Below are 288,358 nucleotides of genomic sequence, written 5' to 3' on the forward strand. Positions count from 1 at the left end.
AGTGCATAGGAAACATACAAAGAAGGACGTAAAACAGTGAAGTTATTACGGGACAACACTGTATAGTAAAGTAATTGAGGGATGCATTAAACCAAACTTAGGATTTAAATTCTGATGGTGATGAAATAATTCATTCCATGTACATATTCGGATTTGGTATTATAAAAGGAATAATGGAGGAAGTGAACCAATCATTAAATCGAAATAGTTATAATGTTCCCGTTATCCTTCCATCGACAATTCAATCCGTTATAGACGACTATAATTTAAAAGGTACATAATCCGAGGAAATAACTAATTAAATCTCGGAGCCGTTCAATAATTATATTTCTACTGCCAGGTAACCTACGCCTCCGAGTTTTACTAGGTAAATATAAAAAAGACATATTTTACATAGATATTTCATTTTTTTGGTATTTCTCTGTTCTACAGTATTTTCAAAGGGAATAGACGAAGTTGAAAGCAGAATTCACCAGCCTGGAAGAAAGGAAACACTTCACACCCTACCATCACCTACCAAACCGACCTTCAGGTTCATTACTGTGCTATGGTATAAATATGCATATATACACACACTTACACACATTTCCTTTCAAATATACACTGTTCCCTCCTCATACGAGGTTATCCTGAATTCCTCCTTCACAAAAGGATCCGATGACATGCATGCCTACACTCCCAAACCTTCCTCCACCAACGAAACCCATCCTCTTTCAATTTGCACCACATACTTCCCGGGCCTAGAATCTCTGCGATTAATCCTAAAAGATCTCTACCCTATCCTCAAAAAGCCAGAACTTCGATTCCTCATGCCTTCCTTCCTCCCTTTATACCGTCCAACGTCCCTATCTTATTTCTGCCCCTTCCTCCTCGTCTAACATCCTCTCCTCTATCACAGCCTTGATCGCCAAACAAAACGCTCTGAATTCATCTTTCTCCTGCCTCCTTTGGATTTCTCCCAAGAATTTTCAATCTTCCCCCACCATATCTAGCACTTATTCGTGTGTTTTACTTTCCATCCATTTTATCTTATCCATACTTCTCTACTACCACACCTCAAAAGCCTCCAATAAATGTCTTTCATCTTGGTTTATTGAGCAATTATCCCTGCTGTACAAAACCACGCTCCATATCGAAGTGGGACGGAACTAAAAAGTCAAGGACAGGAATTACATAGGAATGAAGAAGTTTTTCTCTAATATTAGATAAGCTATAATGACAGCATTTTGGTCGATTGGCAGCGATGATATTTTTAAATGTCATGGAAATATTTTTTGTTTTCAAACGTACATATCGCTGAACCCAAATGGAAGGCTTGGAATTGAAATTATCTTCTTGCTCTCCCACACTGACATCTACATCTACACCAATAGTCTGCGAGCCACCAAAAAGGTGTGTGGCAGGGGGTGCGGCACCAGGAGGAAAGGGTAAGGGATGAGGGGGTTAAGTGTTTATCAAATGGGTGGGGGAAGGTGGGGGAACCTACAAAAAATATGGATATATAACCATGCGCAGTCCCTACCTTGTAGGTTAATGCTTATTATGTCGAGCCGACTAGTGGGGGATTTCGTTTACAAGCATTCTGGTCTCTTATTGTTCTTGGAAAAAATGACCATTTAAACCTGTCTCTTATATTCGTATTGCACGATATCTGAATTGTATCTAGGTCGTTGGCTAACGCGACATTGTCTTTGCGGCTTCAAATGTCCCCATAAATCACTGCATCGTCGGAAAAAAGACGGAGCTAGCTATTAACCACGGTATTGGGGTTATTCATGTAAATAAGGAACAAGAGGGGGCCTATGACACTTCATTGTGGTACACCCGACGTGATCTTGACAGTATCCGATGATGCACCGTCTAGGACGACTGTTTTAACACAATCTTTTAAGAATTGTCTAATCCAGCATATAATACTCTCGTGTATTCCATAGGTTTCCAACTTCGCGAATAACTTGCATTGAGGGACTTAATCGAAAGCTTTTTTAAAATTTAGGAATATCGCATCAACTGATATATTACTTTCTCCGGAATGCATTATATCATTAACAAAGAGTGCGAGTTGAGTTTCGCAGGATCTACCTTTAATGAAACCGTGTTGGTTATTAATCAATAAATCTTGGCTATCGAGGTACCTCATCATGGAACTGACAATGATGTGTTCAAGTGTAACGAGAGGTTTTAAACATCAATGGAGTCATTCTCATCATTTAGCTTACTGGGAATAGGTGACCTACTGGCCTTTCGCTGTTCAATACACGAAAGACACGAAACACGAAACTTAAGCATTCCACCTCGTCACCATATTTAACCTCGGACTCAAGTTAGACGAACCAAATACGCTTGTTTCGTTTCCCCCGAGTAACTTCCTAAATTATAGCGTTGAAAAACCCTGAACGACTCGGTGTCGTAGTTATGGATTATGGCTGGTATCTTGAACGTTTGGACCATTTTCAGACTCGCTTGCACGGAGACCGACTATTACTGTTAGAGGGAAAAAATAGCATCAAATTTATGCTAAGCGGTTTCAGACATAATCACTGAACTAGCAGAGTGTTTTCTAGTGAAGGGATCGCGTGCGGATGCACCCATAAAATAACCCCTCGGTGCACATTAAGTGCGGAAAATGAGTGCTGCAGAAGTGACAAAATTCACTTTTTGTCACGCAGCGGTTCTCGGACTTGATTCAACGGCGAGAATACTGCCCTGGAAACTCGCGCTCATTATGACTGTGTTCACCGGCGTCGCTCCCAATGGGACCGCAAAGTACTATGGGTATCGAGCGAGAGGTAGTCATAAAACGGAAAGCAAAATGCCTAGCCTTAAAAACGTTTCCGGGATTTTAAGGGTTTTCTATTTGATTCAAGAAAAGCACAGCAGGTATTGTAAGATAAAAATGGTTATTCAATTTTATCAAACAGAAATAATCGAAATCACACAATAGTAATGGCCTTTTCTCTAATTTAATAACCGAAGAGATTTTTCTCCTTTAATATGAACCAGGAAATAGCATTTACTATGTAGTTTTACACTTATTTTTTCTCTCCTGACGATATTGGCAAGTTATTAAAGTAGTCTTATAGTTCTACATAGTTGTTATCAACGATATCAGTTGAGGTCGTTGTCGCTTAATAAGATACGTTTCGCTAATTAACAACCATATTGAATCTTTTATACAACTTCAAAATACCTCCAGGGCAGTTTGCAGGCATCTTACTCAATTTTACTTCTCCCGAATATCCCCGCTGTTCACATTGGCAAATTATTTCTATTCATATTTTTCATTTCATTTTAGGAAAGTTCTTCAACTAGAGTTTCTTTAAATACTTATAATTAGATATAGTTACCAAATATCTAAGTTTTATAATTAATAGCCACAAAAGTTTGAATATACTACTTAGTAATTTATTTTAAAATAATGTTAATTGTCATAAAAACTGTACCTATTTATTCATCAACATTACTGTTTCAATCTGTAAATTTTTGGCTTAAGCCTTCAGTGATCACATCTACATACTCCAGCAAGTAGTAGTAGTAATATCCAGTAGTAGTAATATCCAGCAAAGCAACATTACAGTAGGTAGCAGGGGGTGATAACTCACGATTTGCACAGTTCATATTCCATGAGGTGAGGAACCAACTGATAATTTATATAGTTCAAGCAAACGATGATAACTATTACGAAGCGCTATAAGCTATTTTAATATCAACTAAATGATTTTTATTATTTAACTTCCACAGGCATGAGTTTAATGAAAAATTAAATTTTTTTAAACGGAAAGATTTTCCATCATATTGCAGCGATGTACAAATACGATACAATACGATATAAAATACGATGTACAATACTCGTACTTACAGAAATCTACAGATTAAATTTGGGAAGAAAGTTATGATTTGTGAATACACGCTAAATAATTTTTAAAATATCGACAGACAATTAAGGACATTTAATTATCGATTTACCATAGATATTGATACATATTTACGTTCAGAACATGGAAAAAATGAAGAATATTCTTAATTACGACAAATAGGGCCGTACACTTTCTCAGCAGCCCCACCCAAATGATCGGAAAGAGTTAGCTGCGGCGTAATGTTTGGAAACGTCTTGCAGACATCATAGGCAACACGTCTTATAACGTGTTATTCTGCAAAAATTAACCATAAAATATTCGGAAATTTAACATTTGTAATTGATCGCCATTCTGTAAGACCTTCTTGAATAAAGAGGGATTATAACGACTTGTTTTGGAGTTTCGAAAAAATAAACGATTTTATTTTCGTCTGGGTGGACAATTTCAAAACTTGGCTACCCGCGTGGATGAATTTTAGGGGAACAGAGAGCGGGAGAGTGGATGGTGGGGGCGGGAGGAGGAGAGGCGGTAAGAGAGGGAATCGATATTCCCACGAGTACGAAACGGCGTCCGGGGCGACTCACGAAATCCCCCGTGAATTATCAAAATTAAACTTTTTTTTCACGCACGATAGAAGAACACTGCGGATAAATTTGGGTCGCGCCAAATAAAACGAAGTGATTCCCTTAGGCTAAGCGAGACTAGGCCAAGGATGCAAGACTGTTGATTTGACGCTTATTAAATCTCCGGTATCCCCTTGAGGAAAATAATAAAAGAGTTGTAAAAGTGTGTCGGCGATTTATTTTGTGTCAAATCCATAACAAATATCACGACGCCAAGGGGACCGGGTCGCCTTTTTATTTCGTTCAAATGTGATCTTTTTTGCTGAAATCAGGAAAATATATTTCTGAAAGCCTCTTTAAATAAAAAGAGGGAAAAATAAATTTCCCACCTGATTAATATTTTGTAGTAATTAAACATTTTTTCGAAAAAAAAACGTTTTCAGCTTAAACCTTATTTCCGAAATGATAAATCTACCTTAATTCAAGTCATCAAAACTTATTTTTGAGCTAAAAGATGAGATAATTCATACTACAAAACTCATATTATTATTTCAATTTTATAAATTTTAGTCCAACTCTAATTTTCATGAATTATATTTAAAAAGAATGCTTAGGTTTTCCAAGATTATTCGGGTCTCCCACCGGGTCCACGTTCGTAGGTTTGCCGACGTTTCGATGGCCGAGTCGTCCATCGTCTTCAGGGCATGTCGTTACTCAGGTATTTGGCCGCCTTATATAGTTTGGTCGGGAGTTCAGGTCACGTCTGATTGGTCGGACGCTTTCCGCCTCTTGTTTTCCTTGATGTTCCTCAAGCAGACCGATGGGGTGGCAATGGGATCTCCCCTGTCTCCTGTGATCGCCAACTTCTTCATGGAAGATTTCGAAGAAAAGGCCCTAATATCAGCCCCTCTCAAACCCAAATGTTTCTTCCGGTACGTGGATGACACATTTATCATCTGGCCGCATGGATCGGAGACCCTCAAGCAGTTCCTGGAGCACATGAATAGCCTGCACCAAAATATACAGTTCACCATGGAGGTGGAGGTCAACAATAGCCTTCCATTTCTCGATATACTCATCCACCGGAAAGCAGACGGGTCATTGGGACACAGCGTCTACCGCAAACCGACGCACACAGACCTTTACCTCAACGGAAGAAGTCACCATCACCCCTCCCAGAGAATGGCGGTTCTATCAACGCTTATACACCGAGAAAGAGCAATATCTGACACAGAAAGTCTTCACAAGGAGCTGCTGCACCTTAAGAAGACTTTCAGGCAAAATGGCTAAAAAAAGCTACAGCGAGAGAGAAATCGCCTTGGCGCTTAAAAGGACCGTCAAGCCTCGGGCCTCCACACCGAAGGAAGCCGAACCAAAACCACTGGCAAGGGCGGGTCTACCCTTTGTCTCCACGGTCTCGGGCAAGGTCACGAGAATACTGAAGAGGTACAACATCGACACCTACTTCCGTCCCTGTAACAAACTCAGGGACGAATTAGTAAGGGCAAAGGACCCCTGTGGCCTCATGACCCCTGGAGTATACCGAATACCCTGCGAGTGCGGCCAAGTCTACGTGGGAGAGACCGGAAGGACCATTGCTACAAGGTTAAAAGAACACCGGAGACATCTCAGACTGTGCCAACCTGAGAAGTCGGCCATTGCAGAGCACAGCATCATCTCCGACCATAGCATTCGGTGGGAGGAGACAAGGGTTCTTTGCCGAGAAGAGAAATTTTGGGAAAGATTGACTAAGGAAGCAATAGCGATCCGGCTCGAAAACAAATCCATTAACCGAGACAGCGGATACTCCCTCAGTAACGCGTGGAAACCCATTTTGAGGAACATCAAGGAAAACAAGAGGCGGAAAGCGTCCAACCAATCAGACGTGACCTGAACTCCCGACCAAACTATATAAGGCGGCCAAATACCTGAGTAACGACATGCCCTGAAGACGATGGACGATTCGGCCATCGAAACGTCGGCAAACCTACGGACGTGGACCCGGTGGGAGACCCGAATAATCTTGGAAAACAGTATTCGCCGGGAAAGTACCAGATCATTCTTCAATGCTTAGGTTGTTTTACAAATTTTACGCTCATAGAAATATCTAAATAATTGAAGAAGAGGAATTAATTGAAGAATCAAATAATTGAAGAACAACAAAGGGGAGAAATTACTGAGGAAGGCTGTTAGTGAGCCATGGGAAGTAGGAGATGGAAGTCGTCCTCGCGAGGAGCTGTGAGGGAAAGAAGGGGATGGCAAGCAAAGGTGTAGCTCAGAGAGTATCCACAAATTAATCTTCAAATTGAAGATCTACGGCTTAACGTAACTCAGTTGAAATGAGATAACGTGAGACAATCACCCAATATGACTGCCGCTACAACTCAAAAACTGCATTCAATTAATGTCGATCTTACTTTGTTCCCCAAGTTGGCGTCCATCGATTTTTCTCACGGTAACATTTTTCCAGGGGCCCAATCAGTATTTATTGTGAGAGACTAAGCCCGTTTTCGCTGTCAATGCTTGTATTTTGGGCGAACAAATGTGTCAATGGGAAAAAATCATCCATCATACGGGAATGAATTGTGGGACTTGAGTGTATTGGGGAGGAGGAAAGCGAATGTATGCTTCGCGAATTCGGCACTATTGCCGGGAAAATCAATCTCAATAGGATTAAATGGAATGAAAAATATTATAAGCAACCAGGAGCCCTAATGCACCAAACCCTTACTTCATGGAAATTGGCCTGACTAATTTAATTTTTCACTCCGACAAGAGTGATTATAAAATGATTGAATGCCTCGGAAATATTTTTCTGCTTATTTTAATTTGTTCATTGATCATTTTGTATTCCTGATCTAATTTGTATGGGATGCTTGGTGGGATATCATGCGGTATTAGTGACTATTTCTGTAGAATAGTTAAAGTATCATGTCCCTTGGCTTGCGATTGTCATAAAACAAACCGACTCTAAATACGATTAGTCATAGCTATTATTTAAAAAATGCCACAGATACATGTTCACTAAGATCGATAGAATGGGACAGAAGGTCACTCAAAATGATACTGTGACAAACAAGGAAACTAGTAAAAGACTAAAAACACTGGGAATCGCTCAATTGAAATATTGACGCATTTGATACGTTGGTATTTTGCTGTTTAAGGTGACTTGTGGACGGACACAGGCTAAATGTAACATCTGTTAACATGTAACGATGTTCACATCGTTACATTTCTTAGCTTCGTCTAACAAGAAATAACCTGGCACCCCGAAATAAAATACTGTATACCCTTCCCAAATTCCACAAAATGTCTACCTCGCTTCCGTCCTTCATACCCATTATTTTTTATCCCTTACCTTTCATTCCTAACGCTCTCCTCGTTCAGAGTTTTCAACGTTCAAGCCCCAATGAAAATGTTTTGCATCCAATAATAGTACCATCTCTGGATTTTTCCTCACAACCTTCCCTCCCTCCTCACCATGCCTTAGCACTTATTCATTGATTTTCTTTTCCGTCCATATTATCTTCTTAATCCTTCTCCATATCCATATCACAAAGGTCTGCACACCAGATAACCCGTATTAGATAGTAAAAATAAGAATCCCGACGTACGAGAGGAAATGTTCATTCGGATTCGTTTTTGGTCCAAAGTGAGAAAACGTGGTACCCTACGCGCGGATAGCTTACAAACGTCCAATTCTTCAGCCAAAATATAAGTTGCGAGTTCCTTCGATATTGCAATGACCTCTGCTATTTCTCTAACCTTAATTCGACGGCCACCCAGTACCATTTGGGGAACTTTTTTAATGTTAATGGTGGTTGTCGCAGCTTTTGGCCGTCCTGAACACTCATCATCAGTCAAGCTGGTACGGCCACCTTTAAATTTTTTCACTCTGAAATTGTTGCGTTGTAGTGAAACGCAACTCTACAGTTATAGTTGAAAACAAAGGTTATGAGGGCTTTCGAGATAAAAACTACGTTGAACATAAAAATATAAGGTCGTGAACAAGAAAAGATGGAACAGTTAACCTTACTCTGAAGTGACCAAGATGCTCAAATTAGCAGGGACATAGGAAGAGGAGCTATGCATGCTTCTCAGGATTTTATTGCTTATGTTGGCTGGAATAATGGCGAAACTGTTGCAAGTACCAGTTAACAAACGTGTCCTATAGTCCATGCCGCGGAACCCTCAGAAAAAACAGATAAGAAGAAGAATTGCGTTGGGCAAAGAGAAGGTAATTAGTGACAGGGACGTTGAGTATGGATATTAAGAAGAGATTTGTGATAACCATGTATAAAGGAAGGTAATGTATGATGTGGAAACACGGTTATGAAAGCAAGACGATAGGCTTAGATCGGAGGCTTTTGAGATAATGTGGGTGTGGAGAAGGACGGAGAAGGTGAAGTGGACTGAAATGAAAAGAAAACGAAGAAGCAATAGGATTGGTGGTGGGGGTAGAGAGGATTGTTGGGTGAAATCCAAAGGTAGCAGGAAAGATGGATGCACCATATTTTGATTTAAAATAATACAATGCTGAAGATTGTGCTAGAGGGGAGGACATTAGGCAGGCGACGAAGGGGCATATGATAGACGAAATGAAGAGAATGCGGGAGTTTATACAATCGGAGAAGATTTTATTATAATATTGGGTGTACAGTTGTTCTTAAAAGCAATTAAATGTATCGTTTTTTAGTCTGTGTCCATTCAAAACCTACCTTAACCGGTAGACCACCGAATAATAACGATTTTTGCCGTCTCAGAAAACGTTATTTTTCGCCATACTCAATAAATCGTACCAGCCACCTTTCTGGCGGGTTCTCCAAGCACTTTAATACCTAGTGTGTGATGCATCTAAGAAAAATAAAGGAAAATTCACAGAATGGAGGGCAATTTTACCACGCCCAAAAAATTGCGAGGAGCTCTCAATATGGGTTTACGGATCACAGGTTACCCCTGAAAGGGTGCGGCAACAGACAGAGCCAGAGATCCTGGTCGTTTGATAAGGGGTTGGCGCATGGAAGAGTGTAAACGACCGCTCCCAAGGTCCCTTTTGTCCAGCCTCATGGCAACGCGAAAACAGCGACCAGAATGTCAAGGTGAAGACATACGTGGACTTTCTCTCCACATCGGTCGGTCGATGGAGGGGACGGACGGACGGTGGAAATTGATATTCGCACACCTAAGAAACGACTATTCCAGCGAGCAATGAATATAATGCCTGCGCACCCAAACGCGAAATGTGTTCATGCTGCATGCCCGAACTGTTATGAAAATAGGCAATGTCTTAACCAAAATCTTAGGTTCTATGAATAATGGAGTTAAACTTCATTGACCTACGTTAAGGTTTGGGGACGAAATTTGAACTCTACTTGCGATAAGATGTCTTTTTAAAGCCATTTATTACCCACGACTGTTGTTATGTGTGGCTAACATAAAAAACTAAGGGCAACACTTAAGAAATCAAATGAATCAGTGTTGATCGCCCACCCCACTGATCTATGGTTAACAACATTAGATAATTGGACAACGTTTCTTTTCTCCTAAGCTAACCAATGGTATTTGTAACGATAATGGTCACTAACTACCTATTTAGTGTCTAATATGAAAAACTTGTTTCATAAAATTCATTAATCTTTACCAAGCGGTTGGCTAAGATAATTATCCCGTTTAGAGCTGGAATATATTGTCATGAATATGAACTGTTGCGAAAGTTATTATGGAATTATAATTCAATGGAGTCGGTTTGACCATTTAAGATATATACCCAAACAAAACGGGTATTACAATTCAATAGAATTCAATTACAATTTGATCGACGGTTCGCAGCATTTGATAGTTATGGCAATACATTTTACCAATATCGTTTGATATAAAGTAGGTATCTTTTTAAGTAAGCCCTACGGAGACAAAAAGTTTACAACGCATATGTTTATTATTTTGATGGAGACAATAAACACCTTATGAAGAGCTTGAGATAAGTATTTCTATAGGAATAACCTCGCCCACAATACTACTTCACCCCTGGCCGACTAAATTTACAATGTTCCTTCACTTCACATTTTCTCAATTCGCCGTACTGTTGAAGTGGACACTATCATGGTTCATATGTCTAATTCACTATTCTAGTTTAAAACTTGCACTCTTTCGAGGACATTCACGTTACTTATCCTCATATTCGAATAATCAACGATGGTTCTATACAATTGCATTTCCCTTGGACGCTGAAGCTGGTGCTAAATAGGAATACATACCCTGTGCAATTGGTTAGATGGGTTTTGATTTGGACCACTCCTGACATTAAATGTGGTCCGGGGTTCATAGACGTCTCATTCAGGCAGTGATCTTCTGACAAGGTGGTCGTTCATGATTCGCACTCGATTCCCTCGTCCTAGCGGGAAGAGGGCAGGCTATGGGTCATGGTTTGCGGTGCGGAACCTTTCTTTTTATATCTTTTTGAGAATTACGGCTATAATGGAGGTCTTAATGGGACAATAATATTGAAATGTATCTTTTATCTAGATAAAACGAGGAATGGAGGACTTAATTTTTTAACGGTTTTTTCTGGCGATTTAGTGGACTTAAACCGTTACAGTACTTTTGTTTGTCAAACCAGCGTCAAATATGTCTTAGCAATGATAAATATTTACTTAGTTGAAGATCTCTACTGTCTCATGAAGCATGGTACATGTTGGGATATAAAATATTGAAATAGGCTACATTCTATATATTTCTAGTATTTACAGATAAGCAAGAAATGAAAAGAAAATGAATAGGGAAAAGAAAGACTCCGTTAAAGACATTACTGAGGACACACATAATCAGAGAGAAATCGTCTAAAAAATGAAAAATCCCATATTTTGACACAGATCAGCTAGACAATAAAATAAATAATATTTTTCACTTGAATGAAAAGCATATTTTAAACAGATATCATCAATTCTGTTGCAAGTTTTCATATTTAACTTGACGAAATGACAAAACTTCTCATGATATTATGTGTAGAAAACACAATATTTCGTCATGTCATGTTACACGTTTTTAAAAATAGACCTTAAACCGTTAGTTACGTATTATTGGAGCATAGACAGTTTATATACACAAAGGCTTTTGGATTGTAATGATTTCAAACATAAATACTGCATTTATTACAACTATCGTTTTTTGTCTACCATTGCCGACGTAAAAAATATATAGCATGTAGTGACATTCAATTTTTTAGAATAGAAAATTTTACGGATAAAGCCATTTGGTAGGCTCTGATTCTGTTTATTGGAAAAGAAAGGATATATATTCCAGGGTATTGGGAAATGATATCGCTCTCCCAAACTAAAAGCTAGGAGTTCACACGCCATAGGGTTTGTTAAAACAAGATAAATTCCTCCTTCAACTGTCAAAAATGACCTTCGGTTCGAAAAAGGACTGTAAAAAAAGGCTGAGTTTCATTGAGGCACGGGCTATGCAAAATCCCACCCAGCGATGAACAGTTTTGCCCAAGGTCTTCTAGAAATGCCCGTTGTAATAAAGGTGGGAGAAATATCATGATTCGCTGATTCCGCAGCTGGAATAGATATGATTAGCACTGTTTACCCACCACGAAAGCTGTCGTTATTTTTTTGTTTATACATTTATGATAAATTTATAGATATACCTGTATATGTTATGTGTCATCTAATTATGTACTTCCTAGTACTCTGATTTCAGAGAAATTTTGAATTGGAAAAAAGAAGCAGGCGATTAATTCTCAATGGGCATTTATTGGTGGGAAAAGAATTTGATAGTAATCGAGGGATATTCATTACGCAGGTCTGAGGAGCGACAAATAAACAAGACAGTAGATTTGCAGCAAAAAAAGATCTCTAGGGTGCTAAGTCAACTAGTCAAAATAACGAAGGATTGATTCAAATACCAGGGGATAAAGTAGTTAGAGTAGGTTTGTTTTGGGATGTACCAGGACAATAATTGTATTTAGAAAAATAAAATTCACGTGCACCTAACTACATATCTCCTTGGTAACAAAAATGCACGAAGTCGGTAAATAATTAGATTAATATGATCAATAGTCTACTATTAAATGGTAGTCGTTTTCTTGGAAAAATTAGGCACTGCTACACTTTTTAATCTTGATTAAAAGTGTACTGACTAAATTGAGAGGTTTGCAGAACACCATGTTTCAGTTGAAGATGAACTTAAAATAGAACAGTAGAAAACATTTACTGGCTCGTTTTTTTGTAAACTACCGTCAAGATTCTTTGTTTATGCCTCGTTTATAATTTAAAAGAATACTCTTCAGTAAAACGAGATGAATTTTTGGCTTTTTGAGGAATGGTAGAAGCAGGAATACAGCAACAAAAATGTACAAAGTATATATAGTCAATCGCTTACACTATAAAAGCGAATAGAAGTGATGACACCTAGATCGTAAATAGTACGGCAGAGATGTTAAATAATATCAATAAATACATATGGAATTTGGAAACCAAATCGTGGATACCTTGGAAAGTTGTATATTCACGATGGCATATATGCCATCCAGTAGTCATGTTTCTCACGTACCGGACACAATGAAAACTAAAAGTTTTAAGAATCCTGGTCATATATATAAACGTGGAGGAATTCGAATGGTTTGGATAGCATTTCATTTTAAGAAATCAATGCAACTAAAAATGGGCGATTGATTTTACATATTTTAAATCCGTGCCACACCAATGAGTATTTCGATGCGAAAGAGTTGGCAAATAAAAGAAATATTTCCTCTTAACCCAACTACTGACTGGACCAACATTCACTGGCTGGCTGGAATCCAAACGTTTGTCCCTTTATTTTTGTGAACTCAAGGGAAATAAAAATACAAAGATCAGCACGCAATTTATTCCAATGCCAAGGATATATTAACTCAATTATCACCATTGCAGGTATCCCATGGAGATGGCAGTGGTTCCTGAAATATACGGCATATCATTGTCAACAATTTAAACTCCTCTTTTAGTGTACAACTGCTTTCGTCAATCCGTTATAATCTTTGAAAACGTTTCTTTTACTCAAGTAATTGCCTAAACTCTCTCCATAGCGCTTTGTTACGACGCTCAAAAGGCCATTTTTCCTCATCGCGACCAACAGCTTTGGTTTTCATGAAGGCCATTAATGTCTCACTGCCTTTCAATATTACCTCCATCCAATTTTACTGCCCCCTCGAATTTCCCCAGCAACTACTTCTTTATGTGGGTCCTTTTCTCTGTATCTTATTTTCTCAATAAACCTTAAATCCAATGCATCTTCCTTATTAAATCTCATAAAAACATTCCGTTTCCTCGAGATCCTCTTAAACTACGCTAATTGACTTTTGTTTTCATCATCATTTAAAATAACTAGTGCTCATTTCCCTTCTCACCGTGAATTTACAAGACATTAACGTAAATGATGGAAAACATTCAATGATAGTTCCACGTATTTAGGAAAAATGGCATATGCAAGTAAAGACTTTGTAAAAATCTGAATTTATCATTTTATAGAATGTAAAAAATGAGCCAAATTTTCAATTAGAAAATCTGCCTCACCCTAACTGATGGTGTTTTTATAACCGAAACTTATGTAGTTCACTTTTGTCGATAATTCGATATTTTTTTATGTAGGAATATATGAACTCGAGATTACTCTGAAAATTTAACTTGCGGAGAAAACTGAAATTTCCTTAGAAGCAGCAACCAGACGATGAATTATATATGAAATTACACAGCTTAACCTTAACCCAGAGCTTCTCTATGCTCAAAAGTAACAGGCTTATTCCCATGAATTAAATTTTAGGAAGGAGTGATATTTTACTCAAATATATATCTCTATTCCTTTTAAATTGCTGATAAAAAATAATAACTTTCAGCATGTAGTTTGCCCACCGTTGGAAACAGACGATGAAGTAATTAAAGTAAACATCATGAGAAAATGCATAGAATATGGTTTGTAATGTGTTCAAGAGTAATTATGCTCCGAACCTTTTTCAGCAAAAACATTGTGTTTAACAATTTCATATTTTTGCATTTCAGATTTAAACGTTCGTAATGAGTGAAAATGAAGGAAAAATACTGCTCTCCTTCATCTAAATAAACAAATTTGGTATTTGAAGAATAACGGAAATTCGTTTCTATGGTGGAAAACGCTCTCTTTAAAGTAATATGAGGTGCATGGAATTTAGATACTTGCGTACATATGCAACATTTGCATTAGATACTAAGTGTAATGGAATCGTATTCATTCCCCCATAAGTACGATAGCGTCGGTACACTGGGAGAAGATGCATGATATTCGCTCTATTCTGCTCTACAATATTCATTACTAACAATACATCTTTCCCTGAGTTTCCAATAAACCTCACTCAAATGACCTCTTTTGTTTTCCCTTACTTACCCTAGACGTCCGAAATCTTATGAACTATGGAATCGAAGCTTTTTTAAACTTTCTACTGATGGAGATAAATCTTTATTAGATTATAAAATACTTGCATTTCCCTAAAATTGTGGTTGAAAGACTGTAAACATGTAATAACATACCGGTTTGGGCATTACATTAGATGTGTCTAAACGTAGATGAATTTTAAAAGGGAGTTTATGAACAAATTTTTGCTTGACGTGGAAATAAAAAATCGATTATAACCTCTTTTCCTTAACCTTAATCCTCAAACACAGCTTCAGTATTGGTCTTCCACCTCAAATGTTCAAATTATTAACGTCTGTCATTACGTTTTAGATTTCAATTATTAAGAAAAATTTATCTTTGTATACGCAGGACTCCAAGACGTATCTTATTTCCTTATCAACATATCCACATCTAAACAAACAGAAAATTGTTTTCACCCTTCTGGGTGTACTGGGATCTACATACTCGCACGTACACACAACACTCCTCGGAATCACCGTAAGGGCATATGGCGGGGGATGATAGTGCATCAGACAAAGAAACGCAAATATGAGTTCTAGGAGTAGCTTAGGCTTAAAATATATGATTGCTAGGAAATTATAGGGCTACTCTGTACCAGCCTATCTGATATCATCGCTACGGCTCATGCTTTTATGTTTTCCAATTTTGATGATTTTTTCTGAATATAAAAAAATGGATTAAAAAAACCATTAAGCTTTTTCAACAACTCTTTAAGTAAAGATGAAAACTGCTCATTATGTTTATTTCATAACATTAAATTTAGGTCATGGGCTTAATTTAGAATCTTTTAATATGCAAAACGTTTGGCATGCAACATATTTGGCATGTATTAGACAGGAAATTATTCTCAGGTTCTTGAAACGAGCCAGGAATTCCATTTAAACTATTCGACTGAAACTCATATCCCACTGAAAGACTAATACACCATTAGTTACTAGTAAAGCTAGTGGATGGCTTAGCACACCAGTGGGAAAGACACTCAGACACTGACCGGAGGATCTCGAATTTAACTCTCGGGATATGAATACCTACGGCTAATCCCGTATTAAATCCAAACGGTAAGGTTCCCTGGGCACTTAGGGAAACACAAGTGGTGATGGGGAAGCAAGAACCCTTTTATCCTGAACGTTTGTGAATTTTATACTCCACCGTCATAAGAGTGAGGCTAGTTATATCCTCATAAATTAAAATCATAGCTTCGGATCGATTGTTGTAGCGGCGATTACAATGAAATCTAGTCCTTGCACGGGCACCTTTGAAAATAGTGGACGCATCATGCGGAAGCTGACGTGACATCGATTGAGAAGAACCATCGGCAACGAACATTTGGGAAAAGAAATCCCGAATTATTTTCTGGTCTTCAAAGCCTTTAAGCCGTTGCGTTTGTTCATCAATCAAGTAGGAAAAAGGAGATGAATACATTTTTTTAAAACCCAGTGAGCAATGGAAAGGGTGTCGTGCCAAACAGCACACTACAAAATTTTCCCCCCTCCCCAGGTCTTTTCTTCTGCACCAAACCCCTATCGGATGCCATTTCTCACGCCCCTTCTTTGTCCAGCGACGTCGGGAGCCTCTGGCCCATTCTTTCCTCACTGCTTTTGAGCTGTCACAAGGAGGGCTCCCGAAGGCCCCTCGGCGGCCATTATACTTTAAACTCCGATGTATTTTTTCGAAGGCGAAAGGCCATTTGAACACTTTGTAAACGGTGGCTATGTTAAGATGAAAATACCTATTTTTGTCCATTATCTTAGGCAATCGAAGTAAATCATTATTCCCCTCTACATCAGATCATTAGGTACGTTATCAAATTGTGATTTTTATTGTTTCAAAACGATTATTACGCATTACGTATTGTGTAGACTTACCTTTTTGAAACCGATATCATTTAGTTCTTTATTTTATATAATTTCTATGTACCTTCATACCATCAAAAAAGCTGGTTTCCTCTTCTTTACTCCTCTCCCTCTTGCCTTTACATTACGGTCTCCTCAATATCCCATTCTTTTTCTCAAAATATCTTCCAACACCTTTTTCTACCCCCTTCAAATTACACCAATCAACATCGTCTCTTCCCTTAATTTATTTCATGCTTAATTAATCGCTGGTATTCCTAAACTTTTTCTTTCCATGGGACACGCATTAGTTTCTTTACATGTATTTTGACATTTTGCCTTCGATTCATGTAGCATTCCATTTTGCGGTTTCATCCAAAGTCACCCCAACAAAAGCAATGGAAGGTACTATATTTATGACTCCTAAATTGAATTCTGAGACCTGGTGGCATTGTGGGTATAGCGCTGATTTACTGAATAGTGGACCTGGGTTTGATTCCGTGTGACGCCATCGGGCACACTGAATCTCACCTGTACCAATTCCGGGTCTTATATCTTAACGGGGAATCAAATGCGGAATGAAAACTGACCCCCCCTGCCTTAATGCGTGACACACTCTCTCAGTACAAGTCGAACTCTACTCTCATCTATAAAAATATTGATGAATAATGTATGTTTGTTAGGTTGAATTCATTTAATCTTCATTGATTTCATTCTGGTTACACGATAAAAATAGTTTTTCTGTAATACGCATAAGAGATTAACGATGATATTAATACATTAGTTGTTGTATATCTGGCAAATACTAGTGATAGTTGTGGTAAATAATTTTTAGTGAATATTTAATGACCCCTCATCATTTACTATTTTTGTAGAAATCATTATCATAAAAAACGCCTTACGCGATAAATTTCAAGGCTAAATTAAAATGCGATCGGCCAAGAAGATAACGCTTCGCATGTAGCACATATACCAGCCCCGCGAATTTCTTATTTTATCTTCAGTTTTCCGTAACTTTGAGAGTGACCGAAACAGGGTATGACTTTTATAACTTACAGAAACGACTTCTTATCTTTTTAATCTCTCGACTAAGGAAAAATAATCACCAAAAACAACTGAAAACCAAGAATATAAATATTGTAAATAAATATGGTATTTTATATATATATATATATACATATTATATATATATATATATATATATATATATATATATATATATATATATATATATATAAAACATTTTGACGGCACAATAGAGCACATAAAATGGATAACACTTGCAATTACACTCATATTGTAGATTGATTGAGCTTTCGGCCTTCTCCGAGGCCTTCTTCAAGTAAGACTCCTTTAAGTCTTACTTGAAGACTTAAAGGAGTCTTACTTGAAGAAGCCCTCCTTCAGTCTTACCTATGCCCTCTCCTAGCTCTCTGGCGTTGAACTAAAAATACTTCAAGTGAATTCGGAACGCCAGGCCTGAATCCGAAGGAAAGTATCGAAAGTAAGGAGATTCAAAAAATTTTATTCGCACGTCCTGTCAACGCAAGGTTTGAATCAATAAAGCGTTCGGATAATAGACTTGCTATGGCGGCGTTGAAAGCTCAAGCCGAGGTTCTCCTCTTCTCCGATCACCAAATGGGGAGAGGTTAATTAACACCGTCTCTGGGCGTTGAGTTAGTGAGTTTTAATACTCATCCACTCTCTTTATTATTTATTTTTCCATATTTCCGTCCGTCGTATAGGAGAGAGGTGCTTTAGAAATGGTTTGCGAGTCATCCTCCCGGTGGCGCCCGCGAAAAGCGATCTGACGCCAGAGCAAGTCACGCGATCGAAATGACAGACGCTTTTAGGATTGTGAATGGCAAGGGAAACTGGGGTGGGTGGGACAGGGGGTGGTGGATCGGGAGTGGGCTCAATTGACTACGGAGAAACAATTGAAACTAGGCGTGCGAATAATTGGCAAGTAAAGAAAAACGAGATGATTCTTGCGGTGCGCGGATCCGAACGCCACCTTCACAAGTTCGGTGGATTCAATCATCAAGAGGGGAAAATTGATTTCAATTTTCACTGTATAATAGACATTTCAAGTTGAAAATTTCCGTTTTCCAGAAAATGTTGTCCAATTTTGTTCTGGAAACTTCGTTTTCTTTCTTTCTGTATTTATTTTTCTTTTTTTTAACATTTTATAATTTTTTGACAAATTCATGCGATTTTGGAACAGTACAAATTTGTCATTAGCTTCATATTATTTCATTAAAATTTCATTCTCAGCTATGTCCCAAACTTAAAACAACAAAGACCTTGGAACTCCTCAATCGATGATGAAAGTGTGGAGTTACCTTCACACAGATGGTTATTACCATTTGAAGGGAAAGTATAATGGTTATACCCAGAAGCATGTGTCATTTATAAACTTAATGCATCATTGTTAAGTCTATCATAATAATATTCAAGAATCCAAAAACCTTTCAGTGGTTATCAGTAAAATAGTCAAAATTTAGTCCTCTTATTTTTAAATTCATTTTAATTTCATATGCCTATAAAATGTGAATCGTGGATGAATAAGGCATTAATATGTAAAAAGTGACATTTGATTCCAAATTCACAGTATAAAAAATATGATTCAAGGGCTTTTTTATGGCTCACTGTCTTAAATATCCATGTTACATTTCCTCTCTTTCTTTAGAAGCGAGTAAATAATTTTTCTTCAGTTTCAATTATTGTCACGAACACGGTCTGGGTTTTATTTATTTTATCGAAAGTAATAATGAAATAGAGAGATAATAACGATTACCTTTATGGAACATTTTCACTTAACGCACAAAATAGTAAATTAAATAAAAAAAATAAAAAAAATAAATCAATAAGGAACTATTTTCTCAACGTTATTATGTTAACGTAAAGAACGAAATACTCGTATCTGGAAATTAATTTCTCCTTTTCTTTCAAAAGCAAATTAATAATTTATGCATCATGATTTAAAAAATGGTCAATTTACCACTCTCTCCAGAAGAAAGAAAAGAATAAATTGATTCTCTGCAAAAAAGGAAGGATTTTAGGTAACTATCAAAATTGAGTAGTCAAAGTTAAATGACACGTATTGTTTTCTGTTTATACTGCCAAATAAATGTTAGTACATTAATTTTAATTTTATAACTATTAGAATACGTAATTCATGTTTACAAAGAGTATTTTCTCAATCACTAAATTATTTACACTTTTACAATAAACTCTTTATTATGGAATTGTTAAGTTTCTTTTTTACCCTCATCATGAAGGAGTACCACAAAATTAAACCTGAAACTGTTACGTTCATTAAATTATTGTACATACTTAAAAAAACGGCTTAAAATCATAGATTCGGCCCTGTGTTTGAATTCATCGTCATCCATAACTGTCCTATGACTATACTGACTTAAATATCTCTATTTCTATCGGCTTAATCCAATTGATCTCGACCTGTGGTTGAAATAGAATTTAGTTGTTTATCCAGTAGTTTTCACAAAACAAAGAATACAGCAAGGGTGTGTGTCGTTCCTGTAAGTTACCATGTATTCTGATACTGGAAAAGAAAGAAGGAAATATAAATCACATCATTTAAGTCTCAGAAAACGTTCGTTCAGGTTTCAACCAACGTAATGGAGTATTATTGAATGGCGTGTAATGAGTACCCCTATAGTTGTGACAAATGGAGTAACAACATTACCGCAAACAACCAGTATAAAATCGTTTCATTTAGCATCTGAACTCATTTTGCCATTAATCTTGTTCCACTTCCAATTTTTAGAGAAAGTATTGAACATTTTGCAAGCTAACAGTCACATAAAGTGTGTTGAAACATTGTGAAGCACTCACGGTTAAATTAAGTACAACACACATTAAAGAAAGGAAATATTCATGCACCTCTGCCATCAAATATTCATTCGATACCACCAACATTAAAAAAACATTTTCAAGGTTTTATTCGGACGCCAGACAAACTTATCTGTTTAGAACGCGATTAGACCCAACCTGCTGAACTGTTAGTGCATGTGAAAGACGTCCTTGGGGAAGAGTTAACGCAGGCTACTGTCGAGGACTTTGGACTTGATGGGCAGTCTGCAAATAAACAGAAATCGATAGATTGAGTTGGAAATGAAAACAGTACCTTTTCGGTGATTTCCTTCCTGTGTGGACTCGCCAAAACCTCTTACGGCCTCCGCCTCTATCCCTAGCTCTGTTGATTGGTCAACACTCCCCAGTTCCGGCATCCGCCATTACGACAGAGGAACCCTTACCCAAGACTACATTTCTTCACCTTTCAAGACATGCGGCGATTAAACGGTCTTTCCTTAATACGTATTTATTCCATTTAATATTACTTGAAACAGGCTAAATAATTTAAGATAATTTACGAATTCTATTCGTTTAACTCAATAAAATATGTATTTTACCTGGTTTCAAATAATTACTTGAAAATACTGAATCTCTGGTCATGTACTGTTTTACATGGAAAGATATAGCCACGTGCTGTTTGATTAAAGTCGGTTAGTGGCGTTTGAGAAATTCAAAGGCTGTAAAGGAGAGTACTGTCGTGATTTTCGGGCTAGAAGAGAGTCTATGAAACGTTCTATCAACGCTCTCAATATTTATTTGATCGTTAATAAAATCTGTAACTTACCGTTTTCAAAGGAAATGGACTTTCCCATTGATAAATTTCATACGGTAGATTTCGATTTTGCCAGAATTGTTTCCCAGTCTTAAATGGCGTTCGATCACATTATTTGGCAAAATTTTCACTTTAAAAATCTCAACTAATTTTCCAGCTTGGAAAGCTTAATACATTTTAGTATATTATTTATCTTTTGAGCCATAAAAATGCCCACCACTTTAAACTTTCTAGATTACTCTAATCTTCATTTGCTTGATTTTATGCTCCAGTGCAAACAATTTACCAACATAAGCATGAGTGTGAATTTGGCTTGGAATTTCAACTATCTGGAGAGAGGAAAGCATGTGTGCAATTTCTACATTACCGGGGTCATTTTTTATCTCTCGTTTTCTCCAAAAATTTCCATCCGTAAACTCCATCTTACAACAAATCTGACATTAACAGTGGGACATATAATCAGGAAATAATAATTCATCGCTGAATTATTTATATTTGAGAATCAACAACTCATCGTTTTTCAGGTAGCAAAGAACATATTTGAAAAGCCTGTAGTGTTCAGCTAAGAGAAAATTTGGAAAAAACAATAAAAAAAGTTTCATTGAACTTTTGAAAAACTTCCAAACGCCTCTATCTTTTCCTTAATTAATCGTCCTGCATGATTTTTTCATCACAGTGTTTGACCATCAACTTTCAAATACGAAAATTCTTGAAATATTATATGTTCACATCTTTTCACATTCGAGAAAGTTGAATCTTAATATTTGTAACCTATTCTCAGTTTTGGGAAGGTGTTTTCATAATTTTTCTGAAATCAAAATCCCGAAGCCAAGCTGAATATTTACAATATTATTATGCATTTAGGCAAATAATATTACCCAATATTTTTAGATCTCGAATAATTTCTAACTTATATCTTTTCATGGGGTAAGAGCGTTAGAGTACTCGCCCGAGGCCCGGGGTTGATGACGGGCGACGTTTCTGAGCAAATTGGGATTTACCCACGCTGTGTGATTAATTTTTCGGGTATTAAAAGGTGTGTTAAAGATCTTAAAAATCTTATCCTCTAATTTATTTCTGAAAAAATACATATACTAGAAAGTTATTATAGAGAGTTATACTAGAAAGAAAATTATATGATACTTGCCAACATAACCTCCATTTAGACGCACACTTTTTTTTACATCGCTGACGTCTTAATTCTATGGCCACCGAGAACATATTGGTTTCTTTTTCTCACTGGAAAACTATCGATGGTCTGTGACCATATTCTCTTTGGTTCGTTTGGTTCACGGTGCGTTCAGGCTTACTTGAACTTACACATTACCCACGAATGCACATTTTTCACACCAATGAAACCATTCTCATAATATATCATTCAATTTGACCACGGGAATGGAGAAAAGGAATGATCTTGCTGCTCTTGTACACGAAAACGACACCATTTTAAATATAAAAACGTTTCTCACCCTATCAAAAGATATTAAAATTATATGCATCGTAAAGTGCAGCCATCTATGTTTTGTATTGATAAAAAGGCTACGGATATATTAAGTAAAACACATATTCAAATCTACTCCAAATCGTGGAAAAAAATTGGTGATCTTAGGACTTGAACTCACCTCGTAAGTCTTCCTGGAAAACCGCAAGCGGCCCAGGGAAAGGAAGTGACCTCCCTTCCACCCTGTTAATGTGTGAACTTCACACGCCATTAGACTTAGTACAAGTTGAGCTTTGTCCCTGACCTAGCAAACCAACCTTCGTGTTAATTCATGTAGTTTCTTACAATTTATTAGTAAAGGAAAAGGATACCCCACATACGTTCTAAACGCATTTTTCTTTACCTAATGAAATAATTTGAATGAATGCAAGGGCATTGAAAATTGTCGTGAGGCATTGTCATTTTACAAATAATTCCATACTTTCTTCACCGCAATTTGTTTCATTAGCTTACAAAAAAGGCGCTCTCAAAAGTAATGGGCTAATAGGAAAAATTATAAATGAACAATAAAAATTTAACCACGCAATAAATGTAACAAAAAATGGAAGGTAAATAGAAGCATGTTGAAATTCAATGATGAATCATTCTAAAAATCGAATCAATGATAAAACCGATAATTAATACTACTTTTAAGATTCCGATGATAACAAACGACTAATTTTGCAAAGATTTTATAACCATAAGACGAGAAATAATGAAGTTTTAGAGAGAGAAATAATTAAATTTAAGAGAGAGAGTGAAAGAAAAATTAATTGAATGCTTAAGGTTTCGGAATGCTGAAACTGAAATGAAAGGAAAGTAGAACAAACGTGATTCACCAAAAATACCAGTAAGATGAGTGGCATGTGGCGATTACAAAAAAAAGCAAAGCCTAATGAAAAATTTGCGGTTCTGTGTGTGTATGTGTGTGTGAACGTGATTAGGTGGCGGTGGCGACCTCATTCTCTCCCGCGTCATGTATTCTCCCACACATGTGCGCGTGACTCCATAAAAACTATCGCGTGATAGAAGGAAGCTCAAGTGGCGATCGACCGACGGAATGTTGGCATCTCCTACTTCGGCGTCACGCACAGGGACAAACAGAAGAAGTCGTTGAAATCGGGAGTTCGCCTTTTCCCTATTTCTTTGAACTTACAATTACATACACGTATTTTTTCAGACAAATAGCATGTATTTCCCCCTTGAATGAAAAAAAATAATTTAAAAAAATCGAACATCTTGTGCATTATAAACATAGGCCTTTCGACCAAATACAAATTGAATCCCATCAGGTAGGAAAAATAGGAAAGCATGCAAGGGAACGTAGAGCGCTCTTGTAGAGTTTCCTACGCTTACGTGTGAGGATTCTGTGGCAAAATAGGGTGAACTGGATTGGTTAACGATAAAATAGTTTTTTGGAACGAATTAGTCTCACAAAGAGAAGCGAAGTAATATATAACTAAACCTTTAATTTTCAAACTACAGCGAGTGCATGTGCAAGGGTTTGTTCAATTACCAGCCCCTCCAATAATTTATGATTTTCAAAGCATGGTATCGTTTTATTTTGTTGTAATTGAAATTGTTATGCTATCATTTACTCAATACTATTATGGTCACAAATTATACGAGGGCTAAAAGGTTTCCTTTTATGAGTATGCCTGGCAACTAATTTACCTTAATATCTCACTGTGGTCTCACTTTTATTTGTTATTCGGGATTAGAACTAGTTTCTCTTCGTCTACTTTAACGGAATATAGTTAATAAATGTTAGTTTAAGGTTTGCATGCAACCTTCGTGCTTCGTGTAACTTCCAATCCAGTATCAATGATAATAATAAGGCGTTTTCTATTCCTAAACAACTATTTTACTGGAAGCTTACCTTTCTTTATCTTGTTAAAATTATAAATCAAGTCCTGAGTATGATGCAATCTCGCATATACTTTCCAATTAAAATATTTATTTAAATCCGTCTACTTTATAATTAATCAGTTTCGTTTTCATTAAGTTACCAAATATTTTCATCCTGGCCTACGTTTCCAACACTCAATATTTAATCTGAGTGAAAACTGATATTGAGCGTGATTTTGTAGGGTGCGAAAGCTTGGTTCAAAATAATGGTCGCATATGTGGAGAAAGATATAAAATGTGAATTAGCAGAAAGGAAAACGGACGAAAAAGGACTAGGCCTGATGTGAGAGAAGAGATTATAGCAGGAAAAATCCCAATGATATAGGAAATTCAGATCGTTTAAATTGGTGATGGGATTTTGAGGATACTGAGAGAAGAGCGAACTTTAGGCAAGCGAGGGAGAGGAAGGAAAACAATCGACATATTGAGCGGAAAGAGGGGTGATAGAATATATGAGGAATTTAAGAAGAGTTTAACGAACTGTGGGATATCAGTTTGTTTTGTAAAGAAATTTAATTAATTAAAAAAATGTAGCGGTGTAAGTCAGTCTATCCAAATCCTATTTTTGACGATTTTGGGGAAACATTTCATTCAAATATGGTTTATTTAACGAGCTACTCCCAAAAATTTCATGTGAAAATAAAATTCATATTTACCTCTCCCAATTCATATGAATTTATAAATTAAATATCATATATTTTACTCTTTAGTTTGCTTAATTTAGCCCATTGCTTGTCTTTTACCAAACCAAAACCAGTTCCTATAAAAAAAACTCTCTCCCAAACAGCGATATTTGAAATCTCTTTGGTATTAAATATTATTGGCTACAATAATATCAGACATCATTTCGGACGTTTTAATGTTTCTGAACATTAACATGCAGCAATGGTGATAAACACAAATTAATTCAATGGTTGTATCATAACACCCACTACACACATTTGCGATAGCTTGTTGGATGAGGGCGAAAATGCAGTCTCTACCGTACAATTGGTTGAATATAACCATAGTTGCACTCCTTTACATTGATTTTTCTCTCACTCCATGTGAACTCTCTTCATATCCCATTAATTCACGAATTAAGTAATTTCCCTTGATTTCTCTCATTTGGTATTTTTAAACTACACAAAAGAATTGTTATGTGATCAAGTCCCATGCACATGTTTTATTATATTTTTTCGTGACAGCAAAACGAATTAACCGAAATTTATGAATGAAGTAAGTCATATTAAGACCGTCACAAAATTTAAGGATATTTCATTCCAAAGAGACGCATCCGAAAACCATGAATTATCTTCATTAAAACGCTTCTATTGAACAATAATTAATTTCATAAAAAACCAAAAAAATATCAGAATACTGTCGACTGCTATTGAGAATGATCACTCACACTTTCATTGGGGTGGGGAGGGATGTTCACCTGTTGAGCGCGCATTTAATGCCAAATGAGACGTATGAGGAGGGAAAAGAGGATGGAGAAGAAAATAAAAGTAGGGTGGGTGGTGGGATAGGGAAGGAAATTCCCCCACTAGAGAGGGAGGAAAGGGGGCGCGTGATTCAGTGGGTGGAGTGGGGAGGAAACTTGGTTGCAAGATTAGTCACGAAGGACATTCCGCACGGAGGGAACAATAAAAAAAAAGAAAACCGTCGCGCGATGGAGTTGTTATCCACAAGTCCACGAACAATCAAAGAAATGGCAACGTTACGCAAGGGGTGGCGGTGTGATGATGGAGAAACTTGTTCAGCCATGGAAATTTACGGTGCATGAGGTGCGATTGAAATGGATAAAGGTGGAACATTTAAAATCTTATTCAAGGGGTAAAACTGAATATGCTCGATTTGAAAAAGTATACGAAAGATGAGGGATTCCGTTTTCCTTTCAAGGAGCAAAATTTCGAGACTTTCTGGGGAAATGTGTTCCACGGTACGCTGAGAGCGCGTCCTGTTCGGGGTTCTTTTAGCCCGTTTCCCTCAGTCTTTCTTCTCCTCCTTGTAGAGGTCTCCACACAAAAACATGCACCCTTTACCGGCACGCAACAAACACGGTCAGAATTCTAGCGCAGCATATATTAACGACAAGTAAAAACACGTCCAAGTGGTAGTAAGACTAAGGCAATGATCAATTTCATATGGACACGAAAAACACTGCGATGCTATGTATATCGAGATATTAGGTATGAGCTCATGGGAGTCGTCCACCCTAGCATACATCGCACGAGGAATAACTCCAAAAAAAATGCTTAACCTTGTATTTATGTATAGTCATAGTATATCGAAAATGAACAAAATCAAAAATGGTTAATCTCTTATAAAGGTGTACTCTATGAGAAAATCTTATTTGGCAATGTTTTAAATTGCCAATTTCTGCAATTTTCAAAGATACTGGAAGGATCAAAGCTTATTTGAAAACAATGTCTGGATAACAAAGTAAACAATATGTGGTTTTAAGCAATCCTTTCTCATTTCCTGTGTTTTATTTTTTTAAGAAGAATCCTAAATTTCATTTTTTTTTGGCATTCTAAATTGATAATATCAGTGAAATCAAGAAAGAAAGCATTGCCACGCAGTAGTTTCACAAATCATTCACTTGGGAACTATAAAGTATATATTTTAACAGTATTCCAATTGAGATCGTAAATAAACTTGCATGTTCAGCAAACATACTCCCTCACGAAGATTACCAACTGGTGACCTACTTCGGCACTGAAGCAGGAAACAAAAGAGAGTATCCTTGAGTGTAAGCAATACATTGTACTTAACTGTATAAAGTGCTGCCGTACAAATGTTTGCAGGCGCTATTCAATATGTAGCGCCTGACTGCTCGGGACACTGGAGACTATGAAGTGTGGCGTGATGTGTGCTGTGTTACAAGAATAAATGTGTGCTAACGAATCAAGTCTGGAGGAAATTTCGAACAGGACTAGGCGCAAGGCTAGCTTCGACCTAGACTAATGGACATTATTGAGTCGAATCCTTTGCCACCACTTAATACTGTGAGAGAACTTAATTCTGTTGGGCTTCGCAATGAGTTAGGCAATTCAAGGAAATCATTAATAATTATTAGTGAAATAAAGCTCATTAAACGAAAAAGTTTCATACGCATATTATATTCACATGTATGTACACACTCCCAAGTATATATATTGTTTAATTGTATATATATATATATATAATTTTTTCATACATATATACACCTGTATATTATAACACTTTTTGAATATTATATATACTTTATATATTATAATATATACATATATATATATATATATATATATATATATATATATATATATACGCATACTTTTAAACGCAGAGAGTAATATAGAGGACGTTTGATAATGTGTCACATATTTACAAATCACTGTATACATAATATAGAAGGTTATATAACATATTTATTTTGTATAAAAAACGACTTTCCACAGCAGAGCGTTCCATATCAGTTGTCTTTAAAATTTTCTAGTCGGCGAGGAAAGGTTAGGTTTATTTTGTGTCTGATTCCCTGTTTAGCATTTGTATCAGTTTCATTTAAAGTTGGGGCCTAACAACCTTGTTTGTGAAAACCTTGAATGCTGAAAAGTGACAGGAAGTTATAATCCTTTATCTCATTTTTTGTTTAGACTGAAAATATAGGTAGGTATATAATTTATTTACTGGCTAGTAGTCGTGTAATGGACCCATTTTTATATAAATAGTCTCTTTTTCTTCTGCATGAGTTCTATGAATGATTTACTATGATCATTGTTCTTTCTTTGTCGCACCTTAACAGGCAGTGGAGGAGGACATCCTCCCAGAGGACAACCATGCCGGTCTTCCCTTTGTCACCAGGCTTCCCCCACGAGGGAAGTAGAATTGGCAAAGTAGGTGGCCAAGGCCGGCGGCACTAGGGGCCTCGTGATGGCGGCCGCCACGGAGGCCTCGACGACCGCGGCGGTGGGGGGAGGGGTCGCGGGGCCCCGGCATCGAAGGGGAAAGGGCGGGGCGGTTTCGGGAGGAGAGCCCCTGGTACCTCCCGTGGCGGCAAGGGGCCTCCCGGAGGGGGCCACGCCCCTCATGTATGCCTGCCAACAGGGCCGAGACAGCGATGTCCGTAGGATATTGACCACCAAGGTGAGAGAACAGGGTATCAATGTTCGCTAATTTTGAAGGTCTGAACTTTGGTGAGACCTTTAAGATTTTAATGGCTATACATATTTGTTTGAATCTCATAAAAACTGATTTGCTTATGAAATTTGCTATATTTAATCGAAACGAGATTAATTTAAATAAAATATTAACAGAAAAATATTCAAAACAAGGTATTTAAGCGAATTTTTAACAAAGTTCATTCGAAGAGTTAAGTTAAGCGTGTCTAACAAAATGGAAAATTAAATTTCAATTACTAATTCAAAATACTGCTTAGATTCTAAAAGTCTTTGGAAAGATTGTTTAGGTCAGAAATATTAAAACCACAGCGCAGGCAGGATAATGATTCTTATTATAAAATACGTGGTAATTCCATTAAATATTTTTCTGGAAATATTTTATTTTCTTCCATTCTCTCTGTTGATAGAAACGGACAGTAGCCAGAGTCAATGTCAGACTTCTATGCATGGTCTCTTACTATTTGAGCAAAATAAACAATCAAAATGTTGGCGAGTACTCTTCAAACGTGATGTTTTCTCCGCTTTTTGGGGTACTTATTTATAAACAGTCGTATATTTCTGGAGTTTAAAAATTGGCCTCTGCTAAAGTGTGGTATCAGCAAATTTCATTCTCCCGGGAATGAAAGGCATCCTTGCATATTTTGTATGTTTCAGACTCTGGCATCTAAGCATCATTCATGTTAGATATTGAATTTTATCAAATTATTACCATTAATAAGCAAATAAGATGACCCCATAAATTATTTATGTATTTAAAATGCAATTGCGATATTTTTATAGCAAGGCAAGTGAAGTTCATTGAAAAGCAAAGAGTACTAGTATAGCGCAATGAAAATATAATGAAAACTTTTCTTAAGAAACGTATAAAAATAAGTTAATTTCATAAAATTCCGAAGTATCGCAAGACAACAAATATATAGGAATCCAGAGAGGCGAAGCAGCAAGGAGAAATGGCAGAAGTGCACCAAGAAGGAAGGCGGTATTTCAGTAATCAGGGTTATATTAAGTGTGCGAGGCAGCCAGGTAGGATAATGACTGACTAGTCATAGCCCCAGATAGAGGGAGACCGTTCCTGTCAGCGATATAAGTCCGTGTCTGACTACTTAGCGTTCATCTCTTAAAAGACGAAAGACAAGCTAAAAGTGACATCGAAGAAGAATCTATAAAAAACATAAATTTGTGATAGATCTAATTACCACGAGGATTTTTTTAGAAAATATCTAAATTTTTAAAATCAAATCGAAGACACTGTTTTATTGTTAAATCTGAGCTAGAACTTTTTTGATTTGCACTTTTCATAAAAATCAAGGTATAAAGGATGCATTCAAAACGAATTTTGAACACAATTTCCCACAGTACTAAGCCTGGGCACTGGCCTCTGTAGGGGCCCTAAGGAAGCAAATAAAAGACGAATAATTACTAAATGGAGTGAATCTCCAACGGAAAAATCATGCTTGTCTGATTATATGCCTGTGAAACTTTTTATTGTATTGAAGAACGGGATTTGTAGTTCTTTTAAGCATAAGTCCGCTGATGAGGTATAATTTCTAATAATGTTTTTCAATCCAGATATTGTTTTCATCACGCTTCAATTACTCAGGGAAGGTTATATATTAATTCTCTTTTCAAATCAGCCTGAACAAGAAAATAATCCATTCATAGATTAATGTATAGCGGAAATATTATTCCGCAATAAAAGACGTAATTTTCTTGAATAGTGAAAAACGAAAGATATGAATTAAATTTATCGTTATAAAATGCCTAACGGTCATTTAAGTCTCTTCCGTAATTAGGATTGGATAGAGAAGTCGGGGCTTTTACAGCCATTTATGGGTGTAGAGAGAGTATGAGGGAAGGGCACAGAAGGGCTTAGAGACGGTTTGGAGCTATGAGAATTCGAGTTTGAAGACATGGAAAATCACTAAAAAGTTTGAATGCCGAACACAGTTGGAGTCTCGAAAACGCTTTGTTGAATGGAAACGTATGCTTGGTGACCACTTTTCTTATCCCTATGCTAAATTAAAAAATTAAACTAAAATAAAAAAAGGAAAACTTCTGTAGCCGTAAAAAAAGTGGCACCACTCGTTCCGAAATGAAAACTAAGTTTGTTGTGATGACTTGTGGGAGAGAAAATTCCAAGGCAGTGACCAAATACAACCTCTCAACCAGAATACTCTTCTGCAGTAGTTTGCGGGAACTTTACTTCCTCGTTAGTGACAGACTACAGACACAAACACAAAAGACCCAATTGGGATCCTTCACAAGGTTGAAGGGACTCCGTTAAGGATACTTTGGTTTTGGAACACACAAACACTATCCTAGACTCTTTACGAGAATAAATTCCGCGCAAGGGACAACCACAGAACTGAAACACTCACGAACACCCAGGAAAACACTCGCACATTTAAAAAAGAGCTTCACTACTGGCAAAATATTACTCTAATTGAGCAACGTCAAGAGGTAACAACAAAAAGGAAAAAACGAGGGTGTGCGTCGGATACGCGTATTTCGGCCACCAGGTGGCCCTCCTCAGTGAACTTAAGAACAATAGGTACTTGCAGCACAAAGTTGCAAGTACTTTTCCCACTAAACATCACAACAAATTTAGTTTTCATTTCGAAACAAGTGGTGCCAACTTTTCATTGCTATGGGAGTTTTCCTTTTAGTTTGTTAATTTCACGAGGCCGTAGAGCTCTGGTTTCCTATATTTTAAACTTGAGCTAAATGTAAAGTACGATGTACGCACAACAGTCCACGCCGCGTATTGAGTCATAAACGATGTATGCCAGCTGAAGTTCCAAATGTTCGATGCGAATCTCGGAAAATTTCTTCGAATGTATGGAAATGTGCAGCAGCAATCCCCTGCCGTTGAGGCAATGCCACGTATATAGGGCGCTCGAACTCGCGAAGAGCGTGCATGGACGGTGAATTACAAGAGCCCTAATGGGGAGGTTGCAGCTGTTTACTTGCATTGGTAGAACGCTCAATAGAGCGCTTACACACTGTTAAAAATTCTGACGAGGAAAAACCAATGAGTCAGAAGAAAAATTACGGATGATGGAATTGGAAAATGTGCAGTAAAAGATAAAAATCGACCTGAAGATTACTTGGCTGGTCGTAAATATTTTATGTCGACCTCGAGAAACTCATGCGTTCCAAGTATAAGGAAGACAGCCGAGGCAAAAGAATCGTAATAGTTGTAACCAGAAGGGCAATATTAATACGAGAAAGGGCCAAGAAAATATATGTATATAAATAGGCTGGTCATTTTTTCTTCATAAATAGTAAAACAGGCATGACAATTGATTTAAATTTCTATTTTCACTGTTTAAGACGTCGAAATATTTTATTTTATGAAAATGTGTCGCTGCATTCAAACATACATCCCGTAATAACTTCACATGCTATGTCCAAACTCAGGCCATCTAATACTACAAGAACCACAATCTTATGATAGCAAAAAGATGGTTAAAAATCTAGTTTCCACTATAAATACCAAACGATTGATTCCAAATGACTGAACAAATTTGACGAGAACGTTAAAATCTAATATGAGATAATTCAAGCTAAAAATATTGAGATTTGGCAAAGTGAAACTCGGTAATGCAAACATTCAACCAAAAGATATTCTACTAATATATATTATTATCATTACCATTAATTGCTAATCATAGAATGAAATGTCCTTAGAATGTCCCCGAAGGAAAAAAAAGCCAGATAACAGAGATTTGTATATTCACGGTCCGAACCACAAATTGCTGTTTGGCCACTAAAACTATGCTGAAATCAACATTAATGAAATGAATGACCAATGTTTATCGCCAATGGCAAGAAAGACGCACTATAAAGGCACAGAAGAGATGGAATAGCTGAGAGTTCACTGTTGCCAGAATCAAAAAAAATATTTAGGTTCATCTCTCCGCATGTCATTCTACTAATTATACATTATCATATTATTCCCTTCTTTATGTATTCTAAAGTAATCATGCTATCTAAACCTCTTTGCCATTTTGCTAAAAGAGTTTCTTTAACGATAAATAGTGCTCATGAATAGAAGAAAAATACTATGGTCATCATCTGTTCTGACGTGGAGTGGTTCGTTTGAGAACAGCATGTTTATCCTCCAATGGAAACAAAGATGAACTTCAATACCAAATTTAACCAGGATTGTGAATACAGAGAGTATGCGAGAGAATAGACGAAAGATGGGTGCCAAAAAAGTTTTATCAGTTTAATAGGATGGAATTCCTTTTGCCAAAATAATTCTTATGAACGTCACAATTTGTTATTTGTAATTTAATAAAATATTAAATGAAAGAAATGATAAAAATAACACGTTAATCGGGGTTATTAATGGGGAAATAAATACCTAAATGTAACAACTCAGGGATCAAATAAACATTGCACCCACAAGAGAACGACAATAACTACATATTTGTTCGTATAAAAAATATTTCACAAAGGAGACAGCCAAAGAGACTTCAAAAATTTCACATAATCTTTTAATGGCTTCTTTTGAGGCCATCAGGGCAAAGGGGAAGCTTGATAAAGAAATATAACTGCAAAAGAATCATATTAATTTCACGAGAAAATCGGGATCACTGTTCAAAAGCATTTGTCAAATTTATAGAGGGTGACCTCCACAGTGTATACAACGCGGGTTCAACAAATAACGGGAATTGGAGTTTCTCAACAAATAACGGGAATTGGGGTTTCTTGAAAGAATTTTATTTACTCGTCTAAGTATATTAATATTACCCCCTAGTCGAGTAGTCTCTCGTTAGATATTATATACCACTTATGAAAGCGCTTTTTCCAATCTTTGGAACACTTCTTAAACTCGATCTTTGGTATAGGTTTTAGCTCTCTCAGCAACGCGTTTTTGATCTCATTTATCATTTTCAAACGATCGCCATTTTATGTTGTCTTTACTTTTGGAAAGAGCAAAAGTCACACGGGGCCATGTCTGGTGAATATGGAGGCTGGGGCATGATTACAGTGCTGTTTTAGGCCTTAGGCCTAAAATTCACGTCAACAAGAAGTTTGAGCAAGTGCATTATCGTGGTGGTGCAGAGGTCATGAGTTGTTTCCCCACAAATACGGACGCTTTTTTCGTATTGTTCCCCAAAAACAGCGTTGAAAATGTAAGTAGTACACTTTTGGTCGTTGGACCTTGTGGCAAGGACTCATGGTGCACTATGCCCTATGTGAAATTGCTAAATTCCTAAACATAACAGTTTCTGGTTTAACTTTGTGAAATTCTTTCATGATGACGGTAAAAAAGAAACTTTACACTTCCACAGTAAAGTTTACTTTATAGAATGTACTGTGGACGTGTAAAGTTTCTTTTTTATCCTCATGCTAAATTCTTGTTACTTTTTGAAAAAATATCGTTTAGTAGTAGCTTACCACCCCATATAAATATAATGGAAATGAAAAATTGTCAAAAAGGGTAAAAATCTCCAGTGACATCAATCCCAACTACCATCGCAAAATTTTCCTTCCATCTCTTCGTCTGGAGAGCAGCCCGGATGTGCTTCCGACCGCGACCGCACGCTCAAGACGGCGCTGCACTACTGTGCGGAGAACACGAGTCCGGCGTGCGCGTCGGCTCTGCTCTCGGCGTGTCCATCGCTGCTGGACGCGTGCGACGAGGAAGGATACACGCCCGTCCACCTCGCGGTCATCTCGGGCAACCGATCCCTCCTGCGACTGCTCATGGACAAGGGCGCCGACGTCACGCGGATGGACAGGGAGGGACACTCGGCTGTCCACTGGGCCACCGGTCAGTGCCAATGATGATGACTGGGGCTCCTGCGTGACACGGCCTTATTAAACCCTTCTTCCGATCATTCCATCCAACATTTCCATTCTATTAATACCCCTTCCTCATTGGTCTAAAGTTCTCCCACAATTTTACCCAACGTCAGATAGATCTTTATTTGGGCGAAATTGAGACGAAATGATCCCTTCTTCCACTTTTTGTTCTCCTTCCCATTAACATGATGTCTTCAACATCACATTACCAATAAAAATGCTCTCTGCGTCCATCTTTCCTGCCTTATTTTGATTTCTCCCGACAATCCTCTCTCCTCTTTCTTCCAACATACCTAGTACTTTCTCTTTTGCTTTCCTATCGCTATGTTAATGGGTAGTTGTGCTAACTCGATCAAAAATAAAAATTGAAAATTTTACACAAAGTCCACAAATTTTAAATTTTTGTTGAAATATGAATCATAATTTAGTAAAAATTATTTGCCTATTATTGTAATCAACATGAGTTCAAAACAAAAGAAAATATTCATGATTAAGATGTATAATGTTGTTCTGTTGCCAACACGTGACTTTAATGGCATGAAAATTTCTAGTTTCACATAAACGATTAAATTTTTGGATTGTTTTTATATAGTATTTATCCATTACAGCTTCTTTTGAGGACTTAGCGGCACTCACTATGAATGAATCACTCTTTATTGCCTTCCACGCTTTAACTCACTCAGGCGAATGATTTGATTTGTCCCAAGATTGCCAATTTCCCTCTGTCCAGCACGTTACATGAACAAAAGTCTCCTCGGGTCCGTCAAGAACGGCTTGAAATGAGTAATAATTGGGCATACTTTTCGCTCTCAAGGGTTGTACTACTTCAAGTCTCAAGGTAAGGGCATTTCTGTCTCTCTATCACTTTTTCCGGGTTTGATGGCTTCCTAATTTCTCCCTCTGAGTTTTACTTTCATTGACACGACAGCGGAGGAGTAACTTTCATTCCTCCTCTCTGAGAGAAGGCGGCACGAGGACATTTTTTTAAACAAATTAGCGATGCGAATGATTTATTCTTTCAACGTCATCTATCCGCGCTAACGCATTATTTCACCTGTTTCCTTATTTATTCCACTGCAACCCTTACAGACAAAATGTTCTCACGGTTTACCCTGCACGTTGAATGCAATAAGCACCCCCTCCGTCGCTTTTTTCATAAGACGGAGGAGATAGGAGATTCGGGCGGCAGAAGACCCAGTGGACGGTCGAAGAACACGGGCGCATGCATTAAATAGAAATGAAGGTATGTTAAATTGCGTGTCCGTTTACCCATTCATCGAAATTACTATTATTATAATTTAACTGCACATTTTACAGATAGATGGAGGACTATTTCAACTGTTAAAATTGATTAAACCCTTTCAGTGCCCTGGACCCGTTTGAGCTGATATATCGGCCCACCGCACTTTTTGCCCGAGATGCAAAAGCCGATATCGGCTCAAACGTGAGCTATTGTTTCAATAGCGAAAGTTTATTATTTTTTTAAATCTTGTGTGTTGTTTTCTTTATAAAAAATATGGTGTTTCTGCTTTATATAGCATGCTACATCTTAGAATATATCATTTTTACCAATACAATAGCCTTTCTCGACAGTAAGAACATAGTCTGCCTTGAAATGTACAAATTTAGGAAAATCAGATCACGGGAAACACAATTTGTTCTATTTATTTCTGGTACCCTAAGATCGGGGGAAGGGAATACACAAGTTGACGCTCCTTTTTTTTGGTTGTAAAGAAATTTTTGACTGGAGATTCTTATCTAACCGTAAACAGGTAGTCAACAATGGATCGAGTTCATTTGAGATAGAAATTCCGGTAACTTTGGTGTCATAGGATAGCCACGAATATTCTCTATAGATACTAACAAACTAAGTTTCAATGTTATCAGCAATCTTAGATTATTTGCAGATGACAAAGTAATTTACAGAAAAGGAGGGATGCCGACAAATTGCGAACCACTCTCTAGACGTTTACACGAGATATCGGAGTGAAGTAAGGATTGGAGGTTGTCATTAATTACTATAAAATCTGCAGTTCTGAAATTTCGGAAGAAAATAAACTAGATGTCAAATTACGAAATAAATAGTTAAAGATAAAAGATAGAAGCATTTCAGAACAGGTCAAATACTTGTGGATGTTACAATGGCATTAATCCTTTTACGTGGAACAAATATCAGAAGAACATGCGGTTCAGGCTCAAAGAAGCCAGATTTTATGAGATGAGTTGCAGGAAAATGCAATGAAAAAGTAAGAGGGAGGTGTTACAGTGTTTCAGTTAATTGGCATTTAGAATGTGTGGCAACTATTTTGACTGGAGAGAACTCAAATCAAAGAAGTAGAAAATATTCGGGGAAAATACTCAAAAAATGAATTAAAAAATTACTATAGAGTTATTAAAAATTGTCACGAGAAGAGTGTAAGCGTGTCGGGTATGTTAGAGGAATTAGGTTGGGAGCCCCTCAACACAAGAGGGTTTTACATGCACAAGACAGAAATTTAGAAGAAACCCTGAGTTTTCTTGCTACAAGGCAGGAATTAATATGGCACTAAATTATTACGTTAGATTCGGCCAACCCTTTGAAATAAGAGATAAGACACCGTCACCAAAATTTCGATTGCTCATTCTTCTCTCGCACGATACCGTAAGAAAATCGAACCCAAACACCCGATTAAATAAAATTACAGACTGATATTTAATAATTTAGTCGAACCCACCGATTATTGCATGGTGCTTAAGGACATACTTGTGCGTATGTGCTCGGGTTTGTGCACGCATATGAACTAATATGCATTCAAATACTTTTATAAGCCAACATTTGTGCATGAATGACTACATTTCCCTAAAACCCCCCGCCACACGCCCTTTCGGCAGCTTTCAGTATATTATGTAGATTTAAGTACAATTAGAAAACTTACAATTTTCTAAATATTTGAGTTGTAGTAAAAATGGCGTCATAATGTACGCTTACTTCAGCGTTCTATTACGTTTCTTTGTTTTTATTTAAGTTATTCATTTTCATCAAATGTTTTAATTACAGAGATAAGTTTATTTTTATAAACAAGGTAAGGTTTTGAAAAACCTGCATCAGTAAAATATGTCAAAAGAAAGAAGTTCAGGAGAGCGAAGGATATGAACATACGATGCCATTTAAGGCAGCGAGACTCGACGAAGAAAAATTCGAAAAAGCATGAAATATTAATATTCAGAAGGTCTCTGAACCCGACCCAAAACCAAACTCTCAAGCCTTCCTGATATCATTTCTTATCGAGGGACTTTCTTATTTCCTTCCTGTGTAGATAAAAATATCTTAGAAAGCAAAAAACTCTTTGGAACTAACTTAAATACGTAAAATCTATATCTTTCGAAAATCAATTTTCCACGAGGTGAGCGATATTATTTTCTTTCATTTAACATGAGTACAAAGGTCTCCTCAAAGTAATTTTGTCATACAGTCGGTGGGACTTTCACATTCAGGTTACAATTAGAGAGATTTCATTACCCTTTGGATTCACTAGTTTTTCTGAAAGCCTGGTGTATAGCAAATGACACGCTTGTCCTTTTAGTGGTATAGCAAGAGCCATAACTACCATAACTAAGGTATATCACCGCATGAACTCGATAAATCTTAAAATAAAACAATAACTGAGAAAAAATCACCCGTAATATTTCGCAAGGGTAATGTACCTCGCTTTCAACAATATTTAAGCAGAAGTATCAATTGTACTCGGATCGCTCTAGGGAGGAAAGTGCAACTCGAAAGTTTGAGTGAGTGGTGACATAAAATTTTGTCTTCTTACCGCGATAGTCGCGCGACTCTTCATATACGATCGATAGAAAGCAAAACTGTGACACAGCACCTGTTGTTTAAAGTCCCTATTCGTGCGTCCAATTCATCTGCCACGCCCATTAACTCCAAAGTAGGGCACTCACTCGGTCTGAAATTTCTTGGCTCACACAATGCGTACATTATTACCATTAAATATATATTTTTCATATTCTCCTAAATTATTATCCGTCCTTAAAACGATGAAATCAAATACAAAAAGAGTCGTGCGAAAGGGATCGCCGCCTATTGAATGGAAGTGAAAAGTTTCCATAATCAAGCAGATATGATATATATATATTTAATATAAACTGATAAATTTGAAACATAATATACCTACAATTAATAGCATGAAAATGACAGCGCCGTATTTAGGGATATGTATTAATTAAACGCAAAAGTGAATATGATATTCAATAACTCCAACTTAAATGACGGATAGCCTAAGGAAATCTTTTAAATTAAATTTGAAGAATGAAAAAAGAAGTGAGGACGAATGATTAGAGGAGGTTCCGAAATCTATTTAGGTCAAAGATTTTCATTTCTCAGTAGGAAAAAAATGCAGTACTGTTGAAGATTTAAGTTAACTTCTTATTAGATCAAGAAAAAACTAAACTTTTGCAAGTCAACAGGAAAATAAGAATAATAAGTCGAGATAATCCTGAAAAATCGTTTAAGCGTATCTGGTGCCTTTTCTTTTCATTTAATTAGTACCCATCCTAGAAGAAATAAGTACGTGCATTGTGTTTCTATGAAATTTATATTATTACGAGTTTTTAAATTTCTATGAAAAATTAAAAATTTATTTCATTAAAATATTATTAAATTATTATTTTATTTATATATTTTAAATTTCTATGAATTTTATATCATTATGAGTTTTTAAAGTTCTGAATTTAATGAAATTATCCCCTGTGATATTTTCATCCGGATGAAATCAAAGTCAGTTTTCCTTTATTTGGTGTAATCCCCCTCAGCTAACAATGAGAACAGTCACGCGTATTTCGCAGAACAAACTGTCACAACCAAGTCACGTAAATCTCGAGGGACGAGGCATTTTCTTCTTTCATGCAATATAAGCGACCCATCTTTTTAGGTGATCGGCCATTTTGCCACCCAGCACTTCCGCACCGTTTAACAGAGAGAGCCCGGAAGAGGTGATTGAATAACATCGAGAAAAGAAACTATAGCAAAGATAAAAATAAACTAAAATGACAATGGACAATCCCATCATGTGACATGTGATTATTGACAATGTCACAACCATGGGTAAACTAAACACTAAACTCTAGTATTATGAAGAATTTTCTAAAAAAGGTTTTATCTTCCGGACTGTAAAACTTAAAAAACAATTATTAGCCAAATTATAAATTATCATATATCATAAAAGACTGACTAAAACTTCAGTTACTTATTTGAGAGGGTTTATTTAAATCTTTACGCCTCAAAAGCATCAATATTTCTTTAACGTTAATGCTCCTCTGAAGGTATCAAAAATCCGATTTTGAAAAATTTCATTTAGTCCTATTTATCACAGAGAGTACTTTACAGCATAAAATAATATGTTATATTTGTTGATTTATTTTAATTAATTATGTCTTGCATGAAAAATGGTTTATCTAGGGACGTTCTACTTCAAACAAGCTTATTAATGGGTGGAAACACTGTACTATCCAGACAAATTCTATTTCGTCCGTCTATCTCAGGTTAAAGCTAACTATGAAGTATAAAATTATTTACCAAATGAATTATCCATCTTGTATTGAATAACATGGTTAAAAACGGGTGGAACCTAATCACTAATTGGTTCTCTAACAGTCTCATTTAATGATCCAAAATCATCATCGCCAACTGCTAAAAGCAATGACTTGTTGCAATAGGGAGTCTCTCTAGTCGCTGATTCTTCATTTATATTAGCGTGCGGTTTCAAGTTATTCTGATTCTCAGTGCCCTCGAAGAATTGCTGATCTTGGTTCTCCTCTAAGTTTCTTTTCTGTCACTTTACCTGTAAATACGACGTATGTTTATGAGGAATTGATAATGCCTCAATATGAGTTTAATCAGTTTTGCCCTTATTTGCCCTTTTGTTTTCAAAAGCAACCCATTTTATTTCAATTCTGAAACTGTTTCATTACTTTTATCTACTAGATAGATTTCATTCAAATGAATATGAAATGAGGAAATTAAACTTTTGCTCGATTTTGCGATAGTTGTGTTTTAATCTATTTTTTTTAGGATTTAATATCGAAAATTTCGATTTTTGAGAAATATAAATAAATACGTTGGTTCTGTAAAACTAAACTATATTACTGCAGACTTATTTAAATTTTCGATTTAAGATTTACTCAATTTTCTTCTCCTTATTTTTTCCTTTAGTTATACAATTTTTAAGCTCCCTTTCCTTCCTCACGAAATGGCGATTATTTTCCTGTTTAACCAAAACTCTTCCTTATATCATGATTTCCAGCATAATTTAGTCTTATAAGATTTCTTCCACCACTTTTCTACATCGTTTTAAGATACCTCCAACAACTCCCCCAACTCTCTTGTCTATTTAGTATCCCTTCATTGTTTTCTCTTTATCATTGCAAATTTTTCACATTTTTTATCGGCTCAACCGAACAACATCATAATTAATCTTTCTATCTCCAGTGGGTGTCTCTTGCGACAGGTTTCACCTGGATATTCTCCATTGCACTGCGTCCTAATCATCTTCTTTCTTTTGCCTGTAACTTCAGCCATGTCTTAACCCATTGAGTAGTACAATCCTCCTTCTTCCCCATTCTGTCTTTTCTTCAAATTTTCCCCCTACAGCTCTTCCTAGCAAGCAACTTCGGCGTAATACATGCCCCAACCAAGAGTTTATCCTTTTGATTGCTCTCAGAAGTTTTTTTTCCTTCTCCTATTCCCATCAGCACTTCTTCATTCCTCAGTGTCAGTTCAATTTGCATTATAAACATTTTTCTCAAAAAATAATCTTTCAAAACCTCCCAAGTATTATTTATATTTCTTTTTAACTATCTACGTTTCACTGCTGTGAGACACCATGACCCAAAACAGTTCTCTCTCAAATATCTTCCTCAGTTCTAATGGACTTCTTCTATGAAAACCAACATGGTGAGTCCCTAGTTCTTAATTATATGTCATATTTTTAATTCACTTCGTTTAGACTGGCACCGAAATTCCTAGTAGATGAACATGGCGATGGAATCGATCCGGACCCTTTTGTTTACCCACCTCGACTAATGTCTTCCTATCCGTCACCTCTCCGGCAGTCTGCGGTGAGGTGGAGGCCCTCGAGATGGTCATCGCCGCCGGAGCCAACCCCTCAACCCCCGATATCCACGGCGGATACCCCGTCCACTACGCATCTCAAATGTGCGGGGCCAACTCGGCGTCCGCCTCCGCTGATCCTAGGGTGGGCCTCGCCGTACTCCGGAGGCTCCTGGCGCACAAAGTCAAGGTCGACGTGGTGGACAAGGACGGGAGACAGCCGATCCTCTGGGCGGCCAGCGCAGGTGAGACAATGGCGTCGAGGTCACGCAGACGTAAACCCGGCGTCCGGCTTAAGTGACCGCCCGTAAGATTAAGGCGATTCGGATTGAGTCTTTCGGAATCCAGGGCAACGGTCACAAGGCGGACTAACACAGATTAATACCAAACCACTCATTATTCATTACCTAATACTAAGACACACACCACTATCTTTTGCTTAATTCCCTTGAAGCACACATAAACAATCTCGATTGATGGAAGATTTTTCACGCGATCAGCTTAAGGTTTTATTAGTCCCTGCTCACCGTTACATTTTCTATTACTCTGGTTTACCCTGGAGGACTTGAAAACACATTGGTGGTTGCTAAGGTTACAACGCGGAAGTGCCGGTATTTAGTGAAAGTTTTTCTTTCGCGGAATTTTGCCTGTTGTGTGATCAGTCTAATTGCAAGTCAGATATTTTTTTCCGGGCCTTGCCACGATTGGTTGAAATAGTAGGCAAGTAATCCAAAACGAATCACGTCCGTCTGTTAATCTACGTGAACCACAATTTAATTCAGGAAATCTTTCAGCAGTTCTAACAGAAAGAATAATGATATATTTTGAGATAGAAGCGTAACATTAACAGTAACTGTGCCTGAGACTCATTACCTCCCTTCAAAAAGATAGTTTCACGGATGATCGTACAGTTAAATTGCTAACTCAACGTGAATTTTATGGAATCATGCGACAATAATTTCCATTAAAAGATGACCCTGGACGGAAAGATCTGTAATCAAAAGGTTTTTGTTTGTATGAGTATATATTTAAACCCATCATCAATGAAATGATCATGCTGTTATCTTCGGTTTACAGTAATGAACATGAGGATATTCAGGTAAAAGATAACACCCATTTTCAACAGAAGTTGTGTTTACAGTCAATATGTTAGCATTTCGAACCAGTGATTTCATCCTTCAGTCGCATTGGACAGCGAATATTGAACTGAACTAAAAAAAGAAGCATGATAACTTGCTATCCTTATAGAATTAAAGTATATGTGTACTTTAAAAAAAATGACCTAAAATATGTGATAACCAAGGAAAACAACATAGTTTACACTTAAGCGTACGCAAGCTGCACCGCGATCCACGTTAATAGCGACGGTAAATGAAATTTCTGTAATTCTTCTGTCGTAAATATAAATTTTTGGTTAAGATAGTCGTAATTTAGAGTTTAATGCTCGCATTTGTTGTGATCAGATTGAAAACCATTAACTCCGTTGACTTCGGGAAAAAGCCTTGGTTATGAGATTGTACGTTAATACCTCACATAGTTAAAACTTCCCACGAGGTCAAGAATTATACGTAGCCGCATATCGAGACGTATTCAGTCAATCATCCGAACGAGAAGAATTGGATATTTAAATGATATATATATATATATACATATATATATACACACATATATATACATATATATATATATATATATATATATATACATATATATATATATACATATATAAATATATATATATATGTATACATACATATATATACACATATATATATATATAAATATAAATATTATATATATATATATATATATAAGTCATTCAGTTCATTTGAAGTGGTCGATCGTTTCTGGCAGCAAAATCTCTTCCTGTCGTTTCTTTAACTGTCCCGTAATAACTAGGGTTCCACGCACTTCGAAAGATCGGTGATATCTCCAAAGGGATCGCGGGGTGTTGAAGGAGGAGAAACGGGGGAAATGAACCGTCTTCCCAAATCAAATCTCGACGTCGAGTGAGGGTGAGGGAGAAGCCTCTTTCTTGCGTACCAGCCCGTCATAAAAAATGACAGGTGCGCGAAAACTTCAGTCGACCAAAAACGAAAAGAAAAAATATTTCAAAAAGTCAATAAACAGCCACCATCTCCGGATAAGATCAAGAAATAATTAAATTTAAAGAAAAAAATATTTTAGACCGCTGCTCGTAAAAATAAACACCCAATGACCTACACTCTCACCTTCTCGAGCTGCTTATAGTTCTTATACCCCTCTTCATGACGTCTGAGATGCCTAATCACCTTTCTTGCCCGCTTTGCTGACGTTTACCTTTCCATCACAGTCGTCAAACTCTCACACAATAATACTTCCATAAACCTTTTCTCTCCATTGCTATCTTCCCGGTGTTTCCCATCTTTTTACATAAAAAGAAAAAAATTATCCAATGAATCAGTAAGCAGACCTTAGGTTAGTCTTAGTTTATTTGTTTCACCCTGCAAATCTAGTTTAATTTCTCAATTTTTACCAATCATCAAAACTATATAAAATTTCATTTACTTAAATGAACCTAATTTTTCATAAGAAGCAATTTATGTTACATCTCATTGCAGTACATAATCGATAACAGCCACGCCCCCTATCCGTGCGAAACTCCTTGGTGAAAGATTGTACTTTAATTCGCTATTTAAACCATGCAGTAAAATAGTACCGTTAAAAAGTTTTATGAATATATGTTATGAAGCAATATACAACAATATCTCTGTAGGTTTGGACTGCGAGAACATGTAAAAGTGATTAAAAGTGTTTTACTTAGTAATATGATTGTATTTGGAAGGGTGGAGCCTTTGAACGCAATGTTCTGTCATATCTATCGTATTAGCAAACACCCTTTGAAAATTTCCTGGTCGGACTTTAGGTTAGAATCTAATGATCAACTTTGGGGAATCAGAAAACAGGGATTCATTTAGACAAAATTCAGCCGGCTGCGATAACCACGGACATCCATTCCGAAAAGTTAACTTTGGATTTATATTTTTGAGGTAAGATATCACACAGTATACAAATGACAACTGAGAACATCAGAGTATGACGAAAATAAATAGGATAGGAGAGATTCTGATGCAGAAGGTCTTAAGAATGGCTTAATCTCAAGGGATGATATTAAAGAGACATTAATTTATCATCCTATCCGACATACAATGGACTAATGGCTAAGTGCCGCACAAAATAAACGGTCATTATTGTAATGCTGGTGAAAAGTCTTTTTTTTCAAAAGTGTTTGCTTTCATTTGAGTATTGTTGATACTATTTTGCCGTAAGAGACCATTTAAGAGTGTTAATACTGTTGAAGATGTACACGATCGCACAACATTCACAAAAAATCACAATATATTAATTTGTGTATTAAATACTTCTAAATAATAAAGAATTTCATGAAATCTCTATGCCCAAAACCTTATATGCAAAAATTATACGCTACGTAATACACTCGCAAATATATTTAATGCGTGCAAAATGCCTAAAACTTGTACAAAAATGTTTACATGTGCATATCAAAAGGGTACACACTCAAGATTTTAAAAGCAACAAAACAATTATTTATTAAATAAATTTAAGTATTTAACGCGTGTTAAAATAAGATCTATATATATATTTACTCCTAAAATGCAAAATATATTTACTTCATTTCATTTGGAAAACATAAGTCATTCATTTATTAATTGAATTTTAATGCCTAAGTATTGCAATACTTCAACTTGAATGTCATGTCGGTAAAATTGAAGAAGTATTAGAAATAAATCCTAAATCAATAATATTATACAGAAACCTTGCGTTATATTAAATGGATAGTAAATGTTCTTAATCCATTTATTTTATATCGTGCCTGTGTCAATGTCAATGGCCGAGGGCTTTCCGCTTTGCGTTTGAGATAGGCCCTGAGGCCCTGGGGGCAATGAACTGAACGCTTTTAAGCAGGGGTGGCTGGCTTTGATTTGAAATTCATTTTGAAAATGCATCCAAGACGAGGGTGGAATGAGGATCAATTGGAGATAAAGCTCATTCAAAATAAAATGCGCCGAACGGATTCAAAATTTCATCTCCCGATTAGTGTCCGTTTAAATGCATGAAGAACTAACTGGTTTATATTCCCTAAGGTATTGAAAATTTCCACAACTTTATTCATAATCTTAGCTAAGATACCCTTTAATAGTGTGACATACTGCCTTTGATAACAGTTCATGAGTTCTCCAAAATGTATTCATGACTTTAATTATAGTTCATAAATCAACCAGAAGACAGCTGGAGTGGAGTTTTTCATTATTTCTTATTCAATACTGATTCTGGAACTCCATGGCATGTCATCTATCTTCAAGCTCTCTTGTTTTAGTCTAAGTCTTCAACCGTTGGTCTTTGCTGGTAGAATTCCTCTAACGTTTCCATATGATATTCATCTAATGAATCCATCTTTTTTCAAATTTTTCTGTACATATCATGTCGCATTCTTTCCATCTTTTCTTCCGTATACTTTTCTATCTCTAAATTTCTCTCCCTATGTTGTTTTATACTCTTCTCTAGCTTGCCTTTCCAATAGCCAGTAATAACTTTGATTCTTAAAAGTGCCACATACTATATAGCCAATTTTCTTTTCTCTAAACTTTATCTTCTTTTAGCGAGAGTATTGGCTGTATCTTCATCATAAATATCTTTCAAGCTTGAGCAAAATTCTTCTTCCATTTCATGCCAATCTTCTTCCAGAGAAGATGAAAAATTTCCACTATTTATAAACTCTCTTTTCGTGTTATAGTATCTGACATCAAATTCTCGCTCCAAAAAACTAGTATTTTAGTTGTATAGTCATCGATTATAACGATACATATAGTATATCATTGACGTACATTTATGCCTCTGGGTCTTCTCTTTTCTTTGGTAGAATTACAAAGCGTAAAATGCTGATTTCTTCCCCATTCACCGCCATAAATCGACTAGAAGATAGCTGGAGTTGATCTAATACTCATTTTGCATGCTTTGTTTCATGCCTCTTGCAGTTAATCATGTAAATCGTGTACGTCATTGTTGTACGGATTAATAGCATGGTTTTAGATGTACCCTGACAACTTTCACACATTTGATTTTTTTTAGAAGATCATATATTTCTCTAGCATGATAACCATGTGAGTTACGTAAACCTTAGAATTCACTTGCTGTTTATCTCCATTCATTACATTTAAACTTTCTCTTATATTCCTCCAAGCAAGCTCTTACCACACATCATTCCCTCTTCTACGATCTTTACGGATTATTGGACATAATTTCATACTTCTCTTTTGATCGTCGACTTTAGTTTCCCTATGTCAGTTAAAAATCTTCAAAATTGGGTGGGGGGAGGGGGGAAGTGATTAAAAAAGTGAAGGAAGTGGGAAATGGGGTTCAAATTATATGTAAACATATATACATATGTAGAGCCAAAAGCCACCCCCGCTCTAGTGGTCAGCGCCGCCCCCGTTGACTCGGAGCCGGTGGGGCGGGTGGGGGTAACCCGTGTTATAGAGCCAAGCCCCAGACGTGACGGCCGACCCTCGGCCCTGCCCCCACTCCGCCCCCGACCTCCATCCACAGGAAGCGCTGACGCCATCATCGCTCTCGTCCACGCTGGTGCCACCGTCGAAGCCCACGACAAGGACGGCCTCACTGGTGAGTCGTTGCTATCTAATTCGCCCGGTGTTAATAGTACTATACCAATCTACCAATCACCAAGACTAACAATCGCTCTATCGTGCTTGCGTGGTCAAGTGGGAGGGCTTTGAGAAATTTTTAAAATTTCAAATAATAATTTTATTTTATTATAATTGACTATTCACACAATTTTATCTAATATGGGAAAATATTAACAACTTTAGTCATTAATGGGTCAATATTAATTATTCTATTTCCATAGTAATACTGAATAAATTTGAGTGAGTTAGTATTCTAGGAAGTAATGTTTTTAAGTTAATTTTCTGTAATTATTCCAATGTATTAATAAATACACGTGGCTCTGACACGATGCCTCCTTCAGACTTGTCCCAACAATCACCTCTACTTAGATACCATGCCTAGTACCTCCTAATTAGTTTTCCTTTCAGTCCACTTCATCTTCTCCATCCTTCTCCACACCCACAATTCGAAAGCATCCGATCAAAGCCAATCATTCTGCTTCAATTACCATGTTTCCGCGTCGTACGTAGCTACGTTCCATATCAAAATTTTGACGAGCCTTTTCTTAACCTTCTTTTTCATTAACACCCTCCTCCTCGTGAAATTCTCTTTGCCTAGTGCAATTCTTCTCCTTAAGTCCCTACCACTTTGGTCATCTTGGTCCTAAACAGTTCCGAAATAAGCAACTGTTCCATCTATTCTAGTTTTTACCCTCCTATTTTACCATTTATCTTCGCTATTCTCTTTTTCTAAATCCGCTTAACCTTACTTTTGTTTACATTTATCCTCATCCCATACCAATCGCACTGTCTTACCAATTTACTCAGCAATGTTTGAAATACCTTGACTGACGAACTAATACTTGATAGTCCTGAATAGATTTGATGTCTGAACTCCGCACCAACTTCCACTCCTATCTTCCATTTTAAAATAAATTCTGACATTCTTAAATTCTATTTTTATTTCTTACCACATTAATCGCATTTTCATAGATAACTCATCGACTTTATATTATGCAAGATTTGATTCCAACGGTCTTTTTTGTTTTCAACAACCACACCGTTCGACTTGCCCCACGCATGCCGCAGCCTTACACTGCGCTGCGAGTCGCGGTCACACCGATTGCCTGGAAACGTTGGTCACCCTGTGCGGCGCCGAAGTGGACGTCATTGACGCGAACGGATGCACGGCGCTCTTCTACGCCGCGACGCTTGGCCACGCTGACTCCACAAGGCTTCTGCTCGGATTTGGGGCACAGCCGAATCGCCAGGACAGGAAGGGACGCACGTAAGGGTTGCGGTGGAGGTGGGAGGACCACGCTCAAAAATTAGCAACCCGACTAAGGATGGAAAAAAGGCGCACTTTTCCTATTCAATCCCATATAGCACAAGTTAGAAAAATTATTTCAAATTTTTCTTAAGAATTGAATAACGGAAATAGAATGAAGGTAAAGTTTGATGTCCATTACATAACAATCGGTCCAGGTGTGTTCCTTCTAGAGCAGTTCAAAGTCGAGTTTAAACAATTAAAAAATCGGATATTAGCCAACGAACCTTTCGTACCAAATGAATTTCTTGATATGCCACTTGCCATATTATCAGGGCAAAGAACGATCAGGGTGAATAGGCTTTTGATTTCTCACCACTGCTCTACCCTTTCCTCTCCCGCTTTTATACTTGTTTGAATTTCCATCGCCACGTTCGTGATCTCAGAAATCATTTTAAAAACATGAGTTGTCGCGGAAGCTCCAGCAGCGTATAAATATACTTATCCTGCATGGTGTCAAGTTTCGTCTAGTTCCATGTTTTTGCTGATAACAGTTCTGCCAGCGTTTCAACTGTTTTAGGAGACACCAGCTTCAATAAATCAAAGATACCAGCTTCTACATGACCTGAAGAGCTTTGGCTTCCACCTCCTAAACGGTTTGACTGGAACGCTGCAAGAACTGTTGTCAGCAAAAACAACAAACCGAAGTAAAAAACGAGATCATGCAGTCTTTGTAAATGGACGAGAACTCTCATTCTGGCGCAAAAAATGGTGCCTATCATATAAATTTCCACTCTCTTCAATAACACCGATTCTCAAGTGCGTTCAATGCTTTGTGCCCGAAGCAACTAACTGACCGCTTACCAATTCCAGGGCAGCTCACTGCGGCGCGGCCAAGGGTCAGCTGGAGACATTAAGGTTGCTGGTGTCCGTGGGCGGTGCTGACCTATGGATTCGGAACGTGAGGGGCGACCTCCCACTGCACGAGGCCGTACAATCGGGCAGAAGAGAGCTGGTCAAGTGGCTCCTCCAACAGAGGCCGGTGGCAGTCAACGCGGCCAACAACGACGGCCGATCTCCCCTGCACGTGGCAGCCATACACAACAACGTGGAGATGTGCAAGGTCAGATATTACTGGCGGATTTAGAAACGGGGCCGATTCCGTGCGTTTTTCGTTTCACGGCTCACTCACGCTTGATCTCGGACGTGATGGAGAAAGTTTTGAGAATGTCTTAGTCAATGGTGGTTTTGGTTATTATTAGCTATTTGGGGAGGCGATCGACAGCAGAGTTCACTTACGTCATCAAGGGAAGGGAATGGGGGAATTTGGTGAGAGGTAGGATGTTCTAGGAATAGAGGATGGGTGGAGAGAAACCCGGCTTCGCCTTAAACCTAGTCTTAACGAAAAGCGCCAAAGTGTCCGCACTTTAACGTCCCATCCAACGGACGGACTCACTCAAAGGGTTCTTCACAAAGCACCTCAAGTAGGGATCGGGATACCACCGACTAGTCCTGCCACCTTAGATATTCGAACCCGAGTCATCGGCGTGGGTGGCCAGTTCATTGGCCACCGTACAATTTCGACCCCCAACTCAAAATCTTTATCTAAGTAAAGACAGTAAGGTGTTTTTGCTAATCGCATTGGTTAGAGGATTGGACGATTGGTCATTTTGTCACGTGACAATATGCAGGTTTTGATAATTTTTTTAGAATGAGTAGTAGTGGTAGTTATGAGGGGAGCCAACCGAGAGTTTGGTCATTTGTACAATTAAGGATGGGAGAATGTGATCGAAATTGAAGTTTCAGGGAATTAGGAGAAACCAAGCTTCAGCATCAGCCCGCTATTAACGAAAGGCGCCAAGGGATCACACAATTTAGCGTCCCATCCGACGGACAGCGTACTCTATTTGAAGTGCTCATCACGTAGTACTCAAATTATTGGGATCAGGATACCATCGAAAAAGCTTACCAGCGACGGGATTTAAACTCGAGTACTCGGGGAGGGACGCAGTTTTCTAGCCTAGGCACAGCACCATATTGGTCCCCTTATAAATTTTGCCTTCGCCTAGTTTTGATGAACAGAAAAGAAATGACGGGATTATTACACAATGGTTCACAAGTGCTATAAACAGGATGTAGTAGCAACCGGTACCATTCGGGATCCAGTTGTAGATTTAACTCTCACCAGAGAGCATTTACAGCAGCGGGAAATATCAAGTTTACCATCACTTTCTTAAGAGAGAGCTTCAAGAGGCGGGGAAGGGGATGCTGCGGCCAATTTCTGGCTACTTGATGTTTTTTTGTGGCCATACATTAAGAAAAATGAAATCAATATTAAAATATCTGTTCGTTCTACGTTAATAGTGCGATGATGGATTGCCATGACGACTGTATGCTTCACGTCTAAGAGAATGAGAAGGCTTAAGAAGAATTTCATAGTCAAACCTTCCCCTATTTCAAACGAGTTGAGAAGAAAAACCAAAAGAGACAACTCAAGAAAATTCGGCAAAACGGGGAAAACTTATAGTGGCGTCACTCTCGGAGTGTAAGCTTCACTTCAACTTCATCAATATTTCGAATGTGACGGGAATTGTCCAATTTACTTGACCTGTCCGCAACGAACTATGGCAGGGGTGTAAAAGAAATCTTTGACAAGGGTTCAACTCTTAAACTATTCCTCTTTTACGACTACTCATAGGTGCTGCTGGACAGCCACTCCCTGGTGAATCCTGTGATGAGGACACCTAGGGGTCAGATGGCCACTCCGCTTGACACAGCTCTGCTCCGTGGGAACAGGGGCTGCGCCAAGTTCCTCCAGCTGCACGGGGGCGTGCCGGCTAGCAAATTGACGGAGGAGTCTGCTCGACTGCAGGGGGGCACAGGGGGGGCTCCGGCGGGGGACGGTGGATCCCCCGCCGACATGTACCTGGACAACGTTGGCCCTATCTCGGCTAGGGACCCCGACATCAGGTTCGTAGCTAACATCTGGAAACGTTCTCGTAACTATGACAGAAATTTCTTACTTAAGGGGACTATGCTGTACTATGCCTACATATTTGTACACACTTTTTTCGCACACTTTATTAATATTAAAAATTAAATTATTCATTAGTTTTTTATTAAATCTTATCATGGAGAAATAGCACATTGCACATGCAATATAGATCACGGAAGATACATATTGTCATGATATAAGCTACACAAGGATGTAAATGATTTAAGCTCATATATATATATATATATATATATATATATATATATACATATTATTTATATATATATATATATATGTATATGTATATATACACACATATTATTTATATATATACATATTATTTATACATATATATATATATATATACATACAAACACACACTGATGTAGATTTTTAAAACATAGAAACACTAAGAGAGGACACTCATACATGTAGTTTTAAAGTTTCGACGGCACGACCGTCATCATCAGAATAGCGTTCTCGGGGAAGAGCGGAGAGAACATGTGTGGGGGAAGGTTGTGAGGAGGAGAGGCGATTAGGGGCGATCAGGATACGAACAAGGGGGTGGGAAAGGATATGTAGGAGACAATTGGATGGATTCATTGGGCTTGACTCAGCCCGGGAGGTTTAAATGACTGGAAAACTCAGATATGAGCTATCTCGCGGGCTATCACCTCTATGCTACCTGCAGATTTGGGAAGGGTTTCAATCACCAAAACAGAGAAGCAAAAATCTGATGATTTGGAAATAAAGTATAGCATTACAGTTACATACATATATTTATATATAAATATAGTATACTTAAATAAATAAATATACATATATAGGCTCCTTTTTGCCAACTTTTTCCTTCCTCGAAAGAGAACAGCTTAATGGGTATGTACGTGAGACTATCATATAATAAGCCTACGTAACTGATATATACGTAAGTGATAATTCATTAAAAACTTCTCGTTACTCATCAATCAAAGATTTTTTTTATTAAAGTCGAGGTCCCTTCCTAGTTTTGTATGGAAAGTTAATTTTCTGTTCTGTGTTTATGTTTCCACTAAATATCAACCTCATCACCTGTAATCGCTGTCAAAGGAGGTAATTGAAAAAAGATTTTAGAAAGGTAAGTTATTGTGATTCTGGTAAGAAATATGTTAATGTACCGTAACGATTGGCGTGAGAACGTTGACTTTTACTATGGTTACAATACATAAAATATATTTTAAATTTGGTCTCATTTTAGAGCTATCCTAGAGTCCTCACGTTCTAGTACCATGGCTTAAAGTAACAATCCAAAAGAATCCATTTTATAATTCTTATGATATTTAATTATTGCATGAACCAGGTATACAAATGTCTAAGTGCACTGGTACCTGAACATTAACTACGTCTATGCACCAATTTGTCTCCGTTCATCATTATCCTAGGTGTATTTTCCTAGGATAATCATGTGTAACATCTGTGGAGATCCATCTTGTGCGCCTTCCCCATCCTCCCGTCCTTAATACCTTTCCACCCCCAGCAGGCTCCAGATGTTGCCCCTGTCGCACCCTGCAGGTGGCCACGACACCCCACCCGCGGATGGATTCCGAAGCGAGGCATACGGTGGCAGCGTCTCGAGAGCCACCACCATGTACCCTGACGGACATACCACGGCCGCCTCCTTCCGCACCACAGAGGACAAGTTCATACAGGTAGGGAGGACAACATTACGAACTATCAACTCATTATTCTCCAAGCTCTCCACACTATACTTTCCAAACTGCCAACCTCTTCATTTTCTCATGGGTCTTCACAACGAGAGTTTCCTTTACACTTGAGATTGGATTATTATTTAAAGATATCCTCTCATAGCTATATGAATGAGTAGCCATAATGGCATCAGCTACGTAAATTTACATCGGTAGGTTTTCCGTAAATGTGGCCGATGCCACTTCTATATAATATCTGATAGCGTATGCATTACGAGCTACCGAGGCCTTGGCATAATTCCATCGCTAAAAATATCATCAAAAAACGCGTTGCTATGTGGTCGTCTTTTGCTATAATCTTCAAAAAACACATACGAGGCCTGTCCAAAAAATATCCAGTCATGTACCAGTTTGAGAAAAATACACTTACCTAGAATAATGAGGCCTTAGTCCACTTTGAAGTACTCCCCTTGGAATCTCACACAACTTGCGACTCTTCCACTTTTAATCGGCAAAGTCCTCTTTTTCGGAAAGTTCATCAGCTACAGCACCTGACATGATAAGTGATACGAAAGAGAAAGCAAAAATGTTACTTTTAATATGAAATAATTGATTCTTAGCGGGAAAATGGCACATTATTAGAACGGGATTCTTCAATAACACATAATATTTTATTTTTTTCGAAATATATAACTGCAGTTTCAAAATCATTTAAAATTACTTCATCGAGGGTCTTCAACTAGTGTAATTACCGTCAAATAGATCAGGTAAGACCGATAACAAAATCTTCTTTGGCACTGTTCTAAGTTGCCGATCTCGCCATTTTCGAAGACCGCAAGGATCGGAGCTAACTTAAAAACAATGTAACGATAAAAAAAATATGAATGAAATAACCCATTCATTTCTTGAGTTTCATTGTTTAAAGAAGCAATCGAATTTTTCTTTTTTATGGCCATTCTAAATCGAAAATGTCAGTGAAATCATGAAAGAAACAAATTTGCGAAAGTATTGCCACGCAGTAGTTTCACAAATTATTGACTTGGGAACTATGACGTATGTATTTTAACAGTATTTCAATTGAGATCGAAAATAAACTCGCATGCACTGCAAACATACTCCTTCACGCAAGATTACCAACTGGTGACCCACATAGACACTGAAGCAGGAAACAAAAGAGAGTATCCTTGAGTGTAGGCCATGCAATGTACTTAACTGTATAAAGTGCTGCCGTACAAACGTTTGCAGGCGCTATTCAATATGTAGCGCCTGACGACTCGAGATTGTGAAGAGTGGCGTGATGTGTAACAAGAATAAATTCGTGCTTACGAATTACCTCTGGAGGAAATTTCGAACAGGTCTAGGCGTCATGCTAGCTTCAACCTAGACTAACGGACTTTATAAAGCCAATTCCTTTAGGCGTTGCAATGATATAGGCAATTCATGGAAATCATTTACAACTTTCAGCATCTTTTAAATCTTATGAAACGAATATATTATATTTAAACGAATATTATAACGAATTATATATATATATATATATATATATATACTCATATATACAGAAACATATATAAGGAAAAGGGATAGGAACACGTATAAAGGACGAACACAGTAGAGGTGGGGAAGGCGGAATCGAACGGATCACAAGAGTAAAAATATTTCCTCAACCGGGACTCGAACACCGGATCTTTCCACTTGCCGGGCGGATGCTCTTAACCACTTGAGCTATCGAGGATACGTAATTTACCCTGAGATCCGTGGGTCTTATATGTCGCCAAGCGCCCCGATTCTTTAGCCAGGAGATGGCGTCAGGGCATATATATATATATATATATATATATATGTATATATATATATATATATATATATATATATATATATATGTATATATATATATATATATGTATATATATATGTATATATATATGTATATATATATATATATATATATATATATGTATATATATATGTATATATATATGTATATATATATATATATATATATGCGTGTGTGTGTATGTGTGTGTGTGTGAGTATGTGTGTTTGTGTGTGTAAGGAGAAGAATTGCGCTAGGCAAAGAGGCTTTCACAAGGAGGAGGGAGTTGATGACAGGGACGTTGAGTAAGGACATTAAGAAAAGACTCGTAAAAACTTTGATATGGAGTGTAGCTACGTACGGCGCGGATACGTAGTCATTGAAGAAGGAGGACTGATGTAGATTGGAGGCTTTTGAAATGTGGGTGTGGAGAAGAATGGAGAAGGTGAAATGGACAGAGAAGAAAACAAATGAGAAAGTACTTGGTATGGTGGGCGAAGAGAGGGGTTTGTTGGGAGAAATCCTATTGAGGCAGGAAAAGTGGATGAAGGGGGTTTTGACCGGCAGTGGGATGTTGAAGACTTTAATTGAAGGGAGAATGTTAGGCAAACAAGGAAAGGGAAGGAACAGGATAGGGATGTTGGACGGGATGAAGGGAGGAAGAAAGTACTCAGAAATTAAGAGGGACCTGATGTACAGGTAGAGTGGGATGCTGGATTTTGTGTTTTTTTAGGAGTCACAAAATATTTATTTGGTAGCTGTGTCCATCTAAAAACCTACTTAACCGGTAGATTACCTAATAATAATAATATGCTTGCGATCAGTTCAATTTCACCTTGCCCACCATTCCTGCGTTTGTCCATTACATGTGTTCCTATCCCTTTTCCTATTAACTATATCCATGTGAATGAATATATATATATATATATCTATATATATATATATATATATATATATATATATATATATATATATCATTCACACACACACACACATATATATATATATATATATATATATATATATATATATATATATATATATATATATATATATGCATGTATATATGTAATATTTTGTTTTATATTATATAATTTAAAGAAAGGAACACGATACATGTTAAGCTAACAAAAACACAGAGAAACTCATACAAATGATATCCACTCGTATTTCAAATTTTGTGTGACAAAGCCACCTTCCTCAGTTCCTTCATTCCCCAGAGAAAGGTGGTTTGTCCACCGAACATTTGGAATGCATCTGAGTATCATTGGTATGTGTTTCTCCGTATGTTTGACGAATAGCGATATCTTACCTCTTCGTTTAAATAACTATTCACATCCGTGAGACTTTCTTACGAGATACGAGATAAAAGAGGAAACGACGAAGCAGCTTATGACCATTCTGAAAAAAGGACTTCGCCGAATGTTTTGAAAACTAGAAGAGACTATGAGTCACAGAGATAAGAGTGAGAGGTCCCAAAAGGAGTACTTCGAAGCAAACTAAGATCTAATTGTTCTAGGAAAGCTATTTTTCTCATAATATTGCATGGCTGGATCCTCTCCGGATTGACCTCGTATATAAGAAACTTGGAAATTACCCGAGAAATCGGGGATTTTCCGCGGCTAATTTTGAAGCACTTGCGACTAAATGAGATTTAGCAACAAAAAATCAGATCGGTTATTCAAAACAAAAGATTAAGGGATTGCTAATATACCCTTTCGAGTTAGGCTAAGATGATTATACTGGCTGTTTTGGAGGTCACTAACTATGTTGCGTGTTATGTCCATTTACCTACTCGTATGCCGGTAGTACTGAGCATACAGGTACCGGTACCTTAGATTATGCCGATCCAAATCTTTATATACGAGGCATTTACTTTAATATGCCTAGGTATATAAATATTTTCTCATAAGAGGCGATAACCTGCAAAATTATTACTGTCTATGATTTTAATTTGACAAATAGATGGAAAATATCAATAATCATTTAACGAAACATATCTCTGTAATTAAATCAGTGCATTATAGATTTGCGGAATGGACGTTTAATTTCATTATTATTACGGGCATTCTACCGGTTAAAGAAGAATTAGTATGCACACAGCTAATACAACTATATAACGGTGAATTTTTAATTGTAACTCCTAACAAAATATAATCTGACATTCATCCCTACAGTACAGCACCCCTCAAGCATTCTCAATCCGTCCAACATACAGTATCTCTCCTATTTTTCCGACCGTTAACCCCTCTGTAAGAGTCTTAGACTTCTCTTGCCCAACCAAAATGCTCTACATCCATTTTTCCTGCCTCTTTGATGTTTTTTTTCCAAAAATCCTCCCTTCTCCCCCACCACCTTCTCCCCCTTTACCTAGCACGTCCTCATTTATTTTTCTTTCAGTCTACTTCACCTATTTCATTCTTTACCACACCCGCATTGCAAAAGCCTCCAATATACAAGGTCTGTTTTAAAAGTAGTAGCACTTATTTTTACCCGGATAGACGGACGGACGGGCAGTGGTTTATCCGGCTGGGGAGTCTCAGGAAAGCCTGGAGGCCGGAAGCCTTTTCGGAGTTAGGGGCGTTCGTTTGCGAAACCTCTATAATGTGACCTCGTTACGTTCCGTCATGAACTTGTTATTGGAATAGCGCCACACCATCAAATTTTGCGTGAAACTGGGCGAAACCGGGAAAGAGACTCATGACATGCTCTAAGCAGCTTATTGTTATAACGCCATGGATAGATCGGGTGTTTTTAAATGACACAAATATTTTTGGTAGAATAGAGTGGATGGTGAAGATGGCAAAGGTTCCGAACGCCCTTCGACCTGAAAAAGTGACGAAAATCTAACTAGAGTGAAGGCTTCGTTGGACAGGGATCCCAGAGTAAACGCTCGCATGGTTCCTGATGAATATAATATCCCTATAAGTTATGTGAATCGACTTGTGATCAAAAACATGGCCACGAGTAAGGTGTGTGCGAAGTTAGTACCGCGAGTGCTCTCGAACTAACAAAAGGGAACTCGCACGCAGATATTCCAAGAGCTTCTCGACCACACCTCAGCCTCCCTACAGTCCTGATCTAGCCCCACCAGACTTTTTCCTCTTCCTCCACCTCAAATCTGGGCTGAAAGAACGTCACCACGGCTCGGTTGAAGCGTCACAACAGGCTGTGACGATGGAGCTTAGCAGCATTCCGAGTGCCACCTTACAGAAAGCGCACAAAAACGTCCCTGTCATCAAATCTCTCCTAGCGAACAATTCTTAGTCCAAGGTAATTTTTCTCCTTATATCCAGTTACTTTGACCATCTTGGTCCACTTCGGAGCTACGTAAACCGTTCCACCTGATCAAGTTTATGAACTTCTCTTTAATATTTAACTTAGCTTATCACTTTCTCGAAAACCTCTTGAACATTGTTTTGTTTGTATTTATGCTCATCGTATATCTATTCCAATAAACCTTCTATGCGCTCACCAATGTTTGAAACTGACAAACTAGCGCTTGGTCATCAGTTGACCAAGTTCTAGTTTGCCTCCCAGGCCATCAGCAAACCTAACTGATTTTATGAATTCCCCACCGACTTTCGTTCCTTTCTTCAATTCTTCCCGTGCCTTTTTCACCATTTGCTCCACATAAACGTTAAACAGTACAGGTGGAAATGAACCTGGAAATTGCCTGTTTCACCTGCACCTGTCTTAACCCTCTTCCTAACGCTGTCCAGCCCGACTCTTCCTCCGCAACTAGCATCTGAGCACTCTGTATCTTCTTTTTTTCTTAATTTTCAGATAAGTGTCCAATCACTCCTATCTATTCGTAATTTCCACAATAAATTTATTAATTCTACCAATTTACTGAACACCTCGAAATCTACAAAACAAGAAAAACAACCTGACTGTATTTTATCTTCCTTTATAATAGTGAGCTCATCATTGCAATTGCAGGATTCGTGTCTCTATCCTAAATCCAAACTGACCATCCCATTATTATTCATTTTCCCTGTTCTTCATTCTCCTTGATGATCCAGAGAAACACTTTAATTGAATGAAAATTCAAATTTTGTTTTCTAGTCTTCATATAGATACCAGTCTTTCTCTCTTTTGGAATAGGAACTAACAATGATCTGACTAAATCTTCTGGCGTTATTCCTTACCCATGAATGTTATTAATTAGCCCTTAAAAATCCTTCAACTTTTTGTTAAACAATCAAACATTTCATTTACGAGTACATTAATGCCCTTTCTATCTCGCCATTATGCATGCCTGAACCTAAGCTATTTTCATGTATGTTTTGTTGTCTTTCTAGGCATAGCCTTTCTGGCCTAATATCTTTATCACATAATCCTCCCATTTCTCTTCAATCTTTAGTGGTTAATTTAACAACTTTCCTGACTTATAGTATCTTTAATTATTTTCCAAGATTTTTTCTTCTTACTCTCTTTAAGTGCTTTTATCTTAATTTACAGTTCACCAACACACTCTATTCAATCCTTCCACTTCCTCCTCTCGCCTATATTTCTAATCTTTTTGTTCATTCATCCTCAGTGTTCTTTTCCTATTTACTGTTTCCACTATTTCCCAGTAAACAACCATAATTGGTCTCTGGCAAACCGGAGTAATACCTCTCCCCTTTCAGCCCCTCCGTAAGAGTTTAAATACCTCTTGGAAGTCAAAACGAGTTAATAAATTAATATTAATTTTCTCTCAAATGCAGCCTAATTTTATGATATTAGGCATTAAAATATCAACTAAATTAATGGAATTTGTACTCGCTGTTCATATAAGCACAAGGTTCAAGAACTAATCTAAAGTATATATCGGTACTGAGTGGTGCACAGCATGACATGCACTAAGCAAGTAAAATTCGGGTTGTGAAACCCGACGTCTTACATCACGAGATACCGGCGAGATGAAGTCATCACCACGCATCTAATAATAGGGCACTACGCCCCAACTCACGCGCATCTCTCCACAGAAGAGAGAGTCGAACCATGGAGCGATGTCTGTGACTCCTGTTTTCACCTGTTCGCCACTTCTGTGAGATATTTAAATTATACGAGGCAGTCCTAGGTTATTTAAATAACAGGAAAGAGATTAACATTATTCTTGGCGATACCTCTCGGACCATGTTCAGAGCAATTTCTTTTTTAAAGAAACCTAACCCATTGCGGCTAGTGAAATACTTTTTATTGTAAATTTAGTAGTACTATTGACTTACATGACAGGTTATCAAAGGTAATTAGCATATTATACAGTTATTGTTGTCTTTCTTTTTTTTAATTTCGATTCAGATATGGCTAAGTGACCTCGGTTGTCGAGGCAGATTACAATTAAATTACTAATACGAGCTCTTCCCTTTCCTTCGCCGAATATACCACTTGAGAAAAATTGAGCATTATTAAGAGAATAGACGCCTTTCATTATTTTCAAGTGACGAGTAAACCGACATTTTAAATAAAAATATTTAAAACATAATATTATTTGCGACCACTTATCGAATTCGACAATGAAATGAGAACGTGACACAGAGAGATTACAGCAAAGAACATTACATTTATTAAATCAGCCCGCGACAGTAGCACATATAAATAAATGAAGAGGTGCAAAATATCTAAATATCTTACGAATTCTAAGAGCACACAGCAAATGATCATTCCTGGGATATAAATATACGCGTGTTAACAAGGGAAATTAGAAAAAAATTAGGAATCAACCCAAAGAAAGACATTTATAATGAACTTATCGAGAAGATCCTAATTTAATATTATATTTTCAAATGTAAAGGATGCAAATACACGCAAAAAGTATTTTTCCCGCACGAGACGTCTGCGTCTTGAGATGAAATCCTCCAAAATTTGGCTCTTTTTGAGCATTTTCGCGCGATTTGCTGGTCTCTTTCCCCGGTTTCCATGCTTTTCCGACAGATGTCTCGTTCGAGTTTCACTTCTCGCATTTATAAATACTCCCCGGAAAATGATATTCAACTGTTTCACCTAGTAACAACGGTAACAGTTTTTAAACAACACTTTTCCTTGATTGCAGTTGCAGACCATGACCATGGTAAGCATACCCTGCAGGGAATTTTGGTTTTCCGACACAAAAGCAAGGTTTTTTCGCTTTATTTCATCACAAAATATATACACGAATCACCTTTGTGCCCATATATCTCTGACGAGCAAAAAAGGTCTAATTGGGTTTCATGCGGGCGCCATGGGCAACCGAACAATCCCAAGTCGACCTATTTGCGAGGAGTATCGCGCGGAGTGCAATCGCCCGCGAAATGCCTCCGCCGATGGATTGAATAGTGCGCTGAATGTGAATTGTTTCAAGTAACCTTTTACGCAAAGGTTCTCTTGCCTCCGCGAAAGGCAATTTTTTCGGGTAAGGGCTTAATGCCATTCCATGGTTTTGAGTTTTTCCACACACTGGGTTACCGATAAAGAGGTTAAATCAATTGATTTCCCACCATTACGTCATTTACCGTCTCCGTTGCTGAGTAATTTGCTGCATTCATTCACATTTCCACCCACACAGCCTTCGGCTTGTTCCATTTTTATCCCCAAGTTGGAGGAAAAAGGAAATATGGTCAATATTTATTTCGGTCTGTTCCTCCGAATTAAGCTCTCACTCACGACAAGTGAAAGAGTTGAAACTCCCTTCTTGTAGCTCTTTCGGGACGAAATCCTAATCAAGAGGGAGGACAAGGAGAAAGCTAGAGGGAAATGAATACATTAATTACCTTGTCTGAATTATTTGTTTCGCCTAATGTTTTAATATTTTCGTAAATTTGATGGTATGCACCATGCGCGGGAAAAGATTCATCGTTATAATACCCAATATTGATTTTATAAATGTTTTATTTCTACGGATTCGATCCAAACATTTACTGGTAATTAATAAAGAGTAATATATTACCAGTATTACCAGTCCCATTAAATCTATAGTTATCTGAATTTATTACACACATCAAATAATGGGATAATATCTCAATAATTTGCGTAAATTTTGTGAAAACACACCATTGGTTTGAAAAGAACATGAAACATGGGTAAAAAAATATTAATTATTCGAGTTCGTCTTCAAGGTCGTAAAAATAATTTCTTATTACGGTAAAAAGAAAATTGAAACCCTTCTTTCCAGGAGTACATTTATACAGAGGACGACGCAACATAAGGTCGTCCTTGGATTTCAAAAGCATTAGAAATTGAGATGTCCTGAATTCTAGCACAATAATGTAAACAATAGAGTATACTCCGTGATATTAAAACCAAGTGATCCGAAAAAACCAAACGTCGTAAATCACGAATTATGAGAATTTAGTCGAGAATTGGGTAGGGAACACGGATAAGCGGACTAATTGCCAATATTCTACCAAAGATGGTGTTTTGAAAAGATGAGTAGCCTCGAAAAGTAAACGGACACGTGACTGCATAATCACTTATAATCGGTATTTAAGATACTGCACTATCTTAGTAAATATGACCATATAATTGTGCGCGTATTGTTGAACTCTTTTTCTTGCATGGGAAATAATACATTGCGTTGAATGCTAAAAAATTATTTCAAATTGCTATTAATCAAATTTTTAAGTTTAATTGGTTGTTACCTCGACTATTCGGTCGCAAATTTAGTCAATATATGCGATACTCTCGAACTGCGAACCAGTTACCACAAGAATAACTTTATTATACGCTGTTCAAATATATTTGTTTGTACGTGTGCACATGGGATCCAAATTGAGCGCAACGTTAACTTTATTTACAACTCAAGATTCTTCGAAAGACATCAAGGAGCAGGGAGAGAGTCGAACCAGAGACTTCGGTTTACTAACAGATGGACATGACACTCAGGCGGTATTCAAGGAGACATACTATATTTTATTCTGACATTGAATTTACTCAATTCTTATATATTTATACCCAAGTTTAATATAATCTGTTGATATATTTGGCTGTCTACCTTTAGAGACAGGTTTTGGATGGATGCAGACTATACTATATACTCCTACATTTCTTAGCCCAGTCTAACTAGACAAAACATGACATGCCACACTACAATACACTGTTCTTCGATTCCGCATACATTCTGCCTCTCTTTATTCTGTCCAATATTTCTATCCTTTTCCTAACCTTACTTTACTTACTCAACGTCCTCCCCTCTATCACAGTCTTCAGTCTAACATCTTCAATCAAAATGCACCAAATCCAACCTTCCTATATTTTTCGGATTTCTTCCAAAAATCATTTATCCACCTCCGCCATGCCACGTACTACTACTTCGTTCGTTTTGTTTTCATTTTCTTCCCGTTTTCTTTTCGATCCTTCACCACACCCATATCTCAAAAGCCTCCAATCTACGCCTACCGTCTTGCAAGCAAGTTTCCGTGCCAGAAAAAACACATTCCACACCCAAGTTTTCACTAGTTTTCTCTCAACCTCCTTACTTAACGTCCCTGTCATTACTCCCGTTCTCTTAGTGAAAACTTCTATGTTCACCCCAATTCTTCCTCTTATATCCCTACTAACGTGTCCATCTTGGTCTGAGACACTTCCAAAATACGTTGCTTATAAAATCTATTAAACGCGCAATTAAAAACTTCAATTGTTGCCTCCCCCCCCATCATGGCATGTAAGTAGCCTAGAGATGAAGAATTGTGAATAACGACGTAAATTAAAATGAACTAGTATTTAATGAACTCATGTAACGCCTAATTACTGCAGTTGGATTAAAATATGCTAAAAAATCAATGAAACCTAAGGAAAAATTCTTGAAGCAACCAGGGTGTGATCTGTTGTTAAAAGAAGAAAATAAATGACTTCAAACTTCCGAATAGTTACTATGGGTTTTAAAAATTACGAGTAGGTACGTCAGCTATACATCAAAATAAAAGTACTTACTCATTTCATCATCACATGAAAGCCACAAATCGATTTACAAGTTCTATTAATATTCGTAAATGGAATATAAAACCTTAAAACTTTTCAAAATGCGTAATGAAGTTAGGTTACAAATAATGCACTATTACCATCAGCAAACTCCGTGTATGTGTAAATTACAAGGACTTGCAAGAGTGCATGTATAACATGAAATTTAAAACTATATTAATTGTGAAATCAATAAAAGGCGAGCTGTTTCTAGGACTCCACCGAAGGCAAGGAACCGTTGTAAGCGGCAAAGAAATATAATAGTAAAGCATTAATCGACACTTGATTGGCCAAAGAAACAGATATACAGGTTAATAAAAGTAATTTAGCTCAAACCTGAAAAAGGTTTGAGCAAAAATGTGAGTTTTTCTAATTTGTCTGCATCCAAACCTAGAGAGATATATGGGATGTGCCAGAAGTACCCGGCCTGACCTAAAGATAGCGTTAGTTGTTTGAAAAATTATTATAAAGTACGCAATCTATAAAGCATACATTTCAAGTGTGAAGATTCCACGTTGTTTAGTATGTGTTTGGCAGCCATCAATAGTGAACGTTTTCAGTGAATTTATGAAAATAGAGAAAATTGGTCATCGTTATGCGATACAATACTTTCATTTGAAAGGCCTCAGCCGAACCAATATAAAAGATGAACAGGATTCTACTCTGGGTGGGTCTGCTCCTTCGTTTACAACAGTAAAATACCGTGTAAACCGTGAAGAAGTGATGCCGGCAGTTAATGGCTATTTTGACCAGCAAGACAGTTCTAATTATATAAAGGGTATCGAACTTCTTGAACATTGCTGGGAAAAGTGCATTGAGCTGAAAGGAGATTATGTTGAAAAATAAATAAATTTTTTTCCAAAATTTTTGTGTTTTCTTTGTTGGGTCGGGACTACCCTTGTGTATTTGTGGCATAATAAGGATACGAAAGAGTTATTGTGAATATTTGCCAATAAAATCAAAGCGAATAAAGGGCAATCTATCTAAAATTTTAACACTGTCATCGCCGCTAGTTATTATTCTCAGGAGTGACAAGACACATTTTTCCCCGTATTTCTCCAAAAGTCCAATTGCATCATGACGAAAATTTATAGATTTCCTTAATTCGTTGTAAATGGGGACTAATATTTGCCCGATCATATAAGTAAATGGTAAAGAATATTTTATAAAAAGTCGAATATCAAATCGATATGAACATACATCACTGCTACGCACCAGAACTTTAATTTGGAAGATTCACAAAAATTGAACATTTCGCGAAACCAGTCTGATACATTACAACATGGTATATTGTAGACATTTAAAATCATGCTCAAGTTTTATGTACACTAGCTCTCGGTATTGAGTAAATCAAATACATTTTGTTTCTCTCAAATTGGTACGTACTTGAAATATGGAAGTCGACAATCTTTTGAAAGAATTTATCTTCTCCATTAATGTCAGCATGAAAAAGGAACACAGCTATTGGGTAATTCTTACATTTTTCGAGATATATGCCTCACATAATTTTTTCTAGACTCTGTGAACATTAAATCCTCCATTCGAAGGATAACTTCGAGTAAGACAAGGCCTGAAGAGAAAAACCGATGCAAGGGGGAATCTTATTAAAAAATGAAAGGTCAAATTTTGGATTCTGACAATGTCCTCATTGGTTTGCAGGTCAACGACGACATAGCCATCCAGTACGTGGAAAGGATAAGGCTGTCGGAGAACGACGGAGACCAGGAGGAGGAGATGGAAGAACTGTCCATGCTGAGGGGCAAAGTGTCGCACCGGCGGCTGAGGGGCGGGGAGGAGGAGGGCGGGACGGCGAGGTCAAGGAGGGACGGTGAGGGCACGAGCGAGGGGGAGGCGGGGGGCGGCGATGGAGGTGTTCGGAGGAGCAGGAGAAGCAAAGGGGGTGTGTGGAGGGGCGGAGAGGGGCGGGGGACCATACGGGAAGAGGAGGAGGAAGAGGAGGAGAGTGAGGAGGAAAGGGAGAGCGTGAGTAGGAAGAAGAAGAAAAGTCGGAGGAAGAGGACAACGAAGCGGAAGACAACGACCAGCACGAAGGGCAAAACGAAGGAGGGGGGTCCGAGGAGGGGGAGGAGTAGGGAAGGGGAGGATGAGGAAGAGGAGGAAGAGGGAGGGGAAACGGAAGAGGGTGAGGAGGATGAGGAGGAAGAGGAGGAAGTGCTGAGCGAAGAAGAGGAAGAGGAGGAACAGCGGTTCGTGGGAAAGAAGCGGAAGGGAGGGAAACAAAGGGCGGTGCAGACGGCGTCTTCAGGCCGAGAGGCGAGGGTGGAGAAGCGAAGGGCCGTCCAGGTGGTCGAGAGGACGCCGTCCAAGAGGAGGGCGAGGCCCAGCGGAGGGGGCAAGTCCACCACGCCGGTCAAGAAGTCCCCGGGTTCCGGTCACCAGAGCACCAGTCCCGAAAAGAGCGACGGGGATGACGAGAAGCACCCTCCCTCGAGGATACCCGTGAGGAAGGCGAGCGGCAGGCGGCAGGTCGTCGTTGAGGAGATGGTCACCGCCAGGAAGAGAGCACCGCAGCACCAGCACAAGGACACGGCCTCCCCCGTTCCCTCCCGTCGGACGAAGGGGGAGAAGTCCCGGACGATGGTACGGAAGCAGAAGACGATATCGGGTGGGGAGGGAGGGGTGGAGGAGGAAGAGGAGAGGCGGCAGAAGGGGAGCGGAGGCGGGAAGACTCCCCGCCGGAGGGTGGGGGACGGGGCGGAGTGCGAAGAGGACGAACTGCAGACGGACGATGACAGCCCCGTGAAGGGGACGGTTCAGGGCACCGTGCAGAAAGTGGTGGCCATCGTGCACAAGGGGGAGACGAGCGAAGGAGACGGCAGCAGCGATGACGGGGAGGTCATGGAAGAGGGGAAGGTCAAAGGTGGCGCTGGGGAGGAGGACGAGGAGCTGGACGAGGGAGTGGTGGTGGAGGAGGGACCCTCGGAGCGGGAGGAGAGGAAGAGGTTGGCAGGAGGGAAGGAGGCCTCGACGGAGGTCATCGACGAAGACCAAGGGGCCGACCAGGGAGACATGGGCGAGGAGGACACTAAAGCAGAGGAGGACACGGAAGGAGGAGGGCCCATTGAGGAAAAAGGGGGAGAGGTCACGGGGGATGATGGGAAGGACCCCGGAGACGAGACGGAGGGAGTGGTGCGACCGACGGCGGACGCTGAGATCAGCAACGCGCTCGACTCGATTGTCAGCGAGAGGGAGGAAGCGGTGACGGAAGGCGACGCCCCCGTGGAGGGCACCAACGCCCTGGCGACGGGAAGCGAGATGGACGATGAGGAAACGGCGAGAGCGGACGAGGTGGAGGCAAGGAAGGCGGCGGCAGCGGCGACTGGAAGGGCAGCGGAGGCAGACAAGGCGACCAGCGAGAGCGAGGACGTGACCAAGGACAGGACTGAGGATGACGTGAGCCAGCTGGCTGAGGACACCGTGAGCATTAACGAGGGCAGAGAGTCCCCGTCCAAGGACGAGGGCATCAGCACCTTCCATCTGACGGGCGGGAGGTCCGAATCCCAAGAGGAGAGCGAGGTGCTGGACGGTGCCTCGACGGCAGAGGCGGACGTCTCCATAGAGACCATTGTTGCGGCCGGAGACAGAAAGGTGGGGGCTGCTGGGGGAGAGGCGGGAGAATCCGAAGACGATGCAGAGCATCTGGAAGAGGATGCGCCGCCGAAAGGGGAGGTGGAGGAAGAACAGGAAGAGGGCGAGAAGGGGTTCGGTGAGGAGGAGGAGGAGGTGGAGGAAGGCGTGGAGGAGGAGGAGGGAGGGCAGAAGGTGGAGGAAAAGGCGGAGGAGGAGGGAGGGCAGAAGGTGGAGGAAAAGGCGGAGGAGGACGACAGGTTCGGGTCCTCTGTTGAGTCATCAATATTCATCCCCAGCCTCCCGTTAGACAGGGAGACCCCGTCAACTTCATCGCAGTTTGTGGAGTCGGAGACCGTTGGCGGGAAGGAGTCAAGGCCGTTGGCGGGGGCGGGGCGTAGGGGGGGCATGGCGAGACGGAGGAGGGAACAGCAGAGGATCGGAGTGCGAGTGGAGATCGGCAAGGAGGGTGAAGAGGGCGGGGTGGGGAGGGACCGGAGGGGGGCGGCGAGGGAAACGCCGTCGACGTCCGTGACGCAAGCCGTGCAGAGCACCGTGAGGAAGTGAGTCTCCGTCCCTTTCTCAACACCACTTTATCATCACCCTAGGGTTAGGAATTCAAATACTCCTGGTTTGCGAACTTCGGTGACGAAAGAAATTTAGGGAGGTCTTTAGGGAATGGCTAATGGCGTGAGCACCACCCTGATATTTTAACAAAATGTGCATACGGTAGCATAATTCTAATTATCACTTGCTGGGAACTCTTTTCCACGCATAACACCCAAACAGGTAGATCCAACAGCCTAGCCATTCTGATTTTAAAGTCACAAATCTAACCCTATCTACTTATTTCGGTACCTTGCTGATAAAATAAATCGTTCCCTGCTGAGATCTTGTTCATCGCTACGTCCATGACGAAATTAGACATGTAATCGATCAATTTTGGAATTTGGACAATAGAGCTATGAATACATTATTGCGCATATGTCTAAATGGTTGAAAAAGTTGGAAAGCAGATGAAAAACTTTCCAATTGAATAGCACACGTAATTAACATTATTGTTGGATTTGATTATTATTTCCTGGGACTGGTACGATAGTGTAAGTGAAAGAATATATAAAATTCTGAAGAGAACCTTTTAAAAAGACAGTGAATGTGTAAATATACAGAAGCCACATGCAATTTTTAATGCAACCATCACGTTGATCGTGAGATGCTCTCACTTTGCACCCCTGAAATTAGTCTTGAGTACCTACCGAGAAAACTGATAGCAGCTTCAGTGATGCATGAATATTAGAGGAAAATTTTACATATCTCTAATGTATGCCAGTCAAACACATTCTAAAACTTGAGGGGATTAGTTTTGAAGTAGACAACATACATGTATACAAAGTATTAATTTTTAATTATGTTAATTCCACTTAGAATTTGGCTGCTTGATGCTGCCAGAAAATTAAATTTTGCCCATAAATGAATTTCATTACATAGGTTACTTGATCAGAAATGCAATTTCAGTCTAAATATTTATGTATGTCTAATAATTATTGTTATAAATATACCTAACTAATTAATTACCTTAATATAATCCTGATAACCTGAATCACCTGAATAAGTTTTTATGGGCGGCTAGTTTGTGGCACATATGAGGGAGGAACTTGACCGGAAGATTTCATCAGATTAGCATTAATTCACATCTCAAAAATAGTAAAGGCATATGTGAGGACTACAATCTTGATTTTAATTGCAGCTAAAGTGGTACTCAGAAAAATCAATAAGAGGATGGAATGGAGGGCAAATGATTCCTTAGGGGATGATCAGTCTGAGACCAGGAGGGATATAAATACGATACTACAGCATACTACCTCATTAAGGTCACTGGTGGAAATGGATGGAGTAAAATCAGGATGCATTTTTTCTTTCATGATTTTTGATAAAGTAGTTTTTGATAGAGTAAATAGGGTAGATACAATGTATGTATTAGCCAAAAAGATGATTAGTTTATACAGAAAAGTGACATACCCTAATCCTGTACGTATCACTGACTGCTCAGGTGCAAGTGGAAGATGGAGAATCAGAATCAGCAGTTTTAGAAAGAGGGTTAAGCCAAGGGTGTTCATTATCACCTTTGCTTTTCAATGTATGTGTAGAGAAAATAGTTAATGAGGCATGTAAAGAATTGTAAAAAGCAATGAAGGTGGATGGGGATCAATAGAATCAGGTTTGCTGATGATGCTGCAGTAAGCTAAGGGTTTACCAGCAAGGCTGAACAATTTCCGGTTTAAGTCAAAGACCGATACAAACAAGGAAAATGAAATGAGCTTTCCGTCAAAGGGGAGAGCTAAGTTATGCATCAAAATAAGAGGTCATATTCTAGAGCAGTTTGAACAGTTTATCTATCTTGGCAGTGCTTTGGGTTTAAATGGTCAGAGTAGTATGGGCATGAGAAGAAGAATTGAATTAGGCAAAGGGGTTTTACAAAGAATAAGGAATAAATGAAATTGATCAAGGATGTTAAGAGAAAATTATGGAAAGCTTTGATATATAGTGTGGGTGTGAATGGCAAGGTTACATGGTTGTTGAAGCAAGATGATAGGTGTAAATAGGATTCTTTTGAAATGTGGGTGTGGAGAAGAATGACAAAGGTTGAGTGGACAGAAAGGAAAGCAAATGAGGAAGTGTTGAGTATGATGGGAGAGGAGAGGGGATGGTTGAGAGGAATCCAAAGGAGGCAGGAAAGAATAAGCCAGAGTATTTTAATTGGCGATGGGATGTTGAGCTCTTTGAAAGAAGAGAGAAATTTAGGGAAATGAGGGCGGGGTAGAAAAAGAATAGGCATGCTAGATAGAATGAAGAGAGGAAGTATACAGGATTGAATAAGGGTTTGTATTTAGTATTGAATGGTAGTTTCTGGGTTGTTAGGAGATGCAAAGAAATGTATCATTATTTTGTTAGCATCCATTGTAAATCTACCTTAAATGGTAGAATTTACCTTAAATTTTAGCATCATAATGAAGCACACACTTCTCCCTGGTGTGTAAGCCATCATTTACATGGATTATGATATATATCTCTTAATACTCACACCATCACCCCAATGAATTATGAAAAAATGTTTGTCTGAGTGTCCTTCCCTAAGGAGTATATTCAATCTGCAAGAGGTTTACAAATCTAAATTGAAGAGTCAATTACCTAAAAAAGCATAATAAATATAGTACAATCCTAAAATTACACTTTCATTTATGTTCAGATTCCACATAGAGTGTACTTTCACTCAGTTGTACACAGAGGTACAACACTGAGGAGAAGAAATTGATTATTATTAATTTCCTCAGTAACATGATTTTGTTTACAGTAATAATTATTCTGTAAATACAGTTACAAATGGAATAATCAATGCATATAAACATTTCTCAGACTAATAGAATATCTTTGATTTTTAGAAAATTTAAGGCACTGGTTAAAAATAGCACATCTGTCTTTTAACTTGGGTCTCGATATGATCCCTTGAATCCTTTAGTATAACTGGGTAGTGGTGTATCATAATTACCCAAAGATGTAATTGTGTTTATATATTTCTTGTGCAACAGTTTACCACATATCTCGATCTGAGTTCCCTCTGATATCTAAAAGAGTTATTGAATCTTATTATTGACTAAATTTAAACAAAATTTGGGAAACTAAAGGCATCATTTTACTCCATAAATTTTGCATAAATGAGAGCTGATTCAAAAAATATTGAAGTAAGATAATTTATGTGATATAATCAATGTAAAGTGTGGACCATTGTGCAATGCAGATGACCACGTTTTGGCTGTAATCGTCCATATACTAGTACCTACATGTTCAAAACTGGTGAAATATTTAAATATAATTCCAATACATTATAATTTCAGGTACCACTTGGAGCGTCATATATTTTCTGAACTTCTGGAACTGAAGAGGTTGCAAATACGAGCTGGGAGAGCTAATGAAAATGTGTTAGTTAAACGGCTGGTTGACAACTTCCATGGGCCTGCTGGAAGTGACTTAACAGTTGGCATAAAGCGTTATGATGGACAATACACATTTAGAAGCTTCGAGAAATATCTTTATGGTATGTCTCCTTGATAATGTAAATTGCCGCTACTCTTAATTATCAATTATGCTTTGATGCATATGCATATTTGCATATTTAGTTAGTATACAATGTTGGGCTAAGCGTTATCAGCAATCCATTGAGGATAGTGAAAGAAATAGTTAATGAAAACATACTCGTACCTCAATAGCAAGATATGCTCTCTAATATAGTGGATGACTTACATACGTACACGCATACGAGTACATAAACTATATAATCTTGTATGTGCACATATATATGTATACCTACATATGTATTTCACATTGCATGAAAATTATTGGCTTCAAATGAAAATATTATCAGAGCAACTCCAAATGCTTTTGAATAGGGGCAATGACTATGAAAACTGGATGTTTAGCAACCAAAGTTAGCAAGTACTATGAATCTGGTATGCATTTTCTAAATATGCAAAAAGATAAATTCATTCATATTCATGTATTCAATAAAAATCTCTATTGATTCATTGGTTTTATATCTCAGAAATTTAACAGTAGGAACTGATGAGTCCTACCAATAAAAATTCATTTTTTACAATCATTTAATATTAATTTAAACTGATTTGTGGAGTTGCAAGATGAGATGGCATTTCACATATGTATGTTTATTTTAGAATATATTCCCAAGTATCTCTGTGAATGTGTCCATTAAGAAATCATATACATCATTTCAAGAAGAACCACCACACTTAAAATAATTAAATGAAGGAGAAGATACAAGAAGTTCTAAGCATTAGCTTAATATAATGGCCTCAATAAAAGAATTCAACATGAAGAAATCAAGAAATCTAGTTATTCAAACAAAACAGCCGCGAAGGTATTTACTAAGGATTAGAATGCATGAGAAAAGTTCAATTCAGCCGTGGGAAGAAAGCAAATGCTCCAGGGTCATCAGAAAAAATAAAATGAGACACTCCCATCACTTGTAGGGAGACAAATATGATAAAGTCAATAAGGAAGATTTGGAACACTCAAGTGTACTCCTTACACTAAAAGACACCAAAGTATACTGAAAAATTGACTAAAAGGTTAAAATATGAGAACTAATATCCATCCTTCAGAAATATTTGAAATGTCATTTCTCCCTTCCAGAATTTAATATCAAAATCCAAACAATTAGTTCACCAAAAGTTTTGATAGAGAGACTGTCTTGTGACCCTGCATTCAATTTACTTCCACATTATCACCAGAGTCATAATTCCCAACAGTTACATGGCTATCGAACGAATAATTTCTTAACACCAGATTGCCTTGTACTAATTGCTTTAGCATATGGCATGATCGATTTGATGCTACCTTAGTACTGGTACACATTAGTCTGAGAAGAATTTGCACATGACCACAATATAATTTGCACATTATGTATAACTGTGTGATAGTTCTTTCATTCCACATAGCTCCTCCGACACAAACTACACACAATAGAGAAGCCACAAACTGAGTAGCTTGTTTCAGGCCACAATTGCAAAACTAACATGTTGCTCGATTTCTTTCCCATAGCTCTTTGGGTACAACCTACAGTGTCAAAAAAATATTTTGTTCACATTTTAAATTTCCAAATGAAAATAACCGCAAAGAGACCAAATCCCATCAACACAGTAGGTTTGCAAGAATGTATTGTATTATTTTAAGGCCAAAAAATATTAAGCCAAGCAAGAATTTACCCAACTTCAAACCTGATTTATATTAGAGAAAGAGAGATAAATGCTGAATTTAAAAATATTAGGAGATATTCAACAGTAAATGAGCATAAGTTTATTTGTGATTAATTTCAATTTGATAGTATTAAATGGCTAGTTTTAGGGGAAGCACGTTAGCCTATAGGGCAGAGTGAAGTCCATTGGGTTCAGAGTCTATTGTGAATACCCTGAGCACCATGATCAAAACATTATGTCTAATTTTCTGGACATTGACATTATAAATGAAATCAAGGATCCCACAGAGGAAGAATTCTGGATTTGTGTAATTATTTGCATTGTATTTAAATATCACATCTCATGGGGGTTTTAGTGCTCTGGACCCCCTGGGTAAAATTCACCCATTAAATTGACCATTAGGCTAATCACTGGTGAGTAGTTCAGAGATTTTCAGCGGCTTCAAAATCAAATTGAGGTACATTTATGACCTCTGATTGAAGACAGCAGCTATATCCATAAAGTATCTTGTAATTTTATTCATCTTGTGACATCTTCTACACGTGAATTTGTGCTTTTTCAATCAAAATTGGATATTTAATACAACGGGTGGATTTCAATATTATTCCTTAATTTGAGGATTCATGAAAATATCAATTCTATAAAACAAAAGCATATACTAGATGGTGTGAGTTTATAATGATTATGAAAAAGCACAAGATATCATCTCGTACATTCTAATTACTTAGCTGCATAATTATCAATTTGCAAGTTATCAACAGATTATTTGTTGCTAATTGACTGTGATTGAGATAGTTAATTTTTTTTAAATAGCACAATTTTACTGATGTATTCCCTACAGACCAATTAAGGATGCTCCAATCAGGCGACCCACACATTGTCCCCAAACTCAAAGCCTCTGATGAGATGGACAAACAGAAGAAGGCGAGGGCAATGACAGCAACCACTTGCGGTGGCACACCAGACAACCCTGCCATGTGCACCCATGTGACACATCGATGTCATCACGCCACTCATGCATACACAGGAATTCCCTGTGCAGCATACAGTGAGTACCTATGTGCCTTGACAGATTTAGGCCAGGTCTTATAGTGTATCATTAAACTGAAGGCCAACTTTAACCATATACAAAACTTAAGTTATATTACAGCAAGTTAAGTTCAAAAATCAATCATTAAACAGCTCAACAACTGACAGTTGGCATTGTTATGGTTACAATGTTCACATTCACTAATAAGCAATTTTATTTATTAATAAAATCAGATCTGTCAGTAATCCCCATATTATGTTATCATTAAAATGTACTGGATTAAATGAGACATTATAAAATGAAGCCCCATTGTCTACCTCTCTCCCTCATGTTTTCTTTTATGTGGCTCATCCACAATAATTTGTTCAAAACACTAGGCTATTCTGTGAAATGTGTTACATTACAACCAATTTGTTTTAGCAGGGCAATGGAAAGCTAATTAATTGGCTATCCATTGGAGTTTTCATGACACAATCTTCAAACAGAGCAGCCACGACTGCCGCATCAGTCAAATATTTTTATGCATTACTATTATATGTCCAAACAGAGCATCACCGTAGAGAAATCACCATGGCATGAAAACTCCTCCACTCAGATTCTTGTACAACAAACTACACAACTGCTGCCGAAAAATTCTGGGAAGTTGAAACCTCAGTTTCAAGAAATCTGGATTTTCTGAAACTCAGGTTTGACTCAGTATAGATAAAGGAATAGTATATCACATATACTATTCCTCCATCTTTCATACATTTTCATACGCTACTAGTAACCATGAATGGAGCTGTACCTTTTATATAATATCTGAACTATTGGGGTCATATTTCAAACAGGAATAACTTATTTTTCTTTCAATAACTACCTATTTACCAGTTCCAAGAGTACCAATTCAAATTCCACCCTCAGAACTTTTTCCAATGCCCACATGCCATAACCTTGCAAACTCAACTTCATAGCATCAATGCAGAATGGTTTCAGGACAATCTTACTGAGGATGTCACTCCTTGCCATCACATTTCAAACACTTACAATAATAATCTAATTAAAGTAGCTGTTTTCAGAATTACCAAAGACAAAAGTTCAAATTATTGATCACTGGGGTCTCAATAATGTGAAGTAGAGGGTACATGTGTTTTGATGTATTTCAAGCTATGATTACATGTTCTGTATCATTGGTCACTCTGGCCTGAAAAATGTTAAGAGTTCAGCATCATTTTTTACTTAATCATTTATCATTTGCATTTTTATGCGCACAACTGTGCATTATGCATTTTAACTTTAAGAAAACCATTTTCCGCTCATGTTTCAAGAAGCTCTCAAATCCATGATAATATGACCTGGTTCAATTGCAGTCACAAAAGGAGGTGGGGGAGGTCACCATCACCATGACCACCACATGCCCCCCCACCATCACTCCACGTCCCCCCAGAGGTCAAATGCCAGAAGCACTGCCATGGGGTCATCATTCCTGCCGAGGATAGACACAGTGCAAGACAATTTGTCGTCACCTTTTGCAGGAGTGGGAACACTGCGTTCTAAATACCTTGACCCTTCTCGCCCAGTGACATTGGATTTAAGTCAAAGTGGTGACAGGAGACAGGTCATTTCACTCCCCACACAGAAGGTGGACAAGCCAAAACGATACCTGGTTACCTTCACCATTAAACCTGGTTCTGGTTCCACTGATGGAGTCACAATCACGACGAAAGAAGGACAAGTGAAAGTTGGCCCAATCAAGGGCGATAAAAGTTCCCCTGCGCTCTCGGAATCACCTGAATCAGATCCTACTTCCTTCAGGCACCGTCATGCTAAAAGTCTGTGATTAAGAGTGTTGTTTATAGGTTTTAAAGAGAGTTTTCTAATGAAAAATATAATCTTCCCAGATTGGCTCAGGAGGAGAGCAATCTTGATGGTGTAAAAAAACTGTTGAATGTATCTACTCATATTAAATTTGAAAAAAAAAGTTTTTTAATAAAGAGGAATTTACAGGGTGCTCATGAAGGTGAAGGTGAAGTCAATCTGTCTCTTAAATGTTGTTTACTGAATATGCGAATTGATATCAATGGTTACGTTTTTGTAACTAAGAAATATATTTATTCGTTGTAACTAAAATATGTACCTCTTCAATTCCAAATTCATTGTGATTATTGGATAACATTTTTAAAATGCTAGAGGTTAAAACTCTAGAAAAAATAATTTTAATGAACCTGATTACAATTATATTCCAAACATTGGCGCCTAACAAAACTGGAAAAGCAATAATCAACGAATAAGGTCAACATTCGGTGTTAATGTTTTTTGGTGTTTCCTTTAATGGGTACAGCAATAAATACTCTTTTGTTAATCATATGTCATCTTCAAGATTTCTTATGTATAGAACACATTTAAATGGGTAAGTTACTTATAATTACAGGGGAAAAATTTCTATTGTACCTTAAGAATCTCTATTGATGGCCATTACTGCTGAACTTTAAAATTGTTTCCTTAGTTTGCTAAGAAGAGATCACATTTTTGACAGCAGTCATTCCAAATCTTAATTTGGGACCAAATGATCAAATTTGTCCTGTGTATTTCAATGTAATACACTTCCAAGGGAAAGCAAATGTCATTTGAGTCAATGCAAGAAATATCAGAGAACTTGAAACCAATATTTCAAAACATGGGCACCCAAAACTAAGAAACCTATGATGTGAAGTGAATTGTTAGAGCCACCCCATCATTTTGGTGATATATATTTTTGCATATTTAATGTGAATAAAACACAATTTTATCACTTATTTCTATCTTTTGTTGAAAACTTAATAAAATGATTTATATGAACATTTTGCAAGAAATTTATTTTCTATGTACTTTTCAACATGCAGTTCGACTATATATCTCTATACCAGGTAATAGTTACCTGTTCAGTTGAGTGTAGAAAAAATCAGAATCCCTTGAAATCCTTCTTTTCACTCACATAAATGTTTGAGTAATATTTTGTTAAGCTAGTCCAACTCTTTTCTTCACTGAGTGGATACAAATCCACTTGATGCTCAGCTTGTCTTTGAAGAAGCCTTAGTTGTCATAAGTTGAAGTTGATTCAAAAACATTTATTTTTTTAAATATAAAAGTCTATTTGTAAAACATGATTTCCAAACAGGAAAATTTTGTTTAGGGATGGAACTCTTCAATTAATAATGAACCGTAATGATACAACAATTTCAAATTGTAAAAATTATTCTCCTTGACCAGGATTCAATCCCAAATCCCTTGATGTCTGGCAAGTGCTTTAGTCATTTAAGTTACCAAGGTGTCATCTTACAATCCATAAATTTGAGGGATCTAAATAAACAGGATGTTATGACAAATTACCATTCATACAATATCACAGGTATTTGTAGTTGTGCACGTCTCTGCCAGTTTCTTTGGATTTTTCAAAGATGAAACCATCTTATGAATTGTAAAACCAAGAATTATTCTTTTTACAACCACTCTCTTTGCCAGGTCATACTATTAAACTTATCAAGTGGAAAATTGTGACTATCTTTTCATTATTATGTTCAAATTACACCACATCACACCTGAAACTACTCAATTTGTTCTCTCTCCTTACATTAGCCAAAGTAGAGGGTGTGACTTTAAAATATTAAGATAAGTTTCTTAATGATGAAAGTCAGGTGAGGATACTATTTAATTTTGAGGCATTAAAATTTCAACTCTTAGGCTCTCCAGAGAGGAGTTTATTTTCCTGACCTGTTCTCACATGATGATGTCAAAGGCCATTATAGACGTAGAGGGGAGTACATTAGGTAGTTGGGAAACAAGAAGGAAGAGAATAAATAGACTTTTTGGATGACATGAAGGCCAGTAAGGAGCATGAATAACTGAATATAGGAAGGAGAAGTGAAGGAAGTCTAAATGTAAGTGATTTTAAATGGAAAAAGAATGGGTCATATAAATTTCTAAATGGGAGGGGGGTTGTCTGCTAATCCATTTGAATATATTTTATTGACACCTTCTCTTAAAATAGAATTTTCAATATACTATTGAATTTATGAATGTACGCTAAAATGAAATAAAGATATATTTTTTTAATAGCCTATTTTGACAATTATTGATACACAAGATCTAAAGTGATTCAATGGGTGGTGACCCCCTCCTTGGATTTGGATAAACCTTCAGTTTTTCATCATTTGAGCAATATTGATGGCTAATGGAGCATGCCTCATTTATAATTCATGCCTGAATAAATTCAAAGACATCTCAACATTCTACTCAAAGTTTTGGGCCCAATAATATCTAACATGTCATGATATCAGCTATTTGAATACTGTTTGCATTCCAATCAAAGAAAGTTTTTGTATTTCATTCAAAATTCATCCATTTCTCAGCTATGGCATTATTATCATCTAGGGAAACTCTTCCAAATGTACGAGAGAATTTTCCCTCCACAGAAAAAAAGCCTTGAAGGCAATTGCTGGAGTTACAATTAGAGAACACAGCAAACCCCTTTTTAAATCTTTAAAAATCTTAACTTTACTCTACATCTGCATCTACCTTGTAAGCCCTACAATGCTCCTCTTTTGTTGAGAAAGATACTGATATATTCCCCCTAATAGCACTTTCCTTCTCCCATTACACCTGAGCTCGACAAGAGAATGGTGATGTATGCCTAAAAAGATTCAATAAGAGCCTCGCCAAAAATGGTCCACATTTTACCTGTGCTTTTAATCACAACCATTTTACCCGCAAAACTTAAAGATATTCCTACAGTAGGTAAATCCAAAAGATGATTAACTGCCCTTCTAGAGAATGCATTTTACAACATCTCTGAATATCTGAAATGTTAAAGGGATTGGGATGGTACAGGCTTCCCACTGAGAGGGCCTGGGTTTAAATCCTGGAGACAACAAATATTTTTCAGCAGTATCCCATTGCCTACTTGAGGTGCTTTATGGAGAGCACTTTGAGTGAGTATGGCGCCCATCGTTAAACTGCGGACCCCTTGGTACCTTTCGACAAGAGTAGGCTAATGCCACCTGTTTCTGTCCACCCTTCCTTTCCCATCCATCCCTAATGGTGCAAATGACGTTGGCTGTCAGTCACCTCCCATAAAAACTACGACTACTGAAAAGTTAATTTTACGTATTTTATTTTTGTTTTATTTATTTTAGTTTTTGATGCCCTCCAACATCTTAATGACTTCATGGAATAAATATATAATTGATACGGTAATCTACCCGTTAAGGTAGGTAGGTTTTGGATGGGCACAAGTTACCAAAGGGTACAGCAACAATTTTCTTGTCTTTCTCCAAAAAAAAAACCTGACATCCAAGGTTACACTAGACCCTCTTCAATTTCGGATACTTCCCTTCATTCCGTCCAGCATTCCTATCCTACTTCTGCCCCTTCCTCGTTCGCTTAACATTCTCCCCTCTATCACAGTGTTCAACATCCCATTACTACCTTTATCCATTTTCCCTGCCTCCTTAGGATTTCTCCCACCAATCCCCTCTCCTCCCCCACCATACCTAGCACCTCCTGGTTTATTTTCCTTTATGCCCACTTCATCTTCTCCATCCTCCACCACACCCACATTTAAAAAGCCTCCAATCTATGCCTACCATCGTATTATTAGCGGAAAACCCATTTTCTCAACAATCAGTGAACGTTACGACTATTCATTCACTAATTAATTAATCAGCGGAAATTATTTCCGACGTTGTTTGAGGTAGTGTTACCGGACTTTTGAAGCATGCAAATCCCTCATTCGCTCCTCATAGCGACATTCAAATGCCTTGATTATTCACGGACAATGAACAGACTCTTTAGAAGATAAGCCCAGCCGCTGATAACCACGACAAAGAGCAGGATTTGGCGATAATGGTGAGATAATGGAGTCTGGAGGAGCGTAATCTCGCCACTTACAAAGTTATGTAACACTCGCAGTGGGGCGATGAGGAGAGCGAACCAGAGAGATACAAATCCACTCGAACCCTCAGACCATCGGGGTCCCGCCCAGCCTGACTGTCGTGCTCGTTTTAACTCCGAACAATGCTTCGCCTTTTGGTGACCTTAGGTGCCTTCTTTTTGGTGTCGGCGGTGACGGTGGCCGACTACAAACCGACCTGGTCCAGTATAGACTCGAGACCTCTGCCCTCATGGTTCGACGACTCCAAGATAGGCATCTTCCTGCACTGGGGAGTTTACGCCGTTCCGGGCATGGGGGAGTGGTTCTGGAACCAGTGGAAGGGTGAGTTTTGGATGTGAATGGTAACGGCAAAGACACGGAAGCCGCGAACGAAATGTTTTCGTCCTAAGATTTCATTTTCAGTTAGCTATACTATAATGGTAGCACTTGGTTTTCCCATCTTGAAAATTTTGACTAGGCATACGATAGTATCTCGAGCATCACGGTGCGTAAAAAAATCGACAAATACACTTAATAGACATCGTGGTTTCAACACTGAGGCATAATTAATTAACTTGACAATGGCAAAATGTAGTATTGAAACTGCGGTAGGTGAATTAAGTGTGAAACATTTCCTAGTTTTATCCTTATATCATAATGTATAGACGTAAGTTTAAGCTTAGATAGTCTTAGTAATAAAGCATAATACGGACGGAGTTGGACTTGGATATTATTAGATGAAGTTATGAGTTTTCTCTCTGGTGTGATTTTTAGTATTTTGTTATTACTTCCTGGTTGAAATAATTTTGTTTTTCAATTTCAAGTATTTTGTTTTACTATTTACGGTAGTGGGATGTGCAATATACAGGAAAGTCATGTACAGAAAAGTCGTGTGTTTAGCGTCGTAGAAGTCTCGACAAAGCCTGCAGCTGTGGAACGGTCGGCAGAAATAACTCTCCGTTATTCACTACAACTAGCAGACGTACCTAATTTATTTTCACAAGATGGTTTTAATATTAGAATTTCATCATCGAGTTTATCTTACGAGCCACTTTTCTAAGTAAGTACCGCCTCTCTCTCTTTCTCGTATGTCGTCGGAGTGTACAGGAGCTACTTGTGAGAGTAGGGGGGAGGGATCGAATCAATTGCTAGAAGGCCAGAGCCAGGACGTGACAATAATAAGGCGGTGAGTAAGTCGTTCTCTGGCTCAAGGTTAAGGAGTTAAATAAGGGGAAGGAAGAGGGAGAATCGTTCTTCGCCCGCTTTCGACATGGAGAATGATCAGCTGGGAGCATGTGAAATGCCTCCTTCAAAAGTGTTTTGTCTTTCAGCAATAAAATGCTCAATAGTTTCATGCCTTCCTTATCGCAATGTAAAATATCCGACGTAAAATTGGCATGAAGTTCACATTCCAAAAGATATCTCGCGAAATACACCTTACACCATATTCTTTAACCCTGGTATTGAAGTTCAGAAACGTTTGACTCATGTACGCTGAGTCACAATTACTAAAATGCGGTCTATAACTACGGCTAAGTCACAAATATATCAAGTTCTGCGGAGTGTCTCTTACGAAATTGGAAATACTATGCGAGGGTGGTCTGACAAGTTTCCGACCAAACAAAGATACAAGACTTTTTCTGGAATTTTCTGAGGTCGGAAACTTTTCTCCTCGTATTTAAGAAATATTCGATCATCCTTTTTTGAACAACCCCCGTACTTAATGCCTTTCTTCGTCTTGTCCAACATGTCAATTCTTTCCCTGTCTTTATCTTGCTTACCCAACAGTCTCCCTTCCATATCTACAGAGTGCGTTCCAAAAGTGTTGCAATAGAATTTCCCGCGCCGCTTCTATTGCTTGGAGTGGCATCGAACTACTTGGAGCATGTGGGGGGGGGGGACGCTAAGCTTTGCCGCGAAACCGGTCTCAGTGATCTCGAAGCTGTGGAAGCGGCGGGACGTCAGTTATTGTAAACCTCTGCGCGCCGACCGTGTCACAAAAAAATGGAATCGACGATCGAATAACGTTACCGATTACTAAGTTTTGTGCTAAACTGAAAAAAAATCTCTTGAAGGGATTAACAAAATGATTCGCGATGCTTATGGGGACTCTACTCACAAGTTTTGAGGTGGTTAAAGGCCTTGAGGAGGGCCGGGAAGAGGTTCATGACGAAAAACGCTCAGGGAGGCCGTCAAACAACAAAACCGAAAACAATGTGGCTCGTGTTCGACAATTGTTGGACTCCGACCGTCGATTGAGTATCAAGATGGTTACCAATGAACTGAAATTGTCGTCTACTGTTGTGTTCGGATTGTTACTAAAGATTTAGCGATGAGGGAAGTGTGCGCCAAGCTCGAGTCCAAGGTGTTTGCCACAACACGCTACGAGTCCGCGAGTTCCTGGACAAACACCAGGTGCCAACGCTGCCCCACTCCCTGGTATATAGTCCTGACATCGCCCAAGCAGACTTCTTTTTGTTCCCTCGGATTAAGGAAGCCCTGAAAGGAACCGTTTTTTGTCCATTAAAGAGATCCAATCAGCCATGACGAAGACCTTACGAGAGGTCCCCTAAGACACCTTCCAGGGTGCGTACCGGTCATGTCAGAGTCGCAGGAAAAATGTGTGGAGGTCCAAGGACAGTACTTTGAAGAATTTGAAGTGTTTGTACACATGTGTTCAATAAATTGCTTTAAAAAATAATTTCATTACTTTTGGAACGCACCCTGTACCTTCAATCGTTACTCAGAATGCTCTGCATTAATTAAATCCTGCCTCCTTTGGATTTCTCCCAACTCTCTTCCTACCCCAGAACCTCTTCGTTTGTTTTTCTTTCAGCCTATTTCACTTGTTTCTTTCATTTCACACTTTCCATCCTTATCCAAACTCACATTTCAAAAGTGTTTCAAAACAATGAAATATCTTTGTAACCCCAATGAACAATCCAACCTCATTCTCCTTATAAAACATACTTACTTTGGTATTTGGTCTATTTTCTCTAAATTCCAGCCTCTCTGTTGTCTTACTAAACGTATCCAGGAGTCTCCGTTGATCCCTCGGGCTCTCAGCTTTCAATACTGCATCCAGTATTCTATCCCACAACCTTTGCAAACGTCCCGCCCAGGAATGCAAAAGTCACCCACTTGCATCCCCAACCAGCTGAAGACTAATTAAGCCACTCTTTTTTCCTCGAAGGTGGGAGTTACGATAACGTGAATTTCATGAAGAAGAACTACCCTCCGAATTTCACGTACGCCGACTTCGCGAGAGAGTTCAGGGCGGAGTTCTTCGAACCAGAGGAGTGGGCCAAGATATTCCGCAGCTCTGGAGCAAGGTGAGAGGTCAAAGAATTATAAGGGGCCCCTTTCATTCCCATGCCTCGTCCCCTCCTTATTTACAACTTCCGGATATGCCAGGAGATAATTAGGGGTGGATAACATGCGCTAATCCGGATTAATCTAATTTTATGCTTTAATTCATTTGCAAAACCTAACTTGTCCGTGTCCTTCCTCGCAGCTGATTGAATAGCTTTAATAGTTTACATGTACTTACAAAACGTTTTCTTTAGCGAGTCGCTTTCGAAAGATCATGGTCATGGAAAGGTAATCAAAGAAAGGTCATGTCTTCGTTAAAAAACAATTAGAATATTGAATGTATTTCACCATGTGTTGGAAGGATATTAAAGTAAAAAGAACATTTAATATACGAAGACCTAATTTACTTACATTTAGATTACTTCAAAATTGTATTGGTATGTTCAACGTTGAAATATTAAATACTGCGAGAAAAATATGTATGTTAAAATACAACTTAAGACAAGCGAATAAAAAACTAAACATTCTACGTTTAAAAAAATCTAGAATTTTGGATGAAAAACAATTATATCTGTAATCTAGGAGTTTGGCACCTTGAATTATTGCCCTAGGTATTCGTAGGTGACCTCAATACCAGCCCATGGTGATAGGTAAATATCTTTTTCAGTAGAAGTAATAAGTTTCACATAAATAAGTAAATATTTTGGTTTTGGCATCTTATTTTCTTACATAAATTCACACGCAGATGAACCATATCAAATTCAAGGATATTTAGCGTACAACATTTTGGAGACCAAACATTTTCAATCGAATAAATTTGCAGAAAGCGGAAGATAAATCCTTTTGAGATCTTCATCATCTAGTTTCCATGGAAAGTATTAGAGTGGAGATCCAAGTTGGCCAAGAAACTCTTACCATATAACCAAATATATTGAAGTTATATACGCGTACGAGTACTGCTACTCCCAACAACGGCATTCTTCAATGAACAATTCTTTAACTTTGCATTACTGTTTACTTCATTTAATTACGTTCAACACTCCCATTATATCCCACCTTGCACCTCGTTTATTCAACATTCTATCACAGTAATTAGAAATAGCCTGACACCCAATATTACTATTCACCCATATTACCTGCCTTCTTTGAATATCTCATGATAATATCCCAACTTCCTATACCATACCTATTACTTCTTCCTTTGCTTTCATATTCAATCCATTTTATTATTTTTCCCCATCTTCTCCTCATGAACATTTCAAAATCAAGTGAAATTATTGCAACAATATTGCAAAAAATTGTAAATAAGATTGCGTGGTCCAATTTATGCGTAAATAACAAATTCAACGTTTGTTCTCTTCCCCTGCACTCGTTCAACGGGACCGTATTGGGCTGCTCTGCATCGGGATAAAGATACGTGGTGCTGACGAGCAAGCACCACGAGGGATACACCATGTGGCCATCAAATTACACCTACAACTGGAACGTGATGGACGTCGGACCGAACAGGGATCTACTGGGTAAGTGATTGAAGTACTGATTTACTGAATGTTGCACAGTACTTCCGCGCTATTTTTGCTGGGAAAAATGTATGCGCTTTTATAGACATGTTAATTTTATTATTTTCATGTGTAATGCAGGGGAACTGGCAAATAAGGTGAGGGAAGCCGGCTTGAAGTTCGGCACCTACTACTCCCTGTTCGAGTGGTACAACCCAATCTACCTCAAGGACAAGAGCACCGGTTTCGCTACCAACGAGTTCGTCCGCAACAAGATGATTCCGGAGATGAAGGAACTGGTAAGGGAAGAAGTGCACTTTATGTGGTACGGCTGTCAGTCGCTTTTACAAGTCGGAAGACCACCTTAAGCCTACGTGCTTGCTTTCGTTTATTTGATACGGTTCTAAAAGGAAAAATGACGATTTGGAAGTAGGAAGCAGATTCATTTGCGACGGTAGGACCAAGCCGTTAGTACTATTAAGGGGCATTCCACAACAGAACAGTGAGCTATTGGATGGATAAAAACAATGAAGTTAACCGAATTTTGTAAAATAACGGTTCAGGACGCGGTGCTCTGGGATTTTTTAATAAATCTCCAATGTTGGGTTTCCTTGGACTATTAATTTCCTCTCAATTTGCAATATAATTTGAAGAATTAAAAATACAGCAATTATTTCAATTGAAATATCACGGGAGATTCGTACATGATGATTCTTAATGATCGTTTATATATCTAGCAATATATGCCATTATTATTACTGAATAGCCCATCGTTTACAGTAGGTTTTTACTATATAAAGATCAAACTCCGACATATTCCATAGCCTCTCCTAAAAAACATGTCCTGACATAGAGCACTACAATAAGCCTCTATTCAATTCCGCATACTTCCTTCCCCCATCATTCCGTCAAAAACTGTCAGTCATTATTCCTTCCCTTCCTTGCTTGCCTAACTCTATCACAAATCTATCGATTCTGCGTGTGTCCGCACACCATATTTTCTCTTTCAAATTACCTAATTTATTTGCCTTTGCAATAATAAGCATCAAGCATCATTAGCAATAATCATCCATTCTCATTCCTTCCTTTCAAGTGTGAGTGGCAGAGGGTGTAAGGACATCAACCCTACATGCATTAATATTGTGTTCATACATGCATTTGAATACATATTTAAGACTTTCATTTGAGCCAGAGTGATTTATAGGTGTGAGACCTGGTCTATGAGGCAAGAGGATAGGTGCAGACTGGCGTAGGCTTTTGAGATGTGGATTTGGCAGAGAATGAAGAAAATAACTTAGAGAGGAAGAAGACATAGTCTGAGGTTTTAAATAGGATGGGCGAAGAGAGGGCGTTATTGGAATGAATCTGCAAACGACGTAGAAAGTGAATGGAGGAAATATTGAAAGGTACTGGCAAGTTGAAGACCATGATAGAAGGAAGAAAATTGAGTGAGCGGGAAAGAGAAAGGAAGAGAGTAGTCTCTAGACAGTGCGAACACAGGCAGAAGCTACAAAGAAATGAAGAAAGACATAATGTAGGGGCAAACAAGTGGCAGTTCTCGCAATACCCCAGAAGTAAATAGCATTCAAGGAACATTAGAAAACTACCTTTAAATACGTTGATAGGATACCTTGATTGAATATATTTCGTATGGCATTTTCTTTTACCAATTTGAAAAAAGTGAATTTGCGACGTGAACTTAATCAATTCAATTCAGGTGACTGCCGATGCATATTAATTGATTCTGCTAATACTAACTTCTATCATTTCATTTTACCATTAATTAATATCGGATTAGGTCTGATTGGCTCAAAAAAAAGCTTCAACTTTATCCCTTTAGCCTTCGCTTATCCTTTTTACTTCAGATCAACAAGTACAAGCCGGAAGTACTGTGGTCGGACGGCGACTGGGAGGCCAAGGACTCTTACTTCACATCGACGCAATTCCTGGCGTGGCTGTACAACGAGAGTCCGGTGAAGGACACGATCGTGACCAACGACCGATGGGGTCAAGGCACGGGCTGCACCCATGGAGGATACTTCTCCTGTCAGGACAGGTACAATCCCGGTGAGTTTTTCCCTCCATAGATATTGGAATAGGGACTGTCAAGAGCCTTATGAGGACGTCTAATTAAAAATTGGCAATTTTCCACAAAATACGATTTATTACGACCGGTTTCAATGTAACTACATCATCATTAGGTGATGATGATGTAGTTACATTCACCTGATTATTATGTAGCTACATTCATGTGAAACCGGTCGTAATAAATCTTATTATGTGGAAAATTGCCAATTTTTAATTCATCCTGATATTCCACCATTTCTAGCCTGAAACGTCTCTTTATATACTTAAAGAGGATATACCCATGAAGCTATTTAGGATATCAGCTGCTGCAGACGGCAGATAGGCATTGTTTTATTGGGTACATCGACTGCAGAAGTATCTTGGACCTAATTAAAAATTTATCTAATCATCCAATTATATAATTTGCATATTTTCGATATACTACTCGACGTTTTTTCAAGAAAATAAATGCAATAAATTCATTGAACAAAAAAAGTTCCTAGTAAGTAAACTAACGGAGGTAATTTGGTTCTCAAGAAATAGGAAGGCTGAGTTTAGCATTGAATTTGGAAGGGGATCTGGTTGGTGCAGTGCATAATATACTGTCGTCCCATCCCGAGGGTCCGGGCTTGAATGCACGCAGTGGCAGGATATTTTAGTGGTATCCCGATCTCTCCTTGGGGTGCCATGTGGAGAGCACTTGAAGTGGAAAGCGCCGTCCGTAGGATGGGACATTAACTTTTGTGATCCCTTGATTCCTTTGGTTAAGAATAAGCTAATGCCGACGCCGAGTTTCTTCCTCTACTATATTACCATCCTATCCTTGATGGCGCAAATTATCTGAACTGTCGGCTGCATCCTCCCTTATCACTGCTGCCACTAAATTGGAGCTGGAAGTGTGCTTTCGAGTAGAAAAGGACCTGTGCAGTAATTTCACGGACACCCCTACCAACTCTCTCTCCCCCATCCCTCTCACTAGGGTGATCACTGTTGCCAGGTTTTCCCCTCACTTCTAGATTTATACTCTTTCGGGCCATAGAAGAACTTTGCTTTTGAATTCGTTTGTTTCAATTTATGTTAACGGTTCGGCGAGTCATGGAGTGATGCTAAAATCAAGAGGAAGCTAGTAGGCCCCCTGCGTATGCCCTCGACACATGGCATTCTGGATTTCTTTCACATGTAGGGAGGATTTTTGGCAGCAAACTATAATATTTGTGTCGAAGTAATGAGGCGGTGTTGCCACAAAAAGCTTTAGCACTCTCGCAGCAACAGATTAGTTCAGTTTTCCAGTACCCTGCAAGCCACTGCTAAGGTGTGTGGCAGGGGGTGATTACACACTAAACTACCCTTGTTCCAAAACACCTTTCCCTCTTAGCGCGATGGGACAACATTATTCTAATCCTTAATTGATCGTGGGAAAAAATAATATTTTAAACAATCAGTTATACACTTCATCTCTATAATTTTTATTAATATGATGCCTTCCGAAGCACGATGGGGCTAATAATACATTTTCAACGCTTTCGCTGAAGATTTATCATTCTAATTCACGCAAGAGATTTAATCGGCACTATGAGAAAAAGAAATTTGTACTTTCACAGAATTTGATTTGCATTTTCACAGAAATCTGTGGAAGAGCTCAAATTTGTTTTTCTTATAATGACGAACTTCCAATACATCTCGCCCTAATCTGTTGAATATATTTAGCCTTCGCTCCTTTAGTGATTCCAAACCTAGCTCCTCTAATAATTTTCATACACTACTCAGTTTATCATAAAAACGTTTTAAAAATCTAAATCCTCTTCATGCGATCCGATTCGGCAATCAATCCAACTTCGTGAGGATCCCCTACACTGGCAACATTCTAGATGAAAGTTAACGAACGAAATATAAAAGATTTCTATTCGGACAATGAAACATCGCTCTTCTAAATGAAAAGTGCTTTAGATGTATATGGACAAATAAGTAAGGTAATTGAAAAGAATAATTTTAGGTAGAGAATCTTTTAAGAAAAGGGGGGAAATTGTGCCAGGCTTTGCTTTGTGGAACTTCTCCATAAAGAAGACAGCTACACACAGAAATTGTATTCTTACTTCTACGACATTAGTATGAACAATTGACGATGATGTCAAAATGCCACCTGATAATGATGAAATTCGTCGAAACTTAGGTTGTAAGAGCGGAAAATAAAAATTCTTGTTAGAATTGTCTTTCCCATATTCCTCGATAAACAAGAGGGAGTCGATGAAAGAGACTGTTAGTAAAGATGTACAGATAAGATGAGTGAAAGCTTGAAGTGTATTTTTTGCATGCCCCCAAAACTAGGTCGTTGATGCAAGAGAGAGCTCCTTGCAGAAAGGTCGTTAAAGAAAGAAATGCTCCTACTCTTTAATCATGCATTGATGCAGGGTGATCCCCACTATTAGACAGAACAAATTTCTATGTTTTAACTCGGGTTCCAAATGGTGAAAAAATGAATTGAGTTAAATATCATTTAATCGAATAACAGAAAGACGTGCAACCATACCTGAAATTTACATATTCCAACATTTTTCGGCGATTACAATGTTGGACGTGAATTGTTTTACTCTAGGTACCGACACTTCATTAAGACATTTTCTGTCATGTGTCATAAATTTATTCTTCAATTGGCCCGTAGTTACATGGACACGGCCCGATAAGTGGATAGGGCGCGTCGTGTGGGTAGTAGCTTGCCGCATTTCCACTATTCGGATCTTTTCCATATCACCGTCCCATATCTCGATAAATATCACAGTATTAGCTTCGAGAAGTAGTACTAATTGTTGATTTTTGCACCCATTTAAGTATCTTTAATTTAATGGATGTCACTATTTCTAAATTTTGAAATTAAGTAATCGAAATTTTTGGAATATTAATTCCTTCGTTTCACACATATAACTAACTACCTATTGTAAAGTGGTCAGCTTCATTGATTTAATTCAAGCCTCCAAGTATAAATATACAATAAATATGAAACCTTTGTGGTTTATGGTTGCAATATGCAAGGAAAATTCATCTTGAAGGAAAACAATTTTTTGGGCAGAATGAAGTTTTTTCCACTCATATAAGTATGCAACCCCCTGGGAACTGGGAATCATATTCCTTCTCTGAAAAATGACAGTCTAGGAGTTGTCAAATATATTACCCAGTATGATTTTTTAAGAAATACTATTTTCACTGCGAACAATAAAATTTTGCATACTCATGAATTGAAAGTGCATGCCGAATTGTGTAATCGTGTGAAATTGCACCAGTACTAATAATCTAACACCAAGGCACTTGTGTGTGAATACCCCGGCTTTTAATAAACACTTCAAAGAGGATTAGTAGTCATTTATAACTGGCATATAATTACATTAAAATATCGCGCGTTTATTGTTGCATCTATTGCTGTGCATTTCACTATAGATTCACAAATATGTATTTGTATACCATATCCATCGGTTAGATCACAGGTATCAACAGCTAAACATCCGACATGTCCAAAGAAGATACCTTGTACAAAAAAATATCGCATAAATAATCAATTTCTTAAAACTGAACTTTGCTCAAGTTTTAATTAAATGGAGGACTATATTAAGTAAAAAAAACCACTACTTCCGAAAAGGAAAGCAGTATTCAATGGTCTTTTTTTATTAAAATAAATGCATAGGAAGGAACTGAAAATATTACCATTATGGCGATGAAAATACCTTTCTTGCAAGATCAGAGAGATCAAGTTTAAAACTGAACTTTTGATTTGAAATTTATAGCCATTATGTTTTTCCAGGAACTCTGCAGTTACACAAGTGGGAAAATGCCATGACTCTAGACAAGTCATCATGGGGTTATCGAAGGACAGCAACCCTGAATGACTATCTAACGATAGAGGAACTACTAGAAACCCTGGCATCTACTGTAAGCTGTGGAGGTAAAACCATCTGCACTCACATTCTACTTGCATGATATATAGAATTGCAATATTATGAAGTTGTGCTTTAATCTAAGAATCAGAACTAAGAATTCTATTATATACTGTCAATAAAGAAAGAAAAGATAGTGACAATTTTCCACTAGATAAGTTTAATAGTATGACCATGAAACTTATCTAGTAGAAAATTGTTACTATCTTTCCTTTATTATGTTCGAATTCCTCCAAATCATGCCTGAAACTACTCAAGTTGTATATATTGTCAAGCCCACCTCCTGTCAATTGAAGAAGGTAGCACACTAAAATTCTATTAAAGTTTGCATGCTTGCACATACTTTGAATAGATATAAAATTGAAACCAATTGGAAATACTTGAACCTACCACAAAAGCGAGTTGAAAAGTGTCAGGGCATAAGGTAAAAGGGTAAAGTGTCAGGGCCATAAACTTGGTCATTGAGACAAGAGGATAACCATGAATTGGAGGTTTAAGATATCATTATTATAATTACAGGTAATCTACTGGTTAGGGTAGGTTTTGGATGGACACCAGCTACCAAATGGTAGAGCGACCCTACCCTTGTCCCTCCTAACAAATACAATCCAACATCCCATTCTACAATAAACCCCTCTTCAACTCCACATACTTCCTTCCACCCTTCATTCCGTACAACGTGCAAAATATTTTTCCTACCCCTTCCTCAGTTGCCTAACATTCTCCCCTCTATCACAATCTTTGACATCCAATTCCCAATCAAAACCCTCTGCATCCATCTTTCCTGCCTCCTTTGGACTTTTCCTAACAACACACTCTCCTCCCCCACCATGCCTAGCACTTCCATGTTTGTTTTCCTTTCTGTCCACTTCAAATTCTCACATATGAACATGGAAAATATTGGAAAAGTAGCATGGACATTGAGGGAAAACAAGCAAACAACTGCTAGGCATCATAGGCCATTGGGAGAAATTCAAATGAGGCAGAACAAGTGGTTGTAGGGAATATGGAGAGAGAGAAAAGGGATGATGAAGAGTGAGATTTATGGTAGAATTTTAGGTGGGCAATGTTGAGGGAGGAAAATAACAGGCATTTTGGCTGGACTTTAAGGGAGATAGAAAGTATGACAGACTAGAAAATCATTTATTATGATATGTTATGAGGAGTCGAAGGGTTTTTAGTGTTGCCATAGGAAGGTCTTATTAAGTACAGCTTAGGTCCATCAAGAACCTAAGCTAACTGATAGACTACTACTGATAATAACTCACAGAATGAGACCCTCCTTTGAGTGAGCGTTAGATTAGTCCATTCATATTTCCTTTGATTGTTCTCCTAGGTAATATGTGCATCTTAAATTGTGAACAATATTATTGGTTCCTCTCTTGACAATAAAATATATTTGCTTCCACCCATGGTCAATTTCTTTGAACTATCTCTAGTAAATTGTATTACTATATCCATGGCTTTGTAAAAGAATATGAGTTTCAATGTAAAAAATGTGAAACATAAGGCATCTCACTTATAAAAATTCATACATAATTCATTATTCGAATGTTAACAAATAATTAGTTCATGAAAGAAAAATTGAATTTTCAAATCACTGGAAAAGTAGGTGAAATGAAGGAGTTGCGTTGGAAATTAGTATGATATTTTTTATAAGTAATGCCGCCATACATGGATAATTTACCCCTTCATTTTTCAGGAAACCTTCTGGTAAACATTGGCCCGACATCCTATGGCAAAATTCCACCGATTGGTGAGGAAAGACTCAGGCAAATGGGATCATGGTTGGATATCAATGGGGAAGCCATTTATTCCTCAAAGCCTTGGAGGTTCCAGAATGACACCCTCAATTCTGATGTGTGGTAGGTCAATTGGCAATTTGATGCGAGGGAACAGATGAGCGAGAGATAGGAGACGAAGGGTTTTCTACCAATAATGGAATTTCCCAAACCAACCATCCACTTGAGGAGAGGTACACAGGGGATAATGATAAGGCCATTTTAGTGTTGTTTACTGATGATAACTTGGTAGTTTAACCTCAGAGGTATGTTGCTGAATAGCTCAATTCAGGTATTTCAGAGAAAATAAACAGCTTGAGATTGAGCAAAATAAGACTGCGATTAACTGAATGAAAATAAATTTAGTGCATGACACTAAATCTGCAAATTCCAAAGAAACTGCGGGAGATGCCGCAACAGTAACTTTTAACGGAGTCATCCGCTAATGTGCATTTCAATGCAACAATTTCAGAGCGTAAAAATCATTCGCCTTGACTGGGACTCGAACCCAGATCCCTCAATATCCATTATAGGATATTGAGGGATCTGGGTTCGAGTCCCAGTCAAGGCGAATGATTTTTACGCTCTGAAATTGTTGCATTGAAATGCACATTAGCGGATGACTCCGTTAAAAGTTACTGTTGCGGCATCTCCCGCAGTTTCTTTGGAATTTGTCAAAGGGAAAACACCATAAGTGTTTAAAGTTGGCTTTAACCTCGTGGACAGTGGCGCCTCGCGCACGACTACGAATGCATGTGACATTGTATGTACGGTATTTCGTCATAACATCTAGTTCCTTTAAAAGCCCCAAAATTTCAGAGTTTAAGAGGACGCCTCGGTAGCTTAAGTGGCTAAAGCACTCGACCGGATATTGAGGGATCTGGGTTCGAGTCCCAGTCAAGGCGAATGATTTTTACGCTCTGAAATTGTTGCACTAAATCTGCAGATATTTTTTGGGCATGAGCTTAAATTGATTTGATATAACCTAACCAAATCTGCCTTATTGCTTTCAGAGAAACAGTACTCCATGGTGTATTTTTAGAATAGTGAAGAGTTAAAGTATTGCAATAATCTGATGTATACTGGCATAATGGAATACAATCAAAGAATTCAGCCATACATAATTATTATTATAATTATATATTCTGCTGTTCAAGAGTTGTTTTGGATGGGGACAGAATGGACATTGGACAATACACTGCCTCTTCTAACAAAACACAGCCTGGTTTGACATTAAAATAAACCCTCCTTCAATTTTGCATATGAACTTCATTCCTCCTTTCATTCCATCCAACACACCTATTCTCTCTCTGCCTCATATTTGCCCATCTAATATTCTTCCCTCAATCACAGTCTTCAATATCCCATTGATAATTAAGATACTTTGTATCCATATTTCATTTCCTAACAACCTTAACCAACATCCCTGCAATTAAGTCACTCTTCCTTGAATAAGCTTTTTGCATAATGCAATTCTTCTTCTGACGCCCCAATTACTTTGACCATTTCGGTCTAAAGCACTTCGGAGATAAATAAAATTAGTCCATCTGCTCTAGTTTATGACCTCCTATTTTAATGTCTAACTTGGGTTTCCTCTTCCCCCCATCCCATCTCCCCAAGTATCCCATACCATTTGTTTAGTTTACATAATAAATACAGGCAAAAGGGTTGGATGCAGGATGTTTATTAAGTATTTGCCCACTTTCAAGCCTGAATGAATGTTCATAAAATATGATTGCAGTGACTGATATTTGAATAGTGAAATGTTATTAAGCCTGAGTGCAAGAACATCCTTTTTATAGTTCAAAATTATCTCCACCATACATAATTCTACATTCAATCAAGTAGCATAACTCAATGAAGGTATTGAATAATTGATCTTTGATAATCTCTCGTATTGAAATTACAGTCCTTTGACTCCTCCAAAAAGCATCATACTATATTGTAAAGTTAAATACTTTGCATGCTAGCATCTCCCCACAGAGAAAATTAACACATTGATCAAAGGTCAGGGCAAATGGAATATTATGAGCACCCAGTAAATAAATAAATTGGCCTATAATGTATTTTTTTACAATAAAAGTTTAATGAAATTAATCTATAATGGCTCAATAGTACCACAATGCAACAATTTCAAAGTATAAAATTCATTCGCCTGGACTGGGATCCTAGTCAAGGCAAATAATTTTCACACTGAAATTGCTGAATGGTAACGGCATTAGTCAATGGCTCTGTTAAAAGTTACTGTTGTGGCAGTTTCTTTGGGTATCTCAATAGTGCCATTTGGAATTAGGTTACGAGGAGATATGAGAAAAACTATTTATGTTCCCCTTTTGTCTTTCAGGTACACCATGAAAGAGAATACTGGAAAATGCACTGTATATGCCATTGTTGTCAAATGGCCCAAAGACAACATTCTTAGGCTTCGTAGTCCAATGCCCAAAAATGACACAACTGTCGAAATGATTTCATACAATGGCCAATTAAAGGTAAGTAGGTGTAATGAATGGAAGGTTAAATATTTCTTTTGCTCTTTTATAAATAGAATATAAACTTTACCGGGTACGGGTATTTTTATGTTATTGCAACTGGCAAAAGTTCCGTTGGACGAAAATGGAATTTCATTTGTCATCCAGCCTAATCTTGTGATGGATTTGCAATCAGGCAAAAAATGTGTCTCATTTCAATAAGGTTTTCTATGCTATTACGCATGTTAAAATTTCCAATGCAACTCAATGAAACGGCTGCTATAGATACTCACAAATATAAATTTACAGAATTTACATATTATACCGTTCTCGCCATGGGTTATCAATCTAGAATTGGCTTTCAGTAGCTCGCCAAACTATCCTGTTTCCTGCTTATCTCTTCATCCTCCCCATAGTTCCTAACACCAACATTTTCCATCATTTGCCTCTTTGTACTTCATTCTATGCCTGTGATTTATTGTACCATAAATGTGCATGAATATTGTTTCATAAGAAGACACCATATAACAGCAGTCAGTGTATGGCTTTACTATCAGATATTTTACTAGCTTGAAAAGTTGCCACAAATAAAATGTAAAATTTTATGCCTCTTCTTTATTGTGGTTTAGAAATATTTTAGGCCCAGTTATGTGCCTCGGTAAATCTAATCATTATTTAATGTGAACATTGAATTAATGTGGAAAAATCCAAATTTATAAAAATAAGATTTCTCATTAGTGGATGTGAACATTGCAACTGTAGCAACACCATCTGTCAGTAATTGATAAGTTTAATAGTTGGTTCAAAACTTGACCAGCAGTCATAAAACTTATTTCTGGCCATAGCAGAAGGTTAAATTTAACATTCAGATTAACAGGTCACAATAAATTCTGGCCTAACACTTCTGATATTTAAGTATTAGGCAGCTTGACCATGAAGTCCAACATATAGAGACTCCCCCAAGCACTTCATTCGAGATTAATATATAGTTTTAAACATGGAACTGAATACGTTTTCTTTTGATTATGTATAAATAAAACCGTATAATGTGGAATCAACAAATGAAACATTCTTATAGAATTAAAACCCTATATTGAGTGAAACTTTAAGGGATAGAACAAAAGGCATTCAAATGTTAGCAAGTAAATAATTTGGAAATCTGCAACATTATTAATTTGGAATGTCTCTCCATAATAATGATTTCTTTCTGAAATAGTGGCAGACATCTGGAACTACACCTGATATGCTCATCGAGTTACCTACCGCAGACATAGGTAGCCGTTGGACCTGGGTTATTAAATTAAACAACCTTTCAAATGATTGTGATCCCTCAAATTATATTCCAAACTGGTAACTAGTTTGTTCATAAATTGTCAAATTGTAAACTGTAGTACATAATATCTTTTCACCACAATTAAATAAGAATGTCTCTATATTATTCTGTGTATCTCACTACTAAATGCATTGTGATTTTTTACCTTACATGTACTTGAGACACGTTAATGAATTTATATTTCATTTGTTAGAAATATTTACTGAAACATTTATTTTAAACGCCACCTCATAAATTATCTTCAAACATACCATATATTTGTCTCGATTCACTGAACATATAAAACTGGCCAGCCATGAAATAATCTGTGGTCAGATTGATAAATGACAAGACACCAATCATTGATGGAAATGGAGCCCTCATATATTTAAGACGACAAAAAAGAATAGAAGAAGAACAAAAGAAATAATAAGATTATATTATGATATGAAGAAATTAATGGATTTATAGTTCAACTGATGAAATATTAGATATTAAAATCTGCTGTTTCCATTCAATAAATGAGTTCTTAGGGTAATGTACAACCAAACATACTACCCTATCATTATTTCCACTACAGTAGTGCAGTCAGGGTAATAGGCTGGGCGGATATAATTGAATCCCAAGAAAAAGAGTTCATATTATCAACAACATCAAAGCTAAAACTATTCTTCATTAAAATATCCTTATTGACAGCCGCGCTTATTTTAAAACAAATGAAAATGTTCAATAGAGTGAATTACTAGAATTCTGAGAGTTTTAATAAAGAAACTGTACCTAGTTTAAATGAAATAAAATCAAATAAGAATATTTAAAAAAATAAAGTACAATGGCATCGAGAATTATAAATATTAGACATGCCAACAACAATTCTTTCTCATTTCTTGATTGGAAGGCACATTCTCTCACATTTCTTCCAGATCAGATAAAGGATAAAAAATGTGCACATATGAGAGAATGATTAGGACTCAATCATCTATTAGACTCTACTCAAGTTCTTTGAAAGAAAAATTTTATGGGCATGTAAAAGTTAATCATATATTCATAGCATAATAGTTGATGTACAAAGTGTGCACCAAGCCCCTTGATAAAGGAACTGGGGCAGCATGACAGCTAAATAGTCAGTTTTTGCCACGTAAAATCATCTATATGTATGCATTATGTAGAGGGATGAGGGAAGAGTATCAGATATCATATGAGAGTAGGGGATGGTGTGTGTGGCTGGTGTTGATGACATTGGAAAGAAACAACAGGCAGAGAGTTCATCAGAGCGTGGGTCTGGAAATAAAAACATTTAATTTTGTGGGATGAAAGGAAAATTTTGCTGATATAGTTTCCAAATTTCCTCTTTTATGAATGAAATGATGAGGTGAGAGAGACATTGTATTCATCCGTGACAGAGTGACTAAGTCAAGCAAGACATGTTCCCCATTGAAATCAATGCTGAAAACCAGTAGCACTCGGTGATACAAAATGCAAATGGATTTATGCGGTTTTGGTGTGATTGCCTTCCCACTCCTATTATTTCATTGCATCATTTCAGTGAATTATTAATAATAATGGCTATCATGTATTCATAAATAATATAATGGAATTAATGAATTATTTAACAGCCAATGCATAGCCATTAAAATTCACTCATGCCTCCATCCTGCATCATTTTCTCTTAAATGTAAAGATATTTCAATATTTTACACATTAATACCCATTGTATGTTGTTCAGAGGACATATTTGGTTAAAATTAAATGGAAATGTGAAAATTTGTAATGAAAAGATAATTTCACTACATTGGATTTCTTGATTTTAAAATGCCATTTGAGCATGAAAGCCAAATAAACCATTAAGCCATCTTCCCCCAAGAAGAATTCAATTGGGTTTTGGGAATCAGATGACTCTGGAAAACCAGCTCATTGAGTTTACGCACTTTCCCTGGCTCACCAAATGCTATAATGACAATTGAAGTTCTTTCAGTCATAATTAGGATAGGTTTAACCTTATTTTTAAATTTTTAATACACTTTGGGAATTAAGAGTTACATATTTTATGATTAAGTTTAGAAACCATCAATGAAAAAGTTAATTTTTCCAGAGAATATCTTTCAATGGCTATGGATCGGCTATAAAATAATTTATTAATTCGATAATATTTTTATTATTACATTATAGCCATTATTATTAATAATTCAATCAAATTAATTTTAGCCATTGTATTATAATTTGGTGCTTTAATTCCAAGGCATTATACCAATTTAAATGTAAGTTTGGGACAGGCCATACTTACTTCTAAGTATTGCCATAATGTACACTTACTTAACCCTACACCGTCTTTCTTCATTTCTCTTCCTTCCTCTTCTCTGCTTATTCAATGTTCTTCCTTCCATCATGGCCTTCAACATGTCAGTACCTTTCAATATTTCTTCTTTTCACCTTCCATGCCATTTTCAGATTTCTCCCAGTAACTTCATCTCTCTGCCTACCCTATTTAAAACCTCAGCGATTGCCTTCCTCTCTGTTGAACTTATTTTCTCAATTCTCTACCACACCAAAATCTACACCCATCCTCTAGCCTCAAGACTGGGCCTCACATCCATAAAGCACTCTGGTCCATAGGGGGAAACTTACCCCCCTTTCCCTTATGTATAAATTTCACATGCCATTGATCTAAGTAAATCAATCTTGAGGTTTATTACAGAGGCTGGTGATTTCAATTGCATGTCCACCACCAGTCATTTCAAACCTCAAGAGGCCATGGATCTTTCTGAGCTGTGGGCTCACATTGGCCTTTCACCTTTAGCCAGTCCCATCAACATTTTGCTTCCAATTTCACCTACTGCAGACTATCTTGTTGCAATAGACTCCTCCATGGGTTCCTTGTAGAGCTAATGAATCAAGGTCATGTATAAGGAATTCAATCATTATTGCCAGAAATAAAATCCAAGGTGTTTACAAAAGAATATTCTTTTCCAGTCTTAAATAAAATACAAAGCAGGTCCAATATGGTTATTTGGCACTTCTAGAGAGAGGCACATAGTTAATAATTTACTCAGTATACAAGCTGGCAGCAAACACAATGTCACGTTTTATTGCTTGGCTTGCTTCTTCAAACTTTGCGACCAACATGACATCTCCAAATGTGTTTGCGACTTTCTTCATGTCTTGGAGCATTTCATTCAGCTGGACTATACACCTCACAATGATACCCTCTTGCACATCTGTCAGCGGTACAATTTCAGCAAAGGGCTGAAAATAAAATAAAAATTTTCAATTTCAGCTGCAAATGAATGAGTGCTCCAACCTCAACTATCAAATTCCCCATTCCCTGCAGATGTTTTGCTAAGATCTTCAATCATCATTATTAATGTCAGTCAAAAATATAATTAAATTTTGGGCACATTTCATCATTTTCATAAAGCCTTTCTGAAATATTACACAAAATTTCCCCTTTTTAAGAGAAAAAAATTGTCATATTTTTAGTCATTAGTCAACTATAGTTCATTTATTTATCTGTTTCCTAGATTTAGAAAAGGCGTTTTATAGTGAATTGAGAAAAATAAATGAATGAATTGCAGAAAATATGAGGGTAATCCCAAAAATAAGGTCTCCATTTTTTTATAAATGCAAAAATCAGGTTATTTTTTATAGTAAATACATTGCTCTAAAGGTTGAAAATTTGTCTATTTTTCAACATAATGGTCATTTTGGTCGATGCATTTTTGTAGATGCAGTGACAGTTTTTGTACGCCCATGCCATACAAGCTTGTAACCTCGTCCTTGAGAAAGTGTTGAACCTCGTCGTTGGAGGTGAATCACATTCTGGTCAAATTTTCTTTCAACTTAAGGAACAGGCGGTAGTCATGGGTGCCAAGTCCACACCATAGGGTGGGTAGGTAATGATGTTCCATTGAAACTGTTGCATGAGAGCCACTGTCTGATGGGCATTGTGAAGGCAAGTGCTGTTGTGGAGAAGGCTAATGCCCTTCCTTAACATGCCTTTGCTCTTCTCTGGTTCTAAATTGTCCGATTGAGTTTTTCCAGTGTCTCACACAGTCCTTGTCAGCATTTATTGTGGTCACAGGAGGCATAAAGTTGACCGACAATACACTCTTTTGGTTCCAAAACACAGTTGCCAAGAGTTTACCCCGGTAATCTGTTGGAATTTTCGTGGTTTGGGTGAAGAAGAATGCTACTGCTCACATAATTGCTGGTTGGTCTTAGGTGTTAAGTGGAATGCCCAAGTTTTGTCGCTCATGACAATTGAGTCCAAAAAGTTTCTCCTTTTCATTTGCATAGTGGCAAAAAAACTTCCTCGTTAAAACTTGCTTTATGCATTCAAATCCGAATAACTGCGCTAACTTTGCACTTGGCAGTAGAGTCCAACGGGAGCTCCATTCTCAACAGCTGCCAAGCCAAGACTGAGCGTTTAAGCGAGGCTGGCACATGTTTGGGAGTGGGGGAAGCAAAAATCACAATTATGTGGCCAACAGCCACACAAACAATTTTCATTTGTTCCCAATGCTTAGGAGACATTACTTTATGGATTACCTTTGTATAAGTAGATTGGAGGCTATTGAAATGTAGATGTATAGAAGCATGGAGAAGGTCAAAAGGACAAAACGGAAAACAAACAAGGCAGTACTACGCATGGTAGGGGAGGAGAGTGGATTGCTGGGAGAAATCCAGAGACATGAAAAATGGATGCAGAGCATTTTGATTGGCAAATGTATGTTGGAGGATACTATGATATAGAGGGGACAATGTTAGGCAAACTAGAAAGGGGCAAAAATAGGATTAGTATGTTGGATGGAATGAAGGGAGAAAAGAAGTATCCCTAATTAAAGAGGAACCTATGGTAAGGTTGGATGTCAGGTTGTGTTTTATTAAGGTAGAATTTTCACTTCATCATTTGGTAACTTGTGTCCATCAAAAACCTACCAAAACTGGGAAATTACCAACAATAAAAAGGCTTCAAGTAGTGCAAGGAGACTGAATAACAAGTCATGTAGGTATTGGCATGAAATAACTTATGGCCATTTGAAAGCACCCAGATTAAATCTCCTAATACATGTTCTCCTGTTGCTATCTGTACATTAAGAAGATACCAAATTTCACTGACATTATTTTGAAGCAAATTAAAAGAGGTGAACATCTATGGATGACACAGCTACAACACATCAATATGGAAGGTTACAAAACTTACCATAGGAAATCTTTAGTTCACCCATCAATACTTCTAACTGAACCAACTCAATGCATTCAACTAATGACAGCATGGAAACTTTCTGAATAGTTGAGATTGGAACTGACATTTTATGAGGAGTACACGATGGGTCACATGCAGCCAAAATTAAGGAAATAATTCACCAAAAATATTTAGCAAGATTAACTCTAAATGCCCAAGGAATTAATTGATTGAGCTTCGGACACATTTTTGCCACGAAATGAAAATTGACAGTGCCTGGCAGTTTATGTAAGGAATGAATGGGAGTCGAAGAAATAAAACTCACCTTGCTCAGGGCCCACTCATACACAACTTCCACAAGACCGAAGTTCAACTTTGAGTCATTCATCATTTCTCCTTGTTCCAATCCACAATCAATCTGCATCTTATCAACTTCTTTTGCAATGTTTTCTATGGTTTTTTTGCCCTGCAAGGAAATGTAATACTAAATCAACAAGGGACTCAAACTTAAAAGAAAATAAATTAAATGCATTAAACAAGAGGTGAACATTTTAATTAGAACGGAACACATTAATCAAATTCCCAGGAATAATATTTTCAAATTTTACAACCAAGAGATCTTGAATGAAAAGCACAATGATTTTATTGATAAATTCTTTTCAATTACTGCACTGCATGATGAATTCTAATTACAATGTCAGAAGTAGGGGCAAAAAAAATTTTGATGGCCAAGAAAGTGACGAGAGACAGAAATATCTGGGGGTAACCGATAAGATATTTTACATGGATGGATATTTTAGCTCAATATGATGTAAGGGAATATATTGCATACTGTTGGATAATATCCTATTACAGCTCTGCAAAACACCCCACAAACTTAAGCAAAATCAGCACAACCCCAAGTCGGGTGAATGTACAGTGAGTTACAGATACAAGAATTAGGCCTTTAGTTTAGGCATAGAAAATTGAAGGAGTAAATCCATATGACAGTAACGTAGTAAATCCATAAATCATAAATTCATAAACCCTAATTGAACTGGGAGAACAATGGGGATCATTTCACCAATTTATTCGAGAAATAATCTCAAGGAAGAAGATCCTAAGGCCAATAAAAATAATTACGAAGAACTCCAACTATTATTGGCCTTAGGATCTTCTTCCTTGAGATTATTTCTTTAACAGCCAATAGCTCCACATCCTCCAATTTATTCGAGGGCCCAAAGTCTAACATTCTCACACAGGGTGTAGGGGTTTGCTGAACTGTGGTTGTTGGTTTCAGGGAAGCCTGATGACTAGGTTATATGATTTGTACTTCAAGATGGTTATAAAGACCTTGAAACTTCTCCTTACAATAATTTAATGATATATTTTGGCTGATTGGTGAAAAAATTAGTGGCAGAGAAATTACTAAATTACAAGAATGAAATCATCCAAGGGAATTGTATATAAATTCTGACCAAATAAATAATAAAATTATGAAAAATACTCAAAAAGTAAATGATTACCTCCTCCAAAGTTTTCGTGAGAACTGGCTCAATGTTGGTCTTTGCTTGGAAGACCAAAGCAGAGAGTAGAGCTGCCATCTCTGTGGGCTCCATGCTGTTGAACACATGCTGAAATATGATCTCGGTAAGAATTAGCTCCTGGTTGTTGCTGCTCAATTGGCAGGCGGCTCGTCCCTTCATTTGCACTGTGGGGATGGAATCAGAGTGAAATACGTTAAATGATGTAAGCCAGAAAAGATAAATGTCAAATGACATTCCCAAATATAGAAAGTTAATATGATAAATATATATACAACACAGCAAAATTTTTTATTTCACCTGGAATAACCAATGAATTTCAGATATAAGTAAGTCCTTAGGTAAATAATAGAAATAATATGCATTCAATCCACATTCTCAAAACCTAGTAGGCATGTGCATAAAATGATAGAAAGGATAAAATCCCAAATTCCCAACTCCTTCCCTTTCCCTTCAAAGGTACTATTGAATCTGTGTAATATTCCTAGGGTTAAGAGAAAGCTTATAAAAAAAATATATATCCTTAGAAATAGGAGCGAAAAACTTTTGTGATCGAACTGTTTTTACATACAATTGTAGAACTGTACAGGTACATTATACCAACTTTGGAACTAGGAGTCTTTAATTGATATTTTTCTTTGATTAGCCCAATGCCACTTCATAATTCCCTACTAAAATCATAACAATTTTTGGTCTGTTGATACCATAGTTGATACTTATCCACAGAAAATACATTCTCTCAAAAATGTAACATACAGTGTGCATTTGATATGATATAGCCCTGAGCAAGATACATGGGAAAATCTTGGTTGAATATTTATTTTAGCCAACATATTATTTTTCCACGTCTGATAATTGAAATCCTCTATGACACTAAGAAAGAACAATGCCATCATCATAAAATGATAAAAGTACTTAAAAGCTCATTTCAATTACATTATAGGTTTGTTTATTTTAAACAAGAATAATGTTTGGAAAACAAACAAGGGTAATGTTTTTTAGTGCTTAGATTTTAAAATAATCGAGATTTGAAGCAAAGTGTTCTATTAAACTCCTCTTTTTACTCACCATGATTGTTCTGGTCAATGTACTGCAGCTCCCGCAATACTCTAACTCGGGCACAATACTCTGGGTAGAGTGAGAGGCTCTCATGTGACTTCATAAACTCCAATTTAGATTTCCTATCCTCCAGCCACTTTTTCTTGAATAATATTTTAAACTGTGACAGAAAGAAAATTGGTAACAATGATATATGGTTATTAGCAGAGGCAATCCAGAGCCAAGTTTGTTAGTGCCATTAGAAGAATAGGTGGTTGGTTTATTACGGTATGATGTTCTGGGAATGGCAGAAGAAATATTTGGAGAGAGGGAAACCTGGCATCGACATTAGCCTACTCTCCACAAAAGATGCCCAGGGGTCACATAGTTCAATGTCTCATCCAACAAATTGTATACTTCACTTGACACCCGGAGGTTAGGTCACTGCACTTACCTAACCTCTAGGCAAACTAATTATAGCAAATTCTATCCAAAAGGTTTCAGTTCATGGTAAATATCAACCTGAGTAAAATATATGTAATATTGAAGTGGTCCCTGATATGGGTAAAGTTTGTGTTTGACAATTCTGTCACTGCATTGGAACCACAACTGGGAGAATAAAACTATAATTGTTGAAAATAAAACACTTATTTTTACTCTATATTAGCCAATTACCAATACAACGGAACCTCATTATACGAGCATTATCTGTTCCACGAACTGTTTCGTAAAGTGAAACAACTTTTTGCATCTAAATTAATGTAAAATATGATAATGCATTTCAAGCCAAAAAAATAAATAAATTATGCACAAGGTTTATTCAAAGAAAATTATGTACACACTGTTCAAGATCGCTGATCACATTCACCTTAACTTTCATCATGAAAAGAAGCAACTAGGAATGCAAACTCGACTTGTAAAAACAAATAAGAATTGAAATAAATTGTTAATTATTTATGATATGATTCCTTTTTCCTAGAAAGCCAGCAAAAGGCATTTGCTTTCACCGATACTTCAAAATTAAGTAAAAATGCAACTCAAAATGATCGCTAAATAAATTTATGATGTGAATCTCCACTGCTTCATTAGGGCGATTCCTTGTACTCATGGCATGATGCAAAAGTTTCCTGTGACCTCCATTTCTCATTTAGCCTGCTGTTTTGGACTCAACACTTCTTGAAGACTCATGCAGTTTTTAAATGACTAAAAAGCTGAAGGTTGATTTTACAATCGTCCCTTGCATTTGCACAAAATAGCAGTGTGAAATGGCCTTTAATTGCCGTGTAGTTGGGCTTTGCATTCATTTCTACTGTTATGTGGACAAATATACATAGGTTTGGTTTGACATCTTCTTCCCAAACAGAACTGTCTCCGCATAATTAGAAACACGTTGTGGCAGGTAACCCTCAAAAACTGCGAGCTTTTTGCTGCTTCACCATACCCCATGATGCCGTGGATGACAACTCTTCTTGGTAACTTCTTGAACCACACACAGGTCCCCTTAAATACTTGTTTGGCTGTTGATGATTCTGACATCATATTATTGAGGTCGGCAAAAATCACTTTCCCCTTTTCTCAAATTATATTCTCATTGATCATGTTGCATTGCAATTGCTTTCTGTAAAGGCATATGAGAAGCAAACTTTCAACATCATCGAGAATACGTAGCCGTTGCGTAGATACTGTTGTCACTCCATTTGAAGCATCTATCTCCTTACTCTTGTCCATGTTCTTTAAGTAAATGCCAATCATTGATGTGCATACTAAATCAGCCACGCTGACACCTTGTTCCCGATTTTCAATGAATTTACTTTTAATTTCTACTGTTATTTTTTATTTTTACCCTCTTATGGCTTTCTTCTCACAGATTTTTCTTCAGGGTCAATTTTAAAACTATGTACAAAATATTATTAAGCTTTGCACTAAAAAATCATCAATAATATGTTTTAATGCAAGTTTGGAAAAATGTGTGATCGCTAGCAACACTAAGATGCTAGTGGAACGAGTGCTAGAGACCAACTGCAGTAGCAGGCATGCAATAAATCTGGGAATTCCACTCTCCTCATCACTTGTTATACGAAAAGTTGCTTGTAAAGTGAGTCATTTCCGGGACCAATAATTTTGCTCGTTATGCAAATTAATTGCAGTGCCAGATGCTCGTTAAGTGAGGCTCCACTGTACTACCAAAAGTTTGGCTAGAGATAAACTATCATTTTATACAAAAATGACAAATGAAGAGCAGAAAGCTCTTTTCAGTAAGATATTTTCTGGTAGTTATATTGCATTTATTTGTCTAGGGTCTCCCATTTGATGGAAACTCTCTTTCCTCAGCACTGATTTGACCGCTTTCTCAATTAAAAATGTCACAGCTTAAATATAAAACCATTGCACATTTGGTAAAACACATCCCCATGGAATGGCTTTCCCTGGCTTAAGGCACAACTTGCAAGTAGTCTGGTCCACAGGAGTGGTTACTTAATTATAAGATGTGCCAAACCATCATGCGTCCGTTAGTAACTAGCAAGGGGAAATGTAAAAAATGATTAATAATGTGAGACACTGAGGACTACGTGGAAAGGAATGGAGACTTCTTCATAAACACCACCAGGATAGAGAAAATTACAATTTTTCTGAAGATTTCGCTGACAACAGTTGCAAAAGCTCAAATGCAGCAGCCATCAAAAAATCATTTCTCATAATCATCAATTATGTGTAAATTTACATTCCAATACAACTCCTCCCTGGCATATTGCTTTTACATGAAATACAACAAATAAGCATACGTGACACCACCATCACTGAATATTTCAAGATGAAATGTTAACATTTGGATTTTTCTACAAAAAAAAGAAACATTCCGCAGGATATCATGAGAAAACAATAATTTACCCAAAAATTATAATAACTCACCTGATCCTCGAAATTCAATGCTTGGCTGAAGTCAAACTTGGATAGTTCTGATTTCAGAGCCATTATTGGTTCAATTATCCGGAACATTTTGATATCCTTAATTCCAAGGTCTGTCAAAGGATTGAGCAATTGCATTGTTTTGATGCCAGAGGATACATCAAGGGATAGCTGAGTCAATTCCCTGATCACGTGAGAACATGAAGGTCCAGGAGGATCTTGTCTGAAATAAATGAAAAAAAAAATGAAATGCTATTGAGATTTGATCCAACTCTTAAATTTTCCATTCCCTGGGCGGAATGGCTGCGATGACAAGTGTTATTCACTATTACTGCATACAGATATTTTTCCAAATTTTTCATAATTGTTTTGTCAGATATGGAACTAAGCACAACACACGTTTCACATCCATTTCCTTTCAGTAAATATTTAATTGATTTTAGGTGAACTATTTTTCATGTTCATCAAACTTCTGAGTTTTTCAATTGGCTTAAAACAGATAGAAAAATATAGTATGTAAGTTAGGTTATATTCAATATGCAAGCCTAAGAGAGCAAGTCACCTCTCTGAATTAACTTTTAATTACTTTAACTTATAAATTAAAAATAAAAATAAATGTGATGTTATAGTAATTTAAGTACTTATAAAATGCTGGTGAAGAAAAAATTCAAATCGAACTTGCATGTCAATTTCTTGAACATATTTCTAATAACTAAAATATATGTGATTTCCTTAATACTATTTAAATATTTTTATACACCATCACTTTGATAAATGTCCACCATGTTTCTCTCATCCAGATGTATTGCATGTGGAATCAATTGTCGGAATTAAGTTTGTGGAAAGCAGACGAATTATCAGAAAGTAATACTATTCCACAGGGTATTAAATACGTGAAAAACTCCAATAGCCATAAACAGTTTACCTTTCTAAACAAAGTACAAATGAGATAAGTAGGTTGGAAAACTCACTTCGACTTGTGTTGTCGTGACGATTAACCTTCAGTACGCTGAAGAGGGCTACTTTGTGGCTGAAATATGCGTATTCGTATTCACCTTTCTTATCCTTTTCTTTTTACCTTTTCCCCATCCTGACTTGTGGCGTTAGCCAACTAATCTCATTTGTACTTTGTTTAGAAAGGTTAACTGTTTACGGCTATTGGGGTTTTTCATTTATTTAATATTACTAGCCGTAAGAGCTCAATTCTATCAATATTCCACAGGGATTGGTTTGTATCAACTGGTTTTCACATGTGATGAATTCATACATGACCTTACACCCTGAGAATGATGTCTTACGTAAGAGCTAGTTCTGATTTCAGTATAATTCTTATGTTCTTTACATGATAACCATTCACACAGAAATTTTCCACATAACGAAGGAAATTTAGGTAGTTTGATTTTTCAGATTAACTCATGAATGTCAACTAGTAATGATTAACACAACAAAATTAACAACTGAACAAGGTTAATTCAAGATGGTGGTGGAACATTGGATGAGATTGTCTTTGTTTATCGCGATGAGCACCTGATTATACTTGCTCTTCTAGTGGGCACATGGGAGTATGGCAATAGGGGGAGGAGATGAAGAGGTTAACCAACTGACTCCTTCACACGAGCCAAGTGTTTTACATCTCATTTTCATACATTTCTTCCATTTTCTTTCAGTTACATATAATATTCCACTTCATGGGAGCTAAATTATGATCTGAATGCACATCTACTCCCAGAAAATTGTTTTTGAAATTTTTTGTTTCTAAAAATATGAATGATGTGTGCAGTCAGATAAAATTTTAGTTTAAGTTAGCATAATCAGATCAGTTACTTATTTTTTAGCAATTTTTCCATCATGTAAAACAAGAACTTACATGAATTTATATGCTATTCCAACCACCTACCTGAACCGTGGTATTTGCCTCTTGTCCCAGTCTGCAATCACACGGTCCACCTCAATCTTGATTATACAATCCACAATAGCAAGGATGTCACCTGATTTCACCCAGGTAACTGTATGGTTGCCATGCATGAGCATTGACTCCTCAGGATAGAGCTCCTTTGGATTGGCCAATGAGAGCAGTTTGTTCCAATGGTCCTCCTGCTCATCAAACTCCACTTCAGCTGCCGTCTTCTTCACTTTCTGGATGGGTTGTCTGCTGCAGAGGACAGAGAAAGGTCAAGTGCTTGAGTAGGAGGTAAGAAAAGCACACCGAGAACCTTGTGAAATGACAGGATGCTGATGGAAAAGATCCATACATACAACAGAAGGCATTTTAAATTTTAAAACTGCTACCAATTGTTAAGGGTGAAATATAAAAACAATCCCTCAAAAAGACATGAGAATTAACGCATAGACATACACGCACAGTACAGTTGTGGCACATGAAACATTTTATTTTGGAATGAAATGATTCACAAAGAAAGCGGCAAGATTCGCAAAAAGTTACAATGAACGAAAAGATAGAGTAAGATAATTATTATGCAACAACAAATGAGGGCTCCTTTATGAATAATATGACTGCATGAAAAACTATTATTACATATTTGGTAGCCTACTATTTAAGGTATGATTTGGATTGGCTGAAACTTTACAGTGCCTTGCCACCTCAAAAGACACAACCTCATACTATGAAAGTAATTTGAAAAGTTTCCGGAATGGAATAGAAATAAATGACTTATCTCTGTGAAACTTTTTATATTTAATTGAAATCTCCCTGTACACTAATGCACTTGGTCCAGTGATATTCTAATGTCTTGATTTCATCTCAAAAATTAGTTTCCTTCAGCCTACAAAATATCTGTCAACTTCGGCTGTTAGTTCTTTGCTTAAGAGAAACTCCGTCCACCGGGGAAAATTGAGTTTGGGGAAGATTTAAAAATCTGACAGGGCCATATCAGGCAAATAAGGGGGGGTGTGGCAACAATTTGTATTTTAATTCTGCTTTGTATTCGTACCCTGCTTTAGTTGGTCCGGGACGTAAGCGTAGCATTATTCAGTAATTGTTTGACCAGTGGGAAGATAATCTATCAGCAGAATCCCTTTTGCATCCAAAAAACTGAAGCCATCACCTTTCCAGCCAACCGTATTGCCTTTGCTTTCTTTGGTGATGGCGAATCAACATGCTTCCACTGATTTGACTGCTGTTTTGTCTCTGGGATATAGTAGTGGACCCAAATTTCATCAGTGGTTACAAAAAGGAGCAGAAATCTTGTTGGCTGCTCTTAAAACGGGTCGAACATTGTTCGGGAATTTCCATTCTGATGTGTTTGTGATCCTATGTTAAGAGTTGCAGCACCCATTTAGCACATATTTTTCTCATTTAAAATTCCACTGTTAAAATATGATATGCTCATTCAGATGATATCCCTACAGCTTGAGCGATTCCTTGCACTTTCAGTCGGTGATTCAACAAGACCATTTTATGCACTTTTGCAATAGTTTCTGGGGTAGCGGCACCCAACGTGGATCATCATCTAAGCTGTACCGATCAAACTTTAACTCGTTTGTCCACCTGGCAACAGTTGAATATGAAGCAGCAGAGTCCCCCAGAGTGTTCTGAAAGTCAACATGAATTTCCTGGACTTTTACACCTTCCTTTGTGAAGTATTTAATCACTGCTCAAATCTGAATTTTTTCAATCTCCACCAATTACTACACCGAAAAAACAACAGAGAGGTGTCTGAACCACAGATCTCTTCCCAGAGCACTTTTACATTATGTGTTTACTCATAAAGGATTATCTATTACTATGCAGGAAACAGAAAGCACTGACATCTGGTGATTCTTAGAACCTTTCAAACTAGCCTTGTCCATACACAGATTCCTATCATTGCCACTTCTGCTTACTTATGTTCCACTAGGCCTAATTAGTGAGCTACAGTAAACTTTTAATTATCCATGATGGGATTATCTATTATCCATATTTTGTTGATTATTCATACTGTTCTCTTCCCATCACCTAATTATTTTAGTGAAATTACAATTGCAAAGGTAATTAAATATTTGTAAGTTCGATAAACTGTAAAATAAATATATGGTTGAAATACCTGGGCTTTCTTAAAATTTTTTACAATAGTTTTTAATTAATTCAAACATTTTTTGCACCATTCATAATTTCCCATTATCATTTCCATCACATTTACTTGTCCTGAGGATTCCATATCCTTCTTTAAGGTGAGCAAATACATAGTCTTACTCTGAAACAAATAAGTCATTAACTATATACACAGCATTATCTTAATTGGTATCATACCATGAATATGAAACTGTATAAGTGGCCCATTTTTAAAACTCATCTTTCCAGACTATGTGATTAGTTTAGCTTTCTGAGAAAAATAGGTTCTGCTATTCACTTTATGATAGTTCTATGTCCCTGCAAGTCTATAATTCTACCCTTAGGTATAAAATGGCAGAAAATGGAAAATATTTTCTTCCTACTGCTAAAAAAACTCTAATTAATCACACAGAATGAAAAAGGTTATGTTCCGCATATACTGATGACATTGTAAGTCTATCTTAAATACAAATTTTGACAAAGAACTTATACACACTTGGCTTTGATCTTTGTAAGAATCTACGTTATGGCCTTTAAAAGTTCTGCAGCACAAGCATCCAGACATGAAATGATTTGGAATTAAAATATTATGTTTAGTTACACATAATGACTACCGATTGGTCTGAACAAATAAAATTGAATTGCTCTAAAGACTCTGATTCCCAAGCAATAAATTGAAGTTCATACTTCTACCCTTCTATCTGGGAAACCAATTTTAAATTGGGCAATACATATACTAAATGAAAACATTAAGTCTTGATAATTACATTTGAGTGTCAACGAGATTGATCTCGGAGCTGTCGCCTTGGTTTTCTTCATCGTCACACAAGTGGAGGACGTAGAATGGTTTGGTTGCTCTAGATGCAGATGTAGAAGTGATCTCGTTCTTAAGAACTACTGCCAGGTGCTGGCGATATTCCCCATAGGATATGATCACTACGCGACCAGGAGCCATTACCTTCATTGCTTGGCTTGTCTTCATAATGACGGGCTAAGGTAAAAATTATCACACGTTATTCATATGGAAGACTGATACAGGATGTTTCTCAGGAACACAGAAAATTTCCTAGTGTAATAGAGTGATGCAGAATAAAGGATAAATATACGCAAGTAAATTTTATTTTTGTTTAGGTTATATTTTCAGTTTTGGTTCAGATAGCTCTGGTGAATAGATGGGTATTGAGCTATCAATGCTTGCAAAAGTAAACAAAGGCTTGATCACTTTCAAAAGAATGATCACCATATTAAAAGTTGTATGGTTTATGAGAAATTTCATAGCATTTAAAAGTGACATACAAATGTTTTATAATAAATTATTCATATCTTTCATAAAAAAAGATGATTTAATTTTCCATATTTCCATTGCAATATTATTATGCAAAAGTAAGCACATAGATAGTATATATTTTCCACTATTTTTGAGATGTATAACAATATAGTTCAAGATACCGTGCGCCAAAGTATTTTAAGAGAGAAACCCTTCATGCCAATTTCTTTTTATTTTAAGTGAAATACTCAAGTTTTATGGATTGTACAAGGCTTGTCTATAAAATAAGGGATTCAATTTTTTTTCACAAATAGAAAAACACATTTCTTGGCAATGAATTGTACATTGATGGAAAGGATGAACATTCAGCTATATTTTAAAATAATCACTATTGTGATCGATGCAGTTTTGCAGGTGCTGCGGTATTTATTGTATACCCTCCTCATAGACTCTTCTCCACATCCCAAATGTAGCATACATGTACAGTGGTACCCCCATTGAGACTCGTCGTCAGTTATGCAAAGTCAATGAGCCACCATGTGTGGAAGTCAAAAACGAGTGAAAGTGGTTCAGATTTCAAGGATGGATGTACATATGTTCATGACAAACATCATTTTGGTCGGTCTTCAATTTTGGTCGTCTACATCACCCAGGTAGTGCTCGCCTGGGAATTTATTCCACCCAGGTGTGACTTCAACCGAGGGACCAGAGGATAATCACTACGTGTTAAGTCCAGGTTGTAGGAGAGGGTGTGGGTGATGATGTTCCATTGAAATTGGGCCAAGAGATTGGCTGTTGCACGGGTGGCATGGGGCCAATTACTGTTTTGATGAAAACAGACTCCTATCATCAGCATTCCCCCCTATTAACACAATATTTTAATTGTAGTCTAACCAACATCAGGGATCTGTTCACACAGCTCACAAACCATCACAAGCCGATCTTCAAGCATTTCTTTCTCCGATTTTGCCATTGTTTTGTCTGAAACCGAGGGCCGACTGAAATGCTGTTCGTCATAGACACCTACGTTCATCCTTGACCTCTCTGACCCACTTTCGCACGTTTTTGACGTCCATAAATTGTGGCCCATAGAATTTGTATAACTGATGATAAATGTCAATGGGGGTACCGCTATATGCTACTAGTGCGACTTATGAGAGTTCTACGGCAAGGGCATACAAAAAATGCCACAGCACCCACAAATCTGCATCAATTCCAGTGGCGATTATGTCGAAAAATAGCCGTAAGTCCAGCCTCTTCATCGATGTACAATTCCTTGCTAATAAACGTATTTTTCTATGTGAAAAAAAATTGGAGACCTGATTTTTAACAGACAAGCCACGTAGATTCCACCAAATCCCATATTTGAATTCAGTGACAGTCGAAAAGTTAGGGAGTTTGGTGCTTCACAAATCAGAAATTTCATTATTATGTGAAACTGTTATGCTAAATGCACACATAAATTTAAGTGTAATGAGAGTATTTACTTCATTGCAGTGTAATTTCTTTAAAACATCTAGGAGTGACTCTCTTCAATCAAGTTATGGTTTCCTTTTACTCAATATAAGTAAAAATTTATGTAAAGAATATTCGAGGCTTACTTTCTTTTCTTTTTTCTAACAGAGTTAAAGTGTTGCTCACCATATCATAGCACCACTCCTCAAGGAACTTGGTTGCGGCCATATAGAACTCATCCATCTGGGTGATGAGCTCAGCTGACGTCACCTTCATCTTGTCCAGATCCCTAGTCTCGCGCTCCATCTCTTCAGCCCCAATCAGCGCCCTTAGCTGAGACTCCACCTCGGGCAGTTTGGTCTGCACTTCCTCCACCTGCCTCTTGTGCCACATCTCTCGGAAAGACATGGACATCATTTGCTCGACCGTGATCGATACACCCCTCTGCTTCATTAGGTTCAGTATCATTGAGTACGTCAGCCGGAACTTTGAACTCAGAGCCTTTGGCTTGCCTATCGTGTGTGGAAGAAAATTGGAGGGCTGGTAAGAAGGTAAACCACAATCGGAGAAGTTAAGAAGAAATATTTTCTGGCATTAAGAGGGATCCTAATTTTGGCAGTATTTTTAGATGTATAGGAAACTCTCAATCATTCATTTTGTGGATTATCTGTGCTACTCTCACAGGTTGTATTTCATCACCAAAAGATTTAAGTTACTAATAATAACATTTAAAGACTAACTAAAGAGTTACAAATATCATTTGTTGTCTCACCCTCCAGTGTCAATTGTCATGATACCAAAGGATTGATCATCCTAGTGGGTGAACTCATACGTAAACACATAATAAACAAATAAGCTCTAACATAGCTTGAAGCATACTAGACCTGGAAATTTTTGCCGAATAAATAAATGTTTACTTTGGCAAATATTTCCATTTGGAATGCTCCAATATGCATAACTAATGGGAATTCCTATTTAATAGCAAATTCATGACCAGCCAACAGCAAATTTTCTATCCTATTTTGGCATATTATATCTCAGATAGAATCAGGCAGCATGCATGAAATGTCGTTCATTTTCCTCAAAGAGCAATCTACAAATATCAGCAATCAGCAAGTATTTTTCATGAAACAAAGTTAACATTCTCATTTTGAAAGGTAAATGCAGAGCAAAAAATAATAGATAGTAAATAAACCAAAGAATACTCAATAGAAAAGGCAATGCACTGGAAAATAATACATGACTCTATTAACTAATTATTCAGAAATGTAGAATCATTTAAAAAATGATTGATTCCTTGGAAATTTTTCTTTTCAAATCCTAACTTTAACTCTCATCATGACAAACACTGAATGAGGAATTAATAGCATGGGATGGAATGCTGATTATTTACAACAATGAACATGATAGTATGAACATTCTCCGTGAAATATCTTGTCTAGACTTCATACTTGCAATGAAAATCAGTGGAAGTAAACAATAATTCACATTGAGCAATCACAAGCAATAGTAAAAGTCAGGGAACAACTCTTTTTAATAAAAAAATGACAGTTTCAGGTTTAACTTTGAGGAATTCCTTCATGAAACTTTACACTTCCACCATAAAGATATAGTATTTCAAAACCATGGTTTCGATGCTGTGCATCATCATCAGGTAGCATGCAACAAAATTTTTGTTTGCATTACGCCTGCCCGCCCACTTTGTTGCATTATGCCAATTTTTTCTTTGGGTGAACCTATTATGTTTTTTTAATTTATTCTGTTGTAACTTTATACAACAGAAAACAAACACAGATAGCCAAGAAATCTATGCACCACATATATAAACTTGACGAGTTACTCTTGGAGTTAGACTTGGGTTGGTTGAAAAAGTTTCGTTCGGAGTTAGAGTTAGGTTGAAAAATTTTAATGTATGTTACCTGATGATGATGAGCAGCATTGAAACCATGGTCGTGAAATATTAAATCTTTATTGTGGAAGTGTAAAGTTTCTTTTTTACCCTCATCTATTCAATAGTTTAGGAAAGTGAATTTAATGAAAATAGATAGATTACAAAAAATTGTCATTGTAATTCAACCAAATCGTAGATTCCGCTCACTCCATAATAAAATAAACATTTGACGGAAGGGAATGGGCTGTCGAAGGGAGGGAGGCTATTGTTACCCATCATCATGGCATTGAGGGTCTCAAGGTCAGGCACGCCCTTCTTGGCCATTATGATGACCGTCCCAGTTGGATCCAGCTCTCTCCTGCCAGCACGGCCAGCCATTTGGATGTACTCTGCAGGCAGAAGGGGTCGGGTCTGCAGTCCATCATATTTGGTGTGAGACTCGAACACCACAGTTCGAGCTGGCATGTTCACACCCATTGCAAATGTCTCAGTGGCAAACAATACCTGAGGAAGAATCAGCAATTGCAGCAATATTTCATGATATAAGACATCAAAATGCCATGGGAAAGTAAGAAAGAATGTCACCCTTATAAATCACAAAGGGTGGACTCAAACCCTGTAAAAAATAAAGGATTAAAACATCAACAAATTCAGATTATAAAAAAAATAAAATTGAGGCCCAGTTTCACTCTCGTGAACTTGCCATTGAATTAATGAGTTTAACTGAAATGAGTCACCTTATTCCTTGACAATTGTCTATTCCTTATCGCTCCATAGATATTATAAGGGAACATGATGAAATCTTAATTTTACATCTTGGATGCCTTGTAAACACTATTTCCCAACCCAAAAGATACACTTTTTTACTCCAAAATCAGCCTGTGTCTTATGGGCCAGGGGAACATGGGTATAGCACACCTGGAACATGGCTGTTCAAGGTGTGCTGTCTTAGTGCGTGTGTCAATATAGCAAACAGTGGCTTCCGTACTACTTTGCTTGCTATACACAAATGGAGTTTACTTTCTGGACAACTCTCATACAATTTATACCAAAGTGTTTTCAATAGAGTCGTCCACTTTTAGCAAACATAACAGCATAAACTATACAGTGGGAAAGGGGGAAGGGTCTATTTTCATGCCCAAAGTGATTATGATTATCTAACAAAAATCTAGCTCAGAAATAAGATGAAGCTATCAGGAAGGGAAGGGGTTTCATGAATGGAACACTTATGGGGTTACAACATAGTAAAATAAAAATAGTCATGAATTAGGATGTTAAAAAATAGAATCTTAAGACATAATTACTTTACCTTCACTTTCCTTTCTTGAAACATAATTTCAACAATTTCCTTAAGAATGGGGAGTATTCCACTGTGGTGTATTCCAATGCCTTGTTCTAACAACTCCTGCATTTTCATTACCTGAAAGAGAAAAATAAACATTGACCATATGAGCCATTACATGATGAAATAATAGAAGAGAAGAATTTTGCCTAAAAGAGAAAATATTTCACCAAATATCTGATGGGTTCTAAATGCACATGCTTAAACGACCTCAACAAGTAAAAATTATGTTGACTAGAATAGATTCATCAGATTTTTAACTAAGCTCACTTAGCTATAAGATGGATAAGCAGCCATGGCTAACGAAACAAATGACAGTGTTTCAATTAATTTCATACATTTTTTTGGCAAACTTGTTGATCTGTTAACTCTTTGAGTGCTAATGTTGTTGTGAGTGATGCTGATAAATTTTCAAAAAAGTGTCGCTCGAAGTGACTTTTTTTTCAGTATTCAGGTTTGATTACATACATTGACCCTTTTAAATGCACTTTTTTATTGAAGATAGTGATTTTTACGTGAGGTCGGCTTCATTCACATTTAAATTGCTTCTATTTTGGCTACCTTACAGTAAAATTAATGGGAAAATATTTGTAATAATCATCAAGATATACTTTTGCAATTTAAATATACAGGGTGTTAGAAAAGAGACGCTAAATACTTTAACAGGTGGTAACTATGACAATTCTAAGAAGTTTCTTTCCATTTGTAATCTGTTCAAAACTCCTTGGTAACAGAGTTATGGCATTGAAAATATTTAGTCAAAAACATTTGTTGATAACCAACATAATGCTTCATTGTTTTCATAAAAGTCAAGATTAAAGGTTGGAATCTTTTTAGGTCCACTATTTAAACCTACATTGTCACTGAAACATTGTCCTTCATTGGGATTCACTCAAATCTTTCGAGATAGACCTCAAAATTCTCCTGAATTCCTTCGACAAATGAATCATTTTTTCCATTGCATCTTTTCTAATTTCAGGGCTACATAAAAGCATTAACCTAATAATTAGGTGAAAAATTAAATTCTTTTTCAATGATATCAGCAGTGCCACTGTAACATTAATAACGAATGAGAAATAGAAATTTCTGACTAATTTAGATTTACAAATTGCCTGTTTGGGCTAGCACACTCTAAGAGTGAACATTACATAGAAAGTACTTGCTCCATCACTCAGTCACGTTGATCAAATGATGGGTACTGTTATCATCATAGATCTCTTGAGAAGTTTCCGACTCCCATGAATTCTTTCAGTTTCTCAAATATGGCTTCCCTGGCAGTGTCAATGAACACAGAAGAGGGAGCAAACTCCACAAACTACCACTACCAACCTGAGGCAGCTTCCTGTCTGGTTCCTTGAGAAGTCTTAAGGAGTGCTTGAAGAACTGGTGCACCCTGCTCTTCTCCACCTTGGTGTTCAGGTTTTGTGAGGACAATGCCTCTGCATACTGATCACAGAGCTTTCTTGATAGCGTGAAAATAACCACGGGCAATTTGTCCTTCTTCCGCAGGAAGTCGAGTAGTGCGATCCACAGAGTCTTCTCTTGTTTCATTGCGGCTGCATGGTCCATCTTGTAAAGGGGTACATTGCCCCTGTGAGTCCTAGGAGGGTGTCCCCTATTTCCTCCTCCTCCCCCTCTTCCTCCACCCCTTCCTCCCCCACCACCTCCTCCCCTACCCCCACCTCGCCCTAAGTCTTTCCCTTGAGATGAAACTTGAGGTGGTTTCTCTGTTTTCACTGACTCTAAGGCATTATGATAGCTGTAATGAAAGATTTAAAAAAAATTATTTTACATCCAATACATAACATTTAACTCTCCTTGACATATGAAAGATAGCTAATGAAGTTTAATAAATAAATATTGAAAATAATTTCAATCATCAATCTCCACTGAAGTCATCACATGATAAGCATGCACTTTTTTGTTCCTCGTATGCACTCAAAATACTATTGAAAAAAAAAAGAAACATCTTCGGATAATAATCTCTTGAAGTAACAATTGATTTTTGTCATTTCATATTTGATCTAACAATGACAGTGATACTCATCAATGATGACCACTCTTGTTATGGACCAAATTTATTTGGGATAACTTGGCTTTCAGCTTCAGTTAATGAATAACCAGTCTGATGGTCATTTTAAAAACACCTTGACATATTTCAATAACTGGTGTGTCAGCAAAACATAATATTAATTAAATAATATACAGGGTATGGCAACATAAATTCCTTTTTTAAAGGGGCTTTGCTTTATAAAATTGGAAGTTATGCTGCCGCACCCTGTACATGATATAAAAAAAAAAAGGTATGGTTATGCATACATAAAACATGAGAAGAAATATGATAAAATCATCTCTATGGGGCAGTGACATTTTATGCTAATTACAAGTTTATAGAATGTAAACTATATAGTTTTGATTGCATTGATTCATATCATAAAAATATATGCATACATGGGTGATGTAAACTTGAGGTTTTATGTAGTAAATAAATTATTTCAGAAATTTACTGCTTAAAGTAAGCTTTATATGGACAAAATACTTTATACTGATACACTTCCAAATTTTCCAAAGAAGACAAAACCTGACACCCAACAATTATTCATTTGATTTCTTCAAATAAAATCTCTCAAACAGGGCATTGAAACAACTTGAGGCTCGTAGAACCAATGCAGTCTTCCTCTGGGATTTACTGAGATAATTAGAAAATCTGAACATTTCATTATATGTACACAACAGACTACTTTATAACTCAGAAACATGCAACTCAAAACATTGGATTGAGGATAGTATAATGAATACTGAGAATCATTTCCTGTGGTTAAAATTAACTTAAAGAGACCATAGTTGATTTGATTATTCATTTTTGTGGTAATATCAGCCAAGTTTGACATGCCATTAAATTTCTTCAAGGTAAAAGACATTTCAAAACAAGACTATGCAGCATGTAGCTGAAATGCATTTATATCAACATAAGCAGTATTATTGCAAAGCCAGAAATCAGAGATGGAGTTGATCAGGTAAGTAGTAGTACCCTTGAGTTTATTAAAACAGATAAAGAAAGCACATACCCTTCTTGAAGGAATTTTCCAGTGGAGTCCAAAATTAAAAAACAATTATCCTTTGTAGAACCACCAGTTCCAGTATAAATATAATGTTCTAGAGGTACAGGGCGCTTCAGAGTACTGATTACATAGACCTTCCTCCCAACTGTCTGCCCGACCCATTGGGCAAACTCCATAGTATTGGGAACTGTGGCACTGAGCATTACAATGGTCACATTCTCTTGCAGTTGAATCAGAACTTCCTCCCACACATGGCCCCTCTGTAAACAAGCAATCATACTAATCAAAAGCCATTGATATCCCTTCAGTTAATAATAACAAAATATTTGTCCAAAACCGTGTAGAATATATCATTAGACTACAAAAACATCTTTATTTCTCCTGCCAGCCTTCATTGCTGATTGAGTTAAATACTTACTGGCATATTCAACACTCCTCAAAAATGTCACAGGAAATGATTTCAAACATTTAAAATGAAACAGTGTCTATTTGAAAAAAAGCATTCATAATGAAGAAAATAAAGACTTCAATATGGAGAGTAGTGCTTTATGGATGTCAGAGACAAGAGGATGAGCATAATTTAAAGGTTTTTGAGCTGTGGTGGAGAATGAACAAAATAAGTTGGACAGGAAGGAAGACAAACACTGAGGTTTAAAGAGAGTAGATGAAGGGAGTAGGTTACTGATGGAAGTCCAAAAAAGGCAGAGGAAGTAGATGGAAGAAATATTGGGAGGTAGAAAGCGATGTAAAAAATCCTAATAGAAGAAAGAACATTGGGTAATTAGGGTAGAGGAAAGAAGAGAGTGGGCTAACACAACAGCATGAAGACAGGCAGAAGTTATGAATGAATGAAGAAAACAGGAAGTTTCCGCAATCTTTAGAAATAAATAATCATTAGAGACTGTCCAAAATCTACCATTAAAATAGGTAGAATACATTGATTAATTGATGATAAAGAAGGTAACCTGAATTTGATTCATTCCTCACACTCTCTGTAGTATACACATGCTCATATAATAAATAACTCACCTCAGCATCGTTGATATAATGAACTTCATCAAAAATAACAAACTCTAAATCCCTGAGTGTGTCACTACCACGATAAAGCATTGAACGAAGGATCTCTGTAGTCATGATGAGGCAAGAAGCTGTTTGGTTAATCTGGATGTCACCAGTGATTAGACCAACATCCTGAAAAGTTGTCTTGAAATCTCGGTACTTTTGGTTGGAGAGGGCCTTGATTGGAGATGTGTACACAACTCTGAAAATGTTACATATGAAATTTTAGCAGAGGCAGTACAAAAAGCAAGTACATATAAGAAATGGGGATGTGGAATTCCAGTACATAAAATGTTGGATTTCTGACCAGAATGCCACGGATGCCTCTCGGTACCCTCAGTTTTACCGAAGCCCAGTGATTTTTCCGATACCAGATCTTCCTGGGAAACATGGCTGGCACAGGGAAAGGAACTAACTTTCCTACCCTGATGCATGAATTTCACACGCCGTTGGGCTTAGTAGTGAGCTCTTAACTTCACCTATCAAACTGACCTTAGATGATTGATAACTGTGGTTTAATATAATATATATCATAGATGCTTGACTGGTGGCCCAAGGAAAACCACTAAATTTCTTTATTATCAATCTCCAATGGTGTGCACATAATCAGGGAGGCTGCTGGGTCTTTAAAAAAATCCAGACTTTCCAAACCTATACAATAAATTTCCAGGTGCTTTTTTTAAAGTTTTCCACCAATATTGATTCATTTTTTAATATTCTCGATGATAATATTATTTTATATTTTAATATTTTTTAATATACACCCTTTGAGGTTCCATTAAACTGATTATTAAAGCTAGGGAAATATGTTATAGTATTCTGCCATATCCTTACTTACATAAACATACATGCGCTTAATTTGCACAGGTCAGATTAGTTAATACGGTCAGGTCAGGTTTGAGTCCCATGTTGCCATTGAACAAGGGTTAGTAAATGATTTGTCTGATATCTATTCTAATGATGATGGTACAATTAGCTTTTTAGACATTTTACACAAGCTAAGTAGTAACAAATATAGGACTTATGCTATCGTTTTTGTTGTAAAAATGATTTATAAGTACAACTTTATTTGGTTGACAATTCATTCTATTATTTGACTACTGTTAATTACTCAAAGTTTTACAGTGAGAGATAAAATACATTTGAAAAAACTGCTAGAAACAAAATTTATAAGAAAAGGTTGATTCATACTGATTTCTTGAAGGTCACAACCAAACCAGATGAATACCAACCACAAAATTTGAGTTTGACTTTGAAGTGGACAATAAACACCATCCATGCATCAGTAAAGAGCAAGCAGTCATCATTTACTGATCACCTATTGAATATCATAAATCCTTCTAAATTGGTAAACATTTTGCAGACACCACAAATGCATTACATAGGACCACTCTCAAAAATAAGTCTTACCATTCTCATCATGTTTTTTGAATCAAAAGGCATTATCTAACGTGAATTTGTGCGACAGAGACAGATTATGAATAGTGAGTTCTACGTGGAAGTCCTCGCAAGGCTGTGTAAATGAGTGCAACGCATCAGTAGGAAGGATATCTTTGCCAAACAGGAGGCTGCACAATGACAACTGTCTCACACAGTCTTCCTCGTGACAAGTATCTGGTCAAGCACAATGTTGCAATGCTGCCCCAGCCACCCAACAGACCTGATGTGGCACCACCAGACTTCTTTTTGTCCCCAAGAATTAAAAGGAACTTGAAAAGGCAACCATTTGGAATGCTGGATAACATCAAAGAGGGCCGTGACAAGATGAGTGAATGAGGTTGCTGTTGACACCTTCCGGGTGCTATTTTGAAAAATTTTAGTTATTTGTACCTCGATCTGCAATAAATGTTTTCCCAGAGTTATTCTACTTAATTTTGAGACAGACCACATAAGCCAGCTAGCCTTGACAATTATGCTTCCTGACTGCAAGGCTGTATCTGTCTACAGTGATGACTACCTGGCTCCTGGAATACTTCAGAGTAAAAGTTAAAGTTGGCTTTATAGAGCCTAAGTGTTTAAAGTTGGCTTTAACTTCGTGGACTGTGGCACGTCACGCACGACTACGAATGCCTGTGACATTGTATGTACCGTATTTCATCACTACATATTGGTCCTTTTAAAGCCCCCAAAATTTCAGAGTTTAAGAGATAGCTAAACTACCTCGATAGCTAAACTGGCTAAAGCACTCGGCCGGACATCGAGGTATCGGGGTTTTGAATCCCAAGCAAAGGGGAATGATTTTGAAAGTCTGAATTTGTTGCATAACTTCAGAGTATGTTTATCAACACTGTAAGGTGTAAAGACGTGGCTTGTCTCTTGCATAGCAGAGTCCTGGAAATGAATAGGTCACTACAATGATCTGTTGATATGACTGCATAATCTCGCTACTATGATGAAAACTAAAATGTTCCCTTTACATATGTCACATCAATTATCTGATAATTCTAATTATTCCCAAATTTTAACCTGCATTTATTTTCAGGGTTTGACAATCTAGGCCATGGCCTGGCTGATAATATGATTATTGTGGAAAACAAGCGCTAATTTAAAATATCAAAGTAAAAACCTTAATACCTTGTCTTATTCCTCATAGCCATGGCAATGGCATATTCAGCAACCACAGTTTTCCCTGCAGAAGTGTGTGCAGAAACAAACACATGGTTCTTCTTCTCTAAAAGTAAAATAGCCTGAAAAGTAAAAAATATCAAATGTAGTGACATAATAATGAGTAACCAACAAGAACCAAATGGCAGGAAAATCCTATGTTTTATTAAAAATATCCCATCAAACATAAGTAATTTTTATCATCATTTTCTGCTTATTACGTGAAATTCTGCATTATAACAAGTACTTTTGACATTATAATGATGGTTTGTACATTTCTAATACTCTTTTAAATTTAGAAGTCTGATAAAAAACAATAATACTTGTTATAAAATCAGAAGATTTAGCATTTTAATATGTAAAAATGTTTACAGAAATATGAGAATAAAAAATACAACTTTTATATGTAAGTGTAACTTGGAGAATTTTTAAAAAAGCACATTATAAAATTAATATCAACAGAGCTGAAGACAGTTCATTTACTGAAAAGAAAATTTAATAGGCTATGAGAGAATATTGAAGTCAGAAATAACCTGTTTCTGAAATGTGTCCAGTTCAAAATGCCATTCATGGGCCATTATGGGAAGCCTTTGCCTGAAGTCTAATACAGGTTGTGACATATCAATCATTTCAGCCCATTTGTCTGTAATCTTCTTCACTTCTTTTACCGGCTTACTGATGTTGATTATTGGAATGTTGTCTTCCTGCAAGGACAATAGGTTGGCATTAATAAAAGTACAGACTATAAGTGCTGACTACAATTCCTGCACCTTAATGACCATAAGATTTTTAACAGTTCCTTTAACTAATTCCTTATTAGCTAACATGACATTCTTGAAAAATTCTAGATACCAATAATGCATCCACTTTCAATTCAAGTCCAAAAGAGCATTACTAAATTAACAAACAAAGTCTTGAATTCAATTGAGCAGAGTAAAACAAAACCAAGCAATATTCCCCAATGCAAAGCAAGGTACTTGAAGATGAAAAATGTGAATTGTCATTAATTTGAGATTCATTTTAAACTGAACCCAAAACCATTTGGTTTAAAACACTAAAAGAGTGAAAATAGGAAAATTCTCTCTCCATATGATACCAGCAGTTCTCCACAAAGCTTTGCTACCCTAATAATTACAAAGCTTAGCTTAAGCAGGTGTTCTCTGCAACAATAGAACATGGAAAACTCCGTCCAGTTGTCAAACACTCTTCACAGATATATACCTAATTTTGAATAAATGTCCAAAACATCCAAACTATTGATGAACTTTCGATTACATGCCTTCGGGATGACCTTCTCCAAGTCTTCCTTGTCCTTCTGCTGCACAATATTGAGGGCACTGGGCTTGTTCTCCTTGTCTGCATCCCTATCCCTCTTCTTCTTGCCCTCCCCCTTATTCCATGCACTCCAAATGCTCTGCTCCTGCTGAAGCACGGCTGCCAGATTCACCTCCTCGTCCTCCTCCTCTTCCTCATCCCCTCCCTTCTTTTTAGGGGCTGTTGCCACAGCCGCTTCCTCCTTCTCCACCCCCTTCTCCTCTCTCTCTTCCTTCGCCTCACTCACCACTTCCGCTTTCTCAGACTCTTCGAACTCATACCCTCTAGACATCCCCGGGGGACAGGTAATCAGGTCTAGAAGCACAAATACAGTGTTTTACAATCTCAAAATTAAAGAGTTTGTATTGAGATTTTCAGATTAAGATTTAATGATGGTACTGTTGCTGAGAGAAAATCAATATTCATTTTCGGGTCCAATAAACTAAAATTAAGCTATAATTTCACGAGAGAGATTTGAGAGATAGTTGAGGCCGATAATTAGAAGAAATTCATTTGCAAAGCATGAAGGAAGGAAGAATAAAAAGACTTTGAATTTCCACAGAAAGGAGTTTATTACTGTCAACTAGATTTGCCACACAGTAGCATCATCTTGGTGATTCTACTGTGTGGCAAAATGGGATGAAGGGAAATACACTACACTCTAGCATCATCTTGATGATGCCAGGGCGTAGTGTATTTCCCTTCATGCGTATAATTTCATGTTCACGATGATAAAACGGGCTTGAATTTTTAAAAATTGATGATGAATAAGTAACTTTAACATGGTTAAGGAGGCTTGAATGTATAGTTTCCATACATAACTAAGTGTCTGTTCAAACTCTAAAGTTTCCAGTTGAAGCCAGTTACTGTTTATCTGGGTGTATGAAATTGGGCAGGGATACAAAACTCGTCCCTACCTTCAACATCAACAAATTTGTGAAAATAATGAATGCATATTTTAAAAAACAGCAACTGTTTAAAGTCGTCTACTTTATTGGAGTTGTCATTTTTTAAGCTATCACATTTTCATGGTTATTCAATAATATATCGATCAGGCAAATATTTCTCTTATCCTCTCTTTCATACACACAATTATGTACATGATATATTTTGGAAGAAAAGAAATGTCCTGATGAGTATAAATCATTACCATATCCTCCATTTCACACTGTGCACAACCAAAGAAGGCACAGCCAGTCACTGACTAGAAGGGAGTTTTTATAATTTGATATTATTAGTAATCTACCATTCCATATGGTACAGCGATGATTCCCTTGTCTGACTTAACTAACCCAACCTCCAACCTTAAAATAGACCCATCTTCAATTCTACATACTTCCTTCCTCCATTCCGTTCAACATGCCAATCCTATTCCTGCCCCTTCCTCATTTGTCTAATATTCTCCCCTATATACTGCCCTAATTTTTAAAATAGTGACTGGGGCAAGCATGCTACACAAGTGCTTGTCACTGTGGTAGTTGACCAGGGTATCTAGTGACACTGGAGAAAAAATCTTATTACATTTCCTCCATGGCCCAGGATATTAGCAAAAAATGATGCAATTTCAAATATTTTTAGAATTGTCCGACTATATACAGCACCATTCCTGGGTAAAAATGATGTATATAATGGATTCCCAGCTATAAACAATCATGGCAGTACAATCTAACTTAAAATATGGCAAACTAATAACGTTTATTAATTCAAAGTATTGATAGGATAATTTTATTTCAAACTCAATAACTGGCAGATATCATAATTTACCCTTGACAGAGATAAAAAAATCCTGATTTAAAAAGTCTAACATTTTTTACACATGGAGAAGTTAAATCTAAAAATGATGTAACATACCATCAACGGTGAAACTACTCTCAGGAATACTTTTTAAATATGAGCAGTCTAATTTTCCTCTGAGCATGCGTCAAACAAGGTGGAAGAAATGTTTTACCACAGAATAGTATAGAAGGATCAAAAACTTAATTTGGATTCTCCTATTTTTACAGTGCTTTCTTGGATATTTTTAAAAATTGTGTATCATATAAATCTATCATTTTGTACAATAAGACCTTTCGAAAGATGGGCATATTGTCAAAATATAAGGCTTTTTTAGGTAAACGATGAAATAATTTTCTTCTGGCTATCATTTATCACACTAGTTAATTTATTTAAACAAAATTCCTCAGAGTTATTAAATTACTAAGTTTTTAAGCCAGTTTAAACTTCGTGTGTTACGTTAACAGTGAACTTAAACTTGATGCTTTAAAGATATCCTTGGTGGACAAATATGTATTTAATATATTTTTCAGAAGAGGAATAAAAATAGTTAAATTATTATTTAAATGCGACCCCAACAACTATAAATATTATGGTGACATATTTCATTGCAATGACAAATGATGTTTTTTGGCATGACATTTCTGGGAGTCAACCACATCAATAGGTTTCCATGACACTAACGTTTCAATTTGAATAGCCTCAAAAATGTCTACTAATGGATTTGTAAATGCACATGAAAATTCTGGAAAAAGCTATTGAGATGTTCCCTCAAACAAAAGATATAATTACCATTCTCAAAATCAATTCCACCATCTTCAGCTTTTTTAATTTGCATGTCCTGCCTTGAAGGAGGTTTTGGTATTCCAGCTGGCCAAAATGGGACATTTGAAACACTTCCTCGTACGGCCTCTGATGGAGGTCCTGGGGCTCGTGAGAGAGAAGCAGAATTCCTTGCGTGAGCACCAACATCTCGGACAACAACTTCTTTTAATCCCAAAAGTTCACCTGTAGTTGGGTCCCTTTCAACCTACAATTATTCACCAATGAAATAAATAGTCATGAAAAATGATTAGTGCAAATATTTACAGAATACCACGCGTTTACAAAACATTTAGAAGTAACAGTAACAACCCTTAATTAATAAACCATGTGGTACATTCGAATAGTGAATTAGATTTTAATTCACGAATTGTAACCTAGCAATTCCAATTCAGCTAATAACACTGCAATAAAACTTTCTCTAAGATATAAGCTGTACTGCTGTAAGCTGTACTACGACTCGTTGCAGACTTGCCTTGAGATTTGTTCCAAGGGGTGAAAGACTAACATCGAACAATGAGGTTGGATTGGGTGTTCTCTTCCAAAATCTCTGTGAATTTCTAAAATCGTGAATCGGTAACTTGTCGGTACAAAGTAAAAATGATTGTAATTCCTTTTTAACGTCCGGAAGTACTGGAGGAGGTCCGAATGGTAACTATGGATAACAAAAAGAACATGATTTAAAATTATCAAAATCTCCCTCAGACCCACAAAAATATCCTGTGACAGTCAATTATACCTGCACTTTGACTTCCAATTCATTTTCTACTGAATTGGACATAATTCCTATCACTATGTCCAACTAAAAAACCTATAACCTATCAAGCAGAAAGCCGGTGTCAGCCCATGTACGATTACTTCCATTCAGAAAAAAACAAATGAATGACTATATTCGAGTTGTATTTACATTTCCCTATGCGCCGCGAACATCACGTACGGAAGTGGAATTCTTAAATAATCAGTATTATAGTGAGCAAACGATAGCGGCTCTATTGTCAAAGAAATAAACTGATCCTATTTGGACTGGGCATATTAATTTTGAATATTTTCAATTCTCTGTTTGGTAGGACTTTTAGTTTTGATTAGTAGAAATGAATTTATACTCTGCATCTTAAAATCAACATTATTTGTATGCGGTTGGAAAAAATATATTATAAATAATTTTCATCAAGTACTCTTATAATTGCGAATGTGCATAGATATGCGCGCATATAGACAGTAAAAACTGCGCGCTTATCTGGCCCAGTATCTGGTTACCTACGAAATATTTTCCATTGCATACCACCCATTCAAGCTATTCAGAAAGGTCTAATTTATATGGAGCATTATGACTGGCTCGACACAGTATCAACGGTGAAACTATAAAGAGTATTAATGAATGCTCCAGCGTAGTTGCCTATGTGCGGATTTCAATTATAAATCCGTTGTTTCACGAACTTTCGTACCTCACAGAGAAGCTGTTTGATCAATACCTGATCGTATCGCTGAGCAATGAGATGTGTCGGGGAGAAATAAACAAACCTACTTCTCTGGCACACGCTACCACGACAGTGTAATCTCAGGTGGACTGGGCGGGACGTCGAAAGGAAAATTTCTTATAGCTGCGCAGGCGCCTAAGACGGAAAGCCGCATTCCAAGGTGTATATATTTCAGTGTTTGGGTTAAGCGATGCCCCTCGTGGACGAAGTGTGCTGTTTTACCGAAAACGTTGCTGTTTCCGCCGACATTTCAGGTAAATCACATTTAATCGTATTTTAATCCATAATAAGGTTTGTGGTGTATTCTATATGCAAGCTTTTTAAACCCTTAAATAGTTTTTGGGCATTTAAAATCGCGTGTAAATATGCCTTGGTCTTTGATAAACAACTAATAACGAACCGAAATCACGTTCATTTCATGAAAACCCTCTCTTAAAAAAAAAGAATGAACACCCACATGATGATTTACGTATTAGTTGGTAGCAACGATTATTTTTTCTTCTCAACTTTTCTTTCAGAAAGTTTGTCAAAGTGAAGCCGGTTCAAAGAGAAATTCTGTTCGTTCCCAGGAGTGCTATCCAAATGTTATCAAGAGCGATTCCAACAAAGGTGGCCCTACCCTTGGGGCTTGAGGCCGCGCTGGAAAGTTTGGCAAGGGAAATACTGCGACAACAGCCTCCGGACGAGCTCATCTGTCGCTTCGCCGCAGACCACTTCGAAGCTTTGATAAGGAAACGAGATGAAAACGGTAAAGAATTCATTAATCCCTATCCTGATTTAAAATAGTAAAAATGCCATCGTCTGTTTGTCTGATAGAAATTCGATGGTTCGCAGGGTTGAGCGTAGCTTGAAGGAATAAACACAAAAATGCCTTTCCAGCATCTTGTATCGGGCCTGTATGTATATGTATGGGGGCCACGAGTGGAATACCACAAATCTCAAGGAATCTTCAGTGTAAAGTGATGGGGATACTTGTTGTGAATGTGATTATCTAGAAATAAAAATTATTACACTATAGAGTGGTGTTCGTTATTTCGGATCTACCGTGGAAAGGGAGAAATTTAATAACGTTATCTCTAAATAAAGAAGCGTAAACATTAGTTCGGGATAAGCGCTCCCTTCGAGAGTAAAGTCTCATGATTATAATCAACACCGAAATATAATTATCTGGGAAACTGATTAATATAAAGTCACCTTCTTCAATGCATTATACTTGCTTCTGCTCACCTTCTTCAATGCATTACACATGAATGAGGTATCAAAGTATTTATTTTTTGTTTTGGTTGGTTCAATTCTAACACCCTCAGATGCATTCGTGTTAATTTCAATGTATTTATTTGTTATTCGTAAACGATGAACAGAAAGAGTTGCCTTGTTGTGGAATGATTGTAGTCGTTAATATAAATACAACAGCACTTGATTGCTGGCAGAAAGTTCTGCCATAAATTATTTTCTATTTGGCTTACAATGTACTGTGCCGTCGACAGATATTTAAACTGATGGACTGATAACGAATACCATTCATAATAAATTTCAGAGACGTCGAACACAAAACAATACTCACGGTCTCAACGGAACGAGGTCTCACGTTCAACCATTGAACCCTCGAACTAACAATAACCCAGTAATTCAACACCTTTTCCACAACCTCAACGCTCATGAGTATTATTTTGTTCATTTTTGGACACAGATTCACTCTTTAAATGTAATGAAATAATTGACTTTGTAATTCCACACACTTTATTTTAAAAAACACGACCTAGGTTTCGACGTTGAACGTCATCATCAGGTGCACCTGATGATGACGTTCAACGTCGAAACCTGGGTCGTGTTTTTTTAAAATAAAGTGTGTGGAATTACAAAGTCAATTATTTCATTACATTTCAATATGTTATGCAAATTCCATAAAGTTACGCCTGAGACAACAAACAGATTCACTCATTGAGAGGGGATTATAGACCTCTTAATAATGGAGAGGTTCATACACAGTCGTTCAGCATGAATTGTAAATGCTTGTGAATTGTCGTCGTAAATCGCAGAGATTTCGCGATTCTAGCTATGAATTTTCACAACTCGTTTATCAAATAATGCTTCCAAACAAAGTGGCTCGAGAACGAACGTTCAAGGTTGCTAAAAATACGGTCTTGGTGTTCGCTTCCACGTTATTTTAGTCGGGACAACGTGCATGATAAATCGTGGACTCAACGCACACGCATCGGAGCCGTCGGAAATGAAGCATCACGTGGGTAATTCGTTGTTTTTGAAGCGGGAGCCATAGTGACGGAAGGATATTCTCCTCCACTGCTGGCCGACGAATGACGAAGAGCCCTTTATCCCGCACGGCGTAAAATTTGCGGCGGTTCGATCGTTAGGAGACCAGACTTCGTTGGGCGTCGAAGTTGGTCACGAGAAAGAGGCCTAATTTTTCCTGGAAGAAATCGATGGAAAGTGGAAATTTATTCATGATTTGAAAAACTCCTTCGGCCTTGCAAAACAGTAATACTACACTCCGGTGAGTTATATGGGGCCGACTCTATTAAAACTGTGACGACTGCGCTCCTTTAGCGAGAAAATGGTTTGAGAAAGGGTTTGCCAAAAGAAAAAAAATGCATAATTGAATACGAAGGTTTTGATTTAATTATCCTGGTATTGTATTAAACACGTGGTGTTTTCTTTAATTTAAGTCTTTTGTGTTTTTTTCAGCACTCTTTTACATTGTATTGCGCTTTTCTTTATTGTGTCGAAATTTTACATTGAAATCGTAGGTGGGCGCTCAATTAATCATCAACTTTGGTTTTTCCAGTTGGCAAACTTATCATTAGTTATTTTCTCATTATTGACAAATTATAGGCTGGTTTGGTAACCGTGATGGGGTGGTTACCGAGCAACTCGAGAAATTGACCTCAAAGACAAGGGAATGGAGGTTGTAAAAATGCCATTTAAAGAAAAGGTGAAGTTTACAGGGTTCGTCCGGAAAATAAGTGTACTGAGCTTAGGAAAAAAAATTTATTACACTTTTACATATCTTAAGCTAATATTCCTCAAAATAGGACCCTTGTGAGTCGATACACTTGTTCCAGCGGCGTTCCCATTCCTGGAACGCTCCCGCGAAGGCATCATCGGGAACCTCTCGAAGACTCGTCGTAGACCTCTTCTCTGCCCTCCACGAACATCTTGTGCCACCGAAAGATCATATTTCTGGACATGGCTGACTCCCTGTAAGCCTGGTTAATCATACCGACAGTTTCGGTAGACGATTTCCCAAGCTTTACCGCAAATTTGATGGAATAACGCTGCTCCAAAAACTTCGGCATCGCGTTCCGTGACGTGGGTCGAGCGTGGAGGTTCGCGTTAACAGAGCTCCTCACTACATCACAGCTCAGAGCCGACTGCCTTTTTCAGCGTCGCTTGCCAACATACCCCCCTCCAATCGCAGCCCGTCAGAGCGGTGCTGGGCGCGCCTGGAGCCCAGCTGGGGGCCCAGCCCAGGAGTCAGTACACTTATTATCCGGACGAACCCTGTATGAAGGTGAACAGACTTAACTTAAGAAATATGCTCTAAGATTTAAAAAAATATCGATAATTTTGTCGGAAGCTAATTAGGAAGCTGAAACATTTTAGGGGCTAAAGGCATGTTATATTGGACATTGCAAGGACTTAAACATACCTGAGAATTAAAAAATACATGATTTCAAATTAAAATTTTGATAAACTATTTAAAAGCGGAATATTATGTTATAAAGATATTACTCTTGGCGAGTGAACGATATACGAAGCCTGGTTCATAAAACGGACGCTATTTTGTTTCTTTGAGAGTGTTTTGGTAAAATTTGTCGTTTTCCTGTTTACTTTCATGCCTCAATTTTCGTTTACTTTCACATCGCTTCCTTGACAGTGTTTTGGGTATCGTTCATTTGTTTTTCACTTAAATTGTTTACCTTCTTATCTCAAAGCTTGACGAGATATGAATTGCATGTTATGGGATTGATTTAATTCATCAGAGAACTATCAGTTGAAAAATATGCTATTCGTCTCTTGCGGACTGAGAAATTCTACGCATTTCAAGGCTGTGTAATCAAGGGCATGAAACGAGTTTGAAAATGGTGAGAAGAAATGGCGACGTCATCAAAGGTTTTTTCGAACTTCTAAACGTATACGATTATGCTTATACATTTGATTCGTGGTTAAAGCTCAGCAAAGTTAATGTCGAGACTATTATGCAGTTCCTGTACAGTTGTAGTAGGAAGTAAACTAATTCTTTTCTATAAGGAAGGGCTTCGACAGTGCGACAGTAGCTGACAAGTAACATTTTTTCCGGAAGGTGTGTGAGTATTCCCTAATTTAGTCCAAAGATTAAAGATGGTTTAACTGTAGAAATAAACGAAAGTGTCTTTTCACAAGTCTAATATAGGGAGAACGTATCCAGGTCCCGGCAGATCAGAATCTACCTAAATGAATGTCATTAAAGAATAATCCTCTAGGGATGTTAATACGAGTACTCATTATGTATAATACATACAATTTTACAATGCACCAATTGTAGTATTTAAAATATAAAATTTATACATTACTCGTAGTATCAGATATATGGGCAAGTTATACCGTAATTCCTCATATACACACAACGCTAACACTTCACACATTAGAGTCATGGAGAATTTTCTAAATCCAGCTACTGGAGCGCAAACTAATGTAGTTGAAGGACTACAGGCTCTTGCAAAACGAAGAATCACGGCTGAAAGAGAAACACCTAGGGTCCTGTAAACTCAAGTTGTGTGACTTTATGAGGCGCCAACGAAATGTTGGAAAGGATTTATTCGAGCGAATAATGGTGGGCATAACTTTGTTTAACCTCCTGAAGTACGAGGGTAATCCCATAAGTACCCACCCCAACAAAGAAAACAATAATTTTGGAAAAACATGTATTCATTTTTTAACGTAATCTCCTTTCAGCTCTATACACCTTTCCCAGCAATGTTCAATAAATTCGATACCGTTTTTGTAATAAGAATTGTCTTGCTCCTCAAAATAGCCATTAACTGCCGACTTACTCACGGTCCGAAAATCTTTAACAACCGAACCATTTTTTCTAGTTTTCGAGCAGAAAATAATCCGAGGGGCTAAATTGGCGAATAGGGTACATGAGGTAGCAATTCAAACTTTAATTCATGAATTTTGGCAACTGCAATAACGGATTTGTGAGCTGTTGCATTGTCTTGATGAAACAACACTTTCTTCTTAGCCAAATGCGGCCGCCTTTCCTTGATTTCTTCACTCAAACGCTGAAATAAGTTCGCATAATACTCGCTGTTGATAATTTTTCCTTTTTCAATATAGTCAATCAAAATTATCTCACGCGCATCCCAAAAAACCGACGCCACGACCTTGCCTGCAGATGAAACGGTCTTTGCTTTCTTTGGAGGCGGTTCTCCCTTTTGAATCCACTGTTTTGATTGTCCTTTTGTCTCGGGTGTGAAGTAATAGACCCATGTTTCATCCATGGTTGTGAAACGGCACAAAAACTCTGCTTTATTGCCAAGAAACTTTGCTAAACACTCAATTGAAACATCTTCACATCACTGGTTTTGCTCAAGTGTGAGCAAACGCGGCACCCATCTAGCGGCACGGCACTATCATGTCCAAATTTTCAGTTAATATCCAATGTACCGCACCTTTTGTAATGCCTACTATGTCTGCTAGCTCAAGCACACCCAGTTGACGATCATCCAGTATCATTTTGTGGATTTTCTTCACAGTTTCTGGAGTCGTCACGTCATTTGGACGACCAATGCGATGCTCGTCTTGACAGCTCATACGGCCTCGTTTGAACTCTGCTACCCAATATTTTACTGTTGTAAACAAAGGAGTAAACTCACCCAGAGTAGAATCCAGTTTAGCTTCCATATTGGTAGGGCTGAGGTCTTTCAAATAAAAGTATTATATCACATAACGATGACCAATTTTCTCCAATTTCACAAATTCACTGAAAACGTTCATTGCTGATGGCTGCCAAACAAACACTAAACAACGTGGCGTCTTCAAACTTGAAACATATGCTTTATAGACTTCATACTTTATAAAAACAGTGATATTTTTAAACAACTACCGCCATCTCTATGTCAGGTAGGGCACATCTGGGACTACCCTCGTATAGTTTGACGCTTGTGCTCTATTAGTAAAATTTAGAGGATTAAAACGACAAACGAATTGTATCCGCCTCCTGAACAAGTTCACTCTAGACTAATGCTTGACACTGTGTAGGTAAATGCTTAAGACAAAAATAGTATTCAGTTATCTCGTGACTACCCTTCATGGATAAAATACTATGAACTCATCTCACTTCCAAATAAGAACATATGAGAATAATTTCGGCACATATTGGTTGCTTTGAATATTAAATGCACCCGGTAGTGGAAGTCATATTGAATATATAACAAAACTTGCTAACTATTGTAAGTCCTAGTCTGCTATCAGAATAAAATTCCGCGCCTCATTTCCGCATCTGATTAAGAGTTTAACTTTAAAAGGAAAGTTAATTTTGATTATTATAAACAGCTAACAGTTTACCCCTGTGCATTTGAAATAAAAGAAAAACTGAGTGCGTGCATTGTCCTGTAAGTCGTCGAAATACAGCGTGACAGGGTGCTTCATGTTACTCCGCATTGGTAAACTTGCGATTCGATCATGAGCTGCTTGACACCAATAGGAAATATTGAAGTTTTATTTTGATAATTTGAAGGATTTTTCGCATCGTTTCCTGCCATTGCGATCACGCGATGTTCTAGGAAAACATTCCTGATATCGGTTTTTGCTCCAATTGTTTCCCTTACATTATCCTTATTGCGGTATCTTCTGCCCGTGTAATGTTGGAATAGAGACGACCTAAACGTCAGTATTTATTCGCACGCGATTGGTATATTACCCGGGAGACTTGTGTTAAACCTTAAACCTTCACGTCTTCGTTCCTCAAGAGTTCCTCATTCAAAGTGGTCCAATAATCGCGTGTCACACAATGAACTGCCCGAAAAATATTAAGCGAATGGGGCAGAGTTCCTTTGTGAGATTGGGTCAGTAATCCTGTACACCCGTCCTAGCATCTGCTCCTTATCGACAAGAACCTAATCCGTATCATAGGTTAAAATTATTGACATTTTTCGTACCATTTTGCCACGACATCATCTTAATAACTGATGCAAAAAGTTAATCGCTGAAGTTCATCCGATAGATTTATTTCATTTTCGACTTCTGGAGTCAATTAGTAATAATGCACTAAGATTACACTTATTATAAGAATTTTTCAAATTAAATATTACAATTTTTGCATCAAATAACAGGTCAACTGTGCCGTATTCGTAATAAATTTAAGTGTTTAAAAATTTAGTTTTACCTTGCCAAATCGTAGGTGATTTGATCGTAGGCGAAAATTATGATTTTTTCGATGCATCCCTGACAGAAATCGCTGCTTCTATTGCCGAGATTTTCCCTTTACACTCTATTGAATACCAAACCTTTAATTTTATTCCAAAGCCACTGGATTAGAATGGGGTTATAATACCGTAAAAATAAATATTCCTATTCATCTTTTGTTTGCAAATGTATTATTTTCTGCTCCCTACCTCCCGATTCTCTCATTTGAGAGAATATTCTATACACGTGAAACTGTATAAGTGCGGGAATGCTTAATCACGTTCTGCTCAATTGAGAGAGCAAAGGTCAAGTCGAGCGCAAATCTGCCGTTGACAAATGAATAGGGACAAGCGAATTCTCTTAAATGTAAGCTACTCGGAAATATTACAACGATTTCAACCATAGAGAAAAGAATAACCTCTCTAACGAACCCTACTTTTATGGTCACAATATTTTCGTAAGTCACGTTGGGAGGGGGAACCTAAGGGTCAGTTTAATAATGTATTGCCTTCCTTCTTTCAGCTGAATTTTTCTCATTGCTACGCGAGTATACAGATGAATAAAAAATTAATTAAACCTTACATATATATATATATATATATATATATATATATATATATATATATATATATATATATATATATATATATATATATATATATATATATATATATATATATATGTATATGTATAAAATATAAACAAGGGATACTATTTATAATTCAGCACACAAGGATACTAGGTATAATTCAGATTTGTAATGCGAGGGTTATTTGAAAAGTTCTCGCAGTGGAATAGAAATAAACGATTGACCTCAATGAAACTTTTTTATTTTTCAATTTGATTTCCTTGTACACTTTAGCACTTGGTCCAGCGAAGCTCCAATGTCTTGATCCCATCTCGAAAATTAGATTCCTTCAGGCCTAAAAAATACCCGCCCACTTCGGTTGTTAGTCCTTTATTTGAAGAGAATCTCTGTCCAAAGCGGAAAAGTTTGAGTTTTGGGAAGGAATGGAAATCTGATGGAGCCAAATCAGGCGAATAAGGTGGGTAGGGCAACAATTCGTATCTTAGTTCACGTATTTTTGCCATTGAAACGACATTTCTGTGTGAGCGTACATTGTCTTGTTGAAAAATGACTCTCTTCCTTATCCAACATGGCCTTTATTCATGTATCTTTCGCGGTAGTAGGCCCAGAAGGTCAGCGTAGTATTTTCCAGTACTTGTTTGACCAGTGGGAAGATAATCTATTGGCAGAGTCCCTTTCGCCTCCCATAAAACTGAAGCCATCACCTTTCCGGCCAGCCGTATTGCCTTTGCTTTCTTTGGTGGCGGTTAATCAACATGTTTCCACTGCTTTGACTGCTGTTTTGTCTCTGGGGTATAGTAGTGGACCCAAATTTCATCAGTGGTTACAAACAGGCGCAGAAATCTTGTTGGTTGCTCTTAAAACGGGTCGAATATTGTTCGGAAATTTCCATTCTGACGCGTTTGCGATCCTGCGTCAAGAATCGCGGCATCCTTATTTTTGCAAAAAGTTCCGGGGTGGTGACACATTTTGGCCGACCACTACGCGGATCATCATTTAAGGTGTACCGATCAAACTTAAACTATGCAACAATATCAGAGCGTAAAAATCATTCGCCTTGACCGGGATTCGAACCCGGATCCCTCAATGTCCGGTCGAGTGCTTTTGCCCGTTAAGCTATCGAGGCGTCCTCTTAAACTCTTTTACACTCTGAAATTGTTGCATTGAAATGCACATTAGCGGATGCCCTCTTAAAAGTTACTGTTACGGCATCTCCCACAGTTTCTTTTGAAACTTAAACTATTTTTTCCACCTGGTAATAGTTGAATATGAAGGAGCAGAGTGCCCCAGAATGTTCTAGAAATCGAATTTCCTTTGCTTTCATACCTTTCATTAGGAAGTACCTAATCAATGCTCGAGTCTTAATTTTTTTCATCTTCACAAATAACTACATGGAAACACCAACAGAGAGGTGTCTGCACCACAGATCTCTTTCCAGAGCACTGACGCGTTACGGGTTTACTAAAAAAGGATTACCTATTACTACACAGAAAACTCGTTGCGCTATCGCTGACATCTGGTGGATGATTCCGAAAACCTTTCTAACTATCTTCGTGTTGATGCTTTGATTACTGCGGTGGGGCCAGGCGTTTCCCTTCCCTTCCTACAATCAAACTGTTAATTACCTAAGTAGTCACTCGCTTTGTTTTATAATTTCCCAATGATAATCCTGATTGCCACTTTTGTTCCGTGCTTAATTAAACCTATTATATCATGGCTTTTGAATGGCACTCAATCGTTTTCTTATTGAATGGAGATTTAAATTGACCTCATAATTAGAGTAATTGAATTGTAACCTCATGAATGTTGTAGCACGAATCAACAGACTTGCTTTGAACATTTTCGTTAGGCTAATGATGAAACCTCGAGATGTTTATATTGTTTCAGCGATCCTACTTCAATTAATTAAATGCTTGATACATATGTTACTCAATTCAATTTCACTAAACCAATAGACCGGTTTTTAAAATTATGTAGGAGGTAAATAATAATTCTAGATTGGAAAAATATGTAAAAACATTCAACGTAAAGATCGCAGTTGATTGAAAAAATTAAAATTGCATCTAAATTATTTAGTATTTAACGCATCGTGTGGTACAGATTATTATAATGATTTTATATATGATTATATATATATACACGAGGGTCATCCGGAAAGTAGTACCCGTTCGTGAAATAAAGACACAAAAGTAAATATTAACAAACATAAAAAATTTTATTTGAAAGAGGATACTTTAAACTACTTCTCAACATAATCTCCAAGCAAATTAAGGCATTTGTCATAACGTGTGACAAGTTTCTGTATTCCTGCTGCATAGTCCTTCGCCGCCAGCTCATTGAGATACGCGAGGGACCCATCTTGCACAAATTTTTGCATAATGCAGATGGTGTTTAACAATTTCATGAACAATTGTTCGAGAAACATTGGGAAAATGCTCACAGATGTCATCAATTGTGACGCGCCGATCGTTCCTCACGAATTCGTCAACTGAGCTCACCAGTTGGTCTGTAATGACAGACGGTCTCCCCGAACGCTCATCGTCGTGTGTGTTCCCCCTCCCCATGTTGAAGTTGCGACACCACCGCCGAACAGACGACTCGTCCATTACATTGTCTCCATACACCTCCTTTAATTGGCGATGAATATCACATGGGCGAACGTTTCTTGCATTGAGGAATTTAATCACTGCCCTCACTTCACAACTGGCGGCGTTCTCAATTTTTTTAAACATTGTAAACAATCACAGAAACAACACAGGCAATGCTAGCGTCACGCAACTTGGCTCAGAGAAGGCAGACAAGCCACTGAAGCTATCTGACCTCGTCCAGCGGCTACTCGCGTCGTCAGCACTTCATGCGGCACGAACGGGTACTACTTTCCGGATGACCCTCGTGTATATATATATATATAAGATATGATTTCATGGGTGTATATTAATGAGATAAAATGAAAATTTTCTGTCAAGGAAAACGGAAGTAAAATACCTTGGTAACTAAGCAAATAAAGTGTGTTTATTTATGTTTCAACAATCTTTTTATTTGTTTTACAAAGATAGAATTTTAATAACATTTCTTTATTGTCAATTGCCACACTAATGCCTTGAGTGTCTCCGTTGAGTAGTTTTAAAATTACTGTCGATGATATGAAAGCATATCTGGCTGTTCGTTCTGTACGAAGGACCGGGCTTTGATCTAAAGATACTCACTCGCGCTACCTGTGATAAATACATAAATCACTCCCATTACAACGATATTGTCTTTCGCGTATTTCGCCATTTTTATTGGTTGCAAGTTAATTTTGTTATGCATTAACACCAAAACAGTGGCATAATCATTACGAGGTGATTTAAGGTGGTACATTAGTGTTTGCCGGAAATAGGGACACAAAGACCCAATCTAAACTTAATACATTAGTGGAGATATTTAAAATTACCCCAGAAAATTGTAAATATTTTTATTTTGAATTTCAGAGGTCTTTCTACATTTCTTACATTATGCGCTACATCATATCAGTATCCTGAAAGTCTAACAAACTTCACTTTTGGCTTGCATAAATAATAAATCAACATTGTTTGACACCTCAGAACGGAGAAAGGAAGGATAAACAGTTCAAATTTCACGTGAGCCTTACGACTGCTGACCTGATTTCTCAAATCTGCACGCAAAAATATCAAGCGCTCGTGGTTATAACTCGGTTTTACTTCCTCCAAGAAACTCGGTTACATTTCCTTCACTGGTACTTCCTGAAATATCCCAAACTGGTTCTTTTCCTTGCAATTATGGCTGGCATATCGATATCATTCTGCCTTATCTAACTATTGGGGTCATTATTGGGGTAGCAATGGGGGCTGCTAAGTTTAGCTGGAACTAAAAAAAAAATATACTGTAGTCCAAACCACGGCGCCCTAGAAAATCAATATTGAGGAATCATTAACAGGATACTATAGCATGTCGATCATTTTAAACTGGAACAAGTTTCCTTCAGCAATATGATTCATTAGCAATTCGTCATAACATGTTTGGAGTAAAGTCTCCTCATTTTTAATTTCCTTGGAAAAATGCGGGTAGAAATTCGTTTCCCTTCCCCAACTTTTACCCACGGATACTTTCTGGTTGTTTTATATTTTGTTCATTGGTTTCTAGAGGTTGCTTGTGCCCTCAAGAGGCAATGTAACCAGAAGATCGATCAATGCTGATGACGGAGTTATTTTGGCTTATGACAAGTTTTCATACTCTCAAAATGGCAGGACAAAAAATACAAAAAACATGCTTGCTCATGAAAATTTCCAAGATTTATTTTATTTTGATGTCGTTCAATCGAGCAAGATTTCTCTTTAAAATTTATCAGTGGAGTTTAATTGGGAGAATTGTGTGGTTCACAACACAATTTTAATTCGATAAATGCTTCGTCTCCTTCTATACGAAATGTAGGGTGTCCAAAAAACTATTCTGTAAATACAAACTAGTCTCACGAAAGTGGAAAGTGCATGCAATACAAACATTTCCCCAAAGTATCGCCAAATAAACCTTTATATATTGAAATTTTTATCAATATGCTTTCCACTTTGTTTTGTTGTTAATGGCCGTATTTTGTCGTTAATTGAAAATAGTACGTTCAACACGGGTTCTCAAGTATGATGCCATTAATTAATTAGTTAATTCATTACCTATACACAGTATGAAGAAAATTCCCCTTTTTTAAAAACTAATATTTTTGTATTTACGAATGCCTTCCCATAACACTCTGGAAAATTTCAATGCGTAGTGCTCGAATATTTTTTAATTCCCTGCCATTAAATACTACGTGTACCGTTATTCAAATACGATCGCCATATGCAGATGTGTTTCTCATCTCACAGTTAACACGATCTGCTGAAGTCAAGAGCGACATGGGGATACCTTAAGCTGGGAATAAAAGTGATCAGATGAATAATTTAGGTTTGCTGATGGCCAAGCTATAGTCAGTCAGTGAAGACATTACAGTTATTATTGAGTACTTTACAGGAGCAATGCGATAGGTATGGGATGAAGAGTAACTTAAAAATGTGATGGGATTCTTGAGAAATTGGAAGGCTTAAGTTACTCATTACGGTAGCAGGGAATAAAACAGTGCTGATGGAGATATTCACATTTTTGAGCAGTCATTTTGAGGAATAGGGGCATAGTACTGAGGATATTAGATGAAACATTGCGTTAGCGAAAGAGAAACTTAGAAAACGAAGAGGATTAATGAAAGGTACACTTGGTAAATATACGAAGAAAAGATTACAAAACATTTTGACATGGAACCGAGTGTATGGATCAGAAACCAGGTGTTTTTACGCGAGAGGATGAGCGTAGATTAGAGGTCTTTGCGTAGTAGACATGGAGAAGAATGAAAAAAATAAGCGAGAAAGTAAAAGAATAACGAATAAGTTATAACTATGCTGTTTGAAGAGAAAAATGATCTCAGTTTAAATCCGAAAAAGGCAAAAAATGTGGATGGAGGAGGAAATATTGAAAGGTAGTGGGATGTTGACGAGACCGAGATGGAGGGAAGAATTTTGGATATGCGGGATCGAAGAGGAAAGAAAACAGGCCATACAAACAGCATCAAGTCAGATAGAAGTTACGAAGAACTAAAGAAGAAACTAATTCAGGACAAAAAAGGGGAAGCTCACGCTATACGTAGGACATAATGGTAGTTATGGACTGTTAAAATCCTCACTTTATGGTAATATAAAAAAGTAATACCTTGAAATAACACTCCATCGTCATCGTGAACCATTCGTTTATAACATACAGAATAAAGTAGTGTAATTCGGCTCCGTAGGAATATTCCTGCCCGTTCTCGTTTGTCTTCTTTCCAATTAATGAAGCTTGTTTACTGCCATTGTTATTGTAACCATCGTAACTGTAACAAAATCATAAATAATTTTTCCAACACAAACACAATGGACGTACTGTGAATAATATACAGGTAGATAAAATAAGATTTTCATTTGATTAAAATAAAATTGATATAGAAAGAAGCAAGGAAACCCTTCCAAGAGTGGGCAAAGAGAAAAGTTTATACAGGACGCTTAAAAGAAGAACACTAATTAGGTACATTCAGAAGTACGATAGTTAACTGAAGACCGTAAAAGAAGGAAACATAGAAGAATATACTTTAAAAACTAAGGCCATGTATACAGGAAATGGAAGTTCGAAGAAGTATGAAGGAAATTAAAGGGATTTTCAGGTAACTTATAGCTTGTGGGGCTTCTAACAAATTAACTCAAAGATCAATAAGCTGTGATTATGATAACCCATCATCATAACTTATATTTGTCCAAATTAGTTTGAGAACCGCGGTGCCAGGTGTTAGGAAGCATTCTTTCTCTCACCAAACCAGCCCTCGCGAACATAAGACTGTGACTGATGATGAGGCTAAGCTTGGTATCGGTTATAAATAGCGAGAGAAAAACTGACCAAAAGAGGAGGAATAATGTGTTTACGTGCGTAAAGACTTCCATTACTCCTGCTTTGCTCTCACAGTTTTGATAGATTAATGGGTTAGATTGTACACACAAAAGTACATACATTTATTAGGTTTGAGAAGCAGCAGCGAATCGTCTGCTTTAGCAATGATCAATTTAAGCCTAACAGCAAACAACTGAGCAGAAAGTGAGACATTGTTTATTTCTTATTTAAATTTGTTGCTGGCATGTCAATAGATGTGATAAACCCAACATCGTCATATGATATATGCAAGGAATATAAAAATGTAATATTATCAGTAAACTAACATAGCGATTGAAAAATATTATTAGCATTTATCAAAAAAAATACATGTGAAAATTTTCGGGTTACGTGGGTTAAGTTTTCATTGGAAAGGTCGATTCGACTAACTTAAAAAAATAATAAATTTCTCTCTTTCGGTGAAATTTGGAACAATTTAGTTTTTCGAATGGAGCGTCATAGTTCTCATGGAAACGCAGAAGTTTCTAGAGAATGAATTAATGATAACGGTATCAACAAGGGCGGAGAAGATTCGCAGAGCGCTTTTCACACCCAAGGCAACAGAGTGGTTATACGTAATGTGCGACAGAATTTGAAGCGGTCTGAATATATATCGATCCACGTCGTTGGGTTCAAGGGCACGGGGCGGTTGGTCACCACGGAAACTGCACGAAAATATACCCTCTCGCCCTCTTTCGCCGACGGTTTTAAAACCCTATAAAAAGGGAGAATATTATCTAAGTTAAAAATTTGGTCGGCCTGAGCAGCACTTGTCACTTTTTTGCCAGTATTCAGCAAAAATATTTTTCAATCTCCAAAAGCCTTCTATATTACCATGTGAATATAAGTCTCGGATCTCTCATTTAAAAATTACGAGGCTTCTAAAACCAAGTGTGTTCCCAGTGGGGTTACGTTGGGGGAGGGGGAGCTTGTACTACCTTGTATATGCTAGATTCGTTTTTTATATTTGCTGCATTTATAATATTTGTAGTTTTCACATGTGGAGTATTATTGATAGAAGATTATCATGTAGGTTAAAGTGAAGTGGTTGGTCTACTCGTATAAAGTTTGTAATTTATCATATTCAAAATTGGTGCAAAAAGTAATAATACATACCGTTCTTTATGTTATGCGATAATTGAGTAGTTTGACGCGTGACCTGGTGATATTTGAACATAATAAAGAACGGATAGTAACAATTTTCCAGCGAAAAAGTTTAATTGCACGACCGAGTTTCGATGTACTAGGTGCGGTCCAAAAGTAATGCAGCTACTTTTTTAAAGTTTGTTGAACGGATTTGTACAAACACTTAAAATTTTTCAAAGTACTGTCCTTGGGCCTCTACAATTTTTTCCAGCGACTCTGCCATTATCGGTACGCGCCCTGGAAGGCGTCTTCGGGGACCTCTCCCAAGGTCTTCCTCACGGCTGATTGGATCTCTTCTATGGACGAAATGCGGGTTCCTTTCAGGGCTGCCTTAATCCGAAGGAACAAAAAGAAGTGTGCTGGGGCGATGTCAGGACTGTAGGGGGATTGGGGCAGCGTTGGCAGCTGGTGTTTGGCCAGGAACTCGCGGACTCGTAGCACGTTGCGGCAAGACGCGTTGTCGTGATGGAGTTGCCAGGTAGCGGAGATGTCTTTTTTCGTCCTGATGACCCTTCTTCAGATTCTTTCCACGTAGTATGCAGCGTTAACTGTCTGTGCTTGAGGAAAAAACTCCTTATTAACCACTCCTTTACTGTCGAAAAAGATATGAGCATTGTTTTCACATTTGATTAGCTGATTCTTGCCTTTTTGGGCTTGGGGGACTGGTCGGTGTGGCACTCAGAGGTTTGAAGTTTTTCTTCTGGGTCGAATTAAAAAACCCAGGTTTCATCAACAGTGATGACGTCCAAATAATCAGGTTTATTTTCAATGCGATGGAAAAGTTCACTTGAAATTTCCGCTCGATCGTGGATTCCATTTTTCCCTGACGTAGTTGGCGCGCAGAGGTTTACAATAACTGAGGTCCTACCGCTTCCACAGCTCGGAGAGCACTGAGACCGGTTGTGTGGCAAAGCTTTAGCGTCCGTCCAACCTACTCCAAGTGGCACGGTTCCACTCCGACCAATAGGAGCGGCGCGTGAAATTTAATCGCATTAATTTTGGTACTCACCCTGTATCACATCATTTTTAGGTCTGACTCTGACTTCAGGTCTATCCTGAAGATGATGTAATACATCGAAACCCGTTCGTACAGTTAAACGTATTTAGTGGAAAATTGTTACAACCCGTTCTTTACTATGCAATAATATTGATCGCACGCTTCTTTCATTTAATGTGGCCTCGAAAAGGAACATAGCTTTCGAAAACCACCCATCCGCGAAATTATTTCCACTAGGTTAAATTTACATCACCTTTAATAAACATTCTATATTCCATTGGAGACATAACGCCGTGAATTAATACAAAGATTGCATGTCCATTAAGAGCGAAACCGATTTTTGAGGGGTGATTTTCATTTGGATGGGGCGAGGTGAATCATATAATTATGAGGGGAGGGGGAGGGGAGAGCACCCCTTCGTTAATCACGCATTTAAACGGGTTCCTTAAACTGATATTCTAAAGGATATCTTGGAAATGATCTGACTTTCGGGCCTTTTAATGATGTCGGTTGCCAATGACAACGCAACGCCTCGGAAAAGTCAATATTTTCAAGGGCTTACATTACAAGGTCACCAAGGACTTCTCAGACTTCTAAAAGTGTATTTCTAAATTATCAATCTTTCAGAAAAATTTTATTCCTCTTTCCGCCCATTCCGATTTCTTGCATTGGATGGAAAGCAACATTATGCATGTATATATATACTATATATATATATATATATATATATATATATATATATATATATATATATAATCTCGATGATATAGAAGCACTCACGAGAGTGTGCTGTGTGAGAGTGAGTTTTCGTTAGCAGTAGTAGAGTGCTCATCGAATTACGTCCACGCCGTTTTTTAACCAGCCTAGAGTGACGAAGTTAGCTCACTTTTAAAACCGCGGAGATAATTTCTATGGTAACTAAGGGTTTAAGTTGCACACAATTAAAGCAAATATCATCTAGAGACAGAGTTAAACTGTTATTACTATAGGTAATCTACCGGTTAAGGTAGGTTTTGGATGGACATGACAACCAAATAAATATGTTGTTTCTCCTAACAAAACACAACCCAATATCCTACTCTACAACAAGCCCATCTTCATCTCTGAGTACTTCCTTCCTCCCTTCATCCCGTGCAGCATCCCTATCCTATTCCTGCCTCTTCCTCGTTTGCCTAACATTCTCCCCTCTATTACAGTCTTCAACATCCCACTAACTATTGATGGCGGTTAAATTGGCAAAAATCACGAACTGTTCTTGATTGGACCACGTGACTTCACTTAATATAGATCATCCTAATGTGTTTCAAATCTAGGCCTAGTGTGAACTAATCGAAATGTTTCCTTAGGGGGTACCTAGCCATGAAATCACTTTGTACATATAATTACGAGGTTAGAAATTTTGATATTTTCGTGAATCGCTCGCCTCAGCATATTCCTCACCAGGGTTAAACAGGGGTTGCTCCTAGGCCATCGAATGGGAGTGGTTCCCTTCCGTTTCCATCTCAGCGCCCGAAGAGAGGATGCTAAATGCTAAATGCTAAATGCATGCTAAATGCATGCTAAATGAAACCCAAACATCGAGGACTCTTGCACTGCTTCGAGAATGTTCTGCTGTGTATTTTGACGGCTGCGGAGGGTTCTTTTTCTTTTCGTATGTGAGCCTGTTAGGATAACCAACCAGCCAACCCGTCGGAATCAGAAAGGAGGGAGAGAGAGAGGGATGAAAGAGTCGTTAATGGGAAGAGAAGCACCTAATGAACGACTGAAGGCAATGATATCCAACTCATATTCCATTGAAAATTTTATTTAATCTTGAATGGAACACTTTGTTAGTTCATTTAGTTATCATTTACTTGTACATGATATACAATTTGGATGTACAATATTACCTCGGGAAAAATAATATTTAGTGATTTGGCTGGTGCCCATAGAAAAAAATTCGATTCAGAAGTTACTTTTGACGTCCTTTGTAATGGCATGATAAAGAGTACTAGCAAATATAATCCTGGAAAGGGTATTGTGTGGGTAATGCACTTTTTCCCCAAAAAAACTTGTCCATCTACACATATTTGGGAAACGAGTTCAAAGTCATGATACAATAAAAATTATACCCCAGCGATCTCTCATTCAAAGTTGCTCGTTAAAATTAAGTTATATAATTATAGTTTATTGTTAGCAGATGTCTACCTGGGTAGGGTAATTTTTTGATTGACCCAAAAATACTGCTATACATCAAAGCCTTGACTAACTCGTCACAAAATATCCTTAACTGCTATAATACTCGTATGCATAAAAATAACTCGTTCTTTAGCTTACAAACATTCTTTTGCTCTAAATCAAATAAAAATGCCTACAGTTTTCTAACTCTATCTTGCTTTACCAACATTTTAATACCGTCTTCAGCGTTCTATTATCTCTCAGCATCTTCTGCATCCACTTGTTCTGTTTTCTTTGACTTTCTCCTATCAAACCCCTATCTCCCTCTTTCATGTCTAATGCTTCCTCGTTTGTTTTCTTTGTGCCCATTTAGCTTTTTTATTTCTTCCCCATATTCACATCTCAAAATCCTCCAGTCTACACATCCACTTTATCAAAGGCCTAGTTTCCGAGCTATTAAACTACGCTCCACATTAAAATTTTCACTAGACTTTCGTTAACATTCTTACTGTCTTTACTGAAAGTATTTTTTTCTTTTAATGCCGTTACTACCTTGCTCACTATCTCCCAAAATAATTCTTAATTGAGTGAACTGTTCTACCTACTCTTGTTCCCCTAACCTTAAAGTTTATGTTAAGCTTTTTTTACCTATTTTTTTAGTATGTACATATATGATTAGTCTGAACTATATAGTTATGTCAATGATGATGCAATACGGCAACCTGTGATTGTAACTCTCTAGTTCCCTGGCTAATTAAAGCTTGATTATCTGAGGATTTTATATCCTGAGTTTCCCACCTATTATCACTTCTGCCTCCAGTCCACCTCATGCCTATCTTGGTATTTTCTCTACAAATTTGGATAAAGGGGATGAATAGTCGGGATAAGCAGCGTTAGGCGGGAGGAATCAGTATTGTCCATAATTTCCTCGGCTTTTTCATATATGCTGTTATTATTTAGTAGTCTACCATTAAAAGAAGGTTTTGGATGGACACAATCTTAACTGTAACTCCCCTACATGTCTTGGTCTCGCCTAACGAGGCACAACCTGACACCTCACAATACAATTGAACATTTTCTTATTTCTGCATACATTCTCAATTTATTCTGCCCAACATGCCTACCATTTTACTCCCCTATCCTTACTTGCCTGGAGTTCTCCCCTTTATTACAGTCTTCTACATTCCATTACCTATCAAAATTCTCTGCATCTACCTTTCCTGTCTCCTTTGGATTGATACCAGCATACTTTTTTCTTCCCCACCATGTCTTGCACTACCTCGTGTGTTTTCCTATGGTCCATTTTACCTTTCCCATCCTTTTCCAAGCCCACATTTCATAAGCTTTCAGTCTACGATTATCATCTTGCTTCAAAATACCATGTTTCCAAGCCATACAAAACCACGCTCCATATCAAAGTTTTGATGAACTTACTCGATGTCCCTATCATCATTGTTCTACTCCCCGTGGAAACGTCTTTGCCTTACTAAAATCTTCGTCTTATGTCCATATCGAAGCTCAATCAAAGTTCTACGCAGTTTTTTCTTCACTCTTCGTTGATCACCTAATATTTTATCCCCTCGGTGTCTCCATCTTTTCTCATTCTTCGAATTACAGTCACAACTTCGTCTCTTTTCCTACCATACCTAAAGCATCTCCTTCTATATGTGTTATTTCGATCATTCTTCTTTTTCACTCCCTTCGTTCTTCTCCTAACCAATTCTCTAGTCTAAAAATAGAAGCTCATCTACTCTCTTCACAGACCAGTTTTCGGCATAAATCCTCCGCGTAATATTGAAAAATGTCCACTGTTATTACCGCGACGTTTTCACTTAAAGTTCCCATCGTGAACTCCCTCATCTTTGCAAATGCTCCTTTTCCCAATACATAGACTCTCCCTTTTCCATCGCAATCCAGTCAATTTTCGTCAAAAATAATGCCTACGTTAAAAGGAGAAGAGTTTTACTTACCCTACTTTATCCCATCCTCCTTTAATACCTTTGAATTGTTTTCCATACCTACCTCTTGGAACCATTGAGAGAATAGGAAGTGAAATACGTTACGCAAAGTATGAGCTTCACTTATAATTGACGCTCCTATCAAGTGCATTCTAATTTTCCGAATTTCTATGCTAGTATATTCCTGTTGTTCTTTTCCTTGCGAGTGCTTGACGAAGCTCCCGAGCGCAGGGGTCTATCTAGGTTGGCTGGTTGGTGGAGGATGAAAGGAAGCGAGGGAGGCGGTGTGCTTGCTACGGGGGGGAAGGATGGGAGGTGTAGGAGGGGTGCTACCCCGGAGGGCGAGATGGAAAATTGCTTCCACTTCAACCCCTCCAAGCCATTAGGCGAGGATGGGGGAAATGGAGGAGGGAAGGTTGGCGGAAAAGGGGGGCGGGGGCAGTGTGTGGGGGAAGGTAGGGTTGGGATCACTCACGACGCCATTGTCGTGTGCTAGGGAGAGGGGTGGTTTGGTTGGGGTTGGGGGAGTGAAGAGATTCTCCACCCTTCTCGCTTCCCTTCCGTGGAGGAGACGTTCTCAGCTGCCGGAGACAGAGGTCGGCTCTCGTAGGAAATCGAGCCGCGACGCGAAGATTTTTAACGTCCCCGGTTGAGAATATTGGGCACCACCTGGCGGAAATTTATACTGTATACTTTCCAAGCATTCTTTGTTCAGGCAACAGGTATTCTCATGGTGCTATCAATTTCCACGTTCCCTTATTTTTAAATAGTAATTTTGGCATCCACTGTCAAAGAAGGAGGAATGAAATACGCAATTTCAAGAATGCATATGGGGTTCAGAGTGTGAAATAATAATATTTTTCTTATTGAAAAACGAAAACAATTGGGTACGTCGAACGAATCCCAAGGATATGGTCTGGATAAAAGTAAATCCAGTGCATTTTATTCCTACTATGTCACTTGGAGGGAAGAAGAACATAATTTAGCAGCTTACTATGCTACAATATGTCTCCATGAGATGAGGGAGATCAAAGAGAAATGTTATCTTTCTCTCGTTAGACCTCGTTTAGAATATGCTGCTAGTGTATGGGATTCTCACGAAGTTGGATTGGTTGCCGAATTGGATGGTGTACAGTGTAGAGGAGCTAGATTTGTAAAATGTTGTTATGATACACAGAGTAGCGTATCACAATTATTAGAGGAGCTAGGCTGGGAATCACTCTCGGAGCGAAGTTTAAATTACTGATTAAATAGCTTTCATAGATTGGAATGACGCCTCTTTAGCAGTAATGTTTAAAATATATTATTACCCCAATCGTACTACGGTAGGCGAGATAATACCAGTAAAATTTGAGAGATTAAGAGCAGAACAGATATATTAAAGATGTCATTTTTTCAACGAAAGATAAGGGATAAGAAAAACGTTGTCCGAACGCGGAAGGATCTTATTCGGGTAAAAATTAGTCTGGTGTGTATTCACCCCATCTTTCCTGCCTCCTTTGGATTTTTCCCGGCAATCCTCTCTCCTCCTCCACCGTGCCTAGCACTTCCTCATTTGTCTTCCTTCCGGTACATTAAATCTTTATTCTTCTCCATACCCACATTTCCAACGCCTTCAATCTACGCCTATCATCCCGCTTCAATGACCATGTTTCTGCGCCGTACGTAACTACGCTCCATGTCAAAGTTTTAGCGTGCCTATTCTTAAAATCTTTACTCAACGTCCCTATCATCAATTCCCTCCTCCTTGTGAAAGTCTCTTTACGTAGTGAATTTCTTCTCTTTACGTCCCTACTACTTTGATCATTTTGGTCCAAAACACTTCCGAGATACGTAAACTGTTCTACCTGCTCTAGTTTTTGCCCTCATATTTTAATGTTTAGCTTAGCCTTTATCTTTCTGGTAAATCGCATAACCTTTGTTTTATTAATATTGATTCTCATCCCATACCTGTCGCACTGAATTTCCAATTCACTAAGCAATGCTTGCAGCCCCTTGGCTGACTGACAAACTAAAGCTTGGTCATCAGCAAACCTAACTGATTTCACGAATTCCCCGCCGACTTCCATTCGTGCCTCTAGTTCTTCGCATTCCTCTTCTCCACATATATGTTGAACAGCACCGGTGGTAACGGACACCACTGACTTAGACCTTTTCCCAACAGTACCCATCCGGACTCTGCGTTCGCCACTCGCACCTAAGCAGTCTGAGACATATATTTACAGGTTGTGGATATGCCTCCTGCTCCTCCAATCGATTGCTATTTTCTACAATATACTCATCAGTTTTTCTCAATTCACTTTATCAATTGTCTCTCCGAAATTTACAAAACAGGCAAATACGACCTGATTGTATTTGCTTAGTGATATATTGAAATAAAAGTTTTGAAATGCGGCAGACAATCGTTTTGTTTGCTGATTATATCAATAAACTTTCTGTTCCCTGTATTAGCGTAATTTTGCTGGACGAAGGAATCGCATGTTTAAGTAGAGGAAGGTTACGGTCATCAATCGCCGATTGACAGGTATAACGAGCTTTTTTCTGCCCTAAATGTGAATATCTGTGTGACCTCAAAAACGCAGATGAATGTATCGCGTTGTTCATGGGTCCTTTTATCTTCTATCTGAACTTATTTCTTAGATGAATGAAGAATGACAGAATACGATAGGTTACTCCTGAACGTATTATTGCCCTTGGAAGTAAATTGAGTGTGCCGTGATATTTGGGAGGATTTGGTGGGTGCAGTTCCTAGTGTACTGACTTCCCACCCCGAGGAACCAGGTTCGAATCAGAGTTTTTGAAATGAATTCTGATTCCAGGTTCAACGCTAAGTGCACAGGATTTCAAATTATATACCTTGCGTCCGATGAGACGTAAATACGTGATCTCGTGGTGGGTTTCGTTGTTAGCGTGGCCTAATGTCGGCACCGGGTTTCTCTCCACCCTTGTTCCCCCATTATCTCAAAATGTTATTTTTTTAGAAAATCATACACCTATCCTAAATGACGTGCATAACCTCGGCTGTAGGTTGCCTTCACACTAAAAACAACGAATACTCTGCCACGAGTATAAGTGTGACTAAATAAGGTGGGATATTTGAGTGTTTTTAGTTAACTCTTAAGAGTCACAATGGGAAGAAAGGAAAACATTTTAGGAAGTACTTGGCATGGTGGAGGTGGATATAGCGTTGTTGGGAGTAATCCAAAGGAGGCAGGAGAGGTGGATGCAGAGAATTTAGATAGGTAATGGAATGTAGAAGAATGTAATAGAGGGGAGGACATTAGACAGGCGAGAGATGGGCAGGAAAAGGAAAGGCGCGCTGGACGGAATGAACGGAGGACGTAAACGGATTTGGCTAAGGCTTTAAAAGTATTTAAGTAAGTAAGTAAGGCTTAGTTGTATTATAGTGTGGGGTATAGGTTTGTCTTGTTAGAGAAGGATTGGAAGAGGGGCTAAGGAATGAGTGGGGCATTTAGTACTGTGGATAGGATTATATATATATATAATATTTCCACACACATCATATATACGCACTTACATACACACACGCACAGTTTTACCACATTGGGAGAATGGATGAGATTCGAGTCGTCGAACAGATACGTGAGAGAATATTAAATGGCTTGAGAGGAAGGGGTAGAACGAAAATGTAAGGCATGGAATCGATCGAAGAGACACTCAAGATAGGTAATATTAAGAGTCATAGACGCAGAATAGCATGCATGTGACAATACCGCCGATTTTACGACCGATACGCTCCCCAGATTTTACCACCCGGATTTTACCAGGCTCATAAGGCTCATACAGGGTGATGCGACAAATGTAGATCTATGGAGCCCAACAGAGGAACGAATTTCTGCAAGCAATCTTTAGAATAACCTCTCCAGCAACATACGACACTCATCAACTCTAAATACATTTGAATCTGTACTTTTTGAGCGTCTCTGATCATATTTTAACTGAATTTTTTTTCCTCCTTGTATTTCACAAATCCTTGTAATATGTGTATATATTGTACGTGTTTTTCAGAATTTTCTACGCTCAAGTTACTGCAGTATAGTATGTTTATTGAACTACATTAAAAGAAACTTGGAATATTAATATTTTCTTGCCAAACTAGCCCCATAAAGTATTTATGTAAAATATATTATGAATATTTTTTGTAATCCATGTTTCACTGCAAAAAGAACGTGTTCTACCAATTATAAATTAAGATTTCGTTCTTAGGTGACACTGCCACAGAGTAATAAACTCTATTATTATACATATGGATGCGGAGAGTGAAAGCAGTATTTTAGGGAAGAAAAGCATGAAATAAATTGAGAATGAAAAGGAGTAAGATACCTTGTGAAATCCAAAAATTAGCCTCTTTTACTCAACCTACCCCGAAGAGAATGAGGTAAATGGTGTGTGTATGTTTTCAATGCAGTTCTGCAGTCATGTATCGAGAGAAATATTAAAAAAATATCTATTTCGGTGAAAGCGATACCTTGATTGAAGAAGAGATTAAAAACTGTCTGATATGCCGCCCGCGTCTAGCCGTCGACATGCCACCCTGAATGAATTATTCAGCGACCGCTCATCTCTCGAGCGCTGCCGAGGGAAGTAAGATAGACGTAAGGCTAGGGAGATTTAAGGGATCGTTTTCCATTCGAAATATAGGTACGAGACTCGAATGTGGGAAGAGGAGCTTATGGCGCTGTGAAACCCTACTCTCTCTCTCTCTTTTTTTGGGAGTGGGGTTAGGACCTTTAGGGACTGAATTCAGAACCACATTTCTCTCTCGCCCATCTCTCTCTCTCTCCCTATCCTCCCCCATCCCTTATAAATAAGGGAGTGCCCGGGAGAGGGGTGCGCTCCCCCATAACCCGAGGTGTGGATGAGCGGTTGGGAAACGCCGACACATCCAGAACAACGCGCATTCATTTCCCCTTTTCTGTGCTCCTGGGCTCGTTCTCCTCCACACGAAATGTGTGCTTACCTACACTCTCCCCGTGAACGGAAGGGGCGGGTCGAAAGCACGCCCTTTCGTGTCGGGCCAAATCCTTGGATGTGCCTCCGAAACGTATTGGATCTACACGGGACGAGTCGTATCTAAAAAAAAAGTTAAAAAGAGGGCGTTCAAAGGAAAGGCGACTGCTCGCTTCGCGAAGGGCGGACACGGGATAGGGGTTGAAGAAGATGACGGATCGGAAAAAAACCTGAATATTTTGGGTCTGAATTATTATTTCATAAGATAGGAGAGTAATGTATGTGTCAATGTGTACGTGTAAGTCGTGTGCGGGAGGGAATGAGGCTTGAAGAGTGATCTCCGTAGGACGGTAGAAGTTAAAGACTTTATTTTTTGGGTCACAGCCCCCCCTTGTTTGGGTAAAAATGAAAATTTGGGCGAAATCGAAGTTCTTTAAAAATAGAAAAATTATCGATAAATGCTAAGAGCGTCTTAATACCTCTGCCTATTTTAAGAGCATGGGGATAGCAGAGTTCAAAGCAGCAACTTAACAATGCTTGAAACCTCGACTGACCAATGTGAAGTTGTGCATGACGAGATCAAAGTAGTTCAAGTAATTTAATAAAATATTAAAATAATGAAAGTGTGTGTTTTCACTTCATCTCTTTTTTATCTAAATACATTTTTAAATAAAATAAAATTTTATGTAAATACAACACTTAAATAAATTTTTTGTTCGTACAATACCGTGGATAAACTATTATTTGGTAATTTGTTATTGCCCCCAAGATTTGGTTAAAATTAAATTAAATTTTTAATTTAAAAATCTAAATAACTTATTGAGCATATAAGTTATTGTTAGCCCACAATAATATTTGGAATTATTTACCCCAATATTTAGTTAAAATGAAAGTTAACTGTCAATTTAGAAAATCTAAATAAATTATTGAGCGTGTAAGTTAGTGTTAGGCGCGTTTTTAAACATATTAATGACAAAATAATTGAAATTTTCCATTAGCTAACGAACATATTTTCGATTAGACTTTGGTTTGGTACATCAAATTCCGGTGCGGAATGCCATTATTCATTCGAAACCTAAAAATGATGAAGTAAGAACTTGGAAACTGGGTTGGTAATGAATTAGTCAACTGGCATGAAATTGAAATTATTTGCTCACTGACACAATTGAGCATTCCACGACACTCGAAAAATCATCGAAATCAACCAAATTTTCATCAAATCGCGGTGTTAGCGACTCATACTACATTTTCAAAGGACTACTATTATTTCTGGAGGGATGGGAACAATGTGACCGCAAATACTCTTTGTCCTTTCTTGGGGTCGGTTAGTTAAGTCACCAGTCATCGATCAATTTAGGACCACCCCACGCCGGGTGTCCATTCGAACTTCGATTTTCTACGGACGTTCCTCTATAAAGATGGATGGAGGAGAAGACTGTGGAATGGATCGGACTGGGGGAAGGAATGGAGTGTTAAGGGGAGGGGAGGGATGCGTGATTGGGAGATCAGTATTCTTCGTTGGGGCGAGTATGGTGGGGTAGGGGCGAGCGAGAGGGGTTCCATCCCTCCTACTCCGGAGCGGGGGTCGTTGCGTGTCTCAAAAGAGTCTCGCGTGCCCTCTCATCCTTTTCATTTCGAGCGAATCCTCTCTCCTAAGGATATAAATATGTGTGCTCATGTCTTAGGGTGTGGTTGAGACTTGTTGAAAAGATCGCGGCGTCATCAGCGAAGGGATGACGTGGGTGGCTGACGATCTGTTGGTAACTTGGTCTGCTAAGTGGTGCGAGGAATGAAACCAAGTAACTCTATAGGAACTTCTACGTATTTTGGGTGTCGAACAGTTCGATTTTTATGGTCGCGGATGTTCCAATTTACTGGAAGATTTTAGCAAGGGAACAGGTGGATGGAGGATTTGGCACGTTTCTCCTTGAGGTGCAGAGATCTGTTTTGAAAATTACTCATACGCATTGGTCATTCCCTGCACCATTAAATGGATGTAGTATGATTCAGACGTTTTCCTTCAAGAATTTGTTGAAGCTCTTCTTGAAAGTGGTTTCGCACGGTGGAAAAAGGGTAATTTTATTCTATGACTCATAAAACGTACATTATTTTTCCTCTTTCCTCCCTCATTAGAGCCATAGTACCTCATACGCTCAAGTCACAGTCATCAATATTTTCACGTATGCTCTTCTGTTCCAACGGATGGTGATATTCCTAGATTCCGTCACTATTTGGGTCGAAATTTTCCTCTCTACTCATTCACCATATGATTTTTGATTTGATTTTATCTCATATAAAACCTATCCTAGGATTTAAATACTGATTACGATGATGATTCAAGTCTCATTCATTTTAACGCCAGAACCAAAGTAAAAAAGCAAGCTTCTTTCAAGCACATCTATTATCGGAGGATGAATTCCACGTCAATTAATTCTAAAAACTGTAATTTTTTCAACAAACGCTCCTCAATAGTCACATTTTCACTGGAATAATCGCCATTAACGTTTATCCTGGGAGTAAAATGTTTTAAATATATTAATTGTGACGAGAAGTACATTTCTATGCCTAGATACATTTTTTCACTTTGGTGATCATTCATTTTTTTATTCATCCCATGTACTACCACCGACTATTCTTTCAGAGAAACGTCTTTTTAAAAGCGTTTACAAATGTTTGAGATCATTTGAGTGACTAACTTTGAAAGTTATGCTCGCGTATTTTTGACCACCAATTTGCGTATTTATTAAAAAAGTATTTGGCCATAGAATTTGTTGCCCCCATTTTATTTTAGAGTTCCATGAGTAAGATAAAAGAAATAAATGTGGGAGGACCAAATTACTATCTTACTATAAGTGACGGACGCGAAAACGTTAGATGGAGGGGCGGCAAATATGTTGTGGGCTAGATGGGGAGGCATCGCGTGGGAGAAAGAGGGTTTAGTTCAGTTAAGAGGTAAAGATATTTCCCCTTTTTCAAAATCTCTGAAAAGATGATGGCATAATCTGACACGTATTACGGCCTGATGGATGCAGCCTCGAGGGAAAAGTGAATGAGAAGCATTATGGAGAAACCGGATGAGATAAAAGAAACAATAATGACATAAATCAAAGGAAATAAATTTGTTGGATTGGAGGGTTTATCCTAAGGAATAAGTTGAAGAGCTCAGTCAAACCAGATGATGATAACCTGAGATGATGATGGAAGATATTCAGGGAAGCGTTAAGTTAAATACGTTTTCTGAACGGCTTTATTTCGAGATATATCTCGTGAAGGACAAACGGCGTAAAGGATGAGCTAAGAGCACAAAATACTTCTTCAAATCATTCAATTAATCCTCTAATGACAAAATCGCTCAGCCTTTCTACTCAGAATCACATTTAGAAAAAAGTTCTTGAGTTGAAGGAAGATGGTGGATTTGACAATCCAAATATCATGACTGTAAGCCATTTAGTTCTTTTATTTTACGAGCCGAATAAAATTAATGTAAACATATATTTCGCTGTTCTCTGAACATTATATTCTAAGAGAGATGTGCCGTAGTCAAGGACGGATACAAGCAGTATATTTTCATAACTGGAGTAGAAGATTTTATGAAATCGGAACGGGAAGATTTATCAAGTATTTCATCTTGCAACTGTGGAATCCTAAGGTTATTAAGTCGTAAATAAAGGCACATGTATGGCACCTATTCAATACACTTGAAGCAAAAATCATTATCATATAAAACTTGGAATTTTGAGAAACAATGGTCCCTTTAAGTAAAATGGTTGCACTGTTAATGCAGGGGGCAAACGAACTACTTTAATTTTGTGCGAATAATGAATAATGCCAAAATAAAACTTTGTGGATCCAAATGAAAAATAAACTTTAAATGCGACCCAGGTTTCACTGCAGCGCAGCATAATTAGGCAAAGAAATTACATTGAGTAGTTTATTTTGACATTACTCATCATAGAAAAATTCCACAAAGTTACGCCTGTAACGATTAATCATTCGAGAATAATAATCGAACAGGTTTGCATACTCGAAGTTGACTCCAGAAAAGTAGAATAATTATTATGTTTCTAATATCACTTATTGAGAAAAGAAATGCCAAGCCCATTAAGAGTTGAACAGATGAGGTGGAAGCATGTGACGCAAAAGGTTCAAATTAATAAAATAATTCGACTGAGAGAAATAATTCATTTTTGTATTAATAAGAATAATGTTACTCATAAATAAATTTAGGATGATTCAGTGTTGAGTGAACTTTTTTTAAATTTTTAATGCAATTTTTAAAGGTTAGCTAGAAGGGGTAGCAAAAGAGAGAAAAGTAGCAAGGAAGGAAGGGGACTTGGAACGCGAATGTTACCTCCAAGGAAGCTTAAACAACCAACGATTTGGTTGTGCGTCACGCCGTAGCGTGATCGGATACGTCGGTAATCAAGTCTTGTAGACGTCACGCTGACCGGTCGGAATGACGTTAAGACCCGGATGAGGGCGGCAGCGCGAGCGGTCGTCTTTGCCTCCCTTTCGATCCGCTATTGTCCTCTTGCGCGAGCCCCGGACCAATCACGACGAATCTCCTTTTCCTTACTTCCCTTTAACTCCCGCCCCCCCTCCCCTTCCCCCTTCCAACAGGGTTCTTTCGCTCCGCTCCCGCGTATAATTGACGTACGAGAAAGGGGATACCGAGGGCGCATTGTTGGGAATCTCAGTCACAAATCCCTTCCGACCTCATGGCACAAGAAGAAGAAGAGGAAAAAACATCCCCTTGGTCGTTTTGAAAGCCTTCCCCGTCAATACGGCGAGCGACACTCGTGGAGTGGAATGAACCACGTGATGCGCGGGTCGGAACCGCCTCGCACCCACCCCCCTCTTATCCTCCCCCATTGGGCGGTTGAGTTGATTGTGTCTCTATGGCGACGGAGACGAATGAAAAGTGAATTGCGTCGGACGGCTGGCGGAAATGGGCATTGAGAACAGGATGCGACAAGGATGTCGGGGAGGAATTAATCGGACCTCGTCGGGAGCGCTTATGGCCGTAGCGATGACCGCGAGCGGCACGAGAGCAGTAATCACTTCAAGACGTCGAATCTTCGCGTTATTAAAGATCGTCGTAGCAGGAAAGAAAAAATCTTGTCAAACGCTCAGCTGATTTAAGAAAACTCCTCATAGAACTCGTAGCTTGGTGTGAATTCATTCCAACATTCATCAGTGAACTGGAAGCTTAGTTTTGGTTGATGATCTCACTCCGAACTAAGCCTCGAAGGAGTCTTGAGTTGCACGCTCATTCAGGGAGGGGAATTTGAAAAACAAATTTACATTCCATCTAGTCCAGGTGACCACCAAATAGCATTACTAATATTTTAAATATGGCATCACCCGGAACCCACCGGTAGGTACTGAGACGCTCTACCTACTGAGCTACCACAGCGTGAATATACTTTGCGTTGGGATAAATAAACTATTTTCTTTCATGAAGAATGTTGACAAAAAAATGATCATACAGGAATACTCAATTGACATCAAGTCGTTGGTGCATTATAATTCAATGAACTATTAATTATTTTTTGCTAATAAATTTATTTGAATTGTTCAGGAAAAATCTGTTGAGATATGTAAGCTTTAAAATAAAAGTTAAAATATGAGGGAAAAAACTAGTGCAGGTGAAAAAGATTTCGTATCATGGAACAAATATGGTCACAGTAGCAGGGGAAAAGAATAAGAAGGCTAGTAGGCTAAGAAGCTATTACAAGAAGGAAGAATGGACGACAGGGTCGCTAACGAAGGACGTTAGGAAAAGACAAAGTATGATGATAGGCGTAAATTGGAGGCTTTAAAGATGTGTGTTTGTGTCCGTGTGTGGAGAAGGATGAGCGTCGCATTACCTGAAGGCCTTGTTTGGGAGACATAGAAAACCTGAAGTATACAGGCGCGACTAAAAGTACAAATCGCTCGAGTTCAACGCTGAGAAGAAATATTTGTAAAGCCACAGTGGGAAGAAGAATCCTGAGATTAGAGTGAGAAGTTATTAGCAAAACTGACAGCAGAACTGGTCCTTCTAAGGAATTTTCTCTCGCGCAATGCAAGAGTGATACAGTTGGAAGCATAAGTTTTACTCTAATGAATGTTGACTCCCCGCTAAACACTCTTTTAGCAGCTTGCAGGGTGTTATAGGTTTTGATATAATTCTGTTACACCCAAATAGCTGTTCCATCGTATAAGTATCTTATTTTGGACTATTAAAAAAAATAATAACAATGATTACGAGAAAAATACTGTTTTCACATTTCGCGCATGTGATTTCACAGCATTTTATTTCGCCCGACCGGTTTCATCGAATAGTCGACATGTTCAGGTGCATAGTTAAACACGTCGGATCTTAATAGAGGGAGTGGGTGGGTGTAGAATAAAGGAAGAGGTAGAATTCTGTGAAAGCTACTGCGTTTTTCTCATAATTGTCATGAGACATCACAAAGTAGAGCCTAAAAGATTCGAATAATAATAATACTTTCACCCTCCTCTACTTCCACAAAGATCAGCCTTTTTATCAGATATAGTCGATATTAAAAATATTCGAATGTATCTACCACAGAGAGAAAATACTGTGGTGGGGTTACGATCTACCAAATATAGTATAGTGAAAGCAAACGACTCATACAAATGCTTACGATGAATCTGTATTTGAATATTTACCATTAAATTTGCGTTCATTAATGAACAAATATTTATGATGAAACTTAAATGTTAGAGTTAAGGACACTACTTTTTGAAATATCTTGTTAAATGTGAAGTAACAAGAAACAAATATAATATGAAATCATACATTTCCTCCCTACTCGGAAGATGTAGTGGAAAATAAATAAAATGAATCTGTTTTTGAACGTCATCATAAAAGGATATAGGTAGATTTTTGATGACCCTACCTAGGGATAAGTACAGTCTAGCACCACAGTAAACACTTCGAAACCGTATATTAAAAATAAACCATTTTTTTCTCCACTTACGTTCCACCATACTTCCTTCTGTTTAACTTGCCGAATTTTTTCCTCCGTTTACCTCGCTAACCCAATGATCTCCTCTCAATCACAGACTTCAACACTCCATTGCCCATACATATCTCATTCATTCACGCTTCTTGCCTCTTTCGAATTCCTCCCAACAATTTTCTCCCTCCTCCTATCCTACACTTAAATTTTTTCCTTTCACGTCCATTTCATTTATTCCACTTTTCTTATCACATATTGAAAATCTCTAATCACAATCTCTAAAGGACCAAATCACGGAGCCATACCAAACTACAGACTTACAGAAGTATTTCTTCGCCAATGTCTTTCTTCGGTATCCATTTTTCTGAAGACGGACATACGCTGGATGAATAGTCTTATCAGGATAAAATCGATGTCTATGTTTCGTGCATATATCAGAGCAATTGTTTATTAGATGTTGAGAGGTATCAGAACCGCCATCAATTTGTCTTCGGTGTACGCGAGAAAGAGCTGAGTAGAATCTCACCATGCCCGAATTGCTCAATAAGTATCGGCAGGGGATATAAAAATAATCTTACCAGATAAATTCGTAAACTATACATATTTTATAATGTATTTAATACGTGCAACGCGAAAAGTAAGGATTTTCACTAAAGATATGAGGAAAAAATACCTATTAGATAACCAAATTTGAAAATTTACGCCAGTCGTCCACTTTTTCTTTTAAGGAAAATCTCCCACCGACGATTCTTCTTGCATCCCTTCCTCTCCTCGCCTGTCTCTCTCTCACTCTTAATCTAGACCCATCGTATTAAAAATGGGAAGGGAAAAAAATTACCCTCGCTACCCGTTCTCCATCCTTTGACTCGCCTCCAGCATCCAATTACTCTCCGGGAACTTTAACACCTCTCGGACCAATTAGAGGGCAGCGCCTCGCCTCCGCCGTATCCATGGGAACGAGAGGGAATCTCCCGGGGGAGCGGAGAGAGGAGGGGGAGAGGGAGAAGAACAGTCGGGTGATGATGGGGGGATGGGGAGGGGCGGTGTGAAGAAGGCTTGGGTGGTTGAGTCCTTTCCATTTCTTCCTTTCCGTTTACTTTCTTTTCCCACTCATCTCGCAAACTCCTTGGGGAAACACTTTCACAGTGAAACCTCCCCCTCCGTTTCCCCCCTCCCGCCCCTCATCACTCCCGCCTATTATGTTATTGCCCTACCTCCCATATATATAATCCCCAAACCACCCTCCCATCACTTCTTCCCTTCCTTCCCCCAGAAAAGCTTGTTCATTTTTTTTCAATTTTTCAAAGTGTTAATTTTTGCGCTCATTATTTTTCTTTCCCCCACAAAATACACTTTTTATGGAGAAAGGGAAAAGGTTTATGATTTAAGAGGACACCACCCTCCACCTTCACGATAACATAAGAAATTCACCGCAGTTAGGTACATCACACTGGGGTTCCACGGCGTGCCTCTTTCTTTCGGCAAGCTTCTTACAGGAAAGCCTCGTGACTGATGTAAGTGACACGAGTCACGTAATTCAGACCATAATTCGGGATTCGGCGCAGTCAGAAATAAATACCAAAGGGAAGCACAAGAGATACAAGGATGATGGTAGGTGCCTCTGAATTTAGAACCGTTTTGGAAAGGAAACCAGAGACATCCGCGGAGAAAATCAACCCGTGGTCTAAATTTAACAGGCGGAAGTTGGATAATTAACAATTGCTTTATCAAGTAGCAGCGCGGAATTATGGACAATTATTTTATTCCTAATTCATTTAATTCGGGTTAGCATGGGCATTAGTCCAAATGGCATAAACCAATCAATTATGAAATAAGTTTTGAATGTACCTTTTTTTAATTGGCTAAACGCTATGAATTTTGAATGCTGTCGATTTGCTAAACTTAATGCCACGGGTTTGAAGCCCGCTTCGAGCAAAGGTAGCTGCGATTTCAATTCCTAGGAAAGTCACAATTGAAAACCAAATTTAATCTTTTGAGGAGTTGGGAGTTGCCGTTCCAGAATCACACCATCTTAGTATTTGTGTTGATTCTAAATGCTGTTCAAGTTGACATTGTCATCATGGATGTAACTGGGAAAAACTGTATCCAAATTATTAAATGTTTCATCAATGAAGAGATAGCTCTGATCCAATCACCATCACGAAAACTTAGCGGGCATAATCTTTGAATGGGACGGGGTGGAGAGGGTAAAGCGGCAAATTATGAAGATTATTGAGGAGCCAATTTGGCCTTTGGACATAAAAATTTGCCGTCAATCTGAGATTCCTTGGCTCACTATGCATGATAAGATAAGCTATGATTCCGTTGACGTAAAAGAGATGTACTTTTCTCCCATAAATACTTTCGGTAAGATCCCTACAAGATTTCAAAGGCCTTCAATATTGAAGAAAGATGTTCAAATTTAATTTGCCCAAACACTTGACTATGTTGGGTTGATCCATCTGATACAATTTTTTTCTAAAACATTTTAATCTAAAATAAGATTGTTACAGTCACTAGGTAAATATTAGTGTCCTAAATGATATTCCAACTCTAGGATTCATAATTTTGTTCAGATGCATGTGAAGAGCTTTTAACTCTGCCAGTTTTTCTTGCTATGCTTATTTGGGAATGTGTACCACATTTTTGCTATCAAATTTCAACTGTTAAAACTACCAAATATATTTTTAGCTATTTGTAATTTTTATTTTGCGGTGCTTATTTGTATGTGTATTATTTTGTATAGAATGCAGTGCGACACAACCTATCTCTACACAAATGTTTCATGAGGGTGGACCCGACGTTCTTTAAGAACAGTAATAGTGTGGTGGCGACGCAGAGGGCGCTGTAGTCTAGCGATGAAGCGCATTTTCACCCCTCAAGCTCAGTATATAAGCCAAATTTTTGTTACTGGGTGACTGACAACCCTCATGAACTTTACCCAAGACATCTCCATAGGCCCAAAGTGACAGTTTGGTGCGCTGTGTCCTCCATAGGCATTATTGGGCCTTACTTTTTTCAATCTCGAGGTTCAACTATTACTGTGAACTCCGTGTGCTATTGTGAGATACTGGAGAACTGTTTACACCCCAAAACGGAAGAGTATGGTGAGGAATATGAAACAGAAGCCTTTTGGTTTCAACAGAATGGTGCCACGGCTCATACTGTACGTCGTTCACGCCAAATCCAGCTAGGACAATTTCCAGGCCGTCTGATCTTCTTACGAGGGGATGTTTCATGGCTCCATCGCTCCCAGTATTTGAGCCCATGTGATTTTATTCTTTGGGAAAAGCAACAGCGATGCGTCGAGGGATTTATTTTTTTAGTAGAAAAATATATAGTAAAATCATATTGTACAAATGATATATTGTTTTATCATGCACAATCCCATCACTTATTCTCCAGCGGAAAATGCTTGTTAAGTTTTCGAAAGAAGAAAAAACGAAGATAATTGCTAAGAGCAATAATAAGCACAGTGTTATCATATACGTATATGCCTCCGACGTCGAGTTTGTCGTGTTAAAGGCAGCCTGGTGACAATAATCTTGCAACATGACAACGCTCGTCCACACACCTCGCGCGCAACTGGAGAGACTATGCGAAACCTGAAATTGGAACCGATTCCACACCCTCCTTATTCCCTCGATCTTGGGCCTTGCGATTTTTATATTTTTTTCCTCAACTCAAGAGACACCTCAAGGGTAATCATGAAACCTCGGACGATGAGGTGAAGGCAGCTGCCAAGTCCTGGATTCGAGAAACGTCGGAAGTTTTTTTCAGTGACGAAATGGAAAAAAACTTTTTACACTTTGGGAGAAATGTGTTAGCCTTAATGGTGACTATGTTTAAAGATAAATATATGATTTTGAAACTTAAGAATTGTATTTTAACGTAATTTTTTCCCAATATTACTATTTTATTTTTGCTCGCGCTCTACAAGCATGTGTGTATTAGTTTTCAACCTACCTTCGTAATACAAAACTCGATTTAAAAATATCATGCAATATTTTCTTTTAATTGTAAACGAAGGTAGAAGTTCCCGAGAATCCATAAGGATTTTTTTGGATCGTGTTTCTTTATCTTGATCTTATATCGCTATAGCATCACGTAGGGTAACATACGCTGCGTGGGCCACCTTCTGTCTGGCTTCTTACCCTTCAACCTCTGTCTGGGTGACCCAACAAGCAGCAATTACCATTGTTCCCACTATTAGAGCTCAAATGATCATTGAAACACGCAACCTATCCCACCCGTCAAGGTTGTCTTCATTGTGAAGGGATTTCAAGCTATAACTATGTCAATGGTCAGATGATTGCTAATTATCATTACTCTGACCTTGCGAGTTTTTCTTAATAAGTATTAAATGATGAACAAATACTTTCCAACGTGTCCATTGAATTGTAAATAAATAAATATCTTTAAGAACCTTTTCACCAAAACAGAATTTAAAGATAAATCCTTATAAACTAAGTTTAACATGTCGAATGGTGCCAATACAAGTTATGACAAGGCTTTGAGAATTGCCACTGACTGCTTTTATCTATCGATATAACAGAAAAGGAGTTAAAGTGATTGATGATGCAATTCTTTTTTAAAGATAAGAAGAATGAATTTGTCAATAAATTAGTCCTATGAATGTTAGGGTACCGGGAATGTGATCTCTTGTGCCCATATTTCGTAATTTCTCAGTTGTGTTTGTGTTATAAGTTTAACAGCTCAGTAATATGGAACAAAAACAGAAATGCGACAGACTATTATCGAATTTTGATGCCAAATAACATTCTCTTACAAAGGGAAGGACTAAGGGAATTTCACTAACTTTAACAAGCCATATATTGAAAAGCAATAATGCTCTTAGCCATAACCAAACCATATATTCAAAAGTAGTAATGCAATTAGCCATAGCCAAGCAATACATTCAAATGTAATACTCTCAATGAACGCTGGTTACCAGTACGCCTATTGTTTCAATTGGTTTATCGTTTACAAGTTTGTTTTGCCAAAACTTCCCAAATTCCATTGATTTAACATTATATTTGTTTGCAATATTTTTCTACGAGACAGTCGATTATCCATTTTCATAACTAAAAGTTGATTTTTATTTGAAAAATTTGTATATTTCAAACGCATCCAGTAATAAGCATGTGTGAATATGGAAAAGCCTCCACAGAATAGATTACTTCACGTCCCTGATCAAGCATACGTATAATGAGTTACGCTGCCTTATCATTATGGTAATGGTATGAATATTATGTATACGTATAACTGCCTTAAGATTATAATTAACGAAGTCTTGAAGCGAATTGAATCAGTTCCCGAAAATAATGCTAAGTCTATGGCGCGGTAGAACTATGCCTCTTCGGATCGAACCTCTCATGTAACAAAATCAGAATATCGGCTGCACTACAAAGTTTTTTTCCGCGAAACGTTTATCACTTCATAGACGTACTCCTAGTTCTACAAAACGAACACCCACGCTGGAAACAACGAACGTGTTTCAATATGTCATTTTCAATTTAACGTGAGGGCGCATTGTACATATCTCAATAAGAAATAAATAGACCAGTTTCCTCGGTTACAGATATTATTAAAGACTCAATATTAAATTAATTCATCTGACTTAGGTTCTCACATTCAAATTTGCTCTCATAAAAATGGAATAGTTAAATCCGCGAAAATTAAATTCAGAAATCATTTGGAATATCATCGTTTTTCGATCGAAAAAACTCAATATGAAATATGGCTTTCATAGTTTAAATTCTTAAAAAGATAAAATTTACCACTTGTCGAGATATATGTACAGTATTTATCATTTTCATGCCGAAGAAAAATTCTTAAACACCTCCAAAAGCCATATCCCGAAATTATTCGGTAATTATGATTTCCAAAATCCAAATGTAGCTGTGTGTAAAAGAGGGCTAGAATTCATCCAAGGGGTAAGTACGTAAGTGGAAACGGGGGAGTGGACACAGATATGCATGTGCGTAACATACGGAGTAGCACAAGGAGAATTTCTTGCGACAAAATAGAAAGTATCTTCATGGAGTAAAGATAAAAACGACAACTGCGTGAGAGTGCAGTGTTTCACTCAGCGTTGTGTTTTATTGCTTGATGGGTAAATCCTAAATTTCAAATTGAAAACGTAAATACAGTCAGTTAAATCAATACACATTTATCGGTACAACCGCAAAATCGACTATAATACTCGTATCTTTATTTCCGTCTTTCCTTCAACCCTACGATAAATCAGTGACCTCTCTCTTAACGCAGCGAGCCCTTGAAAATGTCTATAGGTTAAACATAACAGTTCCTGGTTTAACTTTGTGGAATTCCTTCATGATGAGGGTAAAAAAGAAACTTTACACTTTCACAATAAATATTTATTGTGGAAGTGTAAAGTTTCTTTTTTACCATCGTCTATAGGTTTACTAAAAATCTCATTTTTTGGCGTTTAAATAACACTGCGGCTGATATAAAAAATAGAGGTTCGCTAAGGCTTAGTTAAAACTTGCGTAGGATGAGGTTGAAGGTCAGTTTATGCAACCAATAGCAAAAGCTAACATTCTCTTCACATATTCGGCTCCTCAAAAATATATCTATATCGTTTCACACAGAATTACGACCGAGGGTAAAAAGACACATTAATCAAACGGGGACGCAATATTTTAAGAAAAATCTGGCGCAAGTTCCGTAGTTACTGCTACTACCTCTATCATTGAGTTTAAATATTAATCCGACCCCTCATCAACAGGGATAGAGCTCAAAGAACGCCAGGAATTAAGTGACATCTTAAAGATAACAGTAGTATTTAGGGTATGTTAGGGTATACACGAGTTTACGTGAATTACTCGTTTTACGTACGAATGATGTCGCGATTTAGATGGGACTTTTGAAGTGCGGCCTATTGTAATTTCTAAGTCCTCGCGTACATGGAAATCCCATCCTCACCAATCGAGCACTGCTATCAATGAGAATATCTATTAGAATTAGTGCAGCAAATATTGATAAAATGCACGGGACACACTTCACATTAAATTCACGCACAATTCTAATGAAATAAATAATGTGTGGGGTGCTTAAGGATATTAGCTGTCGTGTATTAGGCGAAGTACAGAAGGATGGTCAAGCTTTATCTACTTAAAAATATTTCCAAGCATATTACTGAAAGAATACTGGGAAATCACAAGGCGATTCAATGGAAAAAATTACTCACAGGCGTACGCTATATGAAGTACGAAGTATGCTGGCAGAAAAATGAGTCATTCGTATAGCCTATATTCCCCAGGGACTTTTCGCAAGAGATTCTATAGCAAACATGTAAAGGGTAAGGCCCTTGTAATCCACATCGGATTGATATTTTCAATGTTCATTATCAAGCCATAGATGTCCATGATTACTCCTAAAACTATGCTGACTGAAATCAACAGAAAATTCATAAGAAGTCGATGGGAAATAGCTATCGTGGAGTCTAGGGGATAATAAATGAAGGAGATTTGTGTCAAATTATGACGCCGCAGTGACATGCAGTCACATAATCTCGTCGATGTCATTGGTGAGGAAAAATCACTATCTACAAGTCTCCACCATTTGATATTATGATTTGAATGTCGCTTAAATTCGTAAAAAAAACCAGAAATTTGGTATCGAATGAATTTAAACACTCACAAAGTCAAATGGACACACTAAACATCAAATCAAATGCATCTGAAGGAAAATCAAACCATTAAAAATTAGTGCTATTTCAAAAACATCAACTTACCGCAATCTTCATCGACGGCGTGCTCCGTTAGCCTTGGAATCCGTATATTCGCCAGTGGCGATTCTAGTTTCTTTCTTCGCTATCAGGAGCAACAGATGACCGAGCCATCGTCCAACCGTGACCGGATTATGACTTTTCTCGCGTGATACTCACTTTTCTAAAATAATATAAATCCAATATTAGCACGCGTCCGTATTTCGCACGATCGCGTCAACAAAACTATCTAGTATGCACACAGTTTACACAATTACAATGACTGTCAAAATTTATTTTTGCAAAGAAGTTATTTTCATTTTCAAGCAATATGGATGTCCGCCAACAAATGTTTTGGAATAAATTGAAAGTATGAATTTGAATAAGACGAACAGAGCGCTAAGTTAATAAATCAGATGACAAAGTTGCGACAAAAGTTATTTAATCACTTGGTCGGGATATAACTCAAGGTAAAATTCCGGGCACAAAGAACGAAATTTAAAAAAATTTCTTTTCTAAATAAAACAATTGTTGATTGGAACACATTACGTGCAAAACTATTCGAGCCCTTTCCTGACAGAGTGCATACTTTTAAGAAAAGATGTAAGGAATATATGAAATAATTTGATCGATGTGTGGTGTAAAATTATATGTAGCAGCTTAATTTTTAAATTTATCTTTTTTTCTTACTGATTGATTGTTGTTAATGAGATGGGGATTTTCTTGTTTTATGAAAGAGATTTGTGTTTTGAAGTTCCCTTTAATTGTTCCTCTGTTTTACTAACTGATTTTATCTATTATCTTTTGTGATTATTTGGGACTTGTGTGCCACCTGACACTGTCTATCAGCACATATGTATTTTTTAATAACAATAATAAATAATAGGATTGGGATGTATTTTCACGCTAATATATTTTTGTGTATTTCTGCCATTTTCTTTACGTGGTTCCCAAATAAAACCCGTGAAGTGGGGCTTACCACCTGAAAGATATATCAAACATTGAACAGTCCTTACGATTAATTGGATGCATCAATGCAATAACAGTTAAACCCGATAATTAATAGACGATAAAGTTCCCCTGCACAATATTCTCAGAAACTGATTACATTTTCATTTCATGACATGAGTTGAGATTGCACTGAGTTATAGACTATTACATCCCGGAGATGACTGAATTCCATCGTTAGGTGGGAGTCAAGGAAACTTAACTTAGCTTTGTAACTTAAGGATAAATATCACTGATATAATTACACAGGAATGTTCTGTATTCCCGAACCTTACTTTGTCTCGACGTCAATGTATAGTGGTAAATTTACGTCAAAGTTTAATGTCAAAGTGTATCATTCCCCTGTCAATTACAATGATTAAGGCCTCGAACTCCTGACTTGAAAAATCAAAACTTTTATGTGAATTATTAAAAAGTTAACCTTTTGACGGCTAAGACAGAAGATCGATTACATCCTCTGTATAGAGAGCAGACGGAAGTGAATAGATAGGATGGAGGTCAGGATGAAAGTTGAAGCTTAATTTAATATAGAAGTAAGACAGGGTTTCTCATTATCCTATAATCTTTAATGTCTACATGAAGAAGGCCATTATTGAGACAAAAGAAACGATAAAAGGCGGCTTAAGAGCACTCGGTAAAGGCATGCTTAGATTGGCGAACTACACGGCTATACTTTCAGAGAAGGGATTTAATCTGGCCAGGATACTTACCTACACGAATAAATAGACGTATAAGTATAATGGCAAGATAAACCAGGAAAACCGAGGAATCATTCGACTAAAGACAATAATCTCCAATAAGAACTTGGGAAAGCCACACCCAATTAGAATGTCTTTCTATTTTAGAAATCTATTATTAATTTATACATAATATTATTCATTAAAATGTGCGCATACAGACATTGTCAGGTGGGACACAAATCCCAAATATCGCGATTGAATTTGTAAAAAAATTAACAAAAGTGATTAATAAAAACCATCATTCACACAATTATTAAAAAAACCAAAACTAAACCACTACATGGATAATCAAGGAAAATACAAATTAATATCACACGTGGCCCAGTATTAACCAACGTCCAAAATCACGGACTATCCAGCATCACGCCCCATCACGTATTGTTCAACATCACACACTATTATAGCACAACTTCTCACTCCGTTCATATCACATACATGGTACTCTATATATATCATACATATGCATACATATCGTACACAGGCTCTGCAAAGTTTATCACCCGGTCCTTTGCTCAGTGGCTGACTTACACATTTAACGTTAACTTACACGTTCTTTAAGCTCCGAACATTTGATGGAAAGGGTTCAAATAAATCTCCCAGTACCTGGTTCCATTCAACAATAATTCTCTTCATAGATGAAAACTTTTTTCTAATTGTTTTTTTGTGTAACCATTTTTATTTTAAAACTGTGGTCGTTATTTGTAGTTGTTTAGCAAGATCACCTTCGATGAAAGAAGCAAGAAGAAAGCTATAAGGAGAATGTAAATTTGGAAGAAAACTTTATACCTGAAGAAACAACAAACGACTTAAGGCTAATGGTTTTGGTATTCTTAGTAATTCAAAGTACCTCAAAAAGTGGGCATTGAGAGAAACTTACAGAATAACATATGTGCTATAAGAAGAGGGAGCCTAATTGAACACATCCTACGGCAACGAATACCATAATTGAATGAGATGTTATGGGAAAGAATCGCAGGGGAATGCCAGAAGACGATTAACGACATCCGGGCGACGGAAGACGTCAGCGCAAGGGGCTATGAAGAAATAGAAAGATTGGCGGGGAAGAGGGTACAGATTGGGGAGCTGCTCGGAGCCAATCCTAAGATTGATAACTCATGATGATGGCCCAATCACTCGCTCAATAATGATGACGCTAATGGCCTTAGCTGTCGGTGTCTGTCATACTGGATTCTATATTTTCTACTTTTGAAAATGACTCATGAACGCACCTCATTATAATCTGGTTCATGTTCGATTTTTCTATGCATGGAAAGGGACTGAAATGGAGAGAAAAAAATATGAAATATTGAACTTAGAATACAATTTCAGAGCACTTTAGTGCCGTCGTCCTTTTGGCCTATGGCAAACAGAAGGGTTAAAACTACGTGAACCATTCCTTAAGTACGGTAGTTCACCGAAGGCCATAAGTGCCGGCGGCGGGGCAACGTCCTCGCCTACCAACCCAGAGGTCGTGGGTTCGATTCCCACCTAGGTGGATTTCCTTTCTAGGGCTTGGTTGTATGTGATTGTCGTCAAATGTCTGTAATGTAGGGTTAGGTGAAGAAGGGACTAGTAGTCTCAACCTCGCCCAATTAAGTCGATAAATAAATAAATAAAATAAATAAGTGGAAATGGCATACGAGGGGAAGTCAGGGTTAAGAAGGGAGAATAACGAGAAGCAGATGGCAGAAGACGCCAGCCCACGGAACTATGTATAAACAGGGAGACTCGACGATATAAAAAGAACAGAAAGGAAAGAGAAAACTTTTATCTTGGTCACCTTTTTACAAACCAAATCTCGGATTTGTGGCCCTCGCGATAGTGAATCTTTGCACTTCTTGACAATGAACTTGTTATTTCACTGAGTGAAATATTTAATAAAAAAATATTTTCAAATGGGTTGGACCACAAAGATAAGATAACACAGATGGACTCCAGCACGGTGTTACGGTAAGAAAACGAGCGTGGCAGGTCTTTTAAAGGCTGGGAGCCGCTTGAGATGCGAAAAGAACAAACGAGCCTTGCACTTTTAGCAAGGATGAGAGTTTAAATATGACACAAGGAGAGTTATTATTACTACACTATTGGGGTAATTTATACCACAAATATGAGATAATAGACATAGACTCCAGTGCACTGATATATAGTATAGATATTCGTTCTTACCTCGGACGAACAGGTATCATATTAGTAAGAAATCAAAATAATAATAGATATAGTAAAGACGTTCAAAAAAGAAGCAATGACAAGATCAAAACGCTGCGTAGACATAAGGTATATTCGTAGGTGAATGTGCATGTATATGATAGTTGCTAAAGTGGATGAAGGGGGTTTTGACCGGCATTGGGATGTTGAAGACTGTGATAGAGGGGAGAATGCAGGGCAAACGAGGAAAGGGAAGGAACAGGATAGGGATGTTGGACGGGATGAAGGGAGGAAGAAAGTACTCAGAGATGAAGAGGGACCTGATGTAGAGTAGGATGTTGTGTTTTGCTAGGAGTCACAAAATATTTATTTAGGAGCTGTGTCCATCCAAAAACCTACCTTAACCGGTAGATTACCTAATAATAAATAATAATGATAGTTGCTAGTATTATTATTAGGTAATCTACCGATTAAGGCAGGTTTAGGATAGACACAACTACCAAATAAATATATTGTTTCTCCTAACAAAGCACAGGCCAACATCCTACTCTGCAATAATCCCCTCTTCATCTCTGTGCACTGCCTTCCTCCATTAATTCCGTCCAAGATCCCTATCCTATCCCTGCGCCTTCCTCGTTTGCCTAACATTCTTCCCCTTGCTAAGCATCCCCAATCAATATGCTTTGCATCCATTTTTTCAATTTCGTTAGGATTTCTCCCAGCAATGCCCTCTCCTCACCCACCATACTCAGTTGAGTTGCTAGCATATGTTATTTTCATGGGTGTACATTTAAGTTCAAATAGGTTTTTCAGGAATATGCATGTACGTCTCTGTGGATGTAAATAGGCATGAATTTGTTATGTTTGCATATGGCTCAATGATATTTTACGGGTTGTGACCTAACAACCACCGCCATACTCCCTTGGGGTGGCTTACGGAATATTTTGTAAATGTAGATTATGCATGTAAATATAAAGTCGTGAGGGAATTGATTTCGTGAGATGGCGCACGTGAAATTTTGTCCCGACACATCGTCTCGCGTTAAGGTATAGGTCGCCGCCACTCCCTCAAGCGCGATGCTTCCACATCCCCAGACCGATGATGCTATAGGGGTTACCTTCTACGTCCTTGGCCAGATCCCTGAATTATAGAGGGGCCTCTGGGGCAGGGCCGGTGGGAGGAAATACATTAGGCTGGAAAGAAGAAGTGAGGGTGGGTGAGATATATATATATTCATATGTGTGAGTGTGTGTGTATATATATATATATATATATATAGAGATAGATAGATAGATAGCGGTCTTTATTTGGGCGAAATTGAGACCAAAGAGAGAGAGAGAGAGAGAGAGAGAAGATGGGGAGCGAGGGCAAGAAGAAAGGAAAGATAAAGGAAAAAGGGGGTGGTGGTCCACCTTACGGCTTTATGTTAAAGTTATTCTGAAGAGATTATCCTGAAAGGAATAGGAATGGATGCCCTGAGGTGAAGCTCTATTACGGGTGAACAACAAATTATATATATATATATATATATATATATATATATATATATATATATCATATATATGTACATACATGTCATATATATATACATATCATATATATATATAATACATATATATATATATATTTTTTATAATTACTAAAATTTATTCAAATATCTATGAATCTTGTGAATATATACCAGCACGAACTTCTCGCCTTCCCATTCCGGAGTTGGCAATTGAGAGTAAAGACTTGTTTTACGCTACGAAAGGAAACACATTCTCTTTCATTAGTTCTCTCCATACTGCCCTATCCAATTGAAATTATTTCGCCCCTGGCACAACCGTGTTTTGAAAGAATCAACCATTTTATTGAAGATTAAAAATTACGTATTGAATAACGTGTGCTACTGCCATAGCTACGTAATTTAGGGTTTCCGAGCCTTTGTCCATAGGCGAAAAAATTTAAAATCAAATTTCCTATCATCTCCAGAATTATTACATTTTTCTACCGAAACAAACAACCTGTAAACAAATGTTAATGTGTTATATATGTATTAGGTTAAATATTAATATACTAGGGGTAGTCAAATAAAAACCGAACAACTGCCATAACACAGTCCGCGCGAAAGGTGGCAGTGGCACAATTTGTTATGTATCGATAATGCCATCACTGTGGTAGAAGAAATGCATATCGCCAACTCATAGGCGCACGCAACTGTTGGGTTATGTCTTTTGGGTGCGCAGACCGGCCTAGTGCGCGGTCTGGTTCGGTTTTCATTATACCGCCCCTCATAATAAAATGCAACAAAGAAAATACTTTTTCAAAACTCTTTCGTGGTCGCATCTACTGTCATTAGGGTGAAAGTAGGTTCGGCTCTATAGGTAGGCTCGGCATGATAGTCAGTAACTATTTAAAACTGATGAAGACGGTCAGGAATTATGAAAGAAAATAAAAAAAAACGAGGCACTTTTCTTTCGAATGTCTGTATTTGCTTGGTGTGTCATATTCTTGTGACGAAAACCATTGTATATCGCACAGCTGTTAAAATATCGCTCGACGATAAACATTAGTTTATTATTAAAATAAAGGCAGTTAAAAAGCAATTTTTGATGATTTTTTAGCCAAAAACTTTGAAGAACTTAAAAAAACATATTTTTTCCAAATAAATTCCTTGTCAGTTACATCTCATGCGTTTATGCGTTAGATTTGATTCATGATTACGTCCTTTTCCATTTAGAACGTCTGTTAAAAATGTTTTGCTGAGTATGCCCAAGTCACCTCGGCGAAGAAGAAACTGTGCAGATGGAAATTTAAAGTATATTCAGAAGTAATTCAAATATATTTGGAAAAAAATGCATTCAATAAAAAAGACGGCAGATAAAAATTATTTATAATAAAGTGTAAGATAGCTGTCACATCTTTAGAGATAAAAAAATAAAAATAATCAGAGAAAAGTAAATTATTCGAGCGTGTAATACGATGAAATTTTCTGGAGAGAGTGACATAAACTCGAAGATTGATGTCATAACAATTCAAATACACCTGAAGCTATTACTATTGACCCAGAAGCTACTCTATACTCAGTCACGGCTGACCTCTTGACATCGACCTACGTATTCATACCAGACGATATATTCTTTTCATGCGCCCCCTCCACAGTCTTTTATTCTCTTGTCCACCATCGTGAAATTTTGCCTCGAGAGTTTGCCGAAACAAGACATCTTGTCTCAAAAAAATATGTCCGATAAAATTCCTTAATTTCAGTGTTTTCGATAAGCATTCAAATATTTTTTAATTTTATTTTTCTTTGAACTACCAACTTCACTCATTTTCCCTGAAACGTCTAAGTCGTCCTCAAGCTTAGTGACTAAAATATACAGATAATGCCCATAATAGTCGTCTCAGATTTCCCGGGCATGGTATGAGCTGATCTATAAACCAAATTTGTTTGATATAAAATACTGAATATACCAAATAATTGATCAGATTACCTTTGAATGATTTAGGCTTAGTTTATGATACCTGGGTTTTAAAAAAAAGATGAACTTTGAGAGCATCACCTCACTCACTCTCATGAGCTGAATGTCAGGGACCAGTATCTAATTTAAGTTTGGATAAAAGTTAAGATGTAGTCGTCCCAATGACAGCCACAGTTGTGCAGATGATTTGAACAAAAAGAAGTCCGTTGCTTCAAAATCATATGAATGATTAAGATTCCGTCACATTTATTCAAATAATTTATTTGAAATATGACTAAGATTCATTAGAGCGTATATCAGTCAGTATTAGGGGTCCCCTCATCATTATTGCTCTCATAATTAACTTCTAAATAAGCAGGACATAAATTATGAAATAGAGAACTCAGTGCTAATTACGACAGATCAAATTAAGTGTTTGGGTGGGGTGGGGGTAGTTCTACCACCGCGTCTTTCATGAGGAGCACTTACATGCCTAAGGAAAATATGAGGCTTCACCTTAAAGGAACTCGGCTTCATTTAACAGGAGTCTGGAAAATGTAAAGAGAAAGTTAAAGAGAGGTGTTATTTCGCTTTAGTTAAGCCACATTAGGAATACGCCGAAAGTATTTGTGATCCTTGGGAGAAAGTTTTGCTCAAATTAGTGACTAAGCATAGGGAAAATCCACCAGATTCATCAAAATTGTTACAATAAGAAGACAACTGAAACATGCCTTTTAGAGGAATCAGTATAGATAGATACAAATATTCATTCGTTCCGTGGAAAAACAGGATTCATTATAGTAAGAACCAAAGTCAAAATAGAAATAGTAACGATGATCAAGCACTGTGTAGACGCCTGTCACATTCGTAGGTGTATGTCTACGCATGTTAGTTAATTTTATGTATTTGCATGTTTTTATGTTAAAATGGGTTTTGCATGAATATATAAGTCTCTGTGGTTGTGAATTGGCATGTATTTTTAGTTTTGCATGTAGTTTTATTCTGTTTTACGGATGGCGTCCTAACACCCCCTGCCACACGCCCTCCCGGCGGCCAGTGGGGTATAATATAGACTTAGATGCAAAATAAGTTTATAATTTATCGTTGCATTTTAAAAGCGATTACATATCGTATATTTTTGCATGGAATTATTTTTTTAATTCATTTAATCAGAAGTTATTCGTATTTGAATCAAGCTTATTTCCCCCGAATATCGAACTTTTCCAAGTGAACATCTTGCCTATAGGATGCACTAATTATTGGACACATAAGAAGTTTCACATGTGTGCATATTACTCGATGTATCTAACCTACCCACATATTGTGGAATCCTAATTCTATTCCCTCTCGTATTGCTGAAGTAAGCTTGAGTAAACTTTTAAAGACCTCTCAAGCCTGGTTTGCACTCCTCGGAACTTCTCGTCGGATATATTTACTAGTCTTGCCAGCCAACCTCTGCCGTCGAGTCCTGTTTGCTCAGCTGGAAATGCGCTTGAAGACGGAATAAAAAGAAGAGGGAGAGAGAGAGAGAGAGAGAGGGGCATCAGGGAGGGAAATCTAGAGCATCCTTAGGGCTGAAGGGATTTTAACCCATCCCCAACTAAATGTAGGCCAAACGAGTGGAAAAAAAGGTGCAGGAAGAGGACATCACGCACCATCAAAGACTATGGGATGGAAAAAGGCGAGGGGGTGGAAGAGCGCGCGGGGGATGGGGGGTGGGTGAAAGAGCGGGGGCGTTGGGTGGTGATGGGGGTGAAGAGGGGGGAGGGAAATCACGGGCTAAGCGTCTGCGAGTTGCTGAGATTTATTTTTTTTATTTCCCTTTGCATCGACCCCGTGTCGAGCGGACGCCCATAGGTGGGTGGGTGGGCGGGATAAAAGCCGTCTACGGGAGAGATAGAGAGAGAGACGGGCGTGGAGGCTGCGTAGGGGTGTGTTGGGGGTGATAAGGGTTGGTGGGAGAGGGTTTTCCGCAGGGCCGGCCGCGAAGTGGCACTCCGCAAGGGGTCAACTCCACCGCCGCCGACCGAAATAGAGACACCAACCTCCTCTCTACCGATCGATGTGCGACACCATTCCTGTTCCCGCACATCAGCGGGGGGGCGGGGAAGAGGGACGGTAGGAAGGTTGACGTTGTCTGGTGAGGTTGGGAAGGGGTATTTTTGCTTTTCACTTTAGGTCAAAACTCTTGAATCACAGTCTCCTCTCACAGGCTACCGCTGTTGACGGCTAAAGGGGGGTCATCCGACGCCATAGAGAGACTCTAATGGGGAAAATAAGAGACTAGCCTCTTTGTTTCGTCGTTATAGTTGGTGTGAAGATTAAAGGTAGGTGACGATCGGTCCCTGAAAACTACTGCACGTTTTCTTAGCACTCTGAGTCCTAATCTTTTGCTTGCATGTATCACTTCGGGTGTATGGGTTGTTCTCAAGGTAGACTTAGCTTTAGAACTAGATCGAATGCAACGCAGAGCAGCTTAGTTTGTGAACAATTTTTGCGGACGATGCAGAAGTGTCACAGCACCATTGGAAGAATTAGGATGGGGGCCAAGAGTAGGTTGAATGTACGCAGGTTAAATTTACTGCGTAAGTTTGAGGCAGGTCACTTATCTGAGGATGTTAAGGACATGTTGCGTGCCCGAATCATTTTGTCAGATGAGATCGTGTACGTAAAATCAGGGAGATAGATAGTAGAACGAATTGATTCAAAATGTCGTTTTCTTTGTTGTACCATTAGAGATAAAAATATAAACGACCGCAGGCGCGAAGTGAATAATTAGTATTTTTAGTGTTTATATACGAATATAATGTCGATACCCTGCATGATATTTAAATGGACCCATCTTTTAAGCATTGTACCTGCATGATCTGAATATACCCTGCTATAGAATATTCTGTTATGTAAGTACCTTCTTTCGTGTTTAACTTTCATCCAGTGCATGATCAAACTGATGTTTGTGTAGAAGTGTAATGCTTTTGATGGTGCATGCATGCGATGGTGACCTAACACCCCCCGCCACACGGTCTTGTGGCGGCTTTCGGGGTATAACGTAGATGTATATCACTTCCTACTCAATGTCTGCATACTTTATATCGCCTACATTCCATTAAAAAATGTTATCATCTTCGACGAGTACATCTACGTCTTAAGCATGATAACTGCCACACGTACGCGAATGGCAGTGAGTGTTACGTCATTAGTGAAACTGGTGACGATTGGTATTCGTTATTATTTAATTTTTAGGGAATCGAGAACTACCACACGTGATTTTTAATATTACTATCGACATCACGGATATGGTGGAACGAAAATGATTAAACTTTAACTACTCGCAGAGGAATAAAGAAGACATTACATGGATACCAGTCAGTATAGAGGAGAAGGTGAAAGAGCAAAGCCACAAGATAAACAAGAATAATACTCAAACGTGCTTGAACTAAGGTAATGACCTCCAGTAAATGTAGGGAAGATATTCTTCAAATAAGAGCAGGGAATGACATGTTCTAACAAGCGGTGAAGTTTTTCTAAATTAGACCGCAGGATTAGTAGCGATGGAAGAAGCAAGGGGGATATAGAAAGCATGAAAGTTTTGGCGAAGAAGGTTTTCTATCAGTAGAAGAAATTACTTACGAAAAATTTCACCAACAAGGAAACCAATAGTGATGACTATTGAATAGAGTCATCATCTAAATTCTTGGATGTGAGACTTGGAAAAGGGAAGTAGAAGGGGAAGAAGAGTGGAGGCGAAGGAAATGTGTTACCACCAAAGAATGATTTAAATAAAGTGGATTGACAAAAATAAAAAAAAGAGACTGCACTTCGAAGAGCGGAAAAGGGGGAAGCTTATGGGGGACAGGATATGAGGGAAATTGAATGAACATACCCTGAGGCACTTCATTGTCACTAAAGACCAAAATTGAAGGGAATATGGAGGGGATATATTGAAGATGATGAAGCTAAGGGGAAAACAAGTTATAATGAAAGCCAGTATAAGGGACTTCAAGGGTATTAGGAGATTGGCAGGGAATATGATAGTTTGGAGAGCTTCTACCCGCCAATCCTCGGATTGATTGGCCTGGGATCAAGGTTTTCAACCTTTCGTCTTCGGGACTGGAATTCCGCTCCTATATTTCCACGTTGAAATCATATGACTCGTGCATAATTAATGGTTAAAGTCGCGAAAGTTAATTTCGTGCACCCAGTTGGTAAAGTGAATCTTCCTCCCTCTACCATCCCTACTCAGAATCCTCCCTTATTTCATGCTGTTCAACACGGTAATAATGTAAATAGCTCCGCTGTTTACGTTTTCTACCCACATAGAATGCCATTCACATACTTCCCGCATCTCTTCTCTCACCCTATCTAAGTTTTCCCCATTTTCCTTCCTATGATATTAACTAATACTCTTCATTCCTCTCCCTGGTGACATTTTCATGCATTCAATTAACGCTCAATCACTATAAATAAGGTTTTGGAACGATCTGACGATATTACAGACAATCAAATCTTTACTATTTCCTAGTTTATATTTTACTCTGGAACTAACTTCATTTTTAATGCCCTCCTCTGTGTTAATGCTTATTTAAAATTTTATTTATCGCCTTGGAGAAGCTAATATTGATTATAATTGTTTTTAATAGTCATTTGCTAAATTAATTCATGTGACGGTGGTTGAAAGACTCTTTAATTTGTCTTGTAGTACTAGTGCATAGCATGATTGCAGTAGAAGTAATGATATAATTACACAAAACTCCATTTTAAGAAAATAGAAAAGAATTATTCTAATCCACTCCTAGAAATGTTTCACCTCCGAATGCATGACCATACCACCTTTAGTTTTTCCAAAAAATAATTTTATTTTGCATGCAACTAAGTTGGCGCATAGGATCGTCTACAAAAGGATAGAGAGCAGGATAAATGATTACTTAAGGGATGATCAATTTGGGTTTTGGAAGGGGAGAGGCTCGCGTGATGCCATTGCAGTAATGAGGTCACTAATACAGAGGAAAACTGAAAGCAATCAGGATGTATTTCTATATTCCAAGATTTCAAGAAGGCATTCAATAGAGTGAATTGGGCAAAATTAGTGAATCAATTACAGAAAATAGGAGTAGATTGGAGGGATAGGCGAATAACCCGCAACGTGATCATGTCTTAGACGGCTCAGATGCGTTTGCAGGATGGAGAGTCGGAATGGGAGGTGTTAGAAAGAGGAGTAAGATGGGGGTATCCATTATTACCCTTGTTTCTTTAAAGTATATGTGAAGGAAATGGAGGGGCACGTAAAGAACTGGAGGTAGAAATTAAAGTCGGTGGGCAATTCATAAAATCAGTTAACCGGATGATTATACTTTAGTTTGCCAGCAGCCACCTGCAAGCCACCGCCAGGGTGTGTGGATACACACCAGAATAATTTTACCCGAAATGACCCTACCGTGGACGGTTGTTACCGCGGTCGGACCCTACAATGTTATTATGATCCGCTATCGTTCGAGAGAAAAACGACATCTTAAACCTATCTGTTCTACACTTGATCTCTCTATTTTCAACATCACTGATAAAGAGACTTCCTTCCATTTTATGCAGGAGCTTCAATCTGTGATTTAACCTTCGCTCCGTGAGTGATTCGCAGCCTAGCTGTTCTAATATTTGGGATACGCTACTAAGTTTACCATAACAACGTTTTACAAATATAGCTCCTGTCTACCCTGCACGTGATCCCATTTGTCAATTAATCCAGCTTCGTTAGGATCCCATATAGTACTTGCAGCATATTCTAAATAAGGCCTAACCAACGACAGTTAATATTTCTGTTTGACCTTTTCATCAGATTTACCAATTACTCTTTTAATAACTCCCAATTTTTTTGTAATATGTTGGTTCGAAGAATTTCACCAACGCACAACATAGGGACGATCCACAAACCAGCGGAAAATCTAAGACCTAACCAAGCATAACACCCCAGGCCACGCGCCCTTGCGGTGACTATACCGAATTGAAGAAGATGAAACATTACTGCGCCCATTGGGTGCAGGAATGCTGGGGATGGTGCTTGGGGTAATCTTTGGGGATGAATTATAGGTTCACATTAATTGAAACTCTCATTCGTCATGTCTGGATTTTGACGAACTCGTGATCATAATGTAGAATGTCACATTAAAAAGGAAACCAAATAGGAGCGGCGGGGAAAATTCAATTGCATTACTTTTGGAACGCACCCTGTAGAGTAATAATCCCTTTTTTAATGAGAAAATGTAGTTATTTAAGGCAATATAACTTTAATTAAAGTGCCAAGGTCCACCCTTCGTTATGCGCCAACCACGCGTCCATTTTTGGGTGAATATTTGACACGTTTTCAAGGCGGATGGATTAACAAGGAAGTACAGATGGCAATTATATACCGAATAAGCTTGACTAAAACATTTCTTTACCCGGTCGTAACCGTACCTTAGGGAGTAATCGATATGATTAATAGCGAGGTAATAGACATTGTTATATTTAGAGTTCGTTATCGTATTTACTTCGGCTCATCTACACAATCTCATTGATGGATATCATAACACTGATGAGACCTTCAAAGTGAGCAGAATGACCTTACGAGCTGAGCATAATGATCTATTTGATAGGCATGCGTAGTCTGAGACGTTCATTACCATTTCATTGAGCCTTATCATTCATGACCTCCACTGGGTCATTGAATGGCATAATTTTTAAAGTGAAGGTACGATTTTACCCGGTGGATTACAATGGAGATCGTCATTACTGTCACAAAACAAAATATTTCTAATGCACCATGCAATTTTCTGAAGGAAACAAAAGTATTAATATATAGATTGCATGGTAATCGTAATGGTTCCTATATAATAACAATAACAATTTTCCTTGAAAATTTAATTAGGATATGATCTTTAAATTTCTTCATCATCAACTTACGTCCACCAATATTACACAGTTTAAATATTCAATTGTTCCCGGTTAAACTTTGTGGAAGTTCATGTTAATTAAATGAAGAATACAATATATCTTTCCACTGTCCTTTATTTACATACAACTAGTTTCAACGCTCAAGCGTCATCATATATACATGGTATTCTTCATTTAACATTACACAGCTTAATTGAACAACGTGAATTTAATGGTCCCTTATCCACCAATGCGCTGCGGTAAAGATTAGCTCGACACAATGTTCACGAAATGCATTTATCCTGAAACATTGGCCTCCGGGGGAAAGCAAAGATTGCGGCAATTAGGTCGACCGCAGGAAAACGGATAAAAGAATACATGGTGGAAATTGGTTATTGAGGATTCAGGGACGGATCCATATGAAGACCTTCCCTGTGGGACTATTTTGTGCTTTAATAAATATCAAAATGATTTCATTGTACGCCAGGAAATGATTCTGAATATCTCCTGTCCTCCGGGAATAATAAAATAATCAATTAAAGGGTACATTAGGGTCTCTAGGTTCGTTCACTGAGTGTATATTTTTTAAATGACATTATCGTTAGTAAAAAAGTGTTATAAATTGGTTTCCATGTGTACCTGATAGCTTCATACAAGTACAGGTCCCAATATTCTTAAACTTACATTTTTTCAAGACCGGTATTGTGGGAAATAGTATATTTCGAATTTAATCTTTGTTATACTATTTGTGTTAGGCGTGAAATAGACAGCTGTTTTAGTTTCTATGGCAATTTCATATTATGTTCAAATTGCTAATATGAGCTAGAATTTCATCACTAATGTTTTAACCGGAATGTATTATACAGAGGATGCGGCAGCATAATCTAATTTAAATGGGAGCTTATGCAACATATTAAGTATTTTATCCTTAAATGCTTGAAATGGCTGAAATCGCATCTCCCATTCCTTCCTTGGACTATACTCCGTCGCCGTGGAAACACCTTGCACAAGCTCCCTTGTCAACAATGGAAGCCTCCCTCTCTCACACCCCCTCCCATCCACCCCACCGAGTTGACATTCACACCACCCTCAAAGACCACTCTATGAAAAAAACAACTCCATTCCCTTGTTTCGCTCACAATTCCTGTCGTCCTGCTTGATCCCGGCCCTCGTGTCAACCCCCCTGGCATTTAAACAAAGGACAAAGCGGTCGGCCGCCCCCCACTCGCCCCGCAGTGGGGTCACCTTCGTGCATTACATAAGCGGTTTTACAAAAGAGGTGAGTTGGGGGAGGGGGGTGAGTGGAGGGGGTGTGGGTAGGAGTGCGTTTGTGCTAATGTTGCACTACATTGCTCTCCGAGGAGTGAGGGAGGGAGAGTCTGACGCTTCAAGGGATGTGCTAAGTGACACTAAATCCGTGTGTGTATTCTTTCTGATCATTAAAGAAAATTCCATCGATTGTGAAAATTAGATGATACGCTAGTCATATAAATTAAATTGAAATTGTTACAAAATATCTGATTGGTGAGACTCCTACATTTGTCTTATTAATCACCTTTTGCCACATAAAAAATTGCAAAAATATTAATAATAACAGTGATTGTTGCTATCAATTTCAGCAGAAAGGTATTAAAAATTACTACTGACATTGACATTCCCGGTTTTGCCTTCCCATTTAAGTTCAAAGGAGCACGAATTAAAAGTTACAAACATTATATATTTCATTCACATTTTAAAGTTAACGTGCAGTCGAAGATAAATATATAGTCGAGATAATGACAATCGACAGTTTCCTGTTTCTTTGAGGGAATAGTTCAAACAGCAAGCACAAGTATTGATACAAGTTCCTATAATATTTAATCAAATGATTGAGGGTTGACTTGCCGTCTGTTGGGCTCGGTTAATCCCAGAAGTTTGAATGAATTTTCAAACTCAGAAAAAAAACAAAGAAAGAAGTAAGACATATGTCCTAATCGGTGTAAACTAGCCAAATAAAACATTTAATTCGAAATAAAAGCCCTTTCACAGATGACTACTCAAAGAAAGAAGCCAGGAAACACGCTCATGGAGCAATCAATACCGAGAAGTTCGTTCTAAGGAAATGAAGTTTGGAGAAGATTTGGAAAAAATAGGAAATGTCACATTAAAGATTAATTGGACTGAGAATTGGTGTTTACACCCCCTGCCACACATATTTTTGGTGTATCGCGGGGTATATATGTTAATATAGATGAGAAGATCACCCGCAAAAACTCCCTGTAAAGTATATTTAATGGAGGAACGAGCTATTTAAAAACAACTGCGCGAGCGTAAACGCAACGACTCAAAGACATGCAATTGTTCTTAAGATGGGAACAGATGTTAGCGGTAAGATAAATCCGCTAATATACATTTCAATGCAACAATTTCAGAGTGTAAAAATCATTCGCCTTGACCGGGATTCCAACCCGGATCACTCGATATCCAGCCGAGTGCTTTGGCCTGATTCTAGTTTAAGCATTCGTCGGTTAAAGCACTCGGCCGGACATCGAGGGATCCGGGTTGGAATCCCGGTCAAGGCGAATGATTTGTACACTCTGAAATTATTGTACTGATTTTGTTTCATAGAGCAATGGACGTAACGTACGCGTCAACCTAATGGGATTCACTCACTACATACAAATTCTAATTTTGTCATGGGAGCCACTGTTTATATTTTTTCGAGCCTTTCCTGTGCAGGGAGTCGAACTTGAATTTTGCCATCCCTTTTGCTCTCGCCTGGCGTGTTGTTTTTGCTCACCTCCCAATTTGAAGTTCAGTGCCATCTCGCTTCCGAGAATGTATATAGGCGTCACACGACCGATTTGGATAAATCCTTCCCTCTGCCTTGTCATGTCACGCGTCGACGTTTTGGGCTTAATTTCGCTTTGACCTCTGCCCTTTGACCTGTGCCCTTAAGCGGGATGCGCATTGACCGCTGTAACTGTTCTCCACGCTAATGGAGACTTTCAGTGCGCTCCATCGAGCGTCTGATAAACGCTGAGATTTTTTTCGTGATGGCTGCTCTAATATATCTTCTAATTGAATATATATACATATATAATTATTATTTATAAACTGCTCCATAAAATATCACTTAGTTCACATTGTTTCATTCCAGTATTTTCTCGAAACGCTTTTGGAAATATTTATTGTTTCATAATTATAGGTACTTCGTGAAAAACTATTAAAATATAGTTTTTCTTATGCCGTGCCTGATATATCCTTGGGACTAAGTCCGCACGAACTAATTTTTCACTGTAGTTATATATATATATATATATATATATATATATATATATATATATATATATATACATGTAATCACATAGAGTCAATAATCATTGTCAATGTGGTCAACATCGCCATCTTCGGTAGGTGATGCATTTTGTGTTTATTGTGAACATATTTGTTAAAACTCTCTGTTTGTTAAAAAAAGTGAAGAATATGGGAATTTGCAAGATGAAATATCAGCCATTCATAGTTATTACTATTAGGTTAGGTCTATTTCCCAATAGTAAGTAATAGTTTTAATCAAAATTTACCTGATTACGTGGTCTCCAAGGGAATGAAATACTTAGAAGCACTTTTTATCAAGGAAGAACTTTTCATAATGTTAAATAAATGAGTCTTCACAGTTTTATACTTTTTACCGCCCTATACGTCACCCAAATTTATTTTCATTTTTTTCGCCATTTCTTCATTTATTCAATATTATCCTTTCTAGAAATATGGAGAGAGAAATAACCCCCTTTTCTTAGTCGGAGGTTGAAATTGAGAGCCATTGGAATCACCTCACTACCTCTCAATTCATTCCTAAATTCACTTTTCTTGCCTTTTTCAAATTTTTCCCAATAGCTTTCTCTCTTCCTCCATTAGGTTTAGCTCTTCATTTTTTTCTTTTGATTTTTATATTTCCTCATCATTTTTATTGCATTTATTTGATGGTCTCATTGGTAAAAAGGTAGAGGCATTTAATTTGAGATGCTAACGCCTTTATCCGAATGCCATTGATAAAAATATATTCAGGAATACTGTGATGCACGGTGAATCGTATGTAAGAGTATTTTTTTCACTTTTTCCTACGTCTTTTGAAATTATCATTAAGGTAAATAAAAAAACGAAGACATAGAAGTAATACTGTGGTTTCTGGTGACCACGGGGATATTTCGTTTTGGAGCAAGTCCAGTATTTATCTTCACCGAAGACTTGCTTTCCAAGAGACATCAAGAAATAATTTAGGCACTACTCCCGCTTCGTACGGAGTGTATAAAAAATTGATAGCTCACGGTCTTGAAACTTTTTTCCCCGCATAAACATCAACGTATTCTACGCTAAAATTGAATTTCGTAAAAAATATTTCTTTACCTTTTTCGGTTGATCAACATTATTGCATACGATGTACTCGTAGTATTGTCGTAGCCTAGTAGTAGCAATACGGTTCCACATAGAAACGGATTGGATGCCATAAAATCAATTACAAATTATATGAAAATAACCGTTCACTGTTATAATTTAAAATAATATTAGAGTGATTGCTTAATTAAATTTCCCCAACCGCTGTTAAAAAGAGCTGAGTTTCGTCTAGCGAACCAAACCAAAAATCACCACTGATGATACTTAAGGTGACCTAATTCACCTAGCTAAATATTTACATATCTTTTTCCTGTGTAATTAAACACTCTGGATGTAATTATTAATAATGATCCTGCTATTTCGTCGTGGAAACCTTTCTACAGGTACATATGATATGCGTATACACTTTCTACCTGTACATATGATATGATCAGATTTCCGCTCCTATTTCTCTAACCACGAGACCATTTGGCGGAAATAAATATGACTTTCTGATTTGTTTATATCCTAGATCCCTCCATTACGAGATAGCACTATTCAAATTTACTATTTCTAAAGCTTCTAAAACTACCAGTAAAATACTTTTAATCGATTTCGCATGTGATTCACGTGAGATCGCCCAGTTTACTACCCGCAGCAAGAAACAGTCCGCCACCAGGCCTAGTTACTTTAGCATCTCATTGGAGGCTTTATTTGGATTCTATCGAAACAATTACTGCTAAGTATACAGGGATTCAGTAAGTAGAAGATCGAACTCTGATTTAGAAATGGGTAAAGTTTGTAATGAATCATAATTTCATTTTTTTACATTTTCCAATTTTATTTCAACACGTAATAATAGTTACGCTTTTCAAATCGAGCTTTAGACAAAAAACGAAGACTTCCAGGGATAAATTAAGGATCAATATCGAAGGGAAGATAGGAGATCAATTTCATATTATTTCAAGTTTTGCAAACCTACTTCTACCAAACTGAGACCTCGAATGGGTAAAATGACCACAGTTGTCGGTATTCTTCCCTAATAATTACTAAAAATATTCCAAATTTTCCCAAACTTCAGCGATATTTGAAAATGGTCCCTTTAGCAACCTTCCAATGATTGGAGAATGTAAGGAAAGAAAACGTCCTAAAGGAATAAATAAAGAAATAAATTAACATTAATTTATTTGCACACTTCTTTATTTATTTAGTCATTTGCCCAAGTCGACCGCTACTATGGAATTTCTTCTTTATTTATTTATATTTATTTTATATTGTAAGTATGCCACTTGAATCACACTATTAGTTGAAGCGGCTGCGCAAAATTTTAACTGAATGATGAATTTAAGATGAAAATTCAATTAAAGCGATTAAATCGGTTTGTTTATAGGTATTCCACGAGGAAATTAAAAGAAGAGGAGTCGGTAATAATAAGGAAGATGAAGCGAGTTCTATGTTTAATCATGGACACTTGCCCATCGTAATATCAAAATTCCGATCAAAGACTGGGATAAATATATACAATTATGTTATGTATGCTATAGTAACAAAAATATTATTTTAATAGAGGTTCTTATAATATATCACTGTTGAGTATTGTAAAAAAATATTATTATTCTTTTATCGTAGCATGATTGTCGTCACAGCGAGCGAAGAGAGGGCAGTTGGGTCTCCATGGGCCATAGCCCCATTTTTACGCGTAACCTCACTATTCCCGTTTGGTATTCCGCCAATTAATATCAAAAGTACCCGCAAAAAGCTCACGCCTTATAATATAGCGTATGAATACATACACTATACTTTTCCTCTTCAGCCAGGGTGTTCTTTCTCTCTGCTCGTCTTCACTCCGCCAAAAATGGCCGTTCTCAACCTTCCTCTCTCCTCGCTCATCTTATACAGTATTCTCTCTCCCATCGCAACCTTCGGAATCTCGCTGCCTCTCAGACTCTCCGAGTAACTTCTACTGCATTCCTCGACTTTACCCTGGCAACGTTCTCCTCTCCTGCGCCTCACGTAACACCTCAAAGTTTCATTGCCTGAATCCAGCTTATTTTCACCACCCTTCTCCGAAGTCTCTCATCAAAATTCTACCATATAAAAAAGTCATGCCCATTGCCTTCAAGGCAAAGTACTAAAACATACAAAAGTATGATTCATAGCACAATATAAATTGATATCTCCTTTTCACTATAAGTCCCAAATTTAAGCATCCGTTTTCGTTTCTCGGTGCCAATGTTCACAGTTCGTGTTTCGTAAAGCATTGTTCTGCAATCAGTGGCTTGGGAGAAAATTACTGTGGTTCGCAGAGGAATTCCAATTATATTGTCACGGGTTATTGTACCTTGGATTGGTTCATAGCAGATCTCCAAGCTATCTTGTTCCCTATCAAGGAGATTCCCTTGATAGGGAACAAGATAGCTTGGAGATCTGCTATAGACCAATCCTAGGTACAACAACCCGTGAAAATATAATATCAAGGGAATTCCCTTGATAGGGAACACTGTTCCCTTCAATCCCTATATTTCTCAAAACGAAACGAAAAATTAAATTCATCCAGAAGATGAGTTGTTCCTATGAAAAAATTTTTAAAATATTTTATTATTTGTACGCATCGCAATCGTTTTTGTTTTTCCGTGAGAAGCGGATACTTTAAATTTTAATATCACCCATGAGTGACTTTTTTTTGGCTTTTTTGCGCTGCTGCCGAATTTTTACTAACGCTTTAAACTATCGATCGAGTTGTAATGAATATGTGGCCATCCTTTCTCGTCAGCCATTTGCCATCGCAGAGGGCTGGACTAAAATTCGGCACCCAGCAGTCTCTTCGGTGAAAACGGTAACCGCGTGAATCCAACAGTCGCGGGGCGACTGCGACAATGAAATGTAATCCCGCGCTTTGGGAGTTATGGTGATGATGGAACTTCTTTTCACGTCTTTTTTCGTCCCGTTGCTCGTTGAGATCTTCCAGCTTTCGCCTCCCCCCCCCCGTCCCCACGCCCTTCATCATATTTAAACCCCTCCCTCCCTTTTTCCTCTTTCCCCCAAAATCACTTTCCCTCTTCACCGCAGGCCCACCCCCGCAATTCTGTATTCACGTAGACAACCCTGATCTTCTCCCCCTTCCTCCCGTTCCAGGGATCCAGCACCACACCTTTTTGTTATTCCTCGCTCGAACCCCTCTCTCTCTCGGCACACCAATTCCTTTCGCGTTCCACGTTGGGACACTGTCGACCCACTCCGGGAATAAATAAAATGAGGACGAATAGGGGAAAAAAAGGACCTACGTACCGCAAAGCCCTTTTAACATTTGCATCAAATTATGTCATCAATTTTACGTCTCTCTGGTCGTCACTATTTCGACACACTCTTCGCGGGAAGGAAGGGGCAACGAATGGGATACACAGGGCCGGCAATAAATGCAAATTCAATCTAGTATGGGAGCTGGGACGATGTCAATATCTGCGAAGGGGTTCATTTAATCCCTTTGGATCTAATTTCCATCCCCCATCTTTCTCTCACACACACACATAAAATACAGAACTGAATCAGTAACGGATTAATAGGGAAAAGAGCGTGTCTCCTTCTTAAAACTCGGCCGGCACGCATGAGTAAGGTTTCCGAGATGAAAAGACAAGGAAATTATCGAAGTTCCTTTCGAGTAACAACATTACACCTACGTGAGCCTGACACCGTTTTTTTCATGTTCGGTTGTTTGATTTCATCGGAAAAAGGAAATAATTAGGATAACTACCTTTTCATTTCTCATTTTAGCATCCATATACTCAAAACTTTTGTATGGAGCGTGGTTTTGTATGGGGTAAGAATAGTAGCCTAGCGAATTTTGGAAGCCAAAGCTATTAGACAAAATTTAATTCACAAGGAAGAGAGAACTTATGACAGGGATTTTGATTAAGGATGCTAAGAAAATGCTCGTTGAAACTTTGATATGGAGCGTAGTTATGCACGGAGAAACATGGTCATTGAAGTAATATGATAGGCGTAGATTGGAGGATTTTGAAATGTGGGTGTGGAGAAGGATGGGAAAGGTGAAGTGGACTGAAAGGAAAGCAAATGAGGAAGAAATAGGCATTTTATTGCGGGGGAGGAGGAAGAATTGTTATAAAAAATCAAATTGGTTGGAGGGAAGATGGATGCCGAACATTTTAATTGGAAATGAGATGTTGAAGACGCTGATAGAGGGGAGAATGTTGGGCAAACGAGGAAGGGATAGGGATGTTGGTGGAAATGAAGGGAGAAAGTAAGTGCGTATGCAGGATTGAAAATAGGCTTATTATAGTGTCAGATGAATGGTCGTGTTTCATTTGGAAGGACAAGAAAATGAAATGCATCGTTCAATCTTTGTATTGGCTGCGTTCATCTAAAACTCACTTTAACCAAAAGTTCGACGGAATACCGATAGTAATAATATCTGATTGGTGATTTTCTCTGATGCATGACTGCGACTGAGCCAAAGCAATCGAGAACATTCCTTGCTTACTTACTCATTGCCAATGCTGCAAATTTCATTCTGTCGCATTCAGCTCATTCTTTACCCTATCCCTTCTATATTTATTAACAATACCAATAACATTTCATCCCTATGTTTCAGTTAGATTTCATGTTTATTCTGGAATAAAAATAGATTCACTTCTACACTTCAATCATACGGATAGGAATACACTTTTATCCATTTAGATATTTTTGGCGTTAGCCTAACGTGCATTGCATAATAATTGCATGTTTTTCATGAACTAACAAAACCTTTCTACTGAAATCCGTATACGTTTCCTTTATACTACCATCTTTCACATTCATTTCTCCTAGGTTTTATCATAAATTAGTAATTAAGTCAAGGATCAATTATTATGCAAAAGGATAATGGCAAATTATTCCTTTAAATGACTATGAATTGTTCCCGATTATTGGTTAGGGAAAGGTCCTATGACAATCCCTTTAGAATTTCGGCTGTTTAAGGGCAATAAGCAAAACACCGGAAGGTTTTAATCGTTTATTTGACCGTTATCTATCATTTTAGAAGTACACGTTTTTAAGCTATTTCGAAATTACATAGACGTCCCAAAAATAACAGATTAACTCGAAATGACACCTTTCCTAAAGTTTTCCTTTCCAATGTTTTCCCCATTATTACTTTGATTTAACCAATTTTCTGCCGTGTGAGTTACATAGACTCTATATATATATATAGCATTCATTTATATATATATATATATTATATACATATATATATGTGTATATATGTATATATATATATATATATATATATATATATATATATATATATATATATATATATATATATATATATATATGTACGAGTACGATGTCTCGTATATATATCTGTGTGTGTGTGTGTGAAAGTAGGATTAATAGCACTCATGATCCCTGTCAAAAAAGCCATGCGCGGATGAGTTGGCGTCGGCGTCGCCACTTTGAGGCGAAGGTTAAATTAGTTTGAAGGCTTGCGGTAATGAAACGGAATGGAGAGAGTCGGTGAACCACGGTAGCACGAAGGCCAAGGAAATACACGAAGCCAGCTTTGACCTGCGAGAGAACGGTGGTCCACAGTTGTCTATTTGGTGGGGGGAATGGAAAGGTCAAAAGGTCATCCATCTCCACGACATGTACATATGCTTTGAATTTGTTCCAGGCGTTTCCAGCCGACCCATTCCCTCACTGTGCATTGTACAAGTAAAGTTTCACGAATTTTGAGCTCTTGCAACAATTATTTAGCTTCAAAGGTCATTTTTTCATTAAATAAATGTTATATGATTACAGCGTGTATGAAAATGGCACAATGGCTAATCAAATCCTTAGTTATTTAAGTAAGCAGTTCGTAAAAGAATATTTAGAAAAATATTAAATATATCTTTACGTTATACCATATACCTGTACTCTCATGGAAGTAAAGTTATATGAAATAATTAACAAGTAGTTCCAATTCCAACTAGTACCGCTTTATTCGTAAAATAGCATTTTTCATGCTGTCTCAAATGACAGTTATTCGATATCTGTTTTTATCTTAGAATTCCTGCTCTTCGACGCAAATACAAATATCTATTCAGGCTCTCTCGCATTTTTCTGAATTTTAAAAGGCCGTTTCTCTTTAATAAGTTTTTTTAAAACGTAACTCCGGCTCTTATGATGCAAACTATCTCTGTTACATTGTCCGTTATTTACTCACAATACATATCTCGCAGTGTCACTTTGAACCCTATCGACACAATTGGAAGTCTTTCACTTCGCATGGAACCAATGGCAACGCTGAGGACTCAAAATGGGCTTGCCCTCCTGATGAGTGCCTACTCACCCAATAATTCTAGCACCCTCTTTGCACGGTCCGACTAGAACATTTGTTTTCTTAATAGAATATATTTAATGAAATAAATTCATGAAAAATCAGTTGGATTAGCTGAGAATTAAGAATTATCTTGCCGGTCAGGCAAGAAACTACAATCATCACTCGGCGCATTAGAAAAACATTGCGATTGGTATGGAATTACGATTAATATAAACAAAACAAAGCTGATGAAGTTTTAAAGGAAGAGAGGATTTATTTAAACGAGAAATTTGTACAGAAATTACTTAGAGAGAGAGAGAAATTAAAGAAATTAAAGAGAGAGTTTCAGTTGAATGTTGCAATTGGAGGGAAAATAATAGAGAAGTTTACTTATTTAGGAAGTGCTTTGGACTGGCATGATCAAAGAAGCATGGACACAAGAAGTATGGCATTGGTTAGAGAAGGTTTAACAAGGAGGAGAGAATTGATAACAAGGACGTTGAGAATATATGCCAAAACTTTGACATGGAGCGTGGTTTAATGCGGCGCGGAAACATGATAATCGATATAAGATGATGGACATAGATTTGAAGCTTTTGAATTGTGGGTTCGGAGAAGGATGGAGAACGAGAAACAAACAAACGAGGAAAGGCTTGCGTGGAGGGGTGAAAGGTATGCTGAGAGACTCCGGGAGTTGATCGCGTTCCACTGGATTCCCATGGTGGGTACAAGACTCAAGGAACAGAGGGGACGCATTTGACGGAACTACCCCGACATATCATCCGTTACAGTACGCAGCCTGGGTAAGAAACATCGGAAACTCTTCGACGACGCTAAACCTATTATCGGAGCAAAGGTCAACTGGGACCGTATGACAATGAAGGAAATAGACGTTCGTCTGGAGGAAAAAAACTCCAATCGAGATAGGGGATACACCCTCAGCTATGCGTGGAAGCCGATGCTCCAGAAAACACCTATCTCCATCCGTTTGTGGTATCCGAGGCTGCCATGCGGCCAAGTGATCTCTTTTTGTCGCCGGGCACTTGGAAAACCTAGAGCTAAATATCCTGAGAGGGCGAAATGGGTTTTTTGAGGCGAGAAAAAGGGACAGCGAGCAAAAACTCTCTTTCACATGCATATACGTACATATGAGACACACACAAAAACACACCCTTCCTTCCCCACTGCTCTCGGATTTCCCCTCGAAGGCAAAGGCAGAAGAGAGCCCAGCCCCCCGCCACGCCCCTCCCCGCGAAGCCCTTTCCTCCAGTTCCCACGATTCCGCTCCGGATATAAAAAATAACTCTCTCACCCTCCCCCCAACCACCCTCTGCGTCTTTTGATCTTTGCGCATGTATAAAGGTCGAAAATCGTATTTTGGAAATGATGCTGGCGGAATCGAGTCGGTAGAAAAAGAGAGGAAGGAAAAGAGATATATATATATATATATATATATATATATATATATCTCTTGTGTGTACACACACACACACACACACACACACACACACACACACACACACACACACATATATATATATATATATATATATATAAAATGCACATTAAGCGAACAAGAACAAAAACAGAAAAAAAGAAACTTTCTGTGTTTTGTTCTTGCTCGCTAGTACTACCTTGGCGTGTGTGTATGTATATACATAATGTTGCAAAAATATATATTAATTTGCAAAAACTCTCCGCGAAAATATTCCCTCGGAAACGAAATTGCATACAGCGAGATGAAACCGAATTAGAAGAGCGAGCCAAAAGCTCTGAAGGAATTTTTTTAGTATTACCATCTTCAACATGCCGAGGTTGTTGACCCAAAACCACACCCATCTTGTGCGATATTAAAAAAAAAGAACTGAATTTTTTTTTGAAAGATAAGGTCGTTTCCCCAATTGGAGAGAGGTTGGTAGGTTTTGGGGGAAATTTGCTGTGGGATTCCAAAATGAAGAAGATTAACAACTTAACGGGAGGGTAAAGTAGGAGACCGAATTAAATTGCAATGTACAGTATAAAATGATCAAATCCACCCTTGACATTTATTTTTAAGAGAAACTTCCAGGAACATGGACGATAGGGGTGGCATAGAAATGAAAATTAAAAGCGGTGGGAAAGTGTTGCTAGAAAAGCGAAATGAAAATGAAGTTGATAGATAGGGTAGTGGATGCCGGCGTTCTTTGATAAGGAGTTGATAAGAGAAGCCTATTTCGGTAACATTGAAGAAGTGAGATTTTTATGCAAGGCACCGCTAGTATGTGTCACAGGGGTCGATTCAGAACAAAACGTTCGGCATTCGAGTTAAGTTCTGTCTTAATGTTTGTTAGGTAATAATATATAAAATAATTCAATAAATAGAGATGTTATCTTCATGTACACAGAACTACGGTATCTAAGAGTTCAATGCTTCTCTTGGCATGCGAAACGAGTTACTAATAACAAGGAGGAAAATAAATAAAGATTTGATTTAATGATGAAAACATAATATGCTGATTATAATTAACAATATTCCAGATATAATTAATATATAATATATAATTAACAATTCCAGTGTTCGGTCCCTGAGTTATGTGCCATGTCATTCCTGTCCCTGTCAAATTGTCATTCCTAGAAGTGATACTTGCAAATACTTAGGTGTATATTTAACTAAGGACTTAGGGTGGGGGCTAAATGTGGAGTACATCTTTAAGAAAGCTTTCAAAACTCTTCATTGGGTGATGAGAAACCTCAAAGGGAGCGTTAGAGCAACCAGGGAGAAGGCGTGTCAGACACTAGTAAGACCAATTTTAGAGTACGCTTCTCTTGTATGGGACCCTCATGAAGAAGGTCATATCAAAAAACTGGAAAAGGTGCAAAGAAAGGCTGCCTGATATGTACTGGGGAAGCATAGGAGGATGGAGAGTGTGTCTGACATGTCAGAAACGCTGGGCTGGGAACCTCTACAAACTAGAAGGAAAGTAAGCAGACTTTGTGGAATGTCCCGCGTTCTGAAGGGGGAGAAAGCATGGGCAGATCTTAGGAAAGAGGCGGGAAAACCAAATTTTATAGGCAGAAATGATCACAAATTTAAGGTAAAATGCCGAGCACAGAGAACAAATAAAAAAAAATTTTCTTTTCTAAATAGAACAATTGTTAATTGGAACACCTTACCTGCAAAAATATTCGAGCCCTTTCCTAACAGAGTGTATACTTTTAAGAATAGATGTAAGAAATATATATATAATAATTTGATTGATGTGTGGTGTATTGTATTATATGTAATAGCGTAATTTTTTTTAATTTATCTTTTTTTCTTGCCTATTAATATATGTAAATGGGATGGGGATTCGCTTGTTTTGTTAAAGAGATTTGTGTTTTGAAGTCTGATTTTATCTATTGTCTTTTGCGATTATTTGGGACTTGTGTGCCACCTGACACTGTCTATCAGCACATGTGTATTTTTAATAATAATAATAATATCTCCTTGTCGTTCGCGGGAAAAAATAACTCTGTCGTTTATACTCTTGAACTCTCTAATCTCATGTTGATGATATCTTCTAGCATATTACGATGGAACAAATAGTATTTTTAGGTCATCGTCGCTGAATACAACTGTTTCCAATTTATGCAAGAGATTTAATCTGTAAATAATCCTTCGGTAGGTGAGTTATTCCAAACTAGTTCTTCCAATAATTTAGATGAATGAAATTCACTTTGAGTCTCAAAATTTCGCCAAGGAGAAGTAACTATAAGAATCATTGACGGGAAGATAAACAGAGGAAGAAGATCAAGGAAAATTACTAGAAATAGATTGTGTTAGGGATTAGAGTAAGGAAGAAATGAAAAGATAGGAAGCAGAATAGATTGGACAGCTAATGTAAACATACTCTCGCATTGATGAGCCACAAGGATTTTAGAACGGGAAAAAAGTTGGAATAAACAATAAAAGCTAATCAATTAATCAAAAGATCAAAAATTTTAAGGTACTAGTAAAAGACTTACAGGGTCCGTACAATAAGTATCGTGACTGGTTCGCTGAAGCCTCAACTGGCTTACGGCTTGTGGGCTTCATAGGGCTTTTGACGAGTGGTAGACGAGCTCAGCCAAGTGTATCAATGCAGTAGAAATGTATTTTGAAGGTTTTTTTAGTAATTGTAAAGATAACAGCAATTAATTTTTATTTTTGGAACCAGTCCCGATACTTATTGTACGGACCCTGTTCATTCATATTCTTCTCGTTAGTCCATTTCGGGGTCGAGATCGAGGAAAATTTTAAATACAGGTTAACGGTTTATTCTGTGATAACATTCCATAAAACTGAACCGTGAGATAATTTTATATGTCAACCGACGAATTTAATTGGATCTCAGTTCTACAATGAAAAAAACCTCTAAACATTTTTAAATCACAAAGGAGTTGAGTACAAAGTCACAGTTTGTTTGAGTATTGAAAAGGATGCATTCTTCCAAATCATAGCTTTCAGTAAAATTTATCATTTTGAAAGATGATAATTTATCATTTTCAAAACATACCTTTTTTAAAAGAGAAAAGCCTAACTTTTTCCCCCACGAAATTTATTTGCACAACCTTACCTGGATTTCGAAATAATTTTCATAACGAAAATGAGATCACAATATTTCTTTTGAGATATTAAAGAGTTCCATTCTGTTACACCAGATGGAGTTAACGAAACTAGAAATCTTATATGATTACTTCATCCATTTGTAAATTTATGCATAACTCATTAGCCTCTATCACATTTATCCATTGTCTTAAAATTAATTTTCTATTCCTGAGACTTTAACACGTACCATCTCCATACTATATACGCAATATATATTATTCAATTGTGGAAGTAACCGTCTATCCTTTCTTGCTCTACAAATTGATCTAATGATATTGAAGTATACTGCACTTATAAAAGATAAAAAATCCACTTGCTGCGATTTCAGTCACATTAAAGGACGGATTCAAATTTAGGAGGCAAATATTTTCCACAAATTAATACGCGGTTTTCTATTTTTCATAATTTCTTATTCTTCTTGTATTCATTAAAATACTAGAATTACAGACGATTCTTATAGAGCTTCCTATATTCATCGCAACAAATTTCTATTATAGATAATTTCACATTTTTGGCGTTTTGCGATAATTTATTTAAAATATATGCAATTGATTTGGAAGCACAGGGCATTTAATTTTTCGTGTCCTACCCTGCACTGCTGTTTGGCTATCGTCACTGTTGCCTCCGACTCAAATTCTGCCAATCATACTAAAAACAATGTCAAGGAATAACATATTTTTTCTCTTTTTTGTTTTCCAATCTAAACTATTGTTTTAACCACCAGAACTTTGTTGATAAGAAAGCCAATGTTTGTAAAGTTATTGTATATACAAATAGCGTTTGAAAATTTTGATTTTGATAATTTAGGAGATTCCTAAGAGATAATTTGAATACATTTCCTTTTTTTATATAAATAATAGATTTATATTCATGAAGAATAGTATAAAATGGAAGAAAAAATCAAATTTTTAAATATCTTTTATCTAATAAATCTTCTCCATGATGTAGCATTCAAATGAGAACATTTTAACCTGAAGCAATTCTCTCTATGCCAGTGTTGAATTGAAATTACGTATTTTCATGTGCAAAAAATTAACCAACAAACAATAAGTTGCTCCAATGAACAAAATCAATGTCCTTTGGCCGTAGAATATCTTTTTAAAGCAGAGTATGAAGGAATGTTTTTTGGACTGTAGCTTTATGAATCGGATGTGATAGCACGACCATACTTTTACGACTTACAAAGTGACTGGCGGACCTAATTAAAGGCTCCTCCGTATCTCGACTGGAATCGCTGCTGTAGAGCTTTCGGATTCTCATTACAATCGATTATATTTGCGAGAGGGATAAGATTAAAGCTTTTATGATGCTCTTAATAAATTGGAGATTTATGCTTCGAATGCTAATATTTTATTATGCCATATCAATTGCAGTAATTTTCATAGTATTAATGAGTGCTGAAACCAATGGAAAATGCTTTACAATTTATACCACTTTGCAAGCTTACAAGGCAAGATTATTGTGGATTCAGATCAATTGCGTTCGTAAACATCTTTCTCGTTAATATCGGATGACCGTGAAAATATTAGTGTCGTTGCCCTTACGCGAACATGCGTACGAGAGCAAACAATTACTTACCACTGCTGATAAGTGAAACGAAGATAAGGAAGGAGATGGATGGGGGTCATAAAAGACAAAGAACAAAGCTGAGGAATGGAGAATACAAGGAGGAATGGATACGTATTAAGGTCCTACCTCTATTATACTCGCCGGGCGTGTTCTGCTCTAATGCCGATGCCCCGTTATTGCGTGCGTTCTTTCTGGTCCTCACGGGAACACGAACAGATATTCCAAAAACGCACACGGGGTAGAACGTACGTGCAGAGACTACTATAAGCATGAGATAAAATTGATGGTGGGCGTGGTGACTTTGCGAAAATCGAAATAGAATACGGAAAAACTTTTCTCTAGTTTTCGTAATAATTATAGAATCGCCACAAACTCGAAGTAGAATTACCATGCAACCATTTCAGAGTGTAAAAAATCATTCACATTTACCGGATTTCAACCCGGATCTCTCCTCGTCCGATCGAGTGCTTTAGCCACTTGAGCTACTGAGGTGAGGGATCTGGGTTCGAATCCCAGTCAAGGCGAATGATTTTTACTCTCTGAAATTGTTGCATTAAATTGCTTATTAGCAGATGACTCCGTTAAAAGTGACTGTTGCGGCATATCCCGCAGTTTCTTTGGAATTTGAAACAGGACATTTTTACGTTAAAAATCGCTAGCCGCCGTGCGAACTTCAAATTCTCCTGGAGTTGAAATGACTGCTCCACTCCCCGTAATATTCTTGAAACCATTTAAAGTGACTTTGGGCGTGTTAAAAATCATACTTTGATCTCGCGGAACATTCTGATGAGTTGCACGAGACCGGTAACTGTGACATTTTGCGGTCAACATCGCCAGTATTTGAGATTTATTTTTATGTCCGGAGGTCCCACGTTCGTCGCGTCGTTCCTCTAAAGCACACAGGAATCCCCTTCGATGTGGGATTCGTCCTGTCCACTTAAGTGCCTCCAAATCACACGACCAGAACCCTAAGAGTGGGGATCCTTGCCCAGGTCGCGGTCGAGGCGAACGATTTTCTGCACTGCAAAACCTCCACACTAGACTGGGATTACTTATGTATCAACCGGGTTTTTGGGCCAGGGAGGCCCAAAAAAAAACCCTTTCGCCGAAAAGTGGAAAAGAAAACACGTTCCCCAGAGGAATCTACGTCTTATCTCCCCTACGGGCCGGTGCCTTCAATTTCAGGGAACAAGTCGCTGCCTCTCTAGAATGTCCCTTCATCTCCAGCCTCTCCCAAAAGATATACCTTGCTGCTATTGCACCCCTCCCCCTTCGAGGCACCGCTACTCAAAGATCTCTCAACTCTATTTTTCCGTACAGGACACATATATTCCTAAGTATGAGGCTTCGTATCGCACTACGTGTAGTAATACGTATAGTGCTACGCAGAGTAATACTTCTAGCACCGAGAATAGCACTCAATATAGCACCACGAATAGTAAATACCACGAATAATGCCAGTAACAAATGACTACCCGAAAGGTACTGCGAATAATGTCACGAGTATTATATATCACGGGCATAGGCTACAACTATGGCACGAATAGTGTTAGGAATGTTGTTACAAATAGCCTCAAGGGTATAAGGTAACACCAATAGGGCTGCGAATAGCGCCGTGGCCATCGCCAAAAATAGCACAAGGCATGGCACCGCGAATGGTACTGGTATAGGGGCCACGTGTAGTAGGTAACACCCAGTAGTTCTACCAATAGCACCACTAACATCCCAATGAAGAGCGAAAGGAATAGCAACAGAAGTGGTGCTACCAAGAGCACCTCTAGTATTAGGTGCGCAGATAGCGCCACGGATAGCGCTTCTACCACCCTTAAAATTGGCGCTAGGAAGAGCAACGTGCATGACACAAGAAACAACGCCACGACTAAATTTTGCGTGGAACGGTTTGCCCAACGAATAGAATAATGTCACGTTGAGCGGTAGTGGCTAAGAGTTAATGTTAATAGTTCTGTGATTAGTAGTGCGGATTTTTACTGGAACATTTCTACAAACAGCATCACAGTAATACAATTAGTCGTTCACATTAGAGAACGGCTGTATTACAGAGGCGGAAGGGCTCAGCTTATGGATAGAAAGCCCGCCTGCCAAACTCACAATCAGCAAGAAGTCTCGAAAACTAATTCAAAACTTTGAAATACTGCGATTTTTGCGCAATGACTTGTACGTGATTTTCAATATATACCTCATTTAATAAGAAAATATATAATCTAGTCCTTTTCAACGCACATCCATATTGAAATGGTAGCAATAGAGGGTTTTGAGGTTGGAATAAGAGTGGGTGACGAGTGATTATTTCCATAAGGTTTGAATATGATCAACCAATAATTAGTCAAATAGCCAATGATATGACGCAGTTATTATTTAGTGCTTTTAAAACTTAACGCGAGAAGTATGAAATTAAATTATTCCGCCAGAAAATAAAATAGAAAATATTCTCGACGAGTAGGGAGACTGAATTACGACTTTCAATAGATAGTAAATAAAAAACAGAGCAGATGGAGTAAATCACACTTTGTAACATATTGCAATTTTGGAGTGTGGTGGCTTTGACGAGGGGTAGGCTTATAGATGAAGAATTACGTTGACGAAAGAAGAATTCGCGGGTAAGAGGGAATTGATAACAGGTACGCTAATTAAGAGAAATAAAGAGTATATTCAGTTTGCTTCAATGTGAAACGTGCTACTGTATGAATCCAAAACCAGACTTTTGAGGCAAGAGAATGAGCCCTGATTGGAGGCTTTTGAGTCCTGAATATGGAGATGGAAATAGAAAATTACGAGAAAAACAAAATTTGCACTTTTTCACAGATTTATTTGTGAAGTGCATTGCGTTTCAGTTCATCAAAACCCGTTGAATATTACAAATAAATCTGAGGAAAAGTTCAAATTTTTTTTCTCATAATGACGAATTTCCACTACATTTTGCCTGAATCTGTTGAATATATACGGATATAAAAAAATTATTTTGACAGAGAGTAACACTTAGGTTGAAGTTCTAAGCTTGGAAGTTGAAAGGAGAAGTAGCCAAGTGAAATCCAAAGAAGGAAGAAAAAGTTGGGTGGAGGTAATATTAAGAGGCATAACAGAGTACCTAAAGGGACCATCTCATATGGGTAAGCTAGGTAAGCTTCACATGAATTCAATAGGTAAGCTTCAATAGGTAGTCTACTCACGAATGAGTGAATCCGTTTCTCCTATTGGTTATAAAGAGATCCCTCCTCTCTTCCTTTCTCCCTCTCTTAACACTTCAATCCTCTCCAATCCTCACTTCAGTTCGCGACCTCAGCATCTTCCAATAATCTCTCTCTTTCAAGAGGAGAAGAAAATCCGTTCTTAGCTTTTCCACTTTTTTTATTCATACCAGTAGTGCATTTCCACCAATAAGAGCGTTCCGTTTATTCTTTTGTTCGGGAATGTGGTTCCATTTACATGCCCTGTGGGCATTAACCTGAAACCAGGGTTAGATGTCTCGAGTGAACCTTCGAAAAAATAAAACGTTCCTGAGCGTCGGGGGAACATTTCCCCTTCCGATTACTTTTTACCTTTCAGTTTTAGTGTCTCTTTTTTGCTTTCATTAAGTAGGAGGTCGTTTAGTCGCCTTAATCTTCTAACCGGAGACTTGCCAGCCTTGGAAGCCGCAAGTACGTGTTTATACGAGGGAGTGTCGAATGAAAGCCTTAAAAAATATTTTTTTTAAATCTTGTAATTAACGTACTTAAAGTGTTCTAACTTTGAGCTTTGAACTATTATTTTCATATGCAGTCCCCAGGGATTGCAATATTCCAACTCTTTGAAAGTTGGCGGATACCTGTAGGAAAACCGTGGTTTTAAGGAGGTTGCATCGAGTTTTCGGGCGAACATAATTTTTATAGGATTTCCTCCATTTATAACCCTGATTGCACTTAATGAGATGATAATGAGAATACGATATCTTTTTGTGTGGCTTTTCATAGAAATTGATCTAAAAATTCATTTTTCAATACATACCCTTGTGCCAGTGGAGGACTACCATATGTAGAAAGAATTCTTCATCGATGTTGCAGAAATAGATATCGTTCTGACGGATATTATGAGCGAAATTCAATAAAAGGTGTAATATCATTGACATTAGAGTTCATACCCGTCTGTGTTTAATGGATATTTCTAAATTTGTCGGTGAAAAAATGGACGGAGTCTTTTTGTGCATTAGTTTGATACGCCAAGTTTCAGAACTTGGCGTATCAAAACTAATACACAATTACTTTAAGAGCGCGTTTCGTAAAATAATGAGAAGTAAAGAATAAGACTTAAAGATTAATTAAGAACGGTATACTCACATTATATCTCTGTATGAAATACATATGAATGGTTTTTGTATTACCTTCCATCACTCGTCATGCATTCATGAACTGAGGTGGCACGGAGACTCGCCCAATCACGATCCAACCTCCTTAACTTCTGCTGACGTATATGGCGTCATGTTTAGGAACTTTTTGGTCCACACACCACCGCTGGAGGGACACTCGTGCGTCACCCATATAAATCTTTCATTCGCCAATGAAATTTGATATGTTTTATCACTAAACTGCTCATTAAGCGATCGAGAGAACGTTGTTCCTCTGCGGTGCATTCTGCAAATGGGGCCGCCATGCTTAAAATATTGTTGTACCTATTGTTGCGCTCAAGCGTCGTGTTTCCAGCTGTGGGTTACTCTTCAAATGAAGGCTATCGATGTTGAGAACTAGCAGGGCGATGGAAAGACGTTTCGAAATTTAAGTTAAGATTTTAAGAATTTAAGAACTTTTAAGATTTTCACAATACTCTCTTTCGCGGCAAAATGGATCGCTAAAATGAATGTTTTTTTCCTCGCATGGACGATAACGGTCCATTTAAATTTTTACAATCTTTTCGATGCTCATATTTCAAAGCCTCCATTCTGCGTCAATCGTCTTGTGCTGGTTATCAACTTACTCCGCATTTTATAAGGTTCTTTGCCTATTGCAGTTATTTGACTAATGTTTACACACTTCCCTGAATATGCTCGTCAAAAACAATTCCAAAGATACGAGTTATTATAGATAATTTTTTATTTTTAGTTTATTTGGTTGGTTATTTGTTTAGCATAGGTTATTATATTAAAAATTACAGAAGATACGAGTTAGCTAGATGTGACCAACCAGCAGAAAGAATCATTATTTACAACACATGCACCAATAATTACCCTGAGTGGTGACCTAACACCCCCTGCCACACGCCCCAGAGGTGGCTTGAATGGTTAAATGTAGATCTTAAGATTTTTTTATGTTTGTATAAGCCCATGTAGGAGGGCTGTACTCTTATTTATTGTTACTTTAATGATCAGCTAGCTGTTCATATACTTACTAATAGTATTTGTGGGTCGCGGTAGTCCAGTGGGTAGGGCGTTGAACTGCTGACCGGAGGGTCCCGTGTTCGATTCCCAGGCAAAGCACTCTGGGCACCTGCATCTCCACCCAAGCTATGTGATTATTCGGGTTCCAGATCTTCCTCGGAAACCATAACCTGCACAGGGAAAGGAACTGGCCCCCCTACCCTGATGTGTGAATTTCACACGCCGTATAGGGCTTAGTATTGGGTGAACTCTACCGGTCACCTACTAAACCCACCTTCGGGTTGATTACTGTGTTTATGGTTTTTTTTATCATGTATTTATATCGAGATATGGTATGCCTTCACTGAATGCATAAACTTCTTATATTTTCACAATAACTATATTATGACTCTACTGGTTTCGAAGCATGGGTGACACCATTATCCACTTCATTTGCTGTGAAAGTATACAGTTTACTGATTCAGTGATCGTGAATTTTCACAAAGCGGAGCCTGAAACAAATTCACTGAGTGCCTTACGTATTTATAGTTTATGGGGCATAATTTTAGACAAGATACCCGAAGAAGATGAAAATATGATGGAAAATATCAAAAGATGACCCTGAATTCTATTATATATTTTCCGCTGTACCCTGAAAGCCATCACAAAAGTGTGTGACAGGGATTGAATCAACATTAGACATCAGACAAATCAGAGTAAAGTATTGCTAAAACGTTAGATACCAATAATTATGCCAAATATTTCAAATAATGGAGTTCATATTAAATAGAGCTACACACACTTCTGTAATTTAGTGTAAAATATTTCTCCCTGTATGCGAGACGAGCCACTATTAACGGGAAGAATAATAAAATAAGGGTTAGATGAAGTGATGGTTACATTATATGTTACTAACAATAAAAAAATGACTATAATACCCCTAGCGCGTTCGTTTACATTTATTCAAATCACATTATCGCTCGTGGGAAAACTCACATCTTAAACCTATCGATTCTACAGTTGATATTTCTAATCTTATTTTCATGGTCAAACAATACATTGGCAAGATCAACGCTGAAAAGCCCTACTTCCAATTCAAGTAAGAGATTTAATCTGAAATATAACCTTCGCTCAGTGATTGATTCCTAACCTAGTTCCTCTGATAATCTAGATAAACTACTCTATCTCAACAACGATTTGCAAATATGAATCGTTTATGCTGCACGCGATGTAGTTCGGCAATCAATCCAACTTAATGAGGATCCCATGTATGACCTAGCGGCAAATTCAAAATGAAGTCTGACTAGCGAAAGACACATCGCTCTTTAAACTTACTGTCACATTTCTACGATATTCTCTTATAATTTAATGATAGTTTAAAAATTAAAGCTAATCAAAAGGATTGCAACTTTATAAAATAATGGGACCAAAACGATTACAACTTTATAAAATAAAGGAATCAGAAGGACTCGAAACATGTTGTGACAGATTTCAAAGACATGGGGTAAGAAGATATGCAGTGATTAGCCGGTAGAAGAATCATTCGTTGCATCAAAATAATTCTTCTGATCAATGAAAAGTGATAGTCATTCACACTCAAATATTTGTTGCTCAATTTTCCATTGTAATTCAGACATGCCCTTTTGATATAATTATCTAAATATGAACCGAAATTTCTTCCTGCTGGACGTTCAGTGCGACATTCCCTCAGTGGCCTTAAAAAGGTCTCATGCCTGCTTTAACGTAAATTTACTTTGAAGTGCTGCGGATAAGAGTTTACTGCAATGATTGTATATTTATTAGATGCGCTTAAACAGCCAGGGTTCCGTAATTTCGTCAATGTCACCAAAAATATTGATATCATTACCGAGTTTGGAATGAGAACACTCGTACTATCTCGACGCATTGATTACTGAGTGTATTTATTTATTTTATAATCCTGCAAGCCACCGCTAGGGCGTGTGGCAGGGGGTGAATATAAACCAGACTAATTTTGACCCGAATATGACCCTACCTTGGTCGGACAATGTTATTTAGATCGATCTAATTCGTTATCTCTTTACTGCAATGGCATCACGCGTGCCTCACCCTTTCCTTCATCCAAACTGGTCATCCCCTAAGTAACCGTTTGCCCTGCTCTCCATCCTTTAGTTGATGATCTTAAGAACCACTTTAGCTGCGTGTGAAGTCAAACTTATTGTTCTGTAATCCTTGCATGATGTAGACTTTACCTTTTTCGGAATAGGAACTAACAATGATCTCACAAAGCCTTCCGGCCAGATTACTTAGCTAGATTGTCCACATATTCTCCACGAATGTTTCATCTTAGAGAGGTCGTGAGTAAGGTAACTCCTAAAGATTTAATCGAGTCTACACATTCGGGGTTCCCGATACAGTGATCGTTCGGGAGGGAATTGCTCGTTTTTTCCACAAAATTATTACTGCACACCTTTTTTAATGTGTATGTTGGGCTGTTTAAGGGGTGGGGGAAAGGAAGAAAATTACCACTTCAGATCTCTGAAAAGGACATGCAGGGTGGGCTCACACATACAACTTTTAAGACCAACTTCAGGAAGTTTGAACATTGAAACCATTGATATTTCAACTAAATTAACTGACGAAAATTTCTTATAATTTAGTTATATTCCCCATTTTGTGTGTAATTTAACTATAAATACGTTTAAACATTTCCTTATGCCTCAATGAGCATTTAATCCGTAGCAAAAATAATATAACTCCTGTTCTGGATAATAAATAACATCGGATCCGTGGCTATCAATATAAAAACGAACATAAAATTTTTTAGTCCCCTACCACCAGCCATTTATAAATTACGAGGGTCATCCGGAAAGTAGTACCCGTTCGTGAAATAAAGACACAAAAGTAAATATTAACAAACATAAAAAATTTTATTTGAAAGAGGATACTTTAAACTACTTCTCAACATAATCTCCAAGCAAATTAAGGCATTTGTCATAACGTGTGACAAGTTTCTGTATTCCTGCTGCATAGTCCTTCGCCGCCAGCTCATTGAGATACGCGAGGGACCCATCTTGCACAAATTTTTGCATAATGCAGATGGTGTTTAACAATTTCATGAACAATTGTTCGAGAAACATTGGGAAAATGCTCACAGATGTCATCAATTGTGACGCGCCGATCGTTCCTCACGAATTCGTCAACTGAGCTCACCAGTTGGTCTGTAATGACAGACGGTCTCTCCGAACGCTCATCGTCGTGTGTGTTCCCCCTCCCCATGTTGAAGTTGCGACACCACCGCCGAACAGACGACTCGTCCATTACATTGTCTCCATACACCTCCTTTAATTGGCGATGAATATCACATGGGCGAACGTTTCTTGCATTGAGGAATTTAATCACTGCCCTCACTTCACAACTGGCGGCGTTCTCAATTTTTTTAAACATTGTAAACAATCACAGAAACAACACAGGCAATGCTAGCGTCACGCAACTTGGCTCAGAGAAGGCAGACAAGCCACTGAAGCTATCTGACCTCGTCCAGCGGCTACTCGCGTCGTCAGCACTTCATGCGGCACGAACGGGTACTACTTTCCGGATGACCCTCGTAGTACCCACTCTACTAATCTGAACATAAACTAGTAGATAAAAAATTGACGAGAAAATGTTTGCTAAAACTTACCTAAATCACAACCTAATGCCAATTTATTACAGCTTGAGCATCAGTTAGTTTAACCTGTATGCTCAGTGGGGATGGGAGAACTACCATTTTTCAGCATCATATCCTTAAACCAATCGATATGTTTGGCGAATGAGGGCTTATTTATTTCCCATGGCACGTATACCATCATGAGGGGAAAACTTTCATGGTTCCTGCATTATTCATGACATAACTCCATCGATTAGCTTCACGTCGTTTAACTTGCCAGATAAAATGCCACACTCATAATTTTGTGTGTTTTAAAATCTTCGCATTTAACGAACTGTGCCTTTCGCCGTTTTATTTTGCTGCTTTTATAAAATGGCAATTTCAATACGTTTTTGTGCATTTATTTCCCCGACTTTGGAATAACTTCCTGCCTTAGTTGTAGAATATTTAAAAATATGCTAAGACTGAACAAAATCCAGTGTTTTGCGACTCTAAAGAACAAATTCGAGAAATGTTTTCCATGGATTATCTATTAGAATGATTCGTCATAAAGTGCAACAATACAGCCCTTCAACCATTATCACTTTTTAGTTGATGCTTAGGTTTTCATTTTGGGATTATAAGTTCATATTTTGTATTAATCCTCAATATTGCTATGTTTATGTATGTATGTATATATATATATATATATATATATATATATATATATATATATATGCTTTCGTAGACGTAACACGGAAGTGTCGAATAGTACAATAAACAGTAACACACAAAATAGAAACAAAAAAAAGAACACTCACACGTTATTTCTTGGATATTTCGACGGAATCACTCCGTCTTCATTGGAAGATATAGAAGTAATGCTTCTATATCTTACTTCTATATCTTCTAATTACTTCTATATCTTCCGATGAAGACGGAGTGATTCCGTCGAAATATCCAAGAAATAACGTGTGAGTGTTCTTCTTTTTTTTGTGTTTCTATTTTGTGTGTTACTGTGTATTTTACTATATATATATAAAAAAATATAAAATACATTGTATATATATTAAACATATATTGTATATTTTAATTCTAATAATAACAGAATAAGAGACGAGAGCATATATATATCATAAAATATCTCAACCTTCACGCCAGAAAGACACACATATATATCATCATCAGTATTTCAATGAGTGATTGTTACACTCTGAAATGTTTTCATATTATGAAGTCGTAAACAAAATCTTTACGAGAAATAGTTTGGACAGACTCCATGTTTTCTCTTTCCCATACATTTTGCAGAACTACAAACATGAGGCGGCCTTGGCGTTATGGTATCATTGTTAGTAAATATACAGCATCGCGCGAACTGTTAACAATGTGCGAACGGCTGACAATACTAAGCGCGTAACAATATAAGGTGGAACGAAGGTGAGATGGAAATTTCAGAGAAAATACAGTTGTTACAAAAAATCCTCCCAATTCGGCGTGTCAAACTGTCTTCGAGGAGTTTCGAAAGGGTTCCGCAAGCTGAGTTGCATTTGAGTCGGCTCGGTTATTTTCTTTGACAAAAAATTTTGAATAACACGTGACATAATTTGGAATATGTCCCACGTGACACGGCCTTTAACTTTAAGTGTACACTCAATTGTCGCGGCGGTTACTTTTTTACAAATACTTGCCACTTTGAAGCCAACTACCTACCTACGCTGTCATATTTTTTGGCGTACCACAGTGCTCAAAATGTGAGAGATGTCTTGCCAGCTTACCAGGACGGATTTCAAAACTCCGAGGACTATTTGCCAATGAAACGTCGACGGATAACTCTTTGTGGAACCAGAAATCCTTTGCCTGGGTCATCTTGTCAACCAGCGTCTAATATCTTTGACATCAAACCAAAGCGCGCTTGATTTCTTCGGCATTTAAGATTGAAAATCAGCGGCGAGGTTCCATAAAAAAAATTCCTGAAATTCGGAAAATACTGGGTATTAATCGTTTAAACACAGCAAATCTACTCCTGGTAGTATCTTCAAGTTTCGAGAATATTTTTCCTATCTATCGCTTAAATGAAAATCCTGCTATTTTGAAAGCAATGATCCGCATACACCACAGTACCTCTCGGCGTTTAAGGGGATCCCTTTAGGAGCACTAGTATACACGGTATGGTGGCAGTGCCCTGAATATTTGACCCCCTTCATCCGCGTGCACCAAATCCCTCGGGGATCGACGTTTGGGGCGGGAGGTTGTGAATGGGGCGGGCCGCCGAAAAAGCATGAGGCGAGGAGGAATGAAGGGAGGAAGAGGGAGAGAGAGGGGAGGGAGGGAAGGCAGAGGGTGGGAGAGGGAGGGAGAGAGAGAGAGGGGAAATGGAGAGGGATGGAGAGAAAGGAAGGAAGGAGAGAGAGAGGGAGTGAGTGCTTGAGGCAGGTAGAGAGAGGGAGGCAGAGAGGAAATCGATATCCCGCGGAAACTATGGGATGCTGAATGGGAGAGCGAGGGAGAGAGAGTGGAGTCTGGGGCGGACTTGACGGAGGAGAAAGTGATATGTCTCGAACGAAAGTAAACGAACTCACTTCCTAAATTAGTGTAAACATTACAATATCTACCGCGTGATCAAACATTTTGAACTGCGTAGAATTTATCTTTACTTTCCCTCAGTTAAGCAAATAAATATGTGTGTAATAAAATATCCTAACGGAAAGACATCATTTATCACGTCTTGCAGTTCTTGGAGACGTGCTTGAGTGGCGTGTGTTCCACTGGGTTCTAACTAAACCCTTCTTAATCCCCTCTGTAGATATAAAGGAAGGGACAGTTAAGACCTCGAGAGGCTGTTGGCCCCTCCGAGAAACCTCTGTAATAAATAGACTAAAGCGGTACTCTTAGTTTCCTCGGAAAGAGACCAGTCGTTTTCACTGATCAACCCTTCCCCCGCCACCGGCGCCAAAACTCTTCCTCCACGATCAAAGTACAATCCCTCGTATGATTCCCACAAGTCTTTCATAAAATTCCACATTTGAGCTATTTTTGATGCAAGGATACGTAGTTATCATGAAAGTTTGATGTTTTAGCGAGGCTTCTAGATGCTAAACAACAATGTACGATTCTTCATTGGCATTTACGGCTGCCGCACGTTCTGAAAAAAATCGAGATTTTCCTGAATTTATTCATCAAATAAGCATTTTGGCTGATTTAACATTTGATGTCTTGAATACTGAAATCATTCCCAACGTTGTCGTATGTAAGTTTCTGGACTCGTAATAAACTTTATTTGATGCCCGTGAATCTTATGCATATCCCCAAAAAAACACAACACAACATCCTGCTCTATAACAAGCCCTTCTTCATCGTTGTGTACTTCCTTCCTCCCTTCATTCCGTCCAAAAGCGTAAGTTGACACTTTCTCTCGGAGCGAAGATTAAATTATAGATTAAATCTATTGCACAAATTGGAAGAATGTGTCTCAAGCAAAGATGTTTAAAACTTATTGTTACCCTAATTGTACTACAAGAGGCGAGATCATTTCAGTCAATTTAGAGAGATTCAGTGAAGAACTAATAGATTCAAGAGGTCATTTTTTTCTACTAACGATAAGGGATTAGAATAACGTTGTCCAACCGCGGTAGGGTCAAAACTAGTCTGGTGTGTATTCACCCCCTGCCAAATTCCCTAGCTGTGGCTTGCAGGGTAATGAGAAACACATTTTCTAAAATGCTCAAACCTGGTCTCTTCTCTCCTTCCCTGGGCATTTTACCTCGCCCAAATTACCCATCCATCCATGTTGGTGCAAGTCACCTCAGCTGTCGGCTTCCTCCCATAATAACTTCCACTGCTAATAAGCATTCAAGATGTGAGAAAACAAAACTAAAACCTGCTATGATAGTCAAGGGAAACTTAGAGAAATTAAAAATAGAATCATCGGTAGCCAGTCACATGTTGTTACGATCCACAAAACAGGATGCACTGTCACATGACAAAGCTTAGATGGATTAAAACCGACTTAAAACTTTAATCTCGACTTAAGTGAACACGTTTGAATTCACTGGCAATATAGAACAGTTATGAAAAAATAAGCTCCGAAGCATGCTTCTTATTTGACTTCTGAATCGAAAATACACGAACCAAAGTATGATTAACCCACAACCAAACCCTTCTCTCACCCCTTCCCATTCATCACTACCTCACCTCCGCTCTCTCTTTTATCTCGAAAACGCACCCGGCAAAAGGTAATGTCTTCTTAGTGAAGCATTTGTATATTACATTTGATTTGACATTACTAAGTGCCCTGAAAGCCACCGCTATGGTGAGTGGCTGGAGTGATTACACATCAGACTAATTTTGACCAAAAAATAATTTTACCTCTTAGCACGGTCAGACAATGTTATTCTGATTCATTTTACTCCGTGGAAAAATGATACCTTAACACTATCTGTCCTACGCTTAATCTCTGCATGATATCTCCTACCGTAAGATGATGGGGGTAGTAATACATTTTCAATATCACTGCTAAACAGACTTTCTTCCAATTCATACAAGAGCTTCAATCTGTAATTTAACCTTCGCTCCGTGAGTGATTCCCAGCCTAGTTGCTCTGATAATTTTGATAGCCTACTAAGTTCATCATAACAACATTTTACAAGTCCAGCTCATCTATGCTACACGGGTTCCAATACCGCAATCAATGCAACTTCGTGAAAATCCCAAGCACCAGTAGAATAATCTTAGATAGACAGAAGCGAAATATCACTTCTATTTGCCCTTTTCATCATATTTACCCAGTATCCACCTAATAAACCCTAATTTATGTTAGCTTTTCCACATAATCCCCGTATACCTTTCATCTAGGACAGGTTGTGAGCAATGGTACTTAATAGAGTGAGTTGTGCTTAATAGAGAGTACAAGTTCTATTTCGGTATTCCTGATGCAGTTGTTTGAGAGGGAATTGTTTCCATTTCAAAAATTCATCACTACAAACTATTTTTCGCACATTTAGGTAATTTGATAAAGCTGCTGTGTTCTCAGTGTTACGGATATCTCTATAAACCTCTGTATTTCGGTAAATAAATATATTCTACTATTAACCATGAAGTTATAGTCGTTAAAGTAAAGAAGGAATTAAAGGAAATGTGGAGATATAACATAAATTTTCTCCCCAATGTTGGTTATCCATTCGATCGCTATTTTTTTCTCAAATCACGCAATAAGTTCACATAACAAAATTCATTCTTGAAAGTCTACGCGTTTGCTATGAAATCCATGTATTGCATGAGGTAAAATAAACAATAAAAACCAAATAGGTGCACAATTGATTATTTTGAATGGAATCATTACGCCGTTTTAACGCCAATAATGTATCCTGTCACTGAAGCTGATTGCAGGAAATACACGCGTGATGTCACCAAGACAACATTTACTTCTGTAAAGACTGCGTAAAGGGCGAATTTTCCAAGGTGGCTTTCTTTAGATAAAATGTCTAAAAAACTATTATGCGATATACCCCGTGGCGTCCTTTCACGCGAGATGACTTTGTTAAACCAAAAAGTTTAACCGGTTCTAGTACCTTCATGTAGGATTTGTTCAAATCTCGTAACGATAATTAAGCAAAAATACGGCTCATTTGTGTGTGCACTATGAATTTCCATGCATCGCTTGCATTTGAATATTCTGCATTTGCATGCAGCTGCGTAGCATATGCTTACGGTGCATCTGCAATTAAAACGAGGCATATGCACGTGACATGACTTGACGTGACTAACACTTGCTGGCTCGGAAATTTGCTGGTAGCATCGTGGTAAACATAGCGGTCGTTAGTGGATGAACAGGGGAATTCTTTGTTGACCTTCAAGACACTTCTTACATTTATTTCCAAAATTTTAATTTCGTGAGCCAAGATACGAGTTTTATTCTCCACTGGAGTAAAAGGCTACGAGCGTACATTTTGTCGGCTCGTCGAACCCAGAGATCATTTGACAATGTTGGGAAACTAATTATTAGAAAACTCATATTTCTATTAAAATCTGATATTTTTACCAAAAATTCTTTAAGCTTAAAAATATTAAAATATAAATTAGTAAATTGAATATTATTATATATTTTTCTTTTAAAAAGGTTATTTAAAATACCATATACCTCATATGGAATATGCTCCTGGGATATCCTCATGAAGCTGGATTGATTTCCGAAAAAGTGATGCGAGACAGGAGAGCTAGAAATACGAGGGTCATCCGGAAAGTAGTACCCGTTCGTGCCGCATGAAGTGCTGACGACGCGAGCCGCTGGACGAGGTCAGATAGCTTCAGTGGCTTGTCTGCCTTCTCTGAGCCAAGTTGCGTGACGCTAGCATTGCCTGTGTTGTTTCTGTGATTGTTTACAATGTTTAAAAAAATTGAGAACGCCGCCAGTTGTGAAGTGAGGGCAGTGATTAAATTCCTCAATGCAAGAAACGTTCGCCCATGTGATATTCATCGCCAATTAAAGGAGGTGTATGGAGACAATGTAATGGACGAGTCGTCTGTTCGGCGGTGGTGTCGCAACTTCAACATGGGGAGGGGGAACACACACGACGATGAGCGTTCGGGGAGACCGTCTGTCATTACAGACCAACTGGTGAGCTCAGTTGACGAATTCGTGAGGAACGATCGGCGCGTCACAATTGATGACATCTGTGAGCATTTTCCCAATGTTTCTCAAACAATTGTTCATGAAATTGTTAAACACCATCTGCATTATGCAAAAATTTGTGCAAGATGGGTCCCTCGCGTATCTCAATGAGCTGGCGGCGAAGGACTATGCAGCAGGAATACAGAAACTTGTCACACGTTATGACAAATGCCTTAATTTGCTTGGAGATTATGTTGAGAAGTAGTTTAAAGTATCCTCTTTCAAATAAAATTTTTTATGTTTGTTAATATTTACTTTTGTGTCTTTATTTCACGAACGGGTACTACTTTCCGGATGACCCTCGTAATAAAAAAATGTCATTTTTTTTCGTCATACCATGAGATAGGTATGACCGCAGACGCAAAGGAGATAATTAATATTGGCAGTTTACATACACTGTCAGTATCCTGCATTAATTATTAATAAACCCATCTCTATAACATTTTTTCCGCATTATTTTAATATACCCTGTAATAAATACCTTGAATATAAATACCTTCTTTCAGGTGATTGACTTTATTTGAGTGGATGAACGGATACTTGTGCTGGGTTGATATGATTGTGGTGGTGCAGGAATTAGTAGCGACCTGATACCCCCCGCCAGACACCCTTGCTCCGCCTTACGGGGTATAATGTATATTTATATAGAATATGGTTTCTCTAATCACCATTAATCTCTATCACATATAGTTGTACTTCATTGGTCTCCTATCTTTCAAATTCACTCCAATTACTTCATAATCTTCGACAGAACGTCCCGTTTCACTTTTTTTTAAACTATGTCCTAAATTACGCCATTTAATAGCCATGCGTTACACAAAGGTGACTTATTTTATTGAAGATAATAACATATTTCAAGACGGATTTATTTTGATAGAATTCCATAGAATATGCCCTGAAATCTATATTTAGGGTATGAATTACTTACTCATACTTGTACAAAATACGAATCATTATTATAGTAAGTCGACCAATTTAAGAATATCCCTGCATAATATTAATTGTCGCTGACGTAAGCACCTTGAGTCATACCCTTTTTATTTTTTCGAATCCTCATCCTTTCTGTCTTACTACAAAGCGTCCAAAATACATGGCCATTTAATCCTCTCCTCCCTCCTCCATTTTCCATCTGCCTTCTCCCTCCTATCAGGGTCTTCAACGACCCAATAAATCTCAATACATTCTCAATCGCCTTATTCCTCAACCCAAAACAACTGTCTCTCTTCCCTCAGCACATTCAACACTTTCTCATTCGTCTTCCTTTCACACTGGATTATTTTCATCAGCCATCTCCGCGATCGCATCTCCTTATTGACATCGGCAGTAACCTCTCCTTTTCTATCGCAATCGCTCTCCCAGTGTTCTTACTACGTGTACCGTCTCAGAATTACTTTTCTAATCAAGTCAAATATCATTCTTTCTCTCCCATTTTTTTATGTTTTATAGCAATCATTCTCTATGAGCAGTGACGTATTTGTTTTATTTCCTCATAAATAAATTTCAAGTTATATATGGAGAGAGCCTTGTAGCCTCGGGGAGAGGTTGTTCAAAAAATAGCAGAGTCCCAGAGATTAAAATCTAATGTAATGCCTTCTAAAACAATCCAATTCCTTCGATATTATTGTTATCAGAACTTGGCAAAGAGGTCTCAGGGGAAGGAACAGTCCTCCCTGAAATGGTTAATTTTAACACCTTGAGGAAAGGAGTTAATTTCGGCATGACCTCTATTAGTATGAAAACCAAGATTCTAGTGTTGATTACTGTCAATAGATGGGAGAGAGCAATGTTATTACATTACATTTGTCATTTCCTGTATAATATGACTATGGGACAGCTAGCCTGGTTCGTAATACACCGTACTTGAGTTAAAATAATACGTAAACCTTTAGAAAAATGAACCAAAGCAATTTTCCTTTGGCAAAACAAGCCACGATTAATATCCCATTGATAGAAAATGTACTAGATGGCTCATATACACCTTAATAGAACAACCAAGACCATTCCACCCGAATTAATAATGAAAAGATTTCGTTTAAATTTAAACTGTCTGAATTATCAAACGATTTCTGCTTTTATACCTGTGAATAGGGACGGTACGAGGTTTATAGCCTGATGTAGCAAATAATCTGCTATATCATGCGGTATAGCCTTATTATACTCTTGTAGCCTAACATTACATCCCCTCATGTATAGGGGTGAATATAAAAGTTGCCTCTCGGACTTATCATGCAAAATATTTAATTTTCAATACATAAGGTCCTGCAGAACTGTTAGATAATAATTCATCTAATTAAATGGTCGCAAAAATACAATACAGTGCTTGCAGGTATATTTTATTTATTTATATACCCTGCAAGCCACCGCCAGGGTGTGAATTCACATCAGAATAATTTTACCAGAACATGACCCCGGCGCGGTCGAACAATGCTATTATGATCCCCTATCTTTCGGGGAAAAAATGACTTCCTTAATCTGTTCTACACTTAATCTCTCTAATTTTATTAGTATGATCTCTTCTATTATAGTACGATGGGGTTAAAAAAACGTTTTGAACATCACTGCTAAAGAGGCCTCCTTCCAATGACAGTATTAGTATAATCACGCTAATACCTGATAGCTTCACTATTGATTGTTCGTTACTTCAATCATGAAAGCCACTGCCTGAGTGTGCGGCAGGGGGTGATCACACACGAGTCAAATTATAAATATTTCTCGTTTATTCGTAGAATCGGTGACTTTTCAAACTGCCCTCGTATTAAAAATATGAAACTTTGAAGGATAAAGGATGAAGAAGTTAGAACCATTGAATTGAAGTTTTAATTTACCCTTTTTACCTCGACTATATGAAAACTTTATTCTAAGTATAGAGAAAAATTGTTCAATTTATTACGGTGTAGAACTCGCAAGGCATAGTTTTGCTTTGATATATTGTTAGACCTTATATTTACTGCCAGGAACACTTCCAGAGGTCAGAATATAAGAATTTGCTTTCCTAAAATGCAAGGATTTCTTTTCATCCAAAGTTGTTTCTGAAGGCCGGACAGATGTTTTCCTCTTTACCTTAAATAATGATTACTCTTGAGCATTCGTTCATGTTGTAGTCTTTTCGAACTTTAATTTTACACAGTCATTGTCGAAAGCCTCCAATAGTCATTAATTAAGCTTCCAGTTTTTGCAAACCGCGAATAGTTCCTTTGCGAAACCTCTAGAACGTGACGTTGTTACAATCCGACATGAACAGGTTATTGAAACAGCGCTACGTCATCCAATTTTGCGTCAAACTGGGTAAAATCGGGAAAGAGACCCATGGAATGCTTAAGGCAGCTTAAAGTGATAATACCATGGGTAGATGCGGTGTTTTTGAGTATCACAAGTTGTTTCGGGAGGGTGGATGTTGAAAAAACCGAACGTTTAGTTTTCGAACTCAAAAGGTAACGCAAACCTTACAAGAGTGAAGGTTTTGTTGGACAGGAATCGCAGATTAAGTGTATGCGTGATATCTGACGAACTAGGGATCCCTAAAATGGATGCGCATTGACTAGTGATTGAAAAAATTGTCATGAGAGAGGCGTGTTCGAAGGTAGTGCCGCGAGTTCTCTCGGACGAACAAAGGAAACTCGCACGCGGATCTACCAAGCACTTCTTGACTATTTGAATGAGGATACATCCTTTTTTAGAAAATGCCCCACCAGACTTCTTCCTCTTCTCTCGCCTCAAATTCGTGCTAAAAGGACGTCACCACAGCTCGGTGGAAGCGTTTACGAGCCGTGATGAGGCAGCTTATCAGGTCCCGGGTGCCGACTTCCAGATGGTGTAAGAGGCGTGGAAAATCCGCTGGCAGCGTTTCATGGAGGCACTTCGAAGAATTTTGAGTGAATTTCGACGATAGTTTTTTTTTAATCGTCTCACTCCAACTTCTTTTGGAACAGACCTTGCATATAGAGAGACCCTGTAGATGTGTGTGTGTAAATATGTATGTGTGCATATATACGTGAGTGTATATATATATGTGTGTATATATACGATGCAATTGTTTACCGTGATATCCAAGGACCGAAATCCTGAGGACACAGCAGCTTTGTCAGATGACCTTAATGCTATAAAACGCTGGTGCGACACTTGGAAATTAGAATTAAACTTAAAAAAGTGCACAGTCATGAAATTTTGGAAAAAGACCCATTCCCACCCGAATGGCTACTGCATTGGGAACACTGAAATGAAATGTGTAGACTCAATACTCAATACCTAGGCGTTACCCTCACTCACGATCTTTCCTGGGTGAAACACATACGGGGAATATGTGGGAAAGCCAACAAAAAATTAGGATTTATTTGAAGAGCTTTTGGTAAATGTGATGAAAAGGTCAAAGAGAAATGTTAACTGTCGTTAGGTCTCATTTATAATACGAGTATCCTGCAAGCGTATATGATCCTAACGAAGTTGGATTAATTGCCGAATTGGATCACGTGCAGCGTAGATGAGCTAGATTTGTAAAACATTGCTATGATAAACTTAGTAGCGTAACCAAAATATTAGAGCAGCTAGACTGGGAATCAATCACGAAGCGAAGGTAAAACTACCGATTAAAGTTCTTGCATGACTTGGAAGAAGGCCTCTTTAGCATTGATGCTGAAAATGTATTATTACCCACATCGTACCATGGTAGGAGAGACCATGCTACTAAAATTAGAGAGATTAAGTGCAGAACAAATGGATTAAAGATATCATTTTTCCACGAACGTTATAGGATCATAATAACATTGTTCGACCGCGGCACGGTCATGTCCGCGTAAAATTATTCTGGTGTGTATTCACCCCTTGCCACTCACCCTGCCGGTAGCTTAAAGGGTATATATAAGTAAAATCAAAATAATATATATACATAGGTTGCAGCAACATAACTCCCTTTTTTATAAAGCAAAACCCCTTCCAAAAAGGAAGTTATGTTGCCGCACTCTATACACAATATATATATATATATATATATATATATATATATATATATATATATATATATATATATATATATATATATATATATATATATATATATATATCACGATTGCCCGGAAAAACTCATACGAGCGGCACAATAATGGGCTGACACAACATAACACAAATAGAAAAGAATAGACACATATAAAAGAACACTTACACGGTAAATTGTTCGAGCTTTCGGCCCTCTCAGGGGCCTTCTTCAAGAGAGACTGAAAATATGCTATGGATCAGGAGAGGGGAAAGAGTTATGGGCGTGGAGGGGAGGTGTGGAGGGGAGGTGTGGAGGGAATGCTGGGAGGGAAATTAAATATGGCGGTTAAGGGTGGGAATTTTGAAGGAACGGAAGGATAGTATGTAGGCGGATTCACGAGTTCTCACCTCTATGTTGGTAGCTGAATCAGGTAGGGATTCTAGGATGCTGAGGGAAAAACACTGGTCGAATGAAAGGTTGTGGGAATTAGCGTGTGAAGGGATAGGAAGAGAAGAGAGTGAGGCAGAATTACAGGAGTACCGGTGATTATTCATTCGGATGGATAAGGGGGTAATGCATTCACCTATGTAGAAGGAAGTGCAATGTTTGCATGATAAAAGATAAATAATATTTTTTGAGAGGCAATTAGCGTGGGAACGAGGTGGGGGGGCTATGAGGGGATGTAGGGAGAGGGGAGTAGGCATAATAAGAGGACAGGTTTTACATCGGGGGCGGTTGCAAGTTGGGGAAATATTGGGAAATTTGTCACGGGGGGGCGCCAAAGGGTTGGTGGATCTCAGAAGGTTTTTGAGATTGGCGGGTCGTCTGTATGCGATAGATGGGCATTGGGGTAGTAAGGATGAGGTCGCGTCATTGTCATGTAAAATTGGAAACAGTTCTTTAAGGAGGGTTTTCAGTCTTATATATATATATATATATATATATATATATATATATATATATATATATATATATATATATATATAATGATTGTACGGAAAAACTCACACGAGCGGCACAATAATGGGCTGACACAATATAACACAAATAGAAAAGAATAGACACATTTAAAAGAACACTCACACGGTAAATTGTTCGAGCTTTCGGCCCTCTCAGAGGCCTTCTTCAAGAGAGACTCAGAGTCTCTCTTGAAGAAGGCCTCTGAGAGGGCCGAAAGCTCGAACAATTTACCGTGTGAGTGTTCTTTTAAATGTGTCTATTCTTTTCTATTTGTGTTATATTGTGTCAGCCTATTATATATATATATATATATATATATATATATATATATATATATATATATATATATATATATATATATATATATATAGAGAGAGAGAGAGAGAGAGAGAGAGAGAGAGAGAGAGAGAGGTCATATCTGATGCAGTGTCAAAGTAACCAGAAGCAGTAATTAGTCCTTTCCATTTTCAGTAATTAGTCCTTTCCATTTTATCACTGTCTAAATTTCACTACAATGCATTCCACATACGCTGGTTTCATAAAGGCCGCACCGACCTTTTCATAAATTCAGAATCACCGTGTATAAAAATAATTAATCGCATTTACATCATGAGTGGCCGCGCGGTTGCCCAGCGGGTCGGGCAGCCACCTCGGCCATTGTTTGGCCGGTGCAAATCCTGGTATGCCGCCTCCGGAACACCTCCGGCTGAAATCCAAGCGGTGTGATTTCCTGGGAACGAGAATTTTGTGTGAAACCACAGGTGGAGCGGACAGGGGGTTGTAGGGTCCCCTATCTCTCTCTCTCTCTCTGCCCCTCCCTTCACCCCCGCTCTGACCCTAACTTCGAATTTCACCCGGTGTAAGGCTTTAGTACGAAGGGAACACCTGTTTCACTCAACGAATCAGACCCATGTTCGCTTTTTCGTATATGGCAGATTTAAAGTCCAACCAAATGGATTATTTCATTATTAGCAAAGATACTCTCGTTATTAAGTCACTTAAAAAAATGGCTCATTGTTAAGTTATTAGGTTATTTTAAAAAAGCAGAAGTGTCACTTCGATTTTTTGTGGAAGGATAAGGCAATAATCAACGTTTTTTACGTTTGTTGTGTTTTTTAAGCTTCATTGTGACACAAAGTTGCTTATCACGTACTGGTTTTCCTTGGGAACTTGCGTAATAAATAATTTCCAATCTTCGCCTTGCTAACTCACGTTATTGTTGCCTGTTGTTCCTTCCCTTATTCTAATTTTCTCATTACTATCGTCAGTAATTAACGTTAGAATTTAAATACTTGCTGGCAGAAAACTCTATATCTTACCCGAATGTGTCTCAACCAACACAGGCTCTCGTCTAGGTTGATCAACGATTTTCTACGTGAATATTATGAAATAAAAATTAAATATTTAATTACATTAAACTCGTAAATAGATCAAGAAAAATCAACGGGGACTCTTAATTACTGCACAGGCTATGTAGAATTATTCAAATATAAATGCAATAGGGAAATTTTATCACTCATAAAAAGGGCACCTTTTGACACTTGAAAAAATCGGGGTGGGAACCCGTTCCAAATTTACTCAAATATTATTCATTCAACATGGTATTTTGGGAATTGGATGACTTCATCAATATCTACCGGTATAATGCTATCCAAGCCTTCCTGTAAATACTGCCTTCTAAGCCATCTGGATGGTGTTTGGCTTGAGGTGCATCCATTTCAAGAACACACAGCTCGTGATCCATTAATTCTTTCATTCATTTTGTCGACAAGACTATGACACTACTTTCATAATTTTCTATTATGTTTTTTAACATTTTTATCCGTCCCATATTTCATGCCTATGCTATTTTTTTAAATATTCCTCATTCTATCTCTGCTATTTGCAAACCAATATTCTCAAGCACCCCTAAATACACGCATTTTAATAATTTAAAATGATTATCCAGGCAATTAAATAAAAATAGGAGATTGAAGGCATTTGTTTGAAGGTTGTCAGTGAGGGGTTGTGTAGTGAAGGGAAGGGTAGAAAGCGGGGAAAGAGGTCCCTCATTTGGAACACTATGGTCAAATGTTGAAGGAACGTCTCAAAACAAATGTTGGTCTCATCCGGAGCGCAGGTGTTAGGGATCGGAAGGAATACAAAAATTCGTTTGCAATATTCTCCTCCTTGGAGTGAACATTGTTTCCGATTTCCAATTGTACTAAAGCGCCCAATCTCATTCCTTCGCTTTAAACACACAAAATATTAAACATGAAATCACTTTTGCCGTAGTTTTCTATTGAACGATTGGCAAAATGTGATGTTGACTTGCCTTTCCTAAGCTTGGTACTCCTTCACTCGAATCTTGAAATGCTCGACCTGTTTGACGCGCATACAACTGGGTTACACTCACACCGTAACTCGTTAACTCCACCTTTTTCCACATTTGGAAATTCTTCTTCTGTGTTGGAAAGCAGGTTTCCTGAAGCTTAATTTATTATATATATGAATTTTATCTCTTGGTGATTTTCAATACGTTACACCCTCGCCTTTAAACTTTGTTTACTCCCGGAAGGAACGCAATCGAAGACAATGTGGAGTGGAGAAAAATTTCTCCGAGCTGAAGCATTCCGCTCGGAAGCAAAGAGCATGGCATGCACTCGTAAACGGGGGCGTCGCATTGAAGAGAGGAAGAGAGAGGATCGTGAGGGACTAATGAGTGGAGCCTCATGCAATCGACGGCCACGGCGAAGCACAACTGCAAACAAGGCAAAGCAGCGAGGAAGAGGGGAGATAAGGGCCATAAAAGGAAAGGCGGTGATAAACGGAGCCAATGGAGAAAGGGAAGGAAGCGAAGGGCCGCGCACACAGAAAACAACCTCGAAACGGGTCGTCGGACGGAGGAACGAACGGCGGCGGAGGGAGGCGGAGAGTATGATGAAGGCGGGGGACGGAGATAACATTTAAGTGCCTTGTCCAAACTTCTATCTACTCGCTCCCCTCTCGCATGGAATTCCACTGCGGGTTGAATTGAAAGCCTTTCTTAAAACAAATAAGGAACACCAAATTATTCACCACTGCCTATGGACTTGGAAATGATGAAAGGGAAATATTGGTTTGCTTGCATCCCTTCACTTTAATTTCCCTCCTCACACTATCCGCTGAGTTTCTTCAGCGATTTTGGGGCTGCGCAATTTCTTGTAAAAATCTTTTTAAATGGACAGTAATATAGAAATTAATTAAATAAAATTACTTCACCTCAGTCGTGATTCTTTACTCCACAGCTATATGCTTGTAATATCTTGGGGGGTTATCAGCAATCACGTATCTCACAATATACTTGAGGCATTGCATTATTAGCATTCAACATGAAATGGTTCTCTAATAGCCTTTCTTCCCCTATTTCTTCAGGGTTCTGAGATGCTCGTGCAAATAGTGGATTTAGAAAACGTATAAGAAGGGCAATATTCATATTATCTTTAGTTAATATGCCATTTACGGTAGCATTTGGATGAAAAAAAACCCCTACACTTTCCTTGGCTTCTCCTAACAAGACACAATCTGAAAGCCTGCACTACATTAAATGCGTCTTTAATTCTGCATACTTCTTTCTTCTCGTTATTCCGCCAAAAAAGTCTAGCCTTTTCTTTTCTCGCTTGCCAAACGCTCTCTCTCCATCAGAGTCTTGAACACTCCACTGCCAATCAAAATGCTCCTCATCTATATTTATTACCTCCTTTCAATTTCTCCCAGCAATCCCCTCTCTTCACCCACCATACCAAGCACTTCCTCTTTGTTTTTATTTCAGTCCACGTTACCTTATTTATCCTTCTCCCCGTTCTCTCCCCGTTCCCCACTTTCACCTGAGCAGTCTGAGACATGTACAGGTTGGGGATTAGCCTCCTTTCCCTCCAATATATTCCTATTTTCTTCAATATACTCATTAGTTTTTCCCAATTCACTCTATCAAACGATTTTTCGAAATCTACAAAACAGGCAAATACCTCCTGGTTGTGTTCTATATTCCTCTCGATTAATAATCTCATTACTGCAATGGCATCACGCGTACCTCTCCCCTTCCTAAACCCCAACTGATCATCCCCTGAGTAATCATTTGCCCTACTCTCTATCCTTTTGTTTATGATCCTGAGAAAAACTTTAGCTGCGTGGGATATCAAACTTATCGTCCTGTAGTCCTCAAAAGATGTAGCCTTTACCTTTTTCGGAATAGGAACTAAAACGGATCTCACAAAGTCTTCTGGCCAGATTCCTTCCTCATAAATACTACGGATCAGCCCATATAGCTCTTCCTCCCACATTTTCCTAAACATTTCAGTAGTTCCGCAGGAATGTTATCCACCCCCACGGCCTTATTTAAATTCATCTCCCTTAATGCCCTTTCTATCTCATTGTCTAATATGCCTGGATCTAAGCTGTCTTCCTCTACGTCATTTTCTTTTTCAATGTCTAACTTTGTTGGTCTGAGTTCTTTACTATACAGTTCTTCTATATACTCCTTCCATCTCTCTTGGATCTTTCGTGTCAACTATTACCTTACCTGCCTTATCTCTAACTGCTATCGTTGATCTCCCTTTCTTACTTCCCGATAAAGATTTAACTTTGCTGTACAGCGCACCAATTTCACCCTTCCTTTGCAAACTTTCCATATCCTCACACTGCGTCTTCCACCATGCTTCCCTTACCCTATTTATTGCCCGCCTCAATTATTGTTTAATTCTTTGTACATCATTTTGCATAAGTAAATATTTTCGGGCGTTTCGTTTGATATTGTAAATACGGATAACGTTTCTTTTGAGAGAGGAGCAAGTAATTGAATCCGTTTGTGACGGTGTCTATCTTTCATATGCTTTCCCAGTGGTGTAATCTATAAATATAATTTGGCACCATAAATCCGTCTGTACCACAGGAAACCTCAAGTAGCAAATACCTTTCGTAAAACCTAATTGTAATCTTGCCTGTTCTCTTCGAGTTTCCAATATCTGATCTAAATTGTTAGAGAGTTTCCCACAATCTCCCAACGGTCTTTAAATATCACTGGACAATCTGTAAATAATATATCGTTGCCCCCAACGTGGCAGCTCAATTCGATATTACATATTTAAGATATAATAGGGTCCTTTTATCATTTTCCTGTTTAATCCTTAAGTTGTGCCTTACTTTAATCCCGTCGACGAATATTTTTTTGTTTACTTTTAGGTAAGAGGCCCCCCAATGAAGCTCGTATCTTTCTCGTTAATATTATAACACTCGTACCTTACAGCTTGTGTACCAATTTCTCCAACAGGACTTTTCTGAGGGATTTTATTGATATCTATATATACAACACCCTCAGGGGTATTCCCTTCCTCCGATTCAAGGATAACATGAATGAAAAGACCCAATTGTGTTTTTTCTTATGATCTGAATTTCCTAAGCCCATACCGGCTACGGTAGAGTATGTTCCCAAAGTCCACAGAAGCCATTATATTGCCAACAATGATACGTCCCAAGGTTTTGTAATATACGGATATAAAAGAAATCCTTCTGAGGCTTTGTACGTTTTTATTTAATTTTGACTTCCTCCTTCTCGAAAACCTCATATCACGTGGTTGATTGGGCAATTAAAGATTGGTGAGGCGTACTACTGATTTAAAGAGTTCCCTACCTTTTTCTACTCCTGTTTCCCGCCTTTCCTATGCCTCCTATATGAGTACCTCCGGATATACTATATTAAAAATAATAGGTGATATTGAATTTTTACCCATCCATAAGAAAACTGCCAATTATTTATACATATATTATTTATAATTATGCATATATATATATATATATATATATATATATATATATATATATATATATATATATATATATATATATATATATATATATAGTATATGCTTTCATAGACGTAACACGGAAGTGCCGAATAGTACAATACACAGTAACACATAATATAGAAACACAAAAAAAGAGAACACTCACACGTATTTTCTTGATATTTCGACGGAAACAATCCGTCTTCCTCTGAAGATGTAGAAGTAATGACTGCTGGAATTGTTGAGGTGAGGGGTGCGAGAGAAAGGGAAGGGGGCCAGGGGAAGGGGAGAACGGGAGGCGAAGGAGGGGTGAAAGGAATGTTTGGGGAGAGGAAAGGGAGAGGGAAGGGGTGGAAGTAACAGTTTTAGGCCACTCCCATCAGAGAACGACATTGAGGCCCGGATGCTGATAGGCCATACAGATGTAAATGAAAGCCAATTCAAGGGTTTTTAATTCTATAGGGTTATCGGATGTGGGAAGGGACGCTAGGACGGAAACATTGTAACACTGGTTGAAGGGGGTATTGTGATGGGAAGCATGTTTAGGGATGGGGAGACCCGCGGACGGGGAGGAGGGATTGCACGAGGCGCGGTGGTTGTTAATCCTAATGTTAAGTGGTGTGGAACATTGGCCTATGTAAAAGGACGGGCAGAGTTTACAGGTAAGAAGATAAACAACATTCTTGGAAGTGCAAGAGGAATAGGGGAAGGGCGGGAGAGAGTTGAATGGTGGGATGGAGTGGGGTGGAGTGGTGAAAATAGGGCAGGTTTTGCATCTTGCTCGATGACATGGAGTGGGTATGGCTCTGGGTGTGTGAGGGGATTTTGAGAGTGGCCTGGTGGATTTGAGGATATCTGCTAGGTTGGCGGGACGTTATATATATATATATATATATATATATATATATATATATATATATATATGCATGTATATATATATACACACACACACAATCATATTCATGAAATATCGTGGAAACTTCTGGTTTTTTAAATATCATATAATCAGACGCTTAAAGGCAAAAATAACGATGGAACGAGACGGCGTAGACTAAATTTAAAAATCTCAATATGCTGGGATATCATAAAATATATGATGAAGTATGGAGAGAATGTTTCTGCGATATTCCATTGGCGAAGCAGGCAGTCCACAGGGAGAACAGAGGAAAATTGAAGTGATCGCGATGAAGTTGATTCATCATTATCGATTGAGAGAGAGACTTTAAAGTACTTCTCCAAAATATCAGGCAGTCAACCCGTCAAGACATCCTAAAGAAAATATAGCATGAAGAAAATGCGAATAAACGTCGCGAAAACTGCGATTACACTTTGAGTGCAGAGTCCACCGAGGTCATTTCCCTTCGTTTGAGCGAATCGAATTACGGGGGCAACATCGCGGCGGGACGTCAATGCCCGCTGCCCCTCGGCTGGAATCAGAGCAACCGTATTGAACGGTCACTTACTCAATGGGATTCCCTGTTCCATCGCGACACAAAAGTCCAGCATGATACACTTACGTCTTTCAGTGACCTGCTCGCAATTATTATCACAAAATTAATTTGGCCGTGTGCTCATTGATTGGAGGGTGTCGCCAAAGGAACCGTTACCTTGAAACATATACGTACATCAAAAGAATGCGTGCGGGCAATTATTAATAAATACTTATTGCGTCAGTCATTAATTATGATTCTCTCTGATTATAATTATAAAAATTTTTATGGCGTAATATTTTTAAAAGAATCATTCTAGACTTATAATTGGCCGACGGCGATTTGACCAGTTGTCCTAGAGACAGACATTTTCAACTGTTGGCAATTTTTTGATGCATTTGTTGGTCAATCGGCGGCTATCAGAGCGTCATTATTCGTTACCCTATGCGCGTAGCTATAATTTTTCTCGTTTTTTTTACTCCAGAAGATCCTATTCACATGGCTTTCCCGAAATAATCTGAAAAGCGACAGATATCGTGAAAAATTGCGGTAAATTTAACCGGGAGAACGGTTATCCATTTTTCCTCACATGGAATGGCTCTTTCGCTATCAAACATAAATAGCGAATGAGGGAGCTGAGAATGACAGTCGTTTAGCCAATCTCTACTATTTATGAGTACAACGGATGCGGTAATCATCTCAGACGTGAAACTGTCTCAAACGCGTGTGGCGAAACCGTTTTCAGCGAATTCAATATGAAGCAAACGTCTTTACGTTGACCATTAAGCCGTGAAAAATCACATGATAAAAAAAGTGGGGAGAGACTGAAAAAATAATGAACGCCATATGCAAGTGTATTGACCAATTCTCGCAACATGCCTCAGAGTACAGATACAGGTTTCTTTATTGTCCTGAAACTACATCTGAAATGGGCGTTATGTTAGGGCATCGCCGAATCACGCCAGTAGCCGTGAACATCGTAATTGGAAAACAGTGTCATGTTCAAAATCATATCGCAATTTCATTGAACTAAATGGATAACTGAAGCAGTGATAAATACGCACGAAAAGTGGCCACATAGCTACTTCTAAGAGCATATTTTCCTTACTATGCATACTAACTCCTTAACGAGTGGTTATTTTTTTCAACATGACCAGGTTTACTCAATGCCGAAGTTCCCCGCACTCGAAAAAAAATTCCAGGCCGGAGTAAAAGTTCATTTATATCAAAGCTTTTCCAATATACAACCGCTGGTAGATCAATCAATGGAACTCCCGTCAAAAATCTTATTCGATGAGACTGGAGTATGTAAAAAAACAGATTTACTCTAACAACTATAATAATATTTTAAAATATGTTATATCGGCTTTATAAATCGGTTAATATATCTATTGAAACCTTAAACTAGAAAACTCCGAAAGAAAGCTGTTCTTGTATGAGTGGTGAGTAAGGAAACTAGATCCCATTTTGGATCAGATACCATGGTAACCATCAATTCCAAAGCAACAGCCCAAAGTATATGTTTACATGTACTAGTACCTGAGATTGCTGTCCCTAATACTTGGACCGAAGTATCGCCATGGAGGATTTTTCCTCTCGGGAACCGATGTATTAACATTAAGTTTTCTCTGGCCCTTGTCTTCAAATTCTAATCGGTAACATCTTCTTATGAAAATTACTATTGAAGATTGAAATTTAAATAGATTAAGAAATTTTCTGTCAATTGAAGCTGCTATAAACAATCCCTCCTTAGGGGTAACCTCTTAGAATTCTACTTGAATGCTCAACTTCATACGTACAAATACTAATGTTGCAAATAATGAGAGAAAGGAAGAAAAAATGAAGGAAAGTACCGCTGAAAAATTAAAATACCAATCGACTGTCGAGGTTTGTAAAAATGGCAAAAGGGAAAAAACGATAGATGGAGTTGGATTGTAAAACGTTAATGAAACGAAATATATTCGAAATATTTCGATAGGAGTTGATTATGACCGGGATTGCTTGGACTCATCATCGATAAAGATGAGTGCCCTTATCGATGTGTGTTTACGTATGTGCATCATATATATATATATATATATATATATATATATATATATATATATATATATATAATGTATAACACTTAGCACTAGTGGACACAGACAAAAACACAGAAACACACAAAAAAGAGACTCACTATTTTTCGAATTTTCGGTGGTCGTGACCACCGAAAATTCGAAAAATAGTGAGTCTCTTTTTTGTGTGTTTCTGTATGTTTTTGTCTGTGTCAACTAGTGCTAAGTGTTATACATTATTATTCACGTCCGTGAGACAATCAAAAAGTGTTATAAATATATATATATATATATATATATATATATATATATATATATATATATATATATATATATACACATACATATATATACACCAATATATATACAAACACACACACATCTATATAAATATATAAATATATATATATATATATATATATATATATATATATATATATATATATATATATATATATATATATATTTATGCCTTTGCTATAGTTTCAGGTGAGGTTTTTTACATTTTGGGCATCAATGAGGGAGAAAGGGTGTTGGAGAGGAGGCGAGGAGAAGTGAGAGTTCGGGGTGGGTGGGTGGAGAGTGGGAAATGGTGAAGGGTAAAGAAGAGGAGAAGTTGGGGATGTGGTAAGGGGTGCTGGGGGAAGGGGGATGACCGGGGTGGTGGAGGGGTCTTTTAGGATGCGTAAAAAGGGGGGGGAGAGGAGTCGGGGCTCCCGGAGTCTGCGTGGAGCAGCGCGGCGAGCGTGGAGAGGGATCCCGGTGCGAGGAGCGATCGGGGAGAGGGAGGGCGGAGGGAGAAGGGAGGGGAAGAGGACGAGGGTGCGGCAAGAGAAGGGGGAACGGGGGGGGCGGAGAGGAGAGAGCAGAGGAGGGGGAGGGGAGCGAGGTGAGGGCGTGCGTGAAGGGGTGTGGGGCGGGGAGGCAATTCGTTCTTTTTTTCTTCCCCCCCCTCCCCCGACGACTCCCCGAGTGTGCGTAGAGGGGATGGTTGGCGTTGGGGGTGGGGAGGGGTGGAGAGGCGGGGGAGGGGGTGTGTGTTGGAGATCGACTAGGACGCCCTCCTTTGGCACAAGCCGGCGGCAGCGGAGGAGGCAGAAGCCCGTGCGATAATATCCCGTGCCGTGTTCCGTGAGAGTGTGTCCGTTTGTGCTCCTCTTGTCGGGGGATAGTGCCTCCCTCGTGTTTCAGGCACGCCGCTGGGTACAACCCCCCCGGGTCCTTGTACACCTTATAATTTTTACTATTACTACGATTACTACTCCCGATTCCCATCACTACCACGCCTGCGTACTACTGCCGTTACTACTACGACCGCGCGCGCTGTGAACTATTTTTATCCAAATCCTCTCCTCCCACCCAGCCTCTTGGTCGGGGGCCGTTCTCTCGCACTTGCGGAAACTCTTCATCCATCCCCCTTACCACCCCCTCCCCATAACCAACATCACATCTCTCTCTCACTCCCACACATCTCTTTACCTTCCATCTCTCTCTCCCTTTTATTCTCCCCGCCCACCCTCTGACGAACCGCAAAAGAAAGAATCGCCCCGCCCCCTCCAAATACGTAGAGGAATCGAAGAATCGTGCGTGCTCACGGGACGGTCACGCCCCCGGCTGCGAGTGCGAGCAAGCGTGTGGGATCGCGTGCACTTGGCGCGCAAGTGATTCGACGCAGCGGCAAACAAAACCGCCCCCTCCCCGCATATACACGTATATATGTACCTATATGTACCACGCTTCCATCAGAATTCCCACGCAACACATCCCCTCCCTCATCATTATCGCATTTCGAACTGCTTCAGATCTATCTCCTTCCACCGTATCCCACCACCGTTTTTTGTAACGCCCTCCTCTTTGAGAGAAGGTAAATAATAAGAAAAAAAGAGAGTCTAATATCGAATCTGAGTGCTCCTCGCCCCTGGGATCGTGCAGTATCTCACCCTTCCCCCCATTACCATCGCGTGTGTGTTCCTGTGCTTATATGTTCGCGTGTGTGTGTCTGTGTGCGTTTCCCGAACTTTTTTCGTGTCCTTCTCTTGTTGTTGGTTGATCCTTTGAGAGAAAAAAATTGTTTTTTTTCTCCTCCACTTCCTACATCTCTCCTTTCCGCAAAAATACGGTTCTGAATCCTTCCCTACGCGTCCGTGTGATCGTGTTTTTCTGGTGCGCGGTGCCGTGATATTTGAGGGAGGGAAGTTTCATTTGGTGCTCCTCTGGTTTTGGGAGTGCCAGAGGGGTTTTGATACCTGTGGTGTGTGGGACATACTTGGCAGTGGGGGTGGACACCCTACCCTTTCCCTTTCCTTTTCCTTCACGAAGTCCAGAAAGGGTTTTGTTGTGTGGGCTGTAGATTAACCCACGCATCCATAGGAAGGAGGAGGAAGTAAGAGGCACGGTCCGGAGGATTGGGCTTGCAAACCCTCTCTCTCGCCTCGTAATAGACTCGCCCTCTTGGGAAAGGGAGTGAGAGAAGTTCAAAGCATCACTAGTGATTATTTCTTTTTATTTTAAAGTCGTGAACTCATTTCCAAACTTTGCACACCGACATCCTTGTTCAAACTCCACACTTTCGAAATCATTCCGGTGCTAAGTGAGTGACTCGGAATTTTGGGAACGGTTAAGGAGTGGTGCTTTCACGCCATCGAAGAAACTTACATCATCTTCAAGCACCGAAGTTTACCGAAGCTGTGCCCACCGGCGATTTTCCCTACGCCGGTGACATTTCTTCCCCATCGGAGAGACCATTAAAGACCAAAAGTCATCGTCCCCCTCGACTCGAGAAGGAAGGACTGACCTCTTATGAATCCAGTGCGCTCTCTACCAAGGATTACCCAGGCCTGCCCACTACTCCGGAAACGCAGGCTTTAAAGCACGACCATTCTCTCAACCTAACTCGAGAAACGAAGGATTAGAGCATCCTTCAAAACCCTTAAAAGAGAGATTTGAGTCTCTCCATTGGATCAAACCTTTAAGGATCGCAAAAAAAAATTACAATTTTAACACACTTTTTTTGAACTTCATTTTAAGACTTTTGAGAATAGTGGAAAACACCCCAAAAACGTCGTGACTCAGGGTCAAACCCGAAAGATAGCGCGGAGACCATTTCGTAACGTCGACCCGCTCACTCATTTCCCCCCCTCACTCACCCACTCCTCCCCTCCTCATCGCTCCACCTCCCTTCTCTCCCTCCCCCACTCCTCGCACTCTGACGGGAGAACGAGTGCTTGTGGCACTCAAAGAGAGCGTCTTAAAGAGCTGGGAGGACTACTCGTCGTGGCTCCGTCGCTTGCACTGACGAGCGACCCCGTTTGACAGCGGAGTTGACCCCGCGAGCCCTCGGTTCGGGAAGGATATCACAAGAGAGCGAGAGAGAGAGAGGGAAAACGATCGACTAGGAGAAGGCATACGCGAACGACGCTCTTCCGTCGGCACGCCCGAGGCGTCTCCCGGGTCACCGCCCGGCGTTCTTCTTCTGTCTCGCTTACCCATCGTCCTTTGCGCGAGAAAATCCCCCACGAGTGGGGGGGGAAGAGGTCCACGTGAGAGTGAGGAGATCCCTCAGAGTGATCGTGAGCGGTTGTTGGGCCGTCTCGACTGACACACTCCCCTCTCGGGCGCGGTGCGGATCGGATAAAGTGTTCTTTTATTTTCGGGAAAGTGCGAAAACCGCCCCTCAAGTGTTATCCCTCCTCGTTGAGTGGTGGTGCCCTGTGTTTTTTGAGTGTGGTGTTTGGTTCGACGAGAGAGTTAGGGTCGACGACGAGGAGTATCCCGAAGGGGTCACGAAACACGACCACCGAGGAGTGACTTCTCGGGGAATCGAAGGATTAGATAGGTTTTCAACCCCCATTCCCCAAACACCCATACACACACAAATCTTCTCCTCCCTGAAAAGTGCATCCTTTCCTATCCCTTTAACGCCCTTTGCCTACTCCCCACTTCTCCATTTTGGTCACTTCCCGAGAAAAAAAACAACCCCATCGAAATCTTCGCCCTCGGACGTCGTTTTAAAGGAGACCCCAGAACACACAGCACCGGCCAGCATGGGTTGCCTGCAGTCCTATTTTAGAAAGGGTTCGTATGATGTATACGAAGGTAGGGTATCACTTCTCCATTCCGTAACGATAGAATTTTTTATTACTCTCTTTTTTCTCTCATATATATATATATATATATATATATATATATATATATATATATATATATATAGTATATATATATCATATCTTCGTTCTTTTTTTATTTCATTGCGCCTGGAAATTTGCTCTTCGTTTTTTCCCTATCTATATTTTTTATCATCTCCAAATAAAAAAGCTGACTTTTTCCGATAATTTTTCATCCACATTTTTTTCCAAATTCCTTCTCACCTTGCGGGAAAATATATCCTCATCTCTCCATCTCTCTCTCCCTTTCTCTGTCCTCCTGGTCGCATCATCCTTGTTACCGCTCTATGTTTCCAGCCCCTCCTTCTCCACCACGCCGCTTTGCCCTCCGCGCCCCAACGCCCTCTCTCTCTCTCTCTCCCGCCCCCGTCTCATCATCTTCCCCTCCTCATGGACCATTCCAACCCACCAGATGAATCTCTCCCCTACCCTCGGAGAAGAAACCTCTCCCGCCCCCACAACCTCGCTTTCACCCCTGGGCGCCCGAAACCCCTTTTCGGTCACCCGCCCCAGCAAAGGATTCAACCCCACTTTCCCCTCCCTTGCCCCCTTTGGTGTGCAGCGCGCGTTGTTTCTGTGTGGCGGCCTGCCCGCTCACTCTACCTCCCCACCTACCCCTCCCTCTCACACCCGACGCCCCCCCCTTCCCCCCCCGGCCTAACCCCTCTCCCCTCCGGCCATTCGCGATTCGCGAGTGGAAAAGACTGAAGGGAAAAAAAGAAATCGAGTACAGTCGGTGCTGATTCGCAACCGTGTCGCATACGTGAATTATTATGGACGGAAAGGCCGACATATCAGGCGGAACGATGACCTTTAAACAGTCCTCGACTTGTGAATTTTGACTGTATAGTGAACATTCTGCTCGTAATCCGCCAACCAAATATTTCTCTCGCGAAGCTTTTCCAAGTGATTGACATTTTTTTGGTGCTTATTTTTAAGCGAACGAGTGCCATCATCGCGAACGCCCATTTTGCTAAGATAACAAAAAAAAAAAATTTTAAATATATTATAATTCTGTGCCTTACCCATCTTTATGCCAAGTTGACATTTTGTGGTTAATTTTATCATTATAATCGTATTCGAATTCTATGACAGACCAATTGGGTAGATTAATATATAGGGGTATAAAGATTTGGCTTGTCAGACGGAATGACTGAAGGTAGAATACCGGTGGAGTTGAATATTGGTTTATTTTAGTATAGGTTGCGTTTATTGCAGGTTGATGAGGTGCTTAGGGCTGTGTTTGGCAAAAAAACTTGACCGTGCTTTGAACCATGGTCCATCGAAAGCCTACCTTTACTGGTAGAGTACTGTTTTTTTAACTGAATAATATTCATTAATATATTATAATTTTCCATTTTAATTTAGGTTTCCCCTAAACGTCATGCACCGTATTAGTAGATGTGATTGAAATTGGGTGGGTGAGGCCACAGTCACGTTTGGATCATATAAACGTGACCTTATGTCATTTATAGATAGAAAAAACGATAAATAAAAGGTGGTATTGTTATTTTCACGACCTATTGTTAAAACATACACTGAACAACTTTATTTAAAATGCAAGATTTTGTTGCATGTTATACAAATCATATTCGTTGAATAATAGCAATTTTATGAAAATAATTCAGGGTGCGGTGGATATCCTTAGCGTTATCACCTAGGACAAGAGTCAGGTCTGCATTGATGTTCTGGAATTCCGCGAAAAACCCAATGTTTATAATATCTGTATATACTTCGTCAGGATTATTGTTTTACCTCACGCTAAAAAGCTAACAAAGAAAGAGACCCTAGTTTTAAAAAATCAAGAAAAAGAGATGTACTCTTCCCCTTTGAGTATAAATAGGCGCCCTCTATCGTTCCCTTACCCTCCCGCGCCACTCTCGTCTTCTTCCTCTCTGACAAAACTATTCTTAAACGGTTCTCGCACATTCATTGTCTTCCAATGAGCCCTCTCTTGCGCGCTGCGATGTAATCCCCCGCGAGACATTCCTATGGTAACTGGGCACAGGTTCCACCCAACCATAGCTTCGCCCCTGTAACTCTTTTTTACCCGGTATGCGTTCCTATAACACGGTCGCTGGAAAACATGAGCCGAGTCAGCAGGTCGAACAGACCTCCCAAAAACGAGAAAAATAAAATATAAAATTTCAGCTCTAAAAATCATAAAATACGCCCTCCTTTGCGGTTGTTCACCTTCGCTATCTTAATGCTGCTCATTCATCACATTAGTGGGATCCTTTGAGCACCAGTCTCATTCGAATCAGGACGATTAATCCCCCTGCTTTACCGGTTTATGAACGACACTTCCGTGATGTAATTGTACTTTTGATTACTGCATATTTTAATTAACTACAACTTCAATTAGCTAAATGTAACAATTACTATATTTGTTATTAAGGGTGCTTAAATTGAATGATGGACAAAAAAAATTTAAGCTCAATTTTGTGACGACATTTCACAAGCTTGTGTTTCTCCATTTAGTGTTCTTGTTGTATTTTTTTGTGCAGCATTGAGTGCCATTTCCTAAAATACGTTTCTGAGAGAAAAATTGCAAGCCTGCTACTCCTACTAATTCATTGCAACGGTTTTGATCGTCCCGCTTGATACCCTAACATAGGGAATTGAGATTAATAGAGATGTATGAAACCATAATCCCTTAGTTATTCTCTAGAACACAGTTAAAAATTAAATTTTAAAATTCTTGTTTGAAGTTAAAACATATTGTCATTCAATAAAAGTACACTAACTGGAAATGAAACTCTTCGTAGATATTTCAAGTTATGTGAGAGATGTTTGACACATGGCTTTATTATGTACTTGGTAAAAATTGTTTCTGGCCCTTGTTTCGGATCAGGGAAATTATTAAATGAATAAATTACATAAGTGATTGACCTCTCAGTCTCTCATCATCAGTCTCTGCGCTGTAAAACTTGAAAACAAGTGCACCATATTCTTACTTAAAGTCTAAAACACACGAGTCGAGATATAAAAATGATTCGCCTCTAACTTTGCCGAGGCAGTTTTATAGGAGTGACAACTGAATTTTGTTTGCACTTTGCACGGCTGTAATTCCTTTATCATCGGACCAATCAAATACTCTAAGTTCGGCCTTCACAAAAAGAAGATAGACTTATTTTTGTTAACTTAGTAAGCAAAAGCAATCTTTTAATATACATGCACAGAGTTTTTTCTCTTGGGTCGGATTTGAATTTAACCTCGACGATTGCAAACGTCGTTTGAGCTCCCAGAAATAAAATCCTAACGGTGCTTCTCAACTGCGAGGTTTAGTGTGAGATGGACTGAATGGAATGATCTGTCAAATCAGGTCATTGGGGAAGTAAGCTTGGGCAGGAATTTTTTTTGAAGGATTAAAACAGCACAGTGGATCGATTGTCTTATTGAAGACCGAAAGTATTTTTTCCCACTTCTGAAACCAATCGTCGAAAACAGGCAACCATGCGTGACAAAGAAATAAACCGTGGAAAATATTTTTTTTTAGCCATTCAGAGTAAATTAAAATAATATTCAAAGAATATTCTAAAGGCGAGAAATATTTAAAGCCCATGGTTGTCTCTCGCTGCCCAGAGGAAGGAAGACAGACATTCTTTCCAGAGTCGTTAGAGCATCTTCTTGGATTCGTTTCGTGCCAGGGAGGAAACGCTAGTAACGTGCTTTCTTCGAAGATGCTTCTCTCATTATGCAATCCGCAGTTGGCTTTTGTATTCGCCTTTTGAGGATCGTTGTCTCGGAGATTCCACTGTCTCCCTCTAAATTGCCAGAGATTGATTCTCCCTCTTCTATTCTCTCTCTCTCTCTCATCCGACGGTAGCTCACGTGTCCCTTCAGCTGAAGAATCCTATTTACGTCTCCCCAAGAGGCGAGGATGGGCGAGCGCAGCTGTCTTCAGACAACCCCACTCTCTCATTCAAACTGCGAATGGGAAAGAAGCAATATAACTCGGCGAACTTCATGGGCCCATTCCGTGCCCTCGCAACACACACTGCGTTACGTACACACGATATCGCTGGGTAGAGTTACCAGATACTTTGAGATCAATGAAGGTGAAATATAATGAAAATTAAGATAAATATATGCACTTTTTATGTACAAGAGAAGGTTTGGTAACTAGGCAATAATTACAAATTAGGTTATTCATTCAAAAAATATAAATGTGCATATATACTCTGCACATTCCCAAATAAATAAATACACACACACATACATACACACACACACACACACGTGTGTGTATATATATATATATATATATATATATATATATATATATATAATATGTATAAAATTTAGCACTAGTGCGCACAGACAAAAACACAGAAACACAAAAAAGAAAAGAAACTCACAAGGTTTTGAATTTTCGGTGTCCACAGCCACCTTCCTCAAGGATGAGAGGGATAGAACTCAAATTCTTTCGTTCTATCCCTCTCTTCCTTGAGGAAGGTGGCTGTGGCCACCGAAAATTCAAAACCTTGTGAGTTTCTTTTCTTTTTTGTGTGTTTCTGTGTTTTTGTCTGTGCCCACTAGTGCTAAATTTTATACATCATTATTCACGTCCGTGAGACTTTCAAAAAAAAGTTATATATATATATATTTATTTATTGACACACATATGCACATAAAAGTGTGGATATGTTTGTATTAATTTTAGACCCGCGTTAAACGTCGAAGTACCCGTAGATAAACAAAAAAGAAACGAAATACTTTTTCAATTATGGATGGTTAAAATACCGTCCGGGCACTCCTGAACACTGGTAAAAGAGGCGAAACCCGTGAGGCCTAGACCGTGAAAAATCTGAGGTCTGGTAACTCTATCCATGAATATCATTGCAACGGTGTTAATCTAATTTGTCAGTTCCTCCGTCTAAAATGGGTGGCGTGCTGCACAGAATTCTGTGTGCCCAATCACTCACAGTGTCAAGTGTCACTGCTAGTGTCATTCTGATAATTTTCTTCCAACCACTTTTTCTGCTTCCTTCAAATTTTCCCCTCTACCACTTACCGTACGGAAACATTGTTTATCCGTAAGTATTGAGCTCTTTTCGATCATTCATATTGATATACATAACATCCGGATGGCACAGTAGGAAGAAATACTAACGCTGACCTTGGTGATAACATTAAAATTCCACCGTCTTACACCACTGATACTGGACTTCGAAAATAACCGGAATGACGCCCTCTCAACTGATAGCTCCTTGGCGGAAACGGGTTAAATTAGAATACCTTTCAATATTAAGCCTTTCAGTCAGTCAAGTTTTCCTTGGTGATTTGATCTCGATGATAGAAATTCCCATTGAGGACATATTTATATCTCCTGGTTCCAACCTTACTGACTCCAATGCGAATGGCTCTGACAAATCCTCACACTTTCCCTTCTCTAGGAACGAGTCTAAATCGTCCATCGTCGACTCGACTAACCACTCCAGTCTTGAAAAATAATAGTTTTCGATCACAACCACCAGGATGCGACGAGGGTGTGACGTCAAAGTCTCGTAATTGTTGAACCTCAAAAATGATTGTTTGATTTCAAAATCGCCTCGACATATAATGATTTTACCTTCCTATAATCGGATTTAATGTATAAGACCACTGGCCATTTATTGTCAAGATTCATCTATTTTTAGTCTTTTATTCAAATGATCCACCTTGTGAAATCGTGCGCATCTGGCGACTGCCATGTTTGCTCTTTCAATCGCCCCCGTCGTCCCTCAGGCCAGACTCCTTAAAGTGTCCCTCGACCGCCGCTGACCGCTTCCCTTTCCAACTTTGCCCTTGTGACCTCCGATCCTCCTTAGCCTTGGAATTATAAATCGGCCGCCTGAGAGCGTTAAAGCAGTGCAATCTGCAAATTGAAATATTCCTTTTAAAGCCATCGGAAATGAACAGTTGGAATCTGGACGAGAGAATTAATTATTCTCCATATTAAACTTGTTATTATAGTGAGGCTTAAGCCATTCTAAAAGTAACGCATAAATCGAAAGGAATTCTCTGCCTCCAATAAGCTAATTTTCCTTTTGGTAAGCTCATTACTAGTTATAACGCTTTCCTAAATATTTGTTAAATTTTTCACTGGAATTATATGTTAGAAACAAGGTTAAAAAAATGTAATTGAAAAAACATCCTTAGTTAATTCTTATCTAAGAAGTTAGGTAATATAAACATGTTCGACTTCCAATCAATGGATGCGTTTTTTTCCTGGCGTACAGAACAGCGAACCTTTCAATATATTTCGCAACTTAACTACCTACGAATGGAATCGTAAAATTCCTAGCAATCTTAAGATCTCTGTGGTCTAAACTACACTAGGGATGCTAAGGGAAATAGGAAAATCGATCATCCATCACTATGTCAGTGATTCAAAAGTGTATGAAGGCTTAACCACTTGTAGACGTTGTAATAAATGGTCGTAGACGAAAAATAATCTCAAAATATATGAGTAAAAAGGTCTATCAGTGAAACAAAGCGTATTTGGATTAGGGTTGAGTATTTGTAAATAAAATAGAGAAAATAATGAGAACACGCCAACTTCGCGCTACAGGTATCTTCCTCCCAGACCGGTTCACCAAATTACGTGTGTCAATACAATAATTAAGTTACAAACCTCATACAGGAAGAAGAATCAAATTCCACTTTCATGAGAGCCAAAACTGATAGAAGCGTAATTATATTCACACAAGACACTTATTAATACCAAAAATTTGTGTATACTGAGAGACAAGAGGTATGGATTCATTATTATTCCCAAATTTAACGGAAATATGGCCGGCAAAGTATCACAATTTCTGGAAATTACATAAATATATTAGTATGTGTTTGTGTATTTATGTGTATACATACATATATATATATATATATATATATATATATATATATATATATATGTGTGTGTGTGTGTGTGTGTGTGTGTGTGTGTGTGTGTGTGTACAAATATATACACACACGGGCACACAAAAAATATCGATGCATGAGTCGAAAAGATGATGGCCATCTTGTTGTACATGATGTTCGATTGACATGTATGGTTGCCGTCTTTCCCGCTTTCGAAAATATTAGAGTACCTTGAACGATATTTTTATTAACTCGAGGATTTTCTGGTGATCGAGGGAAAAAATAGCTCCGTCAAACTCCATAAAAAGTTAGAATACGATAAAAATGTTTCACCGTGAAAATCAACGCGTTAGGTATGGAAATATTGTCTAGGATACTTTTTTCATTGACTATAGAAATTCGAAAGAAAACATATCCGTTAAATTCCTTTACAAAATTGGAAACGATAAAAAATATTCAAAGTGAGAAATCACGACATTAAAATCCGCCGAATTCTCAGATTTAAGCGTGTTCTCGGAGAAAACTTCCCCTTGGCGCCGTACGGTACGGTGGAAGCTTCAGATCCTCCCCCGAAAAAAAATGAGCGCTACGTGCGCGCATTTCCAAAAAGCCGTCGCTGGGGCTCGTCGAAACCACGTCCCCTGTTCTTCTCTGCCAGGGTCAAGAGCAGGCAGCCTTTCCCCTTTCCAAATAGCACAACACCCCTGCAATCTGCCGGCTGGAATCCCTTGAGAGATCGACCAACAGCCCCAATGCTATGGGCCGATGGGGCCCAGCCCCAAAATAAGTTCACCTTCCGCCCTCCCTCCCCCTTCCGCCCCCAACGTGGTACACTCCGGCACACGCCAACACCCTCTCCGCTCCCATCCATTGCCCACCCTCCGGCCACCATCCCCAATTCACCCTCTGCGCTGTCTCCCCCGAGCAACCCATAAACTCCCTCACTAGCTCACACGTACACATATTGCTCCATCTCCGCCCATCCCCCTCACTCCCTACACGAGTGCTTCCCGCACCCTCCGGCCTATTCCCAAGTGATAAAGGGATTTGGCTTCCCACCGTCCACCGCGTCGCCTCATTTCGTAGCGGGGGGTGCTGTGCTCATCTCCAAGGAGAAAACTTTATCACCCTCGCCGCTGTTAGCTCCAGCGGCGCTATGCTAAGCGCCAACTTTATAATTTTGGGTGGAGGTATTCCATTCAAGTGGGAATTTTAGTTTTTTCAATTAATTTGAAGTGTGATTTCTAATGCATTCCAATTTGGTAGACAAGTAAGACAGTAAGGAATCTTGTGAATTTTATAAAAACGTCCAAATTGTATAAAAAAGAGAATATATAGCAGTTAATTGAGAGCACTCGTGGAAAACTCGGTTTTACAGAGAGATGAAGTGAAAATCGTAGAGTCATCGATGTAATTCTATCTTGCTAAAGGATACTTATTTTCTTTCTACTAATTTCTTTCATTCTTAGCCCTGCAGCGAAAGTAAAACTCTAAATGACCATAATACGTTTACTGAGAAATGATAGCCATTGGTAACGGAGGTCGAAACGCGAATGGATGGAAATCAATTGGCTCACATTTCTTGATAACTTGCAGATGATAAATAAAATCAATATTCCCTTATTTAGAGGATATCACAAAAAATTAACTAGAATGATTACTAGAAATGTGAGTGTAAACATCTTTCAAAGTACTCTAAAAATGAGCCGAAAAAAACCTCTCCAAAAATATTATCGAATAAAGACGGTAAAGGCGGTACAATATTATTGAAAAAGTACGCAGATCCGGACGATTCTGTAGCCAACGGGAGAAAATTTATTGGATGGAAAATGTGGACCACTAGGTTTTAGTGGGAGATAACGATAGAGTGGGAAAATCGTAGCGTTACGGAAGCGGTTTTCCGGTGGAGAAAAATGAATTCCAACGGAAATCGAAATGGTACAAATTACATGGACGAACGGGATCTTTTACTCGGATCGGCCTTGGAGGTAGGGTTTCATTGGGTTAGAGAAGAACGCACCTGAGATAACCTGGACTATGACGCCAGGTGAGAGAGAAAATAAGTCCAATATATATATATATATATATATATATATATATATATACATATATACATATATATATATATATATATATATATATATATATATATATATGTATATATATATACCGCGAACGAGCCTTAGAGGGATATATAAAACTCGAAAATACCAGTATATCGATGCTTTCCCTTCGCTATTGTCAGACCGATACTTTTATTGATTTTGAATTCTTTCGAAAATCCCGTTGCATTCTCGCAAGTACATACCTCCCCATTCGTATGGAAAAGTACAGCACGTGGCTTTTCACGCACGAGCCTCAGAACTTCCGAATGTTTAGCTAATCGCGCGAAGCTTTTGTCGAAGAATTATTTTCGACGATTCGCGAGACTAGCGAGCGGATCAACAGGTACGGCGGCATCTTTGTTGTTCGTCGACCCTTATGTCACCTTCGCGCCCACTGCAGGTCGTCGCCCTCCTTCTCCGACTCCTTCTAAGAGTGGTCGCATTGCCCGCCTGAAGGCCGTTCTGCGCTATTCACTCTTCAAGTTACTGATATCAGAATTGTCAATATTCGATGCGAACTTTGGGCTAAAGCCACGGATAAACTCTTTTAACATGATGCAACTCGCCTTTCGACATTTGAGTTGTCGCGCATGGCTTAACGATTTTGTTATGTCTCATCCAACGCCATTTTGATTCTGACGCAACAATCGGCAGTCCTATGCTTGCCTCTGACTGGCAGTTAGATTTAATAGACGGATAGCAAATATGGATCGTTCTTAATTTCTGTTTCCAACACTGGAAATGTAAATCAACTTATTTATCGGGTTGGAAACTCTGTTTTTAACGATATTAATGGTTTTTTATGGTATATATCATGTGTTCGACACCGGAAGAGGCGTCGCGTAAAATGGCCTTAACACCTATCCGTGAGATTTTCTGCGCCGGCGTCTCCTCCACTCAAAACTTCCTCTCTTTCTCTCTCTCTCTCTCTCTGTGTCTCCCTCCCGCGCGTACGCCGTTGCCAAGCGTTAATTACTCAACGTCTAATTGAAAAATAATGCCTCGATAATCGAATCGGAAAATTAGATTCAAATTATATTAGGAAGATGAGATAAAAATTAGATCCTTACGTTTAGAGTCGAAATATGTCCCTCATTGTCACATCTCGCACTTTTTCACCACTGACTACCGGAGAAGAACAATCTCCAGATCTTTGCCCTTCTTGGAACTATAACATCAAAGACCTCACATACTATGCACACATCCGTAACACCATTGCCGGCATGCCCCATTTCAATCGACGATGAATTCGATGGGAGTTTGACCACTCAAGTGAAGAAAATGCATGATTACACGCTGTTCTATAACGCTAAACACGCCATATTAAGCGTCAAAAACTCTTCTCACCCTAGCAGGAACTCTATAAACTCTGATAATTGTGCGTTGATATATCTAAGTTTTGTACTTATGAACAGTGTATGCGTATTTAAGCTAAATAATTAGCATAATCAGCTCAAACTAACCTTTACGTCTACCTCCAGTCCAGGAATAAATATTGGGTTAACTTAGAACCTTATGGTACCACGTATGTCCGTACTCTTCGACAAGTTGATATAGAAAGTTAACGGTTGACTTCGCCACAATCTATCATCTCCACAACATATTCCAGTTAGGTTAGTTTTCTGCGGTCTTTCATAGATTCTTTTCTAACGATATGCCCTAATACCACTTCCGTTAAAACGAGGCCTAACGCCAACGAGCAATGATCAATGAACTTTCCCCAGCATTGACCGTTGTTTAATATAAATCTACCATTTGTGTAACATATTACTTTGAAAGTTAAAACACGAAATATGTTAACGTAAGAAAACTCAGAATTCCATATTTGTAAGTCTCGTTAACTTTTAACTTTGGAGGAGATTCTTGGCCTACCAATTAATTAGTTGAGTAGAACAAAAAAAACAATCAACCCGGATATTGGTCAAATGAGTGAGGTAGGGTCACATTATACTTAAAACAATCGCGGGTGAAATTCACGTATCTAAATAAATGGTCCTGTTTATGTATACTTCCGTCTTACCCACCAGTTTCCCAGCAATGTTACCCAGAAAAGCAAACAGTCCCGGGTCTTTATTCTGTTCTTACCTCACTCTGTGAATTTAGATACAGAGTTATACTGTGTTTAACTCGTGCTACACCGATTATTCGCGGAAATTTATGTTGTTCTTTTGATTTATTTATAAACTTCATCTAATACCAATCCACTGAACAATCGACCCGAGAACGTTGACTTTTTATAGATTAGGTTAGATTTACCCCAAAACAAGCACATTAAAAAATGAGAATTTCACACATTTAGGATACGTAGGGAGGGATGTAAACTTAGCTAATCAGTGCATTTAGTTTCCATTCGGTTTTGTACGAAATTTCTAAAGATAACTAGAAAAAGGAAACGCTTGAATTTTTAGATGCTTCGGTACAAAGGTCAACAGGGCTCGAGACCGTCAGGGCTAAACCTACGCCTCCATGAAGACCAGGATAATTTTATTACGGACGACTGAATTCCATGGATTCAGAAATTTTGTTTTTAACATTTTATCAAGAAAACACTATGGTTCGCCATTCGTATGTGTATTACCGCACGAAACGATTAAAATAAGGGCCAGCCGTTATTTAATTAGAGCAATTGATAAAAAATATGTTTTACGACAAACGGCCTATAAACCTTAATTCGAAGAAGATTGCGAAAAAATATAAGATGCACTAAAATTCACAAAGAGGGCAGTCCGTAAATATTTTTGTCAACTGTAAAAATAATAAAAACAGGTGATGTAAAACGGTTTTTGAAATATTAATTTTTAAAAAAGTTCTTCACTGAGTTCTGCACAGTTCAATGAACGCCTTGAGCATTTAGGGCACGCCATTGTTTATGTCTAATGGGCTCGATGGATTCCCGCACATAATCACTGCTTAATCACTTGCATGGCCTGAATACGGCACTCGAATTGATAATTTCTGTAATAAAGAGAAGTTACCTGGATTTATTCCAGAAGCCACGCCATGAAGACTAGGTGATCGCACTCATTAAATCTAAGAATGAATTTCATATGCAAAGTTATGTGGAAATCGAATGAGAAATGTAAGGAAATTTGTGTGAGAAAAAGTTTAGAGCGGACTCCATTTTTACTACGAGTGCAATGAAAATAACCAATTAGAAGCCAGCATAGCATGAAGGCGTGATTGTTTATAACAAAAGAGAACTGCTGAGCTATTTGTCAACAATTTGACGATTGAAGACAATACCGCGCACGCAAACCAGCTAGAAGATAGACTCTGCGGAAATTTTATTCCCCTCATTGGAATAATATACCAGAATTAAAAAAGCTAGAATTACATGAGAGCATTACACGTAAAGCATTTACAAGTACCAAGCCTTTTCAAGTCGTCGAGAGTGAATTTCTTCAATTTGTGTAAAAAGACTCTTCGAGATAACTCACATCCCAATTAGATGCGACGTTTTCCCAGGCGAAAACCTTTTCCGAAACTTGGCCCGCTTGGCGAAGCGTTTAAGTTTATTCCCTGCAAGTTTAACTCCCATAGCCAACCCTACTCCAATATTTTTCATTCCACCGCTTCCTCGATCAGGGCTGTCGGACATAATTATGTTTACCGGGACGGGGATGGAGTTTAAGCTTGAAGTTGATTGAAATAGATTGATTTCATGTAAATTTCGGCGTGATATAAAGCGGGCTGAGGGGAAAACATTGCTGGTTCCATGGCAAATCTAAGCCTCGAACCGCCGTTAATCGTATCACGTGGCTCGATTGTTGCGTACTAGGGATTATTTCCAACACGACGCCACTCTCGGCGAACAGAACCATGCAGGATGGGGCACTTGAATGGGGCGAACCATACTAATGCTCCAAGCCATCAAATAAATAAATGGGAAGGAGGGGTAGGGGTCGGAGAAAGGAAATAAGCTGTGGCCTTCTCTTGGATTCCGACAGGCCTGAAAGGAAAAATCCACATTCACTTCTGCTTTGCCGCTCACCACGCCATCCGCACCAGAGTAAACCCGAATCAGTCCCAAACGAAGCGATAGCAAGGCCGTTTCACTGACACATGCACTCCTGCCCCCTTACCGCACCCCTTAAAGCGCACATTACCACCCCCTTCCGACCCACCTCGACTAATCTCGAGAGCCGCCTGTATTCCACGCGGCCGGAATTACTCTCAGTGTTATGTATTTTCCCGTCCCTCTATTGCTCATTCCAACTTCTCTTTGGCTTGTCATTATTCGACATTTCCTTTTCCTAATCACCTCGTTGGTACCCTCCCCCTCCCCCTAACCCTCTACCCTGGGCACGCCCATGTCTACGATTTGCTTCCTCCCGCTTTCGCCCTCACCCCCTCCACCGCATTTACCTACTAACCGAAACCCCTCACCAATTCCGCCCGATAGATAAATGAATGTTCTAGATACGTAGATAGAGAAAGCAAGGCCACCCTAATCGAAATGAAAAACGCCATAACCGGCTTCTCCGGAAGTTTTTACAAGGTCACAATATATCGCTATGTTTCTCGTTGCCGGAATGGACTTCTCTCGGTCATAATTTTAAGCAGCACAAAATGTCCATGTTTCCCAGATGTCGCTTTAGAGCAGACAAAAAACATTATGAAATGGACAATGGAAGGACGTAAAAAAATAACCCCTCTCTGTTCCCCTCGGTGTTGGCAATAAAAAAAACGGATTTCATTTCGTTTGGTGGCCATGGCTTTGAAGAAGACGGTGGCAAGACTTCCTCTATCTTGTCGTGTATATACGTAGAGGTGCCTACGTCATCGGACGTTGGGTATATACGCTTTCTTATGCCTTTACTCTATTAATAGACTACTTTTCTCTTGATTGGCATGGCATGGGAAAACGAAAAGGAACGCTGAACATTTTTACTAATGCATACGAGACGTAGCAATTTAAAAATGTACAGTATTGTTGAGCAAAAAAAATATTTATAACATGTCTCCCTTATCTATCCTGAATCCTATCTATCCACGTGTAAATAACTTTCCTCAAACCAATGCCTTTGAACGCTTAATTATTCGCAAATTAGTCATTAGAACTAGCTTCTCAACCATTGAGCTTTTCTCTCCGTAATACTTTCATTTTACATTATAATGATAGCGCATGCTTTTATAAATCAGTAGAATAGCCTTTACAAATAACATTTTTCTACTGTGTTCAAATTGTTTTAACAGTTGTTTTTATCTAATTAAAGATTCAAAATGTCCAAAACTGTTGATTGACCAATGTTTTAAGAATAAAAATTGCTTTAACACATTAAAAAATTCACAATTAAAAAAATATTTCTGTTTTGAAAAATATGTGCATCCTGTTCAAATATTGCATTTCTCTAAAATTCATTTAAAAAAACATGATGTGCACTGTTATATTTAAGCAATAACTGTGTCATTTTAATACATTTGTAGAATAGATTTACCTTCATGAATATCCTCCAATATGAGGGTGGCTTTTATTGAGAAATAATACAGAATAAAACCCTTTACTCTTGAAATGGACCCTATTCTACGACCTGGTGCTCCTAAATGTATTACACCAAGAAAATGTGCTGCCACACGTTCACTGGGTTCTGTCGGGATTATCTCCCGAAGGATATGTGTTTAATTCTTCTGGCAAATATGAAAAAAATGGCATCCGTGTCATAATCACACTTTAACATTTCAAAGCCTTCGTCCTTAAAGGTTCCAGGTTTTTTGAATAGAGCGAATTTTGATTATTTTGACTGCTGCAGAAAAAAGGAATTGAAATGGAGGAGAAGGAAAGGACTCGAGAAACTCATCTTCACATCTGCACCAAAGCTCTCCACGACGTTAGCATTTATTAATCAGGCGGCACTAATTTTTCACTTTTTTTTCAATTTTTCCCGAAAAAAAGCGAGTATACTCCGATTTGAACTCTATATTGAACTCCAAAAATGGACGAAATCGCGAAATTATCGCACGATAGCATAATCTGTGGAAAAATATTCGTTTTGAGTATTTCATTTTTTTCTCGAGAAATAGGAAGAATCATACGCCCAAAATATTAGAGGAGCTAGGCTGGGAATCACTCACAGAGAAAAAGGATAAATTACAGATTAAACCTCTTGCTTAAATTGGAAGGACGTCTCTTTAGCAGTGACCTTGAACATTATATTGTTACCCCCATCATACTACGGTAGGAGAGATAGTGTCAATTAAATTTGAAAGATTAAGTGTCGAAGAGATGAATTAAAAAATGTCACTTTTTTCCACAAACGATAAGGAATCAAAATAACATTTTTTGACCGCGGTAGGGGTCATATTTGGGTTAAAATTAGTCTGGTGAAGATATTCTTCCCCGGCCAAACACCCTAGCAGTAGCTTGCAGCATAATAAAATATCAAAGTATCTAAAAAACAGTTCACCTATTTCCGAAGTTCTTTGGATGATTGTACGCAGATAATGGTGAGTGCATTACAAGAATAAATATTTCGTAAAAGAGACGCGTATAACGAATAGACGGGAATAGATGAGAGATTCGCCTTCATTAACCACTGAAGAAAATATTAGGGAAAATTTTGAATATGGAGCGAAGTTTTCTACAGTTCTGATAATTGTTCGCTGAGACTAGAGGATATGAGTAGATTTGGAAATATTTTAGATTTTGATGTGGAGAAGAATGGAATTTAATAAAACGGACAGGAAGGAAAACGAACGATGAAGTTTTAGACATAGTAGGGGAAGAGAGATGACTGTTGGAAGGAATTGGAATTGCAATACAACAATTTCACAGCGTAAAAATAATTCGCCTTGACTGGGATACTAACCTCGATTTCCGACCGAGTGCTTTTGGCCAGTTAAGCTACCGAGACATTCTATTACACTCAGAATATTTTGGGGCTTTGAACGTACAAGATGTTTTGATGAAATACCGTATATACAACGTAAGAGGAGGTCTCGGTAGCTTAACTGACTAAAGAACTCGCCCAGATATCGAGGGATACGGGTCCCGGTCAAGGCGAATGATTTTTACACTCTGAAATCGTTGCATTAGAATTCACAATTAGCGGATGATTCCGTTAAGAGTTAACTCTCGCGGTATCTTCGGCAGTTTCTTGGAATTAGGCAATATAATGCTGATGATTGTTGAAGATAGGAAAGCTAGCTAGAGAAAATAAATGAATCGGGGTTTTGAATGGAATTAATGGTAGTAGACAAGTATGCAAAACTATAGGATGAATTATTGTAATGTTTAGGCTGGTGTTTAAAGGTTCTTCACCATATAGGGCTTAGGAGAGTGTAGTAGGGTGTACTCATAGGATATATTAAGAACCTATTTTAAGTCGTAAAAATTAAAGTATACTTTTTTACTCAAATGTACTCTCAGGCTTCAAAAGGTGGAAATATTTGATATCAATATTATAATATTTATGTTATTGTACTTTTGCACAGCATTTATTTTAAAATACAACGCGTTTCACCGACTTGCAACGCCATCAGGTACAATAATACTGCATGTGCCTGATTATAGCGAAAGTCAATGAAACGCATATTGTATCTTAAAATAAAGTCAGTGGAAAAGGAAAAAAAATCATATTTATACGAAAATGTACTTTTTTTATCAAAATCGAGTTTCCATGGAAGGAAATAAAAAAAGTGAACGAATGTGTGTGCTTTTTCATATTGAACAGGAGATCACAGACGGATGGGATTTAAAAAAAAACTTTTTTCGATGTCGTCCAATACAAGAGGCCTTCCCCTAATTGCAATGGCCCACCTGACTCGGTGAGGCGATGTTACGAAAAAATGAACCCCGGGACTTCCCTTTCCCCCCTCAACAAACAAAACAAGTCCGCGATAAAAGGAGTGGCCGAAGAACGACAAAGGCGGAAACTCCACAGACTCCTCTCACTCAATGCTGTGGAATAAATGACGGGGAACAAGGGAAATGACAGTGAAAAAATATGTTCATCGGCTGTGGTTTGAGTTGTGTCCGGGTGGGAAAGGGGGGGGGGCGCCGAGGGATGGATGGAAGGGAAGGGAGAGGGATGGAGAGAGTGTTTCTGACGAATGCGGCGACGGCGACTGACATGAGACTGGCATTGTTGTCGGGGTGGCGCAGGAGGGAGGGGAAATGGAGGGATATGGGTTGTTGGAGAGGTCAACGGGGCGGCGCGTCTCCGAGGGAGATGTATCCGCCACAGACGTCGTCGAGACTGCGGACGGCAGCGGGTGCCATGAGGGGTGGGAAGAGAGAGATAAGAGGGGGGAAAAGAGAGAGAGAGAGAGAAGTAATTTTGTTTTTGTCTCGGCCAACCCCCTCGGCCGTAAGGGAAACCTCTCAATGTTGATGCTACAGTGCCTTCCACTTCCAGTGCGAAAGCATGATTGTCTAAAATCAGTTTTCAAGAGAGCTATGCAATAAAACAATTTTGAACCGAATTTTTTCCTTTTCGAGTAGTTTTATATGGTGGTATTCCTCTATGAAGTTCTTTTTTGTTTTTCCTTGTATTTAATATATATATACATATACATATATATATATATATATATATATATATATATATATATATATATATATATATATATATATATATATATATATATATAAACTGGCCCCACTACCCTGATGTGTGAATTTTCACACGCCGTATAGGGCTTAGTACTGGGTGAACTCTACCATCACCTACCAAACCGACCTTCGAGTTGATTACTGTGTTTATGGTTATATATATATATATATATATATATATATATATATATATATATATTATATATATATATATTATATATATATACATACATATATATATATTATCTATATATATATACATACATATATATATATATATTATCTATATATATATTATATATATCGATTACCGGGCAAGCCTATCTCGGCATCTGCATTTCCACCCAAGCTTTGTGATTTTTCGAATACCAGAACTTCCTGGGAAACTGTAATCGGGACAGGGAAAGGAACTGGCCCCCCTACCCTGATGTGTGAATGTCACATGCTGTGTAGGGGTTAGTACCGAGTGAACTCTACCATCTCCGACCGAAACGACCTTCGGGTTGATTACAGTGTTTATAGTTTTATATATATTTATATATAATATATTTACTCACGAGAATCATTCAATAAGTAAAGACACAAATACTCACATTTTTAGATATTTAAATCAATATTTACCAATTTTTGAAGGGCATTACTTATATAATTTTTTAAAGATATTTTAGTACCCTGCAAGCCACCACTAGGCTGTATGGCAGAGGGTGAACACACGCTAGGCTAATATTGACCCGCATATGACCCCTACTGTGGTCGTGCATTGTTATTCTGAACCCTTATCGTTCGTGGAAAAAACTACATCTTTTCTACCCTTAATCTCTCTCATTTTAATAAAATGATCTCTCCTACCAGAGTACGATGGTGGTAATAATGCATCTACAGCATCACTGCTAAAGAGACATTATTCCAAACCATATAGGAGATTTAATCTGTATTTTAACTTTATTTCGGTGATTCCCTGCCTATCTCCTCTAATGTTTTGGATACGCAAATAAGTTAATCATATCAACATTTTACAAATCTGGCTTCCTCAATTTGGATAAGCTCTGAAAATTTGTGTGATTATTTTATGTCAACATAATCTCAAAATATTCATTTAATCAAGGCAAGGCCACTAGAAAGATTGCACTGGGAGAGCTGATTTTTATTTTTACTCCATACTCTATTTTTTGGTCTCGGGATCGTAAGTTATGGATTTAGACCTCGTTGCAGGTGGCTATTCTTTAAAAAAAGGGGTCTCCTTTTATCATACTTTGTCGCTTCAAGTCTTGACTAACGGAAAATCTCGATTCTTTATGAGCATTAATAAGCTGCCTGGAAATCCATTTTGCATGTGTTTTTCTGTACTTAAAATAGTTATGAATGACATTGTGAACAGTTCCAACACTTTCCTGAATTTCCTTAGCTTGTCAAAAAACAAATTTTAAGATTTGTTGTATTAACAATGATTGACAGATACATTGTAAAAATATGTATATCTCGCAAAAACGTTAATTTTAAAAGAGTATTTGGAAGTGTTTAAAAAATTATAAATGAATAAAACCACGGGTATTTTTTCCTTATGTGAGCTCACAACGTCAAAATATGTCAATAGTTTTCAATAAATCAGCACTGTAAAGCATATTTTCCACTCTTGGTTGTAAGCTGTAAGTTCCAGAAACTAGTGAGTTTTTGCCGTAATTGTTTTATTACAATTTGGCGAGGTAATGGTGTAACAACCAGTATAAATTACGAAATCTCGCAAAGCTCCCATAAGCTAGGCAAAGAATGGGACAGGAATGGGTGATGCCAACCCTTTGAACAAGGAATATTACTCCCGTTCGCAGTGCCAGTACTCCCTTTGGTCTATTTATTTTTCTAAACGATGGCCGATCGGTGCCATGGCTAACTGGCCAGTCTAATTTGTGGTGGGTGGGCGGCGGGAAAACGAGACGTGACCGAAGGGGAGGAGCTTTTTTTTTAATTTGGAGAAGAGGATGGGGAAGGGATGATTGCATATCAGCAGAGTCATTAATCAGCTTGCGCCATGTTTCTTGAAAGCGTTTATGGTTTCTGCGAGGAAATGAACCGTGGAAAACCAATCCAGCAATTGAAACCTTTCTCTCTGCTCAATGTTGACCAAATCGAGCATTCTTAATTACTTTTTACCTTGCTCCACGAATAAAACGATTTACTAGTGAGACAGGGTTTGAACCCCCATAACAAAAGCTATGGAAAAGGTACCCCGATTGATTGATTCAAACACAAAGAAAAAATGACATGATTAAATATGTCAATCTATTTATATATGTTTTCGTTCAAGACAGGCACTTTTGGACAAAATCATTTCGCATTTATATGAATCAAAAGAAATTGTTCTTAAAGGAAAGTTTTTACGAACTTTTTTCTTATATTTCAAAAATGCTTCGTCCAAACCCGTTGAACATTACAATAAGCGTAGAGCGTAACAAATGCAAAACGTAGTCCATTTCCTTCGCCGCAGAGTGAAAAAAATAACGTATGATCCTCGTCGATTTAACCAACATATTAATTTTACGAAATCTTTACGCAGAACTGCCCTTATGACGTAATGAGGCAGACAGATATTTAAGATTGAACATCGAAATTTTCGGAATTTCTTGCTTTGTAGACGCCATTTTTGAACAATTTACCGACCTCATTCTCATTCAACGACAACAGACGACCATTCATGTCTTCTTCGATACAACGTTTCGCTGAAAATGCGAATGATACATAATTTATGACGTATTAAAAACAACATGGGAAACCCGACGACTTTTACGACCTCCAGGTTCGGTATAAATTACGTTAAACATTATAAGCAACGTGGGTACACCCATCCTGCTAAATATAGAACAAGGGAAAAATAACGTGCTCAAATGTTCAAGGTCGTTGAAGTATTTCAAATAAAATTTTTCAAGAAAATATCATGAGAATAAAGGCAAAAACCAAAAGATGATATTAAAAAATCGAAGTGATAGGGGGCAATATGGCTCCAATGTTTAGCACGAAAAGAAGACAACGCGATCAGTTTGCTTACATGGAATCCAGGGAAGCACATGTTGAATTAAATATGTGGCCAAATACAAGAGTAAATTCTCTGGCAATATATTTTATACCATAAAACCCATGCAAGTAAATTTCGTGAACTACTCAAGTCGTAAATATTATTCTATGGATACATTTCATTATATTAAATTTTTATTTTTATCGCGAAGAAAATCGCAAGAATACCTTTCTACCACAAGAGTCAAGATAAAAATCAGACTTTAGAAAATTTTATTTTGAACGTCATCATCTGATTTTCGGATCCACCATTATTCTCAAGCAATTAAGTATTTTGGGTCAAATGAATAATTAAATAAATCCCAATGAATATCTGCTCGGATCGTCAGCAATCGTTACGAAAAGAATGGAAGTGCCACGGGGTCATTTAATAAGGTCAGCGTAATGGAATAATTAGTTAAGTTATGATATAAAGGGAATTTGTTAGGGACCCAGGTTATCTTGCTAGTGCACGTCGACCACGTAAAATAGGAGATATAGTAGTAGACCAAATTTGCATGATAAAGGGTGTGACCCTGACTCCTACAGCCACACATATACGTACCTACTTAACTGCAAATAAGAAATTACGTAAATGTAGATGAAACATTGCAACGGGTCGGAATGTGTGCCCTACAACCCACTTTAAGCTTGTAGGAAGCTAACCAGCCGAGATCCGACAAATTTCCTATCCATTTCATTTCCTGCGCTTCGCCGACTCAAGTTGAACCACACGAATCTAAATAAAGACGCTTACCTCTTTGCTGAATGGGAGTTTCTGAAAGCATTCGGTTAAGCAAGAATAGAAAACGGCTTTGGCAGTCGGGAACCTCAGCTTGGGAGGGTCTTGCCTGGGCCAACGAGAAGCTTTAAAACCCAGTACAATTATATATACATGCACTCCTCCTCAATTAGAGGTACTCTTCTAATTCTTCCATTGCATTCAAACAGCGCATTGCCCGGGGGTAGGAACCATTTGAGAAGTATAAATTTGATTCAAGGACACAGAATAGGAATACTGAAGTAAATAAAGATGGACTGGAAAAAGACAAAGAGGTCTCTTTACGACTGTCTAAGATTCTCCCGACAATTAGGAGATATTTTAGGGAGATAAAAGAAGACGAAATAATTACACTGGTCTCAATTAATATAAGAAGGTAGGCTGAAAACTAATGCACAATGGCCTTCAGAAGCACTCCTGGTGGCATGTGGAAGTAGGATTCCCCCTCAATACACATTCGCAGGTTTGAGGTCGTTACATTCATCCAGTGTATTTTGAGAAGCGGAAGTATGGAGACGTGCTCTAGTGCTATGTCAACGTGAGTTCATCAACAGCGTGCTGAATTTTTGCCTTAACCTCATCGTCCGAGGTGTAATGATTATTGTCCATGTATCGAAATATAAGGCAATTAATTACGAGGCTAGGTGGAACATCAAATGCACATATGCTTGTAAACACAAATAAAGTAACATTCTGAATCACTCCTGTAGGCACGTGGAAGTAACATTCCCCATCAACACGCATGCGCAGGTTTGAGGTCGTTACATTCATCCAGTGTATTTTAAGATGTCTCTTGAGTTGAGGAAAAAAATAAAAATCGCATGATAAAGTGGAGAAGTGTTATTTTTGCGACATAATTGAGGTAATAAGGAATGGTACAAGATTTGTATAAAGGGTATCGGGAACAAGTTTTTCCTGACGTGTGCGTGAAGTGCTGAATTCAGACCATTGGTTAAGTGTGCGCATGATCGCATATCATATTGGTATTAATAAGATGACAGTACTAACCATTATCACTTAAAATTTGGCAATGCGGAAGATCTGCGTTAAACTCATCTCGATGGTCTTAACGGACGACCTAGGACAGAGTCGAGTGTCTGCTTGCGAAGACCTTCTGCAAAGTCCTCGCGACGATTCCCCAAAACCCTAACAGTCCCGACTTGGCACCAGCAGACTATTTCCTATTTCTAAAAGTGAAATCCTTCCCCAAAGGACACCACTATGTCAGCACCTAAGTGTCGTAAAAGAAGGTTGCACGCGTACCCTTAAGAACCTTCCGGAATCAACTTACAGGAAGACTTCCTAGTTGTGGAAAAACCGCTGGCGAAAGTATGTCGATGCTCAAGAAATGTACTTTGAAGAATTTTGAGATATTGTAGCAATATCGGAAATGAATCAGTTTTTATGGAGCTTTTTTTTCGATATTTTTTATAAAATCTATGTATACTTGGAGGATTGACTCATCTTCGTAATAAGAGATCTCGTGAAATTCTTACAAACATATTAATATTCAAGCACACTTGGGAATCCCTACCCTTCAGCATTTAATGCACTTCCTACCCTCCGCCAGTGTCACTCTATTATTATACCCAATTCTAATCATCTCACGAGAAATCCATCATCACATGGGAGTCGAAATGCAGGCGTAAGGAAAATACCTAACTGCATCCCGGAAAATGCTCAGGAAGAAATGAGGATAAGGGGATAAGGGAATCGTTTCCAAAAACTAATCACGTTGCAAATCAATTCCAATTTCCATTACCTAGCTGCTGGGTGCCTGATTAAAAAAAGAGCGGAATCAATCTGTGGAGTATCCCCTTAACGTATTATAAGACGAGGGATGGATTTCAGCGAATCTCTCTCGCCGCCTCTCACCACGGATCGCGTGAAGTGTATGTATACATAACATTTCCCGCCTGTTATCTGTTAATCGACCGTTCGCCCTAAGGCAAGAGAGGGAGAGAGAGAGAGAGAAAGGGTCGGGGGGGGAGGGGTCTCCCAAGGGGGTGAGCGGAAGGGGAAGTAGACCGGAGGTCGACGTTAATAGTTTGACGGTCATCTTTCATCGGAGGACCCTCTTCACTCGCACGTATAACCATCGATCGCTCGATCAATCACCGGATCACATATGGCGAGCGGCGAGTCGAGCGGTGACTGTGTGTGGGGGGAGAAGCGATGGCGCTCCCGGGAAATGCGAAAGACAGGGAGAGAACGGCTGCCGAGAGAGGTCAACAGTGAGGAGAGGGGGAGGGGTAAGTGCTACTTGTGATCTGGCGTCATGGCAGCGGATACAAATTCCGAAATTTAATACCTATTCGGATGCTGAAGACTGTAATAGAGGGGAGAACGTTAGGCAAGCGAAGGAAGGGGCAGGAAACAAATGAGCATATTGGACGGAATGAGAATATATTTAGAAATGGAGAGCAGTTTAACGTTATTTCAAATGTCAGGTTGTCATGGGAAATGGGAAAAATAAAGACAGTTATCCTTTTTCAATCTGTGTCCATTCAAAATATAACTTGGAATAACTAGATGGAATACCGATAAAAATACTTGCTCAGAGACGTAAAAAAATGAGTTAATATAATTTGTGTGGTTCAAGCCCCAGGGGCATGTGGATTTTCCTTGCTTAAAAGACAGCACATACAAAAAAGAAGGGATAATATCTGCTATTGCTTGAGCACGTAAATCATGTTTTTAGTTCCTGATTGCATTTATGATTGTGCATACGAAAGCTGTTCATTGAAGATTGCGCGTACTTTTTTATCCAAGCATTTTACCATGGATAAATTTGTTTTGGTGATATATTGTTAGCATATCATGTATATAAATTATATGGGGCACAATTCCTTTTGATTTGACTCCAATGTTGCGTCACCGGTAGTCGTTGCAATTTGAAACATGTTCAGTTTGCTCGCGGCTGCTTCTGATGATGTAATGAGCTGCTCACGGAGATAACCTCCGTTTCTTTACGTTGGAAATAGAATGAAGTCATAAAAGACTTTTTTTAGACTGATTGGTGAGAAAAGAATATGGGTCAAATAGATTTTCGTGCGAAAATAGCGAATTCGCTGTGGTTTTCACGAAAATTACAATGAATTCTCAAATATTTCTGGAAGTGTACACGTTTTCATGAAACTCCTGTAGAGAGACAGAGATCTCGACTATCGATTTGTTATGGCAAGCGCTATATTCAATGCAGCGTCCTTATAGCCTCTTAGTCCAATGTTACGACATGTTGCTCCCTTCAATATCCATTTTTGCCGCAGGCAAAATATATATGGTCATTCTTCCCTGAATAAATAAACTTGATATTTTTTCACACAAGAAAAACTTTATAATACTACCGGTTTTGGCGCATAGACGATATTATCAGGTTTTTTGTGTGAAAAAATACCAAGTTTATTTATTCAGTGATAGTGAATTTTCACTAAGAAGAACCTCAAATCATCAAATTCATGGTAACTTGAGCATTCTTTATTTGTATATTAACTATATTAGGCTTATCTTCTCATTTTGGTAAACCTTGAAAAACATTAAGTAGTCAAAGACGGAGGTGTCCTTACCTCTGGAATTTCTGAGCTTCCTGTGGTGGTGGGGGACTTATTTTTGTGGTTACCAGTCTGTCATTTACAGCTCACCTTGAAAAATACTACTTGGTGATAAGATCACTTTCCTGTCTTTCTCTAAGAAGGACCTCTTCACCATTCTAGTCAGGTGAGCTTAAAAGCTTTAAATTCGATAATACCGTGAAACTCACGAGGAAATTCAGTGCTACACGGCGACAGGAAATGAACTAAGTCCACCCCCATCCCAAACTCCACCACTATCAGGTAGACATGGGTCAATGCATTCATGCCTTCACATGTGCCGGCATTTTTTTAACGTACGCACGTGGCAGTAATTAAAAAAATCAAATTGATTCCACAGGAATGAAATAATGATCCTAGGTTACATTAATCACAATGCAAAGGTGTACCAATTGGTAATGTCTAAAATTACAAGAAAATATTTTTAATCACCATACCGAGGCTCTTTGGTTTAATCCAGCAAGAACATGATGGCTGTTTTCGATACTAAACGCACATAAATGTTCTCCAGATTTCAGTAAGATATTGAGACATTCTCTTTTCAATGCAGGATCATAATTATCATCAATTGTTTCTATTTTTCCTTTCGTACTGTTTTTTTTCTAGACTCTGAAGAGAAGATATACTATTACGAGGTCCACAGTGGTAAATTAGTCTAATTTTTTTTTCTTTTTTAATGCTTTCGCATTTCACTGCGAAATGAACCGTTGGAACAGAACTTGCAGTAGTTAATTAGAATATAAACCGCCTGATAATCGTTGATTGTTCCAGTAAAATCAGTACTTATGTACATGGTTTCTCGGGAACACAGTTATTAAAAATGTACTGATTGCTTTCAAGCATTAGTTGATTTAAAAAAGGAAGGCAGTTTTAGAAATATTGTTTGCAACTCTTTTTTTTTCAAAAACGAGTTGTTTTTCAACTTCTGGTTGTCTTTCAGAGCGTGCCATTTCGAAGATATATATATATATATATATATATATATATATATATATATATATATATATATATATATATATATCTTCGAAATGGAACGCTCATCGGCGACACACAAATATATAAAAACACAGATGTAGATTTTTAGAATATAGAGACACAAAGAAAGGACACTCACAATTTGTTATTTTACGTTTCGACAGCACGGCTGTCGTCTTCAGAATCTGAATTCTGAAGACGACAGCCGTGCTGTCGAAACGTAAAATATCAAATTGTGAGTGTCCTTTCTTTGTGTCTCTATATTCTAAAAATCTACATCTGTGTTTTTATATATTTGTATATATATATATATATATATATATATATATATATATATATATATATATATATATATATATATATATATATATATATATATGGGTCGCGGTAGTCCATGGGGTACAGCGTTGGACTGCTGACCGAAGGGTCCCGGGTTCGAGTCCGCAAGGCACTCTGGGCACCTGCAGCTCCACCCAAGCTATGTGATTTTTCGGGTACCAGATCTTTCTGGGAAACCATAACCGACACAGGGAAAGGAACTGGCCCCCCTACCCTGATGTGTGAATTTCACACGCCGAATAGGGCTTAGTACTGGGTGAACTCTGCCATCACCTACCAAACCGATCTTCGGTTTGATTACTATGTTTATATATATATATATATATATATATATATATATATATATATATATATATATATATATATAATTTCGTCGAAGTAACACGGAAATTTGAATAAAAAACTTGGACAGCAACAAACAATATAAGAGCACATAAAAAGAACACTCACACGTTATATCTTGTTAATTTTGACGGAATTTAGCTCCGTCTTCATCGGAAGAAACAGAGGTACTGGCCTCAGTACTTATACGAAATTCTACATTGAAACTACGTCGAAATTATCAAGAAATAACGTGTGAGTGTTCTTTTTACGTGTTCTTATATTGTTTGCTGCCGTCCAAGTTTTATATAAATATAAATATAAGTATATATATATATATATATATATATATATATATATATATATATGTATGTATATATATAAATATATATATATGTATGTATGTATATATATATATATATACATATATATATTTATATATATGCCAAGAAACAAGCAATATCGTTGGTTTTGCGTTTATCGTTCAATAATGGTTTCCAAGCCAGCTCCCCCATATCGTCTAAGACTCCACACCAGTCCGCACCTTCAAAGGCCTTCCCCGCATGGTCACAAATAGATCGCGGTGCTTTCCCAGTGATTCACGCAAGTTCCAGAGGATGGTGATTCGTGAAAGACGCGTCTTTCGGCGATTTGTACCAGAAGGAAATAGAGGAAGGAATCCCTATAATTATACTAGTGACGAATAGGAATCACGGGATATTCCCAAGAACGTCCGTAAGTGAGTGCTACTGCCCACTTCAGACCCCGCCAGGCTGAGCGGGGTGGAGTTTTCGTTATGCTGCTTTTTAAAGAAATAGTGAGTCCACTCAACGGAAATGAGTCTGCTCACATTCATAGGCCAATCCCGTGCCTCCTTCTTCCCTCACTTGTCTCCGTAGAACATTTGAGTCATCGGGGGAGGCGGAATAAAATGGGAATAAAATATAATTTTAAAACTCTTGAGCGGCGGACAGAACGGGAAGTTGCACACGTGACAGTACTTCATGTGTGTGTGTATGGATTTTCAAGTAAGGTAGCCAATCCAATCGCGTTTTATCGAATATTTCCATGATTATTCAAATAGCAATCAATATAAAAGCTTGAGTATTTTCTGTTGACGCCCAGAAGAGTTGTGGTAACGATGACATATTTCCAAGGATTTCCATAAATATGATGAATTGAACTCTCTGTATTTCATGAACTCTATGAAGGCGTGGGTTCAACGGATGTGGAAACAATAGGGATATTAAAATTACAATACCAAAATCTGAATGGACGTCTCTTCGAATCAAGTCCTCTCAAACAACTCTTCTCGTAGACGGCCAATGATGCTGACTGAGATATTGATGTTGGAGTTTCAATCTTTCTTTTTAGCTCTTGGATATCAATCCTTCAAAAAGTTCCCAAGGGAAGTTGAAATAAGATTTCCGCGATTTTCTTCGAGGAAACTACTTTCGTGAGTATTATTGCAATCTATAAGTCTTCTCGAGACCTGGTTTGATGTCTTTTTTCCTCTCTTTCATGCCCTTTAATGTGATCATTTTACCTTTAATCAAATTCGAAGTTTTTGTGATTGCAGTTCTTCAAAACTAAAATGTTTCGCGATTGACTCGGAGAATTCGTGAATAATCCTGGAAACTATAGGCGAAGTCTCTCCGGGAACTATCAAGCCATTAAAAATTTTGAGAAAAATGGCCGACCCATAACAATGAGGCCTTATTCCCCTTTGATGTACTCCCCTTGGGACCACACAAGGTAATTAATCCCAGTCTCTCTTCAATTTTTTCTAAACAATCGTCGAAGTCATTTTTTGGAATGGTCATCAGCTGTCTCCTCGCATTCCCCTTTAACCTCGTCAACCCATTGTTGGGAAGACTGGGCTTTGGTTTCAGGGTCATAGCCGTAGACCCCATCTTCAGTCATGACCTTTTTTAGAAAACCTGGGAAAACGCAAATATGGGAATGATTATTCTTATTCTGGTTTCACTTCTCGAATTGTGATATCTTCAAGTGTGATCTCTTTAAATCCCCATTCCCACAAAAAAATGGTTTTAGTTTTTTCCTTGATAATACTCATAGTATATATTCCTGAAGTACCTGGTCCACATGAATAATGGAGGTCCAAATGTACTAAAAAAACGTTGATTTTTTTCCTCACAGTTACTGGTAAGGGACACAATACGCGTATTGCATCCATGTTCGTAAGCGTACATGACCATTTAAACAGTTAAACCGAAGGGAGGGTGTGAAAGAGAGTTGAGGGAGAGGTGGGTCGGGTTTACCCGTTGCCACAAACAGTCCAGGGATGGTAGGCTTTGTAAGAGAAGATGGATTTGAGCACTGGTATGAGAGGGGAACATTGATTATGCCACGGTTTAGTGTAACGCGTTGTTCCAAGTACCAATAAAAGTGTTGTAACACGAATTAATTTTTTCAATAATAGATGCACTCCTGAGGAGTTGCCAACCCTAAGGCCGCCGTACCCCTTTTCGGAGAGCATGAATGCAGTGGCAGCCGTAAGTTTCCGTTGATTAACGTCGACACGCATTTAAAGACCGGAGAGAGGGTTTTGGGGGTTGGTTGCGCCAACCGTGGTGCCCTTCTTACAGGGCAAAGAGAGTGGGCGGGGTTCAGACACATTGACGTCAGGACTGTGCTAAGGTACTAATCACGTCCGTATTGCGGTGAAAGGGTTTTGCAGTGATTTAGGTGCCATCTGGTTCCGAAAATGTTAGTGTTCGAGGATTTCTTCCTGTGAGTCATGTGGAAACGGTATGACGTCAGTCTTCGAAATGATCCTGCGCGGCATGATGCGTAATATAGGTAAAGGTGTCGGGGGGAGGGGGGGAGAAACTGTATAAAGGTCATGACGTCATTCGTGCCCTAGCGCTGAAGTCGGCTATTTCTACGCCGGAGATGGTCACGCCCTTGGGTCAGGGAAATCTTGCTGATAGAAACGCATTTAAAAATTTGACAAAAACCGGTACTTGAGGTTTAGAAACTTTTTCAACCCATAGTCAAACAGTTTAAGTCGGCTGTACCCGAATTTAAATTTTCCTGACGTGTACACAGGACGTCATATAATAGGAAATAAGCATCACTCTGCAAGCTAACATACTTGCACTTGACAGAGTGCATGGACAAAATTGTGTGATTTATGATTTTTTAAGTACTTTCAAGGATTTATTCTAATGAAAGGGTTAATATTAATAAAAATCATTCCATTCTCCACGGCATCGTTTTGTTGAAAGCAGGGGGTGGGAAGCGAATAATATTGAAAATGGGAGCATTAAATCTTGAATAATTTTCCGAAATATTATAATCATACCTAGTCACTACACTAAAAATTAACTCAAATATCAAAAGTGAAAAACCTTAAGGGCTTAATCAACCAAGGAATACAATAAATTTATAGGGGTGGCAGCGTCCATGGAAGTCTGTTAAGCGCCGTTCACCTCTTGTTTTAGCAGGAGAGAAGAAATCGAAACTCTATTGCGTTTTAGTATTTACATTTTTTTATGATCATTTTCACTGGGATCATTTTGCGATTCTCCTGCTCATTCGTGAAACACTATTTTGAATCCACCAATCTAGTTATTAATATCTTGAGACCCGAGTTGAAGTTACGGATCGTTTTATATTTTCGATCCAAAACGTTTTTGAAGAAGAATTCACGTCATCTTCAGGCGCATGCATTCGGGAACCACTCATCCTGTTGCGGTAGATGAGGGGAGATTTGGTGGAGGGGATGAAACGTGAAGAATGTGGTAAGAGTGAAATATACATTGGAAACATAACAGTATTGGGAATGGAAATCGTCCAACATCCCCGTGAGGAAGATTTTACACCACATCCCGATAAAAAACGATTATTTAAATGCAAAAAAATTGGGAATTTTCCTACATTTCACATTCATTGCGTTTCTCTTGTCAGATCTCAGTAAGGCTAGTCCATCCTGAATAAACCTCAGGGTTTCCTCCCGCTTTGAAATAGCGACGGACGAGGTGGAGGGAGGCGACCGGGAAGTGTGACGGAGAGATGCGGGTCGTTTCTGCTCTGGATTTTGGCGTAGTATGCCTTCCGAGTTGATCTAACTTAATCTCTTGGCGTCACGAGTGAAGCCTGCTCTTGATGCTTGCGGTCGCGCGGCCCATGTGACGTCAGCGACATCGCGTCACTCAAAATCTTTAAAGAAACGCAACCAAGAATGGGTTTGCTATTTCGGAACACAATGGATCCGCCAATTCCATTGAATTTCATTGTAGTAATTTAATAATAATTACATTTCTCTTTTACATCATTTTTTGAAGAGTATCGATTAAGGAAAGGAAATTATTTCTATTCTCTATAATAATAACTCCTTTAACCCCAATTAATTGTTGCCAGGTATCATTACTGATAAATAAACTATCAATTTACTTTTGTGTAATACACCTATTTGAATTTCCTTTGTACGTGTAAATAGTTTTAAAAACAGGTGATTGATGAGGAATTTTATGTGTGCATATATATATATATATATATATATATATATATATATATATATATATACACACATATATGAGGGCGGACAGGATAGGGATGTTGGACGGGATGAAGGGAGGAAAGAAACACTCAGAGATGAAGAGGGAGCTGATATAGACTAGGGGCTGGATAGTGTTTTGTTATGAGTCACTAAATATTTATTTGTTAATTTCTCCATTCAAAAACCTACCTTAAGCAGTAGATTAACTACTAATAAATAATAATATATATAACTACACGCATACATATTTTCAATGAAACATATAACAGGAAACAATGGGCCAATGGTAGTATCAATGATTCTTTTTATATATTCAGTGAGTAATATTGTTGGAGTTTCATGCATAAAAAATTCTTTCGAAAAAAATAATAAGGGAACGAGATATTAAATTGGGTTGTAATATGATAACCCCTTAGATTTAGATCAATGTGACTCCCTTTGCTCATGGCTTCCGTGGCAAAATATGATCTTCAATTAGATCAAGTCCCCTGAGACAGTTTATCCTCTGGTTGGCATGATTAGTGCACCAGAAGTGATCATGACAGTTTTAAAGACTAGGGGTTGGTGATGCTATTCGTGCATCATATCTGCCGGATGCTGTCTGTCACGGAAGCAGAGATAGTAAAGTATGCCTTAAGTAAACTGTTCCTAAAGTTCTCAAAGGACTTAAATATGTGAAAGAGAGTGTTGACGATCTACTGACTTATTTTGGAAACCTTTCAAATATCACGTCTATGAATAACCCACCTAATAATATGAATTGAACGTTAGTGAATGTAAGAAACTTGAAAAATATTAATGTTTATACCTTTTTATTAATTATCAGAAATATTAAAATAAAACAACGAATTAATTTTGTGAATTAACAAATAAATATGCAACTATGTCTATTCTAGAAGAGATATTAATTTACCTTGCATATTAAACAATGCACATCAATATAATTCACAAAACACGTAGTTACAGCCATATTGTCTCCTTTTGGTGTGGGTGACTTGGACCTGAATCTGAATGCTTAATGAGGAACCTACCTAAAATATTTTAAAGGTGGGATTATTCTCTACACTTGTTTGCGATGATTCCTGCAATGCATGGAGAGAAGCTGGTTCTCACTTCATACTATCCGTACCACATAAATCAGCCTTGGTTTCATGTGCAACGTCACCACGGATGACACTAGGGTAGGCATATAGTATATCCAGATCACCACGCCCCAGCCACGGAAAATGCATGTTCGAGTATGGTGGTGGGAACGAAGGAAGGGTGCAGATAAATTAGTGTATCACGTCAAATAACACGTGAGTTTCCCGATAGAGAACTCGTAACATTAAATAAATAGTAGGTAAAAATGGGTATCTTGTGTAAAAAATGACGACCTGTAAGCAAACGAGAAGGAAGAGGGATAAAGAAGAAATAAGATTTGTATGAGTGCTTTCATTCACTACCCTATAGGAGAAACACGTCAAATGTAAAAGAAAAGATATGTTCTAGTTCAGCAAATAATAACTCGGTAAATATTTCGATGTTACACTGACATCAAGCCTTTAATGGGGTTCACGCATCAGAAGAATATGGCATTCAGTATTAAAGAAGCTAAACTGGTAAAAGGAAAATTCAATAAAAAAGTAAAGAGTCGTTTTGCGATTTAGACACCACAAGAGGTGTAGTTATACACGAAAAATGCCCGGGGTTTCAGGAAGATATCAGTTAGACTATGTAATGGATGGGCACAGATTTAGAAAACAACCCGTCAACAACAATAACTATTGTATAGTTCTAGATAAACAAGATGGGGTGATTTATTAAAGACATTTTTTACGTAAATATTTAAACTATCGAGGGATGCGAAATAATACTTATGAAATAGAATTATTAGAGCTGTTTCTCCATTAATAAAACCCTTTCTTAATTTATGAAAATTATATTTGCTTTTAAAATCGAATTTAATCCGTATCTCCAGTTCTTACCATGTCTCTTTAATAATTTTCTCAACATATACCTTGAAAAGACCGCGTGGTGGAGAGTTCATGAAATTATCCAAGGGAGCGGTCGAACATTGTTTAATTTTTCAGTCGGCCAAGGGGTTGCAAGTATTGCTTAGCGCATTGGGATGCCTGCGTAATAAAAAGGTATTGGAATGAGAATAAATGTAAGTAAAGTAAATGTTTAATTCGATGGATTAAGGCTCTACTTGAGATACTGTGTATTACTGTGAATGGCTCTACTGTTGAGATATTATACTACTGTGAAAATTCATGATCACTGAATAAATAACCTTGGTATTTTTTCTCACAAAAAGCTTTATCATTATACTACTGGTTTCGGCGCATGGGCGAAATCATCAGGTATCATCAATCCCAAATGAATTTACCTATGGATCGAAACCGATAATATTATGATAAAGTTTTGCATGTGAAAATATACCAAGTTTATTTATTCAGCAAAGTAAATGTTATGCGGTGTTTGAGAAAGACATAAGGTAAGATAAGTATTGAAATATCAGTCTAAAAATTTAAAAAGTTTACCTATTTTGGAAGTGTTTCGGAACAAAATGATCAAATAATAATTAGTATTGTTTCGTACGGAGGTAATTGATGACAGGAACTTTGAGTAAGGAAGTTAAAAATAGACTCCTTAAAACCTTTGACATGGAACGTAGTTATGTACGGAGTGAACGCATGGTCATTGAAGCAAGATGGTAGCCGTAGATTGGAGGATTTTTAAATGTGGTCATGGAGAAGGATGGAGAAAACTAAGAGGACAGAAAGGAAAACAAACGAGGAAGTGGTAGGTATGTTGGGGGAGGAGAGGGAATTTTTGGGAGAAATCATTAAGAGGCAAGAAAGATGAAGCCAGAACGTTTTAATTAGGAATGGTATGCTGAAGACTGATTTAGGGGGTACAATGTCAAGCAAACGAGAAAGGGGCGGGAGTAGGATAGGAATGTTGGATTAAACAAAGGGAGTAAGGAAGCATTCAGAATTGAAGACGGGCCTATTGCAAAGTTGAATTCCAGGTTGTTTCTTAGGAGGGACAAGGAAATGCACCGTTGTACCCTTGTATAATTTGTGCCCATAAAAAAACCTAACTTAACCGGTTGATATCAATAATACTAATTTCAAAACCGGAAATTGAACAATGAATATCCCTGATCATCTTTTCGTATCTATCCTACCGTATTGCGAAAGGATTAGAAATATCTTTAATAAATACTTAATAAATACACCCACTCCTGTTGTACACAAACCATTTACAAATTAATTTTGCGGGGATCGAGACGATGCGGGGGCTATCGTACTGGCTTCCCACCCAGATGGCCCGGGTTCAAATCCCGGAAATTTTGAATATTTTTCAGTAATCCCTACTTTGCTAAGAGATTTGAGGAGGGCATTTTGGGTGAGTAATCCGTCCGTGGGATGGGACGTTAAGCTGCAGACCCCGTGGCGCCTTTCGTAAGGAGTATGCTAATGCCGACGCCGGGTTTCTCTCAACCCTTCATCTTTTCCTGTCCATCCCTAATGACGCAAATGACCCCACCTGTCGGCCGTCTCCCCTAAATACTACTTCTACTTTTAATTTTGCCTTAGGTCTGTTGGTCATTTCAAGCCTTATTCTCCTAATACTATACACGAAGCAACGCAAATGCATTTATTACAGAGCCATTCATATATATATATATATATATATATATATATATATATATATATATATATATATATATATATATATATATACATGAATAACCTCCTATTCACTGAAAATTATTAAATTTGGCAATCAAACTGATCTCTTAATAATCTCATACATTAACAGCATATTATAAATACAGTCTTACAAGGGAAAAAAATGAAATGAAGGATATTGGTCAACTAATAAAGGGTGCGCTGAGAATTCCGAAGGGTTGGCTTATCCCTTTCGGGCCCGTTAACCTCTCCCGCGGGAGACGAGCAGTCCGTATGGGGGCAAGGACCGCTCGTTGCCAAGCGCCCTCGCGTCTCCGTGCCTCCCACGACATGGGATTATCGCCCCGCTTCAATCAACAGCTCCCAATGAACTCGGCGCCCTCTATTTATGGGGTCGAGCACGAACCCAGAGGGCAATCCCCGCGCGGAACGGAAGATGCACGGCCCAATGAGATTATTCGCCGCCAGTTTAATTTGACGGAGTTTAGTACACACGCCCCACTACGCCACAATAAGTTAGTTATGCGTGCGTTGCGCCATCCATCAAAGAGTAAGGTTTTATATCCTCATAATCGGAAAACAATTGTAATTTATAAAATGATATCAAAATAACCGTAATGTTAAAGATCATTCTCATGTGGATTGTTTATAATCGAATTTCGAATACGGTCATGTTAATTTAGATATTTCAGTACCCTACAAGCCACCGCTAGGGTGTGTGGCAGGGAGTGAATACACAAAATACTAATTTTGACCCGAATATGACCCTATCGCGGTCGGAGAACATTATTTTGATCCCTTATCATTCGTGGAAAAAATGAAATCTTAAATCTAACGGTTCTACATTTAATCTCTCTAATTTTATTGAAATGATCTCTCCTACCATAGTACGCTGGGGGTAATAATACATTTTTAACATAACTGCTTAAGAGACTTCCTTCCAATATATGCAAAAGCTTCCATTTGTAATTTAACCTTCGCTCCGTGAGTGGTTCCCAGCCTAGCTCCTCGATTTTGGATACGCCACTGAGTTTATCATAACAACGTTTTGCAAACCTAGTTCCTCTTCGCGATCTAATTCGGCTATTAATCCAACTTCATTAAAATTCCAATTAATAGCAGTATATTCAAAAACCTAACTAGCGAAAGATAATATTCTCTTTAACCTTGTCATCACATTTACCCAGTCGTCTTCTAATTGATCTGAATATTTTGTTAGCTTGTCAACACAATAAGGTTAAGGAGAAGGTTTACGGAGGTTAAAGAAGAAGTTTTAAGAAAGTTCGCGCCGATTTATTGGCATAAAAACACCAGAACAATTAATTAACATTGCTGAAACAGAAAATAATGGGTTGCTCCATAAATGAAATGCACTGAGATTTTTCCTTGCGTCACAGGAATATTTGGAAGACAAATTGATTTGAGTCTTATATTAAGGTTAATAAAGACATTACTTGAGAGAAATATTTGAAATTAATCCTTGAAAACAAGCGGGAGACAACGTTACTAAGTAACATATAATGGTCGTTAGGGACCATATTAAACTTACCTTTGATGTTATAAGTTACCACTAATGGTGAATGAAATATTATCGGGTTTCCTTCTCTGTAATTTGGTTAGAATGAGCTATATGTGAATTATCTATAGCTATGCAAAACAAAGCACAGCATTGGTAGAAAGGTAAAATGAAAAATCATAAAAGAATGCATACGCAATAAAATTTAAAAAAATGAGGAAAAAAGAAATGTTGCTTTAAAATTGAGCAATTTAATTCAAATTTCTCCAGAAAATTTAGTCTCTAATATTGAAACATTACTCTGCTACTTAAGGATCCGTGTAAAATACTTCAATCCTCAAATAAAGTATTCTAAGTCATGTTAGTCTCGTACCTATTAGCGTACCAAAATATATTCACGTCAACTTAATAGCATTTCTTGTAATTTCTCTGTCAATAATATCAACCCTACAATTAAACCTTACAAGCTTGAAGTATATATATATATATATATATATATATATAAATGATGTCGTCAACGTAACACCAAAGTGTTGAATAATAAATTTGACAGCAACAAACAATATAGAAACACATAAAAAGATCACTCACACGTTATTACTTAATGATTACTTCTATATCTTCCGATGAAGACGGAGCATAATTCCGTCTAAATGATCAAGAAATAACGTGTGAGTGATCTTTTTATGTGTTTCTATATTGTTTGTTGCTGTCCATACACACACACATACATATATAGATATATATAAATATATATATATATATATATATATATATATATATATATATATCGTATAGCGTCTGTTCCTCAGTGAGGCGGCTGCAATGGCGTCTGACCCCAGTGGGGCGGCCAGTAAGTGATGGTGTCACGTTAAAAACACTATTGAGGAAGGCAACGGGAAACCACCTCAATTATCATTCCCAAGAAAAAATATGATGGACAATAGAGATATTTTGAGTCCTGGCAACCACGGGGCTCAATCGGCCGTGTGTCGTGCCCGGCAGCGGGGGAGGCAAGGCTTCCGCGGTCGTCATCCCAGGAAACCCTTGCAAGGGAAAACCAGTAGCAGCAGGACAGAAGACTCAGGAGAAGAAGACCAAATTAGTTAGAATAGGAACGTGGAATGTGAGGACAATGATGAGGGCAGGGAAATTGGAGAATGTTAAGCGAGAGATGGAAAGGGGAAATATAGATATTTTAGGTCTATGCGAGGTGAGATGGAAAGATAGCAGGGATTACTGGAGTGATAAGTATAGAATAATATACAGCGGTGGGGACGAGAGCCAACGAGGGGTTGCCATAGTATTAAATGAAGAGGTTGGAAGAAGCGTAGTCAACATAGAGCAGGTAACGGATAGAATACTACTAGTGGAGATTAAAGCAGAACCGACGAACTTAGTTATTATTCAGGTATACATGCCACCGAGCAACCATAAGGAAGAAGAGGTCGATAGGATATACGATCAGTTAGAGGACATGATCGCGTGTGTTCCTGCAGGGAAACATTTGATAGTGATGGGGGATTGGAACGCGACGGTAGGCGAAGGAAGAGATAGTGACGAGGTCGGGGACTACGGTTTAGGCACGAGGAATGACCGCGGGGAGAAAGCAGTTCGATTCTGCAATGGGGTATTGACCGGCAGCGGGATGTTGAAGACTGTAATTGAGGGGAGAATGTTAGGCAAACGAGGAAAGGGAAGGAACAGGATAGGGATGTTGGACAGGATGAGGGGAGGAAGAAAGTACTCAGAGCTGAAGAGGTACCTGAGGTGGGGGACTACGGTATAGGCACGAGGAATGACCGCGGGGAGAAAGCAGTTGAGTTCTGCAGGAGACAGGGGTTAGTCATCACCAACACTTGGTTTTGACACCACAAAAGACGCAGGTATACATGGAAAATGCCAGGTGACTCAGGAAGATATCAGCTAGATTATATCCTGGTTAGACACAGGTTTAGGAACAGTGTGATAAATTCCCACAGCTTCCCGGGAGCGGATGCGGACTCTGACCACAATTTAGTTGTTATGAAATGTAGCGTACGTTTCAAAAAGATAAGGCAGGGGCGGCGAGTTAGAAAATGGAATGTAGAAGCATTAAATGGGTCGAAAAGGAAGGAATACAAACAGGCGGTAGAGAAAATCATGGAGGATGGTAAAGGGCTAAGTACTATCGAAGAAAAATGGGAAATGATCAAGAAATGGTTGTCTAAAGCCGCAAAAGACACTATTGGAACCGTTAACGCTAAAAGGACTAGGAAACCATGGATCACGGATGAGATGATTACAAAGATGGATGAGCGGCGAAAATGGAAGAATATAAATACAGAATTAAGCAAAATGAAGTACAAAGAATTGAATAATAAATTGAGGCGGGCAACAAATAAGGCGAAAGAAGCATGGTGGAAGACGCAGTGCGAGGATATGGAAAGTCTGCAGAGGAAGGGTGAAATCGGTGCGCTGTACAGCAAAGTTAAATCGTTATCGGGAAGCAAGAAAGGAAAAGCTATGCTAACAGTTAGAGATAAGGCGGGTAAGGTAATAGTTGACGCAGGAAAGATCCAAGAGAGATGGAAGGAGTATATAGAAGAACTGTATAGTAAAGAACTCAGACCAACAAAGTTAGACATTGAAAAAGAAAATGACGTAGAGGAAGACAGCTTAGGTCCAGGCACACTAGACAATGAGATAGAAAGGGCATTAAGGGAGATGAAACTAAATAAGGCCGTGGGGGTAGATAACATTCCCGTGGAACTTTTAAAATGCTTAGGAAAATGTGGGAGGAAGAAGCTATATGGGCTGATCCGTAGTATTTATGAGGAGGGAATCTGGCCGGAAGACTTTGTGAGATCAGGTTTATTTCCTATTCCGAAAAAGGTAAAGGCCACGTCATGTGAGGACTATAGGACAATTAGTTTGATATCCCACGCAGCTAAAGTTGTTCTCAGGATCATAAACAAAAGGATAGAGAGTAGGGCAAATGATTATTTAGGGAATGATCAGTTTGGGTTTAGGAAGGGGAGAGGTACGCGTGATGCCATTGCAGTAATGAGATTATTAATCGAGAGGAATATAGAACACAACCAGGAGGTATTTGCCTGTTTCGTAGATTTCGAAAAAGCGTTCGATAGAGTGAATTGGGAAAAACTAATGAGTATATTGCAGAAAATAGGAATAGATTGGAGGGAAAGGAGGCTAATCCGCAATCTGTACATGTCTCAGACTGCTCAGGTGCGGGTGGGAAACGGGGAGTCAGGATGGGCAGTGTTAGGAAGGGGTGTAAGGCAGGGTTGCCCATTATCACCGTTGCTGTTCAACCTGTATGCAGAGGAAATGATCAAAGAGGCATGGGAAGAACTCGAGGTAGGAATGAAAGTGGGCGGGGGATTCGTAAAATCAGTTAGGTTTGCTGGTGACCAAGCTTTAGTTTGTCAGTCAGCCAAGGGGCTGTAAGCATTTCTGAGTGAATTGGAAATTCAGTGCGACAGGTATGGGATGAGAATCAATATTAATAAAACAAAGGTTATGCGATTTTCTAGAAAGAAATAGGCTAAGCTTAACATTAAAATAGGAGGGCAAAAACTAGAGCAGATAGAACAGTTTACGTATCTCGGAAGTGTTTTGGACCAACACGGTCAAAGTAGTAGGGAAGTAAGGAGAAGAATTGCGCTAGGCAAAGAGGCTTTTACAAGGAGGAAGGAGTTAATGACGGGGACGTTGAGTAAGGATGTTAAGAAGAGACTCGTAAAAACCTTGATATGGAGCGTAGCTATGTACGGCGCGGAAACGTGGTCATTGAAGCAGGAGGATAGACGTAGACTGGAGGCTTTTGAAATGTGGGTGTGGAGAAGAATGGAGAAGGTGAAATGGACAGAGAAGAAAACAAATGAGGAAGTACTTGGTATGGTGGGCGAAGAGAGGGGTTTGTTGGGAGCAATCCTATGGAGGCAGGAAAAGTGGATGAAGGGTTTGTTGACCGGCAGTGGGATGTTGAAGACTGTGATAGAGGGTAGAATGTTGGGCAAAGGAGGAAAGAGAAGGAACAGGATAGGGATGTTGGACGGGATGAAGGGAGGAAGAAAGTACTCAGAGATGAAGAGGGAACTGATATAGAGTAGGAAAATGGATTATGTGTTTTGTTAGGAGTAATAAAATATTTGTTTGGTAGTTTTGTCCATCCAAAAACCTACCTTAACCGGTAGATTACCTTAAAAAAAAAATATATATATATATATATATATATATTATATATATATCTATATATATATATATATATATATATGTGTGGGTCGCGGTAGTCCAGTGGGTAGAGCGTTGAACTACTGACCCGAGGGTCCCGGGTTCGATTCCCGGGCAAGGTTCTCTGGGCACCTGAAGCTCCACCCAAGCTAAAGTGATTTTTCGGGTACCAGGTCTTCCTGGGAAATCATAACCGGGAAAGGAAACTGTCCCCTCTACCCTGTGTGAATTTTCACACGCCGTATAGGCCTTAGTACTGGGTGATTTCTACCATCACCTACTAAACCGACCTTCGGGTTGATTACTGTGCTTGTGGTTATTCATATACATACACGTATTGACATAAAATATAAGTAATCCATCTGATACTAATTATTTGGGCTCTGAGATGTAAAGAGTTTAAATCTGGTCCAAGTCCTGAGTTCGCTGTGTCTTTGGAGTTTCTATAACAAGCTCACATGCATCTAGGATTAAATTATCAATGGCAAAACAGGATATGGTCCACCAAAAACGTAGAATTAGACAGAAAAATTAGACAGTTGCCGGCCCCGGTGGCGGCGGGGTAACGTCCTCGTCTTCCAAGGGTTGCGGGTTCGATTCCCGCCTGGGTGAGTTTCGCTCCATCTAGGGCTTGGGTGTTTGTAAATGTGACCATTGTTATCGTTGTTAATAGTTCGATGTAAAGGCCAAAATGTGCTGTTTCCGGACTTGAACTGATTCCGGATACTGAATAAATAAAATAAATAAAATAAATAAAAAGTGATAATGACCGCTGAAATTTGTATAACATTCATATTCTCTACGCTGTTCACTTTCGCCTCGGCAACTGTCACGAACAAATGTGGTAATTCCAGAAGTTAAATATAAAATGTGCGGAGTTAAAGGAAGAAAATATGAAAGGAATAAAAATTAAACAAGATTAGAATAAACGGAAGCATAACTTTATTTTACGATGCAAAATACTCGGCGTACTTGGGATTGTCAGCCACCGTCTCCGAGGAAACATTATGGGGGAGAAGGTGATTAAAGGCGTTAGACTCCTACGAAGAACCATTCGCGCTGGTGCCCTACCGTAGGTAGTCAATTCTGGCATGGTGCATTCCCACCCGAGTGGTGCCCGGTTGGCGATTCTCCCGAACCGTATTTCACCCCTTTAATCACCCCTAACACCTCACCTCCGCGGCGCCACTTTGGAGCGGAGCGGACCAACAGTCACCGCCCTTCAACGCTACCGCACCTCACCCGCGCCCCTACCCCCTCCCTCCCTCTTCACCCGCCGTCCGCAACCAACCCACGCCTCTCTGGAGAACTCCTGCTCGTTACCTGAGCCCGGAAGAGGAGCGGAGCGGGTTTTTACGCCCGGAGATTCTCCCGGGAGTGTGCGGGGCGTGCGTGTCTCTTTCAATCGCCACAATGCGAGCGAGCGGCGAAAACCTGGACGGAAAAGGGAACGCCCATTCAAAGCCGTGTTTCTCGGAAATATGGAGCCAGGGCTTTATACAGATCAGATAGTTGACATTATCATTACACACCTCTCCATAGGAAAGATTGAAAAGTGAGTGATCTGTATATACATATTTATACATATATACACACATACATATATGCATATGTATATATATATATATATATATATATATATATATATAGTATATATATGTATATACATACATATATGTATATATGTATATACATACATATATGTATATATGCATATACGCACGCATACATATACACAATATATTTGCGTGTTCTAGGACAAGTACATGTGGATGCAGTTAATTACTGCTGGATTGAATCGAGTCCTTCCGGAGACCATAATTCCCTACATCTGGTGGTGCAAATTGCCGAGGGAGAGAGTGAGAGAAAGAGGGTATGCAGTAGGTTGTAGATTTAAAAAAAAAATTTAATATCCACTCTCTCTCTCTCTGGAAAGTAGAAAGGGGATTCTGAAACGAGGGGACGAATGACCCGGATCCCAGAGCGTTTCTTCACTTCCGGGAATTACCGTCCGGGAGGATGGGGCGAGGTTGGGGAAGGAAGGGTTGGTTTGGGCGTTAGCCGGGGGGATGAGGTATATGGAGTTGTGGGTGCCGCATCCCTCGCGCGCGACCCCTTCCAATTAGTCTCTACCGGTATATTTTTTATTTAAAACCTCATTTTTTTTAGATAGGATGGGTGGAGTGAAGGGAATCAGGAAGAATAACGAATCATGAGAAGCTTAAATCATACCCTGTCACCCTGTCTAAAACGCAGTAATTAATGGAAGGTACTTAAATATTATGGTATATCTTCCATTTCTGATTTCTTGATAGTTTATAACTAACCGATGCCCAATTATTATTATTATTTTGTCGTTTATGTGAGTATTTGGTGTTATTTATTAGGTTTACTGTGAGATGCCTATTTTGGCACTTATAAACACCAAGATAATACCATAGAAACACTATTAAAAGTGTAGAATCAATTACATACTTAGATGCTACCCTTTCTCACGACCTCTCCTGGGTGAAACGTATACTGGGAATATGTGGACCAGATAACAATAAATTAGGATTTATTAGAAATGTACTGGGTAAATGTGATGAAAAGATCAGTGTAATCTTCGGCTGGTTAGACCCCATTTGGAATATGCTGCAAGTACTATATGGGATCATAGCGAATTTGAATTAATTGCCGAATCGGATCGCGTACAGCGTAGAGGAGTTAGATTTGTGAAACGTTGTCATGGTAAACTGAGGGTAATAACAATATTATTAGAGGAACTAGGCTGGGAATCACTCACGGAGCGAAGTGTAAATTACTGATTAAATCTCTTTGACAAAATGGACGATTGTCTCTTTAGAAATGTTGGCGAAAATTTATCATTAATCCCATCGTATTTCGTTAGGAGAGATCATATCAATAAAATTAGAGATATTTTAAGAGTAGAACAGGTTGATGAAAAGATGCCATTTTTTCCACGAGCAAAAAGGGATCAGAACAAAGTCCGATCATGGTAAGGGGAAATAGTATTTAGTTTCAAAAGTAGTCTGGTGTGTAATCCATCCCCTGACAAACATCTTGGTGGTTAATTACAGGGTACTATGAAACAAATTGACTGTGAATAAATAAATGAACAATAAAGTACCGTTTTGGAATACTTTTCCCGATCCTCCGTCACTTGAACAACGGTCATCGCCTTTCAATAATGCATTGATAGTTACAATTAGTCACTACGGTAACCGGTATTTTTTTATTGTTGGCTGGGTGGATATTTTATTTTTTATTAACCCAACGATTTCAGAGCTGAGTACTATCTATGTTTGTTGATGAAACTACAACAGCTATCAAGTATACTATATTCGTGGATCAGGCCTTAAATTTTTTTGGTAAAACCGTATCTTTACTTGGTAACGGCGCAGGAACCTCGATTTTGACTATTTTTGATTTATGTAGTTACATTGGGATTTTAATTGTCCTTCCTTGTGTATTCATTCGTTGTATTATGTAGTACGCGTGGCGTATACATTTGTTCCGAATGAAATATTGAACTCATTCATCGAGAGTGCAGGCCTCTAGTGCTTAATTAACAAAGTATCACCGAGTTACATCTCAGAATTGCACAATGATTTGGTTGATCTACCAGAGGCTTCGATTGTTTTTGCGTGTGGATAATTATTTTGCTAGTAGTCAAACAATTCCATCTAGCTCATTATTCCTCATAAAAACTAAAATTAGTCGTCAGGGGATATTCCTAGCAATGACATCTCACTGTTATTCAATAGACTTTGACGTTTTCTATTTCATTAGGTACGTGCTCAAAAATATTTTTAAAGAAATACACAACTGGTTATATACGAAATACGCATTTCAGTGATCAATGAACAGCGAATCACATCACATTCATGACAATATGCAAAAAGTAAAAATTCAGCCGAAGCTAATATTTAAAAATAAGTTTAAAATAAACTATAGATTGTCTTGATTGTTAATAGTTGTTTATTTTTATCTAATTCCGCTCTTAGCATTGCCATGTTATGTTTTATTACTGAATGTTAAGATCTATGGTAGAAGATTGTTCGAAACTAAAATATCAAAATTTACGTGATAATTTTCGGTGTTCTAAACTTCCTCACCTAGAACAAAATCTTAGGTACATTTTCCGCCTTTTTTTGAATATTTTCCGTCAAGTTGGTCATGAATACGGTTTAAATCTTGTTATTCCACGGCATCAAAAATATCGAAAACATTCTTCGATTCATCAACATACGACAGTCTCTCGAAGAAGTTGTCTGTCCTGACATTGAGGGCAATATAGACCTCTTAAACGTCTCTCCAGGTAGTGATGACGAATTTCAGCCCTAAACACCCAAAATCAACGTTAGAAACAAGTAGTTAATTACACTATTTTTCCTTAGCCTTAAAAAAACCTGTGTCGATTCATAGAAGTGTATCAAGTAGTACAATTTCAACTATTTGTTCTTATTTCAACGCCTGCACACAAGATTGAGGACCAAGTAAGTTGGGAGAATTATTAGTAGGGAGAGGTAAGAATCATTTACCAAGGAATACAATTCTAAATCCCCCCAGGTGTTACATTTTCACGTGATTCGTGCCCCTTAGTTATATGCACAGCTGCATGCCTCTTAGGCCCTGCTCCTTCCGGAGAGGTATACCTCTCAAGGGGTGATTTCCTGGCGCCAATCTCCAACACTAAATCATCTACTGATTGATTCCATTACGGAACTTTCACCATGGGCTAAAATATAATATGATTCCCTCAGCTGCCAATAAGGAATGCAACACGACTGGTGACCTTACGTCAAAATGTTGAGGTCATTCGTGGGAGGGTCCAGTTATGACGCCAAACGGAACCACACCGCTGCACCACCACTAAGAACCTGAGAGAAACCATTTTGTGGACCACCGACCATTTTGCGAAAGGCTATAGCGGGATATTATAGTAAAATCTGCACTGGGCTGGATTCTTTTATGGGATTGGGCACTCGAAAGTAAATATTTAGAGACCCCTTTATCCAAATTTTCGGCTCCCTAGGTTGCCCCAGGGGTCTCCTATCGCAAAAAATGTGTTTCTTCGAAAGAAAAAATTCTGAGCGATCTTTTGCTGTAAAAAATATGAAAAAATTCATGAACATATAAAAAAAACCAAAAAAATGGGTTTTTTCAAATTTTGAAGATGTTCCGGAGAGTAAATGGCAAATCTAACCCCGCCATTCGAAAGAACGGAAAAAATACACGAAAAATAACTATTTAGAAGTTTGCCGAAAATTACCTACATAACCTAAAAATTCAAATATTTTTCCTGAGCTCAATTTTGATTTTTAAAATCTGAGAAAAATTGAAATATTTTTTAGCATTTAAATGTATGTCTATGAATTTTTTCATATTTTTTAAAGCAAAGAATCGCTCAGAAAAATGTTTTTCGAAAAAACACATTTTTTGTGATAGGAGACCCCTGGGGCCACATAGGGAGCTGAAAATTTGGCTGAAGGGATTTCTAAATATTTATTTCCAAGTGCTCAATCCCAAATAAGAATCCAGCCGAGTGCATATTACCATCTTATCCCGCTATAGCCTTTCTCATTGGAATTGCTAAAATCTGTGAATGATCATTGGAAAAAACATCATATAGATAATGGGCACACCTTAAGACACTGTTATCAGAATGATAATTATGTGATAAAAAATATTGGGATGCATTATTGTTTACTTAAAATATTACTTATAGTGATATCAGGCTGGATATTAATGGCAGGAATGATGCGTAAAGTATCAAAATCACTGCCAAATTGAAGGATTACTTTTGGTCGTGGTCGAGTCAAGTGGACGCCTTAAAACTACGCTAACATTTCGAAACGTCGTGTCACTGGCAACTTTCGTTTCCTGCAGTGATGGTCATGGGTTTATGAGTGACCTACGTTTGGCAGCATGGTACCAGAACGCAACAATACGATGCAACAATTGTGGAAAAATGACCGCTTAACTTTCAACGTGCACCTCAGAGAATCGGTGATCTGTCAAACGTTTATTCACTAGCAAGGGGAAGGTGAAACATATCCAAATTCAACGACAAATGATTGTTCAGAACGGTTATTATTCACTTCTTTCACTTTAGCAATGACGCCTGCACTAGAAGGTTTTATACAATGTTATCTCCGCATCAGGTTCCCCTCGACCAGGTCAGGTGCACACCGCGTTGTGACGTCAATGGTTTTCAGAGTGGTTAAAGCTATGCATTTTCTAGAGGTAACCTTGAACTCCCGAAACGCCGAAATACCTCTGTTGGACTAGATATGAAAATTTTATGATTGAGAACTCTGGTATTCAAGAAATTTGGAGTTTAAAAAATTTAGATTTCAAGGTGTTCATTTGACCCACCCTCAAAATTAGTAATCGGGCTATGTTGCTAAACACAGTTTGGCTAATACTTAAAAGATATTAGATCGAATCAATTATAGATATCACCCCATAAACTATTGTTATGTTAGATTAAAATGTAAAATGTTTTGTTTTGCATAATTTCTATGGCGCAGCGAAACTTAAATATTACGACCCACGTATTATTGAGAAACATATTCCTGGAATACACGTTTTTACTAAATTAATGTGTGGGAGATATTTTAAATTCTTACATTTTTCAACAAAATTAATGCACGACCAAACGATACATTTTAAGGCCCATTTAATTATCCCTTGTAAAATTTAACAGATTCCGTGCATTCATTGTTTAAAATAAATCATAGTAACATTTGCCACCGCCATGCTCTTCCGGGATAGAATGTCATGGTATCACCCGTGCAATTTTTCTCTCGTTTCATGAAAATTCCAAATTATTTCAACAGCGAGTGAGATATATTCCGGTGAATGCGACCCCGCACTCAATTTACAGTTTTTAAAACAAATATTGCGTTTAAAAATATAATTTAGCACTCCTGCACGCGACGTTCGCCGAGAGTGACATTAAAAAGAGGATGGAAGAGGGAATAAGAGACGGACTCTGCTGCTGCTGTTATTTCAAAGTGCAATACTCACTTATTTCCATCTCTTCTTTTTTAAAATCATTTTTTTCCCTCTCTCGTTTCCATTGGACGAGTGCGTTCAATAGACGATTGGTTCATCGTCCGGTTGTTATGACAACTGTAGGGAAACACTCAATTGAATCGCGGACCCAGCGTGGCAAAGAATAACGATTCGCTCATTCCTGTACATCTTTCATCTACTCGTTCTATTTATCTCTATTCCGAGGGTGTCTGATGTTTGAACTAATATTTTCTGAGTAGATAACAGAACGTACAATTGGGTGTATACTTCTCTTGAATAATTTAAACCCAGCTTTAACAGCGCCTAAATATACCTACTTCAACTCTTATTCCAATATAAAATACCATTTATGAGAAAATATTTTTTAAAAGGATGCATTTCAAGTAAATAATGTTTTGAACATTAAAAGCAAGTTTCGGTACACATTATGCTAAATTATTACCACACTGTACTGAAGGGTATTATTTATTTTACAGTATGTATTCAATTGGTTATTGAATGAGTAGTTTACCCCACGGTATAGCTATTTAAGACCTTCATATCAGCAAGATATGACGCTAGAATAATGGACAAACTACGAGTACTACACTGTCAAACTATTAATAAATATTTTGCTTTTGTCACTTGAATAAATGCTTAACGAGTTACGTCAAAGTTACAATATTATGTAGAGAACATCGTACGTTGTATCGTACCGTAAAAAATTCTTAATATTTTTGGGCGTGGAAGGAGATTGGAAAAAATTAAATGGATGGAACAAAGGCAATAGAAGGCGTTCCAGGAATTTTTGAAGTGAAGAGACGGTTATTGAAAGAAATTCACTCTGAGTAGGAAAATGGGATGCGGGGCTTATTGTGTGGTGGTAGGTAGAGGGTTAGGTTAGGGTTAGGGTACATTAGTTTGATGAGGTAAAGGAAGGGAAAAACTTGACAGGTTGGACGTAATTAAGGGATGCAGGGAGTATGTGGAATTTAATAATGGCTTAATTCAATGAAGGTTTAGGTATACATTAGAGTTTTTATTAGATATGGATTGGAGATGTAGCAGAGGTTAATTATTGTATCCGGTATGTAACTTACCATAAAAATAATGTATTGATTTATAATAAAACATTAATTGTTAAAAAGTGATATAATTTTAATTTTAATTCATCAAATTTCATCCAAAACTTTGAAAATATCAAGGAAATCGTGAATGATTGAGTATTTAAAACGTGAATTCGCAGATTATTTTCGCTCCATTTTTCAGGCATCGTTTTCTTAATTACCTCTCTAAATTTTTACACAGTCTTAAATAAATTTTTTGAGAGCATTGTTTTGTGTGCATCATTCTGGGTCAGCGTTTCATCAAATTAAGTAATGATTAAAGCAGTTGACGCGAATATTTTCTCTCTAATCTCTGCTCTCCCTGTGTTCTGCACACGCCTTTCTAATTACGTGAGTAAAGTGATTGCATCTCCTGTAAAACTGGGTCAACACAGCAAACTGCTGTGGCTCATATAACCTCATTCTTCTTTGGTTCTACTGCTAATGTTTTCATTATGAATACATTACTTTTTTTGGTTTTGCCCCTATTCTAGATGCATAAAAAAAATAACTCGTCCATCTCGTTTTTAATTTTACTTCTCTCACAAATATTTAGGTAGAGATGGACAAGGTACCCCATACTGACATATATTTTGAACTGTAAGTCTACTTTTTAAACGAAAGTGTGGCTTTGACCCCAATGTAGTCGTACAACAAACTGTTGCCCTTTTTGTGTTTTTTCCAATTTTTCATATACATATGCATGTATGTATGTGTGTGTGTATATATACAGGGTGCGGCTCTTAAATCCGGACAAGAACGCGTTTCCTCGAATGAGATTTCATCGCCGGGTTAGTGAAACCTTCCACAGACATGTGTGTGTGTGTGTGTGTGTGTATATATATATATATATATATATATATATATATATATATATATATCATGTTTAACACTTAGCACTAGTGGACACAAACAAAAACACACAGAAACACACAAAAAAGAGACTCACTATTTTCCGAATTTTCGGTGGTCGTGACCACCTTTATCAAGGAAGAGAGGGACAGAACTCTGTCTGTCTGAGTCATCGAAAGATAGAGAAGTAAATATTTGAAGTGATTACTTCTCTATCTTTCGATGAAGACGGAGTAGAATTCCGTCGAAATTATCAAGAAATAACGTATGAGTGATCTTTTTATGTGTTTCTATATTGTTTGTTGCTGTCCAATTTATTATTCAACACTTCCGTGTTACGTCGACGAAATCATCTTTATATATATATATATATATATATATATATATATATATATATATATATATAAATATATACACACATATGTCTGTGGAAGGTTTCACTAACCCGGCGATGAAATCTCATTCGAGGAAACGCGTTCTTGTCCGGATTTAAGAGCCGCACCCGGTATACATAGATAGATACACACACACAGTAATCAACACGAAGGTCGGTTTGGTCGGTGATGGCTGAGTTCATCCAGTACTAAGCCCGATGGCGTGTGAAATTTACACACCAGGGTAGGGGGTCAAGTTCCTTTCCCTGTGCCGGTTATGGTTTCCCAGGAAGATCTGGTACCCGAAAAATCACCTAGCTTGGGTGGAGTTGCATGTGTCTAGAGACTTGCCCGGAAATCGAACCCGGAACTCTCCAACGGGTCTGTAGTCCAACGCTCTAACCCCTGGACTACCGTACCAACATATACAGTAGGATATGTGTGTGTGTATTTATCAATTACCATTCTATGAAAACATATTTAATGGGATATTATTATGAAATTTTTAATATATTTACTAAAGATGTCAGTATCATCAATAAAATGGCGCATTAAAAATGGATTAAAAATGGTTATTCATAAAAGTACGTAATATAGAATAAACGCAGGAATCGCAGCAACTATTATTTTCAATGGAAAAATGTTTTTTTAGGGGCTATTTGGTGACATTTTGGAAAATTCTAGTAATTATGGACGTGAAGGTGGCTCTACACATACAGTATCCAGATCGTAGTGGTATAAAACAGTGGATTAAATTAATGTGACAAGCTTTTTACCCTACTCGCCCCGCGTCCCCCTTCTCGTGAACGTGGATGCTGCTGCATCACACAATGAACAAGTAAAGGCCATGCGAACAGTCCGGCGGCCTACGTTTCCCAGATTTCACACTCACATAAGTTATTGCGCCGGCCATCTCATAAATAAAGATGCTCTCACCCGCCACACGAGCTCGTTGCCCACGGCTACGAGCGTGTCCTGTCGCACGGCAGCGATCCCTATTTTGACAACCCCCCGCCCTCTTTTCACCCCCTCCCACTCCTCGCTCCAAACCCTCTCACACCCCCTCACACCCCAACCACTCCCCCAAGCCCGTCTCTCGAACAAGGGAACTAAAAATAGTTGAATGCGAAGCGCCCGCTGGCCACTTGTTTATTTTGGCGCGTGGGGTGGTGTCGCTATTAGTCTGGAGCTTTGGGTACTGAAATGTTTGTCCAGGCCGACGAACCTGATAATGTTGACCACGGAACTACAAATAATGAAATCGGTAGAAACGAACATTGTGATCTCTTCTTACTCCCATAAATGTACTTGACGCTTTTAAAACTGTCATTTGGTTTCCGAATGATGCACTAATGATAGTTTTTTTTAATTGAAAGTAGAGAAATATTTTTCTCGGGGTCTATTTATAGCTTACAAATATTTGGCTCTGGAATTGGATAAGATACCGAAGTTCTTTGAACACTTTTAATTCTCGGTAATTTTTACTATTTAAGTTCTACTTTGAGGTTTGAAACATCTTCCATAATTAAGTATTTGCTTTTTGGAACTAACTTATTCAAGTGATATTTTTTATTTCGTGGTCTGAAGAGAGAGCAATTACAGAATACATTTTAGCAAATAGAAAATCATTTTTTTTTCGAGTATTTTTTTAAGCAAAAAAGTTGGCGTTTCAAATAAATGGGTGAAAATTATAATTTAATTTTCATTTTCAATTGTGCAACAATACAATAACTTTGCATTTTGCTTTTAATTGCGCTACGTATAGTTATGCATCATTAAAAACAGTAACATGGCAAATGATTGTCGTCCCATGCCGCAATTAGCTTGTGCATGCAACGGAAGCGAAGGCTATAACGTCTTCCTGCAAGGAATGAAGAAAATGTTGCCAGGAAAAAACCTTTTGTCAGGTGGGTGTGCCCGTTGTTTTACCGAGATTGAAATCTCTGCCAGATAATTAGAAAGCTCGTCAGTAATTTCCTGAGTCGTATGTACCATCATGTAGCTCTCATGTGCGAATCAAATAAAAGTAGTTTTGAAAACACTCCTCCGTACTTCTGCAGGAAAAGGATATTAAACTGAAAAAATTGTATTCTATTTTAATCATTGAATCAACGTAAAGCCAGTAATTAATTTGTAAGACAAAATTGGAAATTGAATACATGTCGATGGGACGTTGTCTCATGGAATTGTGCCCTTTTAAAATATTCAATTTTAATTATTGAATGTGAAGGCATGATTTTCGAAATTCCAAATGAATAATTTCAACTACCTGTGCACACAATTTTTGGAACTGGGCAAGTACGGCGCACTTGTGATAACGGAAAAATCTTATTAGGACCGTAAGGGGACACAATATCATGTTTCTTTCATCGACGGTGACTTCTTGCAAATTTTTTTATGGACCCTGAGGGCTTTTTTGGACCCTGGGGATTCCATACAGGGTCCAAACTTGGGACTCTGGATGCAAATCGA

At 38.1% G+C, this 288,358-nt stretch overlaps 4 protein-coding genes and 1 long non-coding RNA gene across 5 annotated transcripts in view; 4 read left to right on the plus strand and 1 right to left on the minus strand.

Annotated features, from left to right (window-relative positions):
- Positions 1-28,619: 28,619 nt before the first annotated feature.
- On the plus strand, positions 28,620-76,434 carry LOC139692896 (uncharacterized). Its single transcript, XM_071591213.1, has 15 exons — positions 28,620-28,832; positions 34,394-34,652; positions 41,783-42,025; positions 47,388-47,462; positions 48,554-48,752; positions 49,605-49,854; positions 51,430-51,701; positions 53,240-53,411; positions 65,806-66,048; positions 66,211-66,282; positions 66,400-67,873; positions 68,045-68,297; positions 71,628-71,827; positions 74,344-74,550; positions 75,882-76,434. The coding sequence occupies exons 1-15, from the start codon at positions 28,620-28,622 to the stop codon at positions 76,349-76,351; spliced, it is 4,602 nt and encodes a 1,533-aa protein (XP_071447314.1). The 3' UTR covers positions 76,352-76,434.
- Positions 76,435-80,511: 4,077 nt separating this feature from the next.
- Positions 80,512-97,000, plus strand: Fuca (alpha-L-fucosidase). The gene is made up of 9 exons (XM_071591229.1): positions 80,512-80,761; positions 83,613-83,751; positions 85,145-85,251; positions 85,372-85,529; positions 87,096-87,297; positions 91,088-91,228; positions 92,923-93,085; positions 95,346-95,490; positions 96,686-97,000. The coding sequence occupies exons 1-9, from the start codon at positions 80,563-80,565 to the stop codon at positions 96,821-96,823; spliced, it is 1,392 nt and encodes a 463-aa protein (XP_071447330.1). The 5' UTR covers positions 80,512-80,562; the 3' UTR covers positions 96,824-97,000.
- A 2,721-nt stretch (positions 97,001-99,721) lies between these two features.
- Positions 99,722-128,922, minus strand: tst (superkiller complex helicase subunit twister). Its single transcript, XM_071591232.1, has 19 exons — positions 128,808-128,922; positions 128,544-128,723; positions 128,039-128,276; positions 125,439-125,788; positions 124,693-124,863; positions 124,130-124,242; positions 121,526-121,757; positions 120,503-120,756; positions 118,764-119,193; positions 117,402-117,512; positions 116,365-116,596; positions 114,388-114,713; positions 112,247-112,470; positions 109,326-109,580; positions 107,432-107,651; positions 104,552-104,702; positions 103,466-103,650; positions 102,286-102,426; positions 99,722-100,021 (listed from the first exon to the last, which is right to left on the minus strand). Exons 1-19 carry the CDS (start codon positions 128,847-128,849, stop codon positions 99,821-99,823), a joined length of 4,056 nt encoding a protein of 1,351 aa, XP_071447333.1. The 5' UTR covers positions 128,850-128,922; the 3' UTR covers positions 99,722-99,820.
- A 734-nt stretch (positions 128,923-129,656) lies between these two features.
- Positions 129,657-130,522, plus strand: LOC139692936 (uncharacterized). The gene is made up of 3 exons (XR_011701810.1): positions 129,657-129,800; positions 130,065-130,294; positions 130,381-130,522. It is a non-coding gene; the product is annotated as an uncharacterized lncRNA (long non-coding RNA).
- Positions 130,523-234,843: 104,321 nt separating this feature from the next.
- LOC139692897 (enolase-phosphatase E1-like) overlaps positions 234,844-288,358 on the plus strand; it is a 266,173-nt gene continuing 212,658 nt past the window's right edge. The window contains exon 1 of the mRNA XM_071591214.1: positions 234,844-235,950. Within this exon, the coding sequence (XP_071447315.1) occupies positions 235,899-235,950 (52 nt within the window). The 5' untranslated portion in view covers positions 234,844-235,898. The remainder of the gene's footprint in view (positions 235,951-288,358) is intronic.

Source organism: Hetaerina americana, unplaced genomic scaffold, assembly GCF_022747635.1.
Source record: "Hetaerina americana unplaced genomic scaffold, ioHetAmer1.1.p SCAF_44, whole genome shotgun sequence".
Taxonomy (NCBI): Eukaryota; Metazoa; Arthropoda; class Insecta; order Odonata; family Calopterygidae; genus Hetaerina; species Hetaerina americana.

Coding starts and splice junctions, on each gene's coding strand:
- LOC139692896 (XM_071591213.1), top strand. CDS start 28,620: ATGGCGGCCGCCACGGAGGCCTCGACGACCGCGGCGGTGGGGGGAGGG. Junction 49,855..51,429: donor ACAACGTGGAGATGTGCAAG/GTCAGATATTAC, acceptor GACTACTCATAG/GTGCTGCTGGACAGCCACTC. Junction 68,298..71,627: donor GTGCAGAGCACCGTGAGGAA/GTGAGTCTCCGT, acceptor TTATAATTTCAG/GTACCACTTGGAGCGTCATA.
- Fuca (XM_071591229.1), top strand. CDS start 80,563: ATGCTTCGCCTTTTGGTGACCTTAGGTGCCTTCTTTTTGGTGTCGGCG. Junction 85,252..85,371: donor ACCGAACAGGGATCTACTGG/GTAAGTGATTGA, acceptor TGTGTAATGCAG/GGGAACTGGCAAATAAGGTG. Junction 95,491..96,685: donor CATACAATGGCCAATTAAAG/GTAAGTAGGTGT, acceptor TTTCTGAAATAG/TGGCAGACATCTGGAACTAC.
- tst (XM_071591232.1), bottom strand. CDS start 128,849: ATGTCCAATTCAGTAGAAAATGAATTGGAAGTCAAAGTGCAG. Junction 128,724..128,807: donor AATTGGAAGTCAAAGTGCAG/GTATAATTGACT, acceptor TGTTATCCATAG/TTACCATTCGGACCTCCTCC. Junction 100,022..102,285: donor ATGAGTGGGCCCTGAGCAAG/GTGAGTTTTATT, acceptor TTTTATTTTCAG/CCCTTTGCTGAAATTGTACC.